Below are 264,362 nucleotides of genomic sequence, written 5' to 3'. Positions count from 1 at the left end.
GCAGAGGTTGCAATGAGTCAAGATCTCACCATTGCACTTCAGCCCGGGGGACAAGAGCAAGACTTCGTCTCAAAAACAAAAAATCGACTCTCCTAGCAAATTTCAAGTATATAAAAAATATTAACTATAGTCATCATATTGTACATTAGGTCTCTAAAACTTGTTCATCTTATAACTGCAAGTTTGTGCCCTTTCCCCATCATCTCCCCATTGTTCCCACCCTCTGACCCCTGGTTACCACCCTCTACTCTCTCTCTCTCTCTTTTTTTCTCTTTCTTTTTTATTGCACTTTAGGTTTTGGGGTACATGTGAAGAACATGCAAGATTGTGGCATAGGTACACACATGGCAGTGTGATGTGCTGCTTTCCTCCCCATCACCTATATCTGGCATTTCTCCCCATGCCATCCCTCCCCAACTCCCCAGCCCCCGCTGTCCCTTCCCTATTTCCCCCCGACAGACCCCAATGTGTGATGCTCCCCTCCCTGTGTCCATGTGTTCTCATTGTTCAACACCCACCTATGAGTGAGAACATGCGGTGTTTGATTTTCTGTTCTTGCGTCAGTTTGTTGAGAATGATGGTTTCCAGGTTCATCCATGTCCCTACAAAGGACACGAACTCATTGTTTTTGATGGCATAGTATTCCATGGTGTATATGTGCCACATTTTCCCTGTCCAGTCTATCATCGATGGGCTTTTGGGTTGGTTCCAGGTCTTTGCTATTATAAACAGTGCTGCAATGAACATTCATGTGCATGTGTCCTTATAGTAGAAAGATTTATAATCCTTTGGATATATACCCAGTCATGGGATTGCTGGGTCAAATGGAATTTCTATGTCTAGGTCCTTGAGGAATTGCCACACTGTCTTCCACAATGGCTGAACTAATTTACACTCCCACCAACAGTGTAAAAGTGTTCCTATTTCTCCACATCCTCTCCAGCATCTCTTGTCTACAGATTTTTTAATGATCGCCATTCTAACTGGCATGAGGTGGTATCTCAATGTAGTTTTGATTTGCATTTCTCTAACGACCAGTGATGATGAGCATTTTTTCCTATGTTTGTTGGCCTCATATATGTCTTCTTTTGTAAAGTGTCTGTTCATATCCTTTGCCCACTTTTGAATGGGTTTGTTTGTTTTTTTCTTGTAAATCTGTTTTAGTTCTTTGTAGATTCTGGATATCAGCCCTTTGTCAGATGGTAGATTGCAAAAATTTTTTTCCCATTCTGTTGGTTGCCGATTCACTCTATGACTGTTTCTTTTGCTGTGCAGAAGCTCTGGAGTTTGATTAGGTCCCATTTGTCTATTTTGGCTTTTGTTGCCAATGCTTTTGGTGTTTTTATCATGAAGTCCTTGCCTACGCCTATGTCCTGAATGGTTTTGCCTAGGTTTTCTTTTAGGGTTTTTATGGTGTTAGGTCTTATGTTTAAGTCTTTAATCCATCTGGAGTTAATTTTAGTGTAAGGTGTCAGGAAGGGGTCCAGTTTCTGCTTTCTGCACATGGCTAGCCAGTATTCCCAACATCGTTTATTAAACAGGGACTCCTTTCCCCATTGCTTGTTTTTGTCAGGTTTTTCAAAGATCGGATGGTTGTAGATGTGTGGTGTTGTCTCCGAGGCCTCTGTTCTGTTTTTTCTCTTTTTTTTGAGACAAAGTTTCACTCTTGTTGTCCAGGCTGGAGTGCAATGGCTCCATCTTGGCCCACTGCAACCTCCACCTCCTGGGTTCAAGTGATTCTCCTGCCTCAGCTTCCCGACTAGCTGGGATTGCAGGCATGCACCACCTCGCCTGGCTAATTTTGTATTTTTAGTAGAGATGGGGTTTCTTCGTGTTGGTCAGGCTGGTCTTGAACTCTTGACCTCAGGCCATCTTCCCGCCTTGGCCTCCCAAAATGCTAGGATTACAGGTGTGAGCCACCGTGCCTGGCCTCTACTCTGTTTTACTATGTGATCCACTTTTCTGAAATTCTACCCACTGGATAAATGAGATCATGCAGTATTTGTCTTTCTATGCCTGGCTTATTTCACTTAGTATAATATCTTCCAGGTTTACACAAGTTTTGCAAATGGCAGAATTTCCTTTAAGGCTGAATGATATTCTGTTGTGTGTATGCATGTATACACACACACACACACACACACACACACACACACACACACACACACACATATCACATTTTCTTTATCCATTCATCCACTGATAATCTGATTCCATATTGTGGCTATTGCAAATAATGCTGTGATGAACATAGGAGTGCAGATACCTCTTTGAGATACTGATTTCATTTTCTTTAGATATATATCCAGAAGTGGGACTGCTGGATCATATGGTAGTTCTATTTTTAATTTTTTTGAGGAATCTTTATTCTGCTCTCCACAATGGCTGTACCAATTTATATTCTCACTAACAATGTATAAGTGTTCCTTTTTTTCCACATCCTCACCAACACTTACCCTTTTTTTGGAGACAGAGTCTTGCTCTATTGCCAGGCTGGAGTGCAGTTGTGTGATCTCAGCTCACTGTAACCTCCACCTCCTGGGTTCAAGCAATTCTCCTGCCTCAGCCTCTGGTCAGGCTGGTCTTGAACTCCTGACCTCAGGTGATCCACCCGCCTTGGCCTCCCAGAGTTCTGGGATTACAGGCGTGAGCCACTGCACCCAGCTCATTGTGGTTTTGATTTGCATTTCCCTGATGCCCAGTGATGCTGAGCACCTTTTCATATACCTGTTGACTGTTTGTGAGGCATTTGTGTGTCTTCTTTAGAAAAATGTCTATTCAGGCCTTTGTCTATTTTTTATTTGGGTTATTTGGGGTTTTGTTTTTCATGGTTTTTTTTTTTTTTTTTAAGCTTCTTTTTTTTTTTTTTTTTTTTTTTGAGACGGAGTTTCGCTCTTGTTACCCAGGCTGGAGTGCAATGGCGCGATCTCGGCTCACCGCAACCTCCGCCTCCTGGGTTCAGGCAATTCTCCTGCCTCAGCCTCCTGAGTAGCTGGGATTACAGGCACGTGCCACCATGCCCAGCTAATTTTTTGTATTTTTAGTAGAGACGGGGTTTCACCATGTTGACCAGGTTGGTCTCGATCTCTCGACCTTGTGATCCACCCGCCTCGGCCTCCCAAAGTGCTGGGATTACAGGCTTGAGCCACCGCGCCTGGCCTATATTTTGGATATTAATGCCTTACTTTTGAATACATAGTTTGCAAATATTTCCTCCCATTCTGTAGGGGGACTTTTCACTTTGTAGATTGGTCCTCTTTGCTGTGTGTTATCATCTTCCTCTTAGCTACCTGAGTTCAAATCTTGGTACTACTGACTCCACCCCATGCCTCACTGTTAGTCTTCAATGTGGAAACCTTCTTCGTAGCATTTCTCAAATTCATTTTTCACTAGCCATTTACATTGTCACCATTCATGCTTAAACTACTGTAACAGTCTTTCTTCTGTCCTTTTTCTGTAATCTGTAGTAGATACAACAGACAATATCAACTTCCTAAATCAAGGTACTCATATCATTCTCATACTCAAATTTTCAGTAAGTCCATACAACTTCCACAATAAAGGCTAAACTGTACTAGCATTTAAGCTATCACCAGAGAGATTTCTCAAGCACAAATCTAATATTACTCTACTTAAAATACCTCCACAGGCCAGGCACCATGGCTCATGCCTGTAATCCCAGCACTTTGGGAGGCTGAGGCAAGCACCTCACTTGAGGTTAGGAGTTTGAGAACAGCCTGACTAACATGGTAAAACCCCATTTCTATTAAAAATAATAATTAAAAAAAATTGGCTGGGCATGGTGGTGTGCGCCTGTAATCCCAGTTACTCGGGAGGCTGAGACATAAGAATCGAATCAGCTTGAAAGCCCTGGAAGTGGAGGTTGCAGTAAGCTGAGATGGTGCCCCTGCACTCCACCCTGGAGACAGAGTGAGACTCTGTCTCAATAAAAAATAAATAAAATAAAATAAAAACCCTCCATGAACTGGGGAAAACATTTGCAATCTGTGTGACAAAAGGTTAATGTTCATAATTTAAAAAGAGCTTTTTAAAAGTCACAAGAAAAAGACAAAATGAAAACAGACATAGGATACAAATAGATGACTCATACAATAAAAATGACTAATACATTTAAAAATATGATCAGTTGTAACAAAAAACAAATTAAAAAAATTTTTCTAGCATGCACATTGGAGGATTAGAAAAGGTAAATTATTTTAAGAAAACAAAAAATATTTCATTTCTTAGATTGGTAAAGGTTGAAAACTGTCTTGTTAAGGATATGGTGAAACTGGCCTCTCAGAGGTGGGAGTTTACATCAAAGCGCATATACTCTGACTCATTTCTAGGAGTTCCTAAAGAAGTTTCACATAAATTTTTAAATATATAAATGTTAGTTTGTAATACCCTTTATAAGAGAGGTAAAAGGAATACCCCAAATATCCATTAATAGATAACTGGCAAAGGCCAGGCACAGTGGCCCATGCCTATAATCCCAGCACTTTGGGAGGCTGAGGGAGGTGGCTCACCTGAGGTCAGGAGTTCTAGACCAGCCTGGCAAACACAGTGAAACCCTGTCTCTACTAAAAATATAAAAAACCAGGCATGGTGGCAGGTGCCTGTAATGGGAGCCAGCTACTCGGGAGGCTGAGGCAGGAGAATTGCTTCAACCCAGGAGGCGGAGGTTGCAGTGAGCTGGGATTGCATCACTGGACTCCAGCCTGGGCAACAGAACAAGCCTCTCTCTCAAAAAAATAAAAATAGAAAAGATAACTGTCAACATAAATTATTAATATATCCACACAGTCCTATGCAACAATTAAAAGGAATGAGCTAGAACTGTATGTTCTTACATGGGAAGATAGCCAAGATACGTTAAAAAGAATAAAGCAAACTGCAGAAAACCATATATGAATCTGTTTTCTTTCTCTCTTTTTTTTTTTTTTTTTTAAAGTGGAATGGTTCACAGCTGGGACTGTGTATGTAGAGAAAAACCTGAAAGAATACTCTAACTCTTAATCAAGTTATCTTTCAGTGATGAAATTAGAGGAAAATTTGATCTCCTTTTTATTTTTTATTTTTTGAGATGGAGTCTCGCTCTGTTGCCCAGGCTGGAGTGCAGTGGCATGATCTTGGCTCACTGAAACCTCCGACTTCCGAGTTCAAGTGATTCTCTGACTCATCTTTCCTAGTAGCTGGGATTACAGGCATGCACTACCACACCTGGCTAATTGTTGTGTTTTCAGTAGAGACAGGGGTTTGTCATGATGGTCAGGCTGGTCTCGAACTCCTGACCTCAAGTGATCTACCCAACCAGGCACAGTGACTCACACCTGTAATCCTAGCCTCCCAAAGTGCTGCGATTACAGATGTGAGTCACTGCGCCTGGTTCTTTTTTAAAAAATGTCTATATAATTTGAATTTTTAAAAAACAGTGTTTATTCTTGGCCCTACTACCAACTAGCTGTGTGACCTTGGGCAAGTTCCTTAATCCTTCTACTACTGGCTTTTCCCATCTTTGGTAGGCACAATAATGACTCCCCCAAAATGTCCATGTCTTGGAATCTGTGAATATGTGAGCAGGGAGTAACATTGCTAATAAGCTGATCTTGAGGTAAGATAATTAACCTTTATTATCCCATTGGGGGCAATGTAATCACAAGGGTCCTTAAGTGTGGAAGAGGAACTGGGCATGGTGGCTCATGCCTGTAATCCCAGCACTTTGGGAGGCCGAGGTGGGTGGATTGCATGAGGCCAGAAGTTCGAGACCAGCCTGGCCAAATGGCAAAACCCTGTGTACTAAAAACACAAAAATTAGCTGGGGGTGGTGACACATGCCTGTAATCCCAGCTACTCAGGAGGCCGAGGCATGAGAACCCCTGAACTCATAAGATGGCGGTTGCAGTGAGCTGAGATTGTGCCACTGTACTCCAACCTGGGTGACAGAGCAAGGCTGTTTCCCACAACACCCCCCGGCCTGCCAAAAAAAAAGAAAAGAAAACAAAGTGGAAGAGGAACAGACATGGTGGCTCATGCCTGTAATCCCAGCATTTTGGGAGGCTGAGGCAGGAGGATAGTTTGGGCCCAAGAATTTGAGACCCACCTGGGCAACATAGCATCCTCTGCCTTGGCCTCCCAAAGTGCCTGTCTCTACAAAAAATTAGGGGAAAAAAAAATAGCCATGTGTGGTGGCATGCTCCTGTGAGCCTAGCTACTCAGGATGCTGAGGTGGGAGGATTGCTTGAGCTCAGGAAGTGCAGGCTGCAATGAGCCGTGGTCATGCCACTGCACTCTGTTCTGAGAAACAGAGTAAGATCCTGTCTCAAAAGCATAATACAACCAGTGGAAGTGGGAGGCAAAAAAGGTCAGAGTGATGAGATATGAGAAAGGTTTTATCAGCTATTGCTGGCTTTGAAGATGAAAGGGGGCCATGAGCCAAGGAATGTGGGCAGCCTCTAGAAACCAGAAAAGGTAAGAACATGATTCTTCCCTAAAATAGCTGCTAGAGAGGAGTGCAGCCCTGCAACACCAATTTTACCCTAGTGAGGCCCATTTTGGACTTCTGACCTCTAGAGCTGTAAGATAATTAGTGTTGCTTTAAGCCACTTATAAAAGAAGTAAGGTTTATGTTTTTCAAAGAAGAAAAAGATTTAAAATGCCCTTCCAATAGTTTTCTACTGCAGGGTGAAGTCCAGGCCAGATGTGGTGGCTTACACCTGTAATCCCAGCACTTTGGGAGGCTGAGGTTAGAGGACCACTTGAAGCCAGGAGTTTGAGGCTGCAGTGAGCTATTGTGAGTAATGACCACATGACTACACCCTAGCCTGGGTAACAAAATGAGACCCTCTTTTAAAAAAAAAAAAAAAGTTGAAGCCTAAACACTTCAGCATGGCATACAGACTCTCATTAATTTGACCCAAACTCCAATCTCATTTTCTTACCTCTACCTTTGCTATGGTCTGTATGTTTTGTGTCCTTCCAAAATTCATCTGTGTTTTTTTTCGAGGCAGGGTCTTGCTCTGTTGCCCAGGCTGGAGTGTAGTGGTGCAATCATAGCGCACTGCAGCCTCAAACTCCTAGGCTCAAGGCATCCTCTGCCTTGGCCTCTCAAAGTGCTGGGATTACAGGTGTGAGCCACTGCACCTGGCCCCATTTTTGTATTTTTTTGTAAAGACAGGGTCTCACTTCATTGACCAAGCTGGTCTCAAACTCCTAGCTTCAAACAATCCTCCCACCTCAGCACACAGGGTGCTGGGATTAGAAGTGTGAGTCATTGGCTGGGAGCAGTGGCTCACGCCTGTAATCCCAGCACTTTGGGAGGCTGAGATGGGTGGATCATGAGGTCAGTTCAAGACCAGCCTAGCCACTAGCCAAGATGCTGAAACCCCGTCTCTACTAAAAATACAAAAATTAATTGGGCATATGCCAGTAATCCCAGCTACTTAGGAGGCTGAGGCAGGAGAATTGTTTGAATGTGGGCAGCAGTGTGAGCTAAGATTGTGCCACTGCACTCCAGCCTGGGTGACAGCAAGACTCTGGCTCAAAAAAAAAAAAAAAAAAAAAAAAAAAAAAAAAAAAAAAGAAAGAAAGAAAGAAAGAGGCGGGGCGCTATGGTTCCTTTGGGAGGCCGAGGCAGGTGGATCATTAGGTCAGGAGTTCGAGACCAGCCTGGCAAGATGGTGAAACCCCGTCTCTACTAAAAACACAAAAATTAGCAGGGCACAGTGGCAGGCGCCTGTAATCCCAGGTATGTGGGAGGCTAAGGCAAGAGAATCGCTTGAACCCAGGAGGTAGAGGTTGCAGTGAGTTGAGATTGTGCCACTGCACTCCAGCCTGGGCAACAGAGCGAGATTCCGTCTCAAAACCAACCAACCAACCAACCAACCAAACAAACAAACAAATGAAGTGTGAGTCATTATACCCAGCCTAAAAATTTATATGTCAAAATCGATTTCCCAATGTGTTGGTACTAGGAGGTAGGGCCTTTGGGAGGTGACTAGGTCATGAAGGTGGAAGGCTCCTGACTGGGATTACTGCCCTTATAAAAGAGGCCACGGGTAGCTTGTTTGCCCCTTCTGCCATGTGAGGAAGCAGCAAAAAGGTGCCACCTATGAAGAGAAGGGCCCTCACCAGACACCGAATCTGCTGGCACCTTGATCTTGGACTTCCAGCCTCCAGAATTGTGAGCAATGCATTTCAGTTGTTTATAGGTTACCCAAATCTAAGGGATTTTGTTATAGCAGCCTAAGCAAAGAGAACGCTACAGTCCCCCTGCCAGCTCCAGCTATAATGAATACCCACTATTCTCCTCATTTCCTGTAGTCTTCCAGTTGGCAAGCTCTTTTCCAGCTTGAGCATCCTCTCTTTCACAAGGCTTTCCCTGACCTCATCCTCGTCCTCCATCACCATAAGAAGACTTGGTGCTCTCTGCACTGAGACTCAGTTCTTTTCACATGTCCATCTGCTTTCTGGACTGGCCTTCCTAGACAGGAACCTTCTCTTCCCCAGCCCTGCATCTTATATACCTAATGAAGTACCTGGCACATGGTAGATATACCACTATTGCTTAAATTAATGACCTAAACAATCTGCCAAATCATTGCCAATTAATGACCTAAACAATCTAAGCTTATTTCCCACTGCTCTAAACATACACTCTGGGTTCTACTGGCTACTTCCCAAACCTGCATAAGAATTCTAAGCTTCTTTCACCCAACCTGAAATCTTGTCTCAGCTCTTAATTTTTTATCCATCTCAAATGCTACTTTGAAAACTCTTTCTTGACATCCTTCTTCTTTGGACTTAAATGGCATAGGTTTTCATATCACCTACTACTCCTCCTGTGACCATGGACACATAAAAGGCATGTAATAAAGAATGTTTTGTTTAGGCTAGATGCTGTGGCTCATGTCTGTATGTCTGTAATCCCAACATTTTGGTATACTGAGGTAGAGGATTTTTTGAGGCCAGGAGTTTGAGACCAGCCTGGGCAACATAGCAAGCCCCTGTCTCTGGAAAAAAAAAATTGTTTAAATATGAATACAGTTATGTGAAAAAGTATTTGTATAAAAGTTGATTGAAGACAAATTTTCCGAAATGTAAATAGAGGTTTTGTTTGGGTTGCTGGGCCCTGGGTGGTTCGGATTTTTTTTCATTTTCCTTAATGAGTAGGTTTTTCATCTTTTATTATGAAAGTATTGGAAAGGCCAGGTGCGGTGGCTCACGCCTGTAACCCCAGCACTTTGGAAGGCAGAGGCGGGCGGATCACCTGAGGTCAGGAGTTCGAGACCAGCCTGGCCAACATGGTGAATCCCTGTCTCTACATAAAAATAGTTAGCCAGGCGTGATGGCAGGGGCCTATAATCCCAGCTACTCGGGAGACTGAGGCAGAAGAATCTCTTGAACCTGAGACAGAGGTTCCAGTGAGCCGAGAACACGCCATTGCACTCCAGTCTGGGCAACAGAGCAAGGCTCTGTCTCAAAAAAAAAAAAAAAAAAAGTATTGGAAAACTTGTATACCCATTTAATACATTACTGTTCCCACCATATTGAGAACTTGTTAAAGAGAAAAACTTCAAGGAGGCAATGTAGTGTAATAAAGGGCCCAGTTTCTGGAGCAACACCACTTAAGGTTAAAAAAAAATCACAGTTTTGCCACTTGCTGGCTGTTTAATCTTTGAGCAAAGTCTAAATTTTTTGTTCCTCATTTCCTCACATGTTTATTTCATAGGATCATTGTGAAAATAAAAATAATTCATGTAAAGTACTTGGGCGAGTACTTGGTTTATAGCAAACAGTCAGATTAACATTAGCTACTGGCTGCAACAGTTGAAGCTGGAATGGCTGTCAAAATCTCTGCACTTACAAACAAAAAAGTGATATTCAAAATTAAATGACAGTCACTGAGGTGACATGTCTTAGTAAGTGGTACTTGTCAATGAAACAGCTCGGGAAATGTCTGTACTGTATGCTATTCTAACTGCACCTAATTTGGCCCCAAATTTAATTACATGCATGTCTCTCTTTTACACATGAACATGTTCTCAAAAGCTATCTAACACAAACCAAGAGTTTCAAACCCCAAAGGGCTCAGTTCTGTTTCTCTAAATGTCTGGGCTTATTTTCTAAAATAGGTTTTTCAGGCCAAATGTTTCCCAGAAACCTAAATGACAGAATGGAGACAGAGAATGAGAAGACTTGCAGTTATGCCTTGGCTTTATTACAAATTCAACCGGCTGGCTTTCAGTCAGTCAAATTTCAAGACATTTGTTCCCTGAAACACAGAATGGGAAGAATTGCTTGCTTTCTTATTTCAAAGATAGTGTAAGAGGCATATATAACTCACAGATCTGAGGGAAGAATTCTATGCGAAATAAATCATAAAATACCTCTTTCCTCTTCCTATCTGCTTTCTTTATTCCCATTAACGTGTAATTAGTTCTTAATCAGATGAACTTTAACTTGATTGTGAGTTAAATTAGAATGTACAAAACAGTACCCATCATCATGTGATGGTTGATTTTATCTATCAATTTGACTGGACCACAGGATGTCCAAATACTTGGTCAGTCATTATTTTGGGTGTTTCTGTAAGGGTGTTTTGGATGAGATTAACATTTATATTGGCAGACTGAGTAAAGCAGATTGCTCTCCCTAGGTGGGCCTCATCCAATCAGTTGAAGGTCTGAGTAGAACAAAATACTGCCTTCCTCCAAGTACAAGAGAATTCTCCTGCCTGATGGGCTTTGAACTGGAGCATTGGCTCTTCCGCCTGCTGGACATCAGCTCTGCAGATTTTTTTTGAGACAGTGTCTCGCTCTGTCACCCAGGCTGGAGTGCGGTAGTGCAATTTTGGCTCGCTGCAACCTCTGCCTCCCAGATGCAAGCAATCTCCTGCCTCAGCCTCCCAAGTAGCTGGGACTATAGGCACCCACCACCATGCCTGGCTAATTTTTGTATTCTTAGTAGAGATGGGATTTCATCACATTGGCCAGGCTTGTCTTGAACTTCTGACTTCAAAGATCCACTCGCCTCAGCCTCCCAAAGTGTTGGGACTATAGGCATGAGCCACTACACCCAGCCAAGCTCTGCAGATTTTGGATTTGTCAGCCTCCATAATTGTGTGAGCCAATTCCTTACAGTAAACACATGTATACTTATATATCTATATCTCCCTATATATTTATTTCTATATATCTTATATTTATAATATTTATCCCTCTTATTGGTTCTGTTTCCCTGGAGGACTCTAATATAGAACAATATGATTATACCAAAACTGCAGCTAAAACTTGAGAGAATTCAGGTCATCCTGGAAGACTATAAACACAGGCAGGGTTTTTCCAGCAACAAAGGTCATATATTCTGACTATATTCTGAAGTCTCTGGTATTTATGGCAGAATCAAAAAAGATATGTAGAAACATGGTGAAACCCTGTCTCTACAAAAAATACAAAAATGAGCTGGGCATGGTGGCATGAGCCTGTAGTTTCAGGAACTCATGAGGCTGAGGCGAGAAGGTTGGAGGATTGCTTGGGTCCAGGAGGTTGAGGCTGTAGTGAGCTGAGATAGCACCACTATACTCCAGCTGGGGCAACAGAGTAAGACCCTGTCTCAAAAAAAAAAAAAAAAAAAAAAGACATAATGCAAGGCTGGGTGTGGTGTGTGGGGGGGCTCATGCCTCCTGTAATCCCAGCACTGTGGGAGGCAGAGGTGGGCAGGTCACCCGAGCTTAGGAAGTCAAGACCAGTCTGGGCAACACAGTGAACCCGTCTTTACGAAAATACAAAAGTTAGCCAGGTGTGGTGGCGTACGCTATAGTCCCAGCTACTCGAGGCTGAGGTGGGAGGATGGCTTGCAACCACGAGGTCAAGGCTGCAGTGAGCTGAGATTGCACCACTGCACTCTAGCTTCAGTGACAGAGTGAGACCCTGTCTCAAGAAAACCCCCCAAAAAAACACAACTCTCTCTCTCTCTCTCTCTCTCTGTAGAGTTCTTTCCAGAAAACCTCATTTTCTAGTGACTTCCTACCTATTCTAGCCTGCAGTTTTGGGGCTTATTTGGCTTTAACAAATGAGTCACTTCCACGGCTGAGGAAATCTTCCTACACACAGTGAACCAAGAAGGGTGGAGGGGAAAAGTGCATTGAGTTTTGTTTCCTTGGGCAATCTGGTTACTGTATTTTACAGAATTCCATGGAAATTTTTACATCCTCTAACCATGGCCTTAGCCATTGTCTACAAAAGTATTAGGCAAGAAAGTCCTCACGTTAGATGAGATTGTATACTGAGGACCAAAGACAGACCACCTCAGAAAAAGTGAAATCCGGAGATGATAGGAAACAGTGAGTGACCCCAGCTGGAGAAAGTGAATTAGGGAAATACCTTGGGGTAATTCTGGCTCAACAGTAGTGATAAAACAGCAAACCAGGCCGGGCGTGGTGGCTCAAGCCTGTAGTCCCAGCACTTTGGGAAGCTGAGGCGGGTGGATCACGAGGTCAAGAGATCGAGACCATCCTGGTCAACATGGTGAAACCCCCGTCTCAACTAAAAATACAAAAAATTAGCCGGGCATGGTGGCGCGTGCCTGTAATCCCAGCTACTCAGGAGGCTGAGGCAGGAGAATTGCCTGAACCCAGGAGACGGAGGTTGTGGTGAGCCGAGATCGTGCCATTGCACTCCAGCCTGGGTAACAAGAGCGAAACTCAGTCTCAAAAAAACCAAAAAAACCTCCCAGCAAACCATTCTTTTATTTATTTATTTATTTATTGACATGGAGTCTCACTCTGTCGCCAGGCTGGAGTGTAGTGGCGACCTTGGCTCACTGCAACCTCCGCCTCCTGGGTTCAAGTGAGTCTCCTGCCTCAGCCTCTCGAGTAGCTGGGACTACAGGCATGCTCCACCATGCTCAGCTGATTTTTGTATTTTTAGTAGAGACGGGGTTTCACCATGTTGGCCAGGATGGTCTTGATCTCTTGACCTCATTGACCCACCGCCTTGGCCTTCCAAAGTGCTCTGGTTATAGGCATGAGCCACCGTGGCCGGCCTAGCAAACCATTCTTTACTGCTAAAGGGCGTTCCCTGACCTACAATCTCCTCTGCCTCACTTGTTTGGTCACTCAGTTATAGTCTGTTCAAAGAAGAAAGCCAGGGCAGACGCTACCCCACAGCTGTGTTCTCAGCCCTTGGTTTCTGAGAACACTCTTGGGGAACTACGTTTTCTTTTTGGCCAAAGACCAGCTGAGTGGTTGGAGAGGGATCTTGTCACAAATATAGGGCCGTCTGTAGGGAGAGGCTGCAATATCTATGTTCCAAACAATTTTGGACGCTACCTCTTTTGAATGCTCCAAAGAGGTAGCATCCGAATGATAATACCTAATTATTTTTAGTAGCATCACATTTCCATTCATGTAAATATTTTATTTTTCCTAATCATAATTTCTTTTCTTTATGCATGGGGGCACGAAGAGGAATTAGTTATATTTCAGTTCCTTCTTTAATTAGTTTCAGGCATAAAACGTTCACCAGTTGGGAGAGAATATCCAGAAGGGCTGGCTGGCTGGCCAGCCTCTAGCAATGCTTGAAAAAGCAGGTAAATCCTGAGTCAGCAAATGGGAAAACAGGCACATTCAGTTTTTCAAACAGGTCACATTTTCTTTCTTTCTTTTTTTTTTTTTGAGACGGAGTTTCGCTCTTGTTACCCAGGCTGGAGTGCAATGGCACGATCTCGGCTCACCGCAACCTCCGCCTCCTGGGTTCAGGCAATTCTCCTGCCTCAGCCTCCTGAGTAGCTGGGATTACAGGCACGCGCCACCATGCCCAGCTAATTTTTTGTATTTTTAGTAGAGACGGGGTTTCACCATGTTGACCGGGATGGTCTCGATCTCTTGACCTCGTGATCCACCCACCTCGGCCTCCCAAAGTGCTGGGATTACAGGCTTGAGCCACCGTGCCCGGCGACAGGTCACATTTTCAAGCAGTGTCTGGCATGTTACATCAAGTACTGAATTGGTACTAGGCAGAGGGATGCAGTTGGTATTAGTAAATTAACAGGTAAACAGAATAATATTTACCTTCATTTTATTTTTTATTTTTATAGAGATGGGGTTTCACCATGTTGGCCAGGGTGGTCTCAAACACCTGACCTCAGGTGATCCACCCACCTCGGCCTCCCACAGTGCTGGGATTACAGGCGTAAGCCACCATGCCTGGCCTACCTTCATTTTAAAAGAAGGTATTTAATTGCATTTCTCACTTGCAAGTGGGAAGTAAACACTGGGTACACGCATAAAGATGGAAATAGGCAGGGCATGGTGGCTCACGCCTGTAATCCCAGCACTCTGGGAGGCTGAGGCAGGCAGAACACGAGGTCAGTAGATCGAGACCACCCTGGCCAACATGGTGAAACCCCATCTCTATTTTAGAAAATTATAAATTAAAAAAAAAAAGATGGAAACAATAGACACTGGGGACTCCTAAAAGTGAGGAGAGAGGGAGTAAGTGCTGACAAACTGCCTACTGGGTACTATGTTCACTATTTGGGAGACAGGCTAAGCAGAAACCCAAACTTTAGCATCACACAATATATCCATGTAACAAACTAGTATATGTACCCCTTGAATAAAAAATTTAAAAAATAAAAAAAAAGGAATTTAAAAAATAAAGTCTCCATTTCCACAATCCTCTTGAGCTATCAGTATAAAACAGCACTTTGACAAACTCACATTTAAGGCCAATAACTACCATGAATACAAGACTTAGTTCTCATTTATTTGTGATTTTGCAGGTGTTCAAACCAATGAATGAAAATCAATTATCTCTTGATATCAATGAAATTTGCTACTCCACTGTTATCTTCAGAATCATAGTAATCAAATCCCCATCTGAAAATGGTAATACAAAAGAGAACTAATAATACAAGTTTTCAGAAGCCTATTCAAGTTAAAATAACTGACATTAAAAAAACCACACAACAAACCACCGAAGATTTGATCCCCCCTTCTCTGATATGTGGCCTCTGATCTCCTTCTTAGGACAGCAGTTTTCAAAGTCTCGTGTGTAGCAGCATCAGCAAAGAGCTAACAGAGTATATAGAAACCCAGGATTTGTATTTAAATGCAAATACAAAAGGTCTGGGTCTTTGTATCTTTACCAAGTTCTCCAGCAATGGTTCCCAAACCAGGCTGTTCGCAATCACCTGAGAAGCTCTGAAAACAACAACACATACCTAGGTTTCGTCCCTCGAAATTTTGATTCAGTAGATTTGAAGTTGGGACCCAAAAATCTTAAAACATTTTTTAAAGTGTTAACAAACTTCCCAGGTATTTCTGACCAGCCAGATTTGGGAATCCTGACTTAGGACACTTATTTAAGGTCTATCAAAGAACTTCAGCCCTCTGAGTTTACTAAGAATATCAATACCTTTGGGCAGGTTATAAATCACCATTCTTGAGAGAATTTAACAAATTAAACTGTCTCGTAGTGATTTGATACCACAAAACCCTGCCCAACTTAGTACTTAAATTACCTAACGATTTTCTGTCTCTCCACTCTTCTCCCCAAGGCCAGGGCCTCCATGTAATATTTGTTTCCTATGACTAAGTGTGTAAGTGCTCCCCAAGTTGCCCGGTGGAGGCTGTTAACTTCTCCCTTTTCTTCTTCCATTCAGATTCCCAAAGCTGTGAGGAGCAGACCTATTTCGAAGCATCACAGCCAACTGATGTCACTTGCAGTATTATGCATTAAGACATCAACCCAGAAACCTGGAAACAGGAGACACTAGACAACCCTATCATGAGAACTAAGCTCTTTGTGGAAGAAAATGCTCTCATTGCATGAGATAGGTGGTTTAAAATTTGACTATTCTTTTTTTCTTTTTTTTTGAGATGGAGTCTGGCTCTGTTGCCCAGGCTGGAGTGCAGTGGCATGATCTCTGCTCATTGCAACCTCTGCCTCCCAGTCTCAAGCAATTTCCCCACTTTAGCCTCCAGAGTAGCTGGGACTACAGATGCATGCCATCAAGGCATGCATGGGGTTTTGCCATGCTGGCCAGGCTGGTCTTGAACTCCTGACCTCAAGTGATCCACTCACCTTGGCCTCCCCAAATATTGGGATTACAGGTATGAGATACATGCCCAGCCAAAAAACTTGACCATTCTTGATGCCAAGACAAGAGACACTTAATTATGACGTTAGAAGTTTCAAAAATACAGGGACTTCTGGGTAGCTTCTAGTAGCCAAAAATCCATAGATAGCCACACCCACTCCTTCCTCATTCCAGAATCAGATGTTTCCATTCCAAGACAGAAAGAATCTGAAAGCAATGGCCTACAAGAAATTTGGGAAATGACATTGATCTCCTTTTCCTCTCCATTGGAAGTCATGATATCAGTGCATACCAAATAGAAAAATAAGCTCAAAAGTAGGCGAGAATTATAACCTCCAAAACGCAGGTGCTGATTTCTTATCCTCCTCGCAAAATTCCAGATCACAGATGGAGGAGTGATGAGATGATCTTACACAGAAGGCACTAACTGGAACTAACATCAGCCGGCAGCATGTCAAAGGCGAATCCAGGAGATGCAGAAATGCACATGGGTCCCAGGTGTCTTTTCCAAGTGACAACGGGCCTCCTTCCTGGACAGCAGTCAGGAGACAATTCGAATGTACTGAAAAAAATTGCCAGGTTGGCAACCAAAGGGAAGAGATTGAGAAGGACTCCCAGAACTGGAATGGAAAGCAAGCCAAACAATTCTAGCAGCAGGACCAGCTGGAGGATTTGGTTTGTAGATTGATGTAGTCCCCTTTGGTAGACAAAGACAGGGTATCTTCTCTGGAATTTCTCATCATCTTTTCAATAAGGACGCTAAAGAACAAAAAACAAGCCTGAGAAGCTTATTTTAGAGAAAAAGCAGGAATGGCAGACGTAGTCTGACTTGTCATCCATGTTTGGTAAAGCCGGAAGGTTTAAATGCCCCTTTGTCCTCAGTTATCTCAGGAGAGAAGACAGTATCCCTGACCTTTAGGGGCTGGCATTCCAGTGGCTCTGTCATTACTGGCTCAGAAACAAGAAAAGAGGGTCCACAGGGTCACAGTGGAAGATGGCTACATCTGCATGCCTATTCTCAGAACAGCATGAGCTACTTACCTCATAGCCTCATTAATATTTTTGTTCTCCTTGACCGATGTTTCTGTCCAACCTGTGAAACCGTTCTCTTTACTGAACCGGTCAATCTGGTCCCGACTCACTGCCCAAGGGGACAGATCACACTGGCAAAGAGAAAAAATAAAAGGCAACATCATAGACTTTCTGGGAATAAGAATATGGCTGAGATACTGTGGCTATAAAACATTTTCCCACCAATGGATGAGAACACCAGCATCGGAAATCTACAGTCAACATTCTTCTCAAAGAAAGTCTCACCCTCAACATCCTTTGAAAGGAGGTAGAGATGATTCTGCCAACTTAAGAAGGGGAAATGGATGCCCAGAATCCGAGAGCATTTTACTTAACTTTCTAACCACAGATAGAGGCTAGGGGCCATTTCCTGAGATTGGTCACATACCTTGTTGGCCAAGAGCAGGCAGGGCACGGGCTCTCCATTGGGCAGCGTGAGCTTACTGTCTAGGTCCTGTTTCCACCTCTGGCTGTTGCTGAAGGTAGTGGCATTGGTAACGTCAAACATAATAACACAGGCAGAGGCATCCCGATAATACAGTCGTGTCATAGAGGTAAAACGCTCCTGCCCTGGGGAAAAAGGGGAGAGTTCTCAAGGTGACCTGAGAGCCAGCCTCTGTATCCTAACACCTCGCCCTCTCCCCATTCCTTATGGAAGAGGGAAGTAAGCATATGTGGCAGAGGGAGCCACTCACTTTCCCCCTCTGACTCTTGGTTTTCTATCTATCCCATAAAAGGATAATGAGGCCTGATTATTTCCAAGGCAGATTCAGCACCCAGATTGCTCCAGTCCAAATCTCTGCTCTGCTGCACACTATGTGATTTTGGGCAAATCAGGCTCTCACTGCTTCAGATTTCTCAACTGTGAAGTGAAGATAAAAGCAGTAGCCTTTTTTTTTGAAACAGAGTTTCACTCTTACTGCCCAGGCTGGAGTGTAATGGTGCGATCTCAGCTCACTGCAATCTCTGCCTCCCAGGTTCAAGAGATTCTCCAAAAGCAGCTTTTATTATAGGGTTGGTGTGAGGATTAGTGAGTCATTGAATTTAAAATGCTTAGAAGAACGCTTGGCACATAATAAGGATTCACTATTTTCATTGTATCTATTTTCTGGGGATCTTGTTTTTCACCAAGGTCAGCCTTAAATCTAGAAAAAGCAGCCTCCCCTGCTGTGGGAGTGACCACCTATGGTCTGGTCTGGACAATCCACCACCTTGCCAGCCCCTCCATCCACATACAGACTACTCCAGATTTATTCAGGGCAAAACATCTACAAAAGCTCTGCATCTATTCAGCTCATGTGTCCTCAGAGCGCTCAATCATTCCAGCTTCAGAAAAACAATTTCTGGCTTTGCTGCCTCATTTTTTTTTTTTTTTTCCTCAAAGCTTGCTGGTTAAATAAAAATTTCTTCCCTTGTTCCTATCCAGCCCTCTCACTTTACCTGCAATATCCCACAGTTGAAGCCGCACTATCTCGGAGTCAGACCACTGGAGAACCTTCAGAGCAAAATCCACTGAAAATATATGCACATTATACTTTAATAAAATTTCACTGTAAAAAATGAATAGGGATAAACTCAAATCAAAAAGGCAGTGACAACCCTAGGGACATATAACCAATTCCATTTGTTTATCTTTAAGCCCTCAATTCACTGAGATGGATCCACATGCATGTATTAAGTGTGAGATGGATGATTCATACTCACTTTTCAAAGGGGTTTCCAGCTTTTACTCTCTTGTAAAGCTCATTTATTTGCTAAGACTTGTCTCCAAGACTGAAGGCAAGAGTAACTATAGACGAGGGTAGGAGTAGCTATGAAAACAACTCTCATTCTCAGGTTAAGCAGTTTCTGGGAGATTTAGGGGGTTTTCTCAGGAAAGGGATGATAGGGGAGAAGGGGGAAATGAGATAAGTGTGGTTGCTTTTGTATCGTCCACATTCAATTTCACTGTTGGTTTCTAATCAAATTGTATTATGAGAACACACCCTGGGAAACTCTACATCCACCGTAAGGCTGCAGGTATTATCTTGGGCAAGAATGGAATAAATGGAAAAGGTCCCAGAGGAGTCCCAGGAAGAAGACACCCCATGGATGTTGCTGAAGAGTCCTGCTGGAATCTACCACCAAGTCTGCACGTGCTGAGACTCCTTGAGTTAAGGCTGGGTGAGTATTCCACAGGGAAAGCTTTTGGATGAGGAGAGAAACAGAGTAATTCCTGAGGTTTGGAAATATTATCTTTTACATCTGTGACAGGAATCAAAGCTAAGGGAAATTTAGAATAAACACTGAGAAAAAATTAGCCAGAGTCAATTATGTTCTTTGCTAAAGAAAAACTATAGCAATTATTAAAAATTCACTATTAATAGCAGGACACTTTTAACTTAAATCTGTGAAATAGGAACCTTATGTTATTTAGGAGTGGGAGGTCTGAGTAGTCAAGATAGAGTGTCTGAAACTTTAAACCCGTAATTTTGCCGGACTTAAATTTCTTTGTTCTTTTGTTTTTGAGACAGTGTCTTGCTCTGTTGCCCAGGTTACAGTGCAGTGAGTGGTGTGAACAGGGCTCACTGAAGTCTTGACCTTCTGAGTTCAAGCAATCCTCTTGCCTCAGTTTCCCAAGTAGCTGGGACCACAGCTACTTTTTTCTTTAATTTTTGTAGAGGTGGGGTCTTGCCATGTTTCCCATGGCTGGTCTCAAGCAATCCTCCTGTCTCCGCCTCCTAAAGTGCTGGGATTGCAAGTATGAACCACCTCACTGGGCCCTACTGTTTTTTTTTTGTTTTGTTTTTTTGACACAGAGTCCTTGCTCTATCATCCAGGCTGGAGTCCAGTAGTGTGATCTTGGTTCACTGCAACCTCCGCCTCCCAGGTTCAAGCGATTCTCCTGCCTCAGCCTCCAAGTAGCTGGGATTACAGGTGTGTGCCACCACGCCCGACTAATTTTTTTTGTATTTTTAGTAGAGATGGGGGTTTCACCATGTTGGTCAGGCTGGTCTTGAACTCCTAACTTCAAATGATCTGGCCACCTCTGCCTCCCAAAGTGCTGAGATTACAGAAGTGAACCACTGTGCCCAGCCCTGCTGGGGGTTCTTAAGGAGAATGTTTCAATTGCAATGTAAATGCTTGTTAATTTCTTTTTAAACTTCCATATGAACATGAGCACACATTTTTCAGTTTTTCCATTAGTATAAGTTTCCCCCCCTTAAGTTATTTTAACAGAGATAGATAAAATTTTAAGTTACTCTTCCCCCATCACCAGCTCTTCCTAGCTAAATACCTTCTAATTAACAATAAGGCAGTTCTACCTCTGAAAAAACAGTTGAGTCCAAAGGCTACGCCCGAGAAAGAAATGACGGTGTTCCCTTCCTCCCTACCTTCTCCAGTTTGAGGGAAAAAGTGGTGGGAAGATAGATCAGAGAAGTGGTATGTTTCACATGCTTCAAAGACTTCCTTGGTTACCTTTATTTAAGCAATCAACGGACAAAAACACAGCTCATCAGCCCTCATGGGCATCTGACTGCGTAGCCAAGGGGCTCGTTTGAGGATTTTGTGTCTTCCATCCCACGCACAGCCCCATAACCGAGCTAAAGTTCTTCCAACCCGTTCTGCGTTCTCCCCGAGGCGGCAGGTTAAACACCTTGCGGTTCCTTCCTCAACAGAGACGGGCAGGACAACAGCCCCAGACTGCACCTAACCAGGAGGCCCTACAGAGGACCTCAGCTGCTTCTGCCGACTGGAGAGATTTGCCCCTGACAGCTGAAAGGCTGAGGCAGGAGACTTGGGTTCACAGTGAGCTCGCAATAAACAGCAACTGCTCATCCTCAGCCTCCCTTCCCTATTCTCATCGTCACTCCTTAGCCCTTACCTTTCTCCAGGCAGTCGGTTCAGGTTGGGAAAATCGAACTGGGGAAACCCAGGAGAGGCGTGTAAACCAAACACCCAGCAATTACTCCATCCAGATTCCCTGACACTACTTCCCGGCCCGAAGAAGGCTCCAACAACCGACAGCAAATCCCCATCCCGCTTGGATCCCCAGTTCGAGTCCGCGGCCGGGGCCTCTCCCGACTCCTCCCCCCAGAGACGTCTCACCTCCCACCGTGGACTTGTAGTGTTTGCTGAAGCTGTCCTGGCAATATCGCTGCACCAGCGACGTCTTGCCCACTGCGGCGTCCCCCACCACCAGCACTTTGAACAGGTGGTCGCGGCTGCCCATGGCTAGCGGAGCGTGCGTTTTAGAGAGGCGGAGAGTGGGGAAGTAGCTTGTTTTAACCCCTTTGGCTCCGGACCCTCTTCAAACTGAAGCGAGGCATTCCCACCCACCGCCTGTGAGGGCTGCTCTGACGAGAAAGCAAAAAAGGAAACTTTGCACTCAACCTATGCGCGCTTCCTCCCCGGGCGGCCACAACCTGGGTGGGGCGCAGGGCGCGAGCTCCGTGCCCCTGGCTGTTCGCACCTTCCCCCCTACCCCACCTACCCGACTGCCGAGAAACGGGACCAGGCGCTGCGGAACCTCACCCACCGGGACTTCCCCGGAGCGGCTCCAAGCCAGCAACTGAATCCCAGTCAGCTCATTACACCACTGGGGCCAGATGATGAGGACCCTCCCCTTGCTGCACAAACCGAATTGTGAGGAAAAAGCAGCCGGCACCTCGGTTCCCTAGACCCCCTCCCGCGCCTCTCTCTCGCCTTCCTCCGCCAGCGTCACGTGCAGGGTTGCCTGGAGCACTACATTTCCCAACTCTCCTCGCGGTAGAGAGAACTAGCCGAGTGCAGAGGCTCACCCGCGAATCCTCCTGGGAAATGTAGTGTATTCATTATTTTGTTTTAAACCAACCTACACAATGTTTCAAGGCTTCAAACTCCTACAACAGTTCGGAATCTTGTTTTGAAACGGTTCTGGGTCAGTAAAGATCCCTTAAGAGGAGATTTGTGCAACGTGATCTCACTGGCCTGAATCTGTCCCCAGATAGTTTTCTCCTGTCTTTAAAGGTTTTGCGTAGTTAAGAGTAAAACTTAATTCACTAATAAAAGCCCAAGCCTCACAGATCATGCTCCAAGTGAAGTCCATTTCCTATTCCTTCAAATAGATAGACAAGCCCAGGACCTCGTGAAATTACTCATAGTTTCCATATGAACTTGCCCAATACCAGGCAAGTTCAGGAAAACTTGACCCAAGAGACCGTTCCTTGGAAAAACATATGCCAAAAGTTACAGCATTTAATATCCAACAATAGACAGAAAACAGGAGACAGTCCCCATTCATACTTCTACAATGCCTGTTCTAACCATGCTATTTATTCATGTATCATTTGAGCTAGAAGCTAATTGAAATGCACTGGGAATCCTTGATTTGTTGTGGCTGTTGCTAACAGATCATCATAAAACTAGGGTTTGACAAATAATTCTAATTTCTCAGCCTGTAACTTTACAGACCTGCCTGTCATTTAGGTAGGAGTTGGCAGGACATGAGCTCAATGGCAAGCAAAGAGAGTTCCATTTTCTATACTTTTTCTAGGAATTGAGGAAGAGACCCAGCAAGCCCATGTGAACAGCCCAGGACCAGACACTATGGAATCTTGCTTAGGTCTCTTGACAGAGAGGCTATCACTTATGTTCTGTGGGGAAAGAGCATGAGCATGGTTCACAATATATTTTGCCCAAAATGTTTGTTGCCCAGGCACAGGAGCTTAGACCAGGCTACTCACCTTTAAGGATCCAATTTTCTCTGTTCCTAGTTGCTTTGACATAGCTGACCACTCCTTTGACATTTGTTTCCCATATGCCTTCTACGACACGACACGACACGGTTCTTTCTTTTTCATCCTCCTACTTCTCTGATAATTATCTTTTTCTTTGAGGTTTCTCTCCACACCATTTCCCTCTAAGTGTTTCCTAAGGCTTGATTCTTGGTCTCTGAGTCAATCATTCCACAAACTCTTGAGTGAATAGTCCTTGGTGTGAAAGATCTATCTTCCCTTTATTTGTTTTTTTTATCTTCGATCAGTGATATTCAGCTTTCCAAAAGATGCCTCCACTTGGATGTCCTGCCACATCCTCCCTCTTATTACATAGCCACAAAAATAGCTCCTTTTCTCAGCTTCCCTATTTCTGTCACTGGACTCATCATTTCTTCCCTCCCTGTAGACTTCAGATTCTGAGCATTATTATTTCCTTTATACATGTCCCTTTATACTCTTGTATTTATTTATTCAATTTCTCGAGACAGAGTCTCACTCTGTCATCCAGGCTGGATCTTGGCTCACTGCAACCTTCACTTCCTGGGCTCAAGTGAGTCTCCTGCCTCAGCCTCTTGAGTAGCTGGGACTACAGCTGTGTGCCACCAAGCCCGGCTAATTTTTGTATTTTTTGTAGAGGCGGGGTTTCACCATGTTGGCCAGGCTGCTCACTGCAACCTCTGCCTCCTGGGTTTAAGCGATTATCCTGCCTTAGCCTCTCAAGTAGCTTGGCTTATAGGCACCCGCCACCACACCCGGATACGTTTTGTACTTTTAGTAGAGATGGGATTTCCCTGTATTGGCCAGGCTGGTCTTGAATTCCTGACCTCAAGTGATCCGTCCGCCTTGGCCTCCCAAAGTGCTGGGATTACAGGCATGAGCCACTACACCTGTCCAAGAGGTGCATTTCTTCAATACTAAATCACAGTTCTGATTGTAGTTTTTAAGAGAGACTGTTATAAATAAGAGAGAAAGAACACACATTCAAAGTGCTAAACAATTGATTTGCATATATAGTAGGCCCTTGAACAACTCAGGGGTTAGGAGAGCCTACCTAACCTCCAGTGGAAAATTTGTGCATCACTTTTGACTAACGAGAACTTAACTACTAATAGCCTACTGTTGACTGGGAGTCTTACCAATAACATACACAGCCATTTAACACTTTTTTTTTTTTTTTAGATGGATTCTTGCTCTGTCAACCTGGCTGGAGTGCAGTGGCACGATCTCGGCTCCCTGCCACCTCCGCCTCCTGGGTTCGAGCGATTCTCCTGCCTCAGCCTCCCGAGCTGCTGGAAATACAGGTGTGCACCACCATACCCAGCTACTTTTTGGCTTGAGGTCAGGAGTTTGAGACCAGCCTGGGCAACACAGTGAGATCCCATCTCTAAAATATTTTTTAAAATTAATTAATTAAAACAAATAAATGTACAGGCTGGCTCATCTGTCGCCTAGCCACACTTCAAGTGCTCAATAGCCATATTTGGCTAGCAGTTACTACGTTGAACAGCACAGACTTAAACTATTTCCATCATCACAGAAAGGTCTGTTGGACAGTACTATCTCTAACAATCTGCCTTTTTTTTTTTTAAACTTTCTATAACATTGACTTTCTTTTTAGTGTCCATGCCAGTTTTCTTATAGAAAGTCTCATATCCTGGATTGTCTGTTTGTTTCCTCAAGATTAGATGTAAAAAACATTTTGGACAAGAGCCCCACACAGAGGATGTGGTGTACTTGTTAGCATGTTGCTGATGTCAGGTAGTTATTGGCAATGCCTACACTATGAATTCAATAAACACTTGTTGAAGAAATGACCTGGTGCCAGGCAATCTCCTAAGGACTTGGGAGCTTGACTTCAAATAGAGGAGAGACAGCTTATATAATCTCCACAGCCTCCACCACTGTCCTAGGAGCAGAACGGAAAAATGCTTTGTAACGTGAAGGGAAGACTGAAGTGATACAGCGAACGGCCCAGCAGTGCAGAGGAGAGGGACAGACCCAGAGAAGGGCGAGGCCAGGAGGCTGCAGCTTTTCCTCAGTCCCAACCTCCAGACTCACTTCAATGATAATAACTTTTGGCGATTCCTTTGGGCAGGGGCAGGCAGCTTGGTGAAATGCCTGTGACCCAGCTAAGCATTCAGCCGGAAGACTTCGCAGCAAGGTGCCCAAGGAAACCCTCAGGACAGAGAGGCTGGCAAGTTCAAAGGGCAGCCTGCCAGTCATTCCTCTGCCGGCCCGTGCCAAGGATCTAGGCTAGATTTGGGCCTGGGAGTATCCGGGGAAAACACTGAACTATGGTTTCCACCGCCTTGGTTACCACATTTGCCGCCTTCTGTGGCTATCCTCCTTCTACTCCAAATAAAGGCCAGGGAAAGAAGACAGCAAAAAAGTGAAAACTAAAGAAAAAATTTTGCTTTAAAGAATTGGTTGTGTGGTCCCAACCATCAATATGGCACTGGGAAAGTCTAGTCTGTGAAACAAAAAAAAAGTTCCCTTCCAACATGGACGTGACTGTTCTATTTTCCTGTTATTTCAACTCTCTAGGGGGTGAGGAAAGCAGAGATTATTGCACCCATAGGCCATCCTCAGTTACCCACTGATAACCTGCCTCTCCTTGCCAAGAACTTGGAAGTAGCATTGTCCTCCTGCCCCTCTCAGAGATAAACTGTGAAATCCACGTGTAATGAGAGGTGCCCAGGAAGGAAGTGACACTGATGGAAGGTATAAACACACCTAAAGAAGGAAGACGCTGATCTAAAGAAAGGTTTCAGAGGCAAAGAAGGGAGACTGCAAGAATTCTGGCTTCATTCCTTTGGGCTCTGTCTGGCAGAGGGACCAGAGTCTTATGAGAATAGCTGGCCCTCTGTCAGGTATCTCTGTTGTGCAGACTTGTGCAGCCAAATATAACAAGGCCTGGTGCCCGCTGGACCTTTGAGTTTTAAAACTAACTTCTCTGTTAGGATTCATGACTTTCCAGGTACTTTCTGAACATCTGCCTTTCCACGTGTCTTGCTTCCAGGGAGAGAATGCGCGGGTTAGGCTGACATGTCTGTCTAGTCCACTGACCAGCTGGCATGTAGCTGACACACAGGCCTCTGGGGGTGTGTGGGTCTGGCAGCCTCCCTGAGTGGGATGATGTCTGAATGGGACTAGGTTTCTGAGACTCTGAGGATGAGGCTGGGCTCAGGGTCACAGTTGGCTTAGCTTAGCCAGATCATAGCCTTCACCCAGTAGAGACCTAACCGTGAAGTGGGCTGGCGCTTCTCACTGCTCAGCATTGTCCAGCTTCAGCTGCACCCATGTCATAGATGGATAAAACCCAGCATCGCTCCAGGGCGATCCACTTCATTCACCAGTTCCTTTGTACTACTACCACCACGAATTCAACCCACATTTTATCATCATCATCATAAAAGCTATTTATCTAAATTCTGTGTGTCCAACAACCCCACAGAGAGGCCATTATTGCTCCATTTTGGGGACCAAAAGAGGCTAATTATGGCCACAAGCTGAGAGAGCTGGGATCCAAATCTATTACTATGTCTGTCTACCTCTAATTACAGCTATTTTTAAACATTAAGCTGGGTGTGGGGATGAGGGAGTCTTCTCAGAAGAGTACAGCATTCTCATTGTGTTTTCTGAGTTTCCTCCTTCCGAAGGTGGACAACAGGACCCCTACTTACTGAAGTTAAAAAAAAAAAAAAAAAAAAAGAATCTGCCCTGATTGGTGAAGGCAGCCTGGCACTTGTGTCTGGTTGGAGAAGTAGGAGAAATTCTACGTAAGCCCTAGGCCATCCTAGAGGTCTGGCAGCCAGCTTTGACCCTGATACAGAAAAAAGATAACCTAGATGTGAAGCTAAGAGAGAGATTCAAAATGTAGAAGCATGAGTGGGCATATGATGGACTCTTCTGCCTCCACAGGATGGGAGTTTTGAGGGCAACAGATCAGTGGCCTTGTTCTTGGCCTGGAAACGGGTCCCAAAAGTACTTCTGGCCATGGTGACATCTCCCCCTGCCACCTTCTTGAACCTGTATTGAAGGCTGGTTTGGTGTGTGGCCTGCCAGTCAGGAGACTGTAGTTAATACTCCGTCTTTGATACCTGGGGCAGGTCAATTAACCTCTTAAAGCTGTAGTTTCTCTTTCCAGGGATTTCAAATTCCTAAAAACTGCATACTTTATTTCTAAGTAATTTGTGAAGTAGTCAACAACTTAGGTAATATGATTGAAAGTTATGAGCATGACAGTCTGGCAGAGCAAAAGACAGCTTGATAAACGCGTGGGTGTCCCAAGAAGGCCGCCGCAATTTGGGCCTCCTCTAATGCAATGTTCTCTATATAGTTGTTCAACATTTCTTTCATTTGACATTTGAATATAATAAAAAATATCTAAATTCAAAGCAAGTACTGTATACCCTATGAATATGACTGAATAGGACATAACATTTAAACTTATTTGGATGTGTTTTTCATTTAACTTAAATAATCCATGACTAGATAGTCATTCATACTTCACTAGACATAAATATGGTCATAAAGTCTTTTAAATTATGTTTTAACATTCTTTTCTGGTTGGCCAAGCTATCTGTCTTCACTTTCTGTAATTTCTTTTTTCTTCTTGAGTTATTGAGATTTTTGTTTTTTTGAAAAGAGGGTCTCACCAAATTGTCCAGACTAGACTCAAACTCCTGAGCTCAACTGATCCTCCTGCCTCAGCCTCCTGGGTAGCTGGGACTATAGGTTTATACCACTATGCCTGGTTCTAGAGTTTTTGTCTTTTTGTTTTGTTTTTTTTTTTTTTTTTTGAGACGGAGTTTCACTCTTGTTACCCAGGCTGGAGTGCAATGGCGCGATCTTGGCTTACTGCAACCTCCGCCTCCTGGGTTCAGGCAATTCTCCTGCCTCAGCCTCCTGAGTAGCTAGGATTACAGGCACGCGCCACCATGCTCAGCTAATTTTTTGTATTTTTAGTAGAGACGGGGTTTCACCATGTTGACCAGGATGGTCTCGATCTCTTGACCTCGTGATCCACCCGCCTCGGCCTCCCAAAGTGCTGGGATTACAGGCGTGAGCCACCGCGCCCGGCTGTCTTTTTGTTTTTACTCTTTCAAGCCAGACATTTTCATGGTGCCATATTAAAAGATTTCATATTTAGATAATATAATAAAATACAGTACAGCAAACAGCATTATACTATGCATTACTCGGTTTCTGAAGTTTGGCTAAAGGAAACAGCTAAGTTCAGGAGACTGTCAGCTGACTGACCTCTGAGTTGGTACTGCTGTCTGTAATTATGTTACAAAAATACCATCAGAGATAGGCTGGCGCCTGGGAGGCATGACTTTAAATGTCCATTGGAAGATACTATTTCAGTAAACAATTAACATTTTGCAGTCATGTATAGTGTCTCATAAGCAAAACGGAGATAACAGTCACCCATTTTTCTGACTGTTTTAGAAACGTTTTATGTTCCTTACAGAGGGGCACCGTGGCCAGCCATTTCATCTGGGTCCAGGCATGGAAGGCAGGCACTGGGCTGAGAAACCTGGGTGTGAATATAAGATGTTGGGCAAGCCATTTAACTTTTCTCTGAGCCTCAATTTTTCTCTTGTAAAATGGCAATAATATCTATCTTACAGAATTAGAGATAATATTGACGTTGCAAATGAGTCTATTATTTAAAAGTATGTCTACTATACTGTATAGTGAAACACTACATAAATAATAATTAACAAGCAATTATGCTCTTTCCATTAACCTTTAATAGCCTTATTAACATTGCTTTGAAGAGTTAGTACCGGGGCACAGGCTGTGATAAAAGGCAGCTTTTTGAGATGGGCAAATGTTTTGCACCCAGTATCTCTTCCATACTTTTGTGACATATCTCATGGGGGGCACGTCCTGGGTGGGCGGTGGTTCCTGGCATAGGCTTTGTAGTCAGAGACCTCAGTGGGGCTGTGCTCTGACTGCCTTTCTGTATCTGCCATCTCAGAAAAACTGCTTTGTCACAAATACATGCATCTCATAAGGCTGTGCTATCAACATCTGCGCTCTCAACTCCAGCCATAAAGATCTATTCACAGTTCCCAAAAGCATCAGGCTCACTTCCTCGCTCAGCTCTTTGTTCCCTCTGCAGGATGGCTCTTTCACCTATTTTCTGCTAGGCTAACTCCTATTCTTCTCAGCTTCCTCCAAGATGTCCCTGACTCCCAAGACTTGATGGGGTGTCCTTTTCATCGGCCTGCTCCCTTATCCACCCTGAATTTATCCCATGGTCAGCGTTCTGACATGACCTAGTCACTGGCCTTCATTCCTCCCCCACTGTAGTATTGATTAGAATTTTTGGGTTTAGCACATACTGGGCATGGAGCTTAGTGCTTTATGTTTATTAGCTCACCGAGGTCTCATAACTATCCTATGAAATAAGTATGAGTACAGATGAGGAAACTGAAGCTCAGAGAGGGTGAACAATTTGCCCAGCGTTATACAAATACAGGCAGAAGAGCTGGGATTTGAACTCAGGCCCAACTGACTCCAAAGCCTTTGCAGTCAGTTTGTTGTAAATTTCTGAGGGCTTACAAGGTGCACAGTGAAGGCACACAGGGAGTACTCAACAATTAATAGCTGTCATTATTTTGACCCAGATTGTAAGCCTCTGCAGAGAGGGAATCTGATTGCACAATCCCCCAACAGAGGCTGAAACCAGAGTACAACCTCCTTGAGAGCAAGGACCCTGCATCTAGCTTCTCCAGTGTGTCCCTGTGCACCACTGTTTCTCAATAAATGACTGACTTTTTCTTTTTTTTTTGCGATGGAGTTTTGCTCTTGTTACCCAGGCTAGAGTGCGATGGCACGATCTTGGCTCACTGCAACCCCCGCCTCCTGGGTTCAAGCTATTCTCCTCCCTCAGCCTCCGAGTAGCAGGGATTACAGGTGCCCACCACTACACCGAGCTAATTTTTGTATTATTAGTAGAGAGGGGTTTCGGCATGTTGGTCAGGCTGGTATTGAACTCCTGACCTCAGGTGATCCACCCACCTGGGCCTCCCAAAGTGCTGGGATTACAGGTGTGAGCCACTGTGCCTGGCGATGCTGTGTTTTCTGTCACACAATCCTTGCATTTTAGAGATGTTTCATTTCTTTTTTTTTTTTTTTTTTTTTTTTTGAGACGGAGTTTCGCTCTTGTTACCCAGGCTGGAGTGCAATGGCGCGATCTCGGCTCACCGCAACCTCCGCCTCCTGGGTTCAGGCAATTCTCCTGCCTCAGCCTCCTAAGTAGCTGGGATTACAGGCACGCGCCACCATGCCCAGCTAGTTTTTTGTATTTTTAGTAGAGACGGGGTTTCACTATGTTGACCAGGATGGTCTCGATCTCTCGACCTCGTGATCCACCCGCTTCGGCCTCCCAAAGTGCTGGGATTACAGGCTTGAGCCACTGCGCCCGAACATGAGATGTTTCATTTCTTGTCATACTTTGGCCCCTTTCTACTCCTGAGTGAGGAGAGGGTAAAGCCTACAGAGGGGCCCAAGACAACAGCTGAAGCTGCTTTTTGATGAGACAGACAGGAAACACCATCTAAATAAACGTCCTCTTTATTTTACCAAATATAATTTATCAGTTAAGTTGACATTTGTCAATTCAGTTATAGTAACTATAAATAATTCTCTTAAGACACAGTTCTGTAACTTTTTAAGGATACGAGAGTAAACCAATATTGCTCCTTGCAGCCAGGCCAAAAGTACATGCAGTTGGTACAGTCGGGGAAAAGAAATGAATCTTCCATGAAAGCCAACTTCATTTTCTTTCCCTTTCACCCTACAGTCCTCCTCTGCTCACACACTCAGGGCCTGGGACATGCCTACTTGTCTGCCTTTTAGGCAAAGGAGGTCACTCCAGAGTCTTCTGGGACTGCCTGGCCAAATTCCAGAGATGAAGGAGGGAGTGAGTGACTGGGGAAGGGGTGGCTGGAGACCACAGAGACATAGCCTTAGGGGCAGAGAGTTGGTTTCGCTGCCTGTACAAGAAGAATGTGTGTGCAAGTAGGTTCTGAGGTGGAGGAAAAGATGAAGAAAGTCCAGAGGGAGAAGAAAAAACAAACCCAGGCTGGTGTTAATGAACTGTGTTGGACACAACTCCAGCTAGGTAACCTCTACAATTTCTTCCAATTCTAAGGTTCTACGATTCCAGAAGGAGGCGTGGAGGCCTGGGTAGAAATGGAGGGAGAGGAAAGATGGTCTCTGGAGGTTTAGGGCAAGTTCCTGGGATAAGGCATGGTGTTGGTAGAAATGGGATCATTGCCTAAGCCTTCCCTTGGAGGTGGGCCCTGGAGGCTACAGATGGAAGGGTTTCTGCGGAGGCTTCTGAGAAGCTAGAAAAAGCCTACATCCAAATGCCCAGATCACGTGTGACTGCGGATGGAGGCTCCGGTTTTCTCCCAATTTTGTGCTAGGCAGAGAAAAGTAGAAACAACCAGTTGATGTCCAGCTTGCTAATTCTAAATCCTCTTTTGGGTGCTGGGTGAGGAGAGGTGGAGGAAAGGGAATGTGAGGAAGGGTCGTTTAGGGAAATAGACACTCGTTGAGCAATGGGGCTGGTGGCTCTAGCTGTGGTCAGCATTGCACAGAGTTGGAGTCTAGGAAGGAGAAAGAGGCAGAAGAATCTGGCTTGAAGTAGATGCAAATTCTTACAACGAGGAAACTTTCTCCACCAGATTGAAAGGGGCACATGGCATTTGTAACCTTGAGAATGAGGTGAGGTTAGAGCTGTGTTTCCCTTACCACTGGCTAGTCAGTGCCAGGCACAGTACCTAACACATAGTAGGCACCCAATAAATATTGCTCAAAGAACGTTTCAGACCATGCCTGCAGAGGAGCTAATCTTGCAGAGGCTGCATATTTGTTGAATGAGCGAATGAATGAATAGTGAATGTTTGTGGGCAGAAGCCAAGAAAGAGGAAAGCTGACCTCTAGGGCATGACAGAATGAGTAATTTTAGGAGGTGACGGGGCCCAAGGTGACCAAGTGATTATGTCCTCAGGAGAAACTGCAGCAGTAAGACGCCCCTGGTTGTCCTCAACCTCCCAACTGCTCTCCACATCGCCATGACCTGTCCCTAATCTCAAAACCCAACCTGGCAAGCTCTGAGGAAGGTAGTGCTTAGAGACAATTTGAGATGAAGGTTGAAGAGAGACCAAGAATCAGTCCTCTGGGCCCAGGGAGAATTTGGATTTTGGGGAACCTATAGGTGGACATGGGTCAACAGGGAGAAGAGTCCACTTTTCACGTTTTCCTGGATACGATGATCAACTGCAAATGATCAGAGGGATGGGTTGTTGACGTTGATCAGACAATCGAGCAAGAGACGTGCACAAATTGAGGGCTTAGTCCACCTTACTCTTTCTGCGAGTGGGAGGGGTTAGGTCCAGGGGGCAAGGAATAGAGCTGGGATCACAGGGCCCTGGAGCAGCTGTCTCCTGTCCAGAGCGTTGAAGTTGGTCCTTTTCTACAAAAGTATGTGTGTGTTTGGGAGTGTTACTTATTCCTCTGTCCCTCTGTTCAACCAAAACCAAAAACAAAATAGATAAACAAAAAGAAAACAAAACCGAAAATCCAGAGCCCACCTACGAAGCGTTTCTCATTAGGGCCAAGACAAGTTGCTAAAGCCAAACCCAGTGTCCCCAGATTCCAGACAAAACTCCCCTGCCCCAATCCACCTCACCTGGAGGCACCCACCATGAAATTGCACTTGGTGATTGTCTCAAAAATCTACTTGTACTGCTTATCTCAGTCCGTCTGTCTTTCCTGAATTCCTGCTATACAAACTTGGCTCAACGTATAAAAATTCCCATTGAAAATAATGAGAATTTGGTATCAAAGTGAAGTCCCAGAAAGAGGTGGGAGTGTGGGGTGGAGTAGGGACAGGGGAACAAAAGAAAAATTTCAAATAGAAAGTGCAGAGGGATGGGGAAAAGGTTGAGTGATGAAGCTAGTCCCCGACATCCGTGTCTCGGTCCCCTATGAGCCAGAGGACATGGAAGCTGAGTGCTAGGAGCCCAGTGCCAAGCAGGTCCCCCAGAGCAGTCAAGTATGGGATGGAGAAGTTGTCCGGGTCCAGGCCCCGGCCCCACATCCAGTGCACCATCCAGTCTGCGATGTACAGGAGAATCAGCACCTGTGGAGACAAAAGGGCCCGGCCTGTAGCCATCCCCTCTCTCCAGGGGGAGCCAGAGGCCACACGATCAGACCCATTCAGTGCATCACAAGGCTTGGCTGGCCACAGTCCTTTTTATCTTCATCTTTCCACCCCAGCAGCTTCTCTGTGTTCCTCCACCCCACAATTACCACCTTGAGCAGACAACAGAGACAGTAAGAGCTCTTCGGAAAGGAAGATGCTGCTATGACCCAGGGTCACCCACATCAGCATTATATTCTGTTCCCAAATTTACCAAACAAGGAGCTTCCTGGGCTAAATCCGACTTGTTGCAGGAACTCAGCCCTCTTGCTTCTAACTCTGGGTCACCTCATTCTGGGATCACTCCAATTCCTGCCATGTTGGCCTTTCCAGGAGCCTGGCAGGGGGCTGGCTGTTGGAGTCAGCTTTTCCTAAAGGGATTTCTTCTCTAGACAAAGTGGTATAAGGATAGCGTTTGAAGCTGCTGCTGGCAGTTGTCTGAGTAACAGATGATTATCCCAAGCTGGCTTCCTCCTGACCCTTTTCATTTTGTTGTTGTGGCTTTCCATTCCATTTCCTTTCCATTCTCTGGGCTCCAAGAATGGAAGTTTATTTTAACGTTAGTCCTAATAAAGCTGAATTGTGAATAAGTCACCTCAATATTAATATAAAGCAGACAATACATCCCAATTTAAACTAATTTGAGATGATCTGCGACTATGATTTTATCCGTGCTCTTGCTTACCTTCTTTCAATACAGATAATTAAGAATGATTCAGATCAGAATTTTGCTAGTGGGCCCAGGACCAGCAGCAGCAACAGCTGGGCACTTGTCAGAAATGCAGAATCTCTGACCCTCCTGTGTCAGTCTGAATTTAACAAGATTTATATGCACTTTTAAGTTGGTGATGCCCTTGATCTAGAATACCACGGTGGGGCAGGCCTGAATCTCCTAGAATCTGCACAGTAGGAAAATTCTGCCCTAAGGGATCCAGATGCAGGAACCACAGCTCCTAATGGATCCAGAAGCCAGAACTGATATCTATTTTTAGGCAATCTTGGCTGCTCTCCTGTCCTCTCCCCCCACCCGCCCTCTCTCTCTCTCTCTCTCTCTTTTGTTTTTTTTTTTAAGTTTAGGCTCTGCCTGAGAAAATCCTGCCCTCTCTCCAGGGAAGCCAGAGGTGACTTTTCACACTCTCCCTTCCCCTGCACATTGGTGTCTTGTGCCCCCACGGCCTTGGCTTCCCCACCCTCCATAACTTCACACCCTTTGTAGCAGCTGCAGAAGGGTCCCAAATAAAAAGTATGGGCAGGAGGCCTTTGGGACATGCCCTAGGAAGGGAATGGTAGCCGCTGTCCTCATATTCCAGTCTCCTAAGCAGGCCCCAGAACACGTGGCTGGGAGGAGGTAGCAAAGGGATCAATAATAGCCTTTACAGGGGATCAAGTGTCATGCTCTGGCCCTTCGCAGATCTAGAGAGGAGAGCAGAGCCAAGAGTGTCTCCCAGGGTATTCACCACAGGTAATGGCACCGAGTCTCATCCTTTCCAATCCAGGCCAAGGGATGAGCTGAAAACCTCCACCAAAGACCCTCCTACAAAGACCCTCGGCACCCCCACCCCCACCTTCCCACCACGTGCTGCACTGGAACCCACTAGCAGTGAAACACGGCAGCTTGTCTAACTGCTGCAGGGCAACAGCATATGGCTGATTCTCAGCCTGCCCCTGCCAAGAGGTCGGAATACAACCTTTCTAAGGCTGGGGGTGAAGGGGCTCGAGGGATAGGTGTTAATCAATACAGGACTGGCGAAATAAAAGTAGAGTCTGTGTATCATAGAATAAAACGCAGCCGTAAGAAAATCAGGGTGTTTTTCTCTTTATGTATTGATACGGAATGATCTTTAAGATCAACTAAAGTGAAAAATGCAGGGCACGGACAGTGTGTACAGTTTACCACATGTGTGTAATAAAGAGGAGGGAAATAAAAAACATATGTTTACTTTTATAAAGAGAGAATATGTTCGAAGGATACGCGACAAAGGGATAATACTGATGGTCTGTGAAATGGATGGCTGTGAAGAAGAGGACGGAAGAGAAGACTTTCCGCTGAGGTTTCACTATGAACTTAAAACATTTTTGAACTATGTGACTGTTCAAAAATCAAATAAAAATTTAAAATATAATAATAAGGGTGGATCTAGCTGTAAAGGGGTAGCATGAGGGAGACTTGTGGTGATGAAAGTTTTCTGTATTTTAGTTATAGCGGTGATCACACAAATCTACACTTGTGATGAAAACTGCATAGCATACACCCCCCCACTCATACACCCACACCCACACCCACACACACACCCACCCACACACACACATACACACACCCACACACACATCCACACCCACACCCACACACACACATACACACACCCACACCCACACCCACACACACACCCACACACACCCACACACCCCCCCCCACACACACGCACCCACACACACAAACACACACACACCCCCACACACAAACACACACACACATACACACACAAACACACACCCCCACACCCCCCCACACACAAACACACACACACATACACACACAAACACACACCCCCACACCCCCCCACACACAAACACACACACACCCACACACACAAACACACACACACATACACACACACAAACACACACACACCCACACACACATACACACACACACACACACACACACACACATACAGTGCAGATAAAACTGGTACAATCTGAATAGGCACTGTGGATTGTATCAAAACTGATTTCCTGATTTTGATACTGTCCTATAGTTATGCAAGATGTTATTTTCCCATGGAGGGAAATTGGGTAACGGTATATGTGATTTCTGAACTTTTTTTTTGAGAACTTCTTACAGATCTGAAGCTTTTCAAAATAAAAAGCTTTAAAAATGTAATAATACAAGAAGGAAGAAAGTATCATGGTATTAAGGAATGGCAATGCTGGCAGGATCCAACAGACAGATTATCTACTGTGGTGGCTTTGACAGTTTTTCAAGCTATCGGACCCTTTATGCAAATGAATTTCTTGAGAAAGCCCAGCATGCAAAACAGAGCCACTTGGAGCTCTGTGTCCAGTGCGGGTGGCATGCAAAGCCCATGTGGTCAGCATCCTACAACCACCTGCATGAAAACTACCACCACTGTTCCATTCCTCTCAATTTACAAATGTATCGCTGAGGATCAGAGAAGTAAAATAATAGGGTCAAAGTTACACAGCATGGTAGTGACTCTACTGGAACCACCATCTGTTCTCCTGCACCCTTGTCCAGTGTTTATCAGCTGCCCTGATGCAGAGAAAAAGGTCAGTTGAGTGTCCAAGAGGCCAAGTCTGGCCTCCTCTCCCATCCCTGCAGGGCATCTCGGCCCCTTCCCATGCCCATGCCCCTGCTCCTGCCACTTAGTACCTGGAGCAGTGCAGCTGTCATATAGAAGATGATGAAGATGAGTGTGAGGGTGGTGTGCCCACCCTGCATACAGCTGATGGTGTAGAGGAACACCAGGTGTCCTGGGACCACGAGAAGGAAGAGGACCCGGGCTGAGCGAGAATTCACATCTGGAATTGGGGAAAAGAGGGTGTAAAGAGGAGGTGAGGAGAAGACCTGGCCCCAGAAGGCCTTTCAAAGTCAGGAGGGACTGCACCATACCCCAGGGCAACAGACAGATGAATGTCTCTACTTCTCCATCCTATGGTCTCCAACCCCTAGGGTGCCCCAGGAAAAGACCTCCTGTCTGGGCTCTGCCCTTCAGAACAGCTGGCACAGCCCAGCAGAGAAGGAGAAGCTGTGGTTCTGGGTCTCAGCTGTCTCTTAAGTGATGCTCACTGACAGTAGGCCCACTCCCCCTGGGGCTAGGAGGCTGGGAATCTGGCATTACCAGGACTAAAGAAGGTGGTACAAGGACTGGGGCAGCGGCGAGGAGCTTGCTCAGAGTTCTCTCCTGGCATTCCATTCATGTGCAGGAAGGTGGAGATACGGCTGGCCTGCACTGCCACCAGATTGCCCCCAACACCTGCAGAGACACAGACAGGCTTAGACACAGATGAGGATCAGGAGGAGGAATGGGAAAGAAATAATCTTCCCACTCTTTGTCTTATATCTACAGAGGCACCGCCCTCTGTCTTTATAGGCCCCTACACAGGGGGGTCTATGTGGGCATCACCCATTCACCAGTCCCCAAGAGAAGAGTAAGGCACTAAGAAGGAAGACAAAGACCCCTGCTTCCAGGGCATCTCCCAGCCTCCCTCATCCTTCCCTCTACGGAGATGCAGCAGTTCCATGTTCTCCTGGCATAGCTACGACAGTGCTGGAAAGGATCTGTGCAGATCTGCAGACTCAGAGAGCCTGACTTCTCCACCAGGACAGTGTGTGCACCTGCCTTCCTATGCTGAGGTGACAAAGCCCTGCCTAACCCCACCCCCTCTCCAATGCTCCGAGCAGACCCAGGCACCCATGCTCATGTGCTGGTTCTGGTAACCAGTTTCAAGGATCAGGTCTGAGCTCCAAACTCCTGGAACCTGGTGTCTCTGCCGGAACCTGTGCTGATTTCTCTGTTGCCCTCACATCCCAGCCTGGGCCCTGCTCTTTTCAGCCTTGCTCTGAGCGCCGGGGGAACGGTCTCCACAGATTGGATCACCCAGTTTTCCTTGCTGGCTGCTTCCACTGTGTTTGTTCAGTGGGAGGCAAGAGCAGGTGACCAGAGGGCAGGTAGAGAGAGAGACCGGGTATTTCTTTTGCAATCCCTCCTGCTTTTTAGCAGTGGCTTCCCCCGGTTGGAAGCAAGGACAGAGCTTTCATTGGGCTCCCATAATGCTATTCCCTCCCGATTACGGTTTGAATATAGTTTGTCCCCATCAAAACTCATGTTGAGGCTTGGTCCCCAATGTGGTGGTATTGGGAGGTGGTGCCTTTAAGAGTAAATAGGTCATTAGGATGGACTAATGTCTTCCTTGGGAAAGGTACAGTTCCCATAAGAGTGGGCTGTCATAAAGCGAGGTTTGCCTCTCCTGTTTTGCCCATTTTGCACCCGCCCAGTTTTCCTCCTGTTTCTCCATTTGGATGTTTGGAGGAAGCATGAGGCCCTCACTAGAAGCAGCCACCCAATCTTGAACTCTCCAGCCTCCAGAACTGTGAGCTAAATAAACCTCTTTTCTTTATAAATTAGCCAGTTTCAAGTATTCTGTTCTAGCAACAGTTAATGGACTAAGATACTCCCCCGACCCTTTAGGACTACAGGCTTCCCATTGTCGCTAATCTCTGGGTGCTTCAACACCCCTTATCCATCCTTTTACTCTGCTCCCACCTCTGTAAGCAGTTCCTTCATTAAAGTCTTGAATCATCTGAGCTAGATTCTCTTGTCTGCTGGAATCCTGACTGATACAGAAGCCAACCCCTCAAGTCCTCTCCTGTCCCTTTCCTCCCCCCAGCCCTGCCCTCCGACAGCTGACGCCCAGACCTCACCATTAATCACAGGTGTGAAGACAGCCATCCCTGCAAAGTTGGGGTCTGAGACCGTCTTGTCCAAGATGAGGCCTCCCACACTATAGAGACACAAAGACAAAATGACACAAAGACCACTAAGGGTTCTGCTGTGGTCTCTGGGAAGAGAGGTCGGGCCCACCTAGCCTTGGAGATGAAGGGGAAGCACCATGGCTCTCAGGAGTTCCTCAGCATCCAGTCCTTGCCGCCCCTGACGGGATTAGGTGCTGCTCATAACATTCCCACTGGGCACGGTGACCCCAGAACAAACCGGTTGTACTGGGTTAGACAACCACCTCCTGTACCTGCCCTCTAAGTTGGCGGGAGGAGCAGCCTGCAGGACCACCTGCCTGTGACGACCTCTGTTTTCTGCCCACTCAGCATTTGCTTCCCTTTCTGGTACTAGCACCGGGCTTTTCCTCTCAAGCTCAGTGACTGTGGCTCAGGTGACATTGCCTCAATGATGGTTAGGCTCCAGGTCCATCCAATCAGAGTATCGCAGCCCCAAGGCCACACTGACTGCTTTGGAGATAGTCGTGTCACCAGATGAGAAGCAGGGCAACTCTATTCTGGAACTTGGTAGAACTGTTGGGGGAAAGAATCCCTCTCTCCACTGGAATTGGTAGGAGTAAGAAAAGCATAAATCTGGACTGCAGGCCATGACAGAGAAGAGCAGAGCTGAGAGCCCTGATCTTAGCTATGTCCCTGAATTCAGCTGTGCCTCTTTGGGTTCTCCAGGCCAGTATGTTCTGCCTTGGAATGCAACCCAGTTTAGATGGTTCTGTCATTTTCAACAGAAGGACATGTGACGGATACAATTCTAGGGTCTGACCCCCACCTCATCTCTCCAGGGTTTAAAAGGAAGTCTGTGGCAGGGCAGCAGTGGGGTACAGTAGCTACTCAGGGCCCCAGCCTACCTGCTGATGGCCATGGCAATAATAACAGGCTCCCAGCCGGAGTACAACACCTCCCTCGTGGCTGGGCTTCGTCGGGCCAGCACCACCCAGACAGGCAGCAGGGCCACAAAGAAAGCACACACCAGTGGGTAGATGTATCGCCAGTGATCTGAGAGGGCAGAGATCAGAGGGAGATAAGCACTGTGGTTTCCCACTCCCAGTTTCTCCCTGGCTCAGCCTGAAAATGTCCCAGCAGGTCAATAGCAAGACTACACTAAATGCCAGTAAACACGTTACCCCATTTGATCTTCACTGGCAGCTCAGGAGGTAAGTGGGACCAGCCTTTTCCATTTTACGGATGAGAAAACCAAGGTAGAAAGCTACCCAGGCACTGAACTGGAATAGAGACCAGACTCTAGGTCTCCTGACTGGACCCCAGAAATCACCATCTCCTACCCCCTTCTTCATTTTGTAAGCAGATCCCAGCCTCTGGTTCCTTTCCTTTATGCTTTCCCCCTCAACCCTCCAAGAGAAGCAAGAATCTGGAGGACCAAACAGAAATATACTTCTGACACTTTTCCCCTGCCCCTGATATCTGCTTGGATTTGAGATCAGTACTTAGCTTCATATCCCTAAGATCAGGAATTACTACAACCTGTGTTCAAACCAAGTGGTTTAAGAACACAGAAGAAACTCTAGCACATTTGCAAACTGCTATCATCTCTCCCAATCCCACCCAGGAGTCCACCCCCGCCACACTCTTGGTGGCTCACTCAGTTCCAGGTAGAGTCCCCAGCTGATGCCTGAGAGCAGCGCCAAGGTGATGAGGTCACCCAGGCTGGCAGCAATGGGTGTGGCCACGTTGTCTGGGTTGATCCCAATCTTGCGAGAGCCAATGATGACTCCAATCATGATCATACCTGTTGAGGAAGTGGGGGGAGGGTCAGGGAGGGAGAGAAGAGATAAAGGGATCTCAACAAACAAAAAGAGAGAGTGGAAGTGCCAGGTGCAGTCAACACCTCTGGGGGCAGCACCCCTTACTCTTTTGCGCCCTCCCTTCCTTACCCAGTACCAGTGAGGCAATGAAGGCTGTGGCCACGCTGCTAGCACAGAGCAGGAAGGCGTGTGGAATACTGAAGTGGCCATCAGGGATCCAGCCAAAGACGACGGCTGCAATGGACGCCAGGAAGCCCACCACTGTGGCCTGCACCTGGGGAGAGGAGTGGTAACTTGGAAAGCCCTGAACTCAGTGGGGTTCCTAAACTGAGGTCACTGAGCATCTGGGCAGACCTCTTCCTGGCTGTAGCCCCATGAGGCAGGCTGGACTGCACTGTCCAGTCCTCCCAGGCTGGAAGGATGTCTTTATTTATTTAGGTTCACACCAGACACTAGTACTGCGCAGTGCACCCTGCAGGAGCCCAGAACACGTTACTGGCTGAATGAGTGTGCCTCTGGGGATGGGAGTGAGGTTCAACAGAGCTGGAGCCTTCTGCCCAGAGTCAAAGCCTGAAGGCTCCCAGTCTGAACCTGTGTGGTCTCATGGGGAGATGGGACAGCAGTGGCACAGGACATCTCGGCACTCCTGAGTTTGCTCATATTGCCACGATCAGCTGGGACTCAAAGGCGCCCACACCACTAGGAACTGAGAACTGGAATGGATGATGCAGGGACCCTCCTCATCTTGGGCATTTTCCTGGATAACCTAGTTACCTCCTAGAGTTACTCTGGGGGAAGCCACCTCAGTGGGACATTGGAGATTTGCTCAGGAGCCAGCTGGGGCTGACCTAAGCCTTTCAGAGATTCCTAAGGGGAAAGCTTAGCCCACCCTCTCTGGTCCCTGCCTTCTTACCTGGATGAGGGCCATGTTCCCAGTGATCATCCGCCAGAGCTCCTTGGGTGTGTCCATGTGTCCAATGTTGGCCTGGGAAAGGGAGGGCAAGGGGCTAGAGCTCCAGGCTGGAAAAGGCCTGCAGCTCCATCCATTAGGCTCCTGCTTAGATCACGAGACAGTACATGGGGCCTAAGACTCAGACAGCAGGACCTGAAAGTCCTGGAAAAGTGAGGCAGGATCAGGGAAAGTGAGGTGAGAGGGAAGGAGCTAAAGCTGAGCTCCTGCAGCTGGGTGGAGCTTGGGAAAGGGGGTCCCCTAGAAGCATTCTCTTCTCTTCCTCTCAGGACACCAGCTGAGCAGAGGCAAATTCCATCCTTTGTCTTGCTTATCTGGGCAGTCCATTGCTGCATGGATCAGAACAATCCAGTTCCTGACTCTGAAGCCAGCCTGCTATCCCAGGGAAGGAAAGGTCAGCGGCAGGACTGAGACTCCAAGAGTATTTGGGAAGGAGTGGGTGGCATGGGCCAGAAGTCGGGTAGGGCAAGTCAGGGCGGGTTAAGTTGGATGCCACTTCTCTCTGTCACCTTCTCTAGACTCCTGGCTATGCAGGGACATCCTTGGGCTCCTGAGTTTTATCATCTCCCACCTTCAACCCAGGACTGTCTATCTGTTCAGGCCCTGAATCATCATGGCTGATGATTGCGGGAGGTAGGAGTGATGAGCAGCTCCTCTCTGTTCCCTTAAAGAAGAACAAGCTGCCACGGGGAAAAGGATGGATGGCCGGGGGGCTAGGGGTGCTGGGAGGGCCTGGCTCTGCTCCTGCCCAGCTGCAAGGCAGGGCTGGAGATCAGAGGAGGCCCCCATCTGTGCGGGTGGAGGAACCAGCATGATGCCTGCCTGTCAAAGCTGCACAAACAGTCACGAGGTGGTTGAGAGGTAGGGGGTGGGGCAGGAGTCCAGGGACGGCTGGGACATCCAGAAACCAAGCCTGGGAACCACTTTGGGCAGGGAGCCCCTGCCCAGGAGCAGATCTGGGATCTCCCTACACCTGCCCAGCCAGGCCCTCCCTTCCCACCCCAGCCCCACACTCCAGGACTGGGCAGTGGAGAAGGGCCCACAGCCCTCTTCCAGTCTCCGGCTCTGTGCCGCCCAGAGTCCTCTCTGTGCCCCATTCCTCCCAGCCAGAACACTCACTGCAGTGGAGAGCCTTGATGCCAGGGTCATTTCCAGGTTCCCTTTGAGCCCCAGCAGTGCGGGCACTAGGATGAAGACCTCTGTCACCTTCTGGAAGACTTCCCAGTGCTACAAGGTGAAAACAGAACCCAGGAATTTCAGTGCCCCAAAGGGCGGGCATTGAGTTTGAACAGATAGTCTGAGATCAGGGGCTCGAGGAGGAAATAGAATCAGCAGGGAGTGAGCACGCCAGCCACCTTTCGTCCAAGAACCCTGGAACCAAACCAAGCCCATGATTCTTCAAACAACACAGCCCCCCTTCCTGCCACCCAGAACCGGGGAGATGGAGAGGGTCTCTGCCATTTGGGAGACTCTCAGCCTGGTCTACCTCCTCTGTCTGCTTTCCTGGAGCTGGGTGGGGAAGCATAATGGGGACCCACACGGCGGAGCTGCCCTGGGCTGCCTGACACCCCAAAACTCCTTTCCAATCCCCCCTCAAAGTGCAATCCCTGGCCCCTTTGCCTTCGGTCCAGTTTCTCTGTTGTCTCAGCTGTGGAGAGTTGGGCTCCACGGGGCTGGGGCCGAGGCTGGGGAGATGAGAGAGTTTGTTTGGTTTCTATCTCCAAGGTCTTTGGGCCTCAGCCACAGCAACTCTCCTTCTGAACAGGCTCTGAATGAAGACTGTGGCCTCCAAACCTCTGAATGCTGGCCTGCAAGAGGCTTCTTATTCCTCCATGCAGTCCCTTACCCCACACACCTTCCTCAATCTCTCAGCAAGGAGAAGCAAGTGTATTCCTATACGAAGAGCCCTGGACTGGTAGTCAGGAGACCTGAGTTCTCTCCCAAGACAATCAATCCTGGGTGTCCTACCAAAGTCTTTGGTTAACATCTGTTAAGGACTGACTGTGTGCTAGGCTAAGTGCTCTCCATGTATTTTCCTATTTAATCATCTTAACAACCCAATAAGGTAGAGGCTATTTTTTTTTTTTTTTTTTTTTTTTTTTTTTTTTGAGATAGAGTCTTACTCTGTTACCCAGGCTGGAGTGCAGTGGCGCCATCTGGGCTCACTGCAACCTCCATCTCCTGGTTTCAAGCGATTCTCCTGCCTCAGGTTCCCAAGTAGCCAGGATTACAGGCATGCACCACCACACCCAGCTAATTTTTGTATTTTTCGTACAAACAGGATTTTACCATGTTGGTCAGGCTGGTCTCGAACTCCTGACCTTGTGATCTGCACACCTCGGCCTCCCAAAGTGCTGGGATTACAGGCATGGGCCACCATGCCCAGCCAGCAGGGGCTATTTTTATCCCCATTTTGTGAATGAGGAAACTGAAGTTCAGAGAGTATTCTACTAGTCAGTGCTAAGAGGTCTGTAGGAGCCAGGACTGGCTATTTGAAAGCTACTTTACTTGCAATTGAAACTGAGGACTTGGAAAAAGGTGAGGATTGTGTCTCTCTCCCTGGCCCTGACAGGGTACGTGGTTCCCTTTAAGAATGGGAAGCCTCCAGGTTTGGGGAGGGAAGAGGAGGCAGGTGGCCAGGTGGGTGTATATGGGTTGGTTTGGGTATCATGGCTGGGAGGCCAAGCACTGTATTGGGCAAGGACACTGGACCGAGAGCCGGGGGTCTCCTACAGGAGACAGCAGCGATGGGCCTCTTGCTTATCTCCCCAATATGCCTCCCCATGTAGACCAGCTGGACACCTTAGACAAGTTACAAGGACCTCAAGCTTTCGAAGAATGTTCAACTCAGGGACCAGATCAGATGGTCTCTCAAGGCAATTCCAACACCGACACTCTACCGTTAAGATGAGCAGTACTGTAGATAAGTAAGAGATCACCTCATCCCTATTAGGATGGCTACTATTTAAAAACACCAAAAATGATCAGTGTTAGCAAGGATCTGGAGATTGGGCTGGGCACAGTGGCTTAGGCTTGTAATCCCAGCACTTTGGGAGGCCAAGGCGGGTGGATCACTTGAGGTCAGGAGTTAGAGACCAGCCTGGCCAAAACATGGTGAAACCCTGTCTCTACTAAAAATACAAAAATTAGCCAGGAGTGGTGGTGCACACCTGTAATCCCAGCTACTGACTGGGGGGGCTGAGGCAGGAGAATCACTTGAACCTGGGAGGCGGAGGCTGCAGTGAGCTGAGACAGTGCCACTGCACTCCAGCCTGGGTGACAGAGCGAGACTCCAACTCAAGAAAGAAAAAAAGGATATGGAGATTGGAACCCTTGTGCACTCTTGGTGGGACTATAAAATGGTGCAACTGCTATGAAAAACGGTGCACGGGTTTTCAAAAAATTGAAAATAAAACCACCACATGATCCAGCAATCCTACTGGATATGTCTCCAAAAGAATAGAAAGCAAGGTCTTGAAGATATATTTGTATGCTCATGTTCACAGTAGCACTCTAAGCAATAACCAAGAGGTGGAAACAACCCAAATGTCCATCAAGGAATGAAGGGCTAAACAACATGTACAGTGTGGTGCATCCAAACCACGGAACAGTTCTCAGCCTTAGAAAGGAAGAAAATCCTGTCACATGCTATAATACGGATGAAACTTGAGGACATGACACTACTAATCCAGTCAGAAAAAACAGTGTATGACTCCACTTATCTGAGGTATCCAAAGTAGTCAAGTTCTTTTTTTTTTTTTTTTGAGACACGGTCTCACTCTGTGGCCCAGGCTGGAGTGCAGTGGTGCAATCATGGCTTCGGGCTCCCGCCATCCTCCCATCTCAGCCTCCTGGGTAGTTGGGACTACTGGCATGTACCACTACACCTGGCTAATTTCTGTATTTTTTGTAGAGACAGGTGTTTCACTATATTGCCTAGGCTGGTCTCAAACTCCTGAGCTCAAAGGATCCCTGCCTTGACCTCCCAAAGTGCTGGGACTACAGGTATGAGGTACTGTGCTCAGACTAAGTAGTAAAATTCATAGAGGCAGAAGGGGGAATGGGTGGGAACAAGGGGCTGAGGGAACAGGGAAAAGAGTGAGTGTTGAACAGGTGCAGAGTGTCAGCTGGGGAGATGAGAAGTTCTGGAGATCGGCTGCACACGAGGTGAATACATTTAGTACTATTGAACAGCACACTTAAAAGGGTTAAGATGGAAAATTTTATGTTACTTTTTTTTTTTTAACCACAATAACCAAAAAGATAAGCAAGGCTATCAGAGGGGATGGGGCTAGGGCTTGAGACCAGGAGAGACTGGGTGCTGGGTGGCTGTATAAGGCAAGAACCTCTCTTGTCAGAGCTCTCTGTGTGGAAGGGGTGGGCGGCCTCACAGGACCCTGGGGAAGGGCTCATTTCATCAGGGCTGGAGCATACGCTTGCCTGAGCTCCTGGTCTGGCCAAGACCTGGGACTCTCCTCAGGGAAGCCCCTCTGTGAGGACTAACGAAGGGAAAGAGATGGCTTCCCATCTCAGCAACAGTTTCTGGGCTTCCAGGCAGCCACAGGATGAGCCAGTCCTCTTCAAACACTGAAAGGAGGTGAATCCCTTCCCACCCTCAGACCCTGCAGAGAGAAGGCAGCCCCAGTGAGCCCCATCTGCCCTGGATCAACTTGGGGACTGTTACTCTTGGACAGGACTGGTAAATACCACTGAGGCTCCAGCTCCCTGCAGTCCAGCCTTGCTCTGCTTCACCTTCTTCCTCCCAAACCAGCCCCAGAGACGGGAACAATCCCCCCTCTTCTCCCCTCTCTTGTGGGCTTTCAAAGCTCCTCTCAGAGCACAGCCTCACACTTCATCTTCACCGGCTCCACCCTGCTTCCAAGCTGCCAGCTCCATGAAAATCTCACTTCTCCAGGTAGGTATATGTAACGTAGATGTACTTGTAGAAAGAAAAAGCCCAGAAGAAAAGACCCTACGTGTATGTAAGCAACTCTTCTGAACTGTTTGTAAGGGATATTGCTTGCTTTTATTATTATTTAATGAATAAAGCTCAGCTAAGTTCCTCTGGCTGCTACCATAAGCACCCCCAAATCTCTCCACCTTCCAGCACAATGCACACTCTTCTTTTTTTTTTTTTTTTTGAGACGGAGTTTCGCTCTTGTTACCCAGGCTGGAGTGCAACGGTGCGATCTCAGCTCACCACAACTTCCGGCTCCCGGGTTCAAGCAATTCTCCTGCCTCAGCCTCCTGAGTAGCTGGGACTACAGGTGTGCACCACCATACCCAGCTAATTTTTGTATTTTGGTAGAGACGGGGTTTCACCATGTTGACCAGGATAGTCTCGATCTCTTGACCTCGTGATCCACCTGCCTCGCCTCCCAAAGTGCTGGGATTACAAGCGTGAGTCACCACGCCCAGCCCACACTCTTCTTATAGCTACAGGAGGACCTAGGAAGTACGGAATTTTAGGAGCGATGGGATGAGAGACAGACGCAAGGAGAGGGAGCAGTCACAGTAACAGCCCCTATGCCAATGTCTTCCTGACTCTTACAGAACGTAGCCTGGAACCTCACACTACCTGACCCCCTGGCTAGCAAAGCCCTGAGTTGGCACTTGGGTCAGAGAAGCCAATTCCTACACACATACTTTCTTCACCCACAACACTCTCAAAGCTGCAGCTCAGCCAGAAAGCCTCTGACACATGGGCACGCAAAGGACTCTGGGAAGAGATGCTGGAGGCTGGAGATGTGAAACCAGCCCAGGAATCAGGGTGGCCCCGAGGTTAGGAGTAGGCAGGATGTGGCAGGGGCAGACAGTGAATAGCTCTTCTTCTTCCTGTGGCCAAATTCAGCCCTGTCCTGTTCATCCAGGCTGGAAGTATCTGCCCCTGAAGTCACACCCGTCCGCCAAGCAGCCACCCACGCCTTCCTGCCCTGATGGGGATGAAAAAGGGCACGTTCCAGGAAGTGCTGCCCTGCTTGGGGGTGAGGGGAGCAGCCAGATTTTAACTGCTTCTCAGAAATGCAGCCCCTCATCCCTTTCCTTCTCTAACCTTGGGGTGAGGGGCTCATAGTTCCCTGGCATTCTGGAGGTGAGGGAAGAGACTGCTTACCCCATAGTCAAAACGAATCCTGAGGCACAAAAATCACCTTAAGTCTCCATCCTCAGTGGTCCTGCCAGTACCTCTTCCTTGCCCTTCCAATACGCTTCTTCCAATCCTCCTCCAAGGTCATACACTGACCCCCACCTGCCTTCCAGGGTTCTAGCCTCAGACACCTCAGAAGACTTACATTCCCAGATATCAGCTCTAGGCTCCAGGCTGTGGGTGAATCTGGGCTCCTGTGGGAGATGTTGTGCTGGAGCTGACCTTTTAGGATAAAGACTGGGTCAGGTGAGATCACAGCAACCCCAGGTTTCACTTGTCTCAGGCTTTTCCCAGAGGCATCCTCTAGGTGTCTAGGAAAGGGCTTTAGGGCAACACCTGGATATATGATGTGGTACAATGCAAAGCAAACGGGTCCCTGACAGCAGGCAGGGGACAGAGATGGGAAAAGCAGAAGGGGTGGTCAAGTGAAGCAGAGATGAGGGTCCTGCCCAGGGATGCTGTGGCGACAGGAGCAGGCCACGCACGGGAGGAATACTTCCTTCCCACTCTACTTCCCCAAGGCCACGCTTGCTATCCACTTTCATTGCTGTAGACTTCTGTATACACAGCAGGGTCTACTTTCTTTGAGATCCTTAGCCGGTGTGCAGTGAGTTAAAATAAGGACCTGAGAGTCACCTGTCTTAACCTAGCTGTGAAATAAAGTGCAGATGGGCACACTACCTCCTGCCACCCCATCCCTCACAAAGGCTGACAGAAAAAGGGAGCAAGGTGTCCACAGCAGCCTAAGACCAAACAGGGGGGACGGGCACAAGGCCCCTACAGTGAGGAGGCTCCCGTATCCCAAATCCCCTTCAGAAGCCAACACCAGGCTCCAGCCTGCTTCCCTTCCAGATGCCGCAGGCACTTTCAGCCATGGTTGGGAAGTTAGAGCAGATCGCGGTCCATTCATCCATTTCCTTCTTTGGGCCAGTACACCAGCCCCTTATTTCACTGCAGATGCTGCTGTGCACATTTAGGGGAGGGCAGATAAGAGGAGGCAGAAATGAGCCTTCTAGGAAGACAGTGGGTTTTCTTTTTCTTTTTTTAAATTCAAATTCAATTTTAGGGCTCAGCGCAGTGGCTCACGCCTGAGTCCCAGCACTATGGGAGGCCAAGGTGGGCGAGTCACAAGGTCAGGAGTTCCAGACCAGCCTGGCTAATATGGTGAAACCCCGTCTCTACTAAAAATACAAAAATTAACTGGGCATTATGGTGTGCACCTGTAGTCCCAGCTACTCAGGAGGCTGAGGCAGAAGAATCGAACCCAGAAGGTGGAGGTTGCACTGAGCCAAGATGGTGCCACTGCACTCCAGCCTGGGCAATAATGCGAGACTCCGTCTCAAACAAAAATGAAAGCAAAAATTTAATTTTTTTGTATTGCGTTGGTAAAAGAGAAACCAAGTTTTCTGCAGCAGCAAGGAAAGATGGGGCCCCTGGACAAAGGAGACACTGGAACCAGGGCCAACACGGATTCCTGCTCAGTTGCTCCAAGATGCCAGGGATGCCCCATAGCCAACTTCTCCAGATGGCCCCAGGCTCTTAGGCACTTTCAGACTCTGTCTCACTGAAGGCCATCTTAGCTTGTGATGGGGGAATATAGGTGTGAATCCTTAGAAACTGTCCTGCTCTTCCTGAATCTGAGATTGCCAGTCCCCCTTTCGCTCCCGTGGATGTGGAATAAGAATCTCCCTGTTGTGGTCCCATGTGTTGGTCCCTCTGCACTCGCCCACTCCTGCCATCTCCCTATAGCCATCTGCAGGGCCTGCTCCAGCCCAGCTGTAGCAGCAAGGCTGGGGGAGGGAGGACGAGGACAAACCTGCCATTGTCATCCACACCAAGTGGACCCTAGCTCTGGGGTGAGCCTAGGTGCCACACTGAGGGCAGCTCCAAAGGTTCCCTACCAAGGCCTCTCAATGTCTCCAGCTCATGGGGCTGGAGTGGGGGTGGGACAACATATCAGAAGCTTTGGAATCTGAGTGTGTGGGATGGACAGGGATGTGTTGCGTGTGGGGGTCCCTCCCTGTCCCCTCTAAGAACTTTTGTTCTTGCTCACTTCAGAAGATAACTCTAATTCATCTGGATTCCGGTTCACCCTATTCTTCTGGGAAAGACAAAGAGAATAGGCTCCTCCTAGAGTCTTTTTTTTTTTTTTTTTTTTTTTTTTTTGGTGGGGGGACAGGGTTTGGCTCTGTCGCTAAGGCTCGAGTGCAGTGGTAGCTCATTGCAACTGCAAGTTCCTGGGCTCAAGTGATCATTCTTATCTCAGCCTCTCAAAGTGCTGGAATTACAAGAGAATGCCACCATGCTAGGGTATTTTTTTTTTTTTTTTAGAGAGACAAGGTCTTTGTTACCCAGGCTGCTCTTGAACTCATGGCTTCAAGTGATCCTCCTGTCTCAGCCTCCAAAAGTGCTGATATTACAGGCATAAGCCACCATGCCCAGCCAGAGTTTTTTTTTTTTTTTTTTTTTGAAATGGAGTCTCACTCTGTCACCCAGGTTGGAGTGCAGTGGTGCGATCTTGGCATGCTGTAGCCTCTGTCTCTCGAGCTCAAATGATTCTCCTGCCTCAGCTTCCAAGTAGCTGGGACTACAGGTGCCCACCACCATGCCCAGCTATTTAAAAAAAAATTTTTAGTAGAGACAGGGTTCTGCCATGTTGGCCAGGCTGGTCTTGAATTCCTGACCTCAAGTGATCCATCCGCCTCAGCCTCCCTAAGTGCTGGGATTACAGGCATTAGCCACCAAGCCCAGCCCCCTCTCAGAGTTTTTAACCAACTGGCAAACCATGGCCATGTGAAGGCCACAAGGGTTAGTGGTGTGGGCTCTGGGGTCAGATGACCAGGGACAAGTTACCTAATCCCTCTAAGCTACAGGTTCCCTGCCTACACAATGGAGATGATTATGGATCCTACCACATGGGCCTACAGAAGAGCCCCCAAAATGCTTCCCCACTACCATTATTGTTACCCAGAAAATAAGGCAACCCTATTCAGTTCACCTCTAGACCCTGGCTCTGCACCCTTTGTAGGTATCAAACTAGAACACAAAAACTCCAAGAATGAGAACCCAGGCCACAGGAAAGGAAGAGAAGAGGTGGAGAAAAATGTTACCCAGTCTCTTTCTCCTCCTCCTCCTGTCCCAGTCACTGCCCTAGAAGGAGGAGCAGCCACTAGAAGGAGGAACCCAAAGCTCCAGCCTGGCTTCCCAACCTTTATGTAGGAACAATCTTCAAGATAACAGGTTTGGGGAAAGGGGAGGCAGTGCAAGGCACTTTGGCATGACTTAACACCATGCTCATGAGCAACCAAAGGTACAGGGTTTCCCCGAAGGGCTCAAGTCAAAGTGCTCCATGTGTGTGCACTATCAAGAACCAACCACGTTCAGTATCCCGGGACACAGGCATGGTGAGACCTACCAGCAGGACCCTACATCACTATGGTCTGTAGGGCTGGCTTGGCACAGGGAAGGTGATGCTAAGCTTCGTGTCCTTCTGGGAGATATCATAGGCAGGGAACACCGGGGGGCCCGAAAAGCAAAGGCCAGATCTCTTCCTGCCTTTGTATTAATATTTCTCTGAGTACCTAGGACAGAGGACAGCACTCAGCAGGAATTCGACACACACTGCTGATTTACTTAGAGAAACCCAGCACCTTCAAGAAGTTTGGTGTGCCACACTGTGCCTCAAAAACGTTTATCTAGAATCAAAACTTTCTCTCTCGGACCTTCTTCATAAGTCCTGACTCACAATAAACTAACATAGCATGTCTCTGGCTCTTAGCTTCCAGGTCCTTCCGACTCTCATCCTTCCTTTAATCCAATGGCCTCATAACGAGCCCTTTTTGCCCAGGGCAGGTTCAGAATGACAGGTAAGGAGCAAAGAGGAGAGACAGTTCTGCACAGGCCTAGTTTCACTTTGTCCCCATTTACAGCAGGTAATGAGTCTGGTTACACCAAATCTTCAAATCGTGCATCAGACAGCAAGTGTCCAACCCCAGCCCCCAAGGGGATTCTGCCAAGGTTACAGGAAGATAAGCAACACAAATGCCTTTAAGAGCTTTCCCACTTAATTTGAGACCCTCTTGGCAGCTGAACAAATTCCTGCCCAGTAGGGGGATGGAGGAGAGGCTTGAAACTGAGCTTTCTACTATGGGTATCCTTGAAACCCTAAATGCAGGGGGTAAAGGCATCAAGAGGACACCCTTGTAAATGTCTCCTACTGAGCTGGGCTAGGCAGGAATGCTCGGGAGAGATGGCAAGCAACCACCCTGTTCCGGCTCTCCTCTCCCAAGCCTGAGCTGCGGAGCCAATTCTGTTTCTATTTAGCAAGATTGCCCTGATCACCTCCCCGGGGCTACTCCGCTTCCTTGAGGCTTCTTTAGAAAGGAACTAGACCAAGAAGAAACCCAGGACATGATCCAAAGGGAAACAGCATTCTAGGAAGCAGCAGCCACTTCTGACAGGGAGGTAGAGAGGAAGTTCCAAGTTTCCCAGTGGGCAAAGGTGGCCCTGGGCTCCCAGTTAAGAGCTGCCTTCCTCAGGTCCTACCTGCACGATGTCCAACACCATGCCGGCAGCCACGGTCCCAAAGCCTGCCAGGAGGAATGGAAACAGCACTTGCAGCCCGATAGAAAAGGAGGTCTCCTTGAGCGGGGAGGGTGGCGCAGGGCCACGGTCTGTGCTGACGTCGTCACTTTCGTTGCTCTGACTCCCGTTCTCCAGCAGGGCGTCCTCCTCCCGAACCCCCTTGGCGTTGGCCCGAGACTCAATCACCACCTCTACCCCAGCCCCATCAGGCCCCAGGAACTCTGAGGTCCCAGCCAAGGGCTCTCTCCCGGGGCCATCTGAAGAGCAGGGAGAGGCAGTAGGGCCAGTCCCGTTCAGCTGGTGGACGTCCTTCGGCTCTGGCTTAGAGGACATGACAGGCAGGGAGGAGGGGAAGGGAGAACTTTTCTCTCTTCTTTTTGCTTTCTCTCTCCCTCTCTAACTTGGGAAAGAACTTAGTCTTGGGGTAAACCCAGGCTTGGGCGCCGCGGGACCTCTTCCCACGGCTCTCCACTCCTGCCAGGCACTGCAAAAACTGATCCACCAACAGGCAGCCCCATCAAGCACTGAAGCCACAAGCTGGGGAGAAACAAGAAACTCCTCACCACACTCAGCAACCAGCCACTAGGGGTGCAGCGGCCTGACTCCAACCCACCAGCTCTGTGCTCGAGGGAAATGTGTGTGTCCTCTTATCTTCTTTGGTTCTCAGAGGCAGGCTCCTCAGAGCAGGGGGCATCCAGAGTAGAAGAGCTCAACCAGAGTCTGGGGTGCCCTCTGAAGTGGCCCTCTTCCACGGAAAGCAGCTTGAGTTCAAATCTTTTGGAACACAGTGCCAACCCCGGGGCTGCGGCTCCTTCCCGCTCCTTAGGCTGGGCTCCGTCAGCTTTCCACAGTTCCTCAGGCTCTGCTGGTCCCAGCACAGCGTCTGTTGTCTTTCCTCTCTCTTCCGGAAACTTCCTTCCTTCCTGGGAAGAGCTAATACCTCTTCAAATCCCTGGTCCTTAAAGTCACGAGAATCAGTGTGGAACACCTATGTGGGAAGGAGAAGGAAAAAAAAAGAACGTTATGCTAAAGCAAAGGACGGCTCCTACTGGGAGAACATCCCCCCCAAAGGCAGCTAGGAGTTTGCATATAGTTATAGTTTCTTATTTGCCTCCCTTTTTCTGCATAAATTACTCAGTCCTGCACTGCTCCATCTGGAGACTCAGTGGGAGCTATTCCTGCCATCCTGCCCAGCAGCAACCCTCCTGGGTGATCACCACCTTGGTCACCAGCACTGAGATGTGACCAGCCTGGGATTAGGAAGATGCTGTGCAAGAGCCCTTGGCGTTGTTTCCTCGGCAACCGGGGGTGGGTAAGCATATCCTCAGCGAGCCTCTTCTTCAATGCCATTAAAAACCCTGGATTATTTTAAGTGGGGTTCAGTTACAAATTCAGCCACTAACTCCCTGCCACACAGCCACCCCTGTATAAAGTGACTGCTTAGCATCATCACAAGACAGCAACAGAAAGCCACCCAGGGCAAAGAAACAGGGAGAAACTGATTGCTGAGTGAAGTCCCCCAGACCCCCAAATGTTCCAGCTTCTGAGAAAACAAAACAAAGTTAGGAGGACTCTCTGGGCAGTAGGGCAAGCCTGCCCGACCAAGGCCAAGAGCCAGAGGCCTACCCACTCCTGCCCTTGAGAGTCAACAGTGTTACAAAGAGCTCAGACAGCTGACTGGGATCCAGGCCTCTGTCTCTCCCCCTCTCCTCCTGCTCTTGGCCCTGTGAGCTTGTCAGATAGGACAAGGGACTTATCTCAGTTAGAAGGGACAGAGCATAAAACGACTGCTTATTACCCACGCATTTCAGTTAATTAGGCTCCTCCTGTTCCCCAGGGTTACTGAGAGTTAAATATAGTGGAATTCTTAGAAACAAAAAACAAAAAAACAAAAGTAGCAATAAAAAAAACCCCCAAAACAAAAACCAAAGCACCATAAGCCAATATGCAGCTGCTCCAAATGCATCTCTTTAGCTGTAATGGCTCCACTTCTCTTCGCCTAAAGGAATCCCGAAGATTCCTTATTCCTCATGGACTTCCATCTTTTTCCAATTCACCAGAAGAGCTCTTATTCGTAAAAAATAAATTTAAAGAGAGTTCCACCAGGTAAGAGGAACAGGTCCTTAAGTATTCCAAACACACACAATTAGTCAACTTCAGTTAGGAAAGGCAGCATCAAAGCCCAGGAACTGGCCCAGGAGAATTGGTTTCCTCTATCAATTCAGTCACCCACCAGGACTCCCTTTTCCAATCTCCTTAAGCACAGTACTGTGGTTCTTTCAAAGTCCCTCCCCAGAGATCCAGAAGGAAACCTCTGAGTCCACTGCCCCTATGCCAGAAAAGTTTCTGAGTCCGCTAAATGCTGACACCCCCGCCTCCCTCCTGTGTTCCTGGCAGGCCACTGAACCTGCGAGGGGGCTCTCAGGCAGGAGGGGAAGCCAGTCCTCCCTCACCACTCCCCCAGCAAAGAGACTTCAGATGGGCCTAAGGCCCTGGGACGAAAGAAGCAAAAGTGACCCAGGACGCCCTATCCCCTCCTCCCAGGCGGGGACAAAAAAGACCCATTTTAGTATCCCCAACCCCGAGGAGGGAGAGAAAGTAACTGGGTGGCCTCCTCCGTCTCTCCACCACTCAGATTCAGCAAATGCGCAGCGCGCCAGGTCTCCCGCCCTCCACCACCCCCTCCCGGCCCCAGGACCCCGCAGGACTGACCTGCCCCTCGCTTGGGAGGAAGGGGGCCGCCTGGCGACTGGCAGCTGGGCCTGTGCTCTCGGGGGGTGCAGGGTACCCCCTCTTCTCATCACTCCTCCTCGGCAGTCCTCCTTGGCCCCCGGCGTGCCCCCCCCCACACCCCCAGCCAAGGCGAGCGTCCAGCCGCGACACCCGGCTGGCTACATTTCCCTTCTGCTTTACAACGAGGCCGCCGCTCCGCTTCCACGCGGGGGAGGTGGCCGGGGAGGGCAGGATATACCGCTTCGGGCCCGGCGGGGGGGCACCCGGACGGGGAACCGGGGGGGGCGGCCGAGCTCACTCCCCCCAATCACTTCTTGCCCGCGGACTTGGGCCCAACTGGTTGGCTGCCGGTGGCAAACGTGATCTGGGGCAGACTGGGTGGCACCCCCCCATCAAAAATAGATTCTCGGATGGACAACAGCAGCAGCCAATGAGGGACTAGGGAGGGGGAGGGCTCAACCTCGGCCCGGCCCCTTTCCTTCGCTTCGTGCCCAGGAGGCGGGGCGCCGGGGAAACGCAGTGTGAGGACTGACGGGAACCGGGAGCTGGCTCTACGCGCCTGGAGCACGCGGGTCCCAGCGCCCATCGACCGGGGTCCGAGGTGCCCGCTGCCACTGGTTCACCGCAGGGTGCTGCCCCCCGGGGGCCCGCTGCGCCGCGCCGCAGCCCCTGCAGCCTTTGAGAGGCGTGTGCGCCAGTGCGCGTCCTCTCCTGCCTCTGGATGTTTCCTTGGAGCCTCTGGCCTTCGGAAAGACAGGCAAACGCCCCCGTGGAGCCAGCCTGCCCGACAGCTCTGACCCCCAGGCTCAACCAGCCATCCCGTGCTCACTCCCTCCTCGCTCTAGGTACCCGGACAGAACAGTCCCTACCTTGCTCTGGGACACAGCTCCTCTCCCGCAGGCTCGTCACCTTCGGCTCCCTACAGATTCCGCGTTCCTTTAGCAAATGGCTCACCCCTGACGAATCCGGCCTTAAAAAAGTCCCAGCCTTGAAAGGGGTGGGGGCGGGCGGGAGGGAAAGGAGGTCACACTCACGGCTGGGGTCGCACACGCCTGGCCTGAGGTCGGGGCGGAGGGGAGCCTCACTTCCTTTGAACCACTGAGCTTGGTGGCAGCGTGGGGAGAGATGTCTCCATCGCGGGCTAAACGAAACTCAACTTTCCCTGACGCACCTTTTCGGATCAAAGAGGGGTGTTCCCATGCTCGCCTTTCGCCACTTCCTCCCTGGGGTATCTCCACCTCTCCAACACAAGCTCAATGCCAGTTCTCTTTGGGATGTTTTTGTGCAGGGGTTGTGACCTCACCCATAAAGGAACCCCCACCCCCACGTTTTCCCCTCTTGTCAGTGGGACCTGTGACCAACGGTTCCTTCCTGTCCTTTTTCTCCCGGAAAGTGGCTCAAGTGGCATTTGAACATCGCTCTAGACCCCTGAATAGGGTTTGGAGCAGAGATGTGCCTGGGAAAAGGAGAACGCAGTGCTGTGTATGAAACTTTGGGCACATGTACACAAGAGCACACACAGCAAGCTGAGCGGGTCATTCCTTTTGACAAGGATGGCAAATACACATACCCAAACCTGTTCTCACCCACCGCAAACCAGTACCCCCAGGATAATTCCCGCTCAGCTCTGGGGGATTTGCATCAAGGGCCTGCAGACTCATAGGACCTAGTAGAGCAAAACATTGGGGTCTCAGACCCCAGTTTTGGCTTCAAATACTGGGTTTCTCTGCCCGGAGAAGTAGCTGCTAGATTGGGAAACCCGGGGCCTTGTCCAGAAAGGTGAGGTCTGTGAATACAGGGTGTGGGGTTGGATGGGGAATTAAGGCTGATGTATCTGGAGAGACTTCGGTAGGGCTGGAGTCAACTTCTGCCCAGTTCTATTCAACAGTTCTTGCCCCTCCAACACCCCATTTAATCTTGCCAAAGCTTAGCTACCAGCTGGTTCACTGCAGGGTGCTGCCCCCGGGGTGGGGGCGGTCTGTCTTAGAGACCTTGATTTCCTTTCTACCTTCCATGTTTTTACTTACTTGAAAACAGTTCCCCTCTCCTGTGTCTATTTTTTTTTTAATTGAAATATACCAGACATTTAGGAAAGGAATACAAAACCTAAGTGTTACAGGTCAACAAATGATGACACAGCGAACATCCCCTTATGACCACCATCCAGATCTAGAATAAGAGCATTACTGGCACCCCAAGTAAGCTTTGCTTACTTTTGAACTTTATATAAATGGAACCATTCAGTGGATATTATTTTGTGTCTGGCTTCTCTCACTCATAGGAAACTCATCCACAACACGGTGGTAACAGTAGCTCGTTTGTTTTCATTGCCGTACGGTGTGCCATTAAATATACCACAATTTATGTTATTCTGTTGATGGACATTTGGGTTGTTCCTACTTTGGGGTTCTTATGAATAAAAGGCTGCAATAACACTTTTGTTCATGTCATTTGGTACATGTATGCTCATATTTATATTAGATATATACCTAGGAATATAATGACTGGGTCATAGGATAGGCATATTTTTAGCTTTAGTCAATGCAACTAATTTTTCAAAGTGCTCATATTGATTTACATTCCTGCCAGCAGCATCTTGTGAGTTCCAGTCGCTCTATATTCTCATTAATGCTTCATATTGTCAATCTAGAAAGATTAAAAACTTTAGCCATTCTGGTGGGTGTATAATGGTATTATAGTTTAAATTTGTTTTGTTCTGATAGCCAGTGAGGTTGACCACCTTTCCATACATTTACTTGACCTTTAGATGTTTTTTCAAGTATTATGTCCATTTTCTATTAGGCCTTCTGTCTTATTACTTTATTTTTTAAAATTTAATTTTATTTTTCTATTTTTACTGGAGACAGGGTTTCACCATGTTGGCCAGGCTGGTCACTAACTCCTGACCTCAAGTGATCTGCTTGCCTCAGCCTCACAAAGTGCTGGGATTACAGGTGTGAGTCCCTGAGCCCGGCCCTGCCTTATTACTTTATAGGATTTCTTTATAAATATCAGATATGAGTCCTTTGTTGCTTATAGGTATTACAAATATTTCTATGAGTAAATAAGTACAAAAGCCCTTGGTTTTGGTGTCTTCTGAAGCATCAGGGCCATTGAAACAAGCATATAATCTCTATATCTATTTGGATCACTAGTGTAAACCCAGCTCCTGGCACCTAGTAGGTACTCAATAAATATGTTGAATGGATGAGGTGGATAAGACTAATGTAGGTACTTAGCTCTATGTTGTACTGATCCCTACAGCCAAACACCAAGAGGACCCGGGGGAAGCAGATTTCCTTTGGCTTAGCCAGCTGTGACCTTGGGAAGAGGAAGACATCCTGGCCCTTCTCTACTAAAAGAGCAGAAATAGCTACAGTCTTGAAATGAGGAGCACAGATGTGGGGAACAGAGGTTACAGATGAAAAGACAGGAACTAGCAGCAAGTAGCAGGCCAGCCAGATACTTTAGAAGGAGACACTCAGTTGGGGGTGTCAAAAAGATAGTGAGGGTCTCTGAACATCACCGTGGACCTTTGTATAACAAGAACCTCTAAAGGTCACGTGGACCTTCCCTTGCCTCAAGACATGTCCAGTCTTAGAGCTTGTTGGCCAAGAGAGCTCTTCCACACTTAGAAACACATTTCTTTCTCCAAAGGAGGTTCCCCTGAAACTTTGGTTGCAGGGTCTTATTCCTATCCCCCATTGGGCAACTCTTTTAAAAAAAAAAAAATCAGCTTCAACTTCCTCGTGGCCTGTAATGTTCATCCTGAGTATGGAAAACCACCGAGTCAGCCTCTTCTCCACGTACTGTTTTTATGGGTCTGTTGCGTTCTACAGCATTTTTCTCTTGCTGTCTTTCTCTCCAGTGTCCTTGACCAGATGTGGTCAAGAGTCTCTCACTGATTCCTATTACTTTAGGAGAAAGAATTTTCCCCTTGCAGCACCCTAACAAACTCAGTGTCCCCTCCTCATGTCCTTCAGAACATAATGTGGCATTTACCCAGAAGCTGGTAGCAGCATCCCAAATTTTTATGTAAACTGAGCTTGGGCAGCTATCTAGTTGGAGAGAGGCTGGGTGACTTGTCATGAAATTGCATTTGTATAGCAGGCATAGTGCTTTCACTTAGAATATGAGTCTATGTTGGGTGTGGAGTGGGAAAGAGGGTTGTGGCAAAAGGAATTGTTGATTACTGGTAGGGACCTGTGGCCTATGTGGGAAGATCCTCTGTGGGGCAGCCTTCTTCAGTCTTGCTTGGCAATGGTTAACTTAGCCTATATCCTGAGGTCCTCTTAGCCCCATGGCCTTCCTCCTGGGCCAAGTACTGTCTACCAATGACTTCTCCGTAGACTACCTGAGTACTCATCTTGAAGCATCTTAAAATTCCAGTGCCCCATAGATCCTGGACCTCCTAACCAGCATGGCATAGTCATAACACTAACCTGACACGGCTGGAAACTTTTCTGTCTTTTGTTCTGTGGGGGAGGGTGCCCCCTCCCATTTTTCCCCCTTACTGTGACCCCTCCGCTGCTCCCTCCCTCCCAGAGGTCAACTTCTTTCCTGCTGCCCAGAGCTGAGGTGACATCCCCTTCCGGCTTCATTCAGTTTTAGGAGGATGTAGTGATGGGGGTCGGATAAGGAAGTGTGGCCATCTGTGCTCAGCACTGTCATCATTCCCTTTGCTTCTCTATAACCTAGCTCCCCTTCCCCAAAGCCACCTGGATACCCACCCTACGACTCCCTTAGGCAGGATGGTTCCAGGTGTTTTGGAGCTACAGCTCTGAGATTACTGAGTATAGCTGGGAAGACTTGATAGCAAACAAAATGGTCTGGCGAACTATAACTGGATATAGAAAAGTAATCTTCGAGAGGCAGTGCTGAGAATGGAATACGCCACAGCTTTGTAATCACGTGGATTTGAATCTACGAAAGGCTCAGCCATTTATTAGGTATGTGACCTTGGGCTATGTCTACCAAATGGAGACATAATTTCCTTTCTGCAGCATATGTTTCATGGTGAGAAGTTCTATGCAAACCTACCCCTAAAGTCTGAGAAAGCTGAGTGGCCAAAGAAAGATGCTGATAAATCTAGTTTCTTAGAAAGAAGTATTTAATAGGGACTTGCAAACACTGTCGATATCTTGGGTAGTGGTGAGACCAGGGCTTATATACCTTATAAGGAAGGCATACTTATACCTTATAGGGAAGGAAAGTGTAGGGCAATTGTGAATCTCCCTAAGTGCAGGATTCATGGTCAATTGTTTTTACCTAAGAGCAGGATTTATGAGAAGTACATGCTCTTACCAAGGAATGGAAATCGTAGAGGCATTCTCAGAATTGTAGTTAATCAGAAGTCAACATGGTGGATTAGCATCCAAGATGGAGTTGCATTAGCCTTCGCAGATGATGAGAGGATTAGGATAATATAGCATTTGGAACATTCCCTGCACACAGTAGGACTCTTAAGATTTTACCGAAGAGAGAGAGCCATAAACAGGGATTAGGCATTTGGAAGGGGCAGCTCAGGCTCTCTCTGGGCCTCACACGGAATTTTAGACTTCCCAGAGTGTGAGGGCATACCTACCTAGAAAGGGTTAATGATGGACAGTCTCTCACATAGATGCAGGTGGGAGCTAATAGGGGCAGCATCCCCACAGTGGGTCACAAGCCAATGATGAGCAAACTTTATCTCGAAAGAGCCAGGATGCAAAAAGACTGTATCTTGCCAACGAGATTATCTAGTTTCAAACTACCCTCTGTGCTTACTGCCCGCTGCCCTGTGATTATCCTCTAGACCAGGGTTTCCTAAATTGGCCTGGTCATAGGAATCACCTGTTGGGAACTTCTTTTAAAATATAGATTTCCAGGCCTCTTTCCTGGAAATTCTGTTTCCAAATGTCTGGTGCTGGGCCAGGAAACCCACCCTTTTAAATAAGTGCCCCAGGTGACTACCATGATCTGACCGGGTTGGGAAACATTGCCCCAGTCTGGTGGTTCTCAGTCCTGGCTGCATATTAGAATCTCCTGGGAGCTTTAACAAAAATATACCTCTGTCACAGGAGGAAACACTGTGACAAAGGCATATGTTGTCACAGAAAGGCAAGGCTCAGGGTCTTCAAAGCCATGGAGGTGCTTTGATTGAATCTGACTGTGTGGGTTTATATGTGAACTCATTTAATCCTAATAATTATCCTAGGAGGTAGGCCGTTGCAATATATCAGGTGGAAAATGAGGTTAGTGTGTTGGGGAATGGTAAAAAGATTAAAAAGTTATTTAGGTTAGTTGTTAGAGAATTGCAAATCAAAACCACAATGGGATACGACTTCATATCCAGTAGGCTGGCCATAAAAAAGAGAGAAAATAACAGAAAATGACAAGTGTTGGTGAGGGTGTGGAGAAATTGGAACATTGTCCATTTGCTGGTGGGAATATGATACGGTGCAGCTGCTATAGGAAACAGTTTAGTGTTTCCTCAGAAGGCTAAACACAGAATTACCACATCACTGAGCAATTTCACTTCTAAGTATATGCCTAAAAGAATTGAAAACAGGGAAACGATTATTACAGTTCGAGAAAACAGAGTGAAATGGCAGGCAGGCAAGGGAGAATGTGGCATTTTCAAGGAACAGCAGATTCTTCAATATCCAGTTGGATGCATGCAGAGACATGTAAAGTGAAAGATGAAGTGGTAAGCTTTGGTGATACGTTACACAGCTGAAGGCTTCTTTGACGTGAACTTACTGTTTTATGCTTGATAATAAGGTCCGTGAACACAGAGATTTTATATATTAAAAATTATATTAATTTCTAAATGCCTTATATTTTAAAATTTCTGCGATGTTTGCTGACACTTTGTAATTGGCACATCTGGGTCTTCTTTCTCTATCAGACCCTTACATATGGAGTCTCATTCACTTGCACAGTGCCCGTTTATGATGCTCTGTTGATGATGCCCAAATATCTTTGTCTTAGACTTCTCTTCTGAGCTCTGAACTTGGATGTCTCAGCACTTCCAACTTGTGATATCCAAAATGCAGCTAGTTATCTCCCAGATACACGCTTTGTATTCCGTCTTCTCCATCCCAGAAAAGGGGGTTCCCCTCCCATTTGTTCGTCAGCCACCTGGGATTCATTCTTGACTCCTTCATCTACTTCCCCGCCTCCTTGCCCACCACCCATCAATCACCACTTGCCATCCATCAACTCTACCTCCTAAATAATTTTTTTGGATTTATTTATTTATTGAGGTAAAATTTACGTAACACAAATTTAACCATTTTAAAATGTACAGTTCACTGGTGTTTATTATATTCACGATGTTGGACAATCATCACCTCTGTCTAGTTCAGGCGTCCCCAAACTACGGCCGCATGCGGCCCCCTGAGGCCATTTATCCGGTCCCCTGCCGCACTTCAGGAAGGGGCACCTCTTTCACTGGTGGTCAGTGAGAGGAGCACAGTATGTGACGGCCCTCCAACGGTCTGAGGGACGGTGAACTGGCCCCCTGTGTAAAAAGTTTGGGGACGCCTGGTCTAGTTTTAAGACATTTTCAACACCCCAAAAAGAAATCCTATATCCATTAAGCAGTCAGTAATCACTCTCCCCTCTTCTCCCCTCCCCTCCCCTCTCTGACTAGTCAACTGCTAGTCAGTTTTTGTCTTTATAGATTTCCCTATTTTAGATATGTCATATAAATGGAACCATACAATACATAACTTTCTGTGAATTGGTTCTTTTACTTAACATAATTTTGTTGTTGCTGTTGTTTTATTTTTTGCCCTCAAATACTCTTCTACCAAAATGTTTTCCAGGTTCATCCACATTGTAGCATAGATCAATAATTCATTCCTTTTTATGAATAAATAATATTCCATTGTATAGATATAACACGTTTTGTTTATTCACCCATCCACAGCTGGACATACGGGTCATTTTCACTTTTTCTGACTGTGAACAGTCCTCTGTGAACATTCATATACAAGCTTCGTTTTAATATCTTTTGTTTAAATTTCTTTTGACCATATACCATTGCTGGGTAATATGGAAATTCTGTTTAACTTTTTTTTTTTTAACCTAGGCTAAACTTGAACTCTTGAGCTCAAGCCATCCTCCCGCCTCAGCCTCTCAAGTAGCTGGGACGACAGCGACATGCCACCGTGCCCAGCCTATGTTTAACTTTTTGAAGAAACACTAAACTGCTTTCCATAGCTGCTGCAACATTTTACATTCCCAGCAGCAAGGTACGAGGGTTCGTTTCTCCACATCCTCACTAACATTTATTATTTTCCATTTTTTGATTATGGCCAACCTAGTGGATGTGAAGTGGTGTTCCACTGTGAGGTTGATTTGCGTTTCCCAAATGACTAACCTAAGTAACATTCGAATTTGCCTACCTCATAGGGTAATTATTAGGATTAAATGATTATATATACACATATAACTTAGAACAGTGCCTGACATATAGTAAATAACGTAAAAGTATAAAAAAGAAATGGCCGGGCATGGTGGCTCACACCTGTAATCCCAGCACTTTGGGAGGCTGAGGCAGGTGGATTACCTGAGGTCAGGAGTTTTAGACCAGCCTGACTAACATGGTGAAACCCCATTTCTATTAAAAGTTCCAAAAGTTAGCCAGGAATGGTGGCGCGTGCCTGTAATCCCAGCTACTCGGGAGGCTGAGGCAGGAGAATCGCTTGAACCCAGGAGGCGGAGATTGCAGTGAACCAAGATTGCACCATTACACTTCAGCTTGGGCAGCAAGAGTGAAACTCTGTCTCAAAAACAAACCAACCAACCAACCAACCAACCAACCCAAAAGAAAGTAGAAAAGGAACAAAAGAACAGAAGGAAAGAAGGAACTCTTAGCTACACTTCCCTTTCTTATTGTCCTGGGTCAAAGTCCACAATTCCACTCCTAATTTATAAGGCCCCAACTGGACTCCTTTCATTTCATGAAAGTTTCAGGCTTTCATTTCAGGCTCTTACAGTCTTTGCCTACTCTATTCCCCCTGTTTGACACAATTCTTTCCCTTGCCCCCAAACTCCTTGCCTAGCTAACTCAATTTTTTTTTTAAATTTAAGAGCTTTTTTGAGGTATAATGTGCAATAAACAGCACAGATTTAAGGTGTACAGTTTGATGTTTTGACATATGTATACATTAGCAAAATATCACTACAATCAAGATAAAGAGTATATCCATATACCCTTGCATTTCTTCCTGCTTCTTTTAATCCTTCTCTCTCAACCCATGCCTTGGGCAACCCGCTGACTGTCACTACAGATGTTTTTCATTTCTAGAATTTCATATGAATGGAATCAGGTAGTATGTATCTTGTTTGTCTGATTTCTCTCATTCAGCATACTTATTCTGAGATTCATCCATGTTATATGTATCAACAGTTTGTTTCTTTCTGCTGTGGAGTAGTGTTCCATCATATGGATGCCCCTGTTTGTTTATTCGTTCACCTGTTGGTGGACATTTCAGTTGTCTCCAGCTTGGGGCTATTACAAATAAGGCTTCTATAAGCGATGTGTGGAAGTCTTTTTAGGGATATGTTTTCATCTCTTTTTGTTTTTCAACTTTTGTTTTAGATTCAGGGGGTACCTGTGCAGGTTTGTTACCTGGGTATACTGTGTGATGCTGAGGTTTGAGGTACAAATGGTCCTGTTACCCAGGTAATGAGCATAGTACTCAACAGTTAGTTTTCTAACCTTGTTCCCCTTTCCTTGCTCCCCTCTCTAACAGTGCCCTGTGTCTACTGTTGCCATCTTTATATCCATGAGAACCCAAACTTATGAGTAAGAACATGTGCTGTTTGGTTTTCTGTTCCTGCATTAATTTGCTTAGGATAATGGCCTCTGCCTCATCCAAGTTGCTGCAAAGGACACAATTTTGCTCTTTTTTATGGCTGCATAGTATTACATGGTGTATATGTACATTCTGTTGATCTAAACCATCATTGATGGGCACCTAGGTTGATTCTATGTCTTTGCTATTGTGAATAGTGCTGTTGATGAACATGTGAGTGCATATGTCTTTTTGGCAGAATGATTTGTTTTCTTTTGGATGTATACCCAGTAATAGGATTGTTGGGTCAGATTGTTCTGTTTTAAGTTCTTTGAGAAATCTCCAAACTGCTTTCTGCAGTGGCTGAACTGATTCACATTCCCACCAATGGTGTGTAAGTGTTCCCTTCTCTGTGGCTTCACCAACATCTGCTTTTTTTTTTCTTTTTAACTTTTTAATAACTGCTATTCTGATTGGTGTGAGACAGTATCACATTGTGCTTTTGATTTGCATTTCTCTGATGATCAGTGATGTGGAACATTTTTCCATAAGTTTTTTTGACTGTTTTGTCTTCTTTTGAGAAGCGTCTGTTCATGTCTTTCACCCGTTTTTTAATGGGGTTATTTGTTTTTTGCTTATTCAATTGTTTCAGCTCCTTATAGATTCTGGATATTAGACCTCTGTTGGATATAAAGTTGGCAAATATTTTTTCCCATTCTGTGCTTTGCCTAGCTAACTCTTACTCAACCTTGAAGTCTCAGCTTAAATCATGACTTCCTCATCACAGAGGCCTTCCTGATTTTCCAGACCAGGCACCACGTGGTATATAACATAACACTTTATCTCTCAGACCCAGGTAAGAAAGCCCCCTGCCCTGAACTTAATGCTTTAGAAGGCATCATATAGTATAACCACAAAGGAAATAAATCCATTAAAAACACAGAACTGTTTCTGTCCCTTGGGATTCTGTGCTCAGTGTTGGCATAGAACAACCAGTAACACTGAACACACACCCCTGAGTCTAATACAGCTCAGGACCCAGGGGATCACTTATTTATATATCTTGATCTGTCTTATTTATTTAAGTTGATAAACACTGTATGTATTTATTATGTACATGATGTTTTGAAATATGTATACACTAACAATATGGAGAGCTTCATTTTTGTTAACCTTGTGCAATTGCGTTGTTTTAATTGGAAAATTTTATTGTTCCAATTTTAGTATATGTGCTACAAGTAAACACACTTTATGTCTTTAGAAAAATAGATAACTGTGTCTGGATGCCCTGAAGATTTGTGAGTTGCATCACTGTGAACTTTGGAGGCTGCCATGGTTTTGGAGTACAGGCAGGAATTGAGCCATCAAAGTGCTTAGCTAAGAGAAAAGAAAATTAACTTGTCAAATCCTTTCTCTTAGATAGCATGGTTGCAGTTGATTCTCTTTTTTTTGAGACAGAGTCTTGCTCTATTGCCCAGGCTGGGGTGCAGTGGCACGATCTTGGCACACTGCAATCTCTCCCTCCCAGGTTCAAGTGATTCTCCTGCCTCAGCCTCCCGAGTAGCTGGGATTACAGGTGCCTGCCACCACACCCAGTTAATTTTTGTATTCTTGGTAGAGACAGGGTTTCGCCATCTTGGCCAGGCTGGTCTTGAACTCCCGACCTCAGGTGATCCACCTGCCTCAGCCTCCCAAAGTGCTGGGATTATAGGCTTAACCCACTGCGCCTGGCTGGGTAGTAGATTCTTGCATGACATATTATCTACCAGTAGTGCTAAGTGTCCGTTTTCTTGCTCTGTTTCGAGTTCCAATTTCTGGTCCTGGAGGAACCCATGAATTAGTGTAGTGTTTGCAACATTACAGGTGGTTGCTAAGGAGCATTTTGTAGTATTAAATAATTTATATTATTCTTACATTTTTATATTTGTACCTCCAGATACAACATGTAAAACATGATATTGATTCTTTTTATTGACATTAGATGGACACTGAATACTAGAATTGTAAGTAGGCTTGTTTTTATAAAAATATTTAATTAGGCCAGGTGTAACGGCTAACACTTGCAATCCCAGCACTTTGGGAGGCCCAAACTGGGAGGATCACTTGAGCCCAGGAGTTTTGAGACCAGCCTCAGCAACATAGGGAGACCCTGTCTCTATGAAAAAATAGAAAAAAATTAGCCAGGCGTGGTGGCATGCACCTGTGGTCCTAGCTATTCAGGAGACTGAGGTGGGAGGATCTCTTAAGCCTGCGAAGTTGAGGCTGTAGTGAGCCATGATCTCGTCACTGCACTCCATCCTGGGTGACAGAATAAGACCTCATCTCAAGAAAAAAACAAAACAAAACAAAAAACAATGCTCTTTGATTAGATTTCAATTTTCAAAAAAACATTTAATGAAAATGTTCAGCTCTCAAGTAGGAACTTTGTCTCCTATTATCTCCCTTAAATAAAACAAATACTGGGTTTAGGATGGCCATGTTTTTAGCAACCCAGATTCACAATCAAGGGATTCCAGCCAAACTTTACTCCTCTCTTTTCCCATTCTCTTTGCTTATGAATATTTTGTCTTCCTTCTTGCCTTAGGTAGTGAGGTATAAAAAGCTTGAGCTAAGTCCTTGATAGAGGGGTAGGATGTACCTGTGATTATCTGTTGGAGTTCTTTCACTGGGGGATTTGGGAAGTGGTAGATGAATGGGGATGGGGTGGAGGAAAGTCACCGATTTGTTGCCTCATCCCATCCAGAGTCTTTTTATTTGTTTTTTGAGATGATGGTCTCACTCTGTTGCCCGGGCTAGTCTCAAATTCCTGGCCTCAAGCGATCCTCCTGCCTCCACCTTCCAAAGTGCTGGGATTACAGGCAAGAGCTACTGCACCAAGCCCCAACCAGTCTGGAGGCTCCTGTTGCTCCAGCCAGGCCAGGCACTTTGAGCTGCTCTCTCCAGAAGCCCTCAGGGGCCACTGGGCTGTAACGTCTGTGTTTGTGGAGCCAGGATTTGTAGCAGCTCCCTCTCATGGGCTTCCTACCCACTCTGGGGCTTCTTTTCTGCAGCTGGAAGAGGGTCGTGAGAATAGATGAGGACAGGGTCTGCGGTTCATTCTTCGTCCAGTTGCTCCATGATCATGATAGACCTGGTTGTTCCCAAACTCAGAGAAAAGGGAAAAGAGCTGAACCCAGAAGCTGCGGGTGGGGCTGGTAAGAAACGCTGGCAGACAGCAGGAGAGGTGTGAATAGGGGGAGGTCAGCCGGAGGAACACAGAGAGCTAGAGCTAAAAACCAAGTCAACAGTAGAATATAGCCTTTGTCGTTGACATCTCTCTGGATCAGAATGAGTGAGCCACACACCACAGGTTCTTGGGGCAGGCAGTGCAGTACAATTGAAGAAGCACTCAACTTGGGGATTTTTGACCTGCATTTCAGTGCTGGGGCTGCCCCTTAAGAACTCTGCCAAGTGACTTCTCTGAGTCTCAGTTTCCTCTTTAGTACTTTTAGCACAGGCTTTGGATTCAGATAGACTCTGCTCCTGGCACCTGCACAACCTTGGACAAATTACTTAACCTAAGAGTCTCAGTTGCCTCATCTGTAAAATGAACAACACCTTAGAGTTGTTGCTAGGAGTAAATAAGGTAATTGATGGGAAGTAGATTCTATTGGTAATGGAGGATGGCAGAGTAACAGTGAGTTTGGAGCCAGGTGACTTGGGTTTGAGCTGACTGCCCGCAGCTGAATGTATAACCTCTCTGAGAACCAATTCCTTCTGTGTAAGAAGGGGTCACACGATGCCTTCTTCACAGGGTCCTTGTGGGGCTCTGGTGAGATAAGATGTAGGAAAGCATTCTGTAAAGCTCTGTACAAATGTGAAGGATTATTTTTGTTCTTCAGCTCACCCTCTAACAAAGGCTGAGTAAGTACTGAATTGGCCCAAAAAGGGAGGGCAAAGGAAGGAATGTGAATCTTAGCGGGAGTAGCAAAAAAGCTGGAATAATCCCCACACTGTGTTTCCAACACCTTTCATGAAGCCAGCGCTCTGGGGACTAGCACACCTCCAGGGAGGGAGGTGAGAGACTGAGGGTTGAGGACGAAGTGGGCTATGAGGAGAGGAAGAAGGGGCCCACTGCTGTCAAAGCCCGGGAGGACATGGAAGGTCCTTGTCTCGTGAGGAAAAGAAGATGGTGTCTCTCAAGTCCCAGCTCCCCTTCTGTTTCCTCCGCGAGCCAGACTCTCTTGTGATCCACAAAGCACAGCTCCCAGCTTTGAGCCAAGAAATGCTGCCTTTCAATGCCCCCCACCTGGCAGCTACTGAGCAGATTCAAATATGCTCAGGGTTGGAGCCTAGAGAAAAAAGATAGGACTTCTGCTGTCCCCAGCGGAGGCTAGTTTGTGCCTCCTCATACCCCACCAGGCAGGGCAGAGCCCTTCAAGCCAGCCTCCTCCTCCTCTTCCACCCTAATGCCCTCCACTTTCTCTTGATCTGTCTGAATCAGGACATGATGCCAGGGCTGGTCCTGAGCCCCACTGAGAGGCCTTCCCTTGGGAGCTCAGCCCATGGGATGTGCCAGGGAAATGTTTCCACAGATTAGTGCCTCCTGGGGTGAGACAGTAGCAGCAGGTGGCAGGAACAGGGCAGGGTAGGAACAAAGCCCAGGGAGCCCTTGGGAGGAGCCCAAGGACAGAGGCTTTCTTTTCCAGTCTCTGGCCTCTAGAACCAGGAGGTTGGGTTTCCTCCAAAGCCCCTGCCTCAGTTCCACCCCTCAGTGATCAGCTGGTGAGGCATAGATCACTTTATTTGACTAATTGTGGTGACAATCATGGTAGTATCACAGTTTAAGCAAGCCCAGCTCCAGAAGTAGAATAAATTGGAGAGTAGGGGGAGAGACGCAGAGGAGAGAGGAGAGATGAAGAGACAGCTCATGAGTCCAGGAAGAGAGGATACAAGGGGAAAGAAAGTTCTAGCAAGAAATATATAAGCCCTGGGGAAAGCATCCCAGCAAGAGTGCCCTAAACTAAAGACTCCTATCAGGCAACACCTGGTTAGAATTTTTCAAATCTACATTTGTTAAGTCAAGCCCGGAGGGCGAAGCAGTGAAACCACCAGCGTAAGACAGGTAATAGACAAGAGGGCAGCAAATGCCAGTGGATCAAGGGATGCAGATGTCAGGAGAAAGGGGGAAGCCAGGTTTCTGCTGACTTTACCTTACCCCCGGCCTTGTTCTTGGGTGAGTTTAAGAGTGAGCAAGATAGATGAGCAATGTTTTACAATGTGATCTTGATCAAAAGTTTCATCAACACTGGGTTTACCCCCTTGGGTTAGTACCGGCCCAGGGTCGAGCATGCCTATCCCAGTGGGCCCCTTGACCTCACAGTTTGTGCTGGTGAGAAACTGGCTCCTTGTCTGTGTCAGCATTCTGGATCAACTCAGAAAAGAATTTCACTTGGTTCTCACAGGCTTGGACTGAGATTTTCTCGTTGATTCCATGGATGCTGAGGAAAGTTAGGTACATTTGGGGAAGGAAGGGCCAAGTGCCACAGCACCAGTGTTACTGCACTTTCCTTACTTCCCTCGCCAACCTGGAAACGACTGGCCCTCCAGGGATAGGAAACAGGCAAGGGAGGGGCCGTCTGGGGTTTCATATGACATGCTGGTCATTTCTCAGGGATCCATCCATGGTCGTGACAAAAAAGTGTGGAATAAACTCCTGGGGAGTCCAAAATCATCTCCTGCTCTGAAATCCATTCAATCATTTGTCCTCCAGGAGAATTATCTTTTTTTCTTGAGACATGTTCTCACTCTGTAGCCCAGGCTAGAATACAGTGGTGCAATCACAGCTCACTGCAGCCTTGCAGTGGGAGCTGACAGACTTGTGCTCTTCTCTTAAGATATTTATGGGAAGATGATTTGAGCTAGCACAGAAGCGAGAAAAGACTGACAGGGTGTACAGTCACCATGACTGGGCACACCAGAGGGGTTCTTCTCCCTCGGTTATTTCCAGGATCTCAGGCCTGAGGCCTACTTTGCACAGGAACTGGATGCAAGGCACTACAACTCCTTTATCAGGAAGAGAGGCTCTTGCTCCAAGCCTACCATACAGCATATGCTATTTCAGGCAGGGATGCCACCGCCTGCATCTTTGGTTCTTGTCCTGGTCTGGCTGTTTTCCCATGTACTGCTTCTGTTCTGTGACTGCTCTAGGCATTCCTTCTACTACTAACTACTATATGATTATATAGAAGGATTATATAAACCAGCACTAAATGTGTTGGTACAGCTCTGACTACAATACCTATATGATTATATAGAAAGGTTATATGGAACTAAGTAGGATTTTTATATATATATATATATATATATATATATACACACACACACACATATATACATATATACATATATATATGTGTGTATACATATATTAGATATAAGTAAGCAGTGAGTTATACTTTGGGCACTAATTGTGCCTGGGGTCTGCACAGCTCTCCTTCCTCAGTGCTCATGGAGGGTGTTACCCACACAGCCTCAACCTTCTGGTTTAAGTGCTTCTCCCCACTCAGCTCCTGAGTAGCTGGGACCACAGGTGTCTGGCTAATTTTTTTTTTCTAAATTTTTTTCTTTTCTAAATTTTTTTCTTAAAGAGATGGAGTCTCATTATGTTGCCCAGGCTGGTCTCAAACTTTTAAGCTCAAGCGATCCTCTTGCCTCGGCCTTCCAAAGTATTGGGATTATATGTGTGAGTCATCAGACTCGGACAAGAACTATCTTTCCAAATCTCTTTCTCTTAGGACAGCGTGCCTAGCTAGACTTATCTCTAAGCCAGTTCCCTACTCTCCCACTTTCTAGGGTTAAGAGAAGTTAGGGAAGGCAACTGTCCAGGGTACCTACCCATTTTCCTGTGGCACCTAGGGAACTTTACTATCAGACCTCACATCCACCAACCTGCCTCCCCACAGTGAAACAGAGCCAAACAAAACAAACAAGGACCAAACTATACATGTAATCTCAAAGATAAAAGGAAACACAGGGTACCTACTTACCTCCCATTTAAAAACAAAATCATGAAAGCTGTTCTTAAGCTCCTATTCAAATAGTTTTGCTGTGTCTACAGACAGAGCACTTAGGATGGGGAAATCAGGTCTGGATGTGGTAAGCAGCAGAGAGGCAAATGGAAATCATCCTCCCATGCCCCAGGATTAAAAATTTGCCGAAGAACCCACAGAAATAGTAATTCACACAGAGCAGTTAAAATTGGTGGTCACATCTTGGATTTCCATAGTGCTTTCTTCTGAGAAGTCAAAGCACGCACCCACCTTTGACCTCATGTAAGTGAAGAAAATGGGGTCCAGAGCATAAGCCCTCTCCCAAAGAGAGGAAGAGTTGGGATTAGCACCCAAGGGTACTGATTCCACCAGGTTCCCCCCAATCACCCAATTATCTCCTTCTTTGTAAAAGAGGGGCCAACTTCCATAAATTCTAGGGGGTGGCAAGACTCTGGCAATGAGGATGGTAGATGGGTTAGGTTCTACAATGTCTCCATTTCGCTTTGCCAAATCCCAGCTTTCCCCTGATCCTGTGAACTGTCGGGAGCATGGGGTGGGAAAGGGACATGTCAAGTGTATTTCTCTTTTCCCACCTGCTGCTCAAACTTGTTCCACTCACCTTCTGAAGCCTTCAGGCTGTAGCTGGATGGCGCTGAACCTGTAGATGCCAGTGGTGAGGTTTGTAAAGTGTCGGCTGTCTGTGTTGCCGATACAGGTACCTAGAGAGGGAAGATCAACAGGAAAGGGGCTTTACATGAGCAACCAAACCAAGCAAGTGGCAGCTTGGTGGCCTGGCTGGAAAATTAGGACTACACCTGTGCTGGGTCTTTACAGAGCAAGGCTTGGGCTCTCTTGAAAGCCTATAGCTATCCTTACGAGAAGCACCATTTATTTCAGCCAGGAACATGGATTCTCCAAGGGCATTGGTGAGCCATCCCTTGGATGGACGATTCAAAGGATGGCTTACCAATGCCCTTGGAAGTGTCCTCTCCCCGTGGCGAGCAGGGAGGTCAATATGTTCGTTCCATACCCAAGGCCATGACCATTTGCTATTTAAGAAACCAGAATCTAGATAGCACTTCTTTATCACTTGATCTTTATTCTGTATCACTCTAAATAAATACCCTCGGTCAGAAATAAATACCCTTGGGAGAACTTTACTATTATAAAATGCAATCCTCTTGAATTGGAAAAAAGAAATTCCTGTTATCCTCATTCTCTGGAGAGTGACTCTGTCTTCCTAGAGTCAAACCTCAGGTCTGGAAAGTGCCAGGATACTCTCTTTCCAGTCTCCCACTCTCCTGAGGTGGTAGCAGGTCACCTAGCAGGGGCTGGGACTTGTGCCCATAACTGTGTTCTTTGGGAAAAGACACGTGGAGCATCAGTTCAAGTGTGTGGGGTTATTTGAGATGGTGATTTGTGTTTTGTTCCATTTTCCACTCCTGGTTTCAAATGGACATCCAGGCCCTTCACAGTTCCTTGCTTTGTGGTTGATTTCTGCCTATCTTTTTTCTGTGAAAGCCTGGCCCCTTGGTGGAGTACAGTAAGTGCTCCAGAAGAGAGAGAGTAGAGTAGGTAGCCTTTGAGGGCCAAGAGAGGAGAATCTGGGACTGTGAGAGCTGGGTTCCTGGATGTTTGGAGCAATCTCTGATTAAACCAGGAGAAAAGAAAACTAGACACAGGCCTTAATATTAGAGCATTAATTATTGAGCAATATCATTATTATTGAGCAATATCTTAATATTAGAGCAACAATCATTTACCAGAGATTCTCAAACTGTGGTCAGTCATCACCTTGTGTTAGAATCACCTGAGAGTATTTGTGAAAAAGGCAAATTCCAGGGTCCCTTGCAGATTTGGTTAACCCAAATCTTTGCTGTGGGTTCAGGTAATCTGTATTTTAATAGTTCCCCGGAGGCTTCTTAGATTGGAGAACCACCCTGTGCAAAGCATAGATTTGGATGGTGTGCCAGAAGGCTGCAGAAGGGGGCCAGAGGGGTGGTGCTGGGATTGGTCTGGTCTGTGAGGCATAAATTAGGTTAAGGCAAAGGGTATGGGCTGGGAGGTTTTTCTGGGCTGAGGATTCTGAGCTCTGCTGCTGAGTTGTTATCTTAGAATGGATCAGAACCAGACACGGGGAAGATCTGGGCCCCTTCTGTGGCCCCTGGAGAGGAGGCAGTAGTCTAAGCCAATCCTTGCCTCTACGCCAGAGTGGCTGGCCTAGGTTAAGCAAGGACCCAGGCTTGACTGACCTAATTTATTGTTTCCGCTCCTTTCCTGTTTGCGTTCTCACTTCCACTCTGAGGGGGAAATACAGTTCCAGTCCCCTCAGGAGGGGAAGCAGCCAGCTGTTTCCAGGCTGAACATCTGGGGTGGGGGTGGGGAAGTAGACACTGGATAGGAAACAGTTCCAGCCCCCTCCTCCCTCTAGTCACAGCTGATGAAGTCATTACCTGGGGTGACAGTATTGACTTCCTGGAAGACAGACTGTGTGGTCTGGCGGAGCAGCTGGTAGCCCAAGGCCTTGTCATCATAAGGGCTGATGGGGTGGGGGTCAAAGGCACTCAACACATGAAACTGGACTCTGTCATCAGCCACAATCTTCTTGGTGAGTTCTAGGACCTCCAAGGTAGAAACAAAGGGGGTTCAATTTCTCATGGATTTGCTATGCAAGTACAATATTAATTTAAATATCCTGATTTCTCTCCAGAAAGGCAGAGCCCGGGGGTTTACAGAGAGGACTCATTCTTTTAAGCACTGGGACTTCAATTTCAGCTGACTGGCTATAGGTGATGTAAGAGCTGGGTCTTCCTGGAAAGCAATCTATAGCTTGATAGATTTAGGTTAAATGCATTGGGAGACTTGTCTTACAGTCATGAATCAGGTGGGGAATTGGAAAATCAGGAAGTTATGCATCTTTCCCCTTGGATGGTGAGCCACAGGCTGGATGAGTGTTGAGGAGACAGCCGAATGTCAATCATCTCGAGGCTGGGGGATAGATGTGATGACCTGATTTCAGCCTCAGGGAGTCTCAGACAGGTGATAAAAGGGTCACACACTTTTCTCTCCCCTCTCTGGGCATTCCGGCTTCCTGTTTGTAACCAACTGTACTGGAGCCAGGAAGATGAGCTCAACACAGACAAAAAGTCAGAAGTTGTGATACTGGTATTCAAGTTTTCTCTCTTTGACTCCTTTCCTCAGGAAGGCACCTGAGGAAACTTCTAGAAAATTCAGTCTGAAATGGCTAGAGTGAATCCAGAAAAATTCCTGGCCCCAGTCGGGAAGTAGACCAGACCCTGAGGATTAGGTCACATACAGCCATGTAGGAATGGACCAGGACACTGGCTTAGAGGGACCTCCCCTTCTCCAAAGCCCCAGCACTAGTCCCAAACCATTTGTTCACTAGTTGCTTTAAAACTGCCTCTGCTCTGGCCGGGTGCGGTGGCTCAAGCCTGTAATCCCAGCACTTTGGGAGGCCGAGGCGGGTGGATCACGAGGTCCAGAGATCGAGACCATCCTGGTCAACATGGTGAAACCCCGTCTCTACTAAAAATACTAAAAATTAGCTGGGCATGGTGGCGTGTGCCTGTAATCCCAGGTACTCAGGAGGCTGAGGCAGGAGAGTTGCCTGAACCCAGGAGGCGGAGGTTGCAGTGAGCCGAGATCGCGCCATTGCACTCCAGCCTGGGCAACAAGAGCAAAACTCCATCTCAAAATAAAATAAAATAAAATAAATAAATAAACTGCCTCTGCTCTAGGAAAAGCGTTGTCCCATAGCTGCAGATCACCTGAATGAGGGACATTACCTTAAGAGTAACTTTTTTTTTTTTGAGACAGGATCTTACTCTGTTGCCCAGGCTAGAGTGCAATGGCGTGATCTCAGCTCACTGCAACCTCTGCCTCCCAGGTTCAAGTGATTCTCCTGCCTCAGCCTCCCGAGTAGCTGGGATTACAGGCATGTGCCACCATGCCTGACTAATTTTTGTATTTTTAGTAGAGACGGGGTTTCACCATGTTGGTCAGTCTGGTCTCAAACTCCTGACCTCAAGTGATCTGCCTGCCTTGGCCTTCCAAAGTGTTGGGATTACAGGCATAAGCCATCATGCCTGGCCAAGAGTACCTTTTTTTTTTTTTTTTTTTTTTTTTTTTTTTTTTTTTTTGAGACAGAGTCTCGCTCTGTGGCCCAGGCTGGAGTGCAGTGGCGCCATCTCGGCTCATTGAAATCTCTGCCTCCTGGGTTTAAGCAATTCTCCTGCCTCAGCCTCCCAAGTAGCCGGGACTATAAGCATGTGCCACCATGTGTGGCTAATTTTTCTATTTTTAGTAGAGACAGGGTTTTGTCATGTTGGTCAGGCTGGTCTTGAAACTCCTGACCTCAGATGATCTGCCAGCCTCAGTCTCCCAAAATGCTAGGATTGATTACAGGCATAAGTCACCATGCCCGGCCCCAAGGGTACCTCTTATATGCCAGAAGAATGTTAGGAGCTGAGTCTGGAGAGGAAGTGGAGTTTCCCACTTCTGGGTTAGAAACCATCATTCGAATCAAAACAAATACCCTGCTGTTGAATGGGTGAAGGGGTTCATCAAAGTGTATTCTCACTTCTCAGAACATGTTTTCACTCTAGCCCTTATAATACAAATATTCTAATACAAGAATTAATGCACAGTCTTGACATATTCTCAGCCCATTGGCAAGTTTCTGAAGTCAGCCTCCATGAGGTTGGTTGGGGCTGTGCCCACTACCCCAAATTCCTTAAAGGTCCTGTCTCCAGAAATTGAAGAAGGCATGCAGATTGGAGCCCTGCAGTAAGAGGCTGCAAGAGCTCCGGTTTCCCACTAGCTGCCAGGCCAGGCCCTGACTCAAGGGCACGGACTGTGTCTATCTCATTTCCGCATTTCCAGTAGCAAGCACATAAAAGGTATGCAATAAATCTTGGATACATAAAATTTAAAAGATGTGAACCAATAAAAATAAGAATAGGCGTTGCTTTGTTTAACAACCACCGTGGGTTATATAGTTAGTATTGACAGGTTGGGTATCTGTCTGACTTTACGGGAACAATGCTTTACTGCTTCCTAAGTATATACACTTTGAGGTGGTGTGGACTAGAATGTGAGAGGAGGTGTTCATCTGAGATGGACTCCTTAGTGGTACGAATGTTTAGCTTTGAGTTTCAAGGAAGGATATGAAACTGATAAAGAAGAGGCAACAGATCATCTGAGCAAGGAGGGGGCAGGCACAAAAATTGAGATGTGACAACCAACTTTGTGCCTCGGGCAGTCACTCACCATTGTGTGACTTTGGACAAGCTCCTTAACTTCTCTGTGCCTCAGGCTGTCCATCTGTTAACATGTAGATGATGGTAGCACCTACCTCATAAGCGGTGGTGACGTTTACTAGAGCTAATATGTGTGATGTGCTTAGGGCAGTGCCTGGCACATGGTAAGCACTCAAAAAATGTTAGCTGTTATTTGCTTGTTTAGAATAGAATTCTTGGGCAAGAATCAGAGGTACAAGAATGGGATTAGGGAGAGGAACTTGTCAATGGTGAGAGACCTCAAAGGTGACTTTAGAGCACATGAATCTCTCATTTCTCTGATCTCCTATAGTTCTTACAGTGCATTCCCACAACACTATGTTCTGTTTTATGTGTAGAGATATTTTCCTGTAAATGGATGGTACAGCTGCTAAAGGCAAGGACAGTAGATACTTAAAAACAGGTAAGGTCTTTAGAGTTAGCAAGTCCAGCTTCTGGCCTGCTGTAAGGCTGCTTACTAGAAAACTCACAACAGGTTGTCTTCCCACCTGCTGGAATATTTCCAGTGGCAGAAAGCTCGTCACTGCATGCCATATGCCATTCAATTTTTGAGCAATTCGGTTATAAATGCCTTCCTTATAATGGACTCAGATATGGTGTCACGTAATATCTAACCCTCTTCTTCTTTTTTGAGACAGGGACTTGCTCTGTCACCGAGGCTGGAATGCAGTGGTGTGATCACAGCTCATTGTAACTTCCAACTCCTGGAATCAAGAGATCCTCCTGGCTCAGCTTCCTGTGAGTAGCTGGGAGCATAGGAGTGTGCCTGGTGAATTTTTATTTTTATTTGTAGAGATAGGGTCTTGCTGTGTTGTCCAGGCTGGTCTTGAACTCCTGGCCTCAAGCAATCCTCTGGCCTCAGGCTCCCGAAGCACTGGGATTATAGAATAAACTCCACAGGAAGTAATACAGTACTAGATGCATCACAAACACGCAGCATGTTCTTACCTGTCAAAATTAGAGGACATCTGTACTGCTCCCTACTTTGTGCTCTTACTGCCTGGATGCAATTGCCAGGTCTTTGCTCCTCCTCAGAGAGGGCTTCACGGACCACTGCATTTAAAGGAGCTCACTGCTCTACCCCTACCCCACGATTACTCTGTGACACAGCATCCTATTATTTTCTTTGTGGTATTTACCACTTAAAAAAATCACCTTGCTTACTGCTGTCTCGTCACTAGACTGTAAGCACCATTAGAATGGGAATCCTGTCTGTCTTATTCACCATTCTCACAAATGCTTAGGAGAATGTCTAGTCCACAGTAGCTAGCAGCAGACACTTGAATGAATCAATGAAGGAAGAAAAGAAAGAACCTGTTCAACATTCTTACTGAGCCCTTTTAGTGATGAGGAGCACAATTTCTGTCCAAGAGAGCATATTCCAAAACTTTCCCTCAAGTGGAGACTCCATCAAACATCTCCCACTGGCCTTCTTCCTACTCCTTCAGGCCCATTCAGGACACACCTTCCTTTAGCATGGTAGCCTCTTCCATTTCTGAAGGTTCTTGTTCCTCACAGGTAAGTGCTGGAGACCTGTCTGCATCTCAAGTTGAATATGGAGGAGGAGAACTCTGGGGGCGGCCTGTGTTCCTGTGGGATCCAGCCCGAGGCTCTGTGCTCGTGCAGCAGGGAGTGTTCCGGATGCATGGAACTGGGGCCCAAGGGAGAGGAGTAACCAGGACGAATGAGTCCTACAAACTTTTTGAACATGGAGGCTTTCCACTCCTCACAGCAGTACATGGGCAGGATGGGCCCAGGGGTTCCAGGGGTTTCATCAGAGAGACCGGAAGGCAGGCCACTGTGGCAGGGGAATAGAGAGGAGGGAAGAGTGCCAGGACCTGGGGAGATGAAAGCCCCAGCTGGGTGGAAAACAGCCCTTGGAAAGGGCATGGAGTCAGAAGGAGGCTGGAAAAAAACTGGTGGAAAGAAGCTCAATGAGGGGAATTCAGTGATTTCCTGACCTCATGAGCCCCCAGGGAGAGCACAAAGGTTGGCACCTGATGAAAAGCAGGAGAACCCAGGGCTCACATTGGTCCTAACTCGCCCCCCCGCCTAGGCCCCCTCAGTGCTGGCTGGCTCTGGGCAGGATGTCAACCTGCTCCCCGCTCTACAATGAGGAGTGTGTGCCTCTCACCTTGCATGAGGACAAATAAAGTCCTCCCTGGGGAAGAACTTAGGAGAAAGGACCACAGAAGTCCAAGGGCTACTGACCCTCGATGAGCTGTGTTACAGAACTGTCCCTAACCGTATTCTGGAAGGTCTTACTCATCTGACAGTCACTGGGTTGCCTTTTGGATCTTTTTTTTTTTTTTTTAAGCATCGGGTTTACCTTTTTAATTCCGTTTAGCCCAGCCTGATGTTTAAATAAGCTGACATTTACTGTGGATGTCAGACATTCTGCGTAACTTCTACTCACCCTTTGGCTTCACCTCTAATTTCTGTAATCATAAACTAGGGTTTTAGCTAAAAGCAGAAACTCTGGAACTAGACTGCTAGATGGATAATCTTGTTATATGATCTAACAAGCACCAGGTTGCTCTTCATCACAGTACTCATTGTGGTTTGCAATGATACATTCATTTTAAAACTGATATTCATAGCAGACCATTGCAAGGCTCTGGCCTCCACTCTTTTCCCTCCTAACTCTCTGCACATCCTTCTCATGGGCTTTTATTGACTCTAGAGGCTCCCAATATGTTAATGACGCTCCAGCTGTATCTCTAGTTCATCTCTCTCCAGACCTGAGGTATTTATAATTGCCTATTTCATATAAGCTTCTCACACCTCTAAACTATTATATTTCTTCTTGAACTTGTTCTTATTTTTGAATTCCCATCTTAGACAAAGGCATTAACTACTTGGTCAACTACCCAGGTTAAAAACCTTGGAGCCACCCTGCTTTTCTCTCACTCCACACCCGCAGACACACCACATCCTATTGAACCTACCTCTCTCCCAGCTCTGGTGGGAGAAGCCCTCTTCTCCACCCCATGACGATGGCCTCTGTTCAGACCTTCATATGCACTCCCTAAGAGGTTGCAATAGCTTCCTGTCTCCTCCTCCAGCACTCCCTCTGCATTGCTGCCAGCAGGACCACTCTAAAAGCAAATCTCAGTATTTGTTTGAAAACCTCTGAAAGTTCTCGCCTGTCACAGATTTCACAGATTAGGGTCCAAACTCCTCAGCATGGCATACAAGGCCTAAATCCCTAAACTACAACTCCATTTCCCATCAATTTTCATCTCCTATTACCTTTCCCCAATGTATCCTACTCCTTAGTCCCAATGAATGTCTTACTTCTAGCCAAGTTCTGTTGGTCCTCTAAGGTCCAGTTCAAAACTGTAGCAGTCAGAAAAGACTTTTTTTTTTTTTTTTTTGAGATGATGTCACACTCTGTTGCCCAGGCTGAAGTTCAACAGTGCGATCTTGGCTCACTGCAACCTCCACCTCCCGGATTCAAGCGATTCTCCTGTCTCAGCCTCTCAAATAGCTGGGGTTACAGGCACACACCACCATGCCTGGCTAATTTTTTGTATTTTTAGTAGAGACGGGATTTCACCGTGTTCACCAGTGTGGTCTCGAACTCCTGAGCTCAGGCAACCCACCCGCCTCAGCCTCCCAAATGCTAGGACTACAGGCATGAGCCACCATGCCCAGCCACAGAAAAGACTTTTTTGACCCTAAGAGGCAGCATGAATTTCTTTCTTTGCAGTGATTCTATGGCAATTTGTTCACCTCTAATTTTTATAATCATAGTCTAGGGTTGCAGCTAAAAGCACTAACTCTGGAGCTAGACTGCTAGATGTATAATCTTGGGTATGCTATTTGATTGCTCTGGTACTCTGTACCTCAATTTTCACCAGTTAAATGCAGATTTAGGGTGGGTGGTTGTGAAGATTAAAACGCGTGTACCTTAGAAAGGTGCCAAATACATAGCAAGCCTACTACATATATATAATGTTACATACATAATGTCTTACTACAGATATTGCTATCATTATTCATACTCATCTTCCACTTCAGACCCCACATTCTCCCAAATCAGAGATCTCCAGTCCTAGTGAAGTACCCGTGTCTTTGTAAAATGTGGGTTGAACAAATAGGACACTAGACCAGCCCTAGGACTGCAGCTAAACGTGTGCCCTGAGGGCTGCGACTCTCTGATGCTGAAAGAGTTGTCTGGAACAAATGGTACGTACCCCTTGGACTGTCTGTGCAGAGTGAATCCAGAAGTTGACTGTGGCCCGTGGGGGTGATGACATTCACCTGGGGAGAGAACCATAAAACCCTGGCTTGAAGCAACCTGAAATCCGCATTTGATCCCTGATCAGGAAATGCTAATTTCCTCAGCTCAGGTAGAGCTGGCTGATTTGACTTGAGGACCCAAGGCTTAGCTTTTCTAATCTGCCTCCTGTCTTCTCTCAGCGAAGTGACATGTGGTTATATTCAGAGCTGAAGGGGTGTCTCTGCTTTAAGCAAGACCTTCGTGCTTCTTGGTCCTGGAGGGGGTCACAGAGAAGTTCAGAGCAAGACTGCTTTCTCTGATCATCCAGATATCTCTGCTTTGGCCCCATGCTGTGCCATTAGAAGCCTTCTGTGTGCACTTTCTTTCCCAGCACACCCAGGACATTTCTGCAGCTGTTAACGTTAGTGCTTACTCAAGACGGGGCAGCCAGAGGCTCTGCTGGCCCTCATTATGTGGTAGCACGGAGCTCACATCAGATTTGATCCTTGAGGGGGATGAGAAGAACATATACTCCTCACATACTCCTGGTCACATAGGAACAAAAGAGTGACAGAAAAGTAACCTTCAGAGTAGGGAAAAGACCCTAGCGCTGGCCAGCACTCTGCCTGTTCTCACCTATTCCCAGCCAGTGTCTGAGCCAAGACAGAGGGATCTGGCTTGTTCTCTAGGGCTGTTAGTGTGTTTCTGAGACCCTAAGACCTTTGAGAGTTTGTTCCCACTTATCCTCAAGGCTGCTGAGCAATTGTTCTAATCAATCAGATAAGCCCAACCAGGCAGTAATTGCCTCCCCATTCCTGACCCTCTAGCAGGGATTGGTGATTTCCCAGGTCCAGTTGTAAAATCTCACTTTTTTTTTTTTTTTTTTTTTTGAGATGGAGTTTCGCTCTTGTTACCCAGGCTGGAGTGCAATGGCGCGATCTCGGCTCACTGCAACCTCCGCCTCCTGGGTTCAGGCAATTCTCCTGCCTCAGCCTCCTGAGTAGCTGGGATTACAGGCACGCGCCACCATGCCCAGCTAATTTTTAGTATTTTTAGTAGAGACGGGGTTTCACCATGTTGACCAGGATGGTCTCGATCTCTGGACCTCGTGATCCACCCGCCTCGGCCTCCCAAAGTGCTGGGATTACAGGCTTGAGTCACCGCGCCTGGCCACAAAATCTCACTTTTTTGCCTGACCAGGAGGAATCTGACTAATTGGAGAACAGAATTAGGCTATGGAGGGATTGTTCCTTGGAGGTCAGGAGACTCCCTAAATGCATAGCTTTCTTTGAACTTGTATGGTGCAAAAAAGCGCTAGGTCAGAGACAGGGGAACTGGGCTACTGCAAATGAGCTGTTGCAACTTCTTTGTGCCTCTGTTTCCTCAACTGGTCATTGGGGCAATACTCATAGGCCTCTTAGAAGGCTCAAAGGGAGTAACAGAGTATCCCGGGGGAATGAAAACGCCATTCAATTGTAAGGACACAGTGCTATTATTCTGATGAACACTGCAGCTGATACGCTGGACACTCCAGTAAGTTATGCCAGGAATTAATTCAGAGGCATCATTCACTTATATACCAGATTACCAGAGCGCTTCAAGATCACAATGTACTCTAGGTGAACGGTGCCCCCTGGAGTTGTGCTGGTGGTACTGGCAGTTACAGGAATGGTTTAACTCCCTTCAAGATTTCAGAAAGGCCCATGTCACGGCGTGGCTAGGCTTGGATGCAGCTGACACACAGAGGAGGGAGGAGCCAGAAGATAGAGCTACTCTCTACTAGATAGAACCAACGATGTTACCTTGACCCCTGCATTGAACATGGTGAATGCCGTGGTAGTCCTGACCATTGCATTGGTTACATAATTTCTCTCCAAATACCTAAAACAAAAGGACCGAGGTCAGATGTTGGAAAGAACCAATGGGGTGAAGGAAAGAGCAGAAACATTACCCACTTTCCTGAACCTTGGAGATCTTTAAGACTGAGAGACATCTCAGAGATGTCTTAAATATATACACTTACAGACGCAGTGTCTGGTGGCTGAGGGATTGATTAGTAAGTCCCAGTTAAGGCCAAAGACAGGGGACTGGGAGGTGGGTAGGTGTGAGGTAAGGGATGTGAAGGAAGGAAAGATAATACTTAACCTGCTTACAAGGGGTTTAAATAGCCACAGGTTGATCAAGATTATATTGGTAGGGAAGGGAAGCTGGGAAAGAACAAGGTCAGCAGGATATCAGAGGGGTCAGCACCACAGGGTCACCTCTACTTTAGCCTGATTCTCTGAGACCTGGGTCTTTCTCTACTTCTGAATTGTCTCAGGGGCCCTTAGGGGTCAGGAGTGTTTCTAAGTTCAGTTAGCTCAATCCCTGCTAGAGGGTCAGGAATGGGGAGGCAATTACTGCCTGGCTGGGCGTATCTGATTGGTTAGAAAAATTGCTCAGCAGCCTCAGGGATAAGTGGGAACCAGCTCCCAAAGGGTGTATCAGGTCTTAGGGTCTCAGAAACACACTAACAGCCCTAGAGAACAAGCCAGATCCCTCTGTTGGCTCAGCCACTGGCTGGGAATAGGTGAGAATAGGCAGAGCACTGGCCAGCACTGGGGTCCTTTTCTTACTCTGAGGGTGACTTTTCTGTCACTCTTTTGTTCCTAGCTGACTGGAAGTATGTAATACTTCTTCCCTTACCTCATGTGCCAGTTGCTCCAATGTCGCTGTCAGTGTCCAGCTTCCAAACATGTTAGGCAGTGGTGTCTGCTCCAGTCTGGAAGAGAAACAGAGTCCTCAAGACTTAGTGAACCCCAGCCAAAGATCAGTGGTCTGAAGAAGAGAAGGAGGGAGATAGAAGGAAGTTTCAACACTCCTGGCCAAGTGGTCTCCCATTCACTTCCCTACCACCTCCACCAACTCAACATTCTGAAGATCTCAAAACACCAGCAGGAGCTTTCCCTGTCTACTAAGTCCGCATTAGGGTCCGTCTTTCCTCCCTCTGCTGCTCTCCAGAATCCTGTGTGTCCACTCTCGTAGCACATCCCATAGTATGGCAGAGTTATCAGTCTCCTGACGGTTTGAATGAATATTAGCACTCCTTCCCACTTTGCTAAGAAAAGCCAGCCAGGGGTGAGCTCTACTGTTACAGATTCTGCTGTCCCCACGCATAGCCAGCAGCTCTTGTTTATTTTTGTCCTCCTGCCAGGACAGGTAGAGAATATCAACAGCTCTACCAGTCATTGCCAACTTCTGATTTCTTTTTTCTTTTTCTTTTTTTTTTTTTTTTTTTTTTTTGTTGTTGAGACAGAGTCTCGATCTATTGCCCAGGCTGGAGTACAGTGGCGCTATCTTGGCTCACTGCAACCTCTGCCTCCCAGGTTCAAGCAATTCTTCTGCCTCAGCCTCCTGACTAGCTGGGACTACAGGCAAATGCCACCATGCCTGGCTAATTTTTGTATTTTTGTATTTTTGTATTTTTTTTTTGAGATGGAGTTTTGCTCTTGTTGCCCAGGCTGGAGTGCAATGGCACAATCTGGGCTCACTGCAACCTCCACCTCCAGGGTTCAAGCAATTCTCCTGTCTCAGCCTCCTGAGTAGCTGGGATTATAGGCATGTGCCACCATGCCCGGCTAATTTTGTATTTTTAGTAGAGACATAGAGATGGGGTCTCACTATGTTGGCCAGGCTGGTCTCAAACTCCTGACCTCAGGTGATCCACCTGCCTCGGCCTCCCAAAGTGCTGGGATTACAGGCGTGAGCCACTGTGCCTGGCACCAGCTTGTGATTTGTAAATGTTTGGACTCTGGACTACTCTGGTTGCCAGACCTAGCTTCTGGCTGTTGGTCCTTGCTTTCCATATGGATATATTGATAGATCCTCTTCTTACTCCAGCCTTTGCAGGCTACCGGTGGCTCTGTCTCTCCTGTGGCCTCCCCCCACCCCACCCCCACCCACCTTGGAAGAATTTTCACTGCATTTGAGATGACTGCAGCCTGGTATCTGTGAGCCATGCTGAGATAACTCTTTGTTTACACCTCTTGTGTTAATCTCCCACATCTTTAATCTGTTCTAGGTTTCCCCTTCCGTTCTTCCACTAGTGTTTTTTGAAGCATAGCTTTGCAACCCAACTTTAGGGCAGGAAGCTTAGTGTCCTCAGATTTAACGTGGGAAAGTTCCAGGTCTTCCATCTCAAATCTGGCACAGGAGGAGGGCCAGGACTTGCTTACTGGCTGACAGCAGCTTCGAGGATGCCAATGCTCATCTCCTTTGGAGGACCTGAAGAGTGACCTAGAGTCATGTTTATTGCAGCATGAGGTTCATGGAACCCTTCTCTGAGTTTGCAATCCTGTAGAAGAGGATCAGAAACCACCCTCCTGACTTCTGTTGTCTCTGAATTCTCCCACAGGCCCACAGGTCCATCTATGCAATAATCTAGTGGGCAAGGAGGTAGCTTCATGCTGCTTTAAAAATTTTACGCTAGAGAAAAAACAGAAGGGGAAGCCTAGGAGAAGTTAAAGATCTGGGCAATTAATGCGAGAGGTGTAAACAAAGAACTGTCTCAGCATGGCTCACAGATACCAGGCTGGGGTCATCTCAAATGGGGAGAGAATTCCTTTCAAGGTCAGGGATGGGGTGCTTTACTTACGTGGTGAAGGGATTCTTGAGGTCGGGAATGAAACCATCAAAGATGAAGCTCCCCTCATCTACAATGAAGGCTAGCTGGACGCCCCTTGACTGTAGCAGGACTGAGATCTTCTGAGCCCCAACCCCTGAAGAAGCAGACATTGAACCCAGAGCTGCAGTCCTCAGCCAGAGACAGACCTCCAGACATAGCTAATGGGGACCCATTCAGCCTAGCTAGGGGCTCCAGAAACTTCCTACCTAGTCTCCTTCCTGGGGGACAGGATCCTAGGCAATCCTGCCTCACAGAATTCTGGAATGTCAGAGCTGGAAGAGCCCACCCTTCCTTGCATCACAAATGAAAAAACTTGAGCCAAAAGAGTGAACTGACTTGCTCAGGGTCTAAGTAAGTAGCATCACTGGAAATAAAACGTAGTCATTTGCTCTCCTTGGTCAGTTCTTTTTCCATCACACCTATGTTTCTCAGGGTATAGGTGATGGACCTCTGCCTCCCTCAGATATTATGAAGATATTATGAAAGAGTTTGTTGAAAATCCAGATGCATGGCACAGGGCCCAGGAATCTGAATTTTGGTCAAGCTCCTTAGATAGTCCTGGCATGCAGACACACAGAGAAGTTGGCAAACTACCATATTACAGAGACCCTGCAGCTGTGGGCAAACTGGACTAGGGTTAAGCACCCACTCCCCTCTCCCCACCAGAGGACAGAGATAAGTATAGGGTAAGGAGGCTCTACCTCCTCTTCATGGCCCAGGGAAATGAGAAAAGATCTTCGAGCGATGTCATTCCTGATCAGCAGGAGCTCCAAGGCCTGCAGGAATGCCTGGGGTTCAGAAGTACAATGGAAGAGCAGAAAGACGTTATTTAGGCGAGAGTACCAGGATATCAGTAACATTCAGTTGCCTGCATTAGGGCTGGTGGGATGAGGATCTGATAGATTCTCTTGAAGGAGAACAGACTCAAATGGTACAGGAGGCCGAATGTGGAGAAAGAGAACCCTTATCGCAGGGAGAAGAGCATGAACATATCAGTGTCAGGGCTGAAAGGGTCCCTGGGGACCATCTACTCCAATCCCTATTTATAGTTGAGAAATCAAGGCCCAGAGAAGGGAAGTGACAAACTGATGGCTGGAACCCAGGTTCTTTCTACCGTTATCTCCCTCCTCCCAGGGTCAGCCAAGCACCCCCATCCTGAATTGATCTTTAGGGCCCTAAGGCAGAGGGAACATTGCATCTCAGACCATCACAGAGTTCTTGTCATCCAGTGTGTCACCACCATCGATGAAGCCATCACGCTCCAACCCAGAGAACGGGGGCACCTCCCAGCCTTCTGCAGGGGCAGGCACCACATCAAAGTGAGCCAGCAGCAGACAGGGCTGCAAGCTGGGGTCCGAGCTTAGGACAGCGAACAGGTGGCTGTACTCTCCCACGACTTCATGCTGGATGAAGCTGGTGCTGAGCACTGTAGGAAAGACTAGAGGCAAAAAGGGCAGGGAGAGAAACCAGGATTAACAGTTTCCTTAGGTTTTTCTACCATGTTGTGCTTCCTGTCCCCCTTTTTTTTAAAAAAAAAAAAAATTCATCCTTCTTTAGGAAGCCTTCTAGGACAAAGCTAGTCTGATTCCTGATCTACCTGGACAATCTCTGAAATTTGTCTTCCCTATATTTCAATGTGCTATTAGTACGTAGTAACAGGCAAATCAAGTCTCACCATTAAGCCCAGGTGTGGTGGCTCATGCCTGCAATCCCAGCACTTTGGGAGGCTGAGATGGGCAGATCACCTGAAGTCAGGAGTTTGAGATCGACCTGGCCAACATAGCTAAACCCCATCTCTACTAAAAAGATAAAAATTAGCCAGGTGTGGTGGCACACACCTGTAATCCCAGCTACTAGGGAGGCTGAGACAGGAGAATCGCTTGAACCCGGGAGGCAGAGGTTGCAGTGAGCCTAGATTGTACTATTGCACTCCAGCCTGGGCGACAAGAGTGAAAGTCCATCTCAAAAAAAAAAGACTCACTATTAAGATGGTCAATATCTCAAGCTCAGGCTTGGTCTGACCTATAACATGCTATTGCAAGAACATTTTAAAGAGCTATGAAGATGAGGTATGTGTTAAATTGTAACTGTAGTAGGCTTCATTAACTAAATTATATTAAATTATTATGTTAAATTAGTAGGCCCCGTTAACCGAATTATATTTAAATATTATATTTTAAAATTCAGAGACATTTTTCTTTTTTAAAAATAATACATCTAGTGTATGTGCTATGTGAACATAAGATTATTCTTTTTAACACAAGATCATACTTCTGCATGCAGGTGTAGATGTTCCTAGGGTCAATTATTCAAGTGACTTTAGCTGCATAGGAGAAATAAATTTTCTCTCTCTCTGGCTTTGTTGGAAGAATTCACATATACTTCTGTGGTTACCCAAAAACTGAAGAAGAATATGGTTTTATCTTGTTACCTAGCTTATCTACTTTACTGTCACTAGACATTTATTTTATTGTTTTGAGGTAGAGTCTATCTCCGTCACCAGGCTGGAGTGCAGTGGCGTGATCTCAGCTCACTCCAACCTCCACCACCTGGGTTCACGTGATTCTCCTGCCTCAGCCTCCCAAGTAGCTGAGACTACAGGTGTGCACCACCATGCCCAGCTAATTTTTGTATTTTTAGTAGAGATGGTGTTTCATCATGGTGGCCAGGAGATCTTGATCTCTTGACCATGTGATCTGCCTGCTTTGGCCTCCAAAGGGCTGAGATTACAGGCATGAGCCACCGCGCCCAGCGTATTTTCCTATATTTATCTCCTATTTAATAAAGACTTCCAGCCTTTTCAGGCTGGCCTTAGCTTGGCTACTGGGCACTAATCCCTGAGTCATTCATTTTTGTTTTTGCTTTCCTTTCTGTTTTTTCAGAGACAGGGACTTGCTCTCTCACTTATGCTGGAGCACAGTGGCACATTCATATAGTCCCCTGTAGCCTTGAACTCCTGGACTCAAGCGATTCTCCCACCTCAGCCTCCTGTAACTAGGACTACAGGTGCTTGCCACCATGCATGGCTAATCCCAGAGACATTTGTTCCAGGGTGTTAGAGAGGGGGTTACTTGCTGCTCCTAGGCCAGCTTCTCCCACCTCCGATAACTTTGGAGGGGCTGTTTTTAATTAGATTTAGGAATGTTGGTCGGGTGCAGTGGCTCAAGCCTGTAATCCCAGCACTTTGGGAGGCTGAGGCGGGTGGATCACGAGGTCGAGAGATCGAGACCATCCTGGTCAACATGGTGAAACCCCGTCTCTACTAAAAATACAAAAAATTAGCTGGGCATGGTGGCGCGTGCCTGTAATCCCAGCTACTTAGGAGGCTGAGGCAGGAGAATTGCCTGAGCCCAGGAGGCGGAGGTTGCGGTGAGCCGAGATCGCGCCATTGCACTCCAGCCTGGGTAACAAGAGCGAAACTCCGTCTCAAAAAAAAAAAAGATTTAGGAATGTAATCTCATTACTCTTTATGAGATTTTAATAAGGGGAGGGAGGAGTTCCAAGAATCCTTTTTTCCTCTGACCCATCCTTCTATAGCTCTGTACTCCGTGGGTGGTAGGGATGAGGGAAAGGGACAGATGTTATAGCTCAAAGTTGTTGACTGCCTAGAGGCCTAGAAATGTGTTAGTAAGGAATCTGGAGTAGGTCTGAGCAGGTGGAGTGTATGTGTACAGGTGTGTGGGGGTGCGTAAGGAGGTAGGGGTAGGAGGAACATGGAGCATAGGTCTGGGCAGTTCCACAGGTAAAAGGAAATCCTAGTTCTACCTTTTGATGATTTCCTATTTATTGAATGACACATATGTAGGGAAAAGATTGAGAGAGTTTATACTCTAACACAATGGCTTGATGAACTCTTGATCTTTGCCCTATATATGTGGCTTAGTTTTTCCAAGAGCTAATCTACAGTCTGTATGCTGCCCATGGAAATTAGACTAACCTCTGAGAAGTCACAAAATAAACTTCTTTATTACTTTGTAAAAGAACTGTATCTCTATTGTTATTTCTACCACCCACGCCTTGCTCCTGATTTGCAGCTGACCTTTGTAAATGTATTCTCCAAACTCAGCCAGGGCAGTACTATTGGATTCCTCAGGGCCAAAAGACACTGTTGGAATCTGAACGGCACCTGTCAGAGTCAAATAATCAGAGATGAAAGATTAAAAATAAATTAATCATTGTTTTTTTCTACAGTCCTCTGTGCATGAAAATCTCTTTTGTATTCATTATCGTATTGCAGAGGCAAAACACTAATGTGAGGTAGGCACTATTTTTTCCCCTAATTCGAAGATGAAGGAAAAAGCTTAGAGAGGTTAGGTGAGCTGCCCAAGCAACACGTAGACTAGAGATTTAAACCCATGTCTTCTGGGTTTATTTAGGCCGATGTGGTTCTTAAAGACAAATACGGTCTAAGATTAGGGGGAAATGGATTTTGGACCCTGGTCTTGAGGGGAAGCTACTATAAATTTCTTCCTAAGGCCTCACTCTGCCTCTGAAATCACCACTTCTTCTGATGAATCCAAGCTTAATCATTCTCAAGGCACCCACTGTCCTGGGTCCCTACATCAATGAGGCTTGTGTGTTTTTGTGTGTAAAGGATTATTCCTCATGCAGAGTCTCACTAGTCTCTCAACCAAGGCCAGCTTTTTGGGCATGTAATGCCTGGGAAGGGGTGGATTTAAAGAGTCAAGTTCCCCCAAACAACTTCCTCAGTCCTAAAACAATCTCATCCTCCCTACTCGGTTGTCTCAGATCCTGAACCTTCTTCGCTAGGCTCATCCCTTTGAGTCTTTCAGGCTTTAAAGAGTTCCATGATCAAAGACAAACAGCACTGGGAGGGAAAGCATGAGTCACGAGAATACTGAATTAGACCACTCTCCAAGAAGAACACATGAGAATAAATTCACCTGAGGCAGCTTAACATCCAGGAAGGGTCTCTGAAAGACAAACTCCATCAGTTTTGCTAAGGATCAACACCGCAACAGCACAGCCCACCAAATAGATGGGGAAGATGAGGTTCAGAAAGATTCAAGTGCCTACTCAAGGGCAGACCCAAGATCTGAGCTCAGGTGTTCTGTTCCCTGCTCAGAGTTCTAAGCTGTGTTGCTATGAGGTCCCTATTCTAGGTTCTTACGTAGCTTTTGTTTTCTTCTGTGCAGAGACTTTGAGTGGCTGCCTAATGTCTTTTAGAGGACTATTTATACTACGCTTTGGGAAAGCCCCGCTCCGCCTCCCAGGCCTGTCACTCTAGCATATACACAATCTATAACCAACCATTGAAGTTAGCTTTTGGTCCCAGCATCTGCCTATGTTTATGCAGGCGGTTTAGCTTAATCCATTACTTAATGAAAGGCAAAAGACTGGAGCTAAGCTGAATGGTAAAGGAGGATTTCAGCCCATCGGATCTAGCACTCAACAGAAACTTTCCTGGAAAATGCCGATTCAGAAGGGGAATGAGTTTTTGGTCTGGATTGGAGGTCTGCGGGAGACATGTTCTTCAATTATGATTGACAATTAGGAAGATCCCACACCCCAGGAACACTCCACTCCCTTTCTTTAGTGCCATCTGATCCCAGCGAGTCCAACAGGCATTAGATGCTGTCACCCAGTGCCCATTCTTTGCCGTGGGGCCCTGGGGAAGATCATTTAGCTGACCTAGGCCTCAATTTCTCGCCTCTGTAGATAACACTAAGATCATTTAGTCTTATTTTACCATACCGCAGTAATTTAACAGGCATGCAAACTTTCACGAGTTAAAAGTGCTCTACAAATGACAGCTGGTGTAATACTCCAGGCAAGCAGGGGAGAGAGGGGACGGTGGTCACGCTAAGAGGGGTGAAACCGGAGCTTCCAGGTTAGGCAGGGCACTCCAGAGTTTCAGGAGCCAGGTATGGGGAAGTGTGGCCTCCCCAAGCTTGGGCACACGTGCTGGGAAGGGTGTCGGGGTGCGTGGCGGGGCTCCAGCTGCAGTAGCGGACCCTTTGAGGTGGAAGCGGGGAGTCACGGGTTGACCTGGGGAGGGTGAGACGCACATCTGAGCATAGGTGGGGCGAAAGGGAGCCGGGTTCACCTTTCAGCGTCTCTTTCATCGCGACGCGCTCCTCTTTGCTGAACTGAGAAGGGATTCGCGACGCCCTCTGATGCTCCTGGCTCCTCAGGCCCATTGATCTGCAGTCGGTGGCGAAAAGTAGGAGCAGCACAGCCGCCAGGGCCACCACGCAAACATGCTTCTGAGCCATGCTTCTCTCGAGCTCCTGCTGCCGGGCTGCCGCTGGAGTTCTGACCTGAAACCACGGACTTGCCCTTTTGGCCCGGGCTCTGCTCTAATTCCCTCTAGCAGTCATCCTTAGATCTGGCCAATCATCGCTTTGCTGGGACTGCGGAACAACCAATCGACGGAATGGTCCCGCCCCAGCCCCCTAAGGCCTGTCGGGGGTTGTGGTTTTTCGTGCTGTGGCGAGCAGATGCAGAGCAGAGGTGAGGTCGGGCTACAGGTTAGAGTCAGGTCTGGTCCGCACTTGATCTCTTGTGAGACACCCATAAATCCCTTCCCGTATTACAACATATCAAATAAAGGGGGAAAAGCAAAATGCACGAAGCTTGTAAGACCGTACTCCGCTCCTCGTTTTTCCGAAGTTTAGGACTTGACTACCATTCCCTAGATCCTGGGGGGCAGTTCTCTAGGTTACCAGCTTGATTTCATCTGAAATTGGAACAAATTAACTCTGTTTATAGATACTACTTTGAAGTATCAACTCAGAGGGTTGGCTCCTAGAAATTTAGAAATTTTGTTGAAATTTCTGGATATTGGGATAGTATGTGATTTTTTTTTCTTTATACGTTTCTGAATGTTCCAAATATTTCACATATTTCAAATATTTCTAATTTGAAATTATTCTAAAGTGCTTTGAATATTAATGCTAACACTACATTTTTTGCAACTCCAGGCAAGTACAGTAAGACAAGGATTTTTAGAAAGATTACTATAAAATATTTAAGAGAATTTTGATGTACTAATGATTTTGATGTATTCAGCAAACTGAAATTTTAGTTATTCAGAGTGGAGGATAATTCTTGAAAAAAAGAAAACCTGCCTTATGTCACAGAAATATAAAATTAGTTTTCTTGAAGTCAGAAGAAACCATTCCTTCCAGATTTCCTGATGCAATTTTATCTGGCACCACTCTCAAATTTTAGAATTGTCAAGAAAAATTCAGTAAGTGCTATACAGCCAGTAAGGCCATATTGCTACCTGTGACTAAAGCTACAGATTCACACTCCTGGTGTTTGCGTAGGCGAAGAGTGCTTTGCTCTAACCATTCCACTAATCCTGCTTAAACAAACAAACAAACAAACAAAAATCTCCAGCCATGTAGTTACTTTTAATAGCAACTTTAAAACAATATCATGAAATACGTCACATATATATAACGATATAAAGAATAACATGATGAACATTTCTGGATTCACCACCTAGTTTAAGATCTAGAATGTTAAAAATAGAGTCGAGGAGAATGCTGGGAAGATGGCCGCCTAAGAACAGCTCAGGACTTCAGCTCCCAGTGAAAGTGCAGAGGGTGAGTGAACGCCGCATTTACAGACGAACTGTTATTGCCCACAGACCAGGAGATACCCAGGCAGAGGGGTCGCCAGCGTCGCAGTCCCAGCCGGTGCGGCTGTTTTGGCCCCCGCGGGGCTGATTCCGCCCGCGCGGCTGCTGTGACCACTCCCTGTTGCTGCGGTTCTCCATACAAAAACCACTGGTCTGGGAGCCCTCTTAGCTGGCGAGCAGAGCCCTGAGACGGCAGAGTGGGCCATTCATCTGAAATAGCGAGTCAGGCCAGGAGATTCCTAGGCAGAAAATCCGCCAGGAGCCGGCGCCGCAGTCCGAGCCGACTCCGTGAGTCGCAGCACGGGAGATCCTGGCGCCTTTTCAACAAGCGACCGGAACTCGGGGTCGTTCAACTTAAAAGAAAAGACTCGGAGTCAGGGAGCCAGGTGATCAGGCTCGGTTGGTCCCAGCCTTCCACCCCCAACAACAACGAAAACAAAAACAGTAATTGGAAACCCTCTGGGTTGAGCCCTTCAAACCAAGCACAGCTGAACCTGGACGGCCCGGCTCGGTGGGGGAGGGGCTTCCACCATTACTGAGACTCTCCACCGCTACGGAGGTAGGCCCCCGTTGCCGAGGCAACCCGCCATTGCCGAGGCAACCTCCCACAACAGAGAGAGTCCGCCATAACAGAGGCGGGGCCACCGTTGCCGAGACAGTTCTAACTACTCCCATATAAAAAGGACTACAGGGAAGAGCTCAGGGCAGCTGGGCGGAGCCCACAGCAGCTCAGCAAAGCCCCTGCGGGCAGGCAGTGGCTAGGCGTGCTGCTAGCTGGGCGGGTCAGACCTGAAAGAAAAATCAAAAAAAGGCAGTAGTGCAACGGAAACTCATAAAGCTCCAACTCCCTGGGACAGAGACAGACAACAGGTGGATAAACCCACAAAAATGGGAAGAAACCAGCATAAAAAGGATGAAAACTCCCGAAACCAGAACACCTCTCCTCCTAAAAGGGATCACAACTCCTCACCAGCAAGGGAACCAGACTGGATGGAGAAGGAGAGTGATGAAATGACAGAATCAGACTTCAGAAGGTGGGTAGTTAGAAACTACAGCGAGCTAAAAGAACATGTTCTAACCGCACGCAAAGAAAATAGGAACCTTGAAAAAAGATTGGACGAACTGCTGACGAGAATGGACAGCATAGAGAGGAGTATAAGTGAATTGATGGAGCTGAAAAACGCAACGCGAGAACTTCGTGAAGCATGCACAAGCTTCAACAGCCGAATTGACCAAGCAGAAGAAAGGATATCAGAGGTCGAAGATCAACTCAATGAAATAAAAAGAGAAGGCAAGAACAGAGAAAAAAGCGCAAAAAGGAATGAACAAAATCTTCAAGAAATGTGGGACTATGTGAAAAGACCTAATCTACGTCTGATAGGTGTACCTGAATGTGATGAAGAGAATGAATCCAAGCTGGAAAATACTCTTCAGGATATTATCCGGGAAAACTTCCCCAACCTAGCAAGGCAGACCAATATTCAAATCCAGGAAATACAGAGAACACCACAAAGATATTCCGCAAGAAGAGCAACCCCAAGGCACATAATCGTCAGATTCACCAAGGTTGAAATGAAAGAGAAAATGCTAAGGGCAGCCAGAGAGAAAGGTCGGGTTACCCACAAAGGGAAGCCCGTTAGACTCACAGCAGATCTCTCAGCAGAAACCCTACAAGCCAGAAGAGATTGGGGGCCAATATTCAACATCCTTAAAGAAAAGAACTTTCAACCCAGAATCTCCTATCCAGCCAAACTAAGCTTCATAAGCGAAGGAAAAATAAAATCCTTTGTGAACAAGCAAGCGCTCAGAGATTTCATCACCACCAAACCTGCTCTACAAGAACTCCTGAAAGAGGCTCTACACTTATAAAGGAACAACCAGTACCAGGCACTCCAAAAACACACCAAATGGTAAAAGAGCATCGACACAATCAAGAATCTGCATCAACTAACCAACAAAACAGCCAGGTAGCATCAAAATGACAGTATCAAAATCACACATAACAATACTATCCCTAAATGTCAATGGACTAAATGCCCCAATCAAAAGACACAGACTGGCAAACTGGATAAAAAGCCAAAACCCATCAGTGTGCTGTATCCAGGAAACCCATCTTACATGCAAGGATACACAAAGGCTCAAAATAAAGGGATGGAGGAAGATCTACCAAGCAAATGGAGAGCAAAAAAAGGCAGGAGTTGCAACTCTCATCTCTGATAAAATAGACTTTAAAGCAACAAAGATCAAAAGAGACAAAGAAGGACATTACATAATGGTAAAAGGATCACTGCAACAAGAAGAGCTAACGATCCTAAATATATACGCACCCAATACAGGAGCACCCAGATACATAAGGCAAGTTCTCAATGACCTACAAAGAGACTTAGACTCCCACACAATAATAGTGGGAGACTTTAACACCCCACTGTCAATATTAGACAGATCATCCAGACAGAAAATTAACAAGGATATCCAGGACCTGAACTCAGACCTGGAACAAGCAAACCTAATAGACATTTACAGAACTCTCCACCCCAAATCCACAGAATATACATTCTTCTCAGCACCACATCACACCTACTCTAAAATTGACCACATAATTGGCAGTAAATCACTCCTCAGCAAATGCAAAAGAACAGAAATCATAACAAACAGTCTCTCAGACCACAGTGCAATCGAGTTAGAACTCAGAATGCAGAAACTAAGAATCACACAGCTTCATGGAAACTGAACAACTTGCTCTTGAATGTTGACTGGATAAACAATGAAATGAAGGCAGAAATAAAGATGTTCTTAGAAACCAATGAGAACGAAGACACAACATACCAGAATCTCTGGGACACATTTAAAGCAGTCTCTAGAGGAAAATATATAGCAATGAGTGCCCACATGAGAAGAAAGGAGAGGTCGAAAATTGACACCCTATCATCAAAATTGAAAGAGCTAGAGGAGCAAGATCAAAAAAACTCAAAACCTAGCAGAAGACAGGAAATATCTAAGATCAGAGCAGAACTGAAGGAAATAGAGACACAAAAAACTCTTCAAAAAATCAATAAATCCAGGAGCTGGTTTTTTGAAAAGATCAACAAAATAGACAGACCACTAGCCAGATTAATAAAAAAGAAAAGAGAGAATAACCAAATTGATGCAATAAAAAACGATAAAGGGGATATCACCACAGATTCCACAGAAATCCAAACCATCATCAGAGATTATTACAAACAACTCTATGCACATAAATTAGTAAACCTGGAAGAAATGGATAAATTCCTGGACACCTGCACCCTCCCAAGCCTAAACCTGGAAGAAGCCGAAACCCTGAATAGACCAATAACATGGTCTGAAGTCGAGGCAGCAATAAAGAGCCTACCACCCAAAAAAAGCCCAGGTCCAGATGGGTTCACAGCGGAATTCTACCAGACATACAAAGAGGAGCTGATACCATTCCTTCTGAAACTATTCCAGACAATCCAAAAAGAGGGAATCCTTCCCAAATCATTTTACGAGACAAACATCATCCTGATACCAAAACCCGGCAGAGACTCAACAAGAAAAGAAAATTTCAGGCCAATATCCATGATGAACATAGATGCAAAAATCTTCAATAAAATACTGGCAAACCGATTGCAACAGCATATCAAAAAGCTCATCCACCATGATCAAGTAGGATTCATCCCGGGGATGCAAGGCTGGTTCAACATACGCAAGTCCATAAACGTAATTCATCACATAAACAGAACCAAAGACAAAAACCACATGATTATCTCAATTGACGCAGAGAAGGCTTTTTACAAAATTCAACAACCCTTTATGCTAAAAACCCTCAATAAACTAGGTATTGATGGAATGTATCTCAAAACAATAAAAGCTATTTATGACAAACCAACAGCCAATATCATACTGAATGGGCAAAAACTGGAAGCATTCCCTTTGAAATCTGGCACTAGACAAGGATGCCCTCTCTCACCACTCCTATTCAATATAGTACTGGAAGTTCTAGCCAGAGCAATCAGGCAAGAAAAAGAAATAAAGGGTATTCAAATTGGAAAGGAGGAAATCAAATTGTCTCTATTTGCAGATGACATGATTGTATATCTGGAAGACCCCATCATCTCAGCCCAAAATCTCCTGAAACTGATAAACAACTTCAGCAAAGTCTCGGGTTACAAAATCAACGTGCAAAAATCACAAGCATTCCTGTACACCAGTAATAGACTTCAAGAGAGCCAAATCAAGAACGAACTGCCATTCACAATTGCTACAAAGAGAATAAAGTATCTAGGAATACAACTAACAAGGAACGTAAAGGACCTCTTCAAGGAGAACTACAAGCCATTGCTCAATGAAATAAGAGAGGATACAAACAGATGGAGAAACATTCCATGTTCATGGTTAGGAAGAATCAACATTGTGAAAATGGCCATACTGCCCAAAGTAATTTACAGATTCAACGCTATTCCCATCAAGCTACCAATGACCTTCTTCACAGAACTGGAAAAAAACACCTTAAACTTCATATGGAACCAAAAGAGAGCCCGCATAGCCAAGTCAACTCTAAGCAAAAAGAACAAAGCAGGAGGCATCACACTACCGGACTTCAAACTATACTACAAGGCTACAGTAATCAAAACAGCATGGTACTGGTACCGAAACAGAGATATAGACCAATGGAACAGAACAGAGGCCTCACAGGAAAAACAACATACCCACAACCATCTTATCTTCGACAAACCTGACAAAAACAAGCAATGGGGAAAGGACTCCCTGTTTAATAAATGGTGTTGGGAAAACTGGCTAGCCATGTGCAGAAAGCAGAAACAGGACCCCTTCCTGACACCTTACACCAAAATTAACTCCAGATGGATTAAAGACTTAAACATCAGACCTAACACCATAAAAACCTTAGAGGAAAATCTAGGCAAAACCATTCAGGACATAGGTGTAGGCAAGGACTTCATGACCAAAACGCCAAAAGCAATGGCAACAAAAGCCAAAATAGACAAATGGGACCTACTCAAACTCCACAGCTTCTGCACGGCAAAAGAAACAGTCAGTAGAGTGAATCGGCAACCAACAGAATGGGAAAAAATTTTTGCAGCCTACCCATCTGACAAGGGGCTGATATCCAGAATTTACAAAGAACTGAAGCAGATCTACAAGAAAAAAACAAACAAGCCCATTCAAAAATGGGCAAAGGACATGAACAGGTACTTTACAAAAGAAGACATACAGGAGGCCAACAAACATATGAAAAAATGCTCATCATCACTGGTCATCAGAGAAATGCAAATCAAAACCACATTGAGATACCATCTCACACCAGTTAGAATGGCGATCATTAAAAAATCGGGAAACAACAGATGCTGGAGAGGATGTGGAGAATTAGGAACACTTCTACACTGTTGGTGGGAATGTAAATTAGTTCAACCATTGTGGAAGACAGTGTGGCGATTCCTCAAGGACCTAAAAATAGAAATCCCATTTGACCCAGCAATCCCATTACTGGGTATATATCCAAAGGATTATAAATCATTCTACTACAAGGACACGTGCACGTGAATGTTCATTGCAGCACTGTTTACAATAGCAAAGACCTGGAACCAACCCAACTGCCCAACGATGATAGACTGGATAGGGAAAATGTGGTACATATACACCATGGAATATTACGCAGCCATCAAAAAGGATGAGTTCACGTCTTTTGTAGGGACATGGATGAACCTGGAAACCATCATTCTCAGCAAACTGACACAGGAGCAGAAAATCAAACACCGTATATTCTCACTCATAGGCGGGTGCTGAACAATGAGAACACAAGGACACAGGGAGGGGAGCACTACACACTGGGGTCCTTTGGGGGGAAATGGGGGAGGGGCGGGGGGTGGGGAAGTGGGAAGAGATAGCATGGGGAGAAATGACAGATACAGGTGAGGGGACGGAAGGCAGCAAACCACACTGCCATGTGTGTACCTATGCAACAATCTTGCATGTTCATCACAGGTACCCCGAAACCTAAAATGCAATTAAAAAAATAATAATAAATAAAAATAAATAAATAAATAAATTAAAAAAAAATAGAGTCGAAATTTAAACATGAACATTGACAGAATTTTTAGTAAAAAGTAGCTTAATCTCTATCAAACTGTAAAAAATTTTTAAAGACTATATTTTATGTATTTATTATTTTTAAAAATTATTATTATTTTTTGTAGAGATGGGGTCTCACTATTTCACCCAGGCTGCTCTTGAACTCCTGGACTCAAGCAACCCTCCCATTTAAGCCTCCCAAAGTGCTAGGATTACAGGCATGAACCACCACACACGGCACCATTTTTATGGTTGTAAAATTAATGTGTATTTATGCCCTTGAGAAATATTTGGAACATTCAGAAAAGTATAAAGAAAAAAAAAATCACGTGCTATCCCAATATCCAGAGACATTTGTTCATAATATTTTGGTGTTATCCCATCTTTTTTCTCTACACACAAACACCCATAAATGAGGTGTGTGCCTGTTTTAAAATGAAACAGATGCATATACTACATACAAAGTTCTATGTTCTGCTCTTTTCCTTTAGCATTATGTCATAAACACTTCCTGCTCCTTAAATATTCTTTAAATTCTATTATCACATAATATTTTATAACCAAGAGTATGTACAATGTGCATGTAAAGCAAATAATAACATGAGCACCAGTGATTTGGAGTTTGAACCTAACTTACCAAACCACATTTTTTCCCTGTCACTGCTCCAATTCCTGCAGTCTGTCTAATTCCCACACTATTCCCAGACCTAGCCAATCATTCTAAATTGTCAATAGCATTGAAGGCACATGTGTTCTATTTCCTTTATTTTCCAACTCCCTGCCCAAGGTAATTGTATGACCGTGTTGTGTGTGTTAAATAGTTCTACCACATATGTATGATACAATATATGTATAGTGTGTGTATCTATTTTATAAAAATGACATCATGTTGTGTGTAGTCTTCTGCAGGAAGAAATGCCAGGGTAAAAGGAATGGCCAATTGGACTACAGTTACTTGGCACAGTGTCCAGTAAAATTCCACCACAATATCACCGCATATCGCTCGGGGATGAACAAGGGCTGATTGATTAGTGAGCTCCTGAAAAGTCTTAACTCACTGCATCCCTTCAGGTCTCCAAGGAGTGCTAACTTTCCTTCTTGTTGTGAGAGACATGAAGTGAACTTAGTATCCGGAGATGGAAGCAGGATGGCCTTCGGGGGCTGACCCACAGGGTGTTGAACTTCAGGATACAGCAGAGAGAAAGCTTGGCATGACTTGTTACCCCAGGCTGTAGAGTCTTGGAAAAGAGCTACCATACAGCCTATTCCTGCTCAGCTGGAGGACCATCCTAGTGGAAAAGGGATGTCATGCATACAGCATAACAATTGCTTTTGTTTAACATGCACATGGAATATTTGATCCATTCCAACCAGGCATTTGCATCTTGATATCCTGTCTTGATTGCTAGTTTGTTTTAAAGTCTTTAACTTCTACAAGAGCTACCTTAGCCTTGTCATTAAATGGAGAAGGAACAATTGTTTCATTGTGAGAGGTTTTGGAAGAAGGCTTAAGGGGAGATGTAGGCAGTGAGGGATCAATGAAATGCATCTCAAAGTATCCGCCAGGGTCTGTTCCTGAAACCTCACCATCCAGTTTACAGTTGGGCACTGGCTTAGAGAAAGGGAAGAACTTTGAGGGTTTGAGATAATAACCTGGGTAGCTGGGAATACAGGTGCATGCCACCAAGCCCGGCTAATTTTTGTATTTTTAGTAGAGATGGAGTTTCACCATGTTGGCCAGGCTGGTCTTGAACTACTGACCTCAGGTGATCCTCCTGCCTTGGCCTCCCAAAGTGCTGGGATTACAGGCATGAGCCACTGTGCCTGGCCTCTGGGCTACTTTAACACACACACACACACACACACACACACAGAGAGAGAGAGAGAGAGAGAGAGAGAGAGAGAGCAAGAGAAGAAATTTCTACCAAATTTAAACCTCTAAAGGAGTGCTCTTCCTCACCCCACCATTTTTTTGCACTTTTTGGAAGACTGTGTGTAAAACTGGACCAAAAAGCTGCTATATATTTTCTAGTAACTCTAAAGAAAGTCATCTAATCTTATATTCCCTGTGGGAAGATTTCAAACAATTCATGTCACTTAATTGTTACAGGACTTTTCAGGCTTTCTATTATTTTCTTGAATTCATTTTTATAAATTATATTTTATTAGCAATTTATTCACTTCAACTAAGTTTTCAACTTTATAATAGTTAAGATCTTAACCCCTGGAGCAAGATTGCCTGAGTTAAAAATCTTAGCTTCTTTACTTACAAGCTGAGTGATGTTGGGTATTTTGTACCTATGTTTATCAGGGATGTTGGCCTGTAGTTTTCTTTTTTTGTTTGTCCTTGTCTGGTTTTGGTATCAGGGTTATAATGCTCTCAAAGAATGAGTTAGGGAGAGTTCTCCCCTCTTCAATTTTTTGGAATAGTTTGAGGAGAATGGGTGTTAGTTCTTTTTTATATATTTGGCAGATTTTGGCTGTGAATCCAACTGGTTCTGGACTTTTTTTTTTTTTTTTTTTGGAAGACTTTTTATTACTGACTCAATCTCGTTACTTGTTATTGGTCTGTTCATGTTTTCTATTTCTTCTTGGTTCAGTGTTTGAATCTGATTTAAACATAGGTTGTATGTTTCCAGAAATTCATCCATTTGCTCTAGATTTTCCACTTTGTTAGCATTTGGTTGTTCATAATAGTCTCTAATGATCTTTTGTATTTCTGTAGTATCAATTGCAATGTCTCCTTCATTATTTATTTAGTTTATTTGGGTCGTCTATCATCTTTTCTTGGTTAGTCTTGCTAGGACTTTATCAATTTTGTTTATCTTTTCAAGGAAGCAGCTTTTTGTTCTGTCAATATTTTGCATTTTTAAAAGCCTTTTGTTTAATTCTGCTCTGGTCTATATTATTTCTTTTCTTACGTTAATTTTAGGTTTGGTTTGTTTTTGTTTTTCTGGTTCTTTGAGGAGCATCATTAGATTGTTTATTTGAAATCTTTCTCCTTTTTTTTTTTTTTTTTGAGGTAGGCATTAACTGCTGTAAACTTCCTTCCTAGCACTGCTTTTGGTGGATCATGCAGGTTTTTGCACGTTGAGTTTCCATTTTCATTTGTTTCAGGAAACTTTTTGACTTCCACTTTAATTTCTTCATGGACCTAATGGTCATTCAGGAGCATGTTGTTTAATTTCCATGTATTTTTATAGTTTCTTTTTTTCTTTTTCTTTTTTTCTTTTTTTTCTTGCAAAACCTATGTGCATTGTATAGTTTCTAAAGTTTCTCTTGGTATTAGTATCTAGTTTTATTCCATTATGATCTGATATGATTTTGATTTATAAATATTTGTTGAGATTTGTTTTATAGCCTAATATGTGATCTATCCTGGAGACTGTTTTCTGTACTGATGAGAAAAATGTATATTCTGTAGCTGTTGGATAAATTTTTCTATAAATAGGTCCATTTGCACTAGAGTCCAGTTTAAATCCAGTATTTCTTTGTTGATTTTTAATCCAGATGATCTACTGCTGAGAGTGAGGGATAGAATTCCACCACTATTATTGTATTGGAGTTTATCTCTCTATTTAGGTCTAGTAGTATTTGTTTTTATCAATCTGAATGCTCCAGTGTTGGGTGCATATATATTTAGAATTGTTGTGTTGTACTGGACCGAGCATAGAGAGTCAACACCAAGACAAAAGTATGCCAAATTACAGGGTTTATTATGCCGGCGACCACGGAGGACTCGCATCTCTCCAACCCGTGGCGGGGAAGAGGTCGGTGCCAATGCTTTTTTTTTTTTGAGACGGAGTTTCACTCTTGTTACCCAGACTGGAGTGGCAATCTCGGCTCACCACAACCTCCGCCTCCTGGGCTCAGGCAATTCTCCTGCCTCAGCCTCCTGAGTAGCTGGGATTACAGGCGTGCGCCACCATGCCCAGCTAATTTTTGTATTTTTAGTAGAGACGGGGTTTCACCATGTTGACCAGGATGGTCTCGATCTCTTGACCTCGTGATCCACCCGCCTCGGACTCTCAAAGTGCTGGGATTACAGGCTTGAGCCACCGCACCCGGCGCCAATACTTTTTATACCTGAAAAGCCACCTTGGGAGTGGGGGTGAGAGTGTGGGGCGGGGGTGGAGGTGAAGGGATTCAGACATTCTGAGGGCCAGGGGATTCTGTAAATCACTTCCCCGGCAGGGAGGAGGCTGCCCGTCTCCGGACATTCCGAGGGCTAGAGGACTTGCTGTCACTTCGGTTGTTACCTAAGTGGCTTACAGAAGTCAAGGTAAGTGTTAGTTTGCGCATTGTCTGAGTTTAAGGTAGAAATAACAGATCTTAGTCACTTATTACAAGCTGCAGGAGCCAGGATGGAATTAGCTGGGAATACTTATTCTGGTTATTACCGGTTAGCAATGACTAGCAACTCTGGCAGTTGCTGTTAAGCAGCTTTACCTTTTTGCATTTTGCAAAGTAAACTAGCAGTTGTATTTACAGAGCCCAAGGCCCGCAGTTATTGTGAGGAGAATGGGGCAGCCTTTACAACTTAATTTTAAAAACAGTTTTTTCTTTTATAAATTGGCATTGCTCAGGTTGTAACTTTAGGCTAGCTGTGCTACAGTTATATCCTCTTGCTGGATTGATCGTTTTGTCACTATATAGTGATCTTCTTTGTCCTTTTTTCCTGTTTTCTTTTGTTCTTTTTCTTTTTTTTTTTTTTTTTTTTTTTTAAGAGGAAATAGAAAAAAAAGTTAGGGGATCTTTGGGCCTTCTCTATCTGGATATCTAGGTCTCTTGCTAGACTTGGGAAGTTTTCAACTAATGTTTTATTAAATAGGTTTTCTAGCCCAGTGGGCCAGGCTGGAGTGTAGTGGTGCGATCTCAGCTCACTGCAACCTCTGCTTCCTGGGTTGAAGTGATTCTCCTGCCTCAGTCTCCTGAGTAGCTAGAATTACAAGGGCCTGCCACCAGGCCTGGCTAATTTTTTTTTTTTTTTTTGCATTTTTAGTAGAGACAGGGTTTCACCATGTTGGCCAGGCTGGTCTGGAATTCCTGCCCTCAAGTTTTCTGCCCGCCTTGGCCTCCCAAAGTGCTGGGATTATAGGCATGAGCCACCGTGCCTGGCCCTTTATTTATTTTTATGGAGTCTCCCTCTGTCACCAGGCTGGAGTAGAGTGAGGCAATTTCGGCTCACTGCAACCTTCGTCTCCCAGGTTCAAGTGATTCTCCTGCCTCAGCCTCCTGAGTAGCTGGGATTATAGGCACGTGCCACCACACCCAGCTAATTTTTGTATTTTTGGTAGAGACGGGGTTTCACCATGTTGGCCAGGATGGTCTCGATTTCCTGACCTCATCATATGCCCGCCTCAGCCTCGCAAAGTGCTGGGATTGCAGGCATGAGCCACTGCACCCGGCCCCCTTTTTCCTGTTTTTACTTAAAGTTTGTTTTATTTGATGTAAGTATAGCTACTGCTGCTTGCATTTGGTTTCCATTTGCATGGGATATCTTTTTCCCATTCCTTTAGGTGTAGATATATCTTTCTTGTAGGCACTATTTGGTTGAATTATGTTTCTCTATCCATTAAGCCAGTCTATATTTTTTTAAGTGGACAATTTAATTCATTCACATTCAAGGTTATTAGTGATATGTGAGGTTTTGTTACTGTCATATTGTTAATTGCTTTCTGGTTGTTTCGTATAGTCTTTGCTCTTTTCTTTTATTGATAGTAATTGTGGTTTGGTGGTTTACTGCAGTGGTGCCACTTAAATCCTTTCTCTTCCTCATTTATATATGTTTGGTTTACCATTGAGTTTTATACTTCTGTGTGTTTTTATGATGGTAAATGTCCTTTCACTTCAAGTCCAGGACTCCCTTGAGCATTTCTTTTAGGGCTAGTCTTGTGGTGTGTTCACTCAGAAATTGCTTGTCTGAAAAGACTGTTTCTCTTTTATTTATGAATTTTGCTGGATATAGTATCCTTGAGGTTTTTTCTTCCAGCACTTTGAATCTGTTATTCCATTCTTTCCTGGCCTGTAAGGTTTTGATGTGGCGTTCTTCAAAGGTGACTAGATGATTTTCTCTTGCTGTTTTTAGTATCCTGTGCTTTGCTTTGACTTTAGACAATTTGATTATAATATGCCATGGAGAAGATCTTTTTCTATGATATTTGTGAGGGAATCTTTGAGCCTCCTCTACCTGGATATCTAGGTCTTTTGTTAGACTTGGGAAGTTTTCAACTAATATTTTGTTAAATAGGTTTTCTAACCCTTTGTTTTCACTCTCAGGGACAGTGATAATTTGAATATTTATTCACTTTATGTTGTCCCAAATGTCACAAAGGCTTCACTCATTCTCATTCTTTCTAATTCTTGTTTATTTTTATCTGACTGGATTAGTTCTAAAGACTTGTCTTCTAGTTTTGAGATTCTTTCTTCTGTTTGATCTAGACTATTGAAGCTTTCAAATGTATTTTGTATTTAATTCAATGAATTATTCAGTTTCAGACTTAAAAAAACCCAACAACTCCATCTCTTTGGTAAAGTCTCATTCATATCCTGAATTGCTTTTCTGATTTCTGTGTATTGTTTTTCAGAATTATCTTATATCTCGCTGAGCACCTTTAAAATCTGTATTTTGAATTCTTTATCTGGGATTTCATGAATTTGTTTTTATTGGGATCTATTGTTGGAGATTTTTGTGTTCCTTTGGAGGTGTCAGAGTCCCTTACTTTACCTTTTTGTTTTTTATATAAAAACAAACATTCCAAGAAAACATTTAGATTCCTTCACTTTTTCATATTTCCTGTGTCTTTACATTGACATCTGTGCATCTGGTGTAACAGTTGCTTATTCCAATTTTTTGAATTTGCTTTCATAGAGGAAGACTTGTTCCTGAATATGTACATGTGTTCTCGGCGGGCAGGGCACTTTGGATTTGATTTTAAGTGAATGTATTACTATAATCTCTCTATGGTTTTTTCAATTGTAAATACCATCAGTGGTATCTGTAATTTCCTCAGTGGCATAGGGTGCAGTTATTAGTGGAGGCTGTGGTGAAGTTTTTGCTGGGGTCTAGGGTGCCATGTGGGCTAGCTTTTGGGCCCCACTTGTGGCAGCAGGGGGCTGAGCATGCTGTCCTTGGTTCCCAGGGCAGCTTATGCTAGCATTAGTGTCAGTGGGTCCAGGGAGGCTGACTATTGGGCCTCCAGGTGGCTTGCTCTGATGCCAGTAGAGACATTGGTGGACTGGGCATGTTGACAGATTTTTGGGCCCCTGGGCAGAGAGAGTAATGTAGGTGATCCACCCACCTCAGCCTCACAAAGTGCTGGGACTACAGGCGTGAGCCACCGTGCCTGGCTGCCTGCCTGTAGTGTTTTTTTTTTTTTTTTGGAACCTCCATAGTGTTCTTCACAGTGGCTGTACTACTTTATGTTTTCACCAGCAGTGTGTAGGAATTCCCTTTTCTCCACATCCTTGTCAGCATTTGCTATATTTTGTCTTTTCGGTAATAGCCGTTCTAACTGGGGTGAGATAACTCACTGTGGTTTTGATTTGCATTTCTTAGATGATTAGTGATGTTCAGCATTTTAAAAATATATCTGTCAGTCATCTATGTGTCTTCTTTTGAGAAGTGTCTGTTCAGGTCACTTGCCCATTTTTTATCACATTATTGGTTGGCTGTTAAGATATTTGAGTTCCTTGCATATTCTGGATATAAATTCCCTGTTGGATAAGTAGTTTGAAAATATTTTCACCCATTCTGTAAGTTGTTTTTTCACTCTGTTGATTGTTTGCATTGTTGTGCAAATCTCTTTGGTTTGATAATTCAATTTGTTTATTTTTGCTTTTGTTGCCTGTGCTTTTAAGGTTTTAACTATGAAACATTTTTCCGGACCAGTGTCCTGAAGTGTTTTCCTTGTTTTCTTCTAGTAGTTTTATTGCTGTGTGTCTTACATTTAGGTCTTAGATCCATTTTCTGTTGACTTTTGTGCGGGGTGAGAGGTGGGAGTCTAGTTTCATTCTGCATGTTGGTATCCAGGTTTCCTAGCACCACTTTTTTTTCGAGACAGAATTTCACTCTGTTACCCAGGCTGGAGTGCAGTGGTGCAGTCACGGCTCACTGTAGCCTCAACTTCTCGGGTTCAAAAATCCTCCCAAAGTTCTGGGTTTATAGATGTGGGCCACTGCACCCAGCCCCCCAGCATCGTTTATTGAAGAGGCTGTCCCAATGAGTGTTCTTGACATTTTTGTCAAAAATCAGTTGGCTGTAAACATGTGGATTGATTTCTGGGTTCTCTACTCTGTTCTATTGCCCTATGTGTCTGTTTTTATGCAATACCATGCTGTTTGGTTATTAGAGCTCTGTAGTATATTTTGAGGTCTAGTATTGTGATACCTCTAGCATTGTTGTTTTTGCTCAGGATTGCTTTGGCTAATTGGAGTCTTTTGTGGTTCCACACAAATTTTATAATTTTTTTTTTCTATTTCTGTGAAAAATGTTATTGGTATTTCAAAATATATGTCTTCCAGTTTAGAAATTCTTATATATGCTTGGCTTACTGTGTGGTTAAATTTTTTATTGAATTCATTAAGTTCTTTGACTCTGAGATTTTTGTCTTTTTTTAAAAGAAATATCTTTTTGTTGTTGAATTTCTTATTAAAATTATGAAATATTTTTCTGATTTTGTTGAATTGTCTATATTTGTGTTTTTTCTTTTTTGTATCTCACTGGATTTTTTTTGGTCATTGTTGTTTTTGAGACAGGGTCTCACTCTCTTGCCCAGGCTGAAGTGCAGTGGTGTGATCATAGCTTACTATAACCCCAAACTTCTGGGCTCAAGCAATCCTCCCTCCTTGGCCTCTTGTGCTGTGTGTCACCATTCCCAGCTAATTATTATTTTTTTTTTCTGTAGAAATGTGGTCTTCCTATGTTGCCCAGGCTGGTGTCGAATCCCTGGCCTCAAGTCATTCTTCCATCTTGGCTTCTCAAATGATTGAGATTACAGGCATGAGCCACTATGTCTGGCCCCATCGAGTTTCTTTCTTTTCTTTCTTTCTTTTTTTTTTTTTTCTTTTTGGATACTGAATATCACTCTGTTGCCCAAGCTGGAGTGCAGTGGTGCAATCTGGCTCACTGCAACATCTGCTGCCCAGGTTCAAATGATTCTCTTGCCTCAGCCTCCTGAGTAGCTGGGATTACATTACAGGTGCCCACCACCATGCCCAGCTAATTTTTGTATTTTTAGTAGAGATGGGGTTTCATCATGTTGGCTAGGCTGGTCTCAAACTCCTGACCTCAAGTGATCTGCCCATCTCGGCCTCCCAAAATGTTGGGATTACAGGCATGAGCCACCATGCCCATCTGTTCAAGTTTCTTTATTATTTTGAGTTGTTTTTCTTTCTGGCATTTCTTACATTTCTTATGATTATTGTCTGTTACTGGAGAATTATTGTTTTCTGTTGGAGGTGACATGTTTCCCGTCTTTTTCATGGTTGATGTATTTCTACATTAATTTCTACATATCTAGTGGAAAATCATCTTTTCTATTTTTACGGAATACGTTTTCAAGGGAAAAGTTTATTTGTATGAATGGGTCTTGGGAGGCTGAGGAAGGAGGATTGCTTGAACTAAGGAATTTGAGACCAGCCTGGGGAACATGAGGGAAATCCCATCTCTACAAAAAATACCAAAAATTAACCAGGAGTAGTGGTGTGCACCTGTAATCCAAGCTACTTGGGAGGCTGAGGTGGGAGGATCACCAGGTCCAGGAGGCTAAGGCTGCATTGAGCTGTGATAGCTCTGCTGTACTCCAGTCTGGGTGACAGAGTGAGACCCTTTCTCAATAAATAAGTAAAAAATAGAAAATAAATTCAGTACTTGACTTTAGATTAGATCCTGTGCTGGAGAGAAAAAATGCTACAAAGGAATTTATTAGACAAACTGACAAAATTAGTATATGGATGGTAGATTAGATACAAGTATTGGATCGGTGTAAATGCATTAAGCTGATGACTCTACTGTGATTAAGTAGGAGACTATCTCTCAGGAAATACACATTGAAGTATGTAAAGTTAAGGGACTTTATCCTCAAATGGCTCAGAAAAAAAGTTATGTATGTCCACAGAGAAAAAGAAAAGAAAAATAGGCTGGCCATGGTGGCTCATGCCTGTAATCCCAGCGCTTTGGGAGGCTGAGGCAGGTGGATCACTGGAGTTCAGGAGTTTGAGACCAGCCTGGCCAACATGGCCAAGCCCCTTCTCTATTAAGAATACAAAACAAGGCCGGGCACGGTGGCTCAAGCCTGTAATCCCAGCACTTTGGGAGGCCGAGGCGGGTGGATCACAAGGTCGAGAGATCGAGACCAACCTGGTCAACATGGTGAAACCCCGTCTCTACTAAAAATACAAAAAATTAGCTGGGCATGGTGGCACGTGCCTGTAATCCCAGCTACTCAGGAGGCTGAGGCAGGAGAATTGCCTGAACCCAGGAGGCAGAGGTTGCGGTGAGCCGAGATCGCGCCATTGCACTCCAGCCTGGGTAACAAGAGCGAAACTCCGTCTCAAAAAAAAAAAAAAAAAAAAGAATACAAAACAAAAAACAATTAGACAGGTGTGGTGGCAGGTGCCTGTAATCCCAGCTATTCAGAAGGCTGAGGCAGGAGAATTGCTTGAACCTGGGAGGTAGAGGTTGCAGTGAGCCGAGATCATGCCACTGCACTCCAGCCTGGGCAACAAGAGCAAAACTCTGTCTCAAAAAAAGTGAGCGAGAGCGAGAGCGAGAGCGAGAGCGAGAGCGAGAGCGAGAGAGCGAGCGATGAGAGAGAGACTGAGAGAGTAAATGATAAAGCAAATGGGGTAAAATGTTAACCATAAGTGAACCAGATTAAGGCGCATACAGTGTTTATTGTGTGATTTTTTTTTTTTTTTTTTTTTTTTTTTTTTGCTTTTTAGTGACAAAGTCTTGCTCTGTTGCCCAGGATGGAGTACCATGATACAATCATAGCTCACTGTAATCTCAAATGCCTGGACTCAAGTAATCCTCTTGTCTCAGCCTCTGGCAGCTAGGACTACAGGCATGCGCCACCATGCACAAGTACTTTAAACCAATTTTAAATTGTCTTTGTAGAGACGAGGGTAGGGGTGGGGATGTCCTTTTGCTGCTCAGGCTGGTCTCAAACTCCTGGCCTCAAATGATCTTCCTGCCTTGGCCTCCCAAAGTGCTGGTATGACAGGTGTGAGCCACTGCATCTGGCCTCTTGTGATACTTTTAACTTTTGTCACTTTTTATTAGTTTGAAATTATTTCCAAATAAAAAGTTTGTCTAAAAAATCCCTTATTTAAACAAAAATCTTTGTTGAAAGAAAAGAGTTTACTTCCAGCTCTGGAAGTAGGAAGTAACTCCCATAATTCTAAAAAATCTGCTTTCATGTTATGCGATTTAGAGATAGGAGGTCTCAGTGCCATCTTACATGATCTACCGTCTGGAGGAGCAGCTCCTCTGAGAACTTCCCGGGTGGGTGGTTAGTTTACCTCTTCTTGGGCATGTTCAGGGATTCACAGTCTTAAAATAATGCCATTCCAGTGTCGAATGGTGAGACGGCTGTCTTACAAATGCTTCTATACTCCCTACTTACACAACTAATGCCATGTTGTAGTTAGACAACTACATAGGTCATAGTGGGTTTGGGAGATGAAAGGCTAAAGAAATGTACCCGATTTAGGTGCTACTTATGTGCCACTCAGAACCCTCCTACTAAGCCTCTGTTGGAATGTTTCTGGGTGGTCCAGCCCCTCCCAGGAGCTATGCCATACTTCTTCCTTCCTGCGGGTGCATAACGGATGCCCTAGCATGGGTCACCTTGGGAACTGCTCTGCGTGCATATCCATGCATCCTATATTTGTTGAAGAGTTAATGCCCATAGGGCCATCCTTGATCAATGGAATGTGGGTGTGATGGTTCAATGTTTCTCTCGGCCAGTTTGCAGATGCTTCTCACAGGGCTCCTGGGAAGGACGGGCGGGTGGAGCCCCAGCTGCCTTTCACAGTGGCTCACTCTTGTGCCGGCTTTCTCTGCCTCCCTGTTTCCCCTCTGCACATCACTCCTCTCCCTGAGATCACTGCCTGAATAGCCCAAGCACAGACTTTTGTCTCAGGTTCTGCATCCAGGGGGAATCAGGCTAAGATGGCATCATTAGAAAAAAAAGCTGAAACTCCTATGGGAGGGATGCTGATGGCTAATTTACCCAAATCCCACAGCTCAGCTGAATGGCCAAAGCAAGGGTAGTTTATCTTAAATAAATATCATTTTGGGACTCATTGACTTCTCTGCCTCTGCAACATATTCTCTTCCTTCAACTGTTTCTCCTTCTTCTGGTTCTCCCCATTTCTTTTTTTTTTTTTAAGAGATGGGGTCTCACTATGTTGGCCAGACTGGTCTTGACCTCCTGGCTTCAAATGACCCGTTACATCCCCAAACTGTTGGGATTATAGGCATGAGCCACTGTGCCTGGCCTCTCCCAATCTTGTGATTCCTGTGTATCTCCATCCCATTGAACATTCGTCTCCCTTCCCTGTTTGTTTTGTTTAATCTCTGGTCCTTCATCTCTTTCCACCTCATCCTCTTTCTGTCTCCTTTATGCCTTTGCTTTTTGCTTTTCTGTGGTTCCTCTTATCTTCTTCCCTTTCTGATTGTTGGTAAACACAGCTGAGAGTCAACCTGGCTTATAAGACAATTGACTCCTGTGGCCTCCCTCTCCTTGCATTGTCTCACAAACAGGAGAGCGAAAGGTGGGATTAGATTGTGTGCTCCCCCAAACCAAGAATTCCGAAGGCTTTGCTGGGTAATGATGGGATTGGCCTTAATAGGCATCCCATGAGTGTGAAAGAATTGGTGAGTGAAAGGTATGTAGAAGGATGATGGGGCTTTGACATCCCGTGTAGCCACAAAAATCACAGAGTTGGCTGTGGGTACTGGTCCTGGGTGCAGGGACCCCTCAGCCCAACCTTCTCTCCCCAGTTTCTGTTCTTCAGCTGGATTGTGGAAGTTTATGCATTCCTAGGAGTGGAACATTAGAACCTGGAGAGGAGCTGAGAGACCCATGGAGAAATCTGAGTCCTCATTGCTTCCCGCCAGGATAATGCAAAGCAAGGCCAGGTCTCCGTGGAGGTGACTTGTTTTGCTTTTCTATAAAACCACCCAAACGTGCATTCGTTCACATTTCAAATCCACTTTATTACCAAAACGAACAAAAGGAGAATGAGGCTTAAATTAAATAAATTATGCAAATATCTCAAGAGATAAGGTTCCCAGTCCTCCCTGGGAATCATATCATCACAGGTCAGTATCACTAAGAACATTAAAAAGTATTGAAATTCCAGATTATTTCACTACTTTGCCTCCATCCTTCCTGCTCCAACCATGTCCAGAAGAGTGTTCTTTTCCAAATATTCAAGCAGAGATGTTTTCTTCAATGTCTTCCCTCTGCCCCACGTGTTTCAATCTCACCTCCACGGCGGGCCCTGCAACCCTCAGACGTGTTGCAGATTTCTCTCTGAGCCCCAACTCCAGGCCACTGGGCCAACAATCCCCCTCAGTTCCGGGGCTGGTCTGGGGGTTAAGGATAACTTCATCAAGTCCTCAGGGGATCTCGATACTTGGTTCAAAGGAGGCTCTGACTTGGGATGTCCTGAGGCTCCGTGACCTTCTCCCACCTCCTGGGCCTGAGCTAGACTTGGAAGGAGGTGGAGTAGGGGAGAGTGAGTTGTCATTGGCTAAGGCTCTTGTCCTCCTGGAATTTGGCACTGCGGGTGCTGGGCACGGTGAATCCCAGATAACATTGTCTTTCGCCTTCCAAGTTTTGAGTTCCATTGGCAGCCAGATGGCATAATGAATTCACAGAAAAGCAATGCTCGTGGGCCAAGAATGCGTTGGCTCTTGGCCAGCACCCCCTCCTTTAACTCTAAGAAGACTAGTTAGCTGACCAGCTCACTCAACACACAGACACACAATGCAGATCTGGCTGAAGTTAGAAATTGGGATGTTTTCCTAGGCTGGGCCAGCCCAACCTGTTAGAGAAGGGGTCATTAAGTTGAAGAAGCTTGAGAAGAGCAGTGGTGAGAGGCCAGAAGATTTTCTGTGCATTTCCATTGAAATTTTACAAGACACTTACACATGGAACCTATTTATTTTCAAGTCAACTGTGGGGTTCCACTCAATACCTCCTTGTTTATATGGAGAACTTAGCTCCTGTTTTCATTTTCATAGGAGAAGATGGCCTCGGGTCCTAAGGGTGTTAAGGAATCTTCCTGCGGAGGAGGACCCGATCTGGATCAGCCCCTTTCCACATCTGCATGCAGATAGGGGATGCAGCGGATCCTGGAGGACTTTCTCCCTTGCCTGCAGAAGAACCCCATCGTGGTTCCGGGCCACAAGCAGGTAAGGAAGAGTTAACATGATGGGCTCTTTGCCAGGTAAAGGACAAGGCAGATTTACCACGGGGAGGCATTTCCCTGTTGTCCCTGAGGTCAAGGGAGACTGTCAGGGCCCAGGTCCCCTGTTTTTCCTGTGTTGGTACCAGCACCCTCTTCCCCTCTGAGTCTCTGGGTACAAAGAGGGATTCCCAAAAGCTTTTGTGCAGAATTACTGATATCTATTACTAGGTTGCCAGAGGATTCTGCCAGCTACCGATCTCCCTCTTTGGGGTTTCTACCCAGCCTCCAGGGGAAGGGAGCAGCCTCTGAGGGTAGAGACAGCAATGTTTCAGGAGGCTGAGGCAGAACCTTAGGGGGATGCCCCTGGGGAGGTAGCTCTGGTGGTCTTGACGGTCCTGGCCACTGTCCAGGCTAGAGTCTGACGTGCTGACAGCAGAGGTGGCTTGGGCAGCCTCGGGATGATGCGGGGGCCGCATAGTTACCAAGGCCTTCCCTGGGTGCAGAGCTTCCAGAGACAGCGTTGAAGCAGCTGGGGAAGGCAAGCCAGAGTCCTACCCAAGTTTTTTCCTATGTCCCGTGACCGCCTGACACCATCTGACACCGAGCCATGCGGGCCCTGGGACACTTTCTGAAGCTTGCACAGGAGGCCAGCACAGTTGTACTTCTCCTTCTGTTTTTGGCTCACTTGTAAAAGCTGGAAGTCAAGGTGTCCTTCAGCTGCCAAGGACTGGGCCGAGGTGGGTGGGGTGGAGCGGTCAGGAGGCTTGCCCGCTGTGGCCAGGGCCTGACGGGTGAAGACTGGGCTCCCCAGACTCTCACTCCTGTAAGGGTAGCACCCCCTGCTGCTGAGAGGCTCCCTCTGGAGATGCAGGGAGGGAAGGAGGGGAGGAGAGAGGGGGAGAGGAGAGGGGAATGCAGGCCCTGGGGGTGCACTTTCCTCCTCCCCACACTCCCTGCGACCCCGGGTTCCTCCTCTGTGGAAGTGCCAAGTGCCAGGCACTCTGTAGGCAGCATGAGGACTGGCGGGGCGCTCACAGGGCGGTCAGGGTCTCTGTGTGAAACATACTCCCGAACATCTCCTGCAGGAGCCACAGGAAGGAAGTGGGAGGGGAAGAGAGAGGTTAGACCAGCTGGGGTCACAACCAAGTTGGCTGCAACCCAGAGGTGACCCTAGGAACCCCTGGCCAGAATGAGGCACCACGTGTGCACGTGTGTGTGCGAGAGTGTGTGTGAACAGGGGAGAGGCATGGTCAGGCCAGGAGGTGAACCAGTCTGGCGTGGCAGAAGCAGGTGCTGAAATCTACATGTGAATCGCCTCCCGTGTGCTGTGTGACCTTCCGTGTGTCCCTTGCCTGTTTTTAGCGTCGCTTCCTTCATTGGGTAAAATGAAGGTTGGCAGTAGAAAAGCTCTAAAGTCCTTTCTCGCTTTGATAAGCTATTTTGGTCTTATCCAGGCTTTTCGGAATATGCTGGAGATTCCAAGAGGGCCCAGAAATCAGTCTGCCAAATCTCTATGGCTCCAGCACTATTTTCTAATCTGTTCCACCTGCCATCAGCACTGTGAGAGATGGATTCAGAGGACCATGGAGCTCAATGTCAAAAAGAATGGGAAGAGGCACAAAGAGAGACATTATTTCTCATAGACCCAAAGCCAGATTTCTCTAAACCTAGTCATCTGGTTTCTTTTAATTCAGGGCATTGCTGGGGTGGTGTTAATTTCTATGGGCCCTATGTGGATGGGGATGGTTTTGTTTTGTTTTGTTTGTTTTTGAGACAGAGTCTCACTCTGTCGCCCAGGCTGGAATGCAGTGGTGTGATCTCTGCTCACTGCAACCTCCGCCTCCCAAGTTCAAGTGATTCTCATGCCTCAGACTCCCGAGTAGCTGGGACTACAGTTGTGTGCCACTATGCCTGGCTAATTTTCGTAGTTTTAGTAGAGTCGGGGTTTTGCCATGTTGGTCAGGCTAGTCTTGAACTCTTGACCTCAGGTGATCCGCCTGCCTCAGCCTCCCAAAGTGCTGGGATTACAGGTGTGAGCCATTGTGCCCGGCCACATGTCCTTTAGTTCTTAAGTCCTGTCCACATGCAATAATAATTCATTCGTAGCCCCAGAATTCGTCTGTTCTACCAGAACATCAGTTTCTGAGAGGCAGAGGCCTTTGTCTTGTTCACTGCTGTGTGCCCATCCTGAACTGTGTCAGGCAAACACTAGGTATGCCATAAATAGCTGCTGAATGCGCGAAAGAACAAATGACTCCCCTGCCAATCTTGTGTGGTGGATGGGACAGGTATTACTTATGTTTCCCTAATTTCACAGGTGATAAAAACTAGGACCCAGGGTGTATGTGGCTCACCCAAGGCCACGTGGGTGACGTGCTGGAGAGTAAGAATAGATACTAGTTCTCTAGGACTTGGTCCAGTGGCTCATCCTCTCCCCAGGATGCCTTTCAGGGAATGAGAAGAATGAAAACAAAGGCCGGGCATGGTGGCTTATGCCTGTAACCCCAGCACTTAGGGAGACTGAGGCAGGCAGATTGCTTGAGATCAGAAGTTTGAGACCAGCCTGGCCAACACAGTGAAACCCCTGTCTCCATAAAAAATACAATAATTAGCCTGGCGCAGGCCTGTGGTCCCAGCTACTAAGGAGGCTGAGGCAGGGGAACCGCTGGAACCCGGGAGGCAGAGGTTCGAGTTAGCCGAGATCATGCTACTCCAGTCTGGGCGATAGAGTGAGACTTTGTCTCAAAAAAAAAAAAAAAAGAAAAGAAAAGAAAAGAAAAGAAAACAATGAACACAAGCCTTTGTGGCCTTGAATGTGACTGCTGTGGGCTGGAGGTGAGACAGCCAAGTGAACACCTTGTATTTGAGAGCAACCCCATCCTTCCCCTCCTCACCCTGCTCCCACCCTCACAGCCCTGTCCCTCAGCTCACCTGCTCTAAGTCCCAGTAGCCGGGGATGTCCTCCTCTGAGTCATACAAGGAGAGCTCAGGGTCCCCTGGAGCCTGGAAGGGAGGAAGCCGTGGCAGAATGAGCTTCAGTGACTGAACAGCAAAGTTGGTGGACGGTGGCAGGAAGACAGACACGTGGCCAGCTTTGAGTGGACACTGCTTCCTGACACATGATTCATCCGCTTGCTCTTTCCCTCACCTGCCTAAAAACAGCACAGCTGTGGTCTTCTCCCTTATACCAGACAGGTGCGTGTCAGGTTCTTCCCTCCTTTGGGCTATTAGAGGCAGGGAAGGTTTTACCCAGCTTAGAAACACTACTGGCTAGCTGCCTGATATTGGGGAATTCCTATCCTCCTGGAAATCTGTTTTCTAATCTGTAAGAGTCTGATAACCAGCCTCACTTTGCCTGCTTTTCCCCTCACCATGCTGCTGAAAAGGTGTATGTATATGTGTGTGACTTATATGTATGAATATAGTCTGTAATATGTAACTATATTATATAAAATATAAATTACTTATAAGTCTGTAACTAATAAAGTATACATATCATGTTCAGAGTAGCTGAACGTGATTAGGGCACCAACAAATAATGCGGATTCCTCCAGAATCTCCCTCTTTGCTCTGCGGACAAGTTCACGAAGTGGGAAAGCCCTCTGTTTCCCCAGAGTTTCCTTCTAGGCATGGAGGGCAGGAGCCAGTGCCCTGTGTGTTCCTGGGCAGTCTTTCAGCACTTAGAGCAGATGGCTTCACCTTTATCAGTCTCTTAAGGCAAAGAGCAAATCGTTGCTCCAGAGCCAGAAAAGCCTTTCGTATGCCCCACAGAGGGAAGGGGAGGTTTTTACCCAGGGCTGGGGCACAAACAAAGTCTTGGGAGGCCAAGGGCAGGAGTTGAGCTGGGAGAGGTCCCTGAGGGCTGAGAGATGGTTGGGGATACCTGGGCAGGGAACTCAAGGGGGTGGGCTTTTTCTGACTCCTCAGCCTTCTGGAGTTTTAGATGGTGTTATTTGTATCCCGTTTGTATGTCACTTACTGAGCTAGTAAATGAAATGTCGAAAAGTGGAGACAAAACTCAGACCCAACCTCTTCCTCCATCACCAGCCTGAAATCTCTAAGCTCTGCTAAGTTAAAATGGGCAGGCTTACTTCCCTCCCTCCCTTCCCCAAAGCCCCCTTTAGAAGCAGATAAGGAGGAGGCAGGGAACAGTGCCAGAAGAGTGGGCATGCTAGACTGTGCTTTGGGGGTTTGTGCAACCAGGAAATTTATATCGATAAAGAATTTTTACAAGACACAAAGTGCTTTCAAGTGACACAAAAGATGTAATTATCATTTTGCCCTAAAACAAAAACAAAAGAAAAATGCTGGGAGATAGGTAATGTTAGTTGATGGGACTCATTCTATCAGAAAACATAAATGGCAGAGTTAGTGTTGGAACTTAAAGCTTCTCCTGTGTTCTCTCTAGTGCCTCTTAGTCCCGCTATTTCAGTGCCTTGGAGCCTAGGATTCTCCAGGTGCAGGGACCTTACCCCTTGGAAGTTTCGTCTTGGGGTCACGTCTCTGGCATTTGCCTGGGCGAAGAGGACGGCATCATGTATGCTGGGAAAGACGTGATTGCATTCTAGACTCCCATCCTCAAAGACGCCTCCATGGCTAATGTCATTGTACACCTGGGCTAGAAGGAGAAAAGATCACCTTCAGAAAGATAACAGCCATTGTGGGTTGGAGCTGGGGTGGGGAAGGTGGTGAGACCCGACTCGGGACGGAAGGGTCTGAGGTCAGAGCTCTGGCTGCATCTGAGGGCCATGGCATTGGCATTGCAATATCAGTTCTGGACGGCAGAGGGCAACGTGAACTTGAGGATGCTGAACTTTCAACCCAGGGCAGAAGGAAGCAGTTTGATTTAGGGAGTTGGTACTTTGTGGTGATTTGGGTGGTGAAGCCTAAGCCGTCCTTGTGGAGGTTGCTGCCAGTTCTGTCCCCCAAGCATCCATCCTTCCTCTTGTTTTCCTGGACCTTTTCAGCAACTTTCATTGTGTGGCAGAACCATTACTCTTCATCCTAGAGATGGTTTCCTGAGGAGGTGTCCAGAGAGGCCGGGTAGAATCCACGACTTCTAGCTCTGGAGCCTATGACAGGAGGCCATGGCCACTGCAGATCTTCTCCCTGAGCGTGGCCATGCGGAGCCTGGGACCTGTGGCCCTGCTGGAGCGGGTGTGAGGGGGCTAGGTGTGTGTACGCGTCCCTTCACATGCTTCTGTGTGTCTGTGTGCACTTCCACATCTCTGCTCTTTGCATATATGCTAATGATGTAAATGTCTGCTGCTCTGTGGCCACGCCCTTGAGGCTGTGTGTACGCACCTTTGGAGACTGTGTGCCTGTGTAACTGCATATTTATATGGTCCCTGGAGAATCAGGGTGCTGTGTGCTTTATGTCTACATAGATTCATGGAGACTCTGGTTTGGAGAGGATCCCCAAACCCATCTAGTCACTCCCCTCAGTTTACATAGGTAGAAATAGATCCCTTGATAGATAAAGTGACTCCGCCAAGAATACATGGCAAATTAGTTATGGGTAGATTAGAATCCTAGCTGTTCTTTTGTAACTCCATGACCTGTCACCCCCACTCTGTCACTAGGACCCCTAGGATGTTTATGCAATCTGACGGTCTCTTTGGACTCGTACCTGAAGCTTTTATGAGCAGGCAGCCGCTTAGGGGGTTATCCGAGTGCTCTGATTTCCAACCTACTCACTATTCAGACCCCACCAACCTGTTCCTACCCCACCCTCCTTGCCAGCCTTTCAGCCACCTAGACGTCCTCTTTCTCTTACCATGGATGTTCACCAAGAAGACCTTCACACCGATCTTCCCATAGGTGGAGCTCAGCTGGAAGTGTTGGGGTAGGGAGGCAAAAGGAAAGGAATGTTCTGAGTGGGTCTCAAAAGTGATTCACAAAACGTACTTCAGAGGGGAAGTCAAACAAATAAGCAACCCTGAGAGCCCAGCAGCCAAAGATAAAAATAGCAGCAAAGCACACCACTTTTCCCTGGAGTGTTGGCTGACGGCTTCTTGGGACAGGGGGCGGAAATGGGGTTTTGCCAACGCGGCGGGCACTTAAAGTCACCATGACCCCTTCTTGTGGGACTAGATCTTTTCTTTCAGTAGCTTAGATTTTCCCAGACTCCTCTGTGGCCTCAGGCAGAAGCTGCAGGGGAGGACAGAGGCTCAGGGAGTCTAGAGCTTCAGCCAAGGCTGGCCTGGACTCCAGATCCTGGCTAAGGAAGCTGGCGGAGGCCCAAGGCTGGAGATGGGGACTTCCCCACACCTGGTTGACGGTGATGTCAGTCCGAACACTCTCTGTGCCTTCCCCTAGCTTGCCTCTATCTGAACCAGCTCTGAGGTTTGCTGACTCCCCGCCACTGGCGGTGGCTGCTGGAAAGTTATCAGATAGATACATTCATTCAGGGTGTCCCGTGGGCTGGCTGTCTGGCTTGATGGTGTGGGGCCCTGCTGTTATTTCTTCTCCTCTCCTAGGCTGGCTAGTCAATGAGGGACAAGGGCAGCAGATCATGAACCAGGAGCCAAACTGGACTCTCCTCGGAGCCCCTGGGTGGGTTCCTCAGAGGGACTTGGGATGCCCTCTGCTGCGGGTGTTGGGAGCACGGGCGCCTGAAGCTCTGATAGACCTCTCCAGCCATGTGTTGTCACCAGCTGTCTGGGACTGCGCTGCCGAGAACATCCTATCCTGGTAGTGTCTGGGGAAAGGAGGGGTTCCTAGGAGCCTTTAGCCTCCGCGGTGCGTTTCATCCCTCAGCTCCCTGAAATGAGGGCTCCAAGGAAACGGGGTAAGGGAGAGCAGGGTGGAGGGGGCGGGGCCTGCTGGCCCTCAGGGCCTCACCTTAGCCAGGGCCTTGATGCCCATCAGGTCCACAAAGCTGACTCCACTCATGTCAAGGATGAGGGTGTGGAAGGTGACGAAGGGCGGGACGCTAGCCAGCGTGTCACTGGGCTCGTCGGGGGCCTCAGCAGAGGCCGGTGGCTCACTTTGGGCAGCCGAGGAGCTGTCGGGGCTGAAGGTGATGTAGGACACACTGGCGCCATTAGCCGGCGTCTGGTTGTTGTTGGGGTCAGTGGGGGGGCCGTTCTCAAAGTCCTGCTGCAGCTCCTGCAGGGAGACGGTCTGGAGGGGTGGGGGCAGGGGACACAGTCAGGGACCACCAGGCCGAGCCAGACTTTGCTGTGGCTGAAGCGGGGGCATGATGGGTGTAGGTGGAGGGGATAACTCCACGTGGTGATGGTGAACACAGACCCTGAAAACCCCACCTAAGAGGCCTCTCTCAAAGCCCTTTCTTAGGCAGGGCCTGCAAGCTTGGTCTTCTACAACCCAGACAAAGTCAGAGGACCCTCTCAAGAGAGGCACTGAAGCCTCCACCCACTCTCTCTGGGAGGAAGCCCCTCTGGGGACACTGAGCTCCTTTATTTCTTGAGGCAGAGTCTCCCTCTGTCGCCTAGGCTGGAGTGCAGTTGCACTATCTTGGCTCACTGCAACCTCTGCTGCCTGGGTTGAAGTGATTCTCGTGCCTCGGCCTCCCGAGTAGCTGGCATTACAGGTGCCCACCACCACACCCTGCTATTTTTTGTGTATTTTTAGTAGAGACAGGGTTTTGCCATGTTGAGTAGGCTGGTCTCCAACTCCTGACTTTAAGTGATTCTCCCACCTCAGCCTCCCAAAATCCTGCTGGGATTACAGAAATTACTCCCATGCCCACCCCAGCCCTGCTAGTGTGGGCTGCCTGGGTTCCCTAGGAAAATTCACTGCTGCTCCTCCTCTGGTTTGTTCAAAAGTCCACGGGCTATGTCCTATCTTAGCCAGAAAATGAAGAAGGGTTGTGGGAGTTCACTGGCTACCCTGGGAACTTGTAGCACCTCATCCAAGAACAAAAATGCCTAGGCTGGGTGCGGTGGCTCATGCCTGTAATCTCAGCACTTTAGGAGGCTGAGGTAGGTGGATCACCTCAGGTCAGGGTTTCGAGACCAGCCTGGCCAACATGGTGAAACCCTGTCTCTACTAAAAATGCAAATATCAGCCAGGCATGGTGGCAGGCACCTGTAATACCAGCTACTCAGGAGGCTGAGGTAGGAGAATCGCTTGAGCCTTGGAGGCAGAGGTTGCAGTGAGCTGAGATCACGCCATTGCACTCCAGCCTGGTTGACAAGAGCAAAACTCCATCTCTAAAAAAAGAAGAAAAGAAAAAAAAAGAAGAAGAAAAATGCCTAGTGGCCACCAGGCAGTGTTCGCAGAGCCTTCCTGTCTTTGCCTTTCAGGGTGGGAAGAGGGGCCCCGGAGTACCACGAGTAACAGGGGCAATATCAGAACGGGCAGGAAAGCAGGGCAGGGGGCCTTCTCCTGGCCTCCATTTACCTTGGTTTTCATGAATAGAGACTTCCTCTGTTGTGTGGGCCTCATTCTCCGCTTCTTCTGCTTCTTGAGGTATTTTTGCTTGGCTAGTAATACTTTCTGGGGGTCCATACCTGTCTATAGGGAGAGAGGCGACAGCAATTCGACCTCCACCCTCTACAGGAGTGGCCTGTTCTCGGCCCCCACTGCCCTCCTGCTTCCATCTTCTGGACACTCTCCGTCCAGAGCCGCTGGTCACCAGGAACTGAGCCTTACCTTGGCAATGACCTTTCGCCTGAAGATCTCTGAGTTGGCAAAGTAGAGAGGGGAGCAGTAAGTGACGATTTTAATCCCCTGGATATCCTGGGCCTGTGACAGGGAGACTGAGCTCAATTTGTAGAAATGTCTTTATTGGCTTTAAAAAACAATCTCTCCTTGGGGTGGCACAGAGCAAAAGAAGGTGGTCATAAGCTTTAATTACCTACCTTACTATAGGTCTTGGGATTCACATAAATGTCAGTGTCTGTGACCTGGGCCAGTGCATAGCCGTTTCGACTGGATGGAGAAGGAAGAGAAAAACATAAGAGAACGCTAATGATACATGGGTCTGGAAGGGTGCCCGTGCTGGGGCAGGGCAGGGGCAGAGCCAAGGTAGGATGGGGTCCTGTCCTCACCCCCAGACTTGCTGTGCCTTTTTGCACTAGGGACACATGTCTGGTGGCCTGCAGCCTCCTATAACTAGGAGGATGACAGGCAGGCCTTTGACATAGCTCCGAGACCAGGTGGCAGAGGAGAGAAGTGGGGTCAGTACACAAGGTGACAAGCTTCAGTGACCCTGAAGTCATCGCTTCCTTGTTTTGAGTTCTTAAGAAGAGAGGACAGCATTCCCCAACACTCAGCACCCTCCCTGCCTTGACCAGGGCCCCTTCTCTCTGATACTCCCAGTGTGCAGAACACAGCATCCGTTTCTACCTGGCGTTTTCCTGGGGTGGGGTCCCATTTGGTTTGGGATGCTGGCAGTGTCTTTGGAAGGATGTTGACTCTCACCATCTGCTGTTGCCCTCCTGCCTCTGCCACTGTCCTCTCTCCAGCCATCCCTAGCGAGACTATGCTGGCTTCCCCTGGGGTTCTCAGGATATGAGAAATCAAATAGCCCAGACTGTGCCCACAGTCCTGGCTGGGTCAGGCTCTCCTCAGGCCTGGAAGCGCCTCCAGTGCCAGGCCCAGAGGTGGAAGTGGGCTAAGCAGGGCTGTGGCATGGGAGCTCCCCACAGGCTGGCCCAGGGACCCGACGGTGGGCCTGGGAGGGCAAAAGCTGTTACTTACAACTGAGTCTGGAAGATGACGACCAGGACGGAGAAGGCGACACCCACTGCCACACCATAGGGCAGGCTGAGGAAGAAGGAGGAGAGGAAGCTCACTACCCAGATGCACTGTAAAAAGAGAGATGTCAAAAGCAGACCTGGGGAAAAAACCGCCTCTTTCAGGAAGTCTTCCTGAATTAGCCAAGGCCATTCTCTGCTAGCACAACCTAAGACCTGCTCTTCTTCTTCTTCTTTTTTTTAATCATGTTTTTGCAGTATTTTATGTATTGGCGCTTTAGTTTCACTTGTCTATTTCCCTTAGACTGACTGTGGTTGTCTGTGTTTTCAGAAGAAGCCCCAGCACACAGGGACGCGGCATCCATAAGAGCATGCGTCTTGGGTCAGATATGCTTGGGTTTGTTTATTTGGTTGGTTGGTTTTGGAGTCCCAGGGTCTTGCTCTCTTGCTCAGGCTTAGAGTGCAGTGGCAAGATCAGCTCACTGCAGCCTCAAACTCGTGAACCCAAGCCATGCTCCCACCTTACCTTCCTGAGTAGCTAGGACTATAGGCACGTGCCATTACACCCAGCTAACTTTTAATTTTTGTAGAGATGGGCTCTTGCTATGCTGCCCAGGCTGATGTTGAACTCCTGATGTCAAGCGGTCCTGCTGCCTCAGCCTCCTGAGGTGCTAGATCACAGACAGGTGTGAGTCACCACACGCAGCTCAAAGTTTTGTTCCTTAATGACCATGTGAACCCTGGTTCCTAGCCCACAAAAGGAGAATAACAATGCCTACCTTATGAAAGGATTCAAAAGTTAAGGAGCCTGACGGTCCTAACCTAACGGGTGCTCAGCAAGGGATCAATAAATGTGGGTTCCCTCTCTCTGTCTAGCAGCGTGTTTTCTGACTGGCTGGGGGCCTGGTTTTGTGTGTGGGGGGCAACACTGAATGACGTTTTGATAGTTGCTCCCTCTAGATTTTAAGACCCACACATTCCTCTAAAAGAAAGACATACGCCCAGGTTCCTGTAGTGAACTGCTGTGAAGATCAGATGGAAGCAGCAGTCGCCATATGAACAGAAGGAAACACTGCCATAGCGGGGACTTGCTGGACTACGCTAAAAGCAGATCCTTGGGCTGGGAACTGAGGCATAATTTTTCTCCCTATTCTCATCGCTCTCCCCCTGGGTGACCACAGATGAGCCACTTTTCTTCCCTGCCCTAGGTGGGTGAGCCTCCCTTCCCTATGAGACAGTCCAGCCCAGAGTTCTGGAGTTTTAATCCAGACTCTACCACTTCCTACGTCTGTGGCCTTTGATGATTTACTTAACTGTTTTGAGCTTTGGTTTCATCATCGTTAAGAAAGGTTAGTAAATCCTCTCCCATAGGTGACGGCAGGGCTTGCCTGGAGAGAATGCAGTGACAGGACACACTGGCCTTCATTACTATGCCCAGCGGAAGACGTGGTGGGGTGTGCAACTAGTCATAACAGTAAGTCATGTTTGCAGAATGTTTATGCTCCTGTGGTGTTTTCCCACTGTGATCTCATTTAATCCTCGGAACCAGGGCTTGACGCAACCGTGACTGCATGACTCTCACCCCTATTTACAGATGAGGAAATAGAACTCCAGAGAAGTCTAGTCACTTGCTCAAGATTTAGGTCTTCTGGCTTTATGTTCTAGGTTTTTTTTTTGTTTTTTTTTTTAAAGATTTCCTTTTGCTTTTTTGGAGCTATATGTCATAAAAATAGTAATAGCTAAGTTTTATTGGGTATCAAATACGATGTAGACAACATGCTTACTTATATTACCCTGCTTCTTCTTCATAGAAAACCCTGGGAGACAGAGAGTGTGAAGTACCCATCTCCCAGGTGAAGACTCCAAGACTCGGAAAGGTTAAGGGGCTTGTGCTGGCCACGCAGCCAGCAGATGGCTGCGTTAGGGTTTGGACGTACGATGTGTCACATCGAAACCTGGGTTTTTAACCACTCAGCTATGCTAATTAGGAAGCAGCCGACTAGAGGGTTCATTGTTAGCACAGGGCTAACTGACAGGGCTGCGGGGTTGGAGGAGAGGGCAGGGGCATGGCCGGTACCTGGAGGCTGCCCGATACTTACGCAGTCCAGCTTGCTCTTCCTCCACAGGTAGTAGGGATCGGTGAGTTGCTTGAGGGAGTTCTTGAGATTGACAGCAATCAGGGCTCCTAGCACAGACTAGAGAAGCAGAACATTGTTCTAGGCCCCCGGGGGTTCCCTTCTTTTTGCCCTCCTACACATACCTGACCCCAAAGCCTGGCAGGACAGAGATGGGGAACACCTCCCCTGGCCAATACCCCACATCTCTGCATTCAATCTTAGGTTTGGAAAGTGCTGGTGTTAGAGCCATGGGGTTCTTCCTGGCCCCACCCTTGCCTGACCTCTCTTCCCTCATCCCTAAATGACACATGCCTAGAGCCCTTCCAGCCCGGCTGCGTGAGAGCCTGGTGCCCATGGGTAGGTGTAACCACTGCCTAGGGATTCGACTCTGAGGACAGAAGGCTGGAGTTTGGGACCAGCCCTGTGCTGTGAACTGCCTCACTGTGGACAAGGTTACTTAGACTCTCAGACTCAGTTTCCTTCACCTGTAAAATGGGGAGGATAAAACCTGCATTGTCTACCTCCCGGGTTGTGGTTGAGACTAAGTATGACCATGGTGGCACTTTGTAGTCTGGAAAGTGCCACACAACTCTCAGGGATCGATTTTCCTGGAGTCACACTGTCCTCTGCTTGATGGCTGGGATCTTACCTTGGGGAGAGGATACAGATAGGTTCCCAGGACCAGCATGGTGATCATCACCACCAGAGACACACACAGGCTTGCCACCTATTCCGAGAAAGAGTTGGGGAGAGACAGCAGGTGTGAAATTTTTGCTCTTGGTTGATTTCCAATACATGGCTTTGGTGGAGTGGAGACTAAAGAGGGAGATGAGGGTTGGAGAAGAGCTGGCTTGGCTTGCAGTGCCCAGGCTTCCCTGGGGCAGCCGTTGTGTTACCACCTCCACCCCATGCCCCTAGTACAAGGCTCACCTGGGACTTTCCTCCAGCTCCATCCACAGCCAGAGTGACGGAAAGCGCACAGCAAATGACATGAATTTTAAAGAAGGAGCCAAAGAAGTTGCTGCAGCCCAGGGCGATCATCTCCTGTGGGAGGGGCAGGATTAGAAGCCAGTGTGGGGTGGAGGGGCACTGGGACCAAGTGCAGTCAGGCATGCAAGCCAGACCGCAGGCCTAGGACCTGAGAGTGACCCAGTGGCTATAAAGTCACACACTCCCAGTCAAGAGGAGGTCAGCCCCTTGGGACCAGAGGCCTCCCTGCCTCACCTCAGCCCATGAGCCCCCCTAGCCAAGATGTCTCATACCAGGCCTGAGTTGACCTGTCCCGCCCAGCCCTGCCGGAGGTGGCCAGAGCTACCTGGTTCGAATCCACATTGTAGCCATGCTTGTTGGCCAGGGTCCGGCCCATAGCCAGGTTGATGACGTAGCCCACAATGGCTAGGGAGAAGGCTGTGCCTATCATGTCCTTCCACTGCGAGACCACAGGTGACACCGGGGTGGGGAACCTGCCGAGGAGCCAGGAAGGAGGCAGAGCCCAAGAACGTGAGCAGGGAGGGCAGCCAAGTCCTTCACCAGCCCGTGGAAGGCCCCCAAGGTGTGCCGGGATCTTTACCTAAGTTATCCCATTCAGTCTGAATCCTCAGCACCACCCCGTAGGGTAGGCACCACCACTCCTGTTTTACAAAGGTGGAAACCGAGGCTTAGAGAATCTAACTTGCCCAAGGTCACTAGGCCAGGATGTGGCAGGGCCTCATTTGTTTACTCCCAGATTCTGAACTCTATACGCTTGTGAGTTCACAGACCCCCGAGACCTCTCGTGCTGCATGGCCTTCCCTCCCGTGCCCGCTCCAGCCCTGCAGGGCGAGCGTCGCCCCCCTCCTCTTAGGACCCAGCATGGTGCCTGGCACAGAGTGGATGCTCCATGAATCTGGTTGAACCTAATAGCTCTCTTTCTGCATGGACAAAGAACCAATGCATTAGAGCAAGGCAAAGAGCCAGCAAGGGGCTGATCAGAGAGGCTTTTGTTTAACAGCATCAGTTGCATGAGATTTAAAAGGGGAGCGTGGCCGTTAAGACTCATTTTTCATAAAATAGCCAACATCGGCTGGTTGTGTGGCCCTTCTCAGGAAACAGTAATAATTCATACGTGGTCAGCGTCATACAGTTTCTATGGCATTTTCGTGGAGGTCATCTTGTTTCCCTCTCCGAGTTCAGGCCTTAGCGGGGCATGTGGTGCAGGTGGGTCAGGCTTCTGGGCCACTAGACTCACCCGCGTTGGATTTCTCCCACGATTTGCATGTGATACTTTTTGGGCATCTTACAGCCCCCGGAGACAGCTGTTGCCACCACCACCTGCAAACCCCAAAGCAGAGAATGGGGATTGGCCCTAAGCTGGGGCCAGGGCAGGGGTCTCGCTCAAGTCTTTCTTTTCTCTGGGGACCATGAATCCCACTCCCTTGCCTCCTTAGGGGAAATTATCAAAGCAGTAGAAAGAGAGGAAGCACCACGTGTGGGGGATGGGATGGATTCACATCTCACTTCCTGTCCAGTGCAGGGGATGGGGTGAGGAGAGGTAGGGACTCCCCTGGCCCTGACTGAGCTGGTTTCCTCTTCTCACAGTCTGACCCCCCAGCACCCCAGCTCTGGACAAGGTCTTACCACAATCATCTCTGCAGGGATGGGGAAGCGGATCTTGTGCATGTGGCGAGCATTGAGCTCCTTCACCAGCACCAGGAAGGCACCGCTGATGAGGGCGAAGATGAGTGAGGCGATGTTGGTGTGGGGGAGGTTTTTGCAAATGTCAATGAAGGTCTGGGGGAAAGAGCATCATGCTCACAGGCTCCCACCCCTTCTTCCCATACTACCCCACCTTTGGGTGTCTGACCCAGTGAAGGGATGCCATCAAAGCTAACAGAGGCATGCCAAGACAGAGTTCAAACCCTGATCAGAAACACTGTCCCATCATCCACCGCCCTCTCCCAAAGGGTATGTGAGGAGCTCATGCTGGAAAGGGAATGCTTTCTTCTTCTTCGGAAGAGTTTGAGCTGAAGGAGGAGGGATGGAGACTAGACGCGAGGAAGGACTTTCTAAGCAGGGAGAGGTTGAGGTGCTAGAATGGGGAACTGGTGGAGAGTGTCCAGCTGTCTTCTGCAGGGATTAACTACCGAGAACCTCAGCGAGCCTCAAGGTCTTGCCTTTGAGCCTCCCAAGAAGGAAAGCCCCTCAGAATCCTCTCTGAACAACAGCTAAGCCAGCCCTTGCTTGAGAACGTCTTACAATGAGGAGCTCACAGCTTCTTAAAACAGTACAGCCTCCTCATGTGTCTGCTCGAGCCTTGCCCCATTTGCAGGGGTGCATCCCCAGACTCACAAAGACGATGGACCCCGGGCCTGTGTAGGAGGGGACGGTGAGTCCGAAGATGTACTTGAGCACCGAAATCAGGATCTGCAGGCCCGCGGCCGTCATGAAGCCCCGGATGAAGGACTCAGAGAGGTAGATGGCCACAAAGCCAAACTGCACAAAGCCCAGGCCCATCTGAGAGGAGGAAAAGGGCGGTTTGTGGGGGAAGAGCAGTGCGGCTCAGCAGTTTCAACAACCCGCCCCACTCACACCCAGGCCTGGAGCTCCGTGCAGCCCTGGGATAGCAGTAGCTTGAGCGAAACGGGCCGTCTGTGACCTTCACCTGCCCTTCATTGTGCTCTGCATGGTTGCCGTCAGACCTTCAGTTCCTTTAGAGCACGGGCCTTTTTGTCACATCACCTCTCTGGCTTTGGCTTCCTTATCTGTAAAATAAGCCCGGTCCTACCCCAGTGTTTTCTCTCTCAGTAAATGACACCATCATTAACCTGGTTGCCCAACCAAAAACTTGAGAGTGATTCTCCCTTAACCTCCCACATCCAATCTGTCACCAAGCTCTGTTATGGCTCCTGGTAAAATGTTCTTTTCAAGTCCAGCCCCATCTCTTTCTCTACCTGGTCTTGGCCTGCATGACTCCGGCCTGGGCCTCTGCAGAGTCTCCCCACAGGTCCCCTGCCTTGATTCTGATCCGCCTCCCACTCATCATTCTCTGGGCAGCCCAAATGATCCATATAAACTGCCAATCAGACCCAAAGTCGCTGTTTAGGGGACAGACCACAGATTTCATTGTCTGGCTTCTGCCTGCTTTTCTAGCCTCTTCTGGGCTCCTCTGCCCTCCAGTCACACCAGGCTCCCTGCTGTTTCCTGGGCAGATCACACTGCCTCAGACCTCAGTGTTTTTAGGCACTGTTCCTTCTGCCTGAACCATCCTCTGTATATCTTGTTCCTGGTTAACTTCTCATCCTTTAAGACAGGTGGAGTGTCACCTCCTCTTTGAGGTCCTCCGTGACTCTCTGCTCTGTTCCTATAGGTCTTTGTACATAGCTCTACTCTGCTGCTTATCTCACTGCATACAAATACATCTGTTGACATGGCTCCTTCCTCTGCTGGGCTGTGAGCAGCTTGTGAATTGGACCTTTTCTTACTTATCTTCGTATCCCAGGGTTTAGCCCAGTTCTTGGCATGAAACTGAATGAATGAGTGAATGAAAAGGTGTTCTCTGGGACTGCGTTTTGCTCTTTCATTCTGCCTTGATAAAACCTAGCAGAATCCTTTGCGACCCTTTGCAGGGATTGATGTCGTGCAACTGCTGCGGTGGCTTGGAGCAGAGGAGGCAGGAGAAGGGCGAGGGTTGTTAGAGAAACTTAGCAGTCGGCAAGACTGTGCTGGCAGAAAGTTGGGCTTCTCCAAGGGATCATGGAGAGAGGCTGTGAGTCTTTTAGACAGTTTTGAAGCTCAGGACAGTTTTACCGGCTGCAGCTGTTGTTCTTTTGTATGGTCCTGCTAGATACAGGTGAGGAGATACTGTTAATTTTCAAGGGTCTCTTTAGCCCTGGGATGGGGAGAAGGGAGGAAGTAGAGCCCTAAATTAGATTTTTTTCCCCTTTTTTCTTTGTTTCTTTCTTTTTTTCTTGAGACAGAGTCTCGCTCTGTTGCCAGGCTGGAGTGCAGTGGTGCGATCTTGGCTCACTGCAACCTCTGCATCGCGGGTTCAAGCGATTCTCCTGCCTCAACCTCTAGAGTGGCCAGGATTACAGGTGCATGCCACCATGGCTGGCTTATTTTGTAGTTTTCGTAGAGATGGGGTTTCGCCATGTGGGTCAGGCTGGTCTCCAACTCCTGACCTCAAGTGATCCGCCTGCTTTAGCCTCCCAGAGTTCTGGGATTACAGGCATGAGCCTCCACGCCCAGCCCCCTAAATCAGATTTAGCATTAAAGCTAAGGCTTTGAAGCAAGGGCAGGGTGGTCTGATGCCTTCCTAGCAGGGTTGGGGGCTGCCCCTCACCTGGATGACGGCAGTGAGGCAGGCTAGCGTAGCTGACACGTGCAGCCTCTCCGCCTCCATGGCTGCTGTGTCCACATAGCTCTCATTGGTGGCATTGTTGAAGACCTGGAATTTCGACTCTGGGGCCAGCTGCAGGCAGATGTTACCCACCAGGATGCTGATAACGGCAAAGGTACCTGTGGTGGCCCACCCAGCCAGCAAAAATCAGATGTTTGGACCACACCCATGGAAACCACAAAGGGGCCCGGGAACACTTCCCGACCCCCAAGGGGATGGATCCCTGTACCTCCAACACTATTCTCCATCATAATAATACCAACTCTCACTCCAACCACGATCTATGCTTTTCAAGGTACTTTCAGCTCAACGGTCAATATTGTCTCACTGGAAACATGAGGAAATGAACTCAGAAATGTAAGCACAGCCTGAACCAGAAACCAGCCCTTGTGACCAGGCTTTCCTCCATCTCACTTAGCACCAGAGAAGTCCAGATGTCCCTGTAGTGGCCAGCTGAGACCAGCCAGGGAGTTAGATGGTGATTTCTCACATCTGTTTAAGCGTGTTATAGTATGCAGTGTATCTTGTTCTGCCAAGTCTTCCTCTCATTCCAGGGAGGAAGATGGAACAGGTAATGCTAACTGAACTCAAGGAGGCTCAGTGGTTTCTCCAAGGTCACCGAGGACCCAGGACTGACGTTCACAGTGACCATTCCCCTAGGACTGACCAACAGGACTGACCCTAGGACTGACCAACTCTAGGAGAGTGCAAATGGAAAATCTCCCGATCCCCCTTCGCCACACCTCCCATCCTTGTGGTCTGGGTCATCCTGCCTGCCCAGAGGGGAGGGGCCTTACCTGGCACCATCTGGTGCACACCCCCCAGGAAGAAGTAGGTCAGGAGGGGGAAGAAGGAGGAGTAGAGGCCATTGACTGCAGGAAGATTGGCCAGCAGAGCAAATGCCATGCCTGCAGAGGACAATGAGATTGAAGCTCAGCAGCATGACTGTTTTATGGGGATCACAGAGGGATAGAGTGGGGATGAGGAGAGGAATGATGGGGGTATGGCAAGCCAGGCCTGGCTGAGGGGATCCCTTCACCTTGTGGGACCTGGATGGATCCCCCGCTGAGTCCACCAAGCAGGTCGGGGACGATGTAGTCTTTAATCTTGTACTTGGGGAGCCAGGAGAGCACAGGCAGCAGCCCAAACACCACGGCTTTGATCTTCGCTGAGGAACATCTGGAGGGGAAAGGGGCAGATTTCCAGTTGGCTCCGCATGGCTTGGACATTCCGAGTTGGAGAGGGATTATCATATCCTGTTCATTTCATTCATTGGTTCATTCTAAATTCACTGCACTGTGTGCCAGGTATACTGAGAAGAAGATGCAGGAACTTTTTTCTTCACCCTGGGCATTAGCTGGAGGTCTTCTGACTGCCAGCTGCTTACCTGGGGAGTTTACAAGACTTGGCTTAAAGGTATGAGTGTTATGGTGGCTTAGCCTTCAGAGGTATCAAATCCATCCCCTGGCTTAGATGGCCTTTCTCTGGGAAAGACTCCTCTGAGTCCTTCCGTCTGATCCCAGGCCTGGGTACCTGTGCCCGGGCTCCTGCCGCTGTGTGTGCATCCTGTGGGGCAATTCCTTGCTTTTTGTTTGTCTCTCCCACTAGACAGCAAACCTCACCATGCATGGCAAGAAGCCCAGCTCTCCTGTTCATCTTTGTACACCTTGAGCCTTGCACAGGGGCACTTAGTAAACATTTGTTGAATAAATGAATGAGTGAATGAATACATGAGTGGGACCTGCCTGCTGCCATTTTTCTTAGAACTTCCCTGAAAAGGAAGGCTCCATTGTTCCTGCAAGGTGCACTCTGCTGACTCACTGTCCTTTATGTGTGATAACTCCAGTACCGGAGTTCTTTCTCCTGTTAATTCACTGGGAAGCAGAGGAGGGAAGAGTTCATTGGCCAACGCAGGGTGGGCAGAGTTGATCCCTTTCCTGTTTGTTGAACACCTCAAGGTCCTTTCATAGAAACTCGGGAGCGGTGGGAACAAGGGCTTACAAACTCAAGGGTGACAGCTGGTGGATTGATGACTGGAAGTGGGTGAGGGGCATTTGCTTTCTTTCTCCCAGCTGAGGGAACTCACATACTTAGCGCCCATCTGGTGACTCACTGGCCTGCTCTGATGAGGTTTCCTTTCCTGCCCAGCACCAATTCTTGCTCTTTGCTGTTGCTCAACATAGTTTCCCTGACACTCAGTCCCCTGGATGTCACCCAAGACTGAAACCAACACAGACAATGCTTTGTACCTTGAAAAGTCTGAGCAGATTTTCTCTTCCAACTAACACTCCATGAAACAGCATCAATATCTTACCCCTGGTCCCTGCTGGGGCTCATGGGTGCCTCTGCCAGCCCTGGGATGCTGGAAGGGGAGGTGGACGGGCGGCAAATCGCTTAATGCAACTCTAAAGCCTTGCTCAAAGAGAGAACCAGCCCTGCAGAGGCTCCATCAGGTCTGTTTGTGGTAGAGAAAACTGGACTTATGAATAGAGAGCTGGCTAGGGAAAGAAAAACAACTCATTGGAGGGCTAGGCCATGCCCGACCTTACTTGCAAGTCTGCTGTATGTTGGGCAAAGCAATCTGAAGCTTGGAAGAAGGGCTAGAAACAGAGGCCAAGAGGAGAGTGGAGAAACGGATTAGCTTTCTAGACATTCATTCATTCATTCATTCATGAAACAAATATTTATTGGTATACCTTCTCTATGCCAGGCACTGTTCAAGGCTCTCGTGCCAGTATCATGGGAATTATTACTTTGCTATATCCCTTTATAGCTTTCATGATCCTAACTTTTAGAACAATAGCAGATCTTCTCATCCTCAGTCTTTGTGCCCTAAAGCCTCTTTGGGCACAGAGACTGGCAGAGGCCACCTGTCTGAGGAGCACAGCTGTGAGGACAGACTGTAACTGGGCAGAAATGGAGCCTCCCAAGAGAAACAGGGTTGGGCCAGGCTTTTAGCATAAATTCAAGTGGGCGATTCCCCCGGCCCGAACCAGTTCCACCTGCATCTCCACTTCAGCCATTGCCAGTGACCTCAATCCAGGTAACTGAATCGGGAGCAGTAGGAACAAGGGGAGTTTCCCCAGGGGAGTGAGGGAGAGTGAGCCAGCCTATAGCTAGGCGGGAGGAGGTCTGCCAGGAGTCTGGGAAGGGGGAGGGTGATGCTGGCAGCCCCAGCCTCCTGGGGTGTGGATATGGATCATCTCGAGTAGCACCTCCTTAGGGGCAAGGTTTCATACCCACCATCGCAGTTCCAGGGAGCTGAGAGTGGAAAGAGCCTCGGTGCAGGCAGACTACACCCTGGTAGGTCCCCTCAGGGAAGTCCAGGAAGTTAGGGCCTCCTTTGGGCATTCTCTGGACCAAGTGGAGGAAGGAACATCCAGGAAGGAAAGGACAAAGGGTTTGGGGTGATGGTAACTTCAGGTATTTTTTTGTAAGGAGGGAATAGGGCGTGGAGTAAGGGCTCTGATGCTCCCCACCCCTCCATAATGTAGCATGCCCATCTACCGTGCCTTAACAAACGCAAAGGGACTCGGGTGGAGTGAGAATATGGGAGATGCCAGGCAGGGCTTTCGGGATGCCCTATAACCCTTCTGGATGGTTCTTGCTTCTGCTCCCCATCCTCCCTGGGGGGTCTCAGTACAGATGAAGTTGTGGGATCTTAAATTCATTATACAGAACCTCGCTTCCCCAGGGCTTCCCTTAACCCCATCTTAGGGATACCGGTGCAGAAGCCATGTCCTGGTGCAGAAAGGATTTTGGTGGGGAGCAGAGGAGGCAGGAGTCTGGGTTCTGGGCCAGTTACCTGAAGGCATTGCGAAGTTTCTCTCCCACTGGGTATGTCCGGTCCTTCTTCTCAAACTCATCGTCGAAGAGGGTGAGGGAGTATGCGGCTCTGTCTACCACGTAGCGGGGCCTGGGCTGGCTCATATCTGGGGCATTTACAAGCTTTGGGAGAAGCAGAGGAGGGAAGGGTGAGGGGACATCCCTCCCCAGTGCCAGACCAGGCCTTCTCTCTCTGGTCCTTGCAGCAGCAGAGTTTTATTCTGGCCTTCCCCACCCCCATAAAGCAAGGTGCCTCCCTTCCTCTGTCAGGTTTTTCCGTGAGACTCCCTTCTCAAGGTGGCCTTCCTTCCCAGCCGCTGATGATGCATACACTCGCCCTGGCTGTTTTGCTTGGCGCTCAGCACGTGGCTGGCACTCCACACCTGTGACATCACCATCACCCCCATCAAGCAAAGGGGAGGTAGAAGTAGGAGGGTAGGAGTCCCCGCTTGATTCAGCACGTGGACCCTATTCTCCCCTGACCCCTGGTTCCCCAACAAGCCATACTTCCTCCCCAGACCCCGGTTTCCCTGGCAGAAAGGCTCCTACCATTCAGCCAGTCAGCTTGGAAGAAACAGAGAAAACAGCTTGCCTGGAGGCAGGGGGATAGCTGAGATGACCTCAGGAGACCCTTCTTGGATAAGACACCTAGAACTTCACCAACAGGTTTCCCAGGGGGACAATAGTGTGTCTGGGGAAACCAGGATGGTCTGCCTGCCGGCTGTGTCTCCCACGGCTTCCTGTGCCTAACCTTTCCCCCACCCTTGTGTACTGCCGCTCCTCTCCTCCTCACTTTTTGCGCAACCTGACTGACGTTCCAGGAGCTGAGTTGGGCAGAGCTGAGTGCCAGGGCCCCTGAGGCCCGGAGGAGTTCCCTGTAGGAACCTTTCCCCCTCCCTCTTCCAGCTACTGGGCCTCCCACCTCCCCTCTACCTTCCAGAGCTGGGAGAAGTTGCTTGGAGGACCGCAGAGAAAGAAGGGCAGAGAAGAAAGAGATGGGGCAGGCTTAGAGTGAGGATTTGTATCTGGCAGGTGGGGAGTGTGGGGTGGCTGTGGCCAGTTTTGCAAAAGATTTGAGATGGGGTTGAAAGTGAGTAACTACATGGGGGCTAGAGATGCCCCCAGCTTCCTAGAAGGGAGCCTGGGTGAGTGGGGAGGTTGTCAGAGGGGAGCAGGTTGCTTAATGTCTTTTGTAAAAGGGTCCAGAAGCCTGGGTTAGTCCTGCTTTAATTGAGGACGTGGGCCAGGCAACATTACTTCTCGAACCTCAGATTCAGTATCCATGAAGTGGGGGTAACAGACATACCTCAAGGGTTGTTGTGAAGATGAGATGAGTTAATGGATAAGAAAGGGTTGTGTAAAATGTAAAGCCTGATGCAAATATGAGTTTCTGTTATGAACAAGATTGTGCTCAAGTTGGTGAAGGCTGGGCTGGTGCATTCCATTTATTTGGTCTTGGGATCCCGAGGTCCGCTATGAACTACAGGTGAGGGCGGGATGCCCAGCATGACCCCACAGGTCATGACCCCACCCAGCAGAAGGGAAGATGGGAGAATGAAGCTGCCCCCAGCGCCTGTGCCCAGCCCCTCGCCTGGCCCTTAGTGTGTACTCAACGAATGCTTGTAGAAAGAATTGATAAATGGTGTTTTGGAGGAGACAGGGGCAGAAATGAATAAGGGCAATGGCATGTGAGACATTTCAGTGGGAGAACTGAGAGACAGGGTGACTTAAGGAAAACAGCACAAGTTTGAGAGCCAGATGACCTGGGTTCAGACATTCAGTTTCTTCATCTGTAAATGAGAATAATAACAGTCGCAGGCAGTTGCTATGAGGATTAAGTGAGATCATGTGTATGAAGAGGCTGGGCTTTCACAGGCACCCAGCAAATGGTAGTGGCGATGATTACTATGATTAAGATGGGAGGGTGCTTTCTACCTCCTAGGAGACACTATTCAGAGGCTTCCGGCCCTTCACCCACCCGTGAGGCTGGGTGGGGTTGCCCACTCTCCACATGCCCCAGAGCCTGCAAGAGTCTGGTTGTCCAGGTGGTTTGCGTGGGGGGCTCGATGAGTGGGAAGCATGACCTCCACCCATAGGAACTCAGAGCTCCAGACCTCTCTTCAGAGAAAGACTCATGGTTTGGGGAGTCTAGCCCAGGCCACTAAAAAATATATATATGTATATATATACAGCCAACAGTTTCAAGGGGGACTGAATCAGAAGAGAAGAGCCCTTTGGAAGAGGAGGTGATGGAAGATTTTGCTTCCACACCAATCAGCAGGCAGTGATCCCTGAAGCATCTTCCTAGGCTGCTTTCAAAGAATCTAAGTTCCAGTAGTGTGTCTGTGGGGAAGGGTTATTAGCGTCTGATTCTGCTGAACCCTGCTATCTCAGATCCCCGCCCTGATTCCCCCACATCCTCAGTGGTACCTTTCTTCCTGCCCGCATCCTTGTTCCTGTCCCCTCCCTCCCCCTCGGCCTTCACATTCAGTGTTCATCAAATCCCACTGCTATTTCCTTCCTCCCTCCCTGCCTTCCTTCCTTCCTTCTTAGCCTTCTTTCCTGACCATTGCCTCCATGCTCCACTCACCCTGTCCCACTGCTCACCTCTTCACGTCTTATCCCATACCCGGACTATCGCAAACTTGATTTGCTGGTCTCCAGCCAAGCTTCTCCAGCCCAGCCTACACTCCCTGCTTGGAAACCCCCATCTCCCTTATTTCCAGCCCAAACTCGTTATTCTGGCATTTTGATTTTTTATCCCCTGGCCTTGTATTGGTGGATTTAGGAAGTCTGTCGACTGGGTCCCTCCATATCATCTGAGCTGGTCTTTTCTGCACCCGCCAAACAAGCCTGGGTCTCTCTTCCCACTTTCTTTCTTCACCTGAGGTGCCTGACTCACTTCTGCCTTTCTAGACCTGCCCATCCTTAAGACCTGTTGAAGTTCCTCCTCCTCCCTTCTTCTCCCTCTCCTACTCCTTGCCCTCCTCCTTCTTGCCTGTGGAGCCTTTCCTGACCACCTCGCCCCTGAAGGATTTCTCTTTCTCCTGGGATCTCCACGTGCACCCCTCCAGCCTGTAGACACATGTTGGTTTTGTCCATTTTTCCTTTGGGAGGAAAGCGGCGGGGTTGGTGGACGTCCTTCAGGTGACTCAGGACTAGTTCTGCCTCTCTGGGTAGGCTCGCCTACAGATGGGGCACTAAGATGCTAGGGAGTCCCCTCTGACACAGGCTAACAGAGGAAAAGCCTCCTTGCTTTACTGGAATACGAAATCGGTCTCTTTCCCATGCCCTCTGCTCATTCCAGAAATAGGATGCTGAAGGGGAGGAGGCTCTGGAGCTTTCACAATCCGGAGTTTGCATAAAGAGGCGAACCCAGCAGCCAGTCAGAGTCAGAAAGTTTTGTGTAGAAGAGAACTTGAGGACCACGCTGGTCCAATTGTCTCGTTTTGCAGATAAAGGAGTTGCACTGGTTCCTGTTGGAAAGGGCTTCAGACCTTCCAGGGCCAGTGCTGATCCCAGGACAATGTTTTCCCTGAGTGGCATTCAGAAGGGCCCTTTCTGACCACCCTGGTGACCTTGCCACCCCAGCTGATGGGACAGGACCTCTGGGTTCTGTTACTCCTCTTGAGGGCTCTGGTTCTCCTCTGGCCTTGGTTTCCCAGGACCATGACATCCAGAGTTGCAAATCTGCAGCCACAGGAATTCCCCCAGCTCCTGGTGAGGAGGCACCCTTGACATATTTCCTAATTCCAAGAACAGGGGTTGAGGTGGGGTGGGACTGAGGAGGGGAGGTTACTTCATCCCAGCCAGCCCTTCAGGTAAGGACAAGAGGTGGAGGAAAGTGGAATGGGAGTGGCATGGTGGGGAGGAGGGGTCACAGAGAACTAGTGGGGATGGGGGGTCTCAGGAGATCAGGTCTCAGGGTCTCAGAGAGGGTGTCTCATGGTGCTAGGTTAGGGGCAGGAAGGTGGAAGAGGGAGTAAGAGAGCCAGGTAGAGGGAACGTGACAATCTGATTCCCAGTTAAAAACAAACAGCCCTGCTACGTGATGTCAGCATCGCTGGAAAAAAAGTCAAGTGCCCTATTGCCAGAGGTGTGTATCTTCGAGCCCTGCTCCCCCTTCCACCGCCTCCCATCCCCCTATCAGGTCCGGGAGAAATAGCAGGTGCCCTGTGACAATACTGAGAAACAAAAAGTGACCCTTCCCTCCTCCACTGTACAGGGAAGCGGGGCCCGGTCCCAAAGGGCTGGAGGGACTTAGGGGAATTGTGGGACTTAAGGGGAGTAGGGGGTGAGCCAGGGAGAGTCGAGGGCAGGTGAGGGTGCATGGACCATTCTGCACCCTGGCAGGAGAGTGGGCCAGACCTGGAGCAGACGGGATGCAGGGGTCCTGCAAGGTGGAGGAGCCGGAAGAGGGGAAGGAAAGGGAAAATAGACACTGTGGGGTGGGCACAGGCTGGAGCAGATGCCCTCCTGGGTTTCTCCAGGACTTCTCCTCCAATGAGCTCATGCCAAGCAAGCCCCAGTACCTCCTCCCAGTCACATTTCTGACCAGGTCTCTGTCAACACTATCCGAATACTGTAGGCAGAGGTGGGCTCATGCAGAGACAGGGTGGGGTGCAGATGGGCTCAGGCGGAGACGAACTCAGGCGGAGATAGTGCCTGAGTGAGTGGATGCACTGAAAGGCTCGGACCGGCACCTGGCAGTAGGAAGCATGCAATAAACTCTGACTACTATCGCTACTGCTGTGACTCCGGAGGAGCCTCTTTCTGGCTCTGCCGTCTCTAGCAGGCACTCTGCCTTTTTTGGCTTTCCTTTTTCCATCTGCCCTTATACCCACTTGCCCCCTGCCTTAACCCCTCCAAATTTTCCTGAGACTTGATTAGAGGAACAATAGAAAATCTTGTGAGAAGAGGGTAGACCATCTGGGGAGCAGGACGGTGAGGGGCCCTTTTGTGGGTTCTGGTCAGGTCTGGAGGTGATCCTGTCACTGTGGCCCAGGCTGACTTGACCCTCAATCTTGCCGGGGGTGTGCATGTGGGGGTGGGGGTTTTTGACGCACGTGTGCCAGGCACAGGAACAGGCCAACCCAGCCTGGTGTCCTTATCACTCATTCCTAGCCGGCTGGTTGCTGTATTCTGGGAAGAGGAAAGGTCACTTTGAGGTTTCCCCTTTGCTCTAGCTGCTGGTTGCCTCCCCTCCTCATCCAGGGTGGGGGCCACGGGGCAAAAGCAGCCTCTGAGTGACCCAGATGTGAATGTAAGCTGGGATGGGCAAGCCGGCTGGGGTCTTAGTGGGACACTACATCCCTGGCAGGAGGAGGGAGCAGGTAGAGACCTCTGTACCCCCAAGGCTTTTTTTTTTTTTTTTTTTTTTTTGAGATGGAGTCTCCCTCTGTCACCCAGGCTGGAGTACAGTAATGAAATCTCGGCTCGCTAACCACTTCCTGGCTTCAAGCGTTTCTCTTGCCTCAGACTCCCCAGGAGCTGAAATTATAGGCATGCACCATGACACCCAGCTAATTTATTTTTGTATTTTGAGTAGAGATGGGGTTTCCCCATGTTGGTCTGGCTGGTCTCGAACTCCTGACCTCAAGTGATCCAAAGTGTTGGGATTACTGGCGTGAGCCACCACGCTTAGCCCCCCAAGGCATTTTTAAGCACCCCTCTTCCTTCTACTGTCCTTGTGTGTCCAGGGCAAATCTCTCCCCACTTCTCACCCCAGCCTAATTTCCTCATCGAGTCTGGGGGAGGATGAGATGTCCCTAACGTGTCTTCCCACTCTCTGGCTGTCCTACAGACTGCATCCCATGTCGGGGAGAGATTCACTGATACCACTCCCCAAATCCCCACCCCTTATCTCCAGGCGGACTCTCCCTCCCTCTGCGCTTTCCCTGCTGGGAATAGGTGCAGGGCTGAGGAAACAGGCTCCAGAAAGAAGGGACTGAGGCTGGACTTTGAGAATCACTTCCCAACACTGAGGCCTGACAAGGTCATGGGCTCCTTGGAATGGACACTTGAGGTTAAATTCCTAGAAGTCTTTGAGGAAGCTGGGGCTGCTTTCACTTGGAAGCAGGGCCTGGGCAAGGAGACCAGCGAAGGGCCCAGCTGCTCTGGTCCCAGAAATCCAGGCTTCCCACCCAGTGAAGATCAACTCCCCTTGAAGGGGTGGCCCTGCCCCTTCCATCTTCCAAGTAGTGACCCCACATCCCCCAGAGCTTGGTCAGTGTTGAGCTGATCCTCGATTCCCGCAAGCTCAAGGAGGTGGGAGTCTGGCTGTTTAGTACGGTTTAAGAGGTGCTCTTGAATACTGGGTTTATGCCAATCTCCGGAAGACTCTGGGCATTCAAAGATAAAGAGGAGTCCGTCTCTGCCCCAGGGTTTATACAAATGAGACTAAGAGCAGGTGGCTGGCTCTGGGACGTGCCTGGGGAGGCCATCCTGGCATTGGAGGTGCTCCTGGGGCCTGCTGGTCTTGGTGCTGCCCAAGCAGGGTCTTCCCAGGTTCTGAATGCCAGGGGAGGATGAGGGAGGTGGCGGAGGACTGTGGGGCTCTGAGGGAGGGTCATCTGGATGAGTGAAGCCACTTGGGGGGAAGGCCTCCCTCAGTCTGCCCACGTGGGGGGCTGTGTCACACCAAGGTCTTCCTTCTGGTGCTTAGACCTGCGGGGTAAGTGTAAGGAGGAGGTAGATGCTGGAATAATAAAAGCGTTGCCAGGCCTCAGCTGGCGACCCTCAGGGCTGATTTTGAGGAATGGAGGCACTGCCTGAGAATGGCTTGGAATCCCTTGGAGCTGCAGGCTGAGGGGTTTGGAGGCTGAGACCCTGGGGAGCTGGCTGCCCATCCACTGACCTGGCCCCAGCCCTTCTGTGTTGAAGCACTCACCATGGCGTAGGGCATCCCAGGTCCAGCTACCGCGCGCCCGCCTGCCTGATGGAGCTGGCCCCTTGCTCACCCTCTCCCACTCCTCACTTTTCCTCCCCCTCCCCCTCTTCCAACTTCTCAGGACTAATGGGGACACATGGGATCCTGTGTAGTCTGTGCTGAGTTCCCGAGCTGGTGGAGAAGTCAGTGAGTGAAGAGGGTGTCTCGGGGGTAGGAGGAGGGGGAGACAGCCATAAAGAGTGGGCTGGTGAGCCAAGCCAAGAGCGTTCACCTCCAAGATGCGAAAAGAGAGGGAGAGGAGCAGCCTGCAGCTTCAAAGGCTGGCGAGGAGGAAGGTCTAATACTCTCCTTTCCCTAGAAGACCTTTGCCTCGCTCTGTTTCGGGTCTGGCGACCTCCTCCACCACACCCTCGCCCTGCTTGCCCCCTCAGCCAAGCTCAGCCTTGCAGCCCAGGTCCACACATGGACGTGAAGACCCGAAGGGCTCCTGAGAGGGGAAGGGCTGGAGGCTGCTCTCAGACTCCAGGGGACAGAGTGTCCTTCCTACTGGTGCTCAGGTGGGCAGTTGGCTCCTGTCATCCCTCCCCTCGGTACCCCTGGTGCCCGCCCCCTTGCAGGGATGGCCCCAGCCCCATGGGGTGGGCTGGGTTGGGTGGGGCTTACCGGTGGGTGAGCAAAGCCGGCTGGGCAGGGCTGCAGGTGTGTCTGGGGAGCAGGCAGCCGAAAGGTGCTCCTGAGGTGTGTGAAACGGCTCTGCTCAAATAATCCAGGGAGGCGTTTATAAATAACTTTTCCTCAGGGCCACGGGGTGAGCCCCGGCTTCTGATTGGCTCAGAGGGGAAGTGGTTTTGAACACTACACCATAGCTAAGCCGGGGGAGATAGGAAAAGGAGATAAGGGGAAAAGGTCCCAAATGAACAGCACTTTTTTTGTTTTACCTGGGGAGCAGGGCTGTTTGATGGGAGCTTGGCACTTCCTAAATCCACCCCAAAGACAATAGGTCACATTCAGCGGGGCTCCTGCCCCACAGGCTCCCCCAAGGCGGCCAGGAGGAGGGGGACGAGGCAGAGGAGGGGCACAAGGCAGGCTCCTCTGAGCTTGCTGTCCTGCTGCTTATGGGGCTGGGGGTCAGGCCAAATAGCCTCTGGGACAATGGGAGCTATTGAGGCCACCCGAGGGCTGTGCTCTTAGGTCTGCTTGCTTTGAAGACGGGAGATCTAGGGGGTGGGAAGAGAGTAGACCTCTGAACACCCCTGGGGAAGGGGAAGAACCGTGTCTGGGAGGCCCTGGGAACCTTTAGGAGGTTTGCAGTGGTGGCAGAGACCTGGTCCCCAGTTCTGTCCCCAATCTTAAGTCGCTTGTGAGCTCTATCCATCAGTACAATGGGAAGTATTCCTGGCCCTCCAGGTAGTGTGCAAAGAGAACCCAGGGGTTTGTGATCTGGTAAAAGAGCTTAAGAAACTGGACTTAAAACCATTATATGAGAGATGACCTGAAGCCTAGCAAATCTCCGCTTCACAGGCCTCTGCGGCTTCCAGGAATCAATGTCTCCCTGGGTCATGGCACTGCTCTGGCTGCTGCCAGCTGAGCTGCCCATCCCAGGCCCATTGAGTACTGCAGAAGGACCTCAGAGAGCAATTCTGGACAGGGGCTGGGAGGAGGGTGGAGGAGTTTCTTGATTTACCTCCTGGGAGGGAGAGTCCCTACCTGACATCAGATGCCCTTTCTTTGAGACATCAAGAGCTACACTGTCCTTGTCCTCAATTGTCCCCCCATCTCTCCAAAAGAAACCAGAGGCTCTGAAGTGGTCTGGAATCAGTGCAGGGGGCATCCGAAAGGCACCCCTAAAAGCTGGGGCAAAAGTTCCCCAAGGTGAAACGAGCTAGCTTCAGTACGTAACAGGGACTCAATAAATATTTGTTAAATGAATAAAAGAGTGAATTGCCTGCAAGCCCAACCCAAGGGATAGTTTGTAGCTGCATTGTTGTGGGGACTAGGGAAACACCCGAGGTCACGCAGAGTTGTCAGGGTGTAGCCAGAATTCAAGTGACCCAAGTGTGCCCTGACACCTGGCTGAGGGAAGGATGTGTGCGTGGACACTGCCTTGGGGAGCACTTCCCCAGAGCCCTGTGTGGACTGAGCTGCCATGTTGCACCTCCCTTCCCATGGCGTCCTCTGCTTCACTCTCGTAACACTAACCACAGTGAATGGTAATTATGCTCGGAATTGTCAGTCTTTCTCCGAACACCGTGAATTCCCTGAGGAGGGCACGCGGGCAGTGCTGTTTTGTATCCTTACCCATCTAGCCCAGTGCCCGGCGTTTAGAGGAGCTCAATATAGATTTGTGGAATGAATGAACAGTTATACGATAGTCTTTACACAAAGCAGAGCCAGAGGGTGAGACTTTGTCCATGCATCTTCAGTATTGCCCAGTGTCATGGGTAACCTGACCTGTTCTAAACTTTGGCCAGGAAATTCCTAGAAAGCAGATGAGTCATTAAGTTTTCCTATAGCCAGGTGATAGTGGCCATCAATATCAAACAACTAAGTTCCCTGGCTGAGACACAATGTCCACCAGAGAATCTTCTGGTTGTACGTCCTTCAGGGAGGAGAATGTACTGCCCAGCTGGCTGGAGCGTCTAGGGCTGCTTTTGCAGACATGCTTCTCTTTTAAATGACCCATGGACATTCTGGGCTACCAATTGATCCAGTGTGAGTTTTATTAATGTGAGTTAGTACCTCCTGAGTCTGACCTACTTTCCATAGTAACACTTGGTTTTCACACAGGTTATTTGGTTTAATTCTTATACCAACCATATAGGCACGTTAGTCTCACTTTTTGATGAGTAAACTGAGGTTGACTGAAGTGAGATAACTTGTTCAAGCTCACAGAGATCTGGATGGACGAGACAGGAATCTAACTGGGCTAAAATGGCTTCAAATCCTCTGCTTAGTCTACGATGTCATCTTAACCTTTGAGCCCGCAAAGCTAAGGATTTGATCTTATACAAGACCTTACCTTTTTAGATACTGTCGGACTCCCTTGCAGATATAACTCCTAATGTAACCTGGATGGAGATGTCTGGGGCCTCCAGGATACGTGCTGGAGTTGGGAACTTCTTGTCTGCTCTCAAAACTTTTCTACTGTCTCAGCAAATTTCTGGGCAGGTAGCCCTTACATCACAGGGGCAGTAGGGATAGATGAACTCAGAGATTCCTCTGACGTCACCAAGGAAGATGGACAGCGGGCTCAGAATCTGGGACCAGTCATTGGTGGGAGGCCCAGGAAGAAGGAAACCAGACTAGAGGCTAGGGAAGCAGAGGACAGGAGGGAGAGTGTCCCTGATGGCTGAAAGGCATCTTAGGGGTATCTTGGGTAGAATTAAACTGTGGACAAATTTAGGGTTGATGGAGAGAACACAAAGATATAGAGAGACAGGTGACAGAGAGACAAGTGACAAAAACATAGACAAGAGGTGATAGAGACAGAAGATCAGAAACAAAGAGAAAGGAGCAAAGGACACATTAACAGCCATAGCAGCTCAGCCTTGAGTTTTGCTAAATCATCTGTGTTTCATGATGAAAGCAGATGAACAGCAACCCTATGCCACTCTCTGGAGCACTACAGAGAATCCTTTGGAAGCAACTTCACCCCCACCCCAGGGTGGGATGCTGCATTCATTCGCTCATTCATTCACTTGAAACCCCTTGTTGAGTGCCGGGATCCTGTGGACAGTGAAATAAATTAGGCACAACTCCTGTCCTGAAAAGATCTCACAACCTGGTGAGGAAGACAAGAAGGTCAAGAGACTGTCATAACACAGAACACAGGGTGCTATGGAGTGCCGGGGAGAGGTGCCCAGATCAGCCCTCCAGGGCATGGAGAAGGAACCGGGAAGACCCCAGCGAGAGGAGGACAGGAAGGACTGTCACAGCTGCAGCCTGGACACCTGAGCTACAGACTTCAGGCCGGGGAGGACTCCCAGGAGGAAGCAGGATGGCGACTGCCCCTGGAAGCACTGTTTCTAGAAGGGCTTTCCAGCTGGTTCCCGAGTCCTCTTTGATTTCTGAACCCACCCAGGATTCTCTGCCTTAAAGCCCATTCCTGTGTTCCGCTGTGATCCAGAGCTTGCAACCACACACACACACACACACACACACGCACACACACACACGCACACATACACACACACACACAGTCACACATGACACTGAGTTATGCAGATAAAGCAAAGGATTCCTAAGGTTCCCTCCTGACACATCTCACCTTTGAGCTGGTCCTGCTAAGAAACAGCTGTTTTCCAGATGAGCAAACCCAGGCTAGACCTGCGAGGAGAAGACGAACTCTGCCACCTCTGTCCATCCTTGAGCCTCTGGTCTTATCTGCACCTGCTGGCTTCTTGCACGTGTGCCTGTGTGGGTGCCAAGGGTGTGGGCAGGAACATGTTTTGGGCAGAGCAGCCCAGTGCTTAAGCAAACACCTCAACGCTGAAGACAGGAAAGTCTTCACCACCCTGCCCTGCAGCGGCAGGATCTGACCTGGCCCCGCGCGCGCCTGCCAGGTTCATGAGTGCATGAGAACTGGTGGGATTGCAGAGGTACCCAGGGAGAGATGAATCCTCACTTCTCTCCCATGGGAAGCCCAGGGGCTCAAGTACCCCAGCTGTGCATATCTTAGGCTGGTTAGGAGTCATGGAAGGCAAGGTGAGTAGGGTGATGCCAACCAGCACTTGGTCTTTCAACACAGGAAACCTGAGCTCCTACCATGCATCCAGCACTATGCTTGGCATTGGGCACGCAAGATCCAGTGAGAACCAGTCCTTGGGAGATCAAGACCCTGGTGGGAGCAGGCAAAGGAGGCTTCTAGAACACACACAATGACAGAGCTGGGGAACAGTATGTTAGGAGGAAACTTATTGTAGACTGAGGTGGCCAGTGTCTGGAAAGATCTTGTCTGGAGACGGCCAGGGCACCATGGGCCATGATCCCTGCACATCTGTGGCCAGAGGAAAGGACAGGTCACAAACCACAGAACATGAGACGAGAACAAGGCCTTACGGTCCATCTGGTTCACCCCCTCATTTTACATATGAGATACCCGAGGCCCCAGAGAGGGCCAGGGACCTACCCAGAGTCACCGAGAGAGATGATGGCAGGGCTGAGGAGATGGCTCAGGTTGGTGCCTGCCTCAGGACCCTCCACCCTGGTCCCGGAGCACAAACCAAGCCCTCTCTCCGCAAAGGGGCAAGAAGTCATGTGGGGACCTCCTTCCGTTCTCCACATGCTCATTACCCAGACACACCCCGTGCACCGAGGTGGGCCTGTGCTGGCTGCCACCGCAGAGGGATTGTTCTGCGCATCTGAACTCTGGCCAACTTTGTTAAAGGAGTGGTTTAGGGTGAGGGTTGGGGGTGTGGGGAAGCAGATCTGCAGCGTCAGGGCTTGGGAGCCCAGGGGGATACAATTCCTAGGTGGGCGGGTCCTGCAGCTTCTAGAAGGAGGAAAGGATTTTGCTCAGAACCAGAAATTGGTGGCCTGGGTGAGGGTGTTCAGGGCAGTTCACACTGCCCTGGGAATGCTGAAACTGGGGTTGGCGCTTGGGAGGGGGTGAGTTCCAAGCGGTTAATGTTGACTGATGGGCCTCCTGGCTGCAATTCTGACACTAGGGCCTTAGGCCAAGCACATATTAACCTGGGTATGGGAGCTGCTTCTAAGGGTGGGATGTAGACCCCCAATGCAGGGCTAACTGAGAGAGTTGGAGAAGCATGGGATTGAGAATCTTGGGGATCAGGTCTCACCCCGTGTCTAGGATCTGGCTTAGGCAGCAAGGGTATTAGGGCAGAGGTGGTATTTCCTGACTGCAACCAAGTCAGAGGCAAATGATACCTTCCCATCCCCTCTTCCTGTTCCACATGCTCCAGGAAAGGGTCTGAGACTAACGCCCACCACCTGATCCAGCCCACCTCACTCTTCCTCCTGGTGACCCTGACCCCACGGACCTCTGTTTTCTGAGTGCCAACAGCTGTGCTGGCTGAACCTCACTGCTGGCCAAAGGTGAGGTATTCTAGGTTTCCTAGGTTATTTTTGTCTCTGAAAGGTGCCTTGAAGCCAGGGATTGTATTGCAAGCACTTGTGATGCATCAGAATGTAGTAGAAGGAAAACTAGGCTCAGATCTTGGCTCTGGGGGACGTGGGAGCGGGGGGTTGCAAGTCATGAGATCTGGGACAAAGTATTAAACTCCCAGGCTCAGTTTATTCATCTGTGAAGGGGGATGAGTCGCAAAAAAAGGAGGTGCAGTTGTAAGGTGAATTCCTTTTCTTCGGGCACAAATACGGGGCCCAGGAGTGACCGCCTATGGCATGGCCCTGTGCTTATCTTCATCATCTCTCTGACAGCAGCGGAATCAGCCCTTCAGCCACATCCCAGCTAGGCGAGGCCCTTCTCACCTGCACAGTGAATGGCCCTTGCTTCCCTGTCCCAGGAAGCCAGGAGTGCTGAGCTCCCATTTGTGGGTCTGGCCTCATAATCTCCCAGATGCAGCCAAGTGGCAGAATAGGTTCCAGAAGGCTCCTCTCCCAAGCCTCTCCAGCAGAGCAAAGCCATGGTGGCAGCACCCACACCTGAGCCCTGAAGCCCCAGCCCCCTCTGCCTAGTCTCCTTTTGGAAGGTGCCAAGTGGAAAGAGTGTGAGTGAGTGAGTGTGTGTGTGTGTGTGTGTGTGTCTGCAGTGTGAATTTTGAACCAGAATGAGATGCTTTTCTAAAAGAGAGGGGGGCTTGGGTATGTAGTACACCTTTCCTCTTCCTCCCTCTGCACCTCCACGTGCTCTCTGATGACCAGTGGTCCTTTGCCTAGCCCAGGATGCAGCTGAGCCCTCTCACCCTCTGGATACCTGGAGCTTTCCTGCCTAAGGAATAATCTGGACTCTCTAGAGCCCGACCCGCGGGTGTAGGCAGCTTTTGCAAGAACAGTCTTGCAGCGGGGGCCGCTCCAGTTCACATTGGAGAGAAGGGAGTGTGGAGGGGCATGTGTCTACCATGAGTGTTTGGGGGACAAGTCCGTAATGTATCAGCACCTTTCTGCAAATTAAGCCTATTGCAGTGTGTGTGTGTGTGTGTGTGTGTGTGTGTGTGTGTGTGTGTGTTTTACCTTCCAAGGTCAGGGCTCCCTGATTCCACCCTCTCCCCCTTTCCAGCAACTTCTCCAGAACTGATCACCGAGGGCTGAGGTGGAGATGGTAGCAGCGTCAAGGATAGGCTTGCAGACCCAGAGAAAGGACATATCTACCCTAGGAAGGGGACTGAGACCAAGCCAGGGCTTTAGTCTGGAACACACTTGGGTGCCCAGCTGAAACTCAACTCCATCTGGGATTGGGGTCAGGTGTGAGCTGTGTATGGCATTCTCTGAGCAAAGTGGGCCCAGTGTGAGGGTGCAGGAGGAAAACAGGGGCTGGCCTGCTGGGACCTCAGCTGGGGCCACTTCTCTGGGTCTCCTAGCACAGCAGACAGGCCCTAGATGGGTGTGACAAAGGTTGGCTGAGTGACGCTGGGGTCCAACCCTCAAGAATTACCTTCACCCCCAGAGTACAGGGAACAGGCCACCGAGCGAGTGGGGTCTTGGTCAGCTGAGGCTAGTTCCTGTCAACCCTCCAGGGTTCTGCTCCGGCCTGGCCTGCTCACAGGGCCGCATTGTTCCCCGGGAGCCTCTTGAGCATTTAGTTTGTCTCGTCCTGCTGGTACATTCGTTGGCTGTGATTCCTGCTGAAGACATCTTCAGGAGGCAGGCAGGACGCCAAGCCTGTGGGCAGGACTTGAGCTGCTCCACCGAACAGGGAGCTCAGAAGCCGCAGGGGCTTGCCAGCCAGTGATGTGACCATCTGGGGCTGTTTGCCAAGGGCAGGAGCAAGTTTGCCTGAGAAGTTCTGACAGCGCCACCGGCCCTGGCAAGGAGGTTGAGTGCGGGAGGCTGTCTGCACCCTGAGTGTCCTGAGACTGGCTCTGTCCCCTCCAGAAACAAGCTGTGTGATTATGGGCAAATTAATAAACTTCCCTGAGCTCTCGCCCTCCTCATCTGCTAGCAGCAGGTGTGGGTACTAGCAGCACCTACATCAGAGGGACGTTGGGAATGTTAAACAAGGTAATGCATGAAAAGCACTTAGCTCAAGGTCGAAACCTCTCAGCCTCAGAGGGCCCAGCCCATGAACACTGCCCTTTCTCTATGCTCGCTCCCCATCCAGATCAGAACGCTCTCCCTTCCCGCCTCAGCTTCCTAAGCACTTCAGCCACATGTCCCTGATGCCTGCCGTGTGTGCTGATTCTACCCACATTCCCACAGCACTCCCAGGTGGTAACTGCAGTTAGATACTTGACCATGTGTTGTCAGGGATTTGGCTCTAATGCGAGGCTTCATTCTTGGACCATAAGATTTGGGATGTTTGCTTGTTTTGTCTCCTTTGCGGACCAAAACATACTAAGCATTTTAACAAGAGTGCTTACCTATTGACTGAACATACCCATCCTGGGTCCTGCCGCTGGGCAATTAGAAAAACTATAATTTATTGTGGTTGTAGTTATGCTCTGTGGAGATCCAAGGGTTCCAAAGATGTGCTTCGGCTGCAGCCACACCCCACCAGCTGGTGAGCTCATGTGATTGTGACTTGCCCACGTTTTGCTGGCTGGTGGCCCCTCCCTCTGACTCAGAGCTGAGTGTCCTTCCTCAGCTACAGTTTGCCATGGTTAAGCCTGGGAGTAGGAGTCTCCGGGGTGTCTTCTGCTCTGGACTTGTTCTTACTGTCGCTTGCCCGCCGGTCATGGAGATAGGGTCCTTCCTGAGAATTCTGCCCTCCTGCTCTGGTGCCAAGTCCCGGAGCTCCAATCCTTTCTCTATACTGTCTCCCCATCCAGCTTTGAAGGTTGAGAAGTTCCAGCATCTCAGTGCACACCATGTCCAGCAGCCATATCACGTCCCATGCAGAAGGGTGGGTTGTGGTATCTCTCCAATCTGTGTCATGCTGCGTTGTCCCAGCCCTGATGGTGCTATGGTGCAGACTGCTGGCTATGCACCGTTGGAGACTGCATGTAGGACACATGGTGGCCCAGTGGGACTCCACTTCCCAGCCTTCCTTGTAATGAGGTGTGGCCACGTGGCTGAGTCCTCCCTGGGCTGTGGATGGAGAATGAGGCTAGCCACCTGCAGGTCTGGGTCTTGAGTCGTTGGACATGCTTCCTGCATGCCCTCCCCTCTTCCTGCCAGCTGGAGCCTAGATGTGGTGGTGACCCAGCTTTCACCATGCATGGTGACAATGGCCTGGTAAGAGGAAAAGCAACAGAGAAAAGGAATCTGGGCCCATGAATGACCTCGGGAATGAACGCCAGCAGCCTGGACTCTCACTTTGAGACTCCCTAGTCTCTCAAGGAGAGAAAAACCTCCCGTATTCTATGACCTACCATATTGAGTTTCTCTTTGTAACGGGGCTTTAGTCTTTAACACACGCATGGGCCCCGAGTCTCATTAAGTCCCCAGTGAGAACTGCTCCTTCTGCTTCTGCTGTAATCCTACACTGCCCCCTGACCCCCCTCTCTAAGAGCCTAGCCGGGGAAAGAGGTCATAGAAGCCCATTTCCTGAATTCTCCTTCTCTGCTCCAAGGGATTTGATCACAGGGACTCTTCCTCTCCTGTAAATAGAGGCCTGGAGGGCCTTTGATTCACTAGCTCATCAGACATCCCCAGACTTTGGATTCCAGGATAGGGTCATTGGGTCACCTAGCCCTGTGCGTCTTTAACAACAGAAACTTGGTAATTAATGCCCCAGCATAAGTTAAGCCTCGCGGGATGAGGGCTCAGTCCTGCTTGGCTTACCTCTGTCTCCTGCTTAGAGTGAGAAGGGAAAGCAAGCATCGGAGCTCTTTCGGATCAGGAAAGGACGCTATGGGTTAGTAACTTCCAGGCCTCTCTCATTGTCCCTTAGAGTAAGCAGGTCATATGTGAGTAACCCCTGACATGGGCACCGAGGAAGGAGAGCTGTGCAGACCCCAGGCACAATTAGTGCCTGAAGTATAACTTACTGCTTACTTATATCTATCTTACGTATATAATCATACTTAGTCCCATACAATCTTTTTATATAATCATATAACAGATTGCAGTCGGAGCTGTACCAACACATTTAGTGCTGATTTATATAATCCTTCTATATAACCATATAGCAGTTTGTAGTAGGAGGAATGCCTAGAGCAGTCACAGAACAGAAGCAGTACATGGGAAAACAGCCAGACCAGGACAAGAACCAGTGACCCGGGTGGTAGCGCCCCTGCCTGAAAGGGCATACGCTGTATGACAGGTCAGGGCCTAGATGGCAGCACTCGGTACCCGCTGCATGGCCGGCTTGGAGCAAGAGTTACTCCTCTTGAAAAGGAGTTGCAGTACCTTGCACCCAGTTCTTGTGGAAAGTAGGCCTCAGACCTGAGATCCCGCGCGCCATGGCGGCTGGGCAACCTGTCAGCTTTTTCTTGCTCCTGGGCTGGCTCAAATCATCCTCCCGTAAAATATCTCAGAGAAGAGCACATTCTGTCAGCTCCCACTGCATTGGCTTACAGCATCCTTCCATAGGAATTCTTTGAAGTCTCCAGCCCCCAGATAAGAAGTGTTGCGCATGGGACTTGTTACACACAGCCCATGTCCTTACCTCGGTGACCTAATGGGGATGGACCCCTTTTTTGTACACGACCCTTTACTACTGCCCACGGCATGGCTCCCTACTGCACATGGCCCACCTCTCTAGCCTAATGGGGTGGCCCCCTCGCTTGCCACTCACATGATTATGTATGCCCTATCACTAAACCTAGAGATAACCTCACTCACGATCCTTCCCCCTCCCTTGTAATAAATACAGACGCTTCTGGACGTTCGGGGCCTCGCCTGTCTTTGCTCATAGGTGGCGTGGTCCCCCGAGCCCAGCTGCTCTTTTCCAGTCCTTCTGTGTCCTGTCTCTTCACTTCTCAACTCCTTCGCCTCAACACAGCTATAAGGGACACCCTACGACCCTGTGGGGCTGTGGCCCTACAGTCATAGATGAAGTTGTGTTACTAACCGAGGTTAAGAAAAAACAGTGCTTTAATAATTCCTTGCATTTGTAGAGTACCTATAGTGTGGCGAGCACTTCAGCATGCATTATCTGAAGCTACGCATCCCCATTTTGCGTATGTGGAGACCGTGGATCAGTTACCCCCACCGAGGATGTGCCCAGGCTTGGGTTAGCCCTCAGCTTTCCTGACTTCTAGCCTTGTCTCTTATTTCTATACACTGCCAGGCTGAGAAGTGATGTTTTGTGGCTTATGCTCAGGCAGTGTTGAGCACTGACGATGGCCTCGAGAAGAAGGAGTGTTGACTTTGGGGGAGCCGCTTCACCAACCCAGTCTATTTCCTCTTCTGTAAATGTGAAAGACATGCCTGCCTCTCCCAGACCAAGTAGAGAGCTTGTCCTTGTCGCACACATGGTCCCTATTCCAACTCCTGCTCTTACTCTAAGACTGTAAGGTAGATTGGTCTGTGGGCTCAGATTCATCTGAGGAAGTTGGATTTTGGGGAGGAAGAGGTGTCCTGGGGCTGCTGCTCCCAGATGGGCTCACCCGAGGTGAACCACACTAGGCTGTCCCCTGGGTGGGGAAGTGTCATCTGAGACAAGGCCTCAGCCCAGGGCGGCCTGGGGTGGCGGTGGGGTGGGGACTTGCTCTTTCACCTCCAGTGGCCCAGCCATACCAGGTGCCTGGGTGGAGTGTAGGATAAAGGGCCAGTGGGGAAGAAAGTCTGGTTTGACCCTAGTGCCCCTGATTTTGCTGCCCCGCCAGTTACACAAACACAGCCCTGCACACCTGACATGAGCACACCCACATCAGGAACCACAGACCCCAAGCCCCAGGCCTCTCAGCCTCTATATAAAAGCAGCATGCAGGATTTAGGTTAGACATAAAGGAAAACTTCACAGGGTACAGACATCCGATCAGAGACGGATAGGGTGAAATTTTCTGAAGGGTGTATGATAGTTTCTATAAACATTAAAAAAATGCTTATCTTTTGGTGAAGCGGGTAGGGATGGGGGTAGTGGAGACTTGCCTAGAGGTAGCCGGCTGCTTAATGTGAAAGCCTTCAATCCCAGGCAGAAAGAAAAGCAATGAAAGAACAAAGCAAGAGGCACATAAGGGACTATACTCCTTGCTTATGTCTATGCCTGGGAGAGGGAGAGAAAGAGCATTCTGGGCTTTGAATACAGAGAAGCGGGGCGGCGGTGGGGTGGGGGGTGGTGTTGAGTGGTTACCAGGGAAGCAGAACACTTTAGCTCTCAGAACAGGGAAGTGGTGGCGGAGGGTGGGGGGTCTGTGAGATGCAGATTTCCACGTGTCTGGTGGTCCAATGACATCTACAGCGGTTATCAGGAGTGCCCAAGCAAATGAACTCAGGGAATCGGCGAGAGGGAAGCCGGGGAGGAGAGCTCCAGAAAAGCTGCTGGCTTCTGCTCACCAGGCCAGTGTCCATCAAAGCCAACAAGCCAAGGCCTTGGGAGATGGGCTGAGAGGGTCCTCAGAAGGTAGGACGATTCTCTGACCCTAATTCTTCCGATCTCCACATTTTATCATGAAAAATTTCAAACATATGGAAAAGCTGAAAGACTTCTACAGTGAACACCATATCCCTGCCACTTAGAGTCTTCCTCTAACATTTTGTTCTGTGTGCTTTATCACGTGTCTACCCAACTACCCATTCCTCTGTACGTCCATCCATCCCTTGTGTTTTTGGAAGCATTTCAAAGCACAGGGCAGACCAATTATTTGGGCCAACACTTCAGCATCGTATCATTAACAAAGTCCAATATTTGTCACAGTTATTTTTTCTACGGAGATAAGTTTTACATGCAAGGAAATGCACGCATCTCCAATGTGCTGTCCATGTGTTCTGACAAACGCCTACACCCATGCAACTCAAACCCTTATCAAGGCGCAGAGCATGAGGACGACTCCAGAAAGCTCCCTCATGCCCCATAAATCCCCACCCCACCCCCAAGCAACAGCTGTTCAGATTTTTTTTTTTCTACCACAGATTTAGTTTTGCCTATTCTATGACTTCATCCATATACATGAAATCATACAATATGCACTTGGGTGAAGGTTTCTTCCCTCAGCATAATGACTCCTGCCGTCTTTGAGAAAGAGCCTGCTTTATAAAAAGCCAGCCTTTTTTTTTTTTCCACCAAAAATAATGTCCCCAAATCTAATCTTCACTAAGTCCAGGAAAACCGTGTTTACAAGGGCATGGTCAACACCCCAGAGGGCCTATAGTGTTTGTCCTTGACCAGCTGAAGGTAAACAGGGCTGAGCCGAGAGACATCTGCGAGCTGGGGACGTTTTTCAGCTCCCAGCTCCTGTTTCTGCTACTAACTGCTCTTTGGACACCACCTGCCCCCACCCCGGGGATTGTTCCCACTCTGGGCACACAGGGCTCTGCGTTCTTCATACCCTCCTCCACCTCCCTAATGAAACCAGAAGGATCTGCTCACCGGGCATTTACACTAGATGACTGATAGTCCCGGTTACACTGTAACTGCACCGCCTTCTACTGAGGTGTTGCCTCTACAGGGTATTGACTTGGTTTTATCTCCAAATGGGACCTGATAGGCTCCGAAGCCCTATACCTCTTGGACTTCCCTTGAGGTTCCCTTAAGAACGGGGAGCCGTGACTGTGTCTCCTCGGGAACGCGAAGCCGCAACTCAGCGGCACTCGGTGGGCACAGCTTTGTTCTTAGACACAACCCGTAGAAAAAGTGCAGAAGACTGAAAACCGTGATGATATAAAATGATGCTGAAACCTGGAGGGGGCAGAGGATACCGATCCGACATCCCTCCCGCAGGCGGGAGGATAGGGGCTATCCAGAGCCGATGCATTAGTGATGAGAAATAAGAAAAGGAAGGAAGAAAAGAAACACGGAAGGAAGGAAACAAGGAAAGAGAGAAAGAGAGAAAGAAAGAAGAAAGAAAGAAAGATGGAAAGAAAGAAAGAAAGATTTAAAAAGATTTAAACATATTGAAAGTCCCCAAGGCAGCAACCAGAAGATCTGAAATAACACAAATTAGAAAAAGGGGAGAGGTGAGGTTGGGACAGTTTCAGGAGATGTGTCATTGAAGAATTGTGTATTACCTCAAAAGTGCAGGTGAGCTGGGTACAGTGGCTCATACCTGTAATCTCGGCTACACAGGAGGCAGAGGTCAGACGATCACTTGAGGTTGGGAGTTTGAGACCAGCCTGGGCAACACAGCAAAACTTTCTTTCTTTTCTTTCCCTCCCTTCTTCCCTCCTTCCCTCCCTCCCTATCTTCCTTCCTTCCTTCCTTCCTTCCTTCCTTCCTTCTTCCTCTCTTTCTTTCTTTTCTTTACACAGAGTCTCACTATATTATCTGGGCTGATCTCGAACTCCTGGGCTCAAGAGATCTGCTGCTCTCAGCCTCTCAAAGTGAGCCACTGTGCCCAGCTGATCCTGTCTCTTAAATCAAAAAAGTGCACAAGGTATCCACTCCGCTCTGCCCAGGTTTATCTGTGATATGAAAGCAATTCTCCCCCTCCCCACTTGCCATATCTGAGTAAAAGTGAGGCCATAGGGTCTGTGTCATGGTTTTCCCTTCCCTTGGGGTCCCTGACCTGCCATGACTTGCCTTAGCGGGAGAGGCACAGCTTTTGGCAAAGGCATTTTAGGCATTGATGGGAAATGACAAGCGGTATATGGGGCCTGAGGGACCCAGAAAATTGCTTTTAGTCCATCCTGCTGGGCCCCAAGGGAAACCCTAGTTGTTCCTTTGATCAGGGCTTCGGTTGTAAGAGGGGATATTTCTCCTCACTAAATGACTTCTGCCCCTGAGCAGGCTGAGTGAGCCACAGGAAGCTTGATTCTGAAACAACCCAGAGGGAAGGAGCCCTGGTTCTCCCTCCACTGGCTCTCTCAGCATCAAGAGACCACCGCAAATGGGCACAGGGCTACCTGCTGCCCGCCTCCTCCCTCCAGTCCTCCCCTTCCAGACCTGGGCTTCCTCCTCCCTCCTGCCCTAACTCTGTGGTCATTCCCTCAGCCCCCATCTTCATTTTAACCATGGTTAAGTTTATCTAACTTGGCTGTATTTCAGAACCTTCTGGAGAATTTAAAAAATTTTTTAATTTATTTATTTTTTAGAGATGGAGTTTCACTATGTTGGCCAGGATGGTCTTGATCTCCTGACCTTGTGATCTGCCCGCCTCGGCCTCCCAAAGTGCTGGGATTACAGGCGTGAGCCACTGCACCCGGTCAGGAATTTTTCAAAATGCAGGTTCTTAGGCCTTGTCCCAAGAAATTCAGTTTAATATGCCTTGGTTGTGAGCATTGTAGAAAAGATCCTCAGCCAATTTCAGCACCCAGCTAGGTAAGGGGAACCCTGCTTTGCCCCCCCACCCTGCCTGCCTTCCCCATTTGTCTCCCAAATATGTGTTCTGTGTTTTCTGGCACGCATGATGTGAGTTTGATTGGTAATTGATGATTTTCCACATCATCACTTTTAAAATCAGATACTCTCTGAAACGTCCCTCTGTCTGCCTGTCGTTCCCGCCCCATCCCTGAGGCCCATCATCTTTATCAGCAGAGTCATTGTAGAAGACTCATCTGTCTCCCAGAGCTGCTCCTAACCTCTTGAGGCTCTAGAAGGCAGCCCCGAGCTGGGAGAGAGTGCGGCTCTACAAGAGCGAAATGGCCTCAGTGGGGCCTGGCTCCACGTGGGTCTCAGTCTCAGCCCCAAATCAAACCCCTCTTCCTCTGTACAACTAGATTCTTCCAGTCTTTTTGGCGGAAGACTCTCCACAGCCCCCAAGGTGAGGAGAAAGTATAGGTTACGTACACCAGCCGGAACCCCTAGCTTGTCCCCAGGCACCTCATTTCCTTACTGAGCTTATATTAAGCAGTGGAACTGATAATACCGTCTTGGCCTGTGACCTCCACTCAGGAAAATATGCACCAATGAACCCGCATTAAATGGTTGGGAAATCACCCCTTCTAACCATTCCACAGCATCCATTGTAGGGACAAATAAAAAGGGGTGGCTCACCCCTGTAATCCCAGAATTTTGGGAGGCTGAGGCAGGCAGATCACCTGAGGTCAGGAGTTTGAGACCAGCCCGACCAACATGGAGAAACCCTGCATCTACTAAAAATACAAAATTAGCTGGGCTTGGTGGCCCATGCCTGTAATCCCAGCTACTTAGGAGGCTGAGGCAGGAAAATTGCTTTAAACTATGAGGCGGAGGTTGCAGTGAGCCGCCGAGATTGTGCCATTGCACTCCAGCCTGGGCAACAAGAGTGAAATTCCTTCTCAAAAAAAAAAAAAAAAAAGAAAGAAAGAAAGAAAAGAAAAGCGGGACACTGAACAAATAAGCTTTAGGAAGAAGATGATAACCCCAAGACAAAATTCCAAGCACCAATGAAGAAGAGGTTATTCCGAATTGGGGACAGTGTTGTCATTCCTCAAATTGCAGCCACTTCCTATGGACCATACTGAATGGAGAAGAAGTTAAATGTGTGTATGTTTGAATGACACACCTGAGTTTAGTTTGCTAGTTATTTTTACCTCCTCTGGCAAAGGACAAATAGAAGATTTTCCGGAGAAAAATGACTGAGGTCTGTAAAAAAGTTATTTGAAAAGTCAAGAATATTTTTTTTTTCCAAATGACCTTGTTCAAAGAACCTCAGGTATTTTGTCCTTTAGCAGTGCAACCCAGGTCCAGGCTGGAGAGTGAGATGGTGTAGAGTCAGAGGTCAAGAAAGACACCCCAGTTAGAACCTGCTGGTGGGAACCACCTCTCAGCTTCACCCTAGCATGGCTTCTGCCCAAAGGAAGGTGAAAATTTTAGCTTGGGGCAGGGGGCAACCAGAACCCCAAAGATCTGCTTACTCCCTGGAGCTCTGGCTGGAAGACGTCAGCCTGACCTGACTGATGTCTCCCCCAGCCGTCTGGGTCTGCCTGGCAACTTCCCAGGAAACGAATCACCCAGTTAATGAACACCCCAGGCCACTGCCTGGAGGCTGGTGTCCACCTGCTGCTTCTCCAGGTCCAGGGACCTGTGACAGCTCCCTGCCCTTTCTCCTCCACTCTCAGCAACACCCTCTCCAATTTTCTGTTTCCAAACATCATGCTTCTTAGAGTTCCATTGTACACAGAACACTCTTTATTAGTTATTGTATTTTTCTGCTAATGAAAGTAATTTTTCTGCCCACTATAAATATTCAAACAAGATAGTCATGTGCAAATCAAAAAGCAAATCTAAATAATCTCATTTTCCCTAGATAACCCTCCTTAGTAGTTGGGTGTACACCCTTCCAGATCGTTCTCTGAAGTGTGTACAAACAGCTCCTCTGTGCCAAGCTGTTTGTTTCACCACACCTTTGCCCGTGCTGTCTGCCCTGCTTCCTGGAATGCCCTTTCTTCTCCTTTGCCAGGCTGGCTTCTGCACAGCTTTCTGAGCTTAGCAAACTTTCTCTGTCACCCCCATAGCCGGGAACAGGCACCCTCTCTGGGCTCCCTGATCCCCTGCACAGCGCTGTCATAGCACCTAGCACAATACGTGACCAAACACTCCTCTCTGTTTGTGCATCTGTCTCCCCCACTAGAATATAGTATAGGTTGGTGGCCAAGAGGTGAAAGCCAAGGTGGACTCAGTCCCCTCCCTAGGAGCCCCAGCCCCTCTGGTTCTGTCGGACAGTCCTGTTCCCTTTAGCAACAGTCCTGTTCACTCAGTGTCTAGTGCACTGCCTGGCATATGGTTGGTGCTCAACAGGTATTTGTTGAATGAGTGAGTGAGTGAATAAGTTCTGGGTAACCATGGGTGTCCCCACCATGAGACTTTTATATACAGGTGGATAGCTGCAGGGAGGGGCAACCACCCCAAACTCCATGTTGCTGGGCCCCAAGAGCTGCAGTAACTCACATTAGCTGTGCGACCTTGAGGGAGGCCCTCTCAGGATGTCACGAGAGTAAGAATTTATGAAGTGAGGCCCCCTCCTGCTTCCCACCACGGCGATGCTCCCACTCCCACGTTGGGGGCCCTTTCCCTTAAGCCCAGTGAAACAGCAAGAACTCAGGTCTCTAATAAAGCTTGGCATGCTTGGCTCCCCAGGGCAGAGCTCCAGATGTACCAGCTGTGTGACCTTAGCAGGTGCCATAACCACTCTGAGCCTCCTCCTGCAACAGGAAAATTGGAATGCACTCCGTAATATCTATGTCAGTTTAGGGAGGAAGACTAAATAAAACGTGAATGTGGGAGGCTCTGTCAATTCCATAGCTCTTTGTTCAACCTCCCCGAAACCCTGGGGGTTCAGAGTAAGATCAGGGTGATAGAAATCTAGACTTTAGCTCTGTCCTCAGCCCAGGAGACTATAGGCGCATCCCTGCTGCTTCCTCATCTGTAACTTGGAGCTGGGAGTGTGGGATGAGACGGTTCCGAAGGCCCTTCCAGCTCTCACCCTCGAAGGGCTCTGAGAAGTTCAGTGTTCTGCAAAGTGCCCAAGTCCTTGGGCTATCACTTGACTGTGAGAACAAAGGCTCTGCCAGTGGACAGCTCTGTCTCACACACCACAGCCCCTGCCAGTCAGAACTGGGAACACCGGGACTGGCAGGCCACCAGCTGGAACAGCCCTGACCCTGGATTTCTGTGCTGGGCGCTGTGACACTACCTGATTTCCCAGTCCCCAGCAAGGGACAGATGTGAGGACAGTTTGTAGGATGAGTCTTTTGACCTTTCTGGAACCTGATTTTGCTCTTGGGGAGTGTGGGGTTTAGTTGGGGAGAGAAGATCGATTGGTGACCCTGATTTGGGGGGTGCTCATTGTTCACTGGAGTCTGCAGGGGCTCTAGAAGGCCGGGGTTGAGCTGGGTTTTGAAAGGTGCTTAGGATTTGGGTATGTACAGGGAGGGTATGTTGTTTGGAGGTTGAGTGTCCAAGGGCCAGTGGCTAAGGCTGAGTAGGTAGTGTCTATTCAACAGAGCAGGCATTGGATCGATCAAGCAACCCACTTCTGGAAAGTACCAGATACCACACACAGGGAGGACAAGGGTTGAAGACACCTTTATCTGGAAGCCACCCACCTCTCTGACTACCAGGGAGCTGGGGAGATGTTCCTTTTCATTGTTTCTCTAAGCTAAGCTTAGGGTAGACACGTAGTGAATATTCAAAGTGAGGGTTTTACACTAGGGACCTCTACATGGCTTGTCTCATTCATCCTCACAGGGAGGCAGGAATTACGAGCCCCACTTTATAAATGAAAAGCCTGGGGCTCAGGAATGCCAGGCGCCTGCCCCAGATCACAGGCCTAATTAGCAGCAGAGCCAATATCCCCAGCCCAGGACTCTGGACTTGAAGTTCTGAACACAAGGGTGTCTGGAACTCCCAGGAGCTCCTCTGGGGTGAGGGTGGGTAGGGAGCAGGCTCGCACAGAGGCTGATTGAATTTAGAGGTCAGGGCTGCAGGACTGGGGTGGAGTCTCCCCTGGACGGGGTAAAGAAGCAGTAGGGGTGTATTTGCTGCTCTTCTTCAGGCTGGGGGAGCTAGAGGTATTGGAGGCTCAGGAGACTTGAGCTGGGCTATCAGGTTCGGGACTGGAGTGACTCTTGAGAAAGGGAAGCAGAGATGAGACGGGCGACTGGACAGGTTTACAGATCACCGAGGGGCCATCACTTAGGCGGGAGCTCAGCCCCCACCTGCCCTTCTCCCCGCTTCATCCAGCAGCCAGACTTCTTCATCAACAAGGAAGCCAGTCTCTGCTCATTTGGGGCTTGGGACTGAGTGAAACCTCTTGTCACTGCAGAAGCTGGGGCCAGGCCAGGCTGTGTTATTTCTTTGCTTCTCTGGGACTTTCCTACCCCTCCCTCTGGCTTCCTGCTGCTCTGGTCCTAGAGCTGGGGGATGGTGGGAGAGGGTTTCACTCTCCTTCAGTGGCCAGATCCAAGGTCCTGACCCCGCCTCTCCATCTGCCTCCTGCCTGATGTGGGCAGGATCCGTCCTCCTTGTAGGATTCGTCTACCGCTTGTTAGACTCTTTGGTCTTTTGGGAAGGTGGTCCAGGAGCAGTGTTCCTGGACTGTCAGCATCCTCTGGGGAGTTTGTGAATCATGAGCTGTCTGGACCTCATTCCAGTTCTCTAGGATCTGAATTTTGGGGACTGGAGCCCAGAAATCCACATTCTAACAAGCTCCCCCAGGAGTTCTTAGGAGCAGCAAAGCCTAGAGCCACCACATGAGATCATCTCACCGTCCCCTGCTGGGGAGGGACTGCTCTCCCAGGATGCCAGGAGGGAGTGTGGGTTGGTGGCGATAAGATAAGACTGGGTGAATGAGCAGAGTTTCAGAAACACAGACAGGAAGGCATTCCCCTGGCTGGATGCCCTGAAGCAGAATCGCTTTCTCACCTCGAGGTCTGCCACTCCCATGCCACCGCCACCATAGACTTCTTCATGCTCTCCCTCCAGCGGAGCCAACCAGGAATGTGCAAGTTCAGGTCCAAAGAGGAAATCTGAGGAAGAGCTTGGAGATGGGCCACGGCGAGAGCCAAGGAGGTGATGGAAGATATTTTTAGGATTACTTATTCCAAAGAAGTCTGAGGAGGCACCTTATCACCATCCAAGAACTGGGAGGGGCTTATTTATTAGACCCTTGACCAAGCAACTGGAGAGCAAATGACAGCTGAAAGTACTCGGGGGAGAGGAGAGGAAGGGACCTGTGAGATACTGACACGTGTCCAGGAGGGAGCTGTGGACGCTTCCAGCCCGGCATTTTTTGAGGACAGTTCATTCTGTTGCTCCTCAAAGGTGTTTTTTATTGTCTGTTGTGTGCCTGACACTTGCTCAGTACAGGGAAGAGAGCCGTGGACAGGGGACGCAGCATTCCTCCCTATGAACCAAAGGTCAGGGAGAATATCCTGTCTGGCTGGAAAGCCTTCTCCTGTCCCTGTCTATACAGTCAGATACCTGGATGGCACGCACAGGTGTGGTTCTTGCCCAAACAGCCTGGCATGGCTTGGATCCCCAAGGGGAATTGGGAGGTGGGGTGAGGCTGTGCCAGGGATCCTGGGCGGGAGTGGGAGGTGGTACCTGGCAGGCTGGATGCCCTTGTGTGAAGTCACTCCCCTTCCTGTGAGTGCCCCCATCCCATGCCAACTGCCCCTCACTTTATGCAGGGACATATCTAGAAGGCTGACTGCTGCCAGCTCTCAAGCATTTAGCTCCTTTCCACAGCAGCCTCCTATGTGACTAAAAGTCCCGTGAGAGAGCCACGCCGAGCAGCCCAGGCTGCCACCCGAGCTCTGACGCCCGGCTGGGGAAAGCTCCATTTCAGAGCGGGTGCCCCTGCCTGGCTTCCCAGGCCTGCGAGGAGCCCTCCTCCACCCGTGGCTGCTGGAGCCGCCTCGGCCCTGCTTTTCCCAGCTAGAGGACTGGCTCTCAGATGCCTCTTTTCATCACTGGAGTCCTCAGCTCAGTTCGGGTTCCTCTCTGGGAGCCAGGAAGGGTCAGGGAATTGTTTCTGCTCTGCTGCCTGTCTCTCAGTTATCAGCCGTCTCACTATTTATTTTTGGGGGGTTTCTATAACCCAGCATTTCCAAGGGGGTAAGAGGAGCGCAGGAGAAGCCTCTGTTGCTGCCTCTGAGGGTGGCCTGGATTTGTACCTATGGAGCAATGAGAGAATGATTCAAGCCCCAAACTAAAGGGAGATGGGATTGGAACCCCGGGCACCCCAGGTCTGTGTCTGACTCCCATTCCCGAGTCACTGGTGACCTCTAGTAAGTTCCCGAACCTCTCTGGATTCTCCCTCTGCAAAATGGGAGGGTGATTTCTGTGGTTCCCAGAACCAAGGCAGGGTGAGTGAAGGGGCAGGTAGGAACGACGGGCTGTTTACTGAGCATGTGTTATGTGCTGGGAGCGGTCCTGAGTAGTTTACGTAGTTGATCTCATTTAATCTTCTTAGCAGCCCAATGCAGTAACATTGTTGTTATTTCGACTTTACAGAAGAGGAAACTGAGGTGAGGGAAATGAGTAACTTGGCCAGCAGTGGGTTGGAGTTGGCTCCCGGCCTGTCTAGTCCTTGCAGTTACCAGGAGAGAGGAAGGGCAGGCAGGGGAGAGTGGCCAGTGGCTCTCAGGCCTCAGGGTTGCTGCTGGAAGATCCCAGCTCCAGAGATGCCTCCTCCTCCCTCAGGCCTGGAAACAGGACCCCATGTCCTCTCCCGCCCAGCGCCTGCTACAGAGTGGCCACTGGTTGCCTGCTGCAGCAACACACCTGCCGGAAAACCCCTCTTTCTTCTCTCGCCCCAAACCGAGGTCCCTGACATCCCCTCCATGCAACCACGCGCACGCACCCCGGCTCCACACAACCCCTTTGCTGTTTTCAGCACATTCTCCCGCTCCATCTTTCCAATGCTGTTCTTCCCATTTGCCAGATGAGGGGACTGAGGCCTGGGCTGGTTCAGAGACTCACCGGGAGCCGCATGGTTGGCGAACTTTCAGCCCAGCCTGCCCGTCACCAAACTGAGGTGTCCATATGGAAGGCCATGAAAGATTCTCGGCCCTTCTCCCAGGGCCCTTCATGACCCAACACCCAGTAAGTCAGAATTCTGAGGACTCCAGGATGAGACACAGCCCATACCTGCTGAATTCATTCAGTCATTCATTTATTCAGTCATTTTTATCTGCCATGTTGACGAGTTGTGTCTGATGTTTTCGGCACAGAAATGCCTTGGGAGCTCAAAGGCTGGGATGAGGAAAGCAGAAAGTGAGCAGGCCGTTAAAATACCAGATGTGAGTGCTGAGGAGGGACATCTGAGTTTGGGAGGCAAGGATGGCTTCCTGGAGGAGGTGATGAGGTGAAGTCTGGGCTCAGACCTGAAAGATGAAAATAACTGGTTCCTGAAAATAAGACAGGGAGTGGGAGGGAGTGATGTTCGGGGCAGAGCAAACAGCTTTTGTGAAGCCCTGATGGCAGGAGAGCTCAGCACACCTGCTCCAGCCTGCTCAGCTCCAGCCCAGGCTCCCTCGCCCTTGATCTTTGCATCTCCCGACTACTTGTGACCCCCGCCCAACCAGTGAGCAATGAGCACATCCCCTCCAAGGGGCAAACCCTGGTGTGGGCACCATGGCATCTGCTCTGCCCACTGCCTTGGCACAGAGATTTCTCATCTGAATGTGGATCATCTCCTTCCGGGGGTAACCAGAGAAGAAGCGGCAGGTGAGGCGGCAGGCACAGTAGCGAGGAACATCTTGGTATCGGCTCTGTCCTGGAGACCGGCGGAAAGCCTTTGTCCCAGCGGCCTGTAATGGGTTTCAGGAGAGAGCTTCAATATTTGCTGCAAACAGAAGCACAAAGGATGTGGAGGGCTATTGTGGGTTCTCCAAAGAGGAGCTAATCCTCCGGCAAGCAGCCCAGCCAGAAGGGGTTCAAGTGCTGGGCGGGCCAGCCGCTGGGGTGTTGTCATTTACGAGCAACTGCAGGACATAATAGCACCAGGGGGACAATCTCTACGCAGGTGGAGGGAGGTGGTGAGAGGCACTCCCACTGCAGGGTGGGTGAAGGTGGCCAGCACCTGTCCTGAAAGCTTGGCGCACAGGCAACACTCCCCATACCCCGCCACGGCCCAAGCCCAGTGCCTGGACCGCAGCTCTCTCTAGGCCTGGACTGCCTTGTCAGCTGTTCCTTCACTGGGGGTCACTTGTGTCTGGGGGTGGGGATAAGGGTAGGTAGGGGTCAGCCGGGGCTCTCAGGCCTCTCTCCCCTCTCCCTCCCTCTGGCTTTCTCTCCTGGCCTCTTTTTGGTCCACTGCACAGAGACAAGTCATTTCTTGGCTCCAGGGGCCCAAGGAGAGGGAAACTGGTTATATTTGCATGTCATTAGCATAGAGAGATTGTATTTGCATGAAGTCTATTTTCGGCTCCTCCCTCCTCCAAATCTATCCCATCATCTCTAAATATGCTACATACATGTCCTGTCCAGTCCCCAGCACAGGGAGTGATGAGGGGTAGGGGGGCTGATGGGAAAGGTTTTCTTGCAGTCAGAGTGGAGCGGAGCCCAGGGAGGAATCTGCAGTCCCAGGAGTGGGAGAGATTGGAAAACTCAACTCTTCAAGCTTCGTGTTAGCACAAGGAGCTCTGTCGGGATCCCCTCACTTCCAGACACCTCCAGGGGTGCAAAATGATGGGTTTGGAAAGAACAGGGAGAAATGGGACTGATTTACATAAATTAACATAATTTTATGTAATTGGCATGGGTAGAATTATTCAGTTTTTCAGACATCTTTTAATTCAATCTTTTTGTTTCCTAAAAGTTCTTCTTTCTTTGAGTTTCCTTTCTTTTGCTTCTTGTCAGCTTCCTGAGACCCAGATCTGCCTCCTCTCCAGGAGGGAGAAGAAGACTGGGTAGCAGCATGGTGCAGGGGGTGGGGAAGAGAAGACGGGCAGTGTAGACATCCGAGTGTAGACACCTGAGGTCTCTGCCTGGTCCCAGCAGTGCCACCTCCGTCCTCCACCATTCCACCCAGGATGCCCCAGGGATCCTGAGGTCTGGGAGGATCCTTAAGCCCGCCCTATGGGCTCTGATTTCCACTCACAGATGTGTGGGAGGGGAGTATGGATGAGGCTGGCTTGTCTGTTCATTTCTCATAGTGCAGCCAAAGCCACCCAGAAAGCATGACTCCCAGGCCACATTTTGGCAAAGACCGACCTGCATCTGGAAATCAAAACCCTTGCTCCTGAGGACAAGACACTGTCTTAAGAAGCATCCTCTGAGCCTCTCAACAGACACCCTGCCCCAAGCAGTCATGAAGGGCCCCTATTCTTCCGGCTTATGGGCCTTCTCTTTCCTTGGCACAGGAAGAGAAGGGAGAAGAAATCTGATCCTTCTCATAGCAGAAGTCTGGAAATCTATTTAGTGATTTCCATTTACAGCCAATTATGATTGTGTATAAGGTAAAGGAGGCTGGATTCTGCTGAAGTTAAGCTGAAGGGAAGCCCCTGTAAGAGTCATTTGCTGGCTGAATACCTTTCTCTGCTCCCAGCCTACTTCCACCTTCTCTGGCTGCTTCTTTTTCACTCTTCTCTTCCAGTCTCCTAAACAAGCTTTATGGAAAACATTGTTTTAATATTATTAGCAGACTCGAATGTTATTTCAGCAATTCATAATCATTCTAAATTAGACCTCAGGTGACATCACTGTACTATCTGGAAAGCTTTGGTGGCTGCCCCATGCCTGTCCAGGTCTGTGAGGCCGGTATGGTGTGGACACACCTTCCCCTCACTGTGCCACTTACCTCTGTCGCCCTTCCTTGGGACTCTCCAGGCGTACAGGCTGCCTCCTGCTTGGAGAACTTTCCCAGCTCATTCACACCTCAGCCCTTCCTCCCAGGTCTACCAGCTCCTTGTCACAGCTCAGGGCTCAGCTCTGATGTCCCTTCCTCACACAGGCCTTCCTCCACCTCCCAGCCTGGGTAAGCCCTCCCTGTGGCTCACACCCATGCCCATCTTATTTACATGGTAACTTGTTTGTTCTGTTTTTAGCACGGACAGAGACCTCACCTGCTTTCTCCATCTCTGTCTCTCCAGTACCTGGCAAAGCACCAAGAGCATAGTAGGTGCTCGAGTCAGATTTGTTGACTGGACAAGTGTGGATGAGTAGGGGGTTGGCGGCAGATGACGGATTTTGGAGCCAGTACTGATTGTGGTTTTGTCAATCACTGCTGAACAGCCATGGGCAGATTCCTCAGCCCTCTGAGCCTCCATGTTTCCCCTGGGACTAGGATGATAATAACTTCTACACTGAAGGTTAATCTCAGCATTGTATATAAGTGTCTGGTAGTATCTGGCACTAATGGGGCTCATTAAATTGTGATTATTAACATTAATAATGATACCTTTGTTTCACACTTACCCTGTACCAGGATCTGGTCCTGCCCTCAAAGATTCAGTTTATTAGATGACACAGAGACCTGCGTGGCCAAGTATGAAACAAGGTTGACTGTAGCTTAGAGGTATGAACAAAGCACCGTAGGAACAAAGAGGCAAGAGCAGTGAATGTACAACCTCTTCACGAGAATAGTGTTTTACGGTGTATATCCTATATAAACCTCTATAGTTCATTTCATTGCTCCCTAATGCTTTAAAGGAGGCAGAGAAGGCCTCAGTATCTACACTGTATAATAGGAGAGCAGAGTTTCAAAGAGAAGACAGTGTGGGCCCAAGGTCACCCTCTAGCCCCTCGCTCTGCTTCATCCATCTTCCACAGCATCAACTCCTCTGGACACCTTGCATGGTTGCTGGAGTGCAAGCTCTGTGACAGCCTGTTTTATTCATTGCTCCAAGCCCAGCCCCCAGAACTGGCACATAGTAAGCCCTCAGTAAGTGTATGTGGAATGAATGAATGAAGGACAGAATAATTAGTGAGTGGCAGAGCTAGGCTCAAACTCCTCAAGCAGGAGGGAGAAAAGCTAGTTAAGGGGACCAGCTTCTGGAACCGGCTGTTTAGGTTTGGATCTCAGCTTTGCCACATATTAGCTGTGCAACCTGGACAAGTTACTTAACTTCTCTGTGTCCCCCTTTTCTCATATGCCTAATGAGAATGATAATATGACACCTAGTTCACAAGATTATTGTAACAACTACCATGAGTTAACATTCATAAAGTTCTCAAAACATGCCTGGCACATAATATGCCTCAACACTTAAAAAAAAACAACACTAGATATCTTGACTCTAAATCCAGTATTATTCCTTTGTACCAGGTTACAAAGAACTTTATAGTTTTAAAATCACCAACATATTCATGGCTTTATTTGATCTTTTCAGCATCCTTGTGAAGTAAGCAATAAATCATTACTATTGCCATTTTATAGAGGAGAAAGCTGAACTAAGCTGGAAATGATGGGTCTGGCTCAAGGTCAAACAGAGGCTTTATTGTCTGACTTCAAATGTATTTCTCTATCCATGATTCTGCAGGTAATTTCCTCCCCCAGATCTAGCCTGAAAGAAAACAAAGAAGCCAAAGGGGGAAAAAAATCAGAGTCTAGCAGAGATTCTCAGAAGGCCTAAAAGAAGAATCCATTTAATTTCCTCTACTCATGGGCTGTCCTCAATACGACCAAAGTTGCTGAGAGACTTTAAGGTCAAGGGAAATTCCTATAGATTCAAGAAGGACCGACCCAAGCCTGTAAATGTCTGGGGAGATACCTCCAACTGATGGGATCTCCGTCTAATGAGCAGCTGCCTTCATGAGGAGCAGCTGGTGGGCCCAGAAGGTGCCAGGTGCTGTGGGGGCAGGGAAGACACAGTGAGTTCCTCCCGAAGGGATCTTTTGTCCAGTTTGGAGGGTGGAGGCAGAATCTTTGTGGGGCTAAGCTTGTCTGCTACCTGCTTCCAGAGACTTTAAGTAGGTGTAAGAATTGGATTTTAAATTTTATTTTAAGTGACCCCAATGCTAAACACATGATTTGAGTTCTGGAGGGCATTCAGAGGAGGAGATGTGGAGGTAGAAAAAGAATGTTTGAATTCTTTCTTTTGCTCACTCATTCATTCATTCAGCTCTCCTTTATCGTGTCCTTAGCCTACAATGGGGAATCCCAGAGTCCAATGCCTGAATTCACAAATAGATTCTAAAAAATGTAGCTGAGCGCAGTGCCTCATTCCTGTAATCCCAGCACTTTGGGAGGCTGAGGTGGGTGGATCACCTGAGGTTGGGAGTACTAGTCGAGCCTGACCAATATGGAAAAACCCTATCTCTACCAAAAATACAAAATTAGCTGGGTGTGGTGGCACATGCCTGTAATCCGATCTACTTGGGAGGCAGAGGCAGGAGAATCGCTTGAACCCAGGAAGCAGCAGAGGTTGCAGGGGTGAGCAGAGACAGCACCATTGCATTCCAGCCTGGGCAACAAGAACAAAACTCTGTTTCAAAAAAAAAAAAAAAAAAAAATGCATTGAGTATTTACCATGTGCCAGGCATGTTCCATATGTCAGTAGAGCATTTCGAGGGAAGCATGACCATCATGGTGAGATGAGAGACTCAGAGGCTAAGTGACATGCCCAGGGTCACTCGGCTATGAAAAGTCAGTATTCACACCCAGGCCTGCCCGGCCCCATGGCTCAGGCTATGCGTTAGATCTTTACGCTGGAGTATTTGAGTCATGAACAAGAATACGTGTGAACACACAACTAAGATAGAAGGTACTATACTAAAATGACTGCCAGTGATCAAGGAATAAACCGTTTCCAACAAGGCCGGTCACGGTGTGTGCCTCACCCCGACGGCACCGGCCCCCGCCGTTTCCCCACCACCCCCACTCCACGGTGACCACTCTCTCAATACCAGATGCATCCTTTGCTCGCTATGTTTTTGGTTGTTTTAACCACCTGTTTCTGATAAACGTGTGAAAACAGCCCTTCTGTTTTGTTTGGTTTTGAACTGGATGTAAGTGTTTTGCGATGTCTTCCATTGCTTGCTTTCCATCTTCCACAGGCTTCTGAGATTCACCCAGTTGATTGTGGCTTCAGTTTATTCATTTCCCCTGCTGTGAAAGTCCATTGTCTGGATACACTGTGCCACATTTTATGCCTCCAATTTCCTGTAGAAGGACATCTGGGTCACTTTCAGTTGTGGTTTTTTGTTTTGTTTTGCTATTACAAACAATGCTACAAAGAAAATTCTTCATCATGTCTTCTGATGCACCTGACAGGGTTACGTAGGTGCAGGGGTGACCTGCAGCCTGCAGGGCTTGTTTGTGGTGTATTTTTGCTCAATACAGCTCCAAAGTAGTTGTACCATTTTCCTTGTAGCTTGTAAGCTGGAGGAGGGTCTTCTGAGGGGCCACTGTTGAGCTTAGGAAAGGGGGCTCCAAAGTATTGACTACCTAGCAACCTTGAGACCAACCTCGAGAACAATATACCCTAAGGATAGTCATTTATATGGTAATTCACGGAGCAGTGCACCAACTCGATAGTTTATCTCCAGAGCTGAGCCTCTGAGGTTAGAAACACTTGCAGTTATTGACCAATGTCCCCAGAGAAAACTGGCCACCTCACTGACACCGGAGAACCAAGAACAATCGTGGCCATTTCACCCCATCTGCGAGACTTGGCATCTTTGCCAGAGCATGTGAGCTTGTGGGATTTTTAATGCGTGTCCTTCTCTGGCAGCAGAATCTAAATTTGTCAGCCTTGGATTCAAGGCCATGTGGTGTGACGGACTGGAGGCAGCTAGATCCTGGCTGTGGTCCGCCCCTCTCCCTGCTTGCTCTTCCTCCTTCTCTCTCTCTTGCCTTCTACTAATATTTATGTCCTTCCTTTTCATTTTTGATTGGGTAATACACTCAAAGAGCTGGACGTTCAACGTCTAAAACTCTATGAGGAAAAGTCTTGCTCCCACAACTCACCCCCAATAACCTGGTCCCTCTTATTGAAGGTCATCACTTTTATTATATATCCTTCTAGAATAGGGTTGGGGTGTGTGTGTGTGTGTGTGTGTGTGTGTGTGTGTGTGTATTTCTGACAGCATCTCGCTCTGCTGCCCAGGCTGGAATGCAGTGGTGCAATCACGCATCAATGCAGCTTGGAACTCCTGGGCTCTAGTCATCCTCTGGCTTCAACCTCCTGAGTAGCTGGGGCTGCAGGTGTGCACCACCAGACCTGGCTACTTTTTTATATTTTTTGTTTTGTTTTGTTTTTTTGTAGATATGAGGTTTTACCATGTTTCCCAGGCTGGTCTCAAACTCTTGGGCTCAAGTGATCCACCGGCCTCGGCCTACCAAAATGCCGGGACTACAGGCAGGAGCCACGGTGCCTGGCCAAGTTTTTTAATGTACAGGCAAATATGAATATACAGTCTTATTCAAGTCTCCTATTATAGAAAAGATAGCACACTATACACATGAATCTGCCATTGCCTTTTCTTATAAAGAGGTATCTTGGATGTCTAGTCCATATCATAATAATAAATATTTCATGATTCTTTTTTTGGGGTACAGAATCTCGCTCTGTTGCCCAGGCTGGAATGCAGTGGCACGATCTCAGCTCACTGCAACCTGCCTCCCAGGTTCAAGTGATTCTCCTGCCTCAGCCTCCCAGGTAGCTGGGATTACAGGTGCCCGCCACCATGCCTGGCTAATTTTTGTATTTTATTTTTTTAAATAGCTGTGTTAATATTCTACTGTATTCCACTAATATTTCTTACCCACTGTGTACCAATCTCTTTGCTGGGTGCTGGTGTCAAAATGATGACTCAAAACAGGTCCTGCCTTCAAGGAGACTACAGCCTAAGAGCAAACAGGCAAGCAGCCATGATGAAACATTGCAGGTGTTCCTCATTCCAAAAACAGGAAGGACCAGCTGCTTGACAAGTATTGCTCTGGGCAGAGGGGAGCTGAGGGAAAATAAAACCCATGAAAATCCCCGCCCTGCGGCACTTCTGTCCTAGCAGAGTTGGTGCTCTGGCACTGTGATGGGCCGGGGTGGGCACATGGCGGGTCTAGGGGTCAAAGAAAGCTACTTGGAGGAAATGGTGGAGTGAGAGATAATGAGGGTGGTGTTGGCAGGAATTGGTTGGATTTGAGCGGGAGGGAGAGGAAGCCTCAGTCCTGTCATCTAAAATGAGGTAAACGACCCCGCCCCGGGCTGCTCTGGGACTCTCTGCTACAGGCAAGGCTCAGGGCAGTGGTGCTGTGCCACACCCCCAGACCCATCACCCATCTCTTCATCTGCTCTCTTGTTGCCCTCACCTCACGCTGAGTCATGGTGTCCATACTCTAGCAGGGTCTCTGCCTTCCTGCCTTGTCAGCCCACTCCCCTCCTCCCTGTCACACACACACACCACATGCACACACCACATACCACACTGCACACCACACACACACCACACATGCACACGCCACATACCACACCACACACCACACCAAGTATACACACCACACCATGCATACACACCTCCTCACACCACACACCACATACACACATACTATGCCACACACATAACACACACCACATGCACACACCACATACCACATTGCACACTACGCACATGTACATACGACACCACGTATCACACACACACATCACACACCACAAATACACACACCCCTCACACCACACACCACATATACACACTACACCACACACAAAACACACATCTCATACCACACTGCACACCACACATACACACATACATCACATGCCACACCACAAACCACACACACACATCACACCACACCATGCACACACACCCCTTACACTGCACACCACACAGACACTACACTACACACACAACACACAGACCACATGCACACACCACATACCACACCACACACCACATACATGTCACACCATGTATACACACATCCCCCTCACACACGACACACACACTATGCCACACACACACTACACATGCACACATACTATGCCACACACACAACACACACCCATCACACTACACACCACACACATACTATACCACACACATAGACACACCACACCTATACACACCACATACCACGCCACACACCACACACACATCATACCACACATACACACACACCTCTGACACCACACACCATATACACACACTACACACATACCACACATATACATACCACATACCACACTGCACATCACCCACACACACCCACCACACATGCATATACCATATACCACACCCTACACCACACACACACATTACACCACAGATACCACACCCCCCCAAACACTAAACACACCACACATGCATACAACACATACCATGCAGGTGTGCACACATATACACACATACACACACATTCCATACACACATTACACCACACACACTACACAGGCACCACACACCACATACACACACATATTACACCACACATACCACACACACATTATACCACATACACACCGACACACCACACACACATTACACCACACATGCCACACACCACACACACCACATATTACACACATGCACATCTACCACACCACATACACACATACATACACGTCACACTATACCACACATGCACACATACATACACACAGCACACCACACACACCACACGTGCACATACCTCGACACCACACACACATCACACCACACACACCACACATACAGACACACACAGTACACCTACCTACACCCATCCACCCACACACTTATGCACAGACCCCACCCATACCACACCACATACAAACACACATCATACACACACATCACACACTGCAAACACACAGCATACTATACACACAGGACACATATTACACACACCACACACCATACACACACCACACACACATCAAAGACACACATATACTACCTACACACCACACCACACACACGCACATACACACCCCACGTACCACCCCCAGACATGTACACAATCTTGGTACAGGCCATTGCCCTCTGCAGGAGCTCAACTTTCAGCCTCGCCTGGCCAGTCCTCACAGCACCTTAGGGAGCCTCCAGGAGTGTGCACAGCCCACCGTCACGCTAGGCCTGCTATGTAGCTCTCAGCCAGTCTGGTGTCACTGCCCGTGTGGATGACTGTGGCTGGTGGCCAGGGCAGGCCACCAAATGCACAGTGAGGGTTGGGGACCTCTGTTGAGTGGGAGCAAGTGGCAGGAACAGTCAGCATTTCCCCCAAATCCCCGTGGGAGATTTGGCACCCACCCTGGCCTAGCCCACGTTTATCTGGTGATAAGATTTAGTTTTATTTTTTCCCAAGCCCCAAGGGCACGTGCCACCCAGAGCCCTGGTCTGGATTCCCTCTGCTCTTCAGTGGCTGCCTGGAGCTGCACTTCGCAGTGGGGCTGTGCTGGGCATGGGGTGGTCTTATGCATCCTGGCCCTATTCTTCACAGGGATGGTAACGAAGGGCCCCAGAAGTGCTGCCTGTACACCCCCATCCAGGCTCCCGTGGGTGCCACTTGTCCCGGCCAGAAGTCACAGCCCCCAGATGCTGCCTCCCTCTGCCAATCCCTGTACCTGCTAGGGTGGCGTGGAAGGAGGGTGGGGTGGTGCACAGGGAGGGCCTCTATGTGGCCCTGATGCTGACTCAGTTCCCTCTGCCTTGGGGATGGGCCGAGGTGTCCCCTAGTTGTGACAGAATGGATGCTGTGGGTTCTCAGTCTCTGCAATCCCCACCCTACATTTGGAACATTCCGTCCTGGCTCCTGACTCTGAAGAAGGTGAAAAATGTGTGGTTTGGGCCTCGCATTGGATCTCAGCATGACTCTGGCTCCTGCAGACTCTGAATCTTTTCCATTCTAGCTGTAGAGTGTCTGAACTCATTGTTTGCTAAGGACTGATTTCATAAATGAGTGACCTGCCCTCAGCGGGGCCCATCCTTGACCGAAGGCTCTGCTGCTGCTGTCTGGAAACTCTTAAGAATGTCTGAACAGCGTGTCCACTTTGCGCTGGGCCCTGTACATTTCGCAGCCAGTCCCAGTTCCCCCTTAGTTGTCTGCCCTTTAGCATCCTTTTCATGTCAAACCATGTAGATTGTTTTTAAAAACATAAAAATCTGAGTAGCACAAGAAATCAAGGAAGACCACGTCTTATTTGTTGTGCACCTTTAGAAATGCTCCACGTGTCACTGCGGTGCACAGGCTGCAGCGTACACACCGCACGTGACAGTCCACACTGCCTGACTCCCAGGACAACCCATGTGATGTGCAAAGTGCCATTCCCATGGGGCGCATCATTTTTCCCCGGGAGCTTGAAGGACACAGATAGAGCTGTGCTCTAGGCTGCCCGCGCCCCGCCCCGCCGTTCCCAAGCTGGCTCCATGCTGGTGTCCAGAATGAGCCAGTTCACACTCCAGAGCCAGACGGGGGGAGAATTGGCTCCCAACCCCCACTGTGGGTCTCTCCCTGACCCCTACATGTATCTTCCAAGTCACAGGCGAACAACCCCTGCTCTGCTTGGAACTCAGGGAAGGATACTTCTGGGTAGACAGAAAGATTCTGTGGTGGGCATGGACTTGGCCACTGAAGGCCCCGAGAGGACATCTTGTCCACCCTCTCCAGGATGGGCCCTGTCTGTGCTGCCTGGAGCCAGAAGAAAAAGATGACAGCCTTAGAATCGGCAGGGATGGAGACTTCATCAGCTCTCCCGCATCTCATTCCAGGATTTCTTACCTGAGTCACGTTTGTGGAAATTTTTGCTCATTTCTTACTAGGTTTAAGGAATTGGAATTCTTTGTCTCACAAATCCCAAAGGGCTGAACATGCCCCAAGCCCGTGAACAAGCTTTGAGCATCTGAAGGACAAAAACACAGCTCGCAAGTGTTCACGAGCAGCCAGGCTGAGAAGGAGCACTGCTGCCCTCTGGTGGTCAGACCGCAGAGCATCAAGGAGCCGCCCAAGGGCGCTAGGTCCCCCCTTTGCTTTGTCTCTGGGACAACAGCTTTGTCAATGAAGGTCCTTTCACTGCTCCTGGAAAATGGCAAGTTTGTTCTTGCCTCAGGGCCTTGGGCCTTGATGCTCCCTCTCCCTGGAAGGTTCTTTCTCCAGCTCTCAGATGGCAGCTGCCTTCTCATGCTCTGGCCCTCAGACCAAATGCCACCTCCTCAGGGAAGCCCTCCTGGACCACCTGTTTCCCTTTGTTCTTAGCACTTACCTGCTATTTGGAAATCTCTGTCTAGAGTCTGTGTCCATTTCCTCTCTCCCTCACCAGACGTGGCTCCAGGAGAGCAGGGTCCCTGTCAGTTTTGGTTGTCACTGGACCTCAATGGATTGTACACAGTAGATATGCAACAATTCTTGTGGAGTAAATAAATAAATGCATATTGACAACATCAACTAGATTTAAGCACAGCTTCTGGTCCTCAAAACCCCATATCACACTGTGATACAGGGAAGGCATATAGCGCCCCCATAGGACAGATGAACACATGGAGACCCAGAGGTTTATGTGAGTTGCTGAGCACCCAGCAGGGACGAATGAGCCAGGGTCCCTCGTGGTTTCTCCTGTGCTCCATCAGTCCTCTACCTTGGAGGGAGGAGAGGGGGTCTCAGGCACATGAGCTCCTGGGAGGAGCTGAGATGAACCTGGCACGTGGGGTCCAGCCGTTTACTCCTTAGCCTGCTGGTTGAGGGAGGCTGAGCCATGCCACCAGTGGACAGGGTATGAGGTGGGAGGGGGTGAGGAAGGTCTGTCCATAGGATGTAACCAGACTCTAGTCAGTGGCCGGTCGGTCTCGGAGCTGTGCGTTCTGGAGCGGGAGTGTGTCGGGGGAGGACGGGCAGCGGGAAAGCTGGAGCCCCTGCGGAAACTGCGACTTCCCCAGGGCCGGGGTTTGGCTGTGACATTCTGAGCTTCATCCGGAGGCTCTCACTGTCCTCAGCCTAAGGCAGGGGCTGCCCTCTGACTCTGGGCCCAGCACGGGGGTCAAGGGCTCTACTACGGAGCCTGGGTCCCCTGCGCTGTGCTTGGCCAGGCAGTGGGCCTGAAGGGGGATGGTCATCTGTCCTCAAGCCTGGGGTGACCAGGCCCGGGGCGGGCTCTGTTTCTGGGCACCCAGAGGAGGCGTCCGGAGGTCAGCAGCATCGGCTCCTTGACGGGTCTGGCGAGAGCTTGATGGATTCTGTGAGGTGATTCTCTAAGATGCTCTGGTACTGGGGAAGGAAAGAGAGGCCAGCATTCACGTCCTGAGATGCAGAGAGCACCGCCACCCTTCATTTCTTAATGGCCCTCAGAGCCCAGGTGCCAGTTTCCATCCCACTGTACTTCTGGGAAACTGAGGCCCGGACGGGGAAGCCACTGGTGTTCCCCAGCCTCCTTCTTCCCTGCGTCTCCCCTCCAGCCTCTTCCCAGGAGCCCAGAGCAGGTCAGTGTCTGAATTAGCAGCGCGGGTCTCCTGACCTCCAGCTGAGTCCTGTAACTTTCTATTCTCCAGAGGGGACAGCTGAGGTGTCATTTGGGCTCTGGCAGAGAGGTGGAGGCCACTCCTCATTTCTCCTGGAGACCTCTTCCCGCAAGCATCCCAGTGCCCCCAACCTCCTCCGCATCCTGTTCACCTCCCAGCCTCCCCTGCTCGTGCCTGGAAAAGCCAGTGGACCCTCTGTCCTGGCGGCGTCCAGGGAGCCCTCCCTACAATGGACGCCGTGTTTCTCCTGGGACCCTTTGCTTCTCCAGCCTCTCTTGTGCCAGCAAGTGTCCAGAGGAAGCCCCTTCTCAGTCTGCCAAGCCTCTGCCCTCCCAGCCGGCTCTGCTTGTCACCAAGAGCCTTCCCCAACCAGTTCAGGGGTTCAGGGGTTGGGGTGGTCGGCGGGTAGGGGCCCTTCTTTAAGCAGACGGGTCCTCAGGCGGAAAGGTTGCTTTTTCAAGGGATGCCATCTCTTCACGCGGCTCTGGCCTCCGCTAGTCCCTGAGCTCAGTCGCGGTCATGTTCCTCCCTCGGTCCTGTGGGCCTCAGAGTGAGTGAAGAGCATTCACTCTGTGTAAGGGGTTTGCGTTACACTGGCGTGGACCTGAGCAGAGGCGGAGCCTCCTGGGTGTCACGTAAAACTGTCCCCGGCAGCCCATCTCTAGCGTCTTTCTCGGGAGCAACTTCTGGGGACAGGGGTGCGGCCTCTCCTCTCTGATTTTAGCTCCCTCAGCTCCCAGGCTCCGGCCAGACGCCCAGCTGGTGAATATCCCCAGACCCTCAGTGCTCGTGACCCTGGAGCTCACGAGGTGGTGTCCAGCCCTGCCTCCTGCACCCTGATGATGGTGGTCCCTCAGATGCACGAGAAGATCCCCCTACACCCATCACTCACTGCCACCTCCAGACTGAGCAGTAATTTACCCGATGGCACAGAGCTTGTGGTGCTGAACCTGGGGTTCAGCCTTTCCTCACGGGGCTGGTTTCTTGGGGATCCCCCATCTCTCACCCCCACCCTGGTAGGATCTTGGGACCAGCAGAGGGAGCGCCGTCTGGGGCAGGGGTGAGGAACGTCCTCGTTTGTTGCCTGGGCAAAGCCTGAGGTTTTCATGGCAGCGTTGCCCTGGTAACATCCGCACCCTCCCCAGGTCCAAGTCAGCGCTGAGCTCTTTCCACTCACGACATCATTTTCACTCGATAATGTGGCAGCGTCTTGTTCCTCAGATTTCCCGAAAACCTCCAGGCCATAATTAGGTTTCCATGTCATTCAGAGCTCCAGGCCCCAGGCCTCCTGACATCTTGTGTATCTAACTGTACAAGTAATTCCTGCTTGCAGCATTTCAGTAGGGGTGTGACTGTGGGGTTCTGTCCCCGTCCCCCCAGTCCGGCCACCTTGGTGACCCTGTCCTCCCTTTCCCCTCCCCTTGCCTCTCCCCTTTCCCTCCCTTTCCTCTTCCACCTTACCTTCTCCTCTTTCCCCTTCCCCCTCCTTCCCCTCCCCCCTTCCCTCCTTCCCCTCCCCCCTCCCTTGCCCTTTCCTCCTTTCTTTCACAAGGTCTCACTCCTGTGGCCCAGGCTGGATGCAGTGGCACAATCATGGCTCACCATGGCCTGACTTCCCCGGGCTCAGGTGATTCTCCCATCTCAGCCTCCCAAAGTGGCTGGAAATATAGGCATGAGCCACCACGCCCGGCTAGTTTTTATATTTTTAGTAGAGATGGGGTTTCAACATGTTGCCCAGGCTGGTCTCGAACTCATGGGCTCAAGCAATCCATCTGCCTCAGCAGATGTAATCCCAAAACGCTGGGATTACAGGTGGGAACCACCATGCCAGCCAGCATTGCTAACTTTCTAAGAGCAAAACCTCACCACCCCATATCTCCCAAAGCTGGTGGGTATCTCTTCTTCAATTTTTCGGGCATCCTTGGTCATATTTTGGAAAAACTAAACACCCTAACCCTTGAATGTGGCTAAATTGATTACTAAAGTAACCTACCTACCGTCTTTCCTTTCAGAATGTTAACTGAGCAACTACTCTGTTCTCTCAACAGGTGCCTCACACATTGCTCATTTGACTACAAGGCTCACTTGCAGAACTCAGACGTTTCCACCTGGCGTCTCAAGGAACTTGAATGCGGTGTGCTCACGTGGACCTCATTACCCCTTTCTCGCATGAAGCCCCAGCTTTCTCCTGTGTTCCCTGTCTTGCTTGGCTCATGGAATCCCTAACTAATCTGCTGTCCCTTCATTTGCCAAGCTAGAATCCTGGCCACCCCCAAAACTGCTCCTGTTCCTTTCTCCCTGCATTTGATCATCATCGACCCCTGATGTTTCTACCTCCAAAGTCTCTTTAATCCACCCCATCTCGCCAGCTCTGTCCTCTCACAGCGGGGCCCCTGCGGTAGCCTCTTCATCACCACCCACGGCGCCCATCCCTCAGCAGCACGAAGCTCCCCCGCTGAAAACCCTATTACGCAGCTCCATTTGAAAACTCATAGTACACACACACGCACGCACACACACACGCACACACACGCACGCACACACACACGCACACACGCATGCATACACACACACACACACACAGGCACACACACACACACACACACACACACACACACACACACACATTTATATTTTTGAGGCAGAGTTTCACTCTTGTTGCCTGGGCTGGAATGCAATGGCACAGTCTCAACTCACTGCAACCTCCACTTCCTGGGTTCAGGCAATTCTCCTGTCTCAGCCTCCCGAGTAGCTGGGTTTACAAGCATATGCCACCACGCCCAGCTAATTTTGTATTTTTAGTAGAGATGGGGTTTCTCCATGACGGTCAGGCTGGTCTCGAGCTCCCGATCTCAGGGGATCTGCCCACCTTGGCCTCCCAAAGTTCTGGGATTACAGATGTGAGCCACCACACCCGGCCTACAATAATATTTTATTTAACCCTCACAATAACCTCATGGGGAATACATTATTATTTGTGCTTTAAAGCTGGGTAAGTGGTGGCTTAGGGAGGCCACATGACTTGCTCAAGGACACAGTGAGAGGTAGAGCTGGGTATAAGCCCAGATCCTTCCAACTTCAGAGCCCCTGCTCTTTCCACCCGAATCGGGGACTCACTTCTTATTGTAGAAGGACCTCCCACATCTTCCTCTCAAAAGGAAGGGAAGTTCCTTATAGGAAACGCCTTTGAAAACTTTTCTGTGACCTCAAAATATATATTTGTAAACTTGTTTCATCTTAAGAATTGATGTGAATTTTACGTTCTATGCCCTAGTTAAATGTGTTTGTTTTCATGTGAAAATGTTTCTCCTCCAAATTTCTAAGTAACAAAGACATTGCAGAAAGTCGTGCCCTGTTGGGTTTCAAGGTCCTGGGTGAGCTCCCGAGTGCCCTGGGTGGCCTGGCAGTGCCATCTGGAAGGCATGGGCCTGTGGAATGACATCGGAACCCCTGATCGGGGTTCACAGCCTCTGTGGCCTCGCTGGCTTCATCACTGTGTCCCGTGCCCTGACATTCCTCCAGACCAGGTTCCTTCTTGCCAACAAGACCTACAGTAGGGCCGGGCGCGGTGGCTCACGCCTATAATCCCAGCACTTTGGGAGGCTGAGGCAGGTGGATCACGAGGTCAAGAGATGGAGATCATCCTGGCCAACATGGTGAAACCCCGTTTCTGCTAAAAATACAAAAATTAGCTGGGTGTGGTGGCGTGCGCCTGGGGTCCCATCTACTCGGGAGACTGAGGCAGAAGAATGGCTTGAACCCAGGAGGTGGAGGTTGCAGTGAGCCGAGATTGCGCCACTGCACTCCAGCCTGGCGACAGAGCAAGACTCCGTCTCAAAAAAAAAAAAAAAAAAAAAAAAAAAAAAAAAAAAAGACCTACAGTAGATTTCCCCTGTAAGCTCCATGCCAGTGTCTCTGGCCTTGGCCTTCTGTCTGCTCTTCCTTCCCTCCTGCTTACACCCAGGATGGCCCCCCGTCTCTACCTGCAAACTGTGAATTGCCTTCAAAACTTTCTGGCATGCCACTTCTCCAAGCAGGCATCCTCACTCACCCTAGCCACCAGCTGCCTGGGAGTCACCTTGTCACCTTAATGATACCCCCAACAGAACTCATCTCAGTCTGGGACAGTCATTTGTGGATGTCTTACTCTACTGACCTCAGGTGCACTGACGGTTCTATCTCCAGCTGTAGCCTGACAACTCAATGGATGTTGAAGGACTCAAATTATTTTCTTTTTTCTTTTTTTGAGATGGAGGTTCGCTCTTGTTGCCCAGGCTGGAGTGCAATGGCGCTATCTGGGCTCACTGCAACCTCCACCTCCCAAGTTCAGGTGATTCTCCTGCCTCAGCTTCCCTAGTAGCTGGAACTACAGGCATGCACCACCATGCCAGGCAAATTTTGTATTTTTAGTAGAGATGGGGTTGCTCCATGTTGGTCAGGCTGTTCTGTTCTCGAGTTCCCAGCCTCAGGTGATCTGCCTGCCTCGGCCTCCCAAAGTGCTGGGATTACAAGCGTGAGCCACCATGTCCGGCCATTGTTTTCTTTTTATAGAGAGGAAATGGAGACTCAGAATAGTCATATGTCTTGCCCAAGGGGGCCGCTTGAGAGAACCAGCGCGGGATTCAAATCCAGGCCAGTCTGGCTGCAGATACCACACCTGTGACTTCCAGACTTCTGCTCAGGGTGCATGCCCCAGAAACGTGGGGGACTGACATGGGATTGTACCCATTTATTCTTTTGCCAAGAAAGGGCGTTAGAAAAAAAACAAGCAGACAAGCCACTGTCTACTAACAGCACCACGTCATAGCAGTGACACCATCGGAAGGACCTAATTTAACCACAATACAGTAGGAAGGACATCATTTGAAGAATAAAGGACACGCCTTCCCCAGATGGGACAGGTGGTAACCACACACAGACTCGGGCTGTGGGCTGACAGACGCTTCCTGGTGAGCAAGCATGTGGCAGTCACCGCACTGTGCTTGTGGAGGATTGCTGATCAATGTCACCACCAAGGTCACACAGCATTCCTCAGCACTCCGGGAGGCGGCAAGAGCAGGCACTCCTGAGCTTCAGGAGCCGACTGCACCGCCCATGAGATAAAGCCACACTTCCTGACCGAGCACTCAGAGATGGACACCTCACTGCTTTCCCTTTCCCAGGACGAAGAGACTGGAGGGGAAGCAGAATAACAACCCAAAGGGGTGGTAGGGGGACGGGACACCCTAAGATCAGGGCTCGGAGGCCTGAGGATGCCGAGCTGGGCTCTTCTTCCTGGACAGCCGCCAGAGGTCGCTGCTGCCTCTCTCTGTCTGGGACAACCCCTCACGGGGCCTGGAGCGCTTCTCTCCAGAGCAGCTCAGAGGGCATCCCGTGACGGCAGCAGGTGCCTCCACCTAGGGAAAGCCTCCAGCCTCCCACCCTCATTTGCCCATTTCCTCAATTCAGAACCATTGCTTCAATGACCCTCTCCCCTCTCCTAAGAAGCCCACCTTGATTAGATGTGGCAGAATGATGACACAAGCTGAGCCCCTCCCCATGCCAACCCCAAGGCTTCCAAACTCCACATCAGGCTGACGTTAAAACCATGCCACCCCACCGCTTCCAGGCAGCCTTCCGTGATCTTCCCCACCTCATTCCTCCTTCCCTCTCCCTCCTCCCCGCTCCCTCCCCTGCCCTGCGGCATGAGCTGTCCGTGAGCCCTCCACCAAGCCCTGTCCCACCAAACCACACGGTATTGCGATCTCTTAGGGGCCTATCTGCCTTCCTCTTGAGACAGAGGGTCCCGAGGCCTGTATGGTGCCTGCCTCACACTCAACACATTCTTGCCAAACCTTCATACTGAGGGGTCTACGTCTATTTATCTGGTTTTTTTTTGTTGTTGTTGTTGTTGTTTTCGTTTGTTTTTTTGAGAGGGAGTCTCGCTCTGTCGCCCAGGCTGGAGGACAATGATGTGATCTCAGCTCACTGCAACCTCTGCCTCCTGTGTTCAAGCGATTCTCCTGCCTCAACCTCCCGAGTAGCTGGGATTACAGGCACGCACCTCTGTGCCCAGCTGATTTTTTTTTTTTTTTGTATTTTAGTAGAGACGGGATTTCACCGTGTTGCCCAGGCTGGTCTCAAACTCCTGAGCTCAGGCAATCCACCTGTCTCAGCCTTTCAAAGTGCTACAATGACAGGCGTGAGCCACCGCAGCCAGCTCTATTTATCTTTTTGATTGGAAGATGTCAGCCAGTCCTGCAGGTTTGATATTTCACTTGGGTGAATATCTGGCACCTCCTGCCAATGAGGATTCGACCAGATCATCACTTCTCAAGCCCTTCCTCAGTTAGAACCTCCAGGCCTGAGATAGAGGACTGGAATTTTTTAGATACTCCACACAGGATTTGGATAGTTAGCTGGATTGACAGACTGCTGACGGCGTGCTCTAAGGTCGCTTTCTACCTCTGGCATTCTCTGGTTCTAGAACTGGAGTGCTGTTGAACCCATTCCGTAACTAACTAGCTAAGACGGTGAGCGATCCCGTCCCACCCGCGTCCCTGTCCGTTCCAAGATGTTCTGCTCTGGAAGCTCCTGAGACCCTCCCCAGGCCAGGGGCCACCTCAGCCACTCACCCTCGTCAGAGCCCGACTGGCCAGCATCTCAAAGGCCTGCACCACATTGATATCATTCTTGGCACTGACTTCAAAGTAAGGAATATCTTTCTCTCTACACCAGCCTTGCGCTACTTCCTGGGGTACCTGAATGAGGGGAAAAAATAATCATGGTTCCTGTATTATCATCATCACCATTGCCACCGGCACCACATTATGTCATTGCACCGTCACATCCCCACCGTCCCCACCATGCCCCCACCACTCCCATGATTGAGAACCTTCCAAGTGTCTATACCTTTACATATCAGTGTAGGAGGTGGGGATTGTTAGCTCCATTTCACAGATGAAAAAACGGAGGCCTGGAGAAAACACATCTTGCTCAGAGCATATGAGGCTGAGCAGGATTTGAACACAGGCCTGGCAGAATTAGAGCCCACTGCACGTTGCTGCCTTCCTAAGGCCTCAACTAAGAGCATCTTCTGCCATTGCCTCCTTTGTCAGTCCCTTCAAAGGGAGCTTCACATGAGAGATGCCAGCCGGGAAGGACAGGAAGGGAGGACTTTCTCCCCCAGGCCAGCTAGGCAAGCTCACACTCAGGAGGCCTGTTGCTGGGCAGAGACTCAGGTCTCAGCTGGCACTGCTTCCCCAGGGTAGGGTCCCAGGAACAAGTAATAAGCTCCTACTATGGGCCAGGCACCGTGTTAGTGACTTTATCACATACGAACTCATCTCATCCTCTCTGTAACCCTGTGACATGGGCGTTATCAGTTCTGCTTTATAGACAAGAACACTGAGGCTCAGAGAGTTTCAGCAACTTACCCCAGATCACACAGCTGAGAGAAGGCAGAGCTTGAATGCAGCACCGGCTCAGCGCTCCCCTGGCATCTGAGCTGCCCTCTACAGGGCACTGCATAAGAGCCATGCCTCACCTTTTCTGCCTCCTCTGGGAGCTCAGGGTCAGGAGCTCAGCTCTTGGCCTGGCACACAGGAGCCACTAGGCACAGACTGAATGACTCTCTCTTCACCCACGTGCAAACGGCTGTTCAATCTGTAATGTTGGCTTGGAGATGCTTTGGAAGCCCTTTGGGTTACTTCCAAAGACAATTGGTCCCCACTGAGTTTGATGTCTAATGATTTTGGGGAGGGGAAATGACCACATTTGCTGAGCCTGGTACTTTACAATCATGATTTCAGTTTATTCGGGGCAGCCAAGGTCTCTCTCATGGAGAAAGAGCCCTTCCACCCTCTCCCAGACCACAGTGCCGGCAGAGGCAGATCAAACCCTGCCCCTGTTTCAATGGCCTCTGTGGCTCCTGCAGGTTCTGGGAATGTCTGTCTCACTGGGATAAAAAGTTCCAGCTGATCTCAGCTGACCCTTTCCTCTGACTAATCATGACCAGATCTACCCAAGCCAAGCGCCCGGCCATGGCAGACTTTGGATCTCATTTCTGCCTGCTCTCCGTTTGGTTTGGAATGATTGCATACAGGCTCCGAAATATCATTGTGATTATGTTGCAAATCAACATTCTTTTTCTATCTCCTGGTCCTCCCGCACCCCAACCTCAGAAAGCTGGCCTGGGAAGAAAGCTGCCCACACAGGAGTTTCCACTTTTCTTTTCCAATCCCAGAGACCGTTTCACGATTTTAAAAATCGTCTCATCTTTTATTTATAAAATGAAAGTTATTTAGAATTTAGGCTCTGACTGAAAATACGCTCAGGGTGTGGCACTTGGAGACACGGGAAGCATGACAATTCTGAATGTATTACTTGCACTCATATATATATAAATTTTTTTTTTTGAGACAGTGCCTTGCTCTGTCTCCCAGGCTGGAGTGCAGTGGTGTGATCTTGGCTCATTGCAGCCTTTCTCTACCATGTTCAAGCAATCCTCCCACCTCAGCCTCCCAAGTAGCTCAGAGTTCAGGTGTGTCACCACACTTGGCTAATTAAAAAAATGTTTTGTTTTGTTTTGTTTTGTTTGTGGAGATGGGGTCTTGATATGTTGCACAGGATGGTCTCGAACTTCTGGGCTCGAGTTATCCCCCAGCTTTGATCTCCTAAAGTGTTGGGATTACAGGCATGAGCCACTGGGCCAGGCTGCAGTGTATTTTTAAATTCTCATTGTCTTCTTAGTAAGTAGGAGAAGCTGCTGTATCTTCCCAGCTGTCCCTTGGAGATAATAAGGAGGATCACTTCCTGGTTCCATTATTTCCATCATGGAAATCTCATCCTTCCTGTTATTACTCAGTCTCAGGAAGTGTGATCTCCACCCCACAGAGGAGAAAACCGGTCTGGGCCATATGGACCAGGTGGGTGGGTGTGAGCCTGGGTCTTGGGACAGGCTCGAGGAGAAGGAGGCCCATGAGAACATGTGTCTTGGCTCCCCTTCTCCATTCCATATCCAGCCAGCGACAGGCAGAGCCCTTGCCAGGTCTGTGCAGAGTAAGGACACTTAACGCCCGGCACCCCCAGTCTCCCCTCTTGGGGCTTTATAATCCCAGGTCTCAGAATTAAAGTCCTTCTGCTCTCTCCCACCACCTCCTCCTCTCCACTAACCCCTCCTGATTTCACTGTCACTCAGTGCCTCCTGCCCTCCCCGTCCTACCCCACCTCCCTACAAACTCCTTCCCTGGGCCTGCCTTGTTGAGAGACAGGCTCCCTCTCCTCCACCCCCTCCTCCCCCCCTCCTCCACCCCCTCCTCCACCCTCTCCTCCACCCTCTCCTCCACCCTCTCCTCCCCCTCCTCCATTCCCTCCTCCATCCATCCTTTTCCCCTCCTCCATCCTCTCCCCCCACTCCTCCATCCTCTCCCCCACTCCTCCACCCTCTCCTCCCCCTCCTCCATTCCCTCCTCCATCCATCCTTTTCCCCTCCTCCATCCTCTCCCCCCACTCCTCCATCCTCTCCCCCACTCCTCCATCCTCTCCCCCACTCCTCCATCCTCTCCCCCCACTCCTCCATCCTCTCCCCCCACTCCTCCATCCTCTCCCCCACTCCTCCATCCTCTCCCCCCACTCCTCCATCCTCTCCCCCCACTCCTCCATCCTCTCCCCCACTCCTCCATCCTCTCCCCCCACTCCTCCATCCTCTCCCCCACTCCTCCATCCTCTCCCCCCACTCCTCCATCCTCTCCCCCCACTCCTCCATCCTCTCCCCCACTCCTCCATCCTCTCCCCCCACTCCTCCATCCTCTCCCCCACTCCTCCATCCTCTCCCCCCACTCCTCCATCCTCTCCCCCCACTCCTCCATCCTCTCCCCCCACTCCTCCATCCTCTCCCCCCACTCCTCCATCCTCTCCCCCCACTCCTCCATCCTCTCCCCCCACTCCTCCATCCTCTCCCCCCTCTCCTCCATCCTCTCCTCCATCCATCCTCTCCTCCCTGTCTGGTTGAACCCTGGCTTTTCTTAGGGTCAGGCTTCCCCAGTGCCCCCTCTTGCCCTCCCCACTGGGGCTATTTGCAGACTCTGCTCACCACACATCCCAGAGAGGGGGCTGGCTTGCCTGGTGCCTCACTGCCTCTTTCAAACCTTCGTTCTTTCTCTCTCTGAACACCAGAGCTCACCCACCCTGAGGCTTGGATTGGACCCCTCTACCCCTGTCAGCCACCACCCACCCTTCTCATCTTGCCAGATGCCTCTCCTTTGCTAAGCACTTGCCGTCTGGTGAGGCTTTCTAACCCCTCACCACACAGCCGCCGCCTCTCACGCTAGCCTCAGAAATCTTTTGCTGCTCACAGTCTCTCCATGTCAGCCTCTGTAAAATATGACGCTTGGCCTCCTGTGCCCTGATCTCCTTCCCCTCAACCCCCTCGGGCCCTCCCTCCTGCTGCCCTGCCCCCAGCCTCTGCCGCCCCAGCCCTGGCCCTTCAGCCTTGCCCAGTCCCTCCTCCTTCACAGTTTCTCGGTGTCCTCACAGCTCTGTCCTTCAGCTGCTCTTGGTTGGAAAAGCCTTAGTCCAAGTTCCTTGCTCCTGGCTTGGACCCCACACAGACCCCACCCCACGCTCATGGTCTCCTCCTTCAGTGGAGTCCTTGGTGTCGCCCGTCGGCTCTTGTCCTTGTCCCCAAGTAGCTCCTCGCCAGAATAACTGGCAAAGCTGCCTCACGGTTCGTAAGCCTCATGTTGGTTTCCTCCCTCTCGATAGAAGAAGGCACCTCTTATTTCACTGATTCTGCCTTGAGCTCCCCCAGCTTCCCTCCCCACACCCTGCAGAATGAAACAAGATGGAAGTTAAAATGAACGTTTTGGCAGAGGTACAACAATCGGACAGATGTCAGATATAAAGTGGGTGGAGACAGTCCCCCTTGGGTACACATTGCCGAAGTCTCATGGCGAAGACTCTCTTGGATGACTCTAAATTCCACAGCACGGACATAAAAGCTTGATAATGAGGATTAGGAGGGACTTCCTTGGAGAGAGTTGTGTTGTGGGTACAGCAACCCCTGCCTCTCCCAAGAAGGGGAGCAGAGAAGGCCTCACATCTAGCTAAAAGAGGGTGTTGAGGTGTCACTGTCGCATGACCCCTGGAGTTTGGGGGACATGGTGGACAGGTGTCTGACACACACCTGAGGTACCTGAGGCAAGAGACAATGGAGCAGAGGAGAAGAGGCTGCACTGGGCACTGGTTACCCTCCCCCCTAAGTGGAGCCAGAATGCAAGTGTGCCTTGTGAAGGACAGATGATTCAGCAGAGAGAGAGCCAGGCTGGGACAGGCTAATCCCACTTAGAAGACTGCTTGGAGGGAAAGGTGACCCCCATGGGGTGGGAATGCTGAAAGTTAGGGGTGGAGGAGGGGAATGCAAGGGCCTGGGCATGAGAGGTACAGTGAAATGTTCCGAGGGGGGCTTCCTAAGGACCCACAGGAGTGACCGACAGAAGAGAGAGCTTGCAACCTGCCAGGCCCAGAGAACGCAAGGCTGTCCATGACAGCACCAGTCAAACAAGGACTGCCCTGTTCTCCCGACCTCTTCTCCTTCTTCCTCCTTCACTCCTGACAGGGTCTGAAACCAGAACTACCACTCCAGATAAGAGGAGGAAGTGTGGACATCAAGGTTGGCAGTGAGATTCTAAGGACCTACTCCCTCTCTTAGACCACAAGGTTCTCACCCACAGCTGGTCCCAGTGGGGGAAGAAACGGAGGCTCCTTGTCCTTGAAGGAGCTTAGGGCGCTACTTATTATCTGAGGCTGGATATTTGTAATTAGGGAATTGACACAGAGTTTACAACCCGAAGTGACCGCAGACCTGACAACTCCTAGATTTATCTATTTCCAGCACAGACTTCTTTGAAATTTCATTCTTGTGCATCCAAAGCCTGCTAGTCATTTCCAACTAGTTCTACAAGTTCCTCAAACTCGGCCTGTCCAAACCGAAAACGTTTGTTTCTCTTTGAGCCAGAGGCTTTCCTTTCTGTAGATCACAGCTTAGTCGGAAGCACCATCGCTCCCTCCCTCTCTCCACCCATAAACACACTTCATCATGCCACATGATGCTTCATTTCTATTGCTGTCTCTATTTGAACCATGGTGAAAGTGTAGTTTAGACATGATGATCCAGTTCCCCGTCACTTTTCTGTATTTGAAACACTAAAAAGAGAAACGTGGTTCAAACAGCTCTTTCTGGTGGTGTCTGGACTTTTGACCCAAGATCACCCTTTACAAATTAAGTTTACCTATATTCTTTCCTCATTAGTAGGTGAGGATTAAAAGTGCTGTCTTCTCAATGGCCTTGTGAGGGTAAACACCTACACACGCAGGGTCCCTGTCGGGCGGGTAACCCAATGGTCTGGAATATGCTTAAGCTAATAAAAAAAATGTTACTTCCCCAGAAAACTTGTATATCCAAGAATTTATAACTGTAGACTCCCAATGTGACCCGATGCTACAGGTTAGTTCAAATTCCACTGAGACCTGCCTCTGATGCGCTGACGCCTCTGTTCCCTGTCTCTGGACAAAATCGCCTTCTGTTCTCAACTGATACCATGCTGTTTATTCAGCCCAGAACCCAACTCTTCCAGGAGACCTGTCCTGTATTCTAGGCTTGGGTAGATGCTCCTTTACTGTAGTCTCTAAATACCCAAGGTATAGCTCTGTTATTTCGTTTACCGTATCATGTCATAATTATCTTTTTATTTTATTTTATTTTATAATTATCTTTTAAAGTATCTGTATTCACTACTGGACTCGAAATTCCTGAAGTTAAGGACTATGCCTGATTCAACTCTGTATGTGTGGGACCTAATGCAGTGCCTGGCGCATGGTAGGTGCTCACATCATGTTTGTTGAATGAATAAATGAATGAACAGTACCTTGCGGTCTGCCAGATCGATTTTGTTCCCCAGCAACACCATGGGGTAGGACTGCTCCATGGGGACAATCTTGGCCAGAACGTCACCCCGCCAGATATCCAGGGCTTCAAAAGACTCCAGGTCGGTGACATCAAACGCTAGGATACAGCCATCGGAACCTTTGTAGAACGTAGACACCATGGAGCGGAACCGCTCCTGACCGCCAGTATCCCAGATCTGGAGGGGAAAACAACCGCCCCACGGGCAGTGATGAGGCTGGAAGTAAGCTCAGCTGGGTTACACCATGCTAAGGCTTCCTTTGCTGGGTGGCAAGCCCTGGTACAGGTGCACATGGTTCTTTCACACAGGCATCTTGACCCTCCCGCCCACATACACTCCAATACCTTTGGGGTAACACTTAACATCCCGAGAGTAAATTCACATCTGAGCTCTCGTTTTTTCCCTGGGTCAGCAAGGTGGGAACTGTTATTCTCATCTGACAGATCTGGAAACTTGGACCTTGGGAATGTCTTGCCTAAGATCACCTGCCAAGTTTTCCAGAGAACCTGAGACTAGGTACGGGGTCTCTCAACTCCTGGATTAGTGCTCTTCCTTCTAGATCAGGCATCAGCATTTTTTTTTTTTTTTCTGTAAAGAGCAGATAGTAAATACTTTAGGCTTTGCAGGCCATACTGTCTCTGTATGCCAATTATTACTCAACTGTGCCATCGCAGTGCATAACATGAGAAGTTAATCAATGGGTATGACTGTGCCCCAGTGAAGTCTTAGTTACAAATATAGGAGGTGGACCAGACTTGGCCCATGAGCTGAAGTTTGCCCGTCTCTGCTCTAGACCATTCTAGCTCTGGCACACATTGGCTCTATGAGTAGCTGTCGAGGGGTGGGGGTGATTTTCAGTGTATGTATGTTGAAGAGGGAAAAGGAGGGCTTCTTACCTGTAGCTTCAAAGTTGTGTCACCCAATATAATAATCTTCGAGAGGATGCTTGCCCCCAGCGTGGTCTGGTATTCCTCGTAAAATGTCTTGTGCACATATTGGTGAAGGAGGGAGGTCTTTCCCACACTGAGGAAAATTCCAGACACACGTGAACTCACACATGCAAACACACACGCACATGCTTCCATACTGTTCTCAGAATCTTACCAGGCCCCTCTTGCCACTGTCTCTCCCTGAGATTCGCAATTTCAAATTTCGGTGGTCCATGGACCACAGTTTGAGTAGCAAGGGAGTAGGAAACGGTTTCTAGAAGTAGAAGCCAATCGAAGTGAGCAGTCATCTGGAGACAGTGGAATATCTTACAGTGATGGTCAGGGGTTTTTTTTGTGTGTAGGAGGTGGGAGGACAGGTAGATGCTAAATGACTTGCCTAATTCACACAGCTGGTCACTGCAGAGTCACTGCAGATCTGGGACTAGAAACCATCTATTTCTGTGCAGCTCCTTTCTCCCAACTAAGCTTCTCTTTTCGGGCATGGGACATACTTGCTGGTACCACCCTGAATCAGAAAGGGACCTATGGGGGCTGGGAACACACCAAGAGGTCTCACTGGCCCTGGGTGAGGGGCTGCATCCCAATTCCCAGAGCTGATTTGGCTTACCCAATGGCTCCAACGATAATGAGTTTCAGGTCCACCTTCTTCTGGGGATTCATGGAGGGGCTTCAGAGCCTGTAAGGAAACAGAGGTCATCCACTTGCTGGCCAGTGTTCCTTGCAGCCATTGTCACTGACAGTGGCCTCTGCTTTCCCCTTTTCAATGGGCAAATGACTGCCCTGGGCCCAGGACTGGGTGGGGTGGTTCTTCGAAAGAGGTACATCATTCAGCAATTCTCTTACACCTTCTCCCTCGCCTTCCTTGGCGGCCTCCCCAAAGCTGGAAGGGTGATGACCCTCGAGGACAGGCAAATCTCCCATCCCTCAGCTCTACCAACCCTGCTCTTGGAGACAGCCTGAAGTGCCGAAAAGACAGGACAGGATTGAACAGAGGCCTCACGGACAGCCCAGCGTGGAGCCAGGGGTGGAGGGCCGTGCAGGAAGAAGAGATGGGGGTGGGCAGGACAAGGGGTCCATTGTCAGGACTGCCCAGAGGCTTTGGATGGAAGAAGGCCCCTCCCCCAGCCCGAGGTCTGGCTGCAACTGCAGAATCAAAAGGCTCCTCTCTAATGCAGCTGGCAGGGGTGTAACTGATACATGTTTCTGGAAAGCTATTGGCAGCAAGTGTTGAGAGCCTTAAAAATGTTCCCACCCTCCACTTCTAGGAATTTGTCTTAAAGAAATTATTCGAAATGTGGGTCAAGACTCTTGTTCAAGAGTGTTCTTCACAGTACGGTTTATAAATCTCCAATAATAAAATAGTGGTTAAATCATAGCACACAATGAACGATTAAGCAGTCATTAAATGGAGTTTTTGAGACTATTACAATAATATGGAAAATGCTCATGCCCTAGGATCTAAATAAAAAACAGAAGATGCTAAACTGTACACATAATACCACCTCAATACTTACAGGAGTTCCTACTTGTATAGATGAAGTCCTGGGAAGAAAGGAAAGAAATATATTAAAAATTCCTGCAATTTCACTACAGGATACATAGACAAAGGAAACGAAATCAGTATGTTGAAGAGACGTCTACATGCCATGTTCACTGCAGCACTGTTCACAGTAGCCAAGTATGGAATCAACCTAAGCGTCCATCAGTGGATGACTGGGTTAAGACAATGTGGTACATGTACACAAGGGGTACTGCTCAGTTTTTTAAAAACACAATTTATGACAATATGGGTAAATCTGGAGGACCTTATGTTAAGTGAAATAATCCAGGCAAAGAAAGACAAATATCATATGATTTCACTTATATGTGGAATCTAAAATAATTAATTGAACTCACAGAAGTAGAGAGTGGAACGGTGGTTACCAGGGGCTGGGCTGGGGTGGGCAGCTGGGGAGATGTTGGTCAAAGGATAAAAACTTTCAGTTAGACAGGAGGAGTGGATTCAAGAGATATATTATGCAGCATGGTGACTATCGTCAACAACAATGTATTGTATTCTTGAAAATTCCTACTAGAGTATGTATTAAGTGTTCTCACCACTTAAAAATAAGTATGTGAGGTAATGCAGGTGTTAATTATCTCCATTTAGGCATTCCACAACGTATGCACATTTCAAAACAACATGTCGTGCATGGTAAATGGGTACAATTTTTATCTGTCAATTAAAAATGAAAGTGATTAATTCTGGGTGGTAGGAAATTACATGATTTTAATTTTTTTCTCTTTGCTTTTTAGTACTTTCCATTTTTTAACAACAAATATATGGTTTGGTTTTGTTTTTGAGACAGGGTTTTACTCTTGTTGCCCAGGCTGGCGTGCAATAGCCTGATCTCGGCTGACTGCAACCTCCGCCTCCCGGGTTCAAGTGATTCTTGTGCCTCAACCTCCTGAGTAGCTGGGATTACAGGCATGTGCCGCCACACCTGGCTAATTTTTTGCACTTGTAGTAGAGACAGGGTTTCTCCATGTTGGTCAGGCTGGTCTCAAACTCCTGACCTCAAGTGATCCACCAGCCTCAGCCTCCCAAAGTGTTGGGATTACAGGCGTGAGCTGCCACGCCCAGCAACAAATATGTCTTATTCCTAGAAGAGAAATGTAAATGTATATATATAAGTGTGTGTGTGTATCTTTTTTTTTTTTACAAGGTACAGCAAAACTATTGTAGGAGGCATACCTAACTGGCCCTTTGTTTTACCCATACATGCACACACGCATATGTGCTACCCCCAACTCTTTTGTCTTTAGATGCCCTAAGCATGGTGAGTAAACCTTGATTTGACTCTGCTCAGATGAGGTTTCAAAAGTTGGCCAGCTTGTGTTTCCCCTGGTACTTGGAAAAAGCTGTAAATATGACATCCTGAGGCCTTGGTTCTGATTCTCACTTTGCCACTGTGTGACCCTGGGCCAGTTACTTTCCCTCTCTGAGTATTGGCTGTCCAACTGGAGAATGAGCCAGCTGAGCCCCAAAGACTCAAGATGCCTTCTTGGTGAAAAATGCTTTATCTACTGGAGCTGGAGCTCACTGGTCATGAGAGCTGTGCTTGGGACCCCAAATGGGAAACCCCCAGAGACCTAGGATTGTTAATATCCCCTTCATGAATCATGTCATGGACTGTATTAGTCTGTTCTCATGCTGCTATAAAGAACTGCCTGAGACTGGGTAATTTATGAAGGAAAGAGGTTTAATTGGTTCCACATGGCTGGGGACGCCTTAGGAAACTTACAATCCTGGTGGAAGGGGAAGCAAACACATCCTTCCTTACATGGTGGCAGGAGACAGAAGCACAGAGCAAAGTGGGGAAAAGCCCCTTATAAAACCATCAGGTCTTGTGAGAACACACTATTATAAGAGCAGCAAGGAGGAACCACCCCCATGATCTAATCACCTCTCACAAGGTCTCTCCCTCAACACTTGGGAATTATAATTCAGATTACAATTCAAGATGAGATTTTGGGTGTGGACAAAGCCAAACCATATCATGGACCAAAGGTGATCTGAAGCTCTGCTCAGAGCTGTTTGTCCCAGGAGCTGGAGTTGGAACTTCTGCTCTAACCCAGGAGGGCTGGGTTTGCATGGTGAGCAAAGGGTCTTCTTGATGGTCCATGCATTCATGCAGCAAATGCCTACATGCCTACTGCATGCAAAGCCTTGCATTAGACACTGGGAGCAGCAGAGAGAGGGAGCAAATAGGAACCACCACAGGGAGTCATCAAGGAAGCAAGGGCAGGGGCTGTGTGAGAGACACATAACAGTAGGTCGCTATGCACAATGGTAAAGCGCTCATACAGATAATAAAAGGCAGCATCCTTACCAAAAAATGGGCAAAGAATATGAACAAGTTACCAACTGAAATCTTACTAAGAATTAGTAAGCTTAGGGCCGGGTGCGGTGGCTCAAGCCTGTAATCCCAGCACTTTGGGAGGCTGAGGCGGGTGGATCACGAGGTCGAGAGATCGAGACCAGCCTGGTCAACATGGTGAAACCCCGTCTCTACTAAAAATACAAAAAATTAGCTGGGCATGGTGGTGCATGCCTGTAATCCCAGCTACTCAGGAGGCTGAGGCAGGAGAATTGCCTGAACCCAGGAGGCGGAGGTTGTGGTGAGCCGAGATCGCGCCATTGCACTCCAGCCTGGGTAACAAGAGTCAAACTCCGTCTCAAAAAAAAAAAAAAAAAAAAAAAAAAAGAATTAGTAAGCTTTTAAAAGATACTCAACTTTACTATCAAGGAAATAAACATTTCACAATACCATTTATTTTCACCCAGTAAAATGGCAAAAATTTAAGAAGATTGATGACAATATTTAGGGTTGGCAAGTGTGTTGGGGAAACAGTCTTGTATATTGTCAATAGAGTATGAATTAGCACAGTCTTTTTAGAAGGCAATTTGACAGTATCAAAACTTAATATGCATACAGCCTAGGTTCTCATTCTAGGAATCTGTCCTACAGAAATACTCAAGCATATGCTCAAATACGTATTTGTACAAAGATGATTGCTAAAGCATTGCTGTAATCTAACTGTCAGTCAGTAGGAGACTCTCTACATAAATTCTGATCCATTAATACTCTGGAACAATTGGCAGCTTTATTATTTATTTATTTATTTATCTATCTATTTAGAGACAGGGTCTCATTCTTTTGCCCAGGCTGGAGTGCAATGGCATGATCATAGCTCCCTGTCACCTCAAATTCCTGGGCTAAAGTGATCTTCCCGCCTCAGCTTCCCAAGTAGCTGGGACTACAGGTGTAAGCCATGATGCCTGGTTGATTTCTTATTTTTCATTTTTTTGTAGAGATGGGGTCATGCTTTGTAGTCCAGGCTGGTATCAAACTCCTGGCTTCAAGTGATCCTCCCATCTCGGCCTCTCAAAATGTTGGCATTACAAGTGTGAGCCACCACGCCTGGCCAAGGGCAGTTTTAAAAAGATGAAATAATAAAGTGGAAAGCTATACGTGATGCTTTTAAGTAAGAAAAAAGAAAATCGTTGAATATTTTATGTAGTGTGATACAGAAAGCCAGAGGTAGATTTACACTAAATGATTCATAAGAGAGATGGGAAAAATAGATTAGAGGCCAAGAGGTATTACTTTATGTCATGTATGTTTTGTTTTAAAATTTGTTACACAAGCATAAGTTGTTTGTGTAATTTAAAAATATTGACCGGGCGCGGTGGCTCACACCTGTAATCCCAGCACTTTCGGAGGCCGAGGCAGACGGATCACAAAGTCAAGAGACTGAGATCATCCTGGCCAACATGGTGCAACCCTGTCTCTACTAAAAATACAAAAATTAGCTGGGCATTATGGGTAACCTGTAGTTCCAGCTACTCGGGAGGCTGAGGCAGGAGAATTGCTTGAACCCAGGAGGCAGAGGTTTCAGTAAACCAAGATAACGCCACTGTACTCCAGCCTGGGCAACAGAGTGAGACTCCATAAAAAAAAAAGATCAAATAATAATTCAACATTTCTTTAAAAAGATATGTGGATGGACGCCCAAAGTAATTTGAGTGTGACTTTCAGGTAGGACAAATTGCTTTTGTGTCTGAGCGAGACAGCAAGTCTGTCAGGTGCCATGGAGTGATCGTGAGTGTGGGACTCAGAATTCTTATCCCGCTCCACACATTTGTGACCTCGGGTGAGTTACTGAACCCTGGGGCCTCTGTTCCCTCAAGGGTAAAATGGGCACCACTCGTGGCTGTGGCTTCCTCTGCAGGTGTGTCATGATCTTACAGCACAACAGGCTCCCCAGCTTGGCAAAGATCCAGATAATTGTTTACCGACTAGGAGAGGGGGTGAGTCTAGAGACCAGAGCCCTGGTTTGTTATGTTTGCCATGGCGACTGCAAGCCACCAGCCTGGAGCCTGCTCCAGCACACTCCTGCAAGGACCTCAAAGGTCATTTATGCCAAGCACTACCCTGTGCTTGAGTCGTCTCTTCCACATTCACGAAAGGTAGAGCCAGACCTGGCCCATGGAGCTGCTTCCTCCTCCTAGGAGTATTTCTCCTGAGGGCCGCACGAAAGTGCTCAAGATCCTTGTAAGTTACCTTGCTTTAACTTTGAGGTCCCACATCCCACCGCCTCCCTGGTTCCTTCCCTTGGACGATCACTCAGGGTGTGCTCTCACTGCAGTTTCCCCTACCCCATCCCAGAAGGGCAGGAGTTTGCTGAAGCTGCTATTTTATAAAAGCCCAGTCCTTGGGCCCAGCATCACTAGGAGCAACAGGACAGTGACTGGGACAGGTCACTGTGGGCAGTGGGGGCGGCTTGTGGGGTGACACAGGCTGGCTTGCCCAGGAGGCACATGCCGATCTCATAGGGCGGTCAGAGTCCCTTTCCAAGTCATCTCTGCTGGCTTTGGCAGTAGCTGTCTTTTTAAGCCTCCTCCCACCCACTCAGCTGACTCAGATACTTCAAACCAGGGAATCCTCCTAGAGGCCAGGCTGAGTCATCCTCTACTGTTAAGTAACAGTGAAAAGCAGGATTGAAATGCAAGACGCTGCCTTCAGCCAGCCCCTGTCTACACAGAGCAGAACTTGCGGTAACTCACTCCCCACTGGAGGTGCCCAACTCTTCCCCCCCCCTTGCCTGGCAGCACGTGCCTCGAGTCCTGGGCCTGCCCATTTGCCAAAGCTACATGGTAGCTCAGCTCCTGTGGAGGAAGAAGGACTGAGTTGCTCCCAAGCCCCAGGGCCTGGGACCAGCCCTCCAAGAACGCTTGGACCCCCTTTGCTCTCACTTCTCCCTTCCTTTCTCTCCCTACCCTGCTGGCTCCAACCTGAAACCAGGCACAGTCTTCTGTCGCATCTGTATTGGGTGGGGTATCACTTCTGCTGGCAGGAAACGAGTGAGCAGGGGCAGGTGAGGGTTCTGAAGCAGGCGGAGTCTCCCACCCCCACTGTACTATCTTCCCTGGCTCTTGTCCACTTTCAGCACCTCCCCTCCCGATCCCATACCTTGGAGAAGGACAAATATACCCACGCTAAAAAAAATAATGGAACCTATGATCTTGGGAGCAAAGTTTGTCTGTGAAAAGAGGCTAGGTAGAGAGCACAGGGCTTTGCTGTCTCCCAGGAAAGCTCACAGCTCCGCCCTGCCCACCTCAACCCTAGCAGGTCTAGACCTGCTCCCTCCAGGAAGCGCACCCACGGCTCTGTTTTCCGGAGGCTCTGTGCTCTTCTTCTTCAAGTTATTTGAGGGAATAGCCTTGTCTCCTCGAGTAGACTGTCCATGCTTGGAGGGCAGGACTGTGCCTCACACCTCTCTGTATCCCACTAAAGAGCCTGACCAATTCTGGGATTCTGGAAGCTTCGATGAACAGCCATCCATCCACTTATCCATTTATCTGTCCAGCATAGGCAGTGCCGCCTACTACACACCAGCACTGTGCAGGTCTGAGGATACAGACAAAGTACTATCTCCATGAGACCTCTGTGGTGAGGGATTGATCTGTAAGCCCAAAGAAATTATTTGTGTTGATACATAATACCCTAGCAGTTGCAGAGGATTTGCAGTTTACGAAACGCCATTAAAGCCCAGTGGATTCCTGCGTCGAGAACAACTAGTTGGCGGTAATCTGGGTAGAATGCAGATCTGCCCGACTCTATTCATGAGCTCCGCTGGCATCGAAGCACTGGGCAAGGAGAAATATTTATGATTTAGAACAGGAGTGATAATTTCCTCCTCCAGGGGCCAAGCTTCGTGTGATGAAACACTTGGGCCGACATGGTGCCATCCCAGAAGGTACCCTGTCAATATCACAAGGGGACTCTGGGTGCCAGCAGGGTTTTGCCCTCCTGCAGGGCTCTAGTTTCTGGCAGATCCTGCAGGCTGGAGGCAGCAGGGCTGCCCTCTTCTGACGGGGCTGGCAGCTGTGTCCTGGGACTGACAGCCCTTGTGGGTCCCCGAGCTGGGCCCCAGCTCTTCGCACAGGCAGGGAAGTCCTTTCTTGCTGCCACACCCTGGGAGTTTCTCTAGTGTGGGGGTCTTTGGGCTGGATCTAAACTCTGCAGCTGCCAGATTGGAAATGTTTATCTTTGCATACCCTGCCTCCACTCCTCCACCCAAACACCCAAATAACTCTCAGGGCTGCGGGGGCAGACAGGACTGAGACTCCCAGGCACTTACAGCTGTGGCTGTGTAGCACGCGGCCTCCGCTCCCAGGACAGCTGGGAGTCCTCTCTCAGTCTGGGCTCTCTTCTTAGAGCAGTGGTCTCAGCAGGGCCAGGGAAAAGGCTTTGTGATAAAGACAGGCAAAAAAAAAAAGTCTGTTGAAGCCACGCCACTTCCCTCTGAGTTTTCCTCCTCTCGCTCTCATGCACAGACTTGGGAAAGTTGCAAAAGAGGCTGGGCCGGGTGACCTCAGCTGTGTGGGTGGAGGGGGTGGAGTGGAATGGAAAAGCTAGGCTCCAGAGCCGACCGGATTTGAGGTCCTCAGGAATTTCATTTACAGGGACCCTGGCCCATGGTGATGAGGGTTGGAGCTGTGGGTCAGGGGGCCTGCAGGGTAACATGCCCCATTGTGGGCACCATAAAGAGCCTCAGGTTGGCTTTAGAAGCTTTTGCTTCTACTGCTGGAAGCCACCCAGTAAAGGGGCCCCTTTGTTTTCGTTGAGGTTTTAGATACACATGGGTAGAAGATTCAGTCCTACCCCCAGCCTGGTAGGAAGAGGTTTTGATCTTCATGCCTTGCCTTTACCCCAATACCTGTACACACACACACACAAACACACACACACACACACACACACACATACACACACACTTCTCTCCCACTCCAACACATAGCACACACATAAATAACATAGTACATGCCACATGCCACACACACTACACACTATACACACATACACACTCCTCCCCCACTCCAACACGGTACACACAAATAACACACATACATGCCACATATCATACACACTACACACACACCACACGGGCACACCACAGACAAATAACACCCATACATACCAACCACACACAATAGACACACCACACATACACACCACATACACCACACACAAATAACACACACATCACACATGCATTACACAAACACACCATACACATACCACACATATACACCACACACACACCACACATATACACCGCAAACGCCACACATATATACCACATACTACACACATACCACACGCTACACACAAACATCATACATACGTATTACATACCACACACAACACACCACACGCACACCACACATACCTACCACACACAACACACACTACACAAACACACCACACATACATACCAAACAGAACACATACACTACACCACATACAGCACACATACATGCCACACACAAACATTACACATACATACCACACACAACACACACTGCACAAACACACCACACATACATACCAAACAGAACACATACACTACACCACACACAGCACACATACACACCACACACAAACATTACACATACATACCACACACAACACACACTACATAAACACACCACACATACGCACCATACACAAATACCATGCCTATGTACCACAACACAAAAAAATACAAACACCCCACATACACAGCCTGCATACATACCACATACAACATACACACAACACATACACCACACACAGACACCATACATGCATACCACACACACACACTACACGTATACACACCACACATACATGTCACACGCAATGCACATACTACACAAACACACCACATACACACCACACTCAACATGCATACACATTCACACACAGAAACAACACACGTGCATACCACACACAATATACATGCACACGACACACAAACAACATTCATGCATATCACATGCAGAAACAACACACATACATACCACATGCCACACACACAAACAACATATATACATACCACAGACAACGCACATCACACAAACACATCACACACACCCATACGCCCCTCCACGACACATCCATACATTAAACCCCACACCAGGCTTGTGAGATGTGAAGCAAGTCCAGACGTCTCCTCTCGAGTGAGGATTATGACCCAGCCTGAAGTACCCGGGAGACCATAGCAATTTAAGACACTGCTGGCAAGTGGCTAATTTGGTATCTCTTTGAGCTGCCTGGAACTATGCCTGGAATCGCTCTGACTGGCGGATGAAAGGAGAAGTGAGTTTAGGCAAGCCTTGGCTGGGGATGTCAGGCCTCGCTGGAGCCCCTCGGGGCACGTGATGCATTGGGTGCCCCCTTCCGTCCCCACATCTCTTGTGAGGTGGGATTTTGCCTCCTTGGGGCGCGTTCTTGGTCTAAGAATCCTCTCGGTCAGGGAGTTCTTCCTTGTGCCCAACAAAAGTCTGCGTCTGCTCCGTAGCTACTGTCTGTGTCTCATTTGGCCGATTACACTGCACAGTGCTCAGTAGGGCTGCGCACGCGAGTGTCCTCGCATCCCGCACTGGGCAGCTTGTGGTGCCAGGTACAGGTCTGGCCTGTGTATGTTGTGTGTGGCTTCTTCAGTGGAAGAAAAGTTGAAGCTTATTTCCTTGTTCCAATTAGCAAATGTGCCTGGAGGGAGGAGGCAAAGGTTTCCATGGGGAGCACACACGGAAGCTGGAAAGCCTCTGCTCCAGATCACGCTCACCCCAAATGTCCCAGTCGGGTGGCTTGGGAAAGTGGGCATCAGGCCACCCTCAGGCCAACCAGTAATTCTTGATGACTGACTTATTCTTAAACTGTTGCCCTTTAGAATTTCCCCCAATAGTCTTCTACTTTTTTCTGAGGCCAGGTTTTAAATGAACACGTGTGTGTGAGTGAGTGTGTGTGTATGTGTGTGTGTGTGTTTGAGAGAGAGAGAGAGAGAGAGAGAGAGAGAGAGAGACAGGATTAGATAGTGAGCCCCCACAGAGGTGTAGAGGCACATTTGACCCTCTTTTGGAGAACACATGGGAGTCCCCGTGGGCCCGCTGCTGCCGAGGGTGCTTTGGGAATGGGAAGTGAACTGTCCATGCTGGTCCTCACAGCCTTTGCGCATGGGACTGAAACTGGTACTTTCAGGTCTATTTGCAGAACTATCCTAACACCTTTGGAAGCCAAGTCGCCAGCCACCCCCAGGCTGTAGTCCCTACTTCCTCCAGCCACGTGGATGAAAAGGCAGCAACTTCCCTTCTGTTCCTGTGACACATGCTCTAGAGGAGCATGATCGCAGCGTCGGCCCTGCAGAAGAGGCCCTGACGCCACATTCCCTCCCTGCTTCCTTTCTTCCCTCCTGCAGGTGTTCATTCAATAAGCCTGTCAGATCCTTTCAGGGGTGCAGAAATGGAGAATTGCATTTTATCCGCTGAAATAAAGCATGGGGCAAATAATGGCATAAGAAACGCAGCTTAAGGGCTGTGGGGATTTAGAGGAGGGAGAGATTAGTTCTAGTTAGGAGATGTCAAAGAGGGCTTTATGGAAAGAAGGCATTTGAACTGCAGCTTGAAGGATGCTGAGGGCAGCATGTGCAGATGTGTGGTGAATGGAGCGGAGAGTCAGGTTCAATATGCAGAGCAGTGATGTGGGGCCAGGGAGAGAAGATGCTGAACCTCTGGCTGGCAGAAGAGACCGTACAGGAAAGGCTCCAAGTCATAGCTGAGTACCTTCATGGTTCATCAATGGGCTGAGATTGCAGTCTCGTGTCTCACAGCACTGTGTCTGACAGCTTTTCACTGTTATCTTAACACTCATTGAAAGGGGGTCATTTTGGGGAAACAGCATGTTCCTCTGAAGAACAGAGGGGAAGAAATCCTGAGACTAAATGTACAAGTAAGAATATTGGAATGATTCCGTTTGGTGCAGGGTAGACTAGACGTCCAGGGAGAACAGGTGGTCCAGCTGAGGCAAGGCCCTGGAGAGCCCTGAAAGTTGTGTCAGCTTGGATTGCATTTGGCATGCAGCAGCGGGTCATTGTAAAGTGTACAGCAGGGGAAGGGTGTGATTAGAGCTGGGCTTATTTACCTGTAGCGGGAAATTAGAGATCTGGAGAGACCGATGGGGTTGCAGGAGGATTTTATTTAATGCGATTACAGGCTCGGTGGAACCACTTCCTAATTTTGAGCAAAGTACAAGGAAAATGGCGTGTCATTTATGCACCTAGTTGGTACAGGATGAGGAAGCCAGAACAAAGAAGTTAATTAACTTGTGACATGTTTTGTAATGGACTTTACATTGGAAAAGTAACATTTTAAGAAACACATTTCGCAGTCTTGAGCGTATTTGCTTTGTGACCTTGCAGCTGGTGATGAAGAAACACAGGAACTTTTAGATGCCTGGAAACTTTGCTGAGAATGTGGGAAAGATAGATAAGACTAAATGGTTTACAGGGATCGTCTAGGAAGCATTTTTGCCACAAAACCATACCTCCAGATCTAACTACTATTTTATAGGAAAGATAAGTTCAGAGAACCATGTTAAATGACACCTTGGGATTTCAGCCAGCACAGTTTCAAATGCGCTAAACACTTCAATTGGAAAGAGACTTACAGACATTTCAAATAAATGCAATTTGTGGGCCTTGCTTAAATTCTGATGCAAACAATCCCACTATAAAAACAGCCAAACATTTATGAGAGTGAGAGAAGCTTGAATTCCAACTGTATATTTAAGGATATTAGAAATATTTATGGACAAAATTATGTAATGCTTGAAATTTGCTTCAAAATAATCCAGGTACATACAGTATATGGTGCTGGAGAGAGGAGTGGGCAGCAGTGTGGATAAAACGGGCCTGGCCGTGTGTGGACAGGTTGTCAGAGCTGAGTGGGGTTGCATAGGGATTTATTACACCATGATCTCTGCTTGGAGATTTTCATAACCAAACGTGAAAATTTTTGATTTTCTTAAAAATCAATAAAATATATGGATATACATCTTAATTCCTCCATCATGACAGTGGTGGGAGTGGCGTGTATGTGTGAAGTGTGTGTGAGGCTGTGAGTGTGTGTGTGTGTGTGTGTGTGTGTGTGTGTGTATTCTCATGTTCTGTTTGGTCTTAGTTCAAGTTGCAACCCTGGAAACAGCTACATTTTGTGGAAAATAACTTTTTATAAGTGTAAAGAATGTTTCAACCTAACGGATTCAAGGGGTGTCAGACAGGCAGGCACAGACCCAAGGCCCCTCCTTAGGGGACTGCAGGGGCCAGTCCCACACGGTTATTCCCACGGTCAAAGACAGAGTAAAACTGTCGAATGAAGACATCCCCCAGGATCCAGAGGGGCCCAGCTGGAGGGTGGATGTCAAGTCCTTGAAAGCCGCTGCTGCAGAATTCCATTCCATCCACGAAGTCCTGGGGTGGGAAGAAAGGATGCCAATGACAGACAGGGGAAGCAGGAAGTAGTGCTGCCTGTATGGTGGTGGTGGCTGGCACTGGCTGGCCTTGGGCAGGTGGTGGGTTCCACCATTTTGGTCGGTGGGTTCTTCCTACTGCTTCATACGGCCTTGCCCTAGTTTGCTCAGTAAAGTGTTTGTCTGCACAAGTCCTTTCTTGTGGGCCTGGGGTCTGCGTTCTACAATTTTGAGAACTGTTCATCTGTTATATAAGCCCACCTGCCTCCGTCACCATTATTTTACAATTGGAAACCCTTATTTCATGGCTAGAGGAGCAAAGGGTTGGCACCGGAAGACCTTGGTTTAAATTCTGGTTTCTTTCGTTTCTAGTGAAGCACAGCTTAGTTTTTGTCAAGGGAGAGAAAGAGCTCTGTTAGTCGCTATCCACTGCTATTTTCTTGTTGATGTTCTGGGAAGAAACATTTGAGTGGCCCCCTTTAGATGAGGCAAGTAGGCCTCTCTTGTTCCAAGAGAAGAGAGTCACCTTCTCCAATCTTAATTTTTAGTTTGGCAAAGATGTGCGCTCCCAGGCAAGTGTGGTCTTTCCAACAACAATTTGAAATGCGAAGTTGCTGATGGGTGTGGGAAAATTTGCAGAGGGCTCAAGGAGACCTCTTGAGAGGAAGGTCATGAAAAGCCAAAGTTATTCAGCAGTTTTGATGGATCGAGGTGGCTCTGACTGAAATCTGCTGGTGGGAAAGAATCACGCACTGTCCTGGGAACGGGGAAGGGCATGAGCCTGGGCAGGGACTCAGCTCACATGCGGGAATGTGAGAGAGTGTGGGGGTGCTGGGGTGTTGATGGGCATGTGGCCTGATGAACAGGGCTCAGTCTAAATGTCTACCTGGTCGTCAGTGTGTTCCAGAATCCCTATGTGGCAGGAGCTTAAAGCAAACATTTGTTTTTATTTAGATTTTCTGTTGCTGGCTTTGGGAAGGAGTTATGGAGGCTTAGGGGTAGGGCTGAAGCCCTCAGTCTATTCCTTAGCACCCCTATTCTGATGCATCCACCCTGACGCTGTGAGTGACTCTTGGAAAAATTAGTGTGTTGAAGTGTGGTGCTACACTTCAGTGTTGTAGATAACTACGATACCGAAAATTCAACCCAACTGTGGTGTGAGGTGCTCATAGGGGTCCAAAATGTCTAGGCGTTCCCTTGCTATGCCACCCTACAAACTTGAGAATTTACTGCAACAAAAGACTTTCTTGCTAGAAGAGGAATGTTAAGTTGAATGTTAGAATAAATATAATCTTATTCTCTACACCTCCCTGCAAACAGCTCATATCTTGAACCATTTATTTGACTCTCTGAATCTCGATATTCTCATCTACAAAATGAGATAGTAATAGTTCCAGTCTGACCTGGTGGTTGAGGAGATTAAACTTTGTCAGTTGAAAGTCCTACATGGCAATATCAGAAGACTTCCTTAAATGGCTAGCCTGAAGTTCACTACTGCCTTATGGCAGAGCTGGAAATCAAGACAAGCCCCATGGTCTTTCCACCACGGGCAGCTTCGTCCCTCCCAGAGGGAATGCCACGTCAGAGCAGAACGATGTGGGGTGGGTCTTAGGGCAAAGGCAGGCTAAGTGCAGGGAGTGAAAAGGGGAAGCAGCAGGCACGTGGGGAGGGCCCTGTGGCTTGCGGAATAAGGAACCAGTTCTTACCAGCAGGGTGTAGGCAGTTGGGCTGAGAGTGTAGGGGACTCCATTGATGGTGAAGGTGACATCCGGCATGACGTTTAGGTTGGCACACTCCACAGCATACTAAAACTCAGTACAGACAATCCATTTAGAGCCTTTCCACCTCCCAAGAGAAGGCCTGGCTCTCCGGCCCCCACCCCTCCCTTCCCCAGGCAGGTACTCACTTCTCCATCCACGGGGGCTGCCCCAATGGCGTTTTGCAGCTGCTTAATCTTGTCGGAAGGGCCAGTGATGAGGGAAGTCCCTGTGTCCACAATAGCCTGGCAGCCCTCAGAGCAGAACATCACAGTCCCTCCCACCTGGATGCTGAGGGGACAGGGTCGTGGTCAGCCCACCTCCCCTCCCCTGGCTCCTAGGAAATCCCCACTCTCTTTTGGGCTCTCCAGCACCTGAAGCACTTCAATGATTTCCACCCACCCTATGAGTGTTCCTCAATTATTTTCTACTGAGATCTGTAGGAAGAAATCTTGACCCAGTGCACGCACACATACCCATTCACGCAATTGAAGTGCACTCTGGTATTTTCTACTGTATTCCAATTCATTAAAAAATGTAGGTTATGGGTTATGATCTTTTTTTTAAATTTTTTTTTTGAGATGGAGTCTCAGTCTGTCTCCAGGCTGGAGCACAGTGGCATGATCTCGGCTCACTGCAGCCTCTGCCTCCGGTTCAAGTGATTCTCTTGCCTCAGCCTCCCGAGTAGCTGGAATTACAGGCATGTGCCACCTCGCCCAGCTAATTTTTGTATTTTTAGTCGAGACGGGGTTTCACCATGCTAGTCAGGATGGTCTCAATCTCTTGACCTTGTGATCTGCCTGCCTTGGCCTCCCGAAATGCTGGGATTACAGGCGGGAGCCACCGTGCCCGGCCAGGTCATGATCTTCTAAAATGATGTCATGACCCATAAATAGGTGAATTCCTACAGTTTGAAAAACCTCAGTAGACAGTGAGCATTGTGGCTTTTTATTTTTTGCATTCCTAATTCCTGGCACCTTGCAGGAACTCAATCCTAGCTGAAGTGAAACTTGAACTGCACTTTTCTAATTCCTGAATTGTCTAGTGGGGTGCTAGGTGTGAGCAGGCACCTAGTCCCACTTCCCCAATTGCTCCAAGCCCGGATTCTGTATGTATTTCCCGGCTCAGTTTCAGTGTCACCCCCTCCACGACGCACTGGAGGGTCCTTCAGATAGAGGCTGTCTTTCCCGTCTGCTGGGCCACCTTGGTGGCACCTGCCTTGCAGCACTGGCCACGTTCCATTGTACAGGAAAGAAGTTTGTGTGCGTCTCTTCTGTACAAGTTGTTTGAGGGCAAGATCTGAGCTCAATTAACCTTTGCAACCCCCATGTCACTCATCCCTTGCCTTGTGTGTTAATGTTGAAAGAACAGAGGGGAGCAGGCTGTGCGCTGGGATTGAATGTCTGTCGGACTAAAGGCACGTCACATGCACAGGGAAGGAAGCTGTGTCTGGTGCCCTTCCTGCATCCTTGCTCAGCACCTCCATACCTCCAACCACAGCAAGCTTCTGGCATCCTCTGCGAGTGACCAGCAGTTTTTCAGTTAATTTAATTTGAGTTGTGGCTCTTTTGAGTTTACCCCCAGTCCTGTAACTACTTCTTGGGGAATACTCACTTATCCAGCGCAATCTGCCAGTAGGCTTGCTTGGTGACTGGAACCCAATTCAGGCTTCCAGAGAAATGGGAGTGATCGTAGCCTCCGAAAATCAGCTCGCTGCCCACACCACCTTCTGGGTTACTGCATGGAGAGAAAGACAAGCTGTCCAGGAACGGCCACTGAAAAACTCTAGGGGTGAGTCTCAGCTAGGGCCCTTTGCTTCTTGACCTGGTCATTCATACCCAGCACCGAGGTAGGCAGAACTATCAGCCTGGGCTTTGAGACCGGGACTCCGACTACTGCAAGTGGATTGGTCTGGGCCTTTTTGACGCAAGATCAGTAACAGCTCCCCTCGATCATTTGTGAATGTCCTCCTGCTTCTTGGATAAAAGGTTAAGGAGGTGGGAGATGGGGCCAGCAGTTCTGTCATTCAGAACCAAGGCTAGGACTATCATGGGTGGGTACACACGTGTGACTTGAAGCAACTCCCAAAGACACCTTTTCTCAAGTATCTTCCCCATTATGGTTGTGATGGTGCCTGGCGTGTTTATATCATTCACTCCTCATGTTAAGGCAAAGAGGCTAATTTGACTGTATCATGACATACTAGAACTTGGAAACTTACTTATTTTCATTGGTATTGATTTCTCAGATTATGTTCTTGGTCCTAGCAGGATTCTGGAGAAATAGGACCTAAGACAGATTCATTCTGAGGAGGAAAAGGATCAGAAAGATAGAAAATCAAAATCAGGGTAGTAAAGAGGGAGGGAAGTGAATACCTGTAGGAATTTCAGGAAAGTGGTTTTAGAGAGGGAGTGGGGAAAGAAACTCACATTTGCTGATTATCTTGGTGCAAGGCCCTGTACTGGGGATTTTATCTATCTAAACTTCCTTAACTCACATCAACCTAGTGGTCCGTGGAGGAAACTGAGCCTCAGGGAGACGAAGCAGTGTAAGTGGCAGGATGCAAATCCAGGCCGGTCTTACTGCCAAGCCCTCGATATTCCCCATTACAGCCCACTTTTCCCAGGCAGAGGGAGAAGGACGTTCTGCAAGGGGAAGCAGAGATGTCTAGACAACCTGCCTCTCTTACTCGCAGCTCTGTCCAGGCCTGGTCCTGAGTGCCACCGGAAGCACAACTTGATAGGAAGAATCCAGGACCCTCCATGTGGGAGAGGGAATGAGAGGAAGGAGCTTATGCCGGAACCAGGCGAACTCAGGCCAGGTCTGACCTGGAAGCAGTCAGAAAGGTCAGAAATCATCTTCCTGTGTAAGGAGGAAGAGGAGATGACCCTCCGAGGCTGCCAGGCAAGAGTGCCTAGAAACAGATGAGCCTCACGACCTTTCCCAACCACAATGTGCAATTTTTTTTAAATTGTGGTAAAAATATGTAACATAAAATGTATTATCTTACCCATTTTTGAGTTAAGTAGTGTTAAGTATGAGTTCAGTAGTGTTTACTGTTGTAAAGTCCAGACCTTTCGTTTCACAGAACAGAAACTTTGCACCCATTAGGTCATCAACAACAGTTTAAGAACCCCTCACTTCTGCTCCCCAGGCTCCAGCGACTGCCAGTCTACTTTCTGCCTGGGAATTTGACTTCTCTAGGTACCTCACCTCAGTGGAATCATACAGTATTTGTCTTTTTGTGACTAGCTTATTTCACTTAGCATTATGTCCTCAGGTTTCTTCTGTGTCGTAGCATGTCTTGGAATTTCCTTCCTTTTTAAGGCTGAATGATATTTGATTGCTCGGATATGCCACATTTTGTTTAGTCATCCATCAGCACGTAATTATTTTATTGTCAGCTTAACTTTTCATTTTTTTCCTGCCTCCTCTTCCTCCAGGTACTGTTTTTCTTATTTCACTGTGTCCCCAATGTGAGCACCATATTCAGCATATAATAGGAGCTTGGTATTTATTGACAGCATAAATGAAGAACCAATCCCAGAGATTCCTTAAATTTAAGCCAGTGTAGTAGAGTTTACAAAGTGCTTTCACAACTACGTGATGAGGCAAATCTCATTTCCTCAATATTAAGAGAGGTTAAATGTTTTGACAAAGATCACGCAGCTGATAAGAGACCACGCCAAAGACCCAGACCAGGTATTTTGACAGCAAAATCAAATGCACGTGTTTTTTCTCCCTGTCATTCTAACCGACCTTAACCTCACAAGCTTGATGGGCCTTACCTGCTCATGTAGACAGAAAACATTGGCAGGTCCACCAGGTTCTGAGCCATCATGTTGTCAAACACTGGGGTCACACCTCCCACAGCCAAGGAAGGGTATCCCAGGCCCAGAATTCCATCAAACTCTGCATCCACAAAGGTCTGGCCTGGCTCTGTGACACTTTCTCCAAACTGCTGGCCAACCACAGTCAAGCCTTCCACCTGCCAGCAGAAAGCCCACAGGTGAATGGCACAGGGGATTGCTGGCAAAGGGTTTGATTCCTGGATTTTCCTCTGTCTTGAAGCTAATTCTTCTCCTTCCCAACTTTCCTTGATTAAAGGAGCACAAAGATGTTTGCCATATTCCCAAGAAACAGGACATTCCAAAACTTCAGAAGCCCTCATGCACTTGCCAATCATTGTGCCCCTCTTCAAGAGGAGCCAGTTTTCTGACTTCTAATAGCATATATTGGTTTTGCCTATTTTTTTGGATTTTATATAGATGGAATCATCCCCGTATGAATTCTCTGGTATCTGGCTTCTGTCATTCAATATTGTGCTTATGGCATGCTGTTGTAATTTGTTCCTTATTAGTATTGCATGGCATGAACATTTCACCATTATTTATCTTTTCTACCACTGATGGACATTTGAGTTGTTTCCTTTATTTGAATATTGCTAATAGTGCTGCTTGTGTATGCCTTTTGGAGAACACATGTACGCATTTCTGGATACATATATGCCTAGGATAAAGTTGGTAAATAATTGGATACACAAGCGTTCTGCTTGAGTAAGTACTGCCGGAGACTTTTCCAAAGTGATGGCACCAAACGATACTTCCATTACCAATATTTTGAGAATAACAATTGTTCCATATCCTCCCCAACACTAGATATTTCCTCTCTTTTTCATTTTAATTTTCTAGTGGATATCAGAGGGTATTGTGGTTTTATTTTGCATTTCCTGATTATCAACAAAATTGACATTTAGTGGTGCTGAGAAAACCGGCCAGTCACATGCAGCAGATGGAAACTGAACCTCTCCCCTACTCCTTATAGAAAAATTAACTCAAAATGGATTCAAGACTTAAATGTAAAATCCCAAAATATAAAAACCGTAGAAGAGAATCTAGGCAGTATCATTCAGGACATAGGGACAGGCAAAGATTTCCTGATGAAAACGTCAAAAGCAATTGCATCAAAAGCGAAAACTGACCAATGGGACCTAATTAAACTAAAAAGCTTCTGTACAGCAAAAGAAATTATCATCAGAGTGAACAGACAACCTAAAGAATGGGAGAAAATTTTTGCAATCCATCCGACAAAGCTCTAATATCCAGAATCTACAAGGAACTTAAACAAATTTACAAGAAAAAAACAAACAACCCCATTAAAAAGTGGGCAAAGGACATGAACAGATACTTCTCAAAAGAAGATATTTACGTGGCCAATAAACATACGAAAAAAATCACTGTTCATTAGAGAAATGCAAATCAAAACCACAGAATAGCAATTATTAAAAAGTCAAGAAACAGATGCTAGTAAGGCTGTGAAGAAATAGGAATGATTTATACTGTTGGTGGGAATGTAAATTAGTTCAACCATTGTGGAGGACAGTGTGGCAATTACTCAAAGACCTAGAACCAGAAATACCATTTAACCCAGCAATCCCATTACTGGGTATATACCTAAAGGAATATAAATCATTCTATTATAAAGATAGATGCATGTGTATGTTTATTGCAGCACTATTCACAATAGTAAAGACATGGAGTCAACCCAAAAGCCCACTGATGATAGACTGGATAAAGAAAATGTGATACATATACACCATGGAATACTATGCAGCCATAAAAAGGCATGAGATCATATCCTTTGCAGGGACATGGATGGAGCTAGAAGCCATCATCCTTAGCAAACTAACACAGGAACAGAAAACAAAATACCACGTGTTCTTACTTATAAGTGGGAGCTGAATAGTGAGAACACATAGACACAATGAGGGGAACAACACACATTGGGGCCGGTCGTGGGGCGCTGGGAGAGGGAGAGCATCAGGATAAATGGCTAATGCATGTAGGGCTTAATATCTAGGTGATGGGTTGATAGGTACAGCAAATCACCATGGCACACATTTACCTGTGTAACAACCCAGCAGTTCCTGCACACGTATTCCAGAACTTAAAATAAATGTAAAATAAGTGGACATTTAGATATCCTCTTTTATGAAGTGAGTTGACTGCATTTTTCTTACTGATTGGCAGTTCTTTATATACCTTGAAATCAAGTCCTTTGTTGGTGCTACAAAAATCTTCTCCTGGACTGGGGTAATGTTTTTACTGTCTTCATGGTGTCTTTTAATGAACAAAGGACATGCATTTTAATGTAGCCAAATTTATCAATTTTTTCCTTTACCATTAGTGTTTTTTGTAACTTGTTTCAGAAAATTTTGCCTACCTTAAGGTCATGAAAATATTTTCCTACGTTTTCTTCTAAAAGTTTTATTGTTTACTTTTCACATTGAGGTCTGGAACCTAACTGAAATGTGATAATGTGTAAAGTAGGAGTCAAGATTGATTTTTTTCTATCTGGATATTCATATGACTTGGCACTATTTAATAAATATAGCATCATTTCCTCTACATACTGCAATATCATATTCAAAATAAGTCAGATGACTATGTGGCTAGTTTTTGTATTTTCTATTCTGTTCCATTGCTTTATTTTTAAAATTCTGAGCCAACATCACTCTATCTAAATTACTGTAACTTTATAACAAGTCTTAATATTTATTAGTGTTTTTCTTCAGCAAGATTGTTTTGGTGTATTACATATCCATATAAATGTTAGAATCAGGTTGTTAATCTCTAAGAAAAATTTCTGTGGTTTGGATTGGAATAAAATTGGTTCTATAGATCAATTTGAAAAAATTTGACTTTTTAATAAAACAGTCATTCAATCTATGAGCATGGTTTAGTTTTTAATACAGGTTTTCTTTTAATTTTATTCAGTAGTGTTTACAATTTTTATGCAAATCTTTTACTTTTATTTAGTAATGTTTGCTAATATCAGAGTAGAGTTCTAGCACTTTTTTTTTGGTTAAATTTACTTCAAAGTAGCTGATGATTTTGATGGTATTATAAACAGTGTCATTAAAAATTGATTTGCCATTTGTTTTACTTGCTACAGGTTGAGCATCACAAATCTGAAAATCTGAAACTGAAATGCTTCAAAATCCAAAACTTTCTGAGTGCCAACATGATGCTCAAAGGAAATGCTCACTGGAGCATTACATATTAGGGATTTTCAGATTTGGGATACTCAACTGGTAACCATAATGCGAAATTCCAAAATCTGAAAAAATTTGAAATCTAAGAGGCTTCTGGTCCTAAGCATTTGAGATAAGGATCTGCAACCTGTATATAGACATCCGAATTACTTTTTTATGTTGACTTCATATCCAGGAACTTCACTAAGTTCACGTTAATCCCAATATCCTTTCTGTAGATATTTTTTGGATTTTCTACCTATAGAATCTCATCATACATTAATAATGACAGAGTTATTTCTTCCTTTTCCATCTTAATGTTCTTAATTTCTTTTTTCTTGCCCTGTTGCCCTGGCAACAATGTTGAATAGAAGTGGTGAGACTCAGCATCCTTGTCTCATTCTTGACCTCATAGAGAAGTCGCTCGACAATTCACCGTTAAGTATAAAGTTTGCTGTGGGCTTCTTTGTAGATATTCTTTATCAGCTGAAGAAAGTTATTTTCTGTTCTTAGTTTGCTAAGAGTTTTTCTTAAAGTCATGAATAAATGTTGAATGTTATTAATCTAGTTATATAATCATACTGGTCATATGATTTTTCTCCTTTTATTCTGTTAGATGATAAATTCCTAGAAAGATGACCCTTGGTTAAGATGCATTATCCTTTTATACGCCACATGATTTTATTTGCTAGTATTTCACTTAGAAGCAGAACCATTAGGAGGAACTATAGAGTTGTAAATGATAGACATAATGTAGATATTGATTATATGCAACTGTGGGTGCTAAACAGTGTACTTTGGGATATTGTTTCTGTCCTGGTGCTGTAGCTGGAGTCTATAGTTTGCACAACAGAAGCTGAAGATAGATATCAAGTGGGAGGAAAAGGGCCGGTTGGAACCCGTGAGGGTGAAGGTGAACTGGAACCCGCATCGTTCTCTCACTGTGCCCAAGTCTCCAAACTCAATGATGGGGATGTTTTACAGCAAAAGCTGATGATTTGTTACAGAGGTAAGTGCACACCTGAACCTGGAGCCAGAAAAACTGAGGGAAGGTGCAGTGAAGCTGACATTGCTGTGGGCTAGGCTGCGGCACTACACCAGCCAGGGGAGCCAACCGATAAGTGGCATATAGGCTGGAATTTCCCTTTCCATGTTAATTTCAGTGCCTTCCCTGCATCTCAGAGGTTATTGTGACTATCAGTTTGGGATGTAGACTTCTAAATCATTATTTGCACTTTTACATACATATTATATGTAATTAGATATATAATACATATGTATATAATATAGACACATTACCTATATATTAAGTTAATATACAGATATATTATGTAATATATATTAATACATACTACATATTATTATATAATACATAATATAATATATTATTACTATAATACATTATTATATCGATTATATTATATACCATATAATTAATATTAATTATGAAACATTAATATAGTGTATTACATATTATATTAATTGTATAATATATAACATATATAATTATGTAATTATATATTATAACTAATATATTATATCTGTATATAATATACAGATGGATATATAAAATATATACATATATTCATATATGTGTATATATATATTTTATATGTAATGTGTGTATACACACACACACATAGTTCCAATAGAAAATACTCATTGTTTTAAGGCCGGGCGCGGTGGCACAAGCCTGTAATCCCAGCACTTTGGGAGGCCGAGGCGGGTGGATCACAAGGTCAAGAGATCGAGACCATCCTGGTCAATATGGTGAAACCCCGTCTCTACTAAAATACAAAAAATTAGCTGGGCATGGTGGCACGTGTCTGTAATCCCAGCTACTCAGGAGGCTGAGGCAGGAGAATTGCCTGAACCCAGGAGGCGGAGGTTGCGGTGAACTGAGATCGCGCCATTGCACTCCAGCCTGGGTAACAAGAGTCAAACTCCGTCTCAAAAAAACAAAAAGAAAAAAGAAAATACTCATTGTTTTATCTGTTTGATATTTCACATAGATGGTGTTTTTCTGCTTCTGGCATTCTTTCGGTTGATAATATGTTCTACTCCCACCCACTCTGAAGGGATGTTGATGAAGGCTGTGCCCCACTGGCCTTGGGAATACCCCAAGGACCAATGCTCATCAGGAGTCGGTTAACCTCTGTTTCTCCCAAGGCCCAGGCATACATTGCTGTCTATAAACCTGAAAAAGTACCCAGGCAGGACTGAGGCTCCTCTAGTTCTGCGTTTGTCTGATTCCCATAGTTTTAGGACTTACAGAGGGTCAGAGGTCAGAGGGCGTTTAAGGAACAACTCACGAGCTCCGCACTGAGTTCAATTTGGACCTTGGCCTTTGGACACCTGGGCTTCTGCCTTGGCTCTGTGACTGGACTGCCACTTCAGACCTTGCCCCCTTATTTCACTGAGTCCAAACCTCACCCCCTGGTGTGGGCTTCCTTAGCCTTCAAGACGGCAGCTTGGTCTTATCACCTCAGTGCCCTAGAGTCTGGAGATCCAGCTGTGCACCCTGCCACTAGGCTTTGTGCACTGGGCCTTGCTTCCTGCCAGAGTCTCCCCGCATTGCCCTCCCACAGGGCCCAGCTTGCTGTGCGGACTGACCCACTGCCGCCAGCCCAGGTGGGGAGTGTTGCTCCCCCTTTCCCCTGGAAGCTAGTCCTAACCCCTGTTTCCACCCATTCCTGAGGCAGATTGAAACCTAAGACCTCTGAATAAGTCTTCCAAGTTTCTGGTCAAGAGAGAAAAGATGAAGGACTTGCACTCACAGACACTTGGTCAGCTCCAATGATCCCGGACAAGCTCCCCGTTCCGTACTGAATGGAGAAGGATTGCCCCGGCTGGTTGTACGTGTTGGACTGGGAAGGCTGGAACCTGGTGTGCCTCTCTGGAAAAAAGCGCACTGCTCTTGCCTATGCCATTGGCTCACAGCTTGCATCCCTGCCCTGATGCCACCCAGCCCCAGGGCTTCAGGGTCTCCTATTTCAGCTCTCAGCACTGAGTGGGGGCCCCTAGAAGCCTGGCCATGCCCCGCCCTAATAAGCAACTACATTTCCCTCTAGCTACAGATGTGGCCTAATTGGGGACCAAATAGCTGTCCCTGGGCAAATCTGATTGTCCACAATGACCTCATGAGGCACACCAAGATAAGTGACATTTATCAGGCGCCAGCCACAGTCCCTGCCACCCATTGTGGGTCAGAGGTTGGCCTTCAAAAGAAACTCAGGGCTAAACGATTGCCCCAGGAAATTACTCCCAACTTTTCCCCCAACCCGTGGACATCTAGCCTTGGGGTTTCCAGAGACATTCTTTCTCTGGGACTTGTCCTGTATGGAACACGACATCTTTCTGTAGCTCTTCTTTTCCATCCTCACTGAAACCTCTGAGTTACCTCCGGCCAAATGATGGACCCACCCATGCCATTGTGCCCCAGCAGCCCCACCTCTGCACCAGGAGATAAGGCTACCAAGCCTCCTTGAAGCGAGCAGACTGTCTACACTAGAACCCAACTCACCTACCTGCTCAGAAAATAACCAAATGAATTAACCTGTCCCCTACATTCCTTTGGCTGTTCCAAGGGAAATGAGTCATTATGTCAAAGGTTTCTCTTTCCAATGGCTGAGTTTCTTTCTATTAATTCTGGTTAGTACGAAAGTTGCTATCTTGGACAGCAGCCACATTTTAGTTCTTCCTTGGCCTTGCTCTGCTATAAGCAGCTCCAGGGCAGACTCAAAGATGGAGAGGGGAAGCTGCTGTGACAGGGATGGCCACTTTCGGGAACCTAAGTCCCCCTTTCCCCGAATACTAGGCTTGGCCTCCCAGGACTGGCCCCCAGACGTTCTCTGCTGGGCTCCTGGCATCACTTACTGCAGGCTGGGCTGGTGCAGTACACAGAGGGCACCCAGAGGTTGGAGGAGCCAGTGTCGAAGATGACAGTGAAGTTCTGTGGTGGGGAGCCAATGGAGATAGTGCCAAAGTATTCCATCTGCAAGAAAGAGTGAGAAGGAAAGAGGGTGTGGATGGTGGGAAGAGACAAGGGTACTCACCAGGGCCAAGGGAAAGCTCCCTGGGACCTAGGAAGTGGCAAGGCTGGACAACAAAAGGTAAAAGGAGCAGAGAAATGGCCATGAGAGAGGAAATCAAACCAAGCCTCTGGCTACTTCATTTGATTTTACTTGCACTAACCTGATTTTTATAATTACATTGTAGGAGAGGCAGTGGAAGAAGAACCATCTTTGTCTTACAGACCAGGGAACTGGGGCTTAAGTTAAGTAACTTGCCTAAGGGTACACAGCCAGTAAGCCGCCCAGCTGAGAGTGGAACAGCATCATTTCACTGCCTTCAGTGTGGAATGATGCTTTCACCCTCAGCCCTTTCCTTCTGCAGAGAGCTCTGACATTTGGGTACATTGGGACCTGCTTAGCCAACCCTATGGGGACCCAAGGACTCAGTCCCCACAGATCATCCATCCAAGTAAAGAAATCTACAATGGCCTTCAGTGCTGCTGATGTGGCACTGGCCATGCCTGACGCTGGACCTTCCTCCCACTCCCATCTCTCCTAAGCCCTGACCCCAGGAGGCCTCACATCCAAGTAGTTGATGAGGGGTTCGTTGGCACTCTGGTCCGTTGAGCAGGACTCGGTGAACTGGATCATGTCCAAATTGTGGGACTTCCAGAACTCAGAGAGCTGGCTCCGTGCCCGCAGCTTCTTCTTGAGGGATGGATGCTTCCTGAGGGGCACCCTGGAGACAAAGCTCCATGTGATGAGGAATTGTGCTTCCGCCTCCCTCTTCCCCCTGTTCCCATCCCATTTTCTCAGAGGCCAGCTAGAGATGACAGAGGAGGGGCTCTGTAAGGCAGCACGCAGGGTGTGGGTGGGGTCAGCATCCTCTCTGCCACTCAGCCTGCCCAGCCTCATCTCTGCCCTGTAGAGTCTTAGAATCTTAGAGTAGAAATGGCTCCCTTCCTGGAGCGGAGCTCTTTGAGGTCTTCCTGGAAAATGGAGATGTAGGATGGTCTGCAGTTTTACGTGAACACCATGAAGGGCTGATTTAAAGGAACAGAAAACTCTTGGGGGCAGTAATGGTCAGTCCCTTGGGGAGGTACTTGGGCACTTTGAGCCACAAACCACAACTGCAGGTTCCTGCTCTTTAGCAACATGAGAAGCTCCCCGGGACTTGGGAAAGGCACCTCTGCGGAGTTGGAGGCAGGGGATGACTTGTTGAGGACTGGAGATTAAGGCCATACACAGGTGGCCGCTGGGTAAGCCTCTTCCATGCATTGATGCAAGCCCTCAGTTTCTCCTCCTCTTCGGCTCCCCATCCGCTCTCCTCTCCCAGAGCAGCCCTGAGCTGCAGGGCAGGGGACTACACAGCTTTGCACACAGTGCCGAGTGTTTGGTAGAAAAACCCACAGTCCTCCATTTTGTCCCTCACTTCCTGGAGTCCGCCTGCAGACCCTATTCTGCCTGGTAGCGCAGGGCGACCAATCACTGCTCAGCCTTAACCCGCCAAACCTAAAGCCAACCCCCATCCCCCACCCCTTGGCAGTTGCAGTAGTCTGCCTAGAAACAAGACAGCCAATAAAATTCAAACCTAAGCCCGCCAAGAGGTGACCAATCCCCTTCTGGCACGCAGAAAACCCTCCTCTGCTCTCCCTTCCACCAATCCCTCTGCAACACCTCACCTAAGCAGGCCCCCCTCCCTATAAAAACCCTCTCCGGCAGCTGCTGGGTGCAGCTCAGCTCCCCTCCCGCCTGGGTTGCCCGCAGATCCCAATAAACCTGGACTCGGCTTAACAACTCCTCGCTCTCATTTGCTTCGGGAAGGGTCTCTGCGGGTCGCACACCGAGGACATCTCCTCACCTGTGAAGTGATCCTTGGGCCTCTCCCAGGTCCAGGAGCACCAGCAGCAAAAGAAGGAGTGTTTTCATTGTGGGTCCGACCAGCAGCTTCTCCCTTGCCCCCTCCTTTCTTCTCTCCCTCAGGGCAGTGGGAACAGACTTTCCTTAACTCTCAGACCTGCCCAGCCCAGTCTGAGAACCCAATGATAAGGCTCTGGAGTCATTAGCCATGCCCAGAGTAAACACAGCATGTGGAACAGGGCGTTCCCCACTACCCCTCCATCCCTTTCCCACCAACGAGAGGAGTGTGGGTCTAGGGTAAGAACTTGGGGGCCCATGCACTCTCTGTAGGTGAGAGGGTCCTCTGAGGCTTGGCTTCTCCCAGGGACTTGGCACCGCCCCTGACCCCAAGAAACCCTGTGTTAATGAATCCGGAGAGCAATGTATGCCTGGACCCTGGAAGCATCCACTGAACTGTTAGTGCGAGGGATCTAGCTGGAGACTCAAGGGGTGGGAGCTGACTTATGGGTGGCAGGATTCTAACTCAAAATACTAATCAGTCTTTTTTTTTTTTTTTTTTTTTTTTTTGGTGATTCCAGTTCTCTCGTCCTTCTCTCAAATGCTCCAAAGGCAGTTTACCCTTCCCTGCTCCACTTGGAAGCACAAACCAGCACTCCTCAAGAGTCCTGAAATGGGAAAATGTGGCCGCATATTCATGGAGCCCACTCTCCTGACCCCAAGGGCTTGATGAATCTGGGTCTGGGGCTCAGGAGTGTGTGGAGGAGAATTCACGGGCAGCTAGGGAGGATCAAGGGGGACAGCGTCTGGAGCAAGTGCCCACGTGAGTCTACTGTTGTTTTAGGGTGCCACAAACTGCACACATATAAGACAGAGAATTTAATATGTGTATTGTGTGTTCTGATTGCTCCATTGCTCTACTAATTGGTCATTCCCCCATCTCTCTCTGTCTCTCTCTTTCTTTGTCTCTCTCTCTCTCTCTCTCTCTCCTCAAGCCTTCCTACTGCCTGAGACACAACAATATTGAAATTAGGCCAATTAATAATTCTACAATGGCCTCTAAGTGTTCAAGTGAAAGGAAGAGTTTCATGTTTCTCACTTTAAATTAAAAGCTAGAGATGATTAAGCCTAGTGAAGAAGCAACGTTGAAAGCTAAGAAGCGTTGAAAGCTAGGTTTCTTATACTAAACAGTTACCCAGGTCATGAATACAAAGAAAAAGTTGTTGAAGGAAATAGAAGGTGATATTACAGTGAATACACAATTGATAAGAAAGCAAAATAGTTTTCTTGCTGATACGGGTGAAAGTGTTAGCAGTCTGGATAGAAGATCAAAGCAGTGACAACATTCCCTCAGGCTAAAGCCAAATCCAGAGCAAGGCCCTAATTTTCTTCAATTCTATGAAGACAGAGAGAGGTGAGGAAGAAAAGTTGGAAGCTAGCAGGGATTGGCTCATGACGGTTAAAGAAAGAAGCCATCTCCACAGAGATTGCTGCAAGGTGATTTCTGCAAGGTGAAGCAGAGTCATGAAGCAGAAGCTGCAGTAAGTTATCCAGAAGATCTAGCTACGATAATTGATGAAGGTGGCTACACTAAACAAGAGTTTTAATATAGACAGAATAGCCTTATACTGGAAGAATATACCATCTAGGACTTTCATACTGGAGAGACGTCAATGCCTGGCTTTAAAGCTTCAAAGAGCAGGCTGAATCTTTTGTTAGGAGATAGTGCAGCTGGTGATTTTCAGTTGAAGCCAATGCTCATCTGCCTATTCTGAAAATCCTAAGGCCCTAAAACGCTGTGCTAAATAGAGTCTGCCTGTCCTCTATCAGTGGAACAACAAAGCCTGGATGACAACACATAGGTTTACAGCATGGTTTACCGGATATTTTAAGCTTGCTGTTGACACCTACTGCTCAGAAAAAAAAAAAAAAAAAAAAGAAATTCTTTTGAAAATATTACTGCTCGTTGACAACGCACCTCATTACCAAGAGCTCTGATGGAGATTTACAGGGAGATAAAGGGTGTTCTTGTGCCTGCTAACCCAGCATCCATCTTGCAGCCCACGGATCCAAGAGTAATTGCAACTTTCAAGTCTTATTATTTAAGAAATACATTTTGGAAGGCTATAGCCACCATAGATAGCAATTCCTCTGTTGGATCTAGGCTAAGTAAATGGAAATCTTCTGGAAAGAATTCACCATTCTAGCTGCCATTATGAATACTCATGATTCATGGGTGAAGGTCAAAACATCAAATTAAGAGGAGTTTGGAAGAAATTGATTCTAATCCTCGTGGATTACTTTGAGGGGTTTAAGACTTCAGTGGAGAAAGTAACAGTGGATGTGGCGGGAATAGCAAGAGAACTAAAAGTGGAGCCTGAAGATGTGATCATGAGCTGCCATCTCATGATCAAACTTGAACAAATGAGGAGCCGCTTCTTATGGATGAGCAAAGAACATGGTTTCTTGAGATGAAATCTCCTGGTGAAGACGCTGTGAACATGTGAAATGACAACGAAGGATCATGAATATTGCATTAACTTGGTTGACAGCAGTAGCAGAGCGTGAGAGGATTACTCCAGTTTTGAAAGAAGTTCTACTGTGGGTAAAATGCTATCAAACAGCATCATATGCTACAGAGAAATTTCCATGAGAGGAAGAGTCAACCCATGTGGCAAACGTCATTGTTTTCTTAGTTTAAGAAATTGTCAGCCAGGCACGGTGGCTCATACCTGTAATCCCAGCACTTTGGGAGGCTGAGCCAAGCAGATCACCTGAGGTCTGGAGTTCGAGACCAGTCTGACCATCATGAAGAAGCCCTGTCTCTACAAAAAATACAAAATTAGCCAGGCATGGAGGCATGGTGGCATGGAGAGAGAGAGAGAGAGAGAGAGAGTGAGAGAGAGAGAGAGAGAGACAGAGAGACAGAGAATGGGAGAGACCTTCAGGAATGTGGATTGGAGGCTGGCTAGATGCAGAGATTTTGCTGCCAGAACATTTGAAAGCTGGTGGTGGTGCCACTATCTAGTCAACTTCTTTCTGGAGCTTCCACTTCCAGAAAACAAATTAATAATAAGAGGACATTTGGGAGGCCAAGGGATCATTTGAGGTCAAGAGTTCAAGACCAGTCTGGCCAACATGGTGAAACCTCGTCTCTGCTAAAAATACAAAAATTAGCCGGGCATGGTGGCACACACTTGTAATCCCAGCTACTCGGGAGGCTGAAGTGGGAGAATCTCTTGAACCTGGGAGGCAGAGGTTGCAGTGAGCCCAGATTGCACCACTGGCCTCCAGCCTGAGAGGGTGACAGATGCCTCAAAATAATAATAATAAGAGGACAGTTGCTCAGTGCTCTGTGGCTCAGTTTTATCAGGACTTGATAGCTCCTAGGACAGAGTCTGTTACTGTCAGATACCAGCAGGCTCTTGCACACAGGGGGCTGGCACTCCGGGATGCACTCCAGGATGCCCAGCTCTGGCAACATTGCTGGTTCAGCCAAAGCTGACCAACTGGGATGTGTCCCAACCTCTTCTGCTTAAAGTTAGTAAATGAGGGAAAATCCACAATGCTGTCTGTGTGGTACAGTAGAATGATGTCTTTACCAGGTGAGATGAGATGAGACGCCTGGCTCCTGTCTTGGCTCTGCCACTAACTGACCATATGATGGCATATAAACCACTTCTCTCTGAATCTAGTTTTCTTGTCTATAAAATGAAGATGATTGATTGGGTGACAATATCAAGGAACACTTTGGAGGCATTAGCCCTGTGCCAGGCTCTGACCTAAGGAACTTAGAAGCATAAACTCATTCAAATCTCTCATGAATCCTATCAGGTAGGCACTGTTTTTAAGTCCATTTTACAGATGAGGTAACTGTGGCAGAGAAGGTTTAAGTAACTTGCATAAGGTGCTGAAACCAGTATTCAAATCCAGGTTTGCCTGACTTTGTTCTTAACTGTACCATTGTATTGGGTCATCTTTAGGATCTGACATTCTAAAAACTTCTTTCTGGAAGAGAAAGGCACAGAGGAGTGGGAGAGAGGAACAGGAGGGAGGGCAGAGAATAATTTCTTGTATGGTAAAACTTGGAGGCCTTTTCATTGTGAGAAGAAACGGGTGTGTGCAGGGTGGGGTGTGGAGGTGAGGAGCTGCATGATGACATATCTTCTCATTGCATATTTTGGCAAATTCTATTTTGCCTTCATGGAGCCTCTCAGCAAGAGTGTTTATTGTATTGCCGACAGGCGCAAATATCACACATGTACCTTTCTTCAACCCCCCCACGCTCCACATGTATTTCTGAAAAAATAAAATTGAAGGTGCTCAAACCATCTGTTTAATTGCCGAAAGAGAGCACCTGGTCCTAAACGCTTACTTTTTCCATGTGTCTTGTTTCCATGCAACTGGAAATAAGAGAAGCCAATGTCTCTTTAGTGTCTCTCCATGTCAAGGATTCAATGTGTGGGAGTCATTTCCAAAACTACCAGCAATTCTACCCCAGGAAAGTGCCTTTCAGACCAGAAATTGCTACAGCACAGTCAGCAGAGGGCGCAGGCATTGGGGAGGTTTCTCACTTGAATGAGAAACGTGTGTCTCTGTGGCGGGGGAGTATGTGTCTGTACCGTAAGCAGGAAGAGCAGCTCATGCCTCGGGTTTGCCATAAAGCAGGACTGCGCGCTAACACCATCCTCTTTGCTTGTTACCGAGCCCAGGCTCTGGAAGCAGACAATGCAAGTTCTGAATTCCTAATGCTCCCACTTAACGGATGATTGTGTGACGTTGGGGATGTTCTGGCGCTTCAGATTCCTTCGCTACTGAAAAGAAAGAATGATTTCCTTGCAGAATGATCTGAATATTCTGTGAGACCATCGTCAGGATGAGTGATCTCTATATATTACACAGCCCGGTGCTTGACACCAAGTAAGCCCTCCTTACGGGTAGCCTGGCCAGGTTCCACTTTATGCCAAGCACTGCTCTCAGTGCTTTAAATGTAATAGGAAATAGGCCCAGAGAGGGAAAGGAATTTGTCCAAGGCCACACAGCAGGTAATCAAAGAACTATGCATGCTGAAGCTCAGAAAGTCTCTCTATAAAGTCTGTAATCTTGGCTGGGCGAGGTGGCTCACATCTGCAATCCCAGCGCTTTGGGAGGCTGAGGCAGGTGGATTGCTTGAGTTCAGGAGTTGGAAACCAGCCTGGCCAACATGGCAAAACTCTGTCTACTAAAAACACAAAAATTAACCCGGCATAGTGTCATGCACCTGTAGTCCCAGCTACTCAGGAGGCCGAGGTATGAGAGTTGCTTGAACCTGGGAGGCGGAGGTTGCAGTGAGGTGAGATTGCGCCGCTGCACTCCAGCTGGGCAACAGAACAAGACTGTGTCTCAAAAGAATCTGCGATCTTCAACAGAACTCTCAGCTGCCAAGTATAGTATATATAGATGTTACTGTGTATATTAACAGACTGATGTCCATTCTGAAGGTCATTCACCCTGATGTGTATTTAATCGTTCAGGACGGTCGTTGAAGCTTCCATCTGTCTTCACTTCTTACTCTGTGCTCAGGGACTCAGCGACCGAAAGCGTACAAAATAACTTTGGGAGGCCGAGGCGGGTGGATCACGAGGTCGAGAGATCGAGACCATCCCGGTCAACATAGTGAAACCTCGTCTCTACTAAAAATACAAAAAATTAGCTGGGCATGGTGGCACGTGCCTGTAATCCCAGCTACTCGGGAGGCTGAGGCAGGAGAATTGCCTGAACCTAGGAGGCGGAGGTTGCGGTGAGCCGAGATCACGCCATTGCACTCCAGCCTGGGTAACAAGAGCGAAACTCCGTCTCAAAAAAAAAATAATAATAAAAAATAAATAAATAAATAAAAACACTCTCTGAGTCTTAGGTTCTTTACCTGTAAAATGGAGTTATTAGGAAAATTAAACAAAAGCATGTGTGGAAGTGCATGACACACAGTAAAAGCTGAACAAATAATTAACATTTTATTATAAGAAGAGAGAGTATACCTTGGCAAATACGTCATAAATCTAAATCCTTAGTCTAATTCCTCCGTTAGTCTCCATGAGTTTTCTTTTTTTTATAGTGACAGGGGCCTCCCTCTGCAGTGCTCCTTTCTTTTTCTTTGTTTATTTTTATTTTTTATTTTTTTGAGATGGAGTCTTGCTCTGTTGCCAGACTGGAGTGCAGTGGCACGATCTCAGCTCACCACAACCTCCACCTCCTGGGTTCCAGGGAGTCTCCTGCCTCAGCCTGCCGAGTAGCTGGGACTACAGGCAAGTGCCACCACACCCAGCTAACTTTTGTATTTTTAGTAGAGTTGAGGTTTTACCATGTTGGCCAAGATGATCTCCATCTCTTGACCTCATGATTCGCCTACCTCGGCCTCCCAAAGTGCTGAGATTACAGGTGTGAGCCACTGTGCCTGGCCCAGGGCTCCTTTCTTGAATGTTTGAATTCCTGTACCAGGACTGCCAGACTTTCTGAATCAGTTTCCATCCTGGAACTTCCTCAAGGAGCCCTCAGGGAAGGATTTAGGCTGTGGCAAAGTAGGGTAAATGCAGAACTTTCATCTCAGGTTCTTATTTAAGGTGAATTTGTCTCCATTCCTAAAGACTCTAGTCTTGTTCCCAGCCCATTAAGTGCTCTGGAAACCAACAGAAGGAAAATACATATTAAAGATGCAATTAAAATTACGTCTGTTCCAAGACACAGAGACACTTGTTTGATCTTCCTTTCAGGTTTAACAAGCTTCTTTTATAGGAAAGCCTCGAAATGAAACCTCGTCACTGATGTCTTGGCAAACACCACTCATTCATTCACAGAAAAATCTGGATGCTTAGTTTTATTGATTCTATTTCAGAAACAAAAAGTCTGAGGCCTCAGGAGGACTCTTCCTCAAAAGAGCAAGACACAAGTAGAGGAATCTCAGAGTTCATAACCCAGGCAGGAGATAGTGATGGCTTCCAACAGAGTGGGGATAGTGGACAAGGAAAGACGTGGCAGGCTGGGGTTTGTTTTGGAGATAGAACCCACAGGACAGGCTAGCAGATTAGACCGGGATTAAGGAAAGGAAGAATCAGATGACTTCTGGATTTGTCTCACTGGCACACTTAGTCCTGTGTGAAAGGCCGCAAGTTCAAGGTTATTTCTGCATAGAATATTGTTTGTGATAAAAAGCTTCCAGGCGCGGTGGCTCAAGCCTGTAATCCCAGCACTTTGGGAGGCCAAGGCGGGTGGATCACGAGGTCGAGAGTTCGAGACCATCCTGGTTGACATGGTGAAACCCCGTCTCTACTAAAAATACAAAAAATCAGCTGGGCATGGTGGCGTGTGCCTGTAATCCCAGCTACTCAGGAGGCTGAGGCAGGAGAATTGCCTGAACCCAGGAGGCGGAGGTTGCGGTGAGCCGAGATCGCGCCATTGCACTCCAGTCTGGGTAACAAGAGCGAAACTCCGTCTCAAAAAAAAAAAAAAAAAAAAAAAAAAAAAAAAAAAAAAAAAAAGCTTAGAAACAGCCAACAATAAGAGATGGCTAAATAATACATCTCTGCAGATTAAAACAATGAAAAAGCTCCAAAGAAAAACCTATAGATCATGTTGTTGACTTGAAAACTTTAGAACCGTATGTATGGTATGCTATCATTTATATGAAATACAAGGTAAAAGCCCCATTTGCTTATATATGAATAGGATGTCTCTGGAAGGATATACCAAGAAGTTGGTAGCATTAGGTACTTTTGGGGAAAAGTGGGTGGGTGGGGGCAGGGTGAGAAGGAAGTTTATTGTCTCCTATTTTGTACTCTCCAAATTTGGAGCCATGTGACTATGTTGCTTTATTAGTTTTCTATTACTGCTATAACAAATGATCACAAATGTAGTGGCTTAAAGCAGTGCAGATTTATTATTTTACAGTTCTGTAGGGTAGAAGTTCCACACAGGTCTCACTGGGCTAAAACAAAGGGACTGGTGAGCTGCATTCCTTTCTGGAGGCTGGAGGGGAGACTGTTTCTTGGCCGTTTCTAGCTTCTAGAGGCTGCGTGCAGGCTTTGGCTCATGGCCCCCTCCTCTGTCTTCACAGTCAGCAGAGTCACGTGTCTCTGACTCTTCTCCCAAATTCACATCTCCCTTTGACCACAGAGGGGAAAGGTTACCCACTCTTAAAGATCCCTGTGTCTAGTTTCAGTCCACCCAGATAATCCAATATAACTCACCTTGAGGGTCTTAATTTGATTACATTTGCAGAGTCCTTTACGCCATGTAAAATCACATATTAACAGATTCTAGGAATTAGATATGATCATGTTTGGGGGCCGTTATTTTGCCTACCACAATTACTTATTCAAAAACAATTTAAAATGCAATGAAAAAATAGTAACTGCTCAGCTTTTTGGTTTGAGCCATTAGGTGGATAGTTTACAGAGTACAGCAATTGAGGCAGCATGAACAGATTGGGGGAAGCAGAGTGGAGAGGCCCATTTGGGCTTATCAAGTTTGAGATGCTGGCAGACTTTTCAGCGGTGATATCAGCTTGACTCTTGAATGTGTGGGTCTGGTGATCATAATGCTTGTTAGCACTGGAGATATTAATCTGGGAGATATCAGTGTATAGGAAGTGGTTAGAGCCATGAAACTGGGCAAAAGCACCCAGGGAGAGTTTGTGGATGAAGGAGACGCCCCAGGACTGTGCTCTGAAGCCTGCAGGTATGTGAAGGAGGAAGAGGGAGCCAAGGAGGCCAAGAAGGAGCACCAGTGGGGATGCAATAAAACCCCACGACCTCCTCCAGGGGCTTCCCCACGCAGTCTGGATCTGAAGAGCCGCCATCCTACTCCCTGGTTGCTTCTATCCCACCCCCTTGTTCATTTTGTTTATGGGATGATCATAGCCTCTAATTCTCTTGTTTTATTTCTTTGCTTATTGCCTGTCTTTCCCCACCGTATTGTAAGTTTCATGACAGCAGAGCTTCACCTTCTTGATCATTGCTGTATCCCCAGCACCTAGTCCAATGCCTGGCTCCTAGTAGGCACTCAAGAAATGTTTGTTGAATGAATGAGTGAATGAATGGATGGACGAAAACAAATTTAATTCCTCTACCCTCAATCTATAAACAAAAAAAATGGAGCTAAAATTCAAAAGTTAAGGGAGAAAAAAAGCGCAGCTGTCTTATGTCCTCCACTGACGGTCCCTCGTGTTAGGGCTGCACAGGAATGGTCTACTGAAAGCACCAGGAAGACACCTCTGCTCCACCTGTGCCACCTTGCTTGAAATGCTACCATTGTCTGGTCATTCCCTGGAGTGAGGCATCATTCTCTTAGCACAGTGCCCACTAGCTAAGAAGCACTCAATACATTTGAGCTCTTCCTTTTTAAAATTATTAATCAGTCTTAATATGCAAGTATCCTTAGGAAAGATGGCCCACAAAGTCATTAACTTCTTAGTATGAATTCATGTCTTAGGAGAAATCGCTGAGGAAGAAACTGGTTCTTCCTTAAACTGATTGTTCCCCCTCCCCGCCCCCCCTACCCCTACCCCCCTACCCCAGCAGCATGTGGCTTCATTCTTGCATTGTCTGAGATGAGTCTACAGGGGTGGGATTGCATAAAGGGGAAAAGGGCTTTTCAGAAAATGCTAGGGAATCTAAAGCAAACATCAATTTCTGGTTTTGCTGAGGCTTATGCCTGCACAGCATGAAGATTGCTCTGCAAGCCACATCAGCCACTGGCTTTTCATTGTAGGGTGTTGTGAGTCTCCCTGTGAGCTGAGCCCAGGCAGTAGAGGAAATGAAGAAGAGGCTCTCAAGGGAGGTACAAGGGAAAGAGACAGGGCAGGGTGGGTGCAGCTGGCAGTGAGAGACGCTGCCTTTTCAACGTGGATGGCTTCTCCCGCTGCCGCTGCTGCTCCAGGAGACAGGTAAACATTCTGTGCGGGGTTGAGACTTCTCTTTCAGTTTCTTTCCTACTTGTCTGGAATTTGGGCTGACACAGTATAAAGTGGGCACTTGGAAGCCTAAAGGGATTAGAAAGCAAGACGTCCCCCCTTTCCCTTGAACTGTTTTCTAGGGTGCTGGATGTCCCAAAGCCCCAAATCAATGACATCAACTGACAACTGCTTTTGTCAACCATGGGAAAGAATATTGTGGTTGGGGTATGCCTAAGGATTATAGGAAAAGGCTTGAGCTGTAGGTTACCTTATGATAAGCAGTGTGGGAACCTACAGGTAAATGTATACTGTTGTATGAATGTTCTCCATCTGTTCTAGATACCAAACTAGAAACTAAGTCCCTTGTGGACAAACCCATGCTCTAATCCAGATTTTTTGACTCTCCAACACCCAGCACAGTGGATGGACGTGGGGATTTGCCTATACGTCTACACCTGTGCCATCCAGGATGGTGAGCGCTTGAAGTGTACTCCAAGTGTAAAATACACCCCAATTTTGAACTCAGTAGGAAAAAAGAACAAAAAATACCAAAAATTTTTATATGAGAACAAATTGATATAATAGTATTTTGATATATTGGGTTAAATTAAATGTACTGTTAAGATTACTGGTCGGGCTGGGTGGCTCTCGCCTGTAATATCAGCACCTTGGGAAGCTGAGGCAGGCAGATCACTTGAGGTCAGGAGTTGGAAACCAGCCTAGTCAACATGGTGAAACCCCATCTCTACTAAAAATACAAAAATTAGCTGGGTATGAGGGCTTGCGCCTATAATCCCAGCTACCTGAGAGGCTGAGGCAGGAGAATTGCTGGAACCTGGAAGGTGGAGGTTGCAGTGAGCCGAAATCAAGCCATGGCATTCCAGCCTGGGTGACTGAGTGAGAATTCATCTCAAAAATAAAAACAAAAACAAAAACAAAAAAGAAGAAAGAAAAAAAAAGAAATTCAGGCAGCAGCAAGTAGGAGAGGGTCTAACTGTAACTGAGCACCTAAGCTACCAGTTTTACAAATGTTATCTTCTTTAAACTTAGTTTCATTCGGTTAGGTAGGCATTGTTTTCTCTAATTTTTTCCGATAAAGAAACTGAGACTCAAGAGCTCTGATAATTGCCCCAAATTGTCCACCTAGTAAGAGGCACAGGGTCAGGACTTGAATCCAGGTGCACTTGACTCAAAGGGCAAGATTTTCCCCCACCAGTATAATATGAAAAAATTATTCATATTTTGCATAATTTGAGATGCATTCTACAGGGGTCCCCCGACTCATTTGTGTATTCTATTATACCTGCCTATGGAAGGGGCTCATTAAGGACACCCTGTACGATTTATTCTTCATCACAGATTTCTAGGTGCAAGGAACAAGTCCATCCAGATCTTGGAGCACCTGGGCACATTCTAGCACTGGCATAGTCTCTAATTTACTAAGTGCGTAGGACAGGTAGCTTCCCATCCCTATAGAACAGAGAGAACCTTTACAGTTTGTGATCCTAAGCCTTTGGGTGGGGAAAGGAGAAATTGAATTAGGCTGCCTTTGTCATTTTTTGTTTGTTTTAGAGATAAGGTCTCACCGTTGCCCAGGCTGGAGTGCCATGTCTCTCTACAGGCATGATCGTAGCTTGCTGCAGCCTCCAGCTCCTGGGTCAAGCAAGCGTCCTGCCTTAGCCTCTCAAGCAGCTGAGACTACAGGTGTTCACCATCACACTTGGCTGCTCTTGTAGCTTAATCCCTAATGGGTTGCACCTGGAATTAGAGGAATTTTTTCCTAAGAATTAAAAAAAAAAAAAATCTGAGAGCCTATTATTTTTTCATGTCAAAAATTTCTGTTGAATGTGCTGAACATTAAATTCCAGGCAAGTGGGTTCATGTTGCGTGGGTGGTCAGAAAACCTCAAGTTCATTTCCAAGGGTTAGGGGGCTTTTGATGTCTGCCCACTCAGCAGGCGGTTTCCAGAGTGGCTTCACGCTGGTGCACGTCTCAGGAATTGTGATCTGGTATCATTGCTCTAATAGCTAGAAATCCTCATTATCTGTTTAGCGGATTGGAGAGGAGAGCCAGATCCTTTAATAAGCCTGCTTATTAATCCTGCCTGAAAAGCCATGTTATTAGAGCAGCATCAAAGCTGGGACGCGCTTAGGAGCTCCCTCTTTAAGACTCTCACCGCCTCTTCCCTTTTCAAAACTGGATGTAAAGCTCGAATGGAGTCCAGCCTGGGGCTTTTCCCAACTGTGCTGATTAGTCTAAAGGCAGTGAAGCCCCCAACTCAGGCCTTAGCCAAATTTCTTTATTCAATGCCTGCTGATTGCTGCTAAGAAGGCCTATGAAGATTAATTTTCCAAATGAGTTGCCGTTTCTTGTTCCAAATCCTTGGAGGGTAAATTTAAGTGTCCCGCAGTAGTTAGATCTTCCAAATAGATTTCGGGTTGAATAGTGATTTTTATCTGTTCAGCTAGGCTGAGCCATACATTAATTCACTTCATCTTTGAGCCTTGATGTTAAAAAAATAAAAATAAAAATAAAACGGTGAGGGAATACATCCTTTATCTACTTCCCTGTGAAATTTTGTTCTGGGGTTTGAAGATAGGATTGGGGAAAAGGGACAGAAACAATTGTTAGTAAGGCCTTGAGAACCTATTTCTTAGGCGTGTCGTTACCAGCAAGGGCCTGCCTGCTGTTCCTGCCTGCATCCCTGACTGCTCCTAACACTGTGTGACCGTAAATAAAAGGAGGAAAAACATTTTATATGAACAAGGGCCCGATTGAGTTAATTCTAGAAAACAAACTCTCCAAGATCTCTCAACATGTCAGCAACGGAGATTGTCAAGGCATCTATGTGATCTTTAAATACATTTTTTTTTTTCCTGTAAAAAGCCATAAGAAAAGACCAGTGGAGGGTAACCTACCCTTGAGTAGCTTCAACGGGATAACATAAAGATGTTTTTCCGTAATTGCTAAAGCTTGTTATTTGTTCCTCCCCTACTCCCCAAATCCACGACCTTGGAAAACAGGAGCTATGTCTGAAAAAACAAAGCAAAAATGACCTCAATCCTGACAAAGCTGTAAGGACAAAGTTATCACCCTAGGGAACACTGTGGCACTTTTAGAAACTGCTGAGGAGCCGGGTGCGGTGGCTCAAGCCTGTAATCCCAGCACTTTGGGAGGCCGAGGCGGGTAGATCATGAGGTCAAGAGATCGAGACCATCCTGGTCAACATGTGAAACCCCGTCTCTACTAAAAATACAAAAAAACTAGCTGGGCATGGTGGCGCGTGCCTGTAATCCCAGCTACTTAGGAGGCTGAGGCAGGAGAATTGCCTGAGCCCAGGAGGCGGAGGTTGCGGTGAGCCGAGATCGCGCCATTGCACTCCAGCCTGGGTAACAAGAGCGAAACTCCGTCTCAAAAAAAAAAAAGAAAAGAAAAGAAACTGCTGAGGGATATTTACATAAACTTGTAATCAGGCTGAGAGCCTTTCAAAGCAGGGAGTACATAGTAGGCACTCAATCAATGCAGAATAAACCCGAAGTGGTGAGGAGCCAACTCTTTGCTGACTTGCCATTCTTACTGGGCCCTGTCGCCTGCTCCTGAAACTGCTGCAAGGGTTATGAGCTCTTTTAGGTGCAAGAAGAGATGCTCTGTAAACAAAAAAAAAAAAAAGAAAGAAAGAAAAGCTCTAAGGGTTGTAAAAAGAAGTTTCACTGTCACAAGAATTTTGTTCCCCCAGGTGCTGCATTCACAGGCAGCTTCCATTATTTCCAGGCTGCCTCTGGCAATTCCTTTCTTCATTCAACACTTCTTTTGAAAAACTAGCTTCACTTTTCAAGCTTGTTTTCTCAGTACCGAGTCTCCTCCCTCTCCTAATTCCCTTTTTCTCCTTGCTTACTGGACCACGCCCTCTCTTTGGTTTTCAGCCTCTGGGAGGCAAACACTCCCAGGGCAGGCCAGTTCTCTCTGCAGCCTGCTCTTTCTAAAATCTTTTCTCTCTCATCTTTCTCTCTTTTAGCACGATATATAGTCACTGCAGAAAAATTAGAAAACAGGCCAGGTGCAGTAGCTCATGCCTGTAATCCCAACACTTTGGGAGGTGGGAAGATTGTTTTAGCCAAGGAGTTTGAGGTCAGCCTGGGCAACATAAGAAGACTCTGTCTCTATTTTTGTAATAAAATTAAATTTTTAAAAATTAGGAAATGCAGAGGTATAATAATAAAGAATATTAAAATCACTAGGAATCTCAGCGATAATTATGCCCAAAGATAATTACTACTCTCATTTTTGGTATTTTTCTCATGATGTAGACATGGAAATACGGCCATACTATATTGTTAAGTGGGGAGAGTGGACAGCATACACTGGCAAGCACACATCCACACAGCACGTTTATTTTGATGGAGTATATTTGACATTCTGTTGGGTCATCTGCCTTTTGTCGACCCAGCAATATGGTGTTAACATCTTTTCTTGTCAAGAAGTTTGTTTTCAGTTACTTTAATGGCTAAATTGTATTATTCATCTCATGGATGTCCTACAATTTATACAACCAGCCCCCATTACTAGGTATCAAGGTTATTTCTCAATTGCTGCTGTTGTAAATGACACTGTAGTCCCCTGCTTTACCCCTGGATCTTTGCACACATTTTTTAATCATGTCATTGGGATTAATTCCTCTAAGACGAGTTGCTGAGTCAAAGAAGTTGCTTTTTTTTTTTTTTTTTTTTTTGAGATGGAGTTTTGCTCTGTTGCCCAGGCTGGAGTGCAGTGGCATGATCTTGGCTCACAACAACCTCTGCCTCCTAGGTTTGAGCTGTTCTCCTGCCTCAGCCTCCAGAGTCACTGAGATTACAGGCGCCCAGCACGTTTTTGTATTTTTAGTAGACACGAGGTTTCACCATGTTGGCCAGGCAGGTCTCAAACTCAAGTAATACATGTGCCTTGGCTTCCTAAAGTGCTAGGATTACAGGCGTGAGCCACTGAAAGGGGAGACTCCCTCCCTATCTCCCTCCTCACAGGCCTCCACCTCCTCCCTCCAGATAAGAAGGAGGGTAAAAGGAGAGAAAATACCAAAGAGCTGGAGTCCATGGTCAGGCAATTTACTGATGCCACTGACCAGGCCATAAAGAGGCCCAAGGACAGGGAAAATGACTCCCTTTTTGGTTCCCAGCATCTCTGCTATCTACAAGCCTTGAAAGAGTTGCAAAGAAGGTATCACTACCGGCCAGAGTTTGGCACTGGGTCACGTCCTCCACAGTTGCACAATCCAGCCTCCCTCCTGAAAATACCTCTGCCAACTAATAATTCACTGCCTTTATCTTGCTTCTGTAAGCCCCCTCCCCTACCTGTTCCTGCATATGAACTAGCAAATCAATAAAGTCAAACGTTGGGAGGTCAAACGTCCAGACAACAGACAATAGCACAGTTTCATCTCTGCACTCCCTTTAGAGTTGTAAGCTCTTAAAAAGGGAAAGAAGCTGCTTCTCGGGGAGCTTGGTGGACAAGGCATTAGCCTCTTACAGCTCCCGGCCAAATAAAAAGCCACTTTTTTACTCAATTCGGTGTTCGAGAGGTTTGTTCCCCACCTCTCCTGCTATGCCACCGTGCCTGGCCTTCGTTGCTTTTTGATACCCACCACCAAATTGCCCTTCAGAAAGAGGGTCACAATTTGCCTTCTTGCTAGAAAGGATCTGTCTGCAGAATCTTCGCTGGGCCGAGCATTTAATTATTTTTTAAAAATAGTTTCAAATTGTTTTAATTTAATTTCTTTGGTTATTAGGGTTGCAACTTCTTTAAAGAGATTGATATATTTGGCCATGTGCACGTGTCTTTCTTTCAATAAGAGCACTACAGAGCATCAGTTAGGTGCAGACTGGGCAGTCCACCCGGCTGCAAGGACAGGAGACACGGCTCCTCCCTGACGGAGTGACAGTCTAGGGAGGAAGGCAGACTGCAGGCGAGGTAACAGATGACAGCTCTGTCTGAGGAATGCTGCGATTGCCAGTGCTGTGTGGGAGCCTCTCGCAGCCCTCCTATGAAGGAAGGGGATGTAGAGGTGGGGCAGAGTGTGCACAGGCAAGCATGAACGTGGGGCACTGAGAAACTACAAGAAGCCCAGGCTGGCTGCAGCATAAAGTGTAGGAGAGCACCCATGGGAGGTGGGCAGGGCTCGGATCATGCCAGGCCTCTCATGCCTGGGTAGGCTTTAGACTGTAGCCTGGGTGACTGGGAGACATCAGCCACTGTCAGGTGGATCCATGCACAGTAATCACATGCACGAGGTAACACGCACATAGAAGAGAATAGATGCTTTGCTGGCTGTCCTCTTGCCTCAGTCACTGTTTTTTTTTTTTATTTGGACGGAGTCTTGCTCTGTCACCCAGGCTGGAGTGCGGTGGCACGATCTCGGCTCACTGCAACCTCCTCCTCCTGGGTTCAAGGGATTCTCCTGCCCCAGCCTCCCAAGTAGCTGGGACTATAGGCGTGTACCACCACGTCCAGCTAATTTTTTGTATTTTTAGTAGAGAGGGGGTTTCACCGTGTTAGCCAGGATGGTCTCAATCTCCCGATCTCGTGATCCAACCGACTCGGCCTCCCAAAGTGCTCAAATTATAGGCATGAGCCACTGTGCCCGGCTCACCCCAGTCACTTATTAACAAATCACTAAAAGATGCTGGGTTACTATTGGCCCCTACAGCACTTGTGTGGGATAAGGAGGGGGTGCCCTTCTCAAGTAAAATCTTTTCAAGTTAGTGAATTATGTACTTCTCAGTTATAATGAAACAAACACAAGTTGATTCTATATGAATTATATACATAAAATTATTAAATCCAAGATAATAGAAAATTAGTGTTTTTAGTCACAATACTCAGGATTTAAAAGTCTCTGGGATGTAACAATTCACCATAAGATAGTTTTAATCATAACATAATTTTAATGGAAACATTTTCTGTGACAATTTTAATGCCTGCTTGTTCCAGTAACATTTTTTTTTGTTTGGAGATGAAGTCTCACTCTGTTGCCCAGGCTGGAGTGCCGTGGCATGATCCCTGCTCACTGCAACCTCCACCTCCTAGGTTTAAGCGATTCTCCTGCCTCGGCCTCCCAGTAGCTGGGATTACAGGTGCCCACCACCATGCCCAGCTAACATTTTTGTATTTTTAGTAGAGACAGGGTTTCACCATGCTGTCCAGGCTGGTTTCAAACTCCTGACCTCAAGTGATCCACCCACCTCGGCCTCCCAAAGTGCTAAGATTACAGGCATGAGCCACAGTGCACGGCCAGAACAAGTCTTTGATGCTGATGAAACATCACCGTTTTGGCATTATTGCCCCAGAAAGACACTGACTACATCTGATGAGACAGCCCCTGCAGGAATTAAGGATGCCAAGGAGAGGACCACAACTGTGCTTAGATGTGCTAATGCAACAGGCATGTATTAAGTGTACACTTGCTGTGAGAGGCAAAGCTTGTTGTTTTCTGTAAGTGAATTTCTTTTTTTTTTTTTTTTTTTTTTTTTTGAGACGGAGTTTCACTCTTCTTTTTTTTTTTTTGAGACAGAGTTTCGCTCTTGTTACCCAGGCTGGAGTGCAATGGCGCAATCTCAGCTCACCACCACCTCTGCCTCCTGGGTTCAGGTAATTCTCCTGCCTCAGCCTCCCGAGTAGCTGGGATTACAGGCACGTGCCACCATGCCCAACTAATTTTTTGTATTTTTAGTAGAGACGGGGTTTCACCATGTTGACCAGGATGGTCTCGATCTCTCAACCTTGTGATCCACCCGCCTCGGCCTCCCAAAGTGCTGGGATTACAGGCTTGAGCCACCGTGCCCGGCCTTCTTTTTTTTTTTTTTGAGACAAGAGTCTCACTCTATCGCCCAGGCTGGAGTGCAGTGGTGCAATCTCGGCTCACAGCAACCTTGGTCTCCCGGGTTCAACCCATTTTCCTGCCTCAGTTTCCCAAGTAGCTGGGATTATGGCATGTGCCCCCACACCTGGCTAATTTTGTATTTTTAGTAGAGAGGGGGTTTCACCATGTTGGCCAGGCTGGTCTTGAACTCCTGACCTCAAGTCATCTTCCTGCCTCAGCCTCCCAAAATGCTGGGATTGCAGGCGTGAGCCACCACACCCGGCTTCTATAAGTGAATTTCTTACCAGTCCATTATTATACTGACAAAAAACACATTGATCACCAGGGAGTCTTTTGTGTGTTTGTGTGTGTGTGTGTGTGTGTGTGTGTGTGTGTGTGAGCGCGCGCGCACTTTCTGAGTGTTTTACTCTGTCACACAGGTTGGAGTGCTGTGGCATGATCACAGCTCACTGCAGCCTCAAACTCCTGGGCTCAAGCCATCCTCCCGCCTCAGCTTCCTGAGTAGCGGGGACTGCAGGCGTGCACAGGCATGTGCCACCATCCTCAGCTAATTTTTGTATTTTTTTGTAGAGACAGGGTTTTTCCATGTTGTGCAACTAACTGGTCTTGAACTCTTGGTCTCAAGCAATTCACCCTCCTTGACCTTCCAAAGTGTTGGCATTATAGGCATGAGCCACTGCGCCTGGCCCAGGGACATCTTTCATGCTTGTTTCATAAACCTTTTGTATCAGAGGCTCACACCCACTGCAGGGAAGTTGGACTGGATAACCACTGCAAGATTTTATTATTCCTTGACAACTGCTCTGCTCATCTTCCAGCTGAATTTCTCATCAAAAATGTTTATGCCATGTACTTTCCCCCAAATGTGACTTCATTAATTCAGCCATATGACCAGCATAACCTTAGATCAAGAAAGAATAAATAAAAAAAATACTTTCCTGAACAGCATGGTGGCAGCAGTGAACAGAGGTGTGGGTGTGGAAGGTTCTCAAAAGGAATTTAGCTGAAGGATGGCTTATAGTTGTTACCAATGCTTGAAACACAATGACACAAAGACACAGCTGTGCATGCCTGGCACGATCTCTGGCCTGCAACTGTGTTCAGTGATGACGATGAACAGGTGGTGACTTGGAAGGATTTCTTAAGTCAAGTGAAAAAAAAAGATGTCTAAGCTCTTTGCATATGCAAAATATATACCTTCAGAGTTTGTAAGTAAGCTGAAGAAGTGTCTATCAAAGAAGTTTTTAATATTCAGGAGGCTACAGTTGTTCATTCATTGACCAATGGTGAAATAACTGAAATGGTTCTGATTCAAGGTGGTTGTTATAATAGTGACAATCAAGACAACTTTAATACTGCGGAAGTGCCTGTGAGCAACCCAATGAGGCTGGGTGTGGTGGTTCACACCCCTAATCCCAGAACTTTGGGAGGAGAGGGAGGGAGGATGGCTTGAGGGTTGGAGGTCGAGACCAGCTTGGGTAACAGAGTGAGAACTTGTCTGTACAAAAAATTAAAAAGTTAGCAGGGCCTGGTGGTGAGTGCCTGTAGGTTTATAGCCGCATGAGGCAGGAAGATCACCTGAGGCACTCAAGGCTGAGACTCAAACATTTTTTGAGACTCAAACATTTTTTATAATTAGCCAAGCGTGGTGGCTTGGGCCTATAGTCCCAGCTATTCAGGAAGCTGAGGCAGAAGGATGACTTGAGCCCAGGAGGTTGAAGCTGCAGCGAGCCATGATCGTGCCACTGCACTCTAGTCTGGGCAACAAAGCGAGACCCTGTCTCCAAAAAAGTAAAAAATAAAATAAAGTTTGGCGGTGTGCAGTGGCTTATGCCTGTAATCCCAGCACTTTTGGAGGCCGAGGCAGGTGGATCACGAGGCCAGGAGTTCAAGACCAGCCTGGCCAAGATGGTGAAACCCTGTCTCTACTAAAAATACAAAAATTAGCTCAGTGTGTGGCAGCCACCTGTAATCCCAGCTACTTGGGAGGCTGAGGCAAAGAACTGCTTGAACCCGGGAGGCAGAAATTGCAGTGAGCAGAGATCGTGCCACTGCACTCCAGCCTGGGCAACAGTGAGAGACTCTGTCTCAATAAATAAATAAGTAAATCAATTAATTTAATTAAACACAATTCTATAACAAAGCTTGATATTTGTAGTGTTTTCTAGTTAACAGAGTACTTCATATGAGCTTATTCTATATGGTGGACATTTTAATGCACCTGTCATTAGGGTTCACCTTCAGTGTATGGACTGAGACCTTTAATCAATAAAAAGTTTAATCTGAAAGGAAGGGGAAAGGTGGTAGAGGTGCCTGGGGGGCAAGAAGCTACTGTGTATAGAGCACTGTCCTAAAGGCACACATGAAGCTATGTGTGTTATTCTGTCTAGACCTGCTGGACTGCACCCTAACCCGGGACATGGTGACTGTGCAAGGAGCCAGTTAGCTGGGGGGATGCAGAAGGTGGACAAATATTGCATAAAGTAAACGGCTTTTGAAGTAACATGAAAACAATAATAAATGATCTGAATTGGAATCCTGATTCTGCTGCTTACACAGCTCTGTGACATTGAGCAAGTGAACCCCCCAGTCTTGAGTTTCTTCATCTTAAAATAGTGTTCATGATCTTTTCCTTATAAGGTTGTTCTGAGAATTAAAGAAGTGTACATGAAGCAACTGATATAGCGGCTGGTGCTGAAAAATAGTAAAACATTTTATTGCTAATAACAGATTTTTTTTTTTTTTTTGAGACAAAGACTCCCTCTGTTTCCCTGGCTGGAGTGAAGTGGCGTGATCTTGGCTCACTGCAACCTCCGCCTCTCAGGCTCAAGCGATTCTCCTGTCTCAGCCTCCCGAGTAGCTGAGACTACAGGTGCATGCCACCACACCCAGCTAATTTGTGTGTTTTTAGTAGAGAGAGAGAGTTTTACCATATTGGACAGGCTGGTCTCGAACTCCTAATCTTGTGATCCACCTGCCTTGGCCTCCCAAAGTGCTAGGATTATGCATGAGCCACTATGCCTGGCCAATAATAGATTTTTAAAAATACATTTAAAAAACAGTTGAGATATTATGTAATTACTGAAAAATGATAATTCACTGCTATCCAGGTTGCAGTGAAATAGATACACTCACATGCTTTTGGTGGTGTAGTCCAATGGACTTGAAATGAAAGCAGAAGGTCAATATGATGCAAGAGCCACAAAGACACGTTTCCTTTAACTTCGGTGTCTTCTCCTTGAACTTTAAGTTAAGGAAATAATCTAAAACAAGCCAAAAACTTATTATGTAAAAAGGTATCCATCACAGTGTAGTCGCCAATACTACCACACTGGGAATGACTGAATGAAGACCCAAAGGAATGGCTGGGAATTTAGGGTTATATCAGCAAGGCAAAGTATTTAGCAGACATTACGAGTACTATGAAAACTGTGTGGATGCAGAGGCACCCACATTTGCAGACATCCTGAGGTGGGAGAAAGCCTGGTAGAGCGTGAAGACAGAAAAGAAAAGAAAGGGGCAGAAATGCAGTTGAAAGGGCTTGCAGTTACAGCGGGGTGGGGGGTGGGGGGTAGGGCAAGCCTTATAGACCTCGTTCAGGATCATGGGTTTCATCCTGTTTGTAATGGGAAGCCATTGGAGAATTCTGAGCAGAGGGTGACATAACCAGAATGGTGGGTTTTAAATGATCCTTCCTTATAATGTGGAAAACTATTCTTTTAAATGCAAGTATGCAGACAAGGCATTATGCAAAAATGTACCAGGGTGATTGCATAGACCGTAGGGTTTTTTCTCCCCTGTCAAAAATTCCCCAATCCTGTTTCTGACGCCTTGTATGAAAGCTGCATGTGCAGGCTTACTGTTATTTTGTGAGCCTGAGGCTTGGGCAAAAAAAGACAGAAAAAAATCTCCAATTCTGTTGACACAACATTCCCTGCTTCAAAATAGAGAAAACAGTTCTCCTACAAAGAGTAGCTGTTTTTTCTGTGAAACACTGTGTCCCACAAATGTAGGAGACATTATGCACAGAGTGGGGTGGCTTGGAAAGGCGGCTGCTATCTTGCAAAATGGGCCAGGGCATGGGGTAGGAGGTGAAACTGTGTTATCAGAGGTTCCTCTTCCACCGGGTGATAAACCATCAAAAATAGCTTCCTGTTATGTTACAGATGTTATAACTTCACTTGTCACTCTTTGATCTCCCCTAGCGTCCTACCCTCAGGGCAGAAGTCTGTCAGCTCAAAGCAGAGAGCAGGGGGCCACATGTCCCAGGGCTTGGCAGATGGAGCCTTGAACCCAGACCTCAGTAGGAAGCACCAGCATGAGCCATTCCCAGTGGCCCCTGAGCAGGAGCAGGCAAAGTGCCTTCTTTTTGAAATACGGTCTAACTCTGTCACCCAGGCTGGAGTGCAGTGGCATGATCATGGCCCACTGCCATCTCTGCCTCTAGGGCTCACATGATTTCTTCATCTCAGCCTCCCGAATAGCTGGTACTACAGGCACATGCCACCACGTCTGGCTAACTTTTTTGTATATATATACACACACATATATACACAGCATAGTGAAACCTCGTCTCTCTGTATATGTTGCCCAGGCTGTTCTCAAACTCCTGGGCTCCAGCCATCTGTCTGCCTCGGTCTTCCAAAGGGCTAGAACTACAGGCTGAAGAGTCTTTTTGAGCAAATCATCTTATCATCGGCAAGTGTTTGCATATAGCAGGGACTGGACACAATGCACCCCATGTACCTGTAACACAGCACCTCAATTCACTCATTTATTCACGTCACAAACATGTACTGAGCACCTATACAGGCACAATCCCAGCTGGTAGGGATATAGAGAATAAGACACAGACTTCAATAATTCTCACTTTGCTATTTAAAGCAGAGTTGTGGATGACATGCCATACACAAAACCATGAGATTTTAAAGCAGAAAGGATGCTGGAAATGATCTAATCAAAATTTCCTATATAAGAAAAACATAGTCCAGAGAGGATTAATGCCCCAGATCCTTAGGCCATTGAAGTTTAAGTCAATAGGATTTTCTACTAACCTCTGATGTGTCTTATAAAGATGAAAGCATATTGCTGCAACACAGTCCTAGCAAGAGTGTGCACAATAGTGTTGCTTAAACAAAGGAATCATTATCTCTGACACGTGATAAAAAACGCCCCATCATTGTCCCTAATCAAATGAGGATCTCTAAAATGACACTGAGATATGTCGTGTTCAAAGATCTTTAACAACCCTATGATCTTGTGAATCTTGGAGTAGCATCATGGAAGGTTCTGGTCCGAGAGTGGTCCACACAGAAGGCTGGAGCTGTATGAATGTTACGTGACATTGGGTGCTGCCATATCTACACTGGGTTCCTGTGAATGAGTAATAGAAATAGCAAGCCAAGCATCTTGGCATGATCCCCACAGTTTGCTATAGCTACAATTGATGACTTAGTGTCCTTGGCTGAGTTAGGAGCAAAGTGCGTATTGACACTGGCGGGACAAACCTGGAATGGGTGTGAGGTAGGAGACCCAGGGATCTAGGATCACCTCCCCCTTGACTTCCACACTGCATTTCAATAGAAGAAAAGGCTGGCTGACTGGCATTTCCTAAATCACCTTCCTATAGATAGCAGGAGTGATATGAGGGAATCTCTCCAGAAGATATTGTTTTTACTTAAACAAAATCAAACCCCCACCCCATTCCTCCTCCATTGACCAAGACCCTTTCACATGTAATTTTTAAAACTGTAAACCCAAAATCCTTTCACGTGTAATATCTAGAGTGTAAGCCTATATAAAAGTCAGAGCTTATCTTTGTTAAGCCAGCTTGGCAGTTAGACAAAGCATGTCGCTTTGCTCCTGGGCTGTAATAAAATACCTCTGCCTTCCTAGTTCGGTGTCGGAGAATTCTGTTTCTTGCGGCTGATCCTGTTTCAGGTGGAGAGCCCAGTTAGGAAATCGCTCCACGTTGCTACCAGTGTTCTTCTGCTTTCCTCAAATCTTGAGTGATTAAGGGGCTTCATGTTTTTAACATGAACTGTGCAGAGGAAAGAAAACTGCAGCTATGGGCGTGATTCCGGAGTGAGCTGTGATACACACAGGGGTCATGAAACACTGAAAGAGACTCAGCCGGAGGGGTGGCTTTCCAGCTTGCATTTAGAGAACAAAAATGTGAATAGCTACCATCTCTTGTTTACTAAACATTCTGTTAAGTGCTTTGCCTACTTATTTACATTATTTAACCTTAAACAACCTTAATGAGATCTAAAAAACGTCAGATATTTATTATTAAGTCAATTTTACAGGCGAAAAAACTGACAATCAGAAAGGTTAAGTAACTTTTCCCAAGTCACCCAGCCACCAAGCGGTGGCGCCAGGATTGAAACCTCACTATATCTAACTCAGAAGCTGTTACTCAAATTGCCTGGTGCAGCAGGGAGTGACACCGTAGAGACCTACAAATCTGTTTTCCTTGTCTGTTTTGTATCTGGGTCATTTTACCCTTCTCTCATTCTTTCCTCTCAAGTTTCTATTTTGGGGTTTTAGACCCCCCTCCTCCGCCCTCACAAAGAGCCTGAAATCACCCTTCCTTCCCTTCCTGGTGTTATCGTACCAACGGTAACAGACATTTTTGGTTGGCCTCATTTGATGCTTAATGACAAAGAAGTTGTCCTCATTTATTCTTATCCATTGCCCTATGTCACCTACTCAGTCTTCCGCCACATCGCATACAGATTCAGAGATGAGCTAGGTTGGAAGGGATCTTTGCTGATATCTAGGGACCTACTTCTTCATTTTATAGAGGAAGAACATGAGTCCCTTTAAGAGAAAGCAAATTGTCTGAGCTCATGTGGCACCATGGTGCCAGAGCTGGGACTTCATCCCAGGCCTCTTAATTCATCTTTTAGTGCTCTTTCCACTCTACCTGGCTGCGTGTGTATTTATGATATTTAAACGTGTTCACACAGGGAGGGAAAGAGATTACTAATCTTCTCCATCTACACAAACTGTCTACCAGAGAGATGGGCAGAGCATGGCCAAAAGACACAGGAGGCATTATCTCTCGCTTCTCCCTGCCCTACTCAACAAGCTAGATTGCGATCTTCTGAGTGGCAGTCCCCCCGCCTTGCTGGAAATGTTGAAACACTTGTGACTGACCTCCAGTGACACAGAAGCTTCTGGGTAGGGGCTGGAGACAGGTGGGGGAGATGTTTCCGTTAGGACATCGCTGAAACACACACTGGAATCAGACTGTGCTCATAGTCCTGGGGTAAGTACTATCTGTGAAGACAGGATTTTAAATTAGTTTGAAATGAGCATTTGTTTGTGAACATGTATGTGTAGAAGTTTTAGAGAGGATTCTCTGTTTATGTGCTGAGATTCCAAGGTGCGGAATTCAACTTGAAATCGGCTTACAGTGAGCCTAAGATTACACTTGATGGACGTGAATTTCTTGTGCCTGAGACCTGAGATCTGTCTGCTCTAGCAGCAGCAGCAGCAGCCATCGGGGCTCTGGCCAGAAGGTATGTGAACTTTGGGTCCAGCAAAAATTGGTTCCAAATCCTCACTCTGCTAAACTTTTGTGAGTTTCAGTTTCCTTATCTGTAAAATGGGCATAAAACACCCACTTTACAGGGTTGCTACAAGGATACCGACAAGGTACGTTTAGTGCCAGTACAGTGCTCCATCAATAACAGCTGTGAATTTCTTTTTAAGTCAAATGGGAACCAGATCTCAGAGAATATCTCTCCTAGAAACACCCCATAGGAATGTTTTCCCTGAGGTTTGTTCTGAGCAGCAAAGGGCTAGTGTATGTGAAGGGAAGAGAGCCAGGCTGGAAGTTTTAAAATTTTATGAATGGAGGTTGGAGAATGTGCACAATAAAAAATAAAAATAAAAAAATAATAAAAAATAATAAAAAAAGTCATGCGAACATCTGGATAAGGAAAAGCCAATAACGGCACAAAACAGAAACGGTTGACCCTCGTATACACCTTACTATCTCCAGGGACTATTCAGAGTTTTACACAGATTGGCCCATTTCATCCTCACAACCCTGAAGACGTAGATGCTACCAAGAGCCTTATTTTCCAGTTGAAGAAACTGAGGCACCAAGGTGTTAAGGAACTTGACTGAATCAGTGAAAGAAATCTCTTCCGGAGAATTTCATTACTGAAGAGTTAGACCAGGCCTTTCTCCGTCTCTCCAACCTGGCTCAGACAATGCAGTGCTGGGAGGGAAGTTTCAGGTACTCAAGGAAGGCTTGTTGATTGGCTGACCGTGCTTCTCGCTCTGCGTGCTGATGTATTTTGTGAGCTTTGGCAATTCTACCCAGTTTAATGCCTTGAGTAGGATCTGTTACATAACTGGTGGAACCCAACGCAAAATGAAAATCTGGGGTCTGTTTCTAAAAAATTGTTACAAATTTGAAATGACAGCCACAAAGCATTAGGCCAATCGTGGGGCCCTTGTGAGCACAGGGCCCTTCTAGGCTGCACGGGTTCAAAGTCCATGAAGCCAGCACTGGCCCTGAATCCTGACAAGGAGGAGGGAACGGTACTAGAAGATTCCATGGTCTCGTGTAGCCCTCCTAATAATTCTGAGCCCCTCCCAGGTTGGAGAGATGGAGAAAGGCCTGGTTTAACTCTTCTGTGCTAAAGTTCTCCAGAAGAGTCTTCTTTCACTGATTCAGTGAAGTCCCTTGACACCTTGGTGCCTCAGTTTCTTCAACTGGAAAATAAGTCAAATAAAGAGACATTTGACTGCCCAATTGAAGGAGGAGAAAACTGAGACTCTGAGACATTAAGTGACTTCCTCAAGGTTAAACAACATTTATTATATGCAAATTGATTTAATGACAATGTGTACAGCGTGCTACACATTTTTCCACCCCATCCTCACAGTGTCTCTAAGTACTATGCTATGAACTGTGGAGTGTAATGTATGCAGTCCCAGCCAACAAAGTGCATAATCTGTAGAAGGTGCCTAGTTTCCCTAAAATTTAGTAGGCCAATCGATGAAACAGAATAATTTGACCCCTTCTAATTCATCTGGAGCTTTGTGGGAACTAGCAAAAGAAATCCATGAATACTGCTTGAGTAGCTTGCAATTTTTTGTGTTCTTGCTGATTTAGACTTGGAACTAGGTTGCATCCACATTGCATTCATCTCTAGTAGTTTCCTGTAAAACTGCTTTCCCCAAAATTACGAATTAGAAACTCTGGATGACTTGCTTTCCTGCTAGAAATTGGCAGTGCTTGCACCTAGAAATAAGTGTGACTAGAGAAGTGGCTTATCTGGTTGAGACTTGATTGCTCTTTCTGGTGAATCTAAATCTCGCTTTATAGTCCATTTAAGAAAAATTCTAAAATAACAAAATGTCAGAACTAAACTGAATTAGCCCACCACTCTCATTTTATAGACAGGAGAACGGAGGCTCAGGGACAGGAAATGATGTGCCCGAGGAATGTACAAAGTTGTTGAGCTGGAATGTTCATCTAGGCTCTCGTGCCATATTCCAGTTGAGCTCGAGCCTCCTAACCACCTGGGATAAGGCCCCTGACATGGTGACCAGAGCCGAAGAGAATCCAGGAAAGATTCATCTGATACAAGGATGAAGGCGATCCTGTAACCCTCTGTTATCCCCTTCCCATGGTATTTGGTATTTCCCCATTCCTCCCTTCCCTCAACCTGGCATTTTGGCCTTCTCTATTCCTTGGTGAGTGACTCACTGACAGTCATAGAAACAGACCAGAGACTTCCCAGGACCCCATGGTTTGGTACATTGGGTTGCTCCCACTTCAAAATTATGAGTGAGCCCAGTGTTCTTACAGGCCTTATGAAAATGGGTGTGTTTATAAATTTAAGATAATTTTGAGTTGAATTTTCTGGTCCAAGAATTAGCCCTTGGTTACCTATATATGCCAGGCCCTCTACCAAGCATTTCCTTTTTTAAAATATCTTTTTGTGGAGAATGGGGTCTCACTATGTTGCCCAGGCTTGTCTGAAACTCCTGAGCTCAAGCCGTCCTCCCACCCCCGCCTTTCTAATTGCTCGGATTACAGATGTGGGCCACCACACTCGGCCAGCATTTTCAATACTGAACACAGTGTGTTGAAGGCTCTGGCCTCAAACCACCTGCGTCTGAATTCTATCCCCTCCACGGGGATTAGAACCTGGTTTTCTCCTGTGTAAAACAGGGACAACAATAGCATCTACCTCAAAGGTTGTTATTCTGAGGATTAAATAAGATAATTGATGCAAAATGTTTTTTATGATACTGGCATGTACACAGTAAACACAAGACATGTATGAATTAAAAACATGAAACAGGCTGGGCATGGTAATCCCAGCACTTTGGGAGGCTGAGACAGGAAGCTTGCTTGAACTCAGGAGTTTGAGACCAGCCTGGGCAACATGGCAAGACCCTGTCTCTACAAAATTTAACAACTAGCCAGGCATGGTGGTGTGCATGGTCCCAACTGCTCGGGAGGCTGAGGCAAGAGGATTGCTTGAGCTCAGGAGGTTGAGGCTGCACTGAGCTGTGCTTGCACCACTGGACATACCAGCCTGGGTCACAGAGCAAGACCCTGACTCAAAAAAAAAAAAAAAAAAAATGGCCACAAAGCAGGTCCCTGAAGCTGGGGAAGTAGAACAACTAAAGTAAATCATATACATTTCTGTTGCATGAGGCATAGAGACAAGCTCTGTTGAGAATTAACTCCCAAGAACAGTTTTTATATTTTATTTTCACATTGAAAATGAGTCAGATTTGCTTTAGCCTCAAAGAGCACGAGTTGCACTTTTTTTTATTTTTTTTTTGCCTAAACTGGAAATGGGTTAAAAAAAATTTTGTAGAGTTGGGATCTCACTATGTTGCTCAGGTTGGTCTCAAACTCCTGAGCTCGAGTGACCCTCCCGCCTTGGCCTCCCGAAGTGCTGGGATTACAGGTATGAGCCACCATGCCTGGTCTTCTGTTCGTTTTTTTACAAATTGTGATTATATTTTATACAGCTAAATACAACTGCATTGTGTATTCCTTCTCCAGATGAACTCTTCCTACATGTAATTTTCAACGGCCAGATGGTTTTCTATTCTATGCCACAGCCCTCATTTCTTCCGTTGGTTTTTTTCTTTTGATTGCTTCCCATCTTTCACTTTTATAATGAAGCTCTGCAGAGCTCTTTTACATAACAGTGTTGATCTGTTCTGGATTGTTTGTAAATTGTCTGCCCTGCACTCTTTACCCATTTACTATTTGAGGGCCCTAGTGATTTTTGTTGTTGTTGTTGTTGTTTATAACAATTTATGTAAACCAAAGATGCAAAATCTTTAAAATTGTGGTTTGCCATACTTGTTTTGTTTTTTTGTTTTGTCTGTTTACCTTTAAATTTTGTTAACATATGAAGTTCTAATAGTTTAGAGCCAAATCTATTTTCATATCTTTCTTTGTGATTTCTTCCATTACATATAAACTGAGAACGTTTTCTCTCATCTGAGGATTTAATAAACATTGTTAAATATAGTGATATTCAATCCTACTTTCTTCTAATTATAATGGCTTGGCTTTAAAATATTTACCTCTTTCATCCGTTTGGAATTCATTTTGCTATCTAGGGTCTGGATCTAAGTTACTTTCTTTTTCGTTACAGGTAGCTAAAGGATTGTCTTGTAGGTAACATTTGTTAAATAATGATTGCCTTTCCTCCACTTGCTTTGTAAATTACTCTTATAACATTTATTGTACACACTAGCATATTTTTTTCAAGTCTGCACTTCTCTTAAAAAGTTGTAGTCAGAAATCTACCTTACCACAATCCCTTTCTTTATTTTTAAGATGGAGTCTCGCTCTATCGTGCAGTCTGCAGTGCAGTGGCATGGTCTCAGCTCACTGCAACTTCCACCTCCAAGGTTCAAGCGATTCTCCTGTCTCAGCCTCCCGAGTAGCTGGGATTACAGGTGCCCACCACCTTGCCCAGATAATTTTTATATTTTTTTTAGTAGAGATGGGGTTTCACCATGTTGGTCAGGCTGGTCTCGAACTCCTGACCTCAGGTGATCTGCCCACCTCAGCCTCCCAAAGTCCTGGGATTACAGGCGTGAGCCACCATGCCAGGCCCACAATTCCTTTTCAAACATTTCCACTCTTTTTGATTGTTCTTATGCTTTTCCAGACAAATTTAACAATAACGTTGTTATGAAAAACTCACCATAATTATTATTAGAATTATTTTAAGCCAATAAATTAACTTTAAAAGTGATTTTTGTGTGTGTGTGAAATAGTATCTCATGGTGGTTTTGATGTGCATTTCTCTAGTGAAATGCAACTGAGGTTCAGCATTTTTCTTTTTTTCTTTTATTATTTTTATTTTTTTGTAAGAAAAAGAATAAAGAAGAGAAAGAAAGAGAAAGAGGAAGAGGGAGAGAGAATGGGGGTATTGCTTTATTGCCCGGGCTAGAATGCAGTCTAAATATGGGTATGCCTATAATTGTCCTTAATAATGGAGATATAAAAGAAAATGAGGGAAGAGAATAACAAACAAGGAGCCAACCAACATTTCGTTTAAACTTCTAAGTTGATATGATGTGGTACTGATCTACGTATTCCTGTATTGGATGAGTATATATTTAGGATCTTTAGCTCTGCTTGTTGTTGCATTGATCCTTTTATCATTATATAATGTCCTTCTTTGCTTCTTTTGATCTTTGTTGCTTAATTTTAACTTCTGCTTTTTATTTATTTATTTTAGCTCTCTGTTTGGTTGGTAAATCCTTCTCCATCTCTTGTTTTAAATCTTTGTATATCCTTGAATGTGCGATGGGTCTGGATGCAGCATACTGATGGGTTTTAGTTTTTTACTCAAATTGCCTGTCTGTCTTTGGATGGGGGATTTAGTCAATTTAAATTTAGAATCAATAATAATATATGTGAGTTTAATACTGCCAGTTAATATTAGCTGGCTATTTTGCCCATTAGTTGATGTAAATTCTTCATTTTATTGATGCTCTTTTTGGTATTTTTTTAGAAAGGCTGATACTGTTTGTTCCTTTCTATGTGTAGTGGTTCTTTCAGAAGCTCTTGTAAAGCAGGTCTGGTGGTGATGAAATCTCTGAGTGCTTGCTTATTCACAAAAAACTTTATTTTTCCTTCACTTGTGAAGCTTAGTTTGGCTGGATGTGAAATTCTGGGTTGAAAGTTCTTTTCTTTAAGGATGTCGAATATTGGTCCCCACTCTCTTCTGGCTTGTAGGGTTTCTGCTGAGAGATCTGCTGTAAGTCTGATAGGCTTCCCTTTGTGGGTAACCTGACCTTTCTCTCTGGCTGCCCTTAGTATTTTCTTCTTCATTTCAACCCTGGTGAATCTGACGATTATGTGCCTTGGAGTTGCTCTTCTTGAGGAATATCTCTGTGGTGTTCTCTGTATTACCTGGAGTTGAATATTATCCTGCCTTACTAGATTGGGAAAATTTTCCTGAATAATGTCCTGAAGCGTATTTTCCAGCTTGGATTCATTCTCTTCCTCACTTTCAGGTACACCTATCAAGTGTAGATTAGGTCTTTTCACATAGTCCCATATTTCTTGGAGACTTTGCTCGTTCCTTTTTATCTTTTTTTCTCTAATCTTGTCTTCTTGTTTTATTTCATTGAGTTGGTCTTCGACCTCTGATATCCTTTCTTCTGCTTGATCAATTCGGCTGTTAAAACTTGTGCATACTTCACGAAGTTCTCGTATTGTGTTTTTCAGCTCCATCAATTCACTTATATTCCTCTCTAAATTGTGTATTCTTTTTAACATTTCGTCAAATCTTTTTTCAAAGTTCTTAGTTTCTTTGGATTGGTTTAAAACAAGTTCTTTTAATTCACAGAAGTTTCTCATTATCCACATTTTGAAGGCTGCTTCTGTAATTGGAACACACTCGTTCTCCATCAAGCCTTGTTCCGTTGCTGATGAGGAACTGTGATCCCCCGTTGAGGAAGAGGCGTTCTGACTTGGGTATTCTCAGCCTTTTTTGGCTGTTTTCTTCCCTTCGTTATAAATTTATCCATCTGTGGTCTTTGTATTTACCGTCTTTGTAATTGGTTTTCTGAGTGGACGTCTGACTTATTGATTCTCAGCGCCGAAATCTGAGCAACCCACTGCGCCGACTAAATCAGCGGCGTTAAGATTGGTGGTGCTTTTCTGACTCTGCACCAAGAACCGACGCTCCGAGGCGCTGGCAAAACCGCCTCGCCAGTCACAAGAGTCGCGCTGGCGACCCGTGGGGCTCCTCCGCTGGGAATGTCCTGGTGCGTGAGCAACAAGAATTCATGTGAAGGTGTGGCGTCCTCTTGTTCTTTGCGCTTTCACTGGGAGCTACAATCCCGAGCTGCTAGTGATCAGCCATCTTGGATCTCTTAAAAGTGATTTTTAAGTGTTCTAGCTTCTCTGTCTGAATAGCATCTTTTTATGAGTTTAAGTCTTTTATGTCTTTCAATAAATTTTTATTTTCTTCAAAATAATTTTCTTATAATAAATATTATTTTTAGATATTTCTATTTTTGTGGTTACTAAATCACATATTTTCCCCCATTCTATTTTATGTCTTATTGCTAGTATAACAGTAAGAATTGCTGATAATTTTAGAATATTTTTTATATCTACAGGACTTTAATGAGCAATCTCATTAATTCCGCTAGTTTTGCAATGAATTCTTTTGGGATTTCTAGGTATAAAATCACATATTTTGCAAATAAAAATAAATTTGATTTCTCCTTGCCCAAAACGATACTTTCATTTAGTTAATGTAGCAGCTGGCAGCTCAGGCTCCAGCACCAGCCTGCCTGAGCACAAAGCCCGGTGAACCCTTTTTGTCATTTTAAGCATAGTAGGGAACCTTTCTGTGTCTTGGTTTTGTCTACTGTTAATTAAAAAATAATAATAGTACCTACCTCCTGGGGAAGTTGTAAGAATTGGGTGAGTTAATGTATATGAAAGTGTCTGCCACATAAAACATGCTCAGTAAATATCCAACACCCTTATTAGTATTAGAGATTGGAGGAACTTTCAATGTCTAGAAATTAAAACTTCTAGTACTCATCTCAGATAAGGCTTGCAGCATTTATCCTTGCTCTCAGATAATTTACCACTTTGTAAGATACTGATTATTGGTGCAGTAATCAATACTGCACCAACTTATTATTCTTTGTTATAGTAAAAAACAATCCTCATTTAAAAATCAGTAATGAGCATTCAGTTTATCCAGTGTTTTTTGGCACTTTACCAAGATCATCATTTACAAAATTTGATCTATCAGTGTTGTATTTGTATTATATAAAAGACAGTTTCCTGACATGATTGGGATTTAGGATTTTGACTCAGTTGGTTTATGAGACATGAGTTTTCCAGCTGGCAACACGGATAACTTTTCAATCTTCCCAAGTCTTAGTTTCCTCATCTGTGAAATAAATGGTGGTAATGTCCGTTTTTGCAGAGCGAGACGATTAAAGCACATGGAAAATACTCAGTGTTAGTTTCCATCTTTGTAATAATCAATTACCTGAATATTTTGGGCTAACTTCTTGATATTACCATATATATATCTCTGTATTCATAAATGAGATGAACCTGAGAGTTTCTGTCTTCCTGTGCCCTGTATTGGCTTGTAGAATGATAATTATGTGTTCCTTAAAAGTTTGAAACTACTCATCTGTCAAACCGTTGAGACAGGTTTTGGAGAGATAACTCTGATTGTGCTTCTAATTTCTTTCTTTCTTTCTTCCTTTTTTCTCTCTTTTCTTTTCTTTTTAATAGAGATGGGGTCTTGTTATGTTGCCCAGGCTGGTCTGCAACTCCTGGGCTCAAGCTATTCAACCGCCTCAGCCTCCCAAAGTGCTGGGATTACAAATGTGAGCCGCTGTGCCCAGCCAATGCTTTTAATTTCTAAATAATAATAGCTTGTGCTCATTGGATGCTTATTCTTATGTCCCAAAAGTTGTAATAACTATTTTACATATCTCATCTAATTTCATCCTCAGAAGTAGTTATCATTTATATTTGTCTTATCTAATCCTGAAATTATATTGTTCCCATCTTACATATTTAAAGACTGAGGCTTTGAGAGGTTAAATAACCTGGCCATACTCATGCAGAGAATGAGCTGGGATTTGAATCCAAGCAGTCTGACTCTAAGTTCTTTGCCTTTAGTGGCTAGATACCACCCTGCTTCCAAAAGTTATTTCTTGTTATTTTGGTTTGCTTTTGGTCTAAATTTTCTGTGCCATATGGAATCAATTTTGTTAATTTATCTTTTTCTAGAAAATGATCAATTTTACTGAGATTTCATCCAAAAAAAAAAGTATAGTCTAACAATTTTTAAAATCTCTTCTTTTTTCTTTTTTTGGTAATTTTTGTTGAAAAATTTTAATCCCTTCTGTTTCTGAGATTAATATTCCCTATATTATTAATTGGTTTGTGTTTTCTCCTTTTCTTGATTATTTGAAATTGCATATTAAATTGGGGGAGAAAGTCTAGTAATGTGGAAGAGGCTGGATGCTACAAAACCGAAATAAAGATTTTTTTTGTTTTTAAATTTTCCATTTCCATCCAGCTTTGCTTTCTTTTCGCCTTATCCCACTCCAGCCTTTAAAGAGCCTTACAAGTAATTTGCCAAGTTCCCTATTTCTCCAGGGCCTAGAGAGGACATCTCCCTATCCAAAGTCACACCATTAGCAAGTGACAGAGCCAGGAGAAGGCAGGCCCCCAGCTTCCTTCTTTCCCCTCCTTTTGTTCTCTTTCCATTATATCTTAGCTAATGTCAAAAACAACAAATTAACAGAAACAGCAAAGAAAGCTTACAGCTACTTCATTTGAAAAGATTGATAAAGTCAGCTGACAATGTTGATTATAATTACTCTAACCCATACAATTTCTCATAGAAATCATCTTCTATTGTGATCATGTTTTAAACCGTTCTTTCTAGAATAAACCTATGCAAAGAAAGCGTGGTGTCTGGCAGGAAAGTGGAATCTTTTCATTATCCCTCTTGATGTTACACTGTACCTGTTGGAAAGACCATGAGAAAGTTCCTGTATCAGTGAAAGAGGGAAACTTAATAAAATGGAATCCAGCCTTACCTACAAGTCTGAAACAAACAGAAGAAATGCTTTTAGCACTGGGATGTAATGGGGTCTTTTCTGTTGGGGGAGGAGAAATAGGGTTTTACTCTGTCACCCAGGCTCTTCTCAAACTCCTAGTAGTGATCCTCACTCTCCCAAAGTGCTGGGATTACAAGCATGAGCCACCGTGCCCGGCCTGATGTTTGGTTTTGAGGTGCTTGGAAGGGCACTACATTAGTGTGGGGTCTGGGTGTCAAAATTCAACACAGTGGAAGAGGACAGGACCATCCCTACCTCAAGGATGGAACGAGGCATACCACACTCACATAGTCCACGCACTTTTTCTCAACATAATTACCTTAAATTGCCCATTTCCTGGTTATTTGGTGGGGGTGTGTGTGTGTGTGTGTGTGTGTGTGTGTGTACAAATGAGCAGATGTCTCTGCTGATTGTCTGATCAGCAATCTGTAATTAGACCCCAAGGAACAACCTGCTCGTTGTGGTTGGGGCCACTAGCCGGTTAAATAATGACATCTGTCATAATTTTCATACGTCATCCTGTCCTGGGTCTTATCTCCAAACTGCACTCAGAACAAACGCCTACGTTTTCTAAAACAGACCAATCCAGTTTGTAATAGTTGTAGTCCCCATCATGGTGGAGGATTTTAGGGTTGAACAATATCTAATAACTACTGAGTGCCTCCTCTGTGCCTGGAATCGTATAAAGGTCTTTACAAACAGTGTGAGTCACTGAGCCCGTGCAAGAACTCTGTGAGGTAGGAAACTATTCTTCTTCTCATTTTATAGATACAGAAATTATTATACTGAGACACTGAGTTCAATAATTCACATCTGGAAGGGAACAGAACTGAAATTACTATTTAAGACTGTTGCTCGTCCATACTATTTACTCTTTTCATTTGGACTGGCTGCTGTGTGTCATTTGGCTGCTAAGGGAGACAAGGTCTTACTCTGACACCCAGGCTCTTCTCAAACTCCCGGCCTCAGTGATCCATCCACCTTGCTCTCCCAAAGTATATGCCCTGAGTGTGTGCTCAGAATATATTAAAATGTGGAAAAAAGTGTAGACAATCTAGTTTTGTATAAGGGGAGCCAAATTAAGATAATAATCTTAAAATAATGAAACATTTATAAAATTCAGTGATTCTCAACTAGGAGCAAACCCTCCTACCTCAGGGAGCCTTTGGAAATGTGTGGGGTCATTTAGGGTGCTTTTGGCTGTTATATTGGCCTGTTACACTGGGGGGGGGGTCATTCAGGGGGCTCCATGACCTACCATCTGCAAAACAATTTTAGACAATAGGGACTCCTTGTCTGGCTCCAAATGTCAGATACTACTGAGAAACACTGATCAAGTGCAATGGTAGGAATTTGAAATGATACTGTAAAACTCAAAGGTGGCAAACTTAAATGCCTTTAGGGATTAGTCAGGAAGTGATGATCATGTCCCATTTTAGGGGCATAAAATTCAAATCGCTAAAGCACTTCATCAAGCAAAAATTAGGTGTCAAATGTGGCCTGTGGATCGCCAGGTTTGAGCCTTTTAATGAGGGTTTTTCTGACTAAAAAACATGTTTATGATATATTAAGAGAAAAAAAGCTAATAATCTCTATGATTCCCTGTTTTAAAGACATTGTCTCTGTGTATACACATATCCGCATATATGTATACACTTATATTCATGAAAATATTTAGAAAATTTTCTGGAAGGATATGGATAAGATTTGGGATGGGTTTTTCTTGGATACAGTATCTCACTCCATCACCCAGACTGGAGTGGAGCAGTATGATCACGGCTCACCGCAGCCTCAACCTGGACTCGGGTGATCCTCCCACCTCGGCCATCCAAGTAGCTGGGACTATAGGCATGTGCCAGGCAAGCCCAGCTAACTTTTTTGTATCTTTTGTAGAGATGGGGTCTTGCTACTTTACCCTGGCTGGTCTTGACCTCCTGGACTCAAACAATCCACCCGCCTCAGCATCCCAAAGTGCTGGGGTTATAGTTGTGAGCCGCTGCGCCTGGCAAAATTTGGGGTGATTTTCTAAAACGCTTTCCTCATTCATATTTTTAATTCTTTGACTACAAATGTCTGCTAGTTGTGTACTTTTGAATAAATAAAGTAGAAGAGGAGCCTTAAAAACTTAAAAGCTTTGAGTGTAGTATTAGAATACAGCCCAGGCGACCTACTGGCCACCCCCCTCAAGGGCAGAATTGTGTCTGTGATTAAGTGTCCCGACCTGCAGGACGACAACAAGGGCCCGAAGGGAGGGAGTGGGGATGGATGGGCAGGAGACGCGAGAAATGGAGACAAGACAGGAGTCTGATCAAGTCTCTTTTATTGTTGCTGAGCTCACAGCTTAAATAGACCAGGCAGGGAGGCGGGGCAAAGGAAGCTTGCAATTGAAAAATTCCGGCCTGGTGTGCCTCGTGCCGCTACCAGCCTCGTGCCGCCTCGTGCCGTCCACGGGCTGGACCTGAATCATCAGGACTTGAGCCTTCCACAAGTGGCACCTGGGCTCTCTTGGCCCCAGGATTTGGCCTGCTGCTCACAGCTTCCCACAAGCGGCACCTGGGCTCTCTTGGCCCCAGGATTTGGCCTGTGCCGCTCCCCACAATTAAGGACAAATGAGACATTCAATATCAACAGTCGACACCATTGTTGCTTTCTCAAACACGCTGGTCTAGCTTCTAGTCCCTTTCCACACTTTTCATTTCTACTGTACATACAATACTGTAAAGCTCTTCTGGTAAAACCCAGCCTTCCTTGTGCAGCTGTCCTGAGAGGGATCTTGAAGAGCCTGAGATGAGGCTTGAGCAATCAGGATCTGTGCTGAATTTTATCTTAGGGGGTCTTATCCAACATTAAATAAGAGCAGGACATTTTCAGTACAGCTCTGCCCCTTTTTCAATCAAGTCACCAAAACCTTCAAGATCATTGTTTTTTCTGAAAAATCCCCGTTTTGCTTTATTGCAATCATGTCTGTGTTTTCTTTCCAGTGTGTTGGCTCCACACTTTTTATTTTGTGCACAAGTTCCCCCGCACCCCCCCTTTTTTTTTGAGACAGGGTCTTGCTCTGTTATCCAGGCTGGAGTGCAGTGGCACCATCTCAGTTCACTGAAGTCTCAGCCTCCTGGGCTCAATCGATCCTCCCACCTCAGCCTCCTGAGTAGCTGGGACCACAGGCAAAAGCCACCACACCTGGCTAATTTTTGTATTTTTAGTAGAGACAAGGCTTACTATGTTGCCCAGGCTGGTCAGGAACTCCTAGGCTCAAGTGATCTGCCCACTTCGGCCTCCAAAAGTGCTGGGATTACAGGGGCAAGCCGTCCTGCCTGGCCGAGTCACTTCGGGCTGAGCTTCCTTTGTGGAGTTTGCTGATCACTCGGCAATACTGGATTTTCTATCCATTTGTCTAAGGACTCTGGGGAGGTGAGAAACAGGAAATTTACTGGAGTCTTTTCTGGCTTGCTGCCTGGGTCGGTCCCCAGGGTCCCTCCTTCATGTCTCCCTGCAGCCCTCCTTACCAGCAGCTAGTCACAGCTCTCCTACAGAAAGAACCCAGAAGTCCTGCTGCTAACAAGGTGACATGTGGTGCTTCTTGGCACTGCAGGGGTGGGTGCAGGGAGGAATGGAGAGAGGGCTCCAGCATAGACAGGAAACAGAATTCTCCCATCTAGAAAACCGCTGCTTTTCACCCCCAGCCTACCCCTTTCACATGCTGAAGCTATACCAAATGAGGAACTCATGTCTGGATTCTGAATCCACTTTTATAAACCAAATTAAACAGAAATCTCTGGGAGTGAAAATGTTAAGTGTACTTTGCTCATTAAGGCCCTTTAGGAGAAGCGTCTAGAATGTATCCTGCGGGAAAGTGGGGACTGATGCAAGTATGATGAGTAAATTGGGCATGTGTCCCAGTGTCGGACCTCCCTCCAAAGAAGTCATTCCCAAAGGTTAGCTCCTTGCCACTGCATTTGAAGGGTGTTGGATAGGCGGTGCTATTTTCTCTCCTGAGATTTCCAAGTGGCAAACCCCTGCAGCCCTGGAGAGTTGGGGAGGGCGAACCCTGAACCCTCCCTCCCCTTTGGAATGCCCAAATGTCACTCAAAAACCTACCTCTTGCAGATCTCCAGGAGAACCCTGCCGGTGGCACTGCTGAGAGACAAGGTCCCAGGGTGGTTCCTGAAAGTGCCTGAGCCCCAACTTATGAGCAAGGAGCTTGTCATGCTGACAAAGTGAGTGAGCCCAGGAAAAGCAGGAGCAGGGTTCCCTCCAGGCTGATTGGCAGAGCTGGCTTCCAAGCACACATACCACCCTTCCGGGCTGTCCCAGCCTTAACGTCCGGAAAGGCAAAGGGACCTACCCTGGGATGCGCAGCAATGCCAGATGTCTGCCTCCAGTGGGGACAGGAGAGATTTGCAGTTGCAGTCACGACCCTGCAGTCTCTGACTTTGCCCCTTTTCCTTTCCCAACAGAGTCATGGAGCTCTGGCACGGCTTAGTGATCGCGGCGGTGTCCTTCTTCCTGCAGGCCTGCCTCCTGGTCGCCTTCAACTACCTGCTCAGCAGGCACATGGGTAACCGGCCCAGTGTCCTCTTCCCTCCTGGTCACTCTCAGAGCCTGCAGCAGGACAGGACCCCTTTGGAATGGCCAAATGTCACTCAAAAACCTACCAGAGGACCCTCCAACCAAATCCTTTCCCCCTTTCATCCCCCACCCCAACTGTAACTGGGTAATCCCCACTCTGACCTCACCTTTTATCCGGTGATTTCTGGCTGGAAGTGACCACCCACATGCTTCCACTACCCAGACCTTCCGCCTAGACACAGCTTCTGCAACGCCTGTGAGGAAATGTCCGTGTCACCTGGGTCTAATTAATTTTCTTCATCACTGCCAAGGGACTGAACATGAAGAAATGGCCTTGAATTACAACAGAAGGCAATATGGTTGGACTCAGAAATTAGTTTAAATTCTTGAACTGACTTACAATAGAAGGAAGTGAATCTCGGTCCTGGAAAGGCATTTCAATTAGGGAAAATAAAATAATACTGCTTAGTGGTGCTAAGAGAAAGGATCGGGCAAGATGATGTTTTGAGGGTCTTCCTAGTTAAGTCTAGCTTTATTCATTCCTTTGTTCATTCATTCATTCAACAGATATTTCTTGAGCATCTAAGACACTCTCTGGGCCTAGGCTGTACAATGGGAAACAAAACAAAAGTTCCTACCCTCTGAATCTTTCATTCCACGTGGCAACAAACAAGATAAGCAAGTAAAACATGTGTATGCTAGGTTATGGCAAGTGGTAGGGAGGAAAAATGGAGCAAGGAAGCAGATACGGCTTGGTGGATGCCGGGCAGCCCCGAGATGCTAACCTTTGAGTCTAAACTTACAGGCAGTGAGGAGTGAACTCTACCTGCAACAGGCCTGAAGGAGGACCTTGTTAGGCACACACTAGTAAGAGCAAAGAGGCAGGGCAGCTGGAGCGGGCAGAGAGAAGCAGGAGAAAGTCAGAGAGGAGGGAGGAGGGAGGCCTCGGAGGCTGGGACTTGGCTTTTTCCAAGTGGGGCACAGAGCCGCTAGAGGGTTTTGAGCACAGCAGTGCTGAGATTCGAAGGGATCTTTCTGAAAGGTTTGCCATACTGAGGGCGTGTTCAGCAGGTACTGATTCCAGAGCCAATGTGCCCAACCCAGGCAGCTTCCACTTTTTTTCTTTTGAGATGAAGTCACACTCTTTCCCCCAGGCTGGAGTGCAGTAGTAGCACAATCTCGACTCACTGCAACCTCTGCCTCCCAGGTTCAAGTGATTCTCTTGTCTCAGCCTCCAGAGCAGCTGGGATTACAGGCGCACGTCACCACACCCACCCAGCTCATTTCTGCGTTTTTAGTGGAAATGCATTTTCACCATGTTGACCAGGCTGGTCTCAAACTTCTGACCTCAAGTGATCTGTCCACCTTAGCTTCCCAAAGTGCTGGGATTACAGGGGTAAGCTACTGCCCCCTACTCCCCTGCCAGCTTCCACTTTTGACCCCTGCCCTCTCCTCTCTAGCCCACCAGAGTGAACAGATACTGAAAGCGACCAGGCTCCCGGTCCCCAGGCCCAGCCCTGTCCACCATCATCTACCTGCTGCCAAAGAGATGGAGACTCAGACAGAGATAGATGCCCTAATGTCTGATCCCTGTTACCGGCGTGAGTAAGGGGTTATGGGGAGAACTTGTCTCGGGGCTTGCTTTGCTCTGTCTGGACACCCAGGACCTCCCTGCGGCAACCCTGGGGGCCCAAACCTCTAGCCTGAGGATTCCTTCCATCCTCATAAGGACAGGCCTTGTCATCCTACTTTTTTCAGAAAGGTGTTTTATTCTATTTCATGGGGAAGATCCTGCTGGGTTGGTACGGATCTAACTTCTTTCCTGGGTTTAGTCGTGTGCAAATGATTGCAGGGGCCTTGGGAAATGTCCCTGCTCTTCTCTTTGTATAGCCATGGCATCTTTTCTTCTGCTTGATCGGCTAATGGTGGAGTTAGAATTTCACCTGCCTCTGCCTGCTTCCACCACAGCTGCTGCTAGGTCACGGTTCTCGGCTGGCTCCGGAGCTGGCTCTCCACAGTCCCCAGAGGGACCCTTCTTTGTGATCTTAGATCTGCATGGGTCACTGAGTGTATAAATGTGAGTCTTGCTGCTGGTTCAAGTCTATATCACCCTTCCTCAAGTGAGCCAATAGGTCACTATTCACAGCGGAAATGGCTGCTTTCGCAGCAAGACATCTCCCTGATGGGGGCTCACTCACCAGAGATTACACTTTTTCCACTGGTTTATCTCTTGATTGGTTTAAATTTGCTCTGTCCAGACTTTATCTTTTCAGTTGAGGCATAGCTTCAGTTGCCTGCCTGTGGGGACCCGAGGGAGCCGCTCATATGCATGCAGTGTTTCAGCAGAACAGAGAGGAACTGGCCTTACCCTAACCCCTGGCCCCAAAGCTTCACCAGAGCCTAGCTAGAGTCAGAGATTGTTTAGCTGACAGGGACCTCAGAGACCATTGCTCAACCCTCTTGTCTTTCGGGGAATGAAAACCAGGACACAAAAAGAGATGTGATCGGCCTAGATTTAGTGACAGCTTAGGACTAGGTGTGACTTCTGAGGCCAGAGCTGTTTGCATTGGGCCACATTGTCCCAGCGTGTCCCTCCTAACTTTTCTTTCTGGAAGACAGCCCTTTCCAAGCACAGTCAACCTAGTGTATTTTTTAAAATTAGTTTTGGATGGAGTTGAATGAAGCAGCAGTGCCTGGACTCCTGGACATGTCCCTGCCTATTTTTGGAGACTTTCTCTCCCCCGACTCTTTCCCTATTCTATTTCTCCTTCTTACTCTTTTGGGGCATCTGTATCTCTCTTCCCTATCCCCTTTGTGTTGCTGGCTCTGCCTTTGTCTTTATCTGGTAATAAGACAATTCTTGCTTCCATTGTCTCTATTCTCTCTTAACAACCACTAACTTGCTTTGGAAGAGAAACCACGTCTATTTCTCCCCAGATGACAGCGACACATCCTCAGATCGCTCAGATGGTTCCTGCAGTTCGCCTCCCGTCTGCCAGGTAATGGATGTGCCTAGTGATCACAGACCAACATATGCAGTCTGAGGTTTCTTGCTGTAAAACGCTGAGAACTCAGGTTACACCAGCTATGGAGTGGGAGCCAGAAAGGAGGGCTTCTTGAGTCATTATAGCATCCTTAGGTGAGGGGTCAGGCCTCCACCCACAACCCATATGAGCGTGGATCAGCCAAACAAAGCGGGTCTGAACAGACTATGAAAATGAAAGTGCTAATGGGAAACCTTCTCCCCAAACCCAGTCACTGGCTAAAGTCTGCTCTGAGTCCTGACCTCACTTGAATTGAGTCTCAGCATTTTATCTTCCTGTTGCCTCCACCTGCTCATCTGTAAGCCCGTTCCTTGCAGACAGGTGGAACAAAGTCACTGGTAATCTTCCTCATTGCCCTGGATGGCTCTCAGACACATCTGCTTGGACCCAGATCCTTTTACACCAAGCTGTGGGCAAACCTCTTTGAGTGAGAGTTCAGTCCTGGGGTCTTATTTCCTCCAAACGTGGTAGGGATATTGACCTACATGTCTCTGCTTTTCTCCTAAGGCCACCAACCATGTGGATTACACACAAATCATCTTTTCGGCTCCTGGAGAACTAAAAGATGACTCTGCCCTGGACTATGAGAACATAAAGGAAGTCACAGATTATGTCAATGTCAATCCAAAAAGCCACAAGCCCAATTTCTGGAATTTTGTCAACCCTGCTCTGTCTGAGCCAGTGGAATACAGTCAAGTGGCCTTGTGAATTCCGGATGTTTTTAATGGGGTCCAGTTCTCTATGGAGTCTTACATTTGATTTGTAGAGGAATGCCATTTTCCCCCCTTAAACAAAGCATGGGGCTCCCAAGGCTATGGAGACAGGCCAAAAAGAATGTGGAGAAGAAAACTGACAATACACAGAAGTCCTCAGCACCCATGGACTCCCGGTCTGTACTCAATAAAGGTTGTTCATTCCTCAAAAACCCAAAACAAGGCTTGGGTGGGAAAACAGGCCTATGCCCCGGCAAGAAAGATTCAGATCAGATGGATGTTAGGAGGAACTTTCAGTTAAAATATGAGAACTGTGGAGTCTATCTGCAGAGACAGTGGTGAAGTCTCTCCCCAAGGAAAATTTTAAAAAGTTTAATCAGCTGTGGTTGAGTTCTATTTGGCAAACTCATGGTTAAATGACTTATCTTTGAGCTCTTTAATTATTGGCAATAAACAACTTCTTTAAAAGTTTAAATAAAATAGCAACTACCACCAGTTCCTCTTTTCCTGCTGCCTAACGCCGCAGCTATTCTTGTTTTCAGTGATATATTTTGCTGAGTAATCCTCCTCGGCCCTCAGAACTTTAAACAGTGTATTTACAAAGCCCACCATCAATCAGCCTCTGAATTTGCTGTTTCTTACAAGCCAAAGATGACAAATGGAATTCTCGTAAATAACAACCAGCATCATAATCTCTTATTCCAAGAAAAATCTCCCAAAACTCAATATAATAAAATTCAAGATTCATTCCTGTTTTTTTTTTTTTAAGCAATTAGGAATACAGGGACACTTTCTAACTCAATTATTATCTCAAATCAGGAGATTACATAATATTTAACTGTAAGCTCCTAGACACTATCCTATTAAGTTAGAAACAAAGTAGGAATGTCTACAAGCCTGGCATTTCCTTTGTTATGTAACGTGGTTCTAGAAGTTTTAATCAGTATCATAAAACAGTTAACAAAAATATGAACTATAAAAAAGTTAGAGCCACGGTGGAGCATGCCTGTAATCTTAGCACTTTGAGAGGCTGAAGCAGGTGGATCCCTTGAGGTCAGGAATTTGAGACCAGCCTGGCCAACATGGTGAAACCCTGTCTCTACTAAAAATACAAAAATTAGCTGGGCATGCTGGCGGGCACCTGGAATCCCAGCTACTCAGGAGGCTGAGGCAGGAGAATCACTTGAACCCAGGAGGCAGAGGCTGCAGTGAGCCCAGATCACGGCGCTGCACTCCAGCCTGGGTGACAGAGCAAGACTCTGTCTCAAAAAATATATATGTATTAGAAATGAGGAAAAATTGTCATCCTTTGCAGATATCCTAGCCCTAGAAAACTACAAAGAATTAAAATGCTTTAAAATTGATAACATGCAATAACCAGTAACTAGAGAAATATTTTTTTCAACA

At 47.3% G+C, this 264,362-nt stretch overlaps 7 protein-coding genes, 1 long non-coding RNA gene and 1 other non-coding gene across 19 annotated transcripts; 3 read left to right on the top strand and 6 right to left on the bottom strand.

Annotated features, from left to right (window-relative positions):
- Positions 1-14,747: 14,747 nt before the first annotated feature.
- Positions 14,748-21,893, bottom strand: RAB29 (RAB29, member RAS oncogene family). 5 transcript variants are annotated; one of them, XM_010348980.3, is made up of 6 exons: positions 21,650-21,893; positions 21,265-21,507; positions 18,616-18,687; positions 17,564-17,745; positions 17,146-17,267; positions 14,748-16,666 (listed from the first exon to the last, which is right to left on the bottom strand). In XM_010348980.3, the coding sequence occupies exons 2-6, from the start codon at positions 21,386-21,388 to the stop codon at positions 16,528-16,530; spliced, it is 639 nt and encodes a 212-aa protein (XP_010347282.1). In that variant the 5' UTR covers positions 21,389-21,507; positions 21,650-21,893; the 3' UTR covers positions 14,748-16,527. The 5 variants fall into 5 exon arrangements, with proteins under 5 accessions (XP_010347282.1, XP_010347284.1, XP_010347286.1 ...); XM_010348982.3 differs by having other exon boundaries at positions 21,265-21,390; XM_010348984.3 differs by having other exon boundaries at positions 21,265-21,390; positions 21,824-21,891.
- An 8,594-nt stretch (positions 21,894-30,487) lies between these two features.
- Positions 30,488-55,835, bottom strand: SLC41A1 (solute carrier family 41 member 1). Of its 3 annotated transcripts, none has more exons than XM_074384917.1 (11): positions 55,739-55,835; positions 52,098-53,124; positions 42,527-42,634; positions 41,351-41,422; positions 40,567-40,711; positions 40,275-40,421; positions 39,523-39,670; positions 38,588-38,667; positions 37,005-37,139; positions 36,536-36,684; positions 30,488-33,081 (listed from the first exon to the last, which is right to left on the bottom strand). In XM_074384917.1, the coding sequence occupies exons 2-11, from the start codon at positions 52,467-52,469 to the stop codon at positions 32,896-32,898; spliced, it is 1,542 nt and encodes a 513-aa protein (XP_074241018.1). In that variant the 5' UTR covers positions 52,470-53,124; positions 55,739-55,835; the 3' UTR covers positions 30,488-32,895. The 3 variants fall into 3 exon arrangements, with proteins under 3 accessions (XP_074241018.1, XP_003938384.1, XP_010347287.1); XM_003938335.4 differs by lacking the exon at positions 55,739-55,835 and adding an exon at positions 54,849-55,245; XM_010348985.3 differs by lacking the exons at positions 30,488-33,081; positions 55,739-55,835 and adding exons at positions 35,580-36,415; positions 54,849-55,227.
- A 6,714-nt stretch (positions 55,836-62,549) lies between these two features.
- PM20D1 (peptidase M20 domain containing 1) lies at positions 62,550-92,150 on the bottom strand. The gene is given in 15 exon segments (XM_003938338.4): positions 62,550-70,137; positions 72,308-72,407; positions 74,142-74,310; positions 81,206-81,254; positions 81,256-81,272; positions 83,034-83,112; positions 83,377-83,438; positions 83,917-83,992; positions 85,446-85,521; positions 85,524-85,564; positions 85,865-85,995; positions 86,596-86,682; positions 87,100-87,332; positions 89,934-90,020; positions 91,962-92,150. Coding segments are annotated over 15 exon segments (1,500 nt in total). The 5' UTR covers positions 92,131-92,150; the 3' UTR covers positions 62,550-70,013.
- Positions 92,151-113,440: 21,290 nt separating this feature from the next.
- Positions 113,441-184,466, top strand: LOC141581057 (uncharacterized). Its single transcript, XR_012513504.1, has 3 exons — positions 113,441-113,696; positions 113,848-114,018; positions 179,850-184,466. It is a non-coding gene; the product is annotated as an uncharacterized LOC141581057 (long non-coding RNA).
- SLC26A9 (solute carrier family 26 member 9) lies at positions 113,513-142,630 on the bottom strand. The gene is made up of 22 exons (XM_010348990.3): positions 142,551-142,630; positions 134,979-135,121; positions 132,213-132,352; positions 131,971-132,081; positions 131,117-131,292; positions 129,124-129,288; positions 128,413-128,565; positions 128,024-128,106; positions 127,112-127,259; positions 126,727-126,840; positions 126,446-126,523; positions 125,779-125,874; positions 123,684-123,790; positions 122,843-122,912; positions 122,634-122,726; positions 122,382-122,495; positions 120,858-121,139; positions 119,791-119,845; positions 118,487-118,632; positions 116,946-117,017; positions 115,050-115,093; positions 113,513-114,871 (listed from the first exon to the last, which is right to left on the bottom strand). Exons 2-22 carry the CDS (start codon positions 135,101-135,103, stop codon positions 114,493-114,495), a joined length of 2,751 nt encoding a protein of 916 aa, XP_010347292.1. The 5' UTR covers positions 135,104-135,121; positions 142,551-142,630; the 3' UTR covers positions 113,513-114,492.
- Positions 175,490-200,072, bottom strand: RAB7B (RAB7B, member RAS oncogene family). 2 transcript variants are annotated; one of them, XM_074384916.1, is made up of 7 exons: positions 199,883-200,072; positions 193,210-193,237; positions 192,303-192,371; positions 191,642-191,768; positions 190,707-190,922; positions 184,416-184,541; positions 175,490-177,550 (listed from the first exon to the last, which is right to left on the bottom strand). In XM_074384916.1, exons 3-7 carry the CDS (start codon positions 192,353-192,355, stop codon positions 177,473-177,475), a joined length of 600 nt encoding a protein of 199 aa, XP_074241017.1. In that variant the 5' UTR covers positions 192,356-192,371; positions 193,210-193,237; positions 199,883-200,072; the 3' UTR covers positions 175,490-177,472. The 2 variants fall into 2 exon arrangements, with proteins under 2 accessions (XP_074241017.1, XP_039322230.1); XM_039466296.2 differs by lacking the exon at positions 184,416-184,541.
- Positions 200,073-203,746: 3,674 nt separating this feature from the next.
- Positions 203,747-219,868, bottom strand: CTSE (cathepsin E). 2 transcript variants are annotated; one of them, XM_003938340.4, is made up of 9 exons: positions 219,697-219,868; positions 218,418-218,574; positions 217,699-217,816; positions 216,600-216,718; positions 210,578-210,777; positions 208,404-208,526; positions 206,939-207,080; positions 206,739-206,837; positions 203,747-205,033 (listed from the first exon to the last, which is right to left on the bottom strand). In XM_003938340.4, the coding sequence occupies exons 1-9, from the start codon at positions 219,762-219,764 to the stop codon at positions 204,869-204,871; spliced, it is 1,191 nt and encodes a 396-aa protein (XP_003938389.1). In that variant the 5' UTR covers positions 219,765-219,868; the 3' UTR covers positions 203,747-204,868. The 2 variants fall into 2 exon arrangements, with proteins under 2 accessions (XP_003938389.1, XP_074241016.1); XM_074384915.1 differs by having other exon boundaries at positions 218,418-218,562; positions 219,697-219,845.
- Positions 219,869-220,283: 415 nt separating this feature from the next.
- RHEX (regulator of hemoglobinization and erythroid cell expansion) lies at positions 220,284-263,472 on the top strand. Of its 3 annotated transcripts, none has more exons than XM_010348986.3 (6): positions 220,284-220,515; positions 258,737-258,846; positions 259,087-259,187; positions 260,659-260,799; positions 262,136-262,197; positions 262,750-263,472. In XM_010348986.3, exons 2-6 carry the CDS (start codon positions 258,818-258,820, stop codon positions 262,948-262,950), a joined length of 534 nt encoding a protein of 177 aa, XP_010347288.1. In that variant the 5' UTR covers positions 220,284-220,515; positions 258,737-258,817; the 3' UTR covers positions 262,951-263,472. The 3 variants fall into 3 exon arrangements, with proteins under 3 accessions (XP_010347288.1, XP_003938390.1, XP_074241015.1); XM_003938341.4 differs by lacking the exon at positions 220,284-220,515 and adding an exon at positions 244,677-244,763; XM_074384914.1 differs by lacking the exon at positions 220,284-220,515 and adding an exon at positions 253,909-255,363.
- On the top strand, positions 241,289-241,374 carry LOC120362887 (small nucleolar RNA SNORD60). The gene has a single exon (XR_005578679.1). It is a non-coding gene; the product is annotated as a small nucleolar RNA SNORD60 (small nucleolar RNA).
- Positions 263,473-264,362: the final 890 nt, after the last annotated feature.

The sequence above is a fragment of the Saimiri boliviensis genome, chromosome 14, assembly GCF_048565385.1.
Source record: "Saimiri boliviensis isolate mSaiBol1 chromosome 14, mSaiBol1.pri, whole genome shotgun sequence".
Taxonomy (NCBI): domain Eukaryota; kingdom Metazoa; phylum Chordata; class Mammalia; order Primates; family Cebidae; genus Saimiri; species Saimiri boliviensis.
Note: the sequence above shows the minus strand (reverse complement) of the source record. Positions and strands in the feature narration are given on the sequence as shown.

Bases quoted from the DNA above. Each gene is read 5' to 3' on its own strand.
- RAB29 (XM_010348980.3), bottom strand. From the start codon at position 21,388: ATGGGCAGCCGCGACCACCTGTTCAAAGTGCTGGTGGTGGGGGACGCC. The intron at 17,746-18,615 runs GTAAAGTGAGAG...CTTTTTCCCCAG, and splicing joins TCAACTGTGGGATATTGCAG to GGCAGGAGCGTTTTACCTCT. The intron at 16,667-17,145 runs GTAAGTAGCTCA...AATTTTTTTCAG, and splicing joins AATATTAATGAGGCTATGAG to TACATTCGAATTGTCTCCTG.
- SLC41A1 (XM_074384917.1), bottom strand. From the start codon at position 52,469: ATGTCCTCTAAGCCAGAGCCGAAGGACGTCCACCAGCTGAACGGGACT. The intron at 37,140-38,587 runs GTGAGGTCTGGG...GTGTCTCTGCAG, and splicing joins CTTCACACCTGTGATTAATG to GTGTTGGGGGCAATCTGGTG. The intron at 33,082-36,535 runs GTACTAAGTGGC...TTGTCTCCACAG, and splicing joins TGACAGCTGCACTGCTCCAG to GTGCTGATTCTCCTGTACAT.
- SLC26A9 (XM_010348990.3), bottom strand. From the start codon at position 135,103: ATGAGCCAGCCCAGGCCCCGCTACGTGGTAGACAGAGCCGCATACTCC. The intron at 123,791-125,778 runs GTAAGTATCGGG...CTCTTTTTACAG, and splicing joins GGAAGAGCAAGCTGGACTGC to TGCATCTGGGTAGTGAGCTT. The intron at 121,140-122,381 runs GTAAATGGAGGC...CCACCCCTCCAG, and splicing joins CTCTATTCATGAAAACCAAG to ACCGTCTCCCTGCAGGAGCT.
- RAB7B (XM_074384916.1), bottom strand. From the start codon at position 192,355: ATGAATCCCCAGAAGAAGGTGGACCTGAAACTCATTATCGTTGGAGCC. The intron at 191,769-192,302 runs GTAAGCCAAATC...AATTTTCCTCAG, and splicing joins ATTATCGTTGGAGCCATTGG to TGTGGGAAAGACCTCCCTCC. The intron at 184,542-190,706 runs GTACTGTTCATT...CCCCTCATTCAG, and splicing joins TCGATCTGGCAGACCGCAAG to GTACCCCAGGAAGTAGCGCA.
- CTSE (XM_003938340.4), bottom strand. From the start codon at position 219,764: ATGAAAACACTCCTTCTTTTGCTGCTGGTGCTCCTGGACCTGGGAGAG. The intron at 216,719-217,698 runs GTAAGTGATGCC...GCTTTTTTCCAG, and splicing joins CTGCACCAGCCCAGCCTGCA to AGAGGCACACCAGGTTCCAG. The intron at 207,081-208,403 runs GTGAGTATTCCC...CTGTCCCCTCAG, and splicing joins TGGCAGATTGCGCTGGATAA to CATCCAGGTGGGAGGGACTG.
- RHEX (XM_010348986.3), top strand. From the start codon at position 258,818: ATGAGCAAGGAGCTTGTCATGCTGACAAA. The intron at 258,847-259,086 runs GTGAGTGAGCCC...CTTTCCCAACAG, and splicing joins GAGCTTGTCATGCTGACAAA to AGTCATGGAGCTCTGGCACG. The intron at 262,198-262,749 runs GTAATGGATGTG...TTTTCTCCTAAG, and splicing joins GTTCGCCTCCCGTCTGCCAG to GCCACCAACCATGTGGATTA.